Source organism: Lepisma saccharinum, chromosome 10 (genome assembly GCF_977018435.1).
Source record: "Lepisma saccharinum chromosome 10, izLepSacc3.1, whole genome shotgun sequence".
NCBI lineage: Eukaryota > Metazoa > Arthropoda > Insecta > Zygentoma > Lepismatidae > Lepisma > Lepisma saccharinum.
The window spans coordinates 18,312,584-18,600,941 of record NC_139238.1 but is presented as its reverse complement, the minus strand read 5'-3'; positions in this window follow the sequence as shown (position 1 = coordinate 18,600,941).

Sequence of the window (288,358 nt, the reverse complement as noted above, 5' to 3'; positions counted from 1 at the left end):
GTCAAGACTATACTTTAAGTCTGTACTTTGTTCCTTTCGCCACTGAATCCGTTGCATCCCAAACAGATATCGGATAATTTGGAATCTGGATATTCGTTATCTGGATTTTGCGACCATCCCTAATACAAACTAACTGCTTTTTATTTCTGTAGTACGACTCCATCAAAAAAACCTTGGACAACACACTACAGGAGCAGTTATTTTCGTCGTTTCATGCACGTGGAGATTTATACACGTGTGTCCAGCAAACCCTGACCTTGCACGTGGAGATTTCACACGCGCGTGCCTCGCTAAACCATGACCTTGGTGAAGAACAAATTGCATGTTACTTGTTTTTCTCCTATGCGAAAAGTCCCTGGAAATGCCTGATGCATGGAAGAGATTATTTGCCGTAGCTTCGCACACGTGGAGATAGATATACGTGTGCTTAATAAACCCTGACCTTGGAGAACGAGAAATTGCATGTTGTTGCAGAAACCGGTTCTTTTTGTGAGGAAGTCCATGAAATTTTTGCTTTTACGTAACACGCCATTTACGTCAATGTTCTATTGTTACGACGAAATTACTGCCAGACTGGCTGTAAAAAATGGCAACTTGGAGTTCACCTTAGCCATTAGATCTGCGAAACGTGCGAAAATTACAACATGAAGGCTCGTTAGTGGAATTTCAAAACCGTCTTTTTGCATGCCAGGTCATTGGTGGGACAACACGCGTCCTGACCTACGCACACTTTTTTCCCCCCTTGGAGTTTCTTTTCCCAGCTTTGTTGCTCCATTGTTTTGACGTTTTCTTGGAAAGAAAATATAATTTCGTGAGATGATTGTTCAGTTTTTCGAGCATGTACGTAATATGCATGCTATGGAAAAATATTGCCTACAAGTTTATCTAAAGTATACGCACAGACAAATGAATATAACAGCCTTGAGACCAATATAACTGACTTAAGGTGAGGAGGGACAATTACGCACTAGTTGTGCATATATTTCAATATCGTCGGATTGGCCACTGCTATTTAAAAAAGAGTTTAGTATGCGAGAGAGTATGAATTTCTCTCCATGTTGCAAGTGGAAACTGTTTTTCATGCTGATTAGTAAGCTAGACACGATGTTTGAAAAATATAATTAATAAGTGTTCACAGAATCCCATGTATTCCTTATGGGAAATCAATTTCAACTTCAAGTTACGGCTAATCAAATGGGAGTTTCGACTTTTTCTTCTACTATGATTGATTTGATTGATTGATTTAGTTTATTTTACTTCGCGTTTTGTGCCTCTTGGCTAATTTGCGAAGATGGGGATGAGTGATGAAATGATGAAATTGATGAATGGACATTCACAAACAACCAAGCCCGACCGGGATTCGAACCCGGGACCCTTGGCGTCGCAGCGCAATGTGCTAACCTCTCGGCCACAGGGTCGGGCATTCTTCTACTATGACATAGTTCAACGTGTACTTTTCCGTCCATGTACTTTTCTACTTCATTGGATGTTTGATATTCCCGAGAGAACGAATAAAATAATGGTCTCATAAACCTAATGCATTTCTGCTTGCCTCATACGGCCATCCTGGCAGTGTTGCCAAACCTGATGTGCATAAAAGAGCTACATTTCACCATTAATAGAGCTAAATATGACTTTCAAGGAGCTAGATTAACGAAGGCTGCATAAAGTGTCTCCTAGGGTAGTTTTAGGTCTCAGAAGGATGGGGCGCTGCTATTACCGTTAGCTTTAAAGTGATGGCAATTTATTCTTAGTTTTCACCGCCTAGATTTGGCAGCATCACCCATCTCAATAATCCAATGATGTTCATATGAAATCGAAAATAAAGGATTCCTGGATAATAATATTATCATCTTCAGCTTAGCCACAGCGCTATATATAAAAATAGCTGGGGAGGAAAGAGGGGGTGGGTGACGCAGCCTATATATGAATATCACGTCACGTGCAAAATGTACACTCATGGCAAAGGTTGGTATTTATGGACCGGAGCCAGTGGTGGCATCATGGTGGGGCAGAGGGCGGGTGCCACAGTTCACAGTCAAACGAGTGCAAGAAAGTCAGATCTGGCTCCAAAAGAGCGAAGTTGGCAACAGTGGTCGGCAGCTGCCCCAGCGAGAAAGACCTAGTGGAAATTGTCCCTCCTCGCCTTAAACTGTAGTTACGTAGTTAAACTTTCTTGGATTTCGCTCGAGGGCCAAATAGTTCGCAAGTACGACACTAGATAGCGTACGGAATTGAGAGCTTCTTCGCTCGAGCGAATAACGCTCAAACAGGCCAAACAAGAGATATACCCTCGAAGCCCACGTGTAACCGTAATTTGCCTGTGGAAGTGGGTTTTCAAATATGTGAAAAACCGCAGTGTCAAAACAATCCATGACGTCAGGAAAAAAACATATTGGTTGCTTAACTGGCGCTGGGCTCTCCTGAAGCTCGGGGTCTCGGGCAAGTGCCCCTTCGTAGGGCCGCTATGCAGTAAGAAACGTAATAACAGTTGTTGGCAAGATTGCGAGTGGACAGTGTAACTTTGCACATTATATTTCCATTTGTATTCTCACATTACTTCGCTTTTCTGGCTTTTTAAACTAATCGCGACGATGAGGATGAATGCAAATTAGATGTAATTGGTGAACAAATGAATCATTGTACCCAGGCCAGGATTCGAACCCGTAACAAGCTACGGCGGGAACAAGGGTGAACCACTCAATGTTCTCCGTCACCAGGTAAGCAAAAACCTTGGATCTTGAAATGTTGGAGCTAGTTAAGTGTATTATTTGTGACCTGATAGATTATTTTCGAAACATCAGCTGTCTAGCGAGCCTACTACCAGTGTATTGCTTCATCAAGGGGATTAGCGATAGGTGCTGGATGGAGATGACGTCAGCGACTCGCTTGCTGATTGGATGGTTCGAGAGTCGTGGCTCGCACCCAAGCTACGAATGCAGAATAGCCACGGATGTTACGAAAAATGATTCCACTCTGACAAACGAAACAAAAACAAATCCAGCAGCAATGGTAAGAACATTCTTGTCCCTTGATCATTTGAAGTCTATAAAACTCTCATTAGGCAGTGATGAAAGAAAAATCATTGCTTTGGGAAGGTACAAAAAAAGTGGGCGGTATGTTGAATTTCAAGAAGGATGATAACTATGCCCTGGTAGCAGCATTACTACTGATATGAAAAGAGCAAAAGAAAACAGGATGAACAGTTTATGATCTTGAGAGAGCTTCAGTCGTCCATCTTCGTTAGGTCTTATCGCATTGCATCTCCGTTTTGTTTTTCTTCCCGTTGTTAATCTTTAAAACAAAAAAGGCTCACATACGTTTGCCGGTATGAAGGTGTATGTACATTTAATTGCGTAGACAGGTAAGGGCTCATAGACAGAAATTTTGCCAAGTTATGTAGAAATATTGATTAATTTATGTTTGGAAGTTCTTTTGGGACATGCACATTGTTGATCCTCAAACTCATGTTTTTATTATTGAGGGTGAAATTTCAGTAGAAAAATTCCACCGGGAGCGACCAAATATAATGTGTTTCAAGTAATTGTGTAATGCAACTACTAATTGTTCATCAAATGCGTACAACAAATGCTAATGTGTAAGAAAACTGAGCCGCATGTCATCGTGATATAAGTTTGAATTACAATTGAAGCGAGGATTGTTTAAGTTCCAGGAACTCGTAGATTATAATAGGTTATATTGAGTTTTGCTGCAGGACCGGAAAGAAAAGTTCCAGGACCGTATTTAAATTCATGCAGAAAAAAGGTACCTGGACCGAATTTAAATACTTTACAGATAGAAAGGTTCTTTACGGTCCAGAACCCATTTACGCTTGCTGATTTTCTCTCCGGGACCGGAATTGAATTTATTTAAAAATCTAAGATCTTGAACAATCCTGACTGAAAGCATACAATTGTGTTAATGGTTAGTTCAGTGCTGTTCAACGTGTTCGTGGAAGAGCGCTCTCGTGTGGACTGCAGAGCGAACAGCGGTTCTGTAGCGTTGTAGGAGCAGCGTTAAGGAGGGAGTGAGCGAGGCAGGGGCTTCGTCGGTCGCGTTCGGAATCTATTATCGCCTGATTCGTGAGTAAAATTTTCAGCATGGCATTGTTTGATTTGACCTTTGTTATTTAGCGTCGCTTTTCTCCCATTTTCGCTAATTGCGACGATGAGATGAGTGATGAAGTTATTGAAGGGACACTCACAAAGCACACCCATCCTAAGGCCGGGACTCGAACCCGAGAGTCCTTATGCTGTGCACACAGAAAACTAAATGCATCATATCGATTGATGCACTAAAGTGTGTTTTATGTCTTCTTCGGAGAATCAGATTCACATTTGATGCATTTGGGTGCATTTTTGTATGTCGTGAAAGAAACACCTAAGTGCATCGTTTGATTCAAGTGAGGATTTATTTCAGTCGAGATGCACTTCAATGCATCAGTTGATACGTTTTGATGCACCTTCCTGCATCTTTTTGGATGATACACTTAAACGTTTGGTCTTGAGCTATAGAGTTTATGTAGCTCAGAGGAAACGTTTAAGTGCATCATCAAAAAAGATGCATTCTGGTGCATCAAAACGTATCAAAGCATCAACTGATGCATTGAAGTGCATCTCGATTGAAATAAACCCTCACTTGAATCAAATGATGCACTTTGGTGTTTCTTTCACGACATACAAAAATGCACTCAAATGCATCAAATGTGAATCTGATTCTTTGAAGAAACCATAAAACATACTTTAGTGCATCAATCGATGCATTCTGGTGCATCAATCCATAGAATTTATTTAGTTCTCTGAGTGTTTCGCGCTGTGCTAACCACTCCACCACAAAGGTGCTGTGCTGCATCAGTTTCATCATATCATCATCATTCATCCCCATGTTCGCAAATTAGTCAAAAGTGGCACAAAAGGCGAAGTAAAATAGAGCAAATCAATCAATCAAACCAGAAAGGTCGGCAGAGTAAACTTGTCGCATTAGATTAATACAGAATTAATCCACTCTAGGTAACCTGGCATCCCTCTGAGCCAGTAAATGGGTGGATTAGCAAGACTCTATTCTAATAGAGTGATAATAGACTGGTGCAACGTAGACATTGCTAACTAGTACAGGTTGAAGAAATTAATTATTTGGGGTATTTTTTGGTCATTTTTTTACCATTTTTTATTTTTAGGTCATTTTTTAAAAAAATTGCGTCATTTTCGGTCATTTCTTAAAATTTTGCGTCATTTTTAGGTCAATTTTTAAAATTTTGCGTCATCTTCAGGTCATTTTTTTAAAAAAATTTTGTCATTCAATGCTGAAACAAGAAATTCAACAATTTCTCTTTTGTCTGAATGTTTTATGTTGCGGTACTTACTCTGTCTTTAACTACCAACGCAACAAAGCCTGTCTGAAAATCACGAAATGCAACATTGTCGAGTTTCCTATTCACAGTCCGCACAACACACCACGGTGAACAAGCAACTGTTAAATTGTTTGTCTTGGAATATATATACTACAGGGTGTCCCACGAACGGCGCAACTGGGAATTAAGAGTGGCGTTACTTTGTAACCGAAACCTATACATACATAATTCATACACCAAATGTTAGCCCTGTCCAAGTATATATTTTTAAACATAGAAACAACAAACGGGGTGCAGTGTTGTTCATGCAGTGTTGCCAAATGTAAGTGAAAGTGTAAATTTATTTTTCCACAAAGCATGGAAAATTGCATGTCAAACATTCGTACGGAAATTTGGACGTCAATTTCCACATTGAGTAGGTGGACTATTTCGCCACCTATAGTTCAGAGAAGAAAACCGATCGTTTTTGCGTATAGCCAATCCTGAAATGCCTCCTAAAGGTGTACCGATCCAAATGGGTGTTTTTAAAAAAATATGAGGTACAGTGGCAACACTGTTGATGTTTGAAGGCAACAAAAGGTGTGTTTAGTGATGGTCTATGACATGGAAATACTGGAAACAGGAGAAAAAGAAAATGAAAATTATGGTGAAAAAAGTGTTACTTACCTACTCCTGGCACTTTTTTCATTTTCCATGCTTTGTGGAAAAATACATTTACACTTTCACTTACATTTGGCAACACTGCATGAACAACACTGCACCCCGTTTGTTGTTTCTATATTTAAAAATATCTACTTGGACAGGGCTAACATTTGGTGTATAACTTATGTATGTACAGGTTTCGGTTACAAAGTAACGCCACTCTTAATTCCCAGTTGCGCCGTTCGTGGGACACCCTGTATTTTCATTAAGCAGATTGAGTTTTGTACGAATTTTTGGGTCATTTTTCAAAAATTTTTAGGTCATCAAAAACCTGTGCCCTGCGAATTGTTGAGGATCGGCGCCTTGTCAAGAGGGGTCGCGGGTTCGATACCCGGTGGAGGCACATGACTCAGTTGTTCGGATCCTACTTCAAAACTGTAGGTCCAGTCCCGAATAGTCTTTCTGCTCAATCAATATTTGCATATTGCATTTCAAGCTTTAAGTCCAGTTCAGATTAGACTGCCTTCCACGACGTATCAAATTTCTAACGGCTGTTCACAAAAAAATAAAAATAATAATAAATAAAACGGAGCAACACAGCCAATGTTCTTCCACCTGCGTAGCGAAAGCACGTGTACGCATGACGTAAATCGTAAGGAAAGCAAGAGAAACGAAAAATTAATTGTTCGTAAGCTGTTCTTCAAAACATTTTTGGGGTGCAGTTTAATAGCCTTGCCCGAGCGCTTGGTGTTTGGTTGCGTAAAATAATTATGATGTCAGGAGCGAGGGAGACAGGGGGAGATTTATGTCACGTTACGCGTTCCTTGGCGTTTTCAATGCGGTCCGCGTCCTTTCTTGTTTCTAGAGGATTCTCCTTGGTCCAAAGCCCCGGGTAATTGTCCCGCCACAATTCATATCTTGAAGTGCAGCGTCATTGCATTATATTCTCCTGGTCACGAAATTTCAAGAGCTTTCCTGAGGATTCTTTGCTTTCGTTTTTCAGTTCCTGCTTCGTTTCAGGTCTCTGCCCTCTTAGCTGTTAATATGTTCTATTTTTTTTTTCAGTGTTGTAGTCCCAACATTTTCAGAGTATACGCGCTAAGTTTCATGAAATGTTTAATGGAGACCATGTTTGCATTAAGTTTGGATTATGTTGACATTAAATATATGGATGATATTGTTAACTGTGCATAATATCTGAATCGATATTCAATTGTCTGTAAAGTTATTGATTTAGAGATTGTGGGTTCAACCATCTTAGAAATGGTTATTGTAAGTTGAGTATTAAATCGTTGTTATTTTGTATCCTCGTGTGTGAATCATTTAACCTTTGCGTGTGCATACACGACAGAGATTTATGCATGGTGACGAGAATTTAGTTAGAAATCGAGGATAAGTATGTTTCACTTCTAAGCTTCGTGTTATAGCGTAAATGTATAATGGCTTTAGTAGCTGGCTTTGATAAATATGATCCCCAAGATGGGTCGATAGTAGCGTATTTGGAGCGCTTTGATAAATATTGTCAAACACAAGCTATTCCAGAGGACAAGAAAGTTCCTAGATTAATATCTGTCATTGGAAACAAGCCACATGAAGTTCTGCGTGAATTATTTGCACCTCATGATAAATCCTATCAGGATATTGCACAAAGATTAAAATCTTATTATAGTCCAAGTAACTATATTGTGCAAAGGTTAAAGCTTAGAAAATGTGTACAAGAAGAAGACGAACAAATATATTTTGTAAGGAGATTAAGAAAGATCGGAGAGCATTGTGGTTATGGTGAGTTTCTTTCCATTGCTTTATTTGATTCACTAATTAGCGGAATCAGATCTAACACAATTCGCAAGAAACTCATTGCGACAATGTAATGGAATTTCACAAAGTTTTGAGGTAACTAAGCAGATGGAAAAATTAACAGCAGCATCAGTGTAGGAGGGCCTCTCGACAGAGAAAACCGCCTGATAGACTGAAATATAACTAAGTCAAATAAGGAAGGGGGGGGATGTTAAGTGTGCATAATATCTGAATCGATATTCAATTGTTTAAAAAGTTGTTATGATAAAATTTAAGAGTTCAGCCATCTTAGAAATGGTTATTGTAAGTTGAGTATTAAATCGTTGTTATTTTGTATCCTCGTGTGTGAATCATTTAACCTCTGCGTGTGCATACACGACAGATATCATTTAGCTTCTGCAAAAAATGCCATGGATGGTAGATTAATGATGATGGTAATTGAGATAATATACTCAACTCATAAGTGGCATAAAAGAGGCATCGACCGTGCCAGTAAGCACAGAGACTTACACTGTATGACGGAATTGTAAGGGCGCGTGGTTAACTACTAACCTGCATGTAAAACTTGTAATGATGCGATCATTACTGGATCCTTTTTTATGTTATAAATTGTGTATGCCTATGTCTATGTCCTGTACGTTTGAGTTCTTGGCCGTTGGGGAGCGGTAAGTTTCCAGTAACGGTTTAGGTCATTAGCGGGGCCTATAAAAGGAAGGGAAGGCAGCAGTCGGCCTCAGATGTTTTGGTGCGATACGGCGAGGTAAAGAGGTGTCTCTTCTCTATGGGGCGAAACGAAGACTTCTCTTGATAATATGAATAGGCGGATATTTTAACTTTCTTTCTTTCTTTTAATACACACACTTGCTCTTTTCACATTATTTCAATAGTTTATTTCATGTGGGAAACCGGGTACACAACACACATACCTTCAGCCACCTTTTTTGGTACTGAGGGTTATATTTTTTTTTACTCGTGGAGCCAGTGGCTACGCGAGTCTACACACTCTCTTCGGGAAGGGGGGACAGGGTAAACCGGAATGTAATTTTGCGAATAACGGCCAAGAATTAACTTCTGTAAATATATTATGAATAAACCTATATATATCTAAAAGGAAATGGGCGTTAAGTTGTAATTTGAAGAGGTACGTGTCTATTGCCTAAACTAGCATCCACAGAACTTCAGGTACTGCAAGTTTTGAACCTCGGGACAAGGATTCAAAAATGTATGGTAGTGTATAATGTGTATGTTGCTGAGAATTAGCTTAAAAGCACAAAATATACCGTTACATACTGGGGGCTCATAGTCGGGATATTTTTTTTGAGAAGTACTGAAGGCATATGTTATTGCGAAGTGGAAAGAAAGTAACAGAAGACAAAATGGCAATTCAAATAGACAGGGAGCTCATTGGCAAGTTGCTAGGCAATGCGAACTTGGAGGGAAGGCCTGAGGAAGATATTGTTGGGGAACTTGAGAGACTTTCTCTAAACCTTACGCAAGGAACTTCGGCAAGGACGGGCGAGGAGAAAATGAACAAAATCTTGGAAAAAAGCAACATAAACATTCCGATCTTTAAGGGAAACGTCGGCGATGTAAGTCCACACGATTATTTGTATGAATTACGCAATTATCAGGAAATCATGGAAATTGGGGATACTTTTCTCTTAGATAGAATCTTGCCGCTTTCGTTGAAGGAAATCGCTGCAGATTGGTTCAGATTTTCGAGACCATTCGGCACTTTTAGGGAATTTGAGAAGGCGTTCTTGGAAGAATTCTTTAGTGTCGATTACGACTCGGAAATAGCAAGGATCATTCAGAACAATTACCAGTCACCAGACCAGTCTCTTCTTGCATTTATTCGACACACCAGGAAGCTTTTCGCAATGAGGGAGAAACGGGGGACAGAAGACGAGGTCATCCAGCACGTTTTGAAATTTTCCCATCCTAAATTCAGAACACACTTGTACAACAGAACATTCGCAACAATCAAAGATTTGGAAACCCATTCTATGGACATTCAAAAGAGATTGTATTCAGAAGCCCTGTACTATTGTCCAGAACTGAGGGACAACAGTTCGCCGCATCTGTCTGCCATGCCGACTTCAGCGAGTGGCACAAGGCAATTAGCAGCCGCGGGGACAATGAACACTTTCGGCCGCGTGGGAACAGAAGTATCAATGAGCGCCATAAATCCTGGACTGGTCAACCGGCTAAGCTTTTCCGGGAATGTTGGGACCCCGTCGAGAGCAGAAGAACCGACGAAGAGAAGGGGGATCCGTTGTTTTCGGTGTGACGGTCTTGACCACAAAGCCGCCATGTGTACTGCTCCAAAAAACTCGTTAGGCCCGAACAGAGCGACACCGCCATCGTAGCAGGCGCTGCGTGGAAGAAAAACAAAGGGGGGAGTAGGAAGATACGCAACTGCAGGAATTTCACTTCTGGCGACAAAGAGCCGTTAGTCCCCTGTAAAATCAATGGAAAGGACTTCTCCTTATTCGTAGACACAGGGGCCTCTGTGAGCACTGTAAATTTAGAGATAGCAAAACAACTGGAAAAACAAGGAAATAAGATTAACAATAAACGTATCAATATTTCTTTGGCAGTAGGCTCTGTACAATCATGTGGGGAAATGTATCTTACTGTACATTTGAATGGGGTGAAACTTAGGCATAAATTCGTCGTTTTGCGCGACTGTTTCAAGGGATTCATCGCAGGTCGTGGGTTCATAAGGCAAGCCGGATTATCTCTGCACTTGAAAGAGGGAGGCTACAGCTTTGCAGACAGTGACGTCATCTATTTGTTTTCTGCGGAGAAGAGGGAAGCGGGGATGAGTCTTCCGATTCTGCAGGGGATAACGTCGACTGTGGAGGCTGGAGCTGGGGCAACCGCGACGGTAACCGCGACGATGGGAAAAAGTGAAACATCTGATGCAACAACCGCGACGATGGGATATTGCCAAAGACGTCCCGAAATAGCAGAATTGATTGAGCGTGCAGAATGTTCACCAGAAGTAAAGAAGAAATTAGCAGATATTTTAAACATCTACAGTAACGTCTTTTCTGAAAAACCTGGCGTTACACACATCTTACAGCACAAAATAGAACTAACCGATAGGACACCATTCTATTCTAAGCTTCGTATTTTGACTCCAGAAAAGCAAGAAATAATGGATAACTGTATCGATGAGCTGTTAGCTGGGGGTTTCGTTGAGCCCTGCAAATCTAATTACATTAATTCACCGTTGTTAATCAGGAAAGGGGATAAATACAAGGTGATCCTGGATCCTCGAAAGACAAACGCAGTAACAAAGAAATCTAGGAATGAAGTCCCGGATATGTTTGAATCTTTGAGTAAATTAGGCAAGGCTAGATATTTCTGTAAATTAGATTTGGTAAACGCTTTTGGCCAGCTTTTATTGGAAGAAAACTCACGCCAATACACGGCATTCAACACTTCACGAGGAATCTTTCGCTATTTGAGATGTCCCTATGGATTGAGCATGATTCCTAACACACTGGCGAAACTGATGAATATTGTCCTTGGAGAGCTGCAGGGTGTCTCATGCATTGCATTTTACGATGACATTTTGGTTTATGGAGAAACAGAGGGAGAATTGTTGCTCGCGCTGAAAGAAGTTTTGGAGAGAATACACAAGGCGAACTTAACACTTTCACCATCGAAGTCCCAACTTTTTACTTCGGAAGTGGATTACCTGGGTTTCAGAATTTCTCACAAGCAAGTGATGTGCCACCCATCCAAGATTGAGTATTTGGACCAGATAAGGGCTCCGAAGAATGTGAAGCAACTCCAGAGCATTTTAGGATTCTTCGGATTTCTGAAAGGTCACATTAGCCACATGTCAGAGTTGACGAGTCCTCTCACTGACATGTTACGTAAGGGAATTCGCTTTCGGTGGACGGATGTTCACGAAGAGTGCCTGACCAAACTGAAGGAAGCTGTAAAGAATAACGTTTCTTTGTACATTCCCGTACTGAATGAGCCGTTCGTCATCTACAGCGACGCGAGCGATAACTGCGCCGGTTTCTTACTAGGACAGAGGGACCAAGGGGGGAAACTGCATGTTGTATCCTTTGGAAGTAAAAAGTTCTCACAAGCCCAGAAGAACTACAGCACAACGCACAAAGAATTCCTCGCTTTGCTCCTTGCAGTCGAGACTTTCGACAAGTACATCTGCCACGCTCCGGCAGTGGAAGTTTTCACTGACCACAGTGCTCTGACCACGATATTCAGTACTGAAAACAAGAGCGCAAAGATGTCAAGGTGGACAGCTCGTCTCTCGCGCTACCCTCTGCTCATCAAATACGTGAAAGGAGAGCTAAATCTGGTAGACTTTCTATCGAGAAATGAAGTATGCAACACCCATCCGTCTGAGTACGACGGGTTACCCGCAGCGCAGGAAACATTCCCCCTGGAAGATGAAAATGATGAAGGTTACGTAAAATTCGAGATGGAAGACGGAGTTGTGATCGATTCGTCAGATATTGCACAGAAACCAGTTGCTGACCTCAGTGCTTTGTGCACTATACAAAGCGCGAAGCAAATAAAGAAGAAACGACGAGAAAATTTGCTTCGAGGGATCAAACTACCCAAGGTTCGTCTCTCTAAAAGTGAAAAGATGCAGGGCTTTTCATTGTTGCCTTTCTCCGTGGCCGAGGGGAATGAAGAACACGAACCGCTGGATCCGAGCAGGCTTCTGGACACCACTTCAATCATTTCAGAGCAAATGAAAGATAATTTTCTTGCAGACTTAGCGAAGACTGTTAGGAACGAGGAGGTGGAAGGGACGAAGATGTACAAGGAAAAGTTGAAGACACTGGCCAAATCTTCGTATTTCGACGATGATGGAATCCTTAGGAGAAATTTGCCTGCAGAAAAGTACAAAGAGAAAGGAACTGGCAAAATATGGGCACCTCTTTCTCTACGTGCGCAAATTCTTATGTCCTTGCATGATAGTGCATTCGCTTCTCATCCTGGAAGATTAAAAACTTTAGCAAAGGTCAGAGAACAATACACGTGGTTAGGCCTAACAAAAGACGTTATTCAATACTGTAAGTCGTGCCAACCATGCTGTGTATTTAAAGGGGACACTACTAAGAAGCAAGGCTTCATGGCAAGTAATAAGGAAACAGAAGTTGGCAAGAACTTATACTGTGACATTCTGGGACCAGTCGTTCGTTCGAAAAAGGGAAATTTCCAATACGTTCTAGTATGCGTTGATAGTTTTAGCAGATTTACTATCTTACGCCCTCTTCGCGTTGTGACTGCGAAATCTGTGCTAGAACAATTACTGGATATATTCTCGATCCATGGATTCTACCCGAGAATCTCCACTGATAATCAAAGCATTTTCAATTCCAGAATGTGGAAACAGATGATGAAGATGTTTGATTCCAAGCAGATCAGAATTTCTCCATATCGCCCGCAGGGCAATCTCGCAGAATGCTACGTAAAGGCAACTAAACGTGCTCTTTCCACACTAATTTCGTCGCACAACGAGTGGGCGTCATCGTTACCGTACGTGCAGTTTGCATTGAATTCCCAAGTTTGCAACACGACCACATTCAGTCCAGCATATTTGCATTTTGGACGTTCTGTGAGGGGTCCTTTCGAGAAGGCCAGGGACGCTTTGCCTCAAGGACCTGAAATCAGACAGGAGGACATCTTGGAATTCGTGGAGGAAACGAAATTCAGGATAGAAGAGGCCAAGAAGATAGCTTGCAACAATCAAGAGCGCATGCATAATGCACAGAAGAAAGTATATGATAAGAAACGCCGCAAGTGCACGTTTAAGGTGGGGGAAAAAGCTTGGCTTAAGGAACATCCTCTCTCTGATAAGGCCCGTGGAGTAACTAGTAAACTCTCGGGGAAGTTCTCTGGACCGCACGCAATTGTTGAGCAAACTTCGGCAAATACTTTCAAACTAAAACACAGCGAGGACGGAAGAATATTGAGAGCCAACAGCGATCAGTTAAAACCTTATTCTTCGCCGCCTGAGTTCGCGAAGAAAGTAGCCGGGCAAAATTCAGCGAAGGGAGCGCACGTATCTTCTCCAGAAGACGAGAATGAAGATGTACCCCAGATGCGTTACAAGCTGAAAACAGATTCTGATCTAATTTCAAAAGGGGATTTTTGTAAATATTGTATATAGGGATTTATCTATCTTTTCTTTATTTTTTATCTTTCATTTATTTTCTCTCTCTGATACCTCACACACTACTCCTGCAAACGTTTCGTTCCGCAGTCAACAAAAGTAACGCAAAGTTAGTGCGTATTTTTTTACCGCGTATTTTCGTCGAGAAGCCGCAGTTCGGTGGTGAGAAAATCCAGTGAATAGCAGTGACATCTCTGGATGTAGAGCCATTTAGACCCATTCATGTGGAAGCCGGTCGAAGCGGTGTCTTCCGATCTCGGCAGGAGCGCAGAGCAGTGGCGTTGCCGGGAGTCGAACCAGCAGCCTTGGTGACTTGGATGGATTTCCAGGAGACTGTCCCTAATTGGTCCAGGAGGAAGGATGGAAGAGATGCTGAGTGGGTAAGAATCGACGTGGGTTAACCAGCTCCAGTGCTGAGGGAAGAACGCAGATCTCGAAGTACACTTGTGGACAAAATTAGAGTGAACATTGACTGTCAGTGTCGTGTGACCTAATGAAAGTGTGTTTGTAGTGAACAGAAACTGCGGACAAGTGTATTGTGTATATTATTATTATTTTTCTAGGTTACAGAACTTTGATTTTTTTCTCTTCAGGAAGGGGGGACTATGTAATGATGCGATCATTACTGGATCCTTTTTTATGTTATAAATTGTGTATGCCTATGTCTATGTCCTGTACGTTTGAGTTCTTGGCCGTTGGGGAGCGGTAAGTTTCCAGTAACGGTTTAGGTCATTAGCGGGGCCTATAAAAGGAAGGGAAGGCAGCAGTCGGCCTCAGATGTTTTGGTGCGATACGGCGAGGTAAAGAGGTGTCTCTTCTCTATGGGGCGAAACGAAGACTTCTCTTGATAATATGAATAGGCGGATATTTTAACTTTCTTTCTTTCTTTTAATACACACACTTGCTCTTTTCACATTATTTCAATAGTTTATTTCATGTGGGAAACCGGGTACACAACACACATACCTTCAGCCACCTTTTTTGGTACTGAGGGTTATATTTTTTTTTACTCGTGGAGCCAGTGGCTACGCGAGTCTACACACTCTCTTCGGGAAGGGGGGACAGGGTAAACCGGAATGTAATTTTGCGAATAACGGCCAAGAATTAACTTCTGTAAATATATTATGAATAAACCTATATATATCTAAAAGGAAATGGGCGTTAAGTTGTAATTTGAAGAGGTACGTGTCTATTGCCTAAACTAGCATCCACAGAACTTCAGGTACTGCAAGTTTTGAACCTCGGGACAAGGATTCAAAAATGTATGGTAGTGTATAATGTGTATGTTGCTGAGAATTAGCTTAAAAGCACAAAATATACCGTTACAAACTCTTTAAAAAAAAGCACGAATAATTTTGCTCTGTTTAAAGTTTATTGGAGTTGAATGTATTGTTTATTGTGTGTATAAGTGTGTCGGTATTTCTGAACAGCAGAAGGTTAAAATATGATCCGTGTTTGAATTGAGTTATTTGGAAACTGTATTGCTGCACTTTGGCACATGTATACAGGGTGATTCAGTGAAAAGAGTGCAAGAAATGAAACAGGTGATATACTACTGAACACTTTTAGATGAGGAGCCCAGGATAGGAGAAGCCAGCGTCTACCAAGACACGGAGCACCGCCTCACTTCAGTGTGGATGTCCGCAACCATCTGGATGTTACCACAGATAAACGTGTGACACATATATAGCTATGGTGATAAAAAATATGGCCATAAAAATGGGGACACCCAGACCCTGAAAAAAACTCCCCGCAGCAAGGCGTTATGTGTGTTGCCTAACTCTACGTCTGTGATGTTGTTACTGAAAATTTGCTAGACAGTCTCAGCCCGGCTTTTCCCTCCGAGTCAGTGTTGCCAACTTAGCTCTCTTGGAGCCAGATCTAGCTCTTTCGTGCACTTGTTTGGCTGTGAACTTGGGCGCCCGCACCCGAGCCTCCCTATGAAAGCATTACTGGTTCCGGCCCACATAGACCAACTTTTGCCATGATTATGCATTTTGCACGCGACGTGATATTGTTATATTGGCTGCGTCGCCCCCTCCCCTCTTATATCCCCAGCTACTATAGTGCCGTTTTGATGTGAAATTGGCATAATATTGTTATCGGGGAATCCTTTATTTTCGATTTCGTACGATCATGAGATGGGTGATGATGCCATCGGATCTAGATGGTGAAAACTAAAAATGTATTGTCATCAATTTAGAGTTAACGGTAATAGCAGCGCCCCACCCCTTTGACAAATAACATTACTCTAGGAAGCACTTTGTAAATCTAGCTCCTTGAAAATCAGTTTTAACTCCATTTAATTTGAAATTTAGCTCTTTTATGCGCACCAGGTTTGGCAACACTGCCAGGAGGCAAGGAGAAATGCATTGGGCATATTTTTTTTATTTATTACCTTGGGAATATCAAACTTCCGATAGAATAGAAAATGATATCAACGGGAAGAGGGCAGTTTGAAGAAGTGATTGGCCAGCAGAAAAGCCGAAACTTCCATTTGATTAACCGTAACTTGATGTTGAAGTTGATTCCTCATAAGGAATACATGGGATTCCGAAAATTCTTATTCGTCATATTTTTTACAGGTCGTATCTAGCTTAATAATCAACTTTGAAAAACGCTTCGACCTGCCACATGTGGAGAAATTCATAATCTCTTGTACCCCCACGTTTTTCTTCAGTAGCATTGCCCATTCCGACGAGGCCTCCCTGATGGCGCAGTGGTAGCGTCGTCGCCTTGTAATCAAGGGGTCCCGGGTTCGATACCCGGTGGAGGCACATAGTGGTTCGGATTCCACTTTAAACTGTAGGCCCAGTCCCGATTAGCCTTACTGTGCATAAAGTGGACTTAAAACACCAACTCAAACCCATTGCGACGATATTCAAATAAATGCACACGTGGTGCGTAACTGTATCTCCTCGCCTTAAGATCCATTTATCGCCGTAGTTTTAGACAACACACACACACAACGCCTTGCAGGATAGCGAACATTTCAGGATATAGGTGTCTCATTTTTATTGCCGTTGACTGTACATATATTGTTGTTCACCAGTAGCAAACACGATCAGGTCCGATCAGTGCGCTCACTGAGCAAGAATTCTGCTCAGTGAGCTCTCTTACAGAAATCATTTCTCGAAAACACCAAGAAAGTATAGAGCAACAGTGATACATTGAAATCCCCAGCACCCCCGTGGTATAACAGGTGTTTAACAGCAGGTGGTAATTCCCATATGTTTACTGTTTTCAAAAGAGACGGCCAGCTGAGGAACTACATATTTAAATACGACCCATCAGCGCCCCGCCAAGATTAGACACCCGAAACCTGCTTCAGCTCCATAACCTAGAAAGCCATTCTCGGAAAAAACCGCGGGACAAACAACCAATAATATATCCGTTGTCTTTGAGATGAACTCACAATATAATACGCATCGCCCTTGTTTCAACCCCCCACGCGCCTGACTTGCATGTCCGAGCAGAGGGTCGTTGTACCGGAGAGAGAGATGAGTTATGAGGGCTGCAGTGGTTTAGTGGCTATAATGACACGGTATGCCGCCCGGAGAAGAGCATAGAAGCTGCAGAGATGTGACAGGGGGATCACACATAACGCAGCGCGTCTTATATAACATCTCCCCCCCCCTCTTGACAAAGTGCACCGCCCTCCCGTGAAGCAATCTTCTTTTTTTGCCAGCGACAGGTGCTCCGATGACATTGAGTGATGGGAGAATGGAAGAAAAAGCGACATAGCGAAGGAGCGACCAAAAATTATAACACCATTAGACAAAAAAGTAAATACATAAAATTCAAAACCGCTTATTAGTGAGGCCCCTTCACAATCAATGATCGTATCTATGGTTTTTCTGTATGACGGTCGACAATTACACATGCTCTCCGTTCTGGAGGGTCGGATGCATTTAAGTGCATTTAAATGTATCATTTTTACTTCACGTGCTCTCGCTAGGTTCAACCAGAAGAGTAAATTCATCAGGGTGACCTTTTCTAGGCACACCCAAATGTCAAACTCTCTTCCACGTTGTACACCCTGGGCTGCATTTTGCAGACTAACGAGGCCCTGGCGTCTGGACCTGCAGCCAGGATAATCCCGTGTGTGGCTACTGTGTCGCCACTATATGTTTGTAATCGTCCCTTCATCACGATTCATCCTCATCTTCGCGATTAGCGAAAAGTGGCAGAAAAGTGACGTAAAATTACAATACGCTGGGGACCGGTGGCAACCCACAGTCGCGAGGAAATTGGAGAGCTACGAATGAGTAGCGTAACCCCCTCATGGAAACCTACCAGGAGCGTATATTCCGAGCTATCTGCGAAGTCTGAAGCCTAGAAAGTAAAATACAGAAGAGAAATCTCTTAGAAACTGTGAATTAACCTGATTTCAAAAAGGAGATAATGGCGATTCTGAAGTTGGCAACCTGAATTCTTAGGAGTTGGCAACCTGAGTTCTTAGGAGTTGGCAACCTGAATTCTCAGGAGTTGGCAACCTGAATTCTTAGGAGTTGGCAACCTGAATTCTTAGGAATTGGCAACCTGAGTTCTTAGGAGTTGGCAACCTGAGTCCTCAGGAGTTGGCAACCTGAATTCTCAGGAGTTGGCAACCTGAATTCTTAGGAGTTAGCAACCTAAATTCTTAGGAGTTGGCAACCTGAGTTCTTCGGAGTTGGCAACCTGAATTCTCAGGAGTTGGCAACCTGAATCCTTAGGATTTGGCAACCTGAGTTCTTAGGATTTGGCAACCTGAGTTCTTCGGAGTTGGCAACCTGAATTCTTAGGAGTTTGCAACCTGACTACCGTTAGGATGGCAACGTTACTTCCGTGAAGACGTCAAGAATGGTCCCAGTCTTCTCCCTTCCTCCATAGCTAGTTCAGATCTTAGACTCAGCATACGCCACTGAAACCTACAACAACGACTGGGAGTTCGTCGTGCTGACCACACGTCACCCGTAACCTCTGCCGAGGCATGTGAGAGTGAGGCAGGCAGTCGGTACTTAGGCCTTGGCCCTCAAGGGCTGTTGCGCCACGACTTATATTTATTTTTTAAGGGGCAAATGGCCTACTATGTGCTGCTGCACGCATAATACTATTTATTTAATTATTCAATCAATTTTTATAATAATTATCAAATCATAGTTCATTTTTCGCCATAGCTTCACTCCGATCATTGACATAAAAAAACTATAGCGATGATAAAGTATTGTTTGTCGCAAATAGACTTTGAAGAACCCTTATTTAGCAATGATTGAATCGGCATAATTCTAAAGCAAGATATTCTCAAGAAATCCAGAAAGGAAGAAAATATATATATATATATATATATACTTTTATTCGACACGTGCGAAGATACGCCGTTTTTTTCTGTAACAGTAAGCTTCTCATCTTTGTCAATATTTGTACTGATTGAAACACGTACCTTTTTTCCCCTTAAGGAAACAAAAGAAAAGAACACGGACCAGCCTACGTGAATTTTTTTGTTGAGATATGGAAGACTAAGGTGCTCAAAGATCGCTTTCCTGCTTCCTTTCATTTTGTGATTTCTCTCTTATCTCGAAGAAACGCCTTGTGATATGTGGCTCAATTGCTTTCGTGGTGTTATCTGTCGGTACGAATGTACACACCTATTCTTGCCTCTCACCCCTGGGATCAAAGTCCGCCATTGGAAGGCATTGACACCATTGGTCGGTTCTGGAGCCATTGCGAAACATTTGATCCGCTTCTTGTGACAGATCAGTCATCAATTTCACCTACCGAATCGTTTTTTGAACACTTTTCGATAACATGGGTAGGAGTTACTTGCGAAATGTAACCAGCGTTTTGAAGTCACTAGGTGTTTTTTTCTTCTTTCGATTTGATTTATTTTACTGTGCTTTTCTGTCACTCTTGGCTAATGGTGAAGATGTAATCATTAGGGTCCGGACTTTTTAGGATTTTATAGACATCATTTTAGACTTTATAAAGAGATGATTTAGCCCTTTTTAGGATTTTTTCCCCACCCGTACTTTTATTGAAATCAATCACAAATCTTTGCATTTACATGAGCATCTATACTGCAAACACATTTTCCTTCACATATTACATGTTTACTAAACTTAAAGCATACAAAAAACTAGGGATGTGACGAAGCTTAAATTTTTCCGATGCCGATGTACTCACCGATAATTTTTGGAAACGATTCCGATACATAAGATTATTAAACAGAAATGGGATGTTATTTTCTGCATGACAAAACTAAATTTGCTATGTACATTTCTATTGCATATCATATGTATATACATATATATTCTCGAGAGATGCGAATGTACATTTGCATCTACAAAAGGTTATGTGAACCTAGAGATTTAACATTAGTACACAAGCAGTTCTTTGAAATGCAAAATGAATTCCTGTTCAGCCAGATTCAACTTCAGAAACACGAGATTTGGAAGCACTTCAGGAAGTAACCTACTTCTTCTCTTATCGCAAATCTGTTCATCAACACTGAAGACTCAATCACTGAATACTGATGCAGCAGGTATGCTCAAGTATTTTCTCAGCACTTGCTTCAGGTTTGAATACTCATTTTTGAATTTCCAATACAACAGCAGATCCTGGTTCAGCAATGTACTGTTTTATTTCCGATTTATAGTTAGGTTGATCCTCTGAATGAGAGTTTGCAATAATTTTATTACAAAAACTCTACAATAATGACGAATCATAACCAAATTTTCAATATATCTTACAAAACTAGAATATAAAACTTGTTAGAAGGTAAAACTCTAGTATAATCTGTACCGGTTTAAATATCGGATTTTTGCCGATTCCGATACCGATGCCGATGTGTCAATTTCGGCCGATTTTCATACATCTGTAATCGGCTTCGGCACATCCCTACAAAAAACACAGTTTTTTTAAAAAATAAAGAAAATAATAAAAATTTAAAACGTGTCATTGTTAATCCATTTCTTTTGTAATGCCAACTTTGCTTCCCTTTTTTTTCTCATGTTCTTTCTCTTCTCTCATTTTCATTCCCCTTTCTATATGTGTGTGTGTGTGCGAGAGAGGGGGAGAGAATACGTTTGCATATTGCCGTACAGTTAACAATGTGTTCACTCTGATGAAACAAAACAAGGTTCATTTTTTTATATTTTTTTTACATTTATTTAGCTGGAAAGTTCAATTTAGCCTTTTTAGGATCTTAACTCCTTTTAGCCGTTTTTAGGACCTATATAGGATTCATGTATTTCATTAAGAAATGGCTAAAACGAAAATATATGTTGGAATAGTGGCGTTACCAAGTAAGGAATAAAATAGGTTAAAACCTGAGAATCTGGGCCCTAGTGATCACTGATCACTGATCAGTGATGATTATGTCTGAGCCGATACCACTTTGAACCGATAGCCATTCCCGCCGATACCGATACCTATACCTGAAAATTCAAATAATGAAAATTTGTTCAAAATATTGAATAATATCAGGGCGTAAATATACTTCTCCAATAATATCTATGCATCAATTTATCAACAAATTTGCTTTAGAATATTTAAGAATTACAACAGAATATTAAAATACATATTACATAAAAATACAGTGTTCGTGCAAAATTGATGTTAAAGAAAAATAAATTACAATTTTGCGTATTTTTTTTGGGATAATTACACTCCGTCAAAATGTCGCGCAGTATTTTTGAGGACACCGTGAAAGACCAATATGTCTGATAGTATCGATAGATGAATTCCAACCAATATTTTCCGACACTGATACCGATATATCGGCATCAGCTCAGCCATAGTGATGATGTGATGAAATTCATTAAGTGACACTCATAAGGAATACCCATGCCCGGGGTCGGGATTCGAACCCGGAACCACTTTACTTTCTTTCGAGTAACAATAACTGTTATTCAGTTACTTTTTCAGACAACAATTCATAGAATTAGCAGTTAATTATTTGCAGAGGCGTCGCCGAGGGTGGGATAGAGTGTGCCGTCACAGAAATATCGACAAGTAATATGGCTTTGCGATTAGTATGCGCGACCGACATGAAGCTTACAAAGTGATTTGCTAAATTTCATCAAATCAGAGGATAGAGTGTATTATTTGCATTATATTTTGTGTTTATATTTTTTAAAAAAACTATTTCATATTGTTCACTATTAAACATCGGGCAAAAGTTTTTATTTTATATAGTGTTTAATAATAATATACCTGTCAGTATTTTCTATTCATCTGAAGCCAGAAACTGTAAATGGGTGTATTTATTGCTTCTGAAGAAAGAAGCAAATGACATCAGTAAATTTCCATTTGTGAAGTCGATTTCGTTCGTCAGGTGCTTGACATTTTATCCTGTCTGCACGGTGGAACACTGGGGCAAAGATTTCGTATTACGTTTATGGATAGATTCACCTTTTACCGCCGCTTCGTCACAAGAAAATAATCCATCTACCCAACCTTTATACTTCTAAAAACATTGCCAACAACATGAAAAAAAAACGAAAAAATATGAAGATCTTTTGTAGGATTGGAATATACAGGTTAGTAGTTAACCAGTTGTTTTTCGAAATGCGTCAAATTAATGAACTCTGTATTAGTACAGTGGGATCCACTAGTATTGCTCAGCAAATTGTCCATGACTATTTTCATTAATTATTATCTGACATCTTATGCGTTTTTAAGCTATGGATTTTTATGTATGTTGCTGCAGAAGTTGTCAACAGCTTGTTTAGAGTTTTATTTTTAATACTTGAAGCTCTTATTGGGTCAAATAAATTACATGGTGATGGACAATTTGCACGGTAATACTGATGGATCCCACTGTGCAATCGTTACAGTACAAAAATGTGATGTAATCGAATTTAATATTTAACACACTTTCAATTATTATGACTCCAATTGAAACATTAACAACAATGTGGATATCAATACATAGATGTCGCCCATCCAAGTGTTTGACACCATTGGTACATACAACCGCACCAAAAACTCTGGCACCGCCCCAGATTTTCTGTACGTTACAACAGTAATGTACACAATTATGGTTTGCTAAAAAAATGAATTAAAAATATTAGTTTTCATGCATATACTTTTGTTACAAGCAAATGTTTTGCACGAGTAATTTTTCAAACATAGGTTGGCAAGATTTCATAATAGGATTTCTTTCACAAAGTAGGCCTATAGCATGCAGTAAGGTTGGAAACGGATGTGCGCTAGACAATAATAGGATCGTAGTCGGCAAGATACAACGCATAAACTTATTTTTTTTCTTTAAACAAAGGAGTTGCCATATTTCCGTGTCACGCATAAAAATTTTGCTTTGTGCTCAAAGGTTCGACAGGCCGTAGAGTGTCAAGTGGAATCAGACAGTCCCAATTCAACCGGGCATCGAATCCAGTACCCTTCCATTACAAGGCTCCAGCCTTCGGCACCGTGTAATCGAGGAGGAATGTACACGTAACAATAATGATGATGATACAGTAATTTTCTTACGAAAGCCAGTAAGGAAACCACACACGCATATTCCGCAAGGTCTTCTCTAGATTGGCAACTTCTTTTGGGGGGCAGTATCAGGAAATGGTTCGAGGTGAAGGACGACTTGCGTACCAGTGTTGCCAGCTGCATAGATATGGTGCCAAATTGGGTGGATTCGACGAAACGCTATGGCAACTTTGATGAGCGACTTGTCTGACGATTTTGGAACTTTTACAATATTTACTGTTACAATAGTTTATGTAACAATTTTTTCCTGAACACGGTAAAAAAAAATAATTACTGAGTAACAAAAGAATTACACACAGATCACAAAATATGCCAATTGACACTACTGTCCTTATTTTTTTTTACTGCAGTAACATATTAAAGTACATAAAGTGCTAACTATGCATTTTTGGTGCGTCAAAATACACAGAGAAATGCATCAAAGGTATTTTTACCAGATGCTGTTTCGTGTGATGCATTAAAAATTCATTGGCAAGATCAGACACGATAATTTCAAAGAAACCAAGATTACACGCTTAACTGTGGCAATTCATGCACCAAAAATGCATAAACCCGGATTTGATGCATTTTCCGCAGACCATTATAATAGGGGTGGTGAGATCAGCACCAGGCTCCGGCAACGTTCCTCTTCGCAACGGGGAAACGCTCTTCACTTTTAGCCGAGCCCTCCCGATGGGGTAGTAGTCCCTTGTAATCAAGGGGTCCCAGGTTCTAGGTTTAGCGATATTTTGCTCGCGAAATTGGCAACACTGCTCAGTGCTATTCCCGACTGTAAATGGTAATTACAAGTAATGAAGACAAACCAAGGTTGATAAATTGTTGTAGCGGCCATAACAAAAGCCTTGAGGAATTCTGTCGGCGCAATTGAAGTCGAGGACAAGAATCGCGACTTGAGGAATTTCCAATTCGTACCTCTGCCTTTCTGCAACACTGCTTTGCATAAGTTCGTCATCATCCTTTCTTTCAAGATGCAAAATGAGTGTTAAGTGCCGCGAAACCCCATTAAACAGACGCTTAACAATATCCCGCGGCTGAAAATACACTTAAGAAACTAATTTACATAGGATGGTAAATATTTTGACGTGTACTCGTATTGTTGTAACACGTATTGCAATTTTTTGCACTTACGTCATGGCATGACGAAAAACAAAGTCAGGTTTCCATGAGCTGAGTCTCATAATTAGTGTGTGAATGGTATACATGCTACTGACCAGTGGCGTACCCAGCAGGGGTTAATCGGAGGCGCATTATGTCAGATTTTCCACCTGAGTAAAATTTTCGGCGAAAGGGTAATTCCCGTTTCGACGAATTCCCTTTCGCAGAATATTTTGAAGGTAGAAAATTTTCTCTTCGCTGGGAAATTTCAGGTGTTCACGGACGTAGTTATTTTGGCATAGTTTATTGCATATTGAGTTCTTGAAATCAATTTTTCAGGAATTCTTACGTACCGCTTAACTGTAAAATTCGACACTGTATTGTATTGCATTAATGCTTACAATGCAGAGCTTTCCCGTAAAATTTTCCTTTGTCTTGTCAATTCAGAAAATTTCCTGCGTTTTGTGGACACTTTTACTAGTAAGCAACACTGATGGTGCTGTTCCTCGAACATTTACTTCGAGTGTTCCGCCCCACTCGATCTCCGACGCTGGACTTCACTTCAAACGAGTGTGCTGCTTTATGTGAACGAATTGTACAATACGTTTCTGACTACCCAAGTCACTGAAATTTCCCACCGGAGGGAAAATTCCCTTCATTGAAAATATTCGGCGAAACGGTAATTCCCATTTTGCCGAAAATTTCCCTTAGGTGTGATACTTGTCTCTAAGGCATTCGGCGAAACGGGATTCGGCGAAACGGGAGTAAACCAATTCGAGCAATGACGTCAGAGATTTGTGAGGGAGGGGTGTGCTCAAGGGCGGAAGAAATGTTTTGATGTGGGCTTTGCTTCGTAGTATTGTTTGTTCAGGGGCGTATTAGGTAGAATGACATGTGGGGGCAAAGTTGACTGCAGAAATGATTATATCGGTGAACAACTACAAACGCACCTTCATACGCAATTTCAGTGTCGACGTTTTAATTGTTGTTTTAAGACCACTTTATGCACAGATAGACTAATCGGAACTGGACGTACAGTTCGAAGTGGGATCCGAACTACAGTGCAATGTTTATTTATTTATTTATTTATTTATTGAACTCAACAGGTACATACCTAATTACAGAGCCCATATGATTATTACATAGTCAATACAATTACATATATTCCTGTAATATAGATATAGAAATTTTATATATATATATATCTATATATGAGTATATTAAAATTATATATATATATATATACAGTTTATCACACAATTTCAATAGGAAAATATATGTTTAAGCTTAGGCCATTGTGTTAATAGTGGCTTCACTGAATTCCCTTTGGTTCATAGATAAGATGTCAATGGTGCTATTCTTGATTAGCAATTTATTGTAACTGGTGCACATTCTCCACAATCGAGATTTCTTTTTAATTTCGGATCTAACCTTTTTTATAAGAAAAACTTCATTCTTAAGTCTAGTTTTCGACGACGGGATTCGAAAAATTAATCTGGCAGAGTAGATGTTCAGCATATATTTCGTGATTTAACAATATCCACAAGAATACTATTTCATGGAACGTTCTTATGTGACACAGCTTTGTAAACCGACATTCATATATTAGGTTGTCGTAGTGTTCACATGTGGGGTAAACTTTCTGAAATTTGTATTTTAAAAATCTAATAAACCTCGATTTGTATTCTTTCAATTGCTACACTGTACTTTGCTGTGTCTGTATCCCATATAACAGATGCATATTCGAGTTTTGGTCTTACATATGAATAAAACAAAACTCTTAGTGTGTCTATACTCTTGAAATCCCTCCCCATTCTAAGAATAAACCCAAGGTTCTTGAACGCTTCACTAATTATTGGTTCTACGTGTATATTAAAAGTAAGATTTGAATCAAAAATATCCCCTAAATCCTTGACTGTAAAATTTCTTGCTAGAGTATTGTTGTATATTTCCATTGGTATCAAACTCGAGCCCCCTTGATTACAAGGCGACGACGTTTCCACTACACCAACGGGACCCTTCAGTGGAGTAGCTTCTTATTCATTCCTATATCTGTTCAGGAGACCGATAAATATTTCTGCGTCCAGGGTAAGCGTAGCGATTTTGGATCTCGTCAAAGAATTCTCGGGTTTAAGTGTCCCTGCCAGAGCATGCGTTTTCTTTGTGAGTGTCCCTTCACCAATTTTATCTTATGGACATTTATCCTCATCGTCGCGGTTAGCCATAAAGTGGAAGAAAAACCGACGCAAGAATATATTTTGGTGCACCTGGAGTGAATTCGGCACAGCCTCTCAATGCATTAAAGTGAGCGGGGGGGGGGGGGATATCACAGGGTAAGGTCCGGAAGTGCAAACGTCTTCTACCAGTGTATGCCAGTAGGCAGGCACTTATCTTTTCTCTCTCTCTCTCTCTCTCTCTCTTCCACACGACGGGTGGGCGAATGGATGGTGCGTGGGAGTTGAGAGAGAGAGAGAGAGAGAGAGAGAGAGAGAGAACTTCTCTATTTTCTTTCTCTTCTTCTTCCTCTTTTTCTTTCTCTTCCTCTCTCTCTCTGTCTCTGTCCAAGAGAGAGAGAGAGAGAGAGGGGGGAGGGGTTAGGAAGAGAGAGAGAGAGATGGGGGAGGGAAAGAAGAGGGGAAGAGAGAGAAAAAGGGAGAAAGAGAAGAAGAAGAAGAAAATTTTCTTTAATTCTCACCTTCTTTCTCTCTCTCTCTCTATCTATCTCTCTATCCCTCTCTCTCTTTATCTCATCTCTCTCTCTCTCTCTCTCTTATTCCTCTCTTTCTCATTCTTTCCTCCATCTCTCTCTCTTTCTAGGAAAGAACAAAAGAAAAAGAAAGATGCCCAAAATCTTCTCTCCTCTTCTTTTTCTGTTCTGACATGTTACCAAGATTATATCTAGTTCTGTGCCTTTTGTCTCCCTCTCTCATTTTCTCTCTATCTCTTTCTGTTTGTTTGTCCTTTGCTCTCTCTCTCATTTCCTCTCACTGTCCTCCTCTCTCCTCTTTATCTGTCCCTTATCTATACCTCTCTTTCTCTTTCTTTCGTGTCTTTCACCGTTTTTCTATACTCCTCTCTCTTTCTGTATGCTTCCTTCTCTTCCTCTTTCTCTCGTTGTCCTTCTCTGTCTGTCTGCCTCTCTCCTCCCTTTCCGTCTTTTTCTTAATATACCATTCTCCCCCTCTATTTGTGCCTCTTTCTCTCGGTGTCCATCTCTCTTTTTCTTTCCTTCTTGTCATTCTCTCTCCCTCCTACTTTCCGCCTCTTCCTCTGTGTCCTTTTCTCTTCTCTCTCTCACTCTCTTCCCGCCTCTTCTTTCCGTACCCTTCGCTCTCTCCCAAACTCCTCCAGACTCTTATCCGTATCTCTTCCAATTCTACCTCAACCACTTTTCGTCTCGAACGAAATGGACCGAAAAATCTTCAAACATCTGCCGACTTCAACTGCACAAATCCCCCCCTTCTACCCCCCAAAAAATAAAGCAGAAAAGAGCAAAAATGAACCGGTTTCCCTTTCATTATCCCTCCAGAGGCTACGCTGCCACAAATCTCCACGCATTACCAAACATACCAATTCCATCCCTTCTGCATCTTGTTAAGCGTTTCCCTTCTGCGACGCAGAGGATAAAGCATTCCTCTCTGTGAGAATATATAAGTATATCGCTTCGTAAGGTAAACAATGCAGTAGCCGGGCGTAATTTATTTGTGGATAATTGGACAAGACGATTCGCTCCCAGGTTGCCGACCACAATGTGACATGACGTATGGATGCTCCCCCCTTCCCTCGCGGGACGCAAGACGTATATGGTATAGAGAAACGTTCCTAACATTACAATAGCATCGTTTCTTTTTTTCTCTTGCTTTCCAGTGGTTATTCTTTTGTTCGTTTCTTCTGGCTTCTCCAGCATCAAGAATACACTAGATGCGAGATTTGGGATCGACAGGGTGTTGTTTTGTAGAAGTTCGGTAAGCTGTATGTAATCTTTGAGAGAAGAGGCTTGTCGGATTTGTTTCGAGATTTGTCTGTTTCTAGAAAGCATGTTGGTTTCATCTCGTGCAAATCCTGAAACATTTTCAGTGTTTCTAGAGGCTGTGGCGTCTGAACTCATGGTCAGCGTAATTCCCCGTGGGACTCTTTGGTTGGCTTGGTCCACTTTGTGCACAGTAAGGTTAATCGGGACTGGACTTACAGTTTAAAGTGGGATCCGAACAACTTGTACCTCCACCGGGTATCGAACCCGGGACCCCGTGGTTCTCTTGTGTGGTGTGCTGTCCTTGTGTGTTTGTGATTGTCCCACTATCCATCTCATCTTCATCTTCATCCCCTTCGTTCCGATTAGCCAAAAGTATCAGAAAAGAGAAGTAAAATAAACTAAATCAATCAATCAAATCCTGAAAGATGTTCTGCCTCAAGGAACGTGTTTGTTTTACTTCATAAACACATTTTCTGCCTCTAGAGACATGTTTATGTCAGCCCATACATAAACTGAAACAATTTTTTTAACGTGTTTGTTTCTGTTCATAAAAATCCTGGAACATATATTTCCTGTTTCTAGAAACATGCTTATATCAGCTCAAACAATACTTGAAATATATCTTGTTTCCAGATCATACAAATCTTGAAAAACGTATATTCCATGTTTCAAGGAACATCTGTTTCAGCTTACACTCGTGCAAATTCTGAAACCTATTCTGTATTTACAGAAACATGTCTGTTACAGCTCGTACAAATTCTGATTCATTTGTACATAGAATTTATTTTATGAAGCATGGGATTTGCATGAGGTGCAAGACCATCTGCGAAATCTTTGTAATATAAAGCCCAAAGTGATACATCAAACTATTCATGGTACTGTGACACAGAGGGCTCTTAATGCGCAACAACATAGGGAGTATCTAACGAGAGACATATTGGAAGGGGTTCAGTTTTCAGTGGCCTCTTGCTTGCCGAAAGGTGATTTATTGAAGGGAAACAACATACAAGGTGTATCAAAAAGTAAGGTGAATTTTCGACTTATTGAAAAACGTGCGTAGAAAAAAAATATGAATCTGTAGTATGTTTGACACATGGTATCACACTAAAATTCGACATAGGAACCACTGCGGTCCAAACATTTATTCCCACGTGACACCAAAACATCCATGCCCATTTCAAAGAAATGTTTGCTCCAGGTTCCTTAACCAGGTAACCGTAGCCTCTTGTGCCTCTTCCAGTGTATCGAAACGCCGCCCACGGAGGTGTTTCTTTATGGGGCAAAACAAATGGTAGTCGGAAGGGTCTAAATCCGGGCTATACGGAGGATGTCCAGAATATCCCAGTTGAAACCCATGATGTGTGTACGGGTCCGTTGGGCTGAATGTGGTTGTCCGTTATCGTGCAGTAACAACACCCCCTCTCGTAGTGCCCCTCTTCGTTTCTGACGTATGGCTGCTTTCAGCCTGTCCATGGTTTGGCATGTCTTCACGAATCATCGCATCCACATCAGACACATTCCTGTCGGTCATGTTTGGTGATGGACGTTGCTGGTCTGTCACTTCTGTCATCATCTGTCACACTACTCCTATCACTTGCAAATGAGTTACACCACACATACACTTGTTTCTGCGACTTAACACTCTCTCCATAGACCTCCAACAATTCTCGAAGAATTTCAGATGGTTTCTTTCCCTTGGCCAATAAAAAAAACACCGCGCACCTCCTCCTTGGAGTAATGTTCAAGTCGTTGAGCCATCTTTGAATTGCTCTAGGTACCAGACGGGTTGACGTAGAAGGCTGTAATTGCCGTCAGACTTGCATCACTTTGGTATCACATACAAAAATTTAATTAGCTACACAAAAACTCTGGGTTTTACAGACAAATTCACCTTACTTTTTGATACACCTTGTACTTGACCGAACAAGTGCAAAATGAAAAAAAAATGAATAAGAAACTAACGTCGTTTTGATTTGTTCATTACTTGAAAAAAAGGTCATTATTTTAATGAACATTGCCACCATTAAAGATTACGCAAGCACATAACTACTATAAATAGTGGCATGTATTTAAAATGAGGGCTTTTTAAAATTTATAATAGACTTCAGACAATTACCCTTCTTGGAAATTTTATTAGTGACGCACCTTCCAAGAAGTTTATTCTGGAACAATTTGTAACCGTGCCTTTGAAAGATCAAGTAAATTATTTTCCCCAAAGCACAAAATATTGATAAAGATCCTGCAATAATGACGACGATGACAGTGATTTTGTAGTTAATTTGTCTGTGAAATACGGAAATAACCATGAGTTTTTTTACTTACCAAAATTATATAACCATATACGAGGGTTGACCTGAAAATATCCAGTTTATATTCTATACCTCGATATCGTATCATTCGATATTGAAGTCGCAGTCAGAGAGAGAGAGAGAGAGATCTTCCTGCGTATATGTGAAAAGTCACTCTCAAAAGAGTAGAGAGCAATGGTTTTCAACCGCCAAGACGCGGCCCAACACCGGGTCCTGTCAACAGTTATACTGGACCGCGGGATCTTACGAGTAAAAATGTTGGAATTGAGAAATCGACTTTAAAAAAGAAATTTACTGGGCAGCGGTCTCGAAAAAGTTAAGATTCACTTGTATAGAAGAAATAGAGGTGCGGAAAGATTGAAATGGAAATATTTTCTTGAAGAATTTATACTCACAGACCTTACACGCCCTACAAGAAACCCAACATTCAACTTAAAACTACGTGAGCAGATCACGTGGTTCCATCCGCTGCCAATAACCAGTTCCTTTACTGCGGAGTGTAAGTCACAATTTCACATTTGATTTGTTTATAGGGGAGGCCACTTTTACCTCATTGATAGTGAGACAGCCACACAGGCTGTGCTTGTTGGGTGACTCGAAAGTCACTAAGTCATGTTTTTTTAATCATTTTTCCAAAACAAGCAAAACATAACATTTGAAAATAGATGCACATAAGTTTGTATTGTTGATAAATGTTTTACCAATCAAGAATAAGTTTATTTTTCGATTGAGCGTTGTCAAATTCATAGAATGATACCTATCAAAATTGAAGCACTCACCAAATCTTATGATTAGTGTAGATTTAAGGTGAACCTCTATGAATGGACTTACCTATAAATAGAAAAGAAATAAATTGTTAGTGTAATAAGTATAGTAGTTAGTATAATAACAAGGAAACATGGACACACTTGAATCTTTCTGATTTGAGTCCTCAGCCTTTTTGCACAAATTTATAACAAATGTTAGATTTGTATTAATACAGATAATCATCTCAATCAGTATGATTAGTGTTGCTCACGGGACGGGACAAGCCTTTTGAAATTCGAGACGGGACGAGACGGAATGCCTTTCTCGTCTCGTTTTCGAGACGAGACACGAGACGGGACGGGACGGCTTTTGAAAAGTCTCGTCTCGTCTCGAATGTCTCGAAAAAATAAAAGCAAAATATTTGATCAGTTGCAAATACTTGTTTGCTTGGAATAAAGTATTTCAATTAGAAACGTTGATAAGCGTGTTTTAAGTCAAAAGAAAACTATTCTAGAGAGAGTAATGAATGAATTGAATACCTAAACTTAGTCTTTCGAATCACAACGTTACTCCCCATTTTTTTCAATTTATTCCAGGTTAATAACTTTATGTTACGATAGTACTCCAGATACTAATACAATTCTGAATAACATCAAGTAAAAGGGCAGGTAGAGAAGGTGGAAGGAGGGAACAAAACATCGTGGAGTGTCTGAGTCCGAGATTTATCTTGTAAAAATAGTCTCAGCTTTATGGGTTGGAAAGATAAACGGACCGACGAATAGGGTTTATTATTATTATTATTTAATTTTTACATCAAAGGGTGTACAGAAGTGAAGTTATTAGGATGTAGGAAAAACATTGTAGGAAAAATGGCAGTACAAATTGATAAGGAGTTGTTGGGAAAGTTTTTAAGGAATCCAAGATATTAGCAAGACTAAGAGAAGAAGATAATTAGGGACAAATAATCTTGCATTATCCCACTCCGAACAGTTGGGAGCTAAAGAGGAGGAGAAAATACGGGAAATATGGAAATAACTAATTTGGTGATTTTAGTGTTTACAGGGAACCATGAAAAGATTTTACCACATGATTATTTGCACGGGTTGCGAAATTATTAGAATGTTATGGAAATTTCGGAAATGTCTTTGTTCAGAAAATTCTTGTTGTTTCCCTCAGGCAATCTGCAGGTGGTTGGATTCGATTTCTTTACGTCCGTTTGAAGATTATTTCCAATGGCTTTTTTAATTTATTTATTTCTTATTTAAGGAGAATACTATTCCTTGGATTGTAATAACGAAATACCGAGTCTGATATAGAATAGATTTCAATTGAAGAAGGGCACAGAGTTCTGTATAATCGCCGTAGAAGGAAACGTTGTTCTACGAGGGGACTCCCCGATAGTGCAATGTTAGCGTCGTCGCCTTGTAATCAAGGGGTCCCGGGTGTGATACCCGGTGAAGGCACATAGTGATTTGAATCCCACTTTAAACTGTGGGTCCAGTCCCGATTAGCCTTTCTGTAAATCAGATGAAGGAATGTGTAGCTGTTATTTTAATTCTGTGAATTTAGCCTTCAAAACAAATTTCACAAAGTAGTTTTATCAAATTTCAGAGGGAAGCTGAGAGCAATGTCAGGGTGGAGGGAAGCTGAGAGCAATGTCAGGGTGGAGGGAACCTGTTTATGGCCAGGGTGTATTCCGAGACTATTTTTCGCCGTTCCCCACTGACAGAGGTTTCGCTTTGAACGATGGACACCGTTGCTTCAGGGGGCAATCACCAAACATAGGGGAGAGGTTGACCTGCAGGAGCGGGTAACTGCCATAAATCCAGGCCTGAAGTAGGAATGAAGGTTGATGCAAGGGAGGGGCAATAAAAATTCTGTAATTTGGTTTGCTTGCTGAAGACGTTTTGCAGGAAAAACTGAAAAGGAAAACGGCAGACTTTGAATGAAAGAGGCACAGTGAACACAAGTTCTTTGTATTATTCGCCGACACACAAGCTTCCATTTCGAAGGTGAGGCTATCAGCAGCGAAGTTATTAGAGGGTTGGAAGCAGTAACGACGCCAGAGGGGGGCAGGGGGACGCCTCATGTCAGACACTTCGCCCCCCGGCCCCCCAACTGAAGTTAATGAAATATAGAATAATAAGAGAGTTCATTTATAAGAGTATGACGATTTTCACCTTTTCAAAGTGGTGTATTCTGCATGATATCACTTTCCTGCTTATAATACCAACTTGATTAACAAATATTGATTTGTTTTAGTATATACGTATATAGCTATGTGTGTGTGACTTTCTTTCAAGATTCGAGCGCCGACCTGGGCATAGGTGATTTCTCATTCATTTATGTCCTGTAATAGCCGAGATTAACCTAAGTTTTAACCAGTCTTAAGAACTGGGAAAAGTGTTGAATGTGGATGGTTTTAAAACATCACGAATATTTTCAGGACCACAAGACATCATCTGTAGTACGGGCAAATTATTCTAATCGTGGTCGTTAGTGACAACGCTAATTATTAAAAGACATTCAAAGTTGATTCAAGATTTGGTTGGTTAGTTGATTTAATGTTTTAAGTCCACTTTATGCACAGTAAGGCTAATCGGGACTGGACTTATAGTTTAAAGCGCCTCCACTGGGTATCGAATCCAGGACGAAAGGTGATCGAAGAAAACCCGTCACTACATGTCAGTTGTGGATTCATCGCGGTTTCTTACTATTCAGGGACTTGAATTTCGAGATGATGAGTCTGAGGAAACCTTAACAAAGGGAATTTCTTCGATACTCTTGAAGTTAATGAGGGGATATTATTTGGAAATGTATTGAACGTGAACCTTAAAATGCAAATTACACTTAAAATTCGATTCAAAACATATCGCGGGCAGGTAAAAGAACGCATATTAGGATTTGCCACTCTTCAATCATTAGATGCAGGTTCGCTCTTTCTCGTACATATCAAAATCGAAGAACTTCTTCCCATGAACTCCATAAGTGCCTGTAATTGGATAGCACAGACATACGTTGGAATGGTAGAGTATGAGTAAGTAATGCCAGGGTCAGAATATTTCTTGAATTATGAGATAACTGAAACCTTTGTCTGATTTTTTATCCTGTGATAACATTTCCCTGAAAGGTGAAACACAAATTTTGCCCAAAACTCTTCAGCGTTACGAAGATGGTTGTCCTTAAAATCTTTGAAAAGGCTTGCTCGAAACAGGATGCTGGATGCAAACTGCCTCATTTGGCTGTTCTTGCCATTGAGAAGAAATGTCAAGTCCTGGACGTACCAAGGGTGGGCAATGTGTTCTCCAAAGCACATAGAGCAGAATTCTCCTACGGGAGAATTGCACTTCACCAAGTGCCTCACATTGTTTCTAATACTTAAGAAGATTAATTTCTTCCAACGTAACGTTTATTTTCCAAGAAAATTAAACTCTTCGAAGCATTTTTTCGTCATTTATATTATTATCTTATAACTTAAATATTTATATCAGTAGTTTCATCTCAAGAAAGACGATGAATTATAAAATTATGAATGTCTTCCAATACTGAAATAGGCCATAGAGACAACGCAACTTACCAATAAAAAAGAATTAATGTCTTTATTAAAACGAATCATGTGGAGATAAACTCGTAATCAAGAAGTAAATTTAGGCAGTAAACGTCCACTCTAAATAAAAGACAAACACAAAACACCATACATGAATATACTAATAATTATAATAATAATTATTATTATAAGTATTATTATATATGTATATATGTGTAGTATTTTCGGGCTTTTTAATGTGACTGCCCCGTTACAATATTTTGTTGCCAGCCTTCCGCCCCCCACCCCCGTCACATTTCCCTTGCGCCGTCACTGGTTGGAAGTAAATTGATTAGGACAAGGAAAGTAACATTAGCTGTTGACAGTGTTGCACAAAAGGACGTGATATGTGCTACTGTTTGTAAATGATAGGAAATTTAAGCATAAATTTATAATTGTTGAGACTTGAGAGTTGTTTCCGCCATTTGATTGTAGGAAGAGGTTTTCTGAGACAGAGTGGGATTATTTTACAAATACATGAGAAAGGGTGGTTGTTTAAAGATAGAGACGTATTTTGCACATTTTTTAAAAGTTCAGATAAAACGAGAATTTAGCCTTACTGTTATGAAAAGAAGTAACGCAGTACAGGGAAAGAATAACTCTGCACATTTCTCGCACCTGGTGGGATATAACACACATTCACAAGGTATTGCAGGAAGTCTATGAACGAGGATGAAGAGGGATACGTGAAATTTGACTTACCTGCGGGTGAATTAGTGGATTCGAATATTCTTAAGGTTGATAATTTTTTAAATTTTTTTTTAAGTCCACTTGATTCACAAATAGGCTAAATCGCGAACTGACCTACAGTTTAAAGTGCGATTCGATCCACTTTGTGACTCCATTGGGTATCGAACGCGAGGACCGTTCATTACAAGACCTCGACGTTATTACTACGCCATCGGGGAGGCACCCAATTTACACAAATATGTTGATTCCAATAACACGTTATATGCATAATCTGATAATGATGCACTTTTGGTGCATCTAAACATATTCTTTTCAACTATAGCATGTCTAAAAGAATAAATCAAGTTGGGATTTTTATAATTTCAGGAGGCACGGCTCTGTAAATATGCGATATAAACTAAACGCAGGTTTGCCTTCCATACGTGGTGGTTTTGTCACGTTTCTTCGTTTCTTCTTTTGCAGGAACGGCTTCTTGCATCCTCCTGGGCCATTGCTCTAGCTAAACAAAAAAATATATTTGTTTAGCATAATCGAGGGTTTCTTATTCCTGCCGAACTTACTAGAAAACAAGGATTCTATTGGGATCATACGGCTTTGCATGACAGTATCAATGAAGATTTATGTACAGAAATATTAATTAGGAACTTTTTTTTCGTAAACTGGATTTAACATCCTTGTTTGTTATTCAGCAAATCTTCATTTCATCACCTTTTTTGACATTAATTTCCTAGCCAGGACAGCTGTTTTTATGCAAATTTTGGCGATCTTAACTAACCGTAAGCTAGATATTAGCTAATATTCGTGCTGTTATATTACTATCCTTGTACCATCTTTGTAACATTGCATGTAATAACAATAATAGAATTAATTAATTTACATATTCAAGTGAATAGACCTATGAATTATATTAATGTAGTAATTTAAACATTTGCTTAATTGTGGTCGTTAATGTTATTATTATCATTTTTTCTGAAACACTTGGCTCGGACACCTTCCCCGACATATGTTTCTAGATGCGTGCCTGCCGAAGGATAAATTAGATCAAGCGGTGGTGGTACCGGACTTAGAGGCTAAAGGGAAAACAAAGTATGTGCGTCATAAGCTGAGCGTAAGAAACAGCACAATATCACAAAGAAACACTTTTTGAAACTTATATCATAGAAGATGTTTAACAATATTAAGAACAATAAATGCTTTCTATTTGTAATATACTAAGTATTGAAATTTTAAATAGTCTTTTGTGTTCGTACTACACATTTGAAAACTTTTTGTTGCTCCCAGCGCCAAGCTTAGAATTTAAAGAAAAAATGTACATTTTCATAGTGCACGGAAGCTCGACATTCAGAAAGAAAGAAGGTCTAGTGGAAAACACTTGAAGACTTCCAAAAGGTATAGCAGTAATGAAAAAGAGCACTCACTTATGTACGATGGATAGACAGTTGTATGGAAGCGAGAAAAAACACAAGGTAGATTTCATAAGATACCTAGCAATCAGTAACCAACAAACTGCATTTTTAATATTAATGTCCTCGTGATTAACGAACCTTATTTATTCTCACCACGCAATGGGTAAACTATTTGGAGCTTTATCCCACTTTCCGGAAAAATATTGTGTTTCTGCTACTTTTGACTTTTGTTGGCATGATATCCCGGATCACTTTTACGAGACGAGACGAGACAAAACGAGACGGGACGAGACGAGACGAGACAGAACCCTTCGAGACGGGACACGAGACGGAACAAACGAATATTTTCGAGACGAGACACGAGACGAGACAGCATTTTCACGAGACGGGACGGGACAGACCAAAGTCTCGTCTCGTCTCGTCTCGTGGGCAACACTAAGTATGATGATTTGGATATTCATTAACAATCGTGTATTTATAAAAACAAATCTTCTTAACAGTATGTTTGTTTTGTACATATTATTTCTTTGAAACTCTTTTTGAGCACCTGGATTACATAGCTGTTTAACAAACAATTTGTATTTTAAACCCTATGAAATACTGTATATTGTTTCTTATTTTAACACACACTGTTCCTCAGTGTGTTACTGTACAACTCAATTCAACTAATGTTGTTGTCGGTCTACCATTTAACTTACAAAAGTTATTGATAGTACCAGTAATAATAATAATGAAACTCACAAATAAGTTAAAGTACAAAATTCTGACTCTCTGACAACCATAACCAAAGGGTTTCTTGCCGAAGCAACATACGTCTTCCACTCTTCCCTGTTCTGACCACTCTTATTAATTTCCTCCAGGTCTATCTTAATATTGGCATTCCATCTTCGTCCTGGCCTTCCCTCAGGTCTCTTACCATCGTGCTTTCCAACAAGAGTCCTGTAGACTTTTCTACCCTTTACCAATGCGTGTTACACGGCCTGCCCACCGAAGTTGTCTTGGTTTTATTATTCAAATAACACAGAGGATGAATAAATACTATAAGACTCAATATTGTGTAACCTTCTACAATGCCCCCTCATTTTAAAGGGGTCGGGTGTAAAACATGGTAAGTGACATTTTGGTCATTTCTGAGTTCATTAATAAGAAAGGTTATTAGAAGCTATACTGTAGATAAATTATTTTCGTGTTGTGTTTACCAATTTCAGAAGGCTTCACTAAGTCCAATGCAAATTGTATAACATGGCAATTACACTCCAAAATTGAAGGATGGCACATTTTATTTTGTTACTCAAAAATTACCAAAATGTCACTTCGCCTACCATGTTTTACACCCGAGCACTTCATTCATCTCTGTTAAATGCAAATATCTTTCTTTCTTAGGGTTTTATTTTCAGAAATTCTTAATGTATCTTAGTCTTTTAATGAAATGGATCACGTTTTACATTGACACAAAATTACAGGCACAATTACTGTATTTTATACATGTTTCAACCTTAGATTCTGAATTGAGAGCAGTGATGTGCCGTAGACAATAAGTTTACGTCTACATGCGTTGTCTACACGTAATCTACGCGTAGATTACATTGGGTTGTAGTTTACATAGACTACGTAGACAATCTAAAGTGCATTAAAATTAATTTTCAAGGGTTTCATGAAAGGAAAGTGACATTTTCAACTATATTGGTTCCTAACGAAATGAAAAGAATCCTGTTTACACCAAAATTTCTCTTCTCTTCTATTATCAACTATGGAAGAAAATAATAGTATGCAAAAAACAACAACAGATGGGAAGAGTGGTCTTTTCCTCATAAAACACTAGAATATTTCCTATCTTAGGTTTCTTCCTAGGTGAGAAATTGTTCGAATTTGGAGGAAAGAGCATGAAAAGTTCACCTCACACATCAGCAACTGACACGCAGTATAATTTTCTTTTAATTCCACGGCGCCCTTTGCTAAGTTATCACCTTTCGCCATGTTGTTTACATAGATTACGTAATCTACGTGTATAAAATAGTCTACGTGTAGAATGTAGACTATCGTTGTTTACGCGTAGACGCACATCACTGATTGAGAGGCTAAAAGTTTATGAATATACAATATAATTGAATGCCAAGATAAGAAAGGGGCAACCATCTCGTAAGGAACTCAAAAGTCGACTCAAAACTGCTTCTTTCAGGCCAACGAGGCTCTGGCGACTGGACCTAGAGCCAGTATGATCCTTTATGTGGTTATATTGCCCTGTGTTTGTCCCTTGTGTGTGCTGAGTGCCTCTTTACAACTTCAGCTTTTAACTTAGGTAAGAAGATTTCTTGTCCTCAGAGACAGTGTGGTTTTAGTTCGTGTTAAGTAATGAATGAATGAATTATGATCGATTGTTTGATTTGGTGTTTTAAGTCCACTTTGTGCACAGAAAGGCTAATTGGGACTGGACCTACAGTTTAAAGTGGGATCCGAACCACTATGTGCCCGGGTATCGAACCCAGGACCCCTTGATTACAAGGCGACGACGCTACCACTGCGCCAGCGGGGAGGCCCGAATGAATGAATTGAGTAAGAAAGACAAATAGTTTATTTTCCTGTTAGGCGCCTGTTCTCAATTTTGTTTTAGTAAAGGGGCTTATCCCTGTATTGTGTGATGGACAAAAATAGCCCATGTGCTGAAGCGCACACACTACAAAATCAATCCATAAAAAAACTATAACAGTAAGTACAGTAGATTGGAAAATGAACGTAGCTCATTAAAAGGAAGATAAAAGCAATGTTAAAGAAATCACAGAAATTTTTGGTCAATCATACTGAAGAATTGTCATGCTTCTGATTGTTGATCACTGACTAACGGATCTTGTTGCGAAAACATTTAAAGTCCTGTTGTTTCGAAAGAACATTCCAAACTTTTGTGGTGGGTAACCGAACAATGAGGTAAGTAAAGACTGGCACCTCACTTTCCACAGTGTCCATTGTTGTCAATTATTTATTTATTTATTGATATTTTCAGCACAGCAGAAGCTATTTTAAACGGGAAAGAAACAGAAGACTAACGTTAAAAAAAAACAAGCCAAAACAGTACCAAGATAAACAGATATAGGTTGCTGATAAAAGATAATTAAGAGCTGCTGATATCTATTTGGTTTGGATTTCGTTTAACTGATTCAGCAGCCTATGGAATAAGGAACATTGTACGGGTGAGAGTCTGGGAGTTGCAGTTTGTGAAACAACAGCTGATGCAGTTAAGGTGGCTTTAAATTGAACAAAAAAAATTATAAACTGCCCCGTACGAAATACTATTATGATCTATACAATGCCCAAAGGCTAAAATATTGGGGGGGGGGAATTATATTAGGTCGTTTCGTGTTTAAGGAGGGTGGGCAGAGGGGAAGGGCGGCAAAGAGGGATCTCGATTCGTTCATACGTGCGTACCCTCGCGGTGGAGGGGTTGGAATTCCTGGAATAATCAATTGCCAGGGAGCAGGTCATGCTAAAATACAAGGGTTTCCGAAAGGGAAGAGGAAATACCTATCGATTGTCAGGAAGGTTGTATTTCCCGCTTCTCGGAATTGGCTCTTCTCCTTAGGTGAACTTGTAATTAATCCCGGTACTTCTTTTTTTGCACACGGACGGAAAAGTAAGCTATTCATTAATCCGAGTCAGTGTCTCCTCAACGTATATATGTCTCAAAGGTTAACGACACAGCGCAATAAGGTAGAAGTTCCAATACTCTATTCGGCAGACACAATTCAGTTAATGAACGTTACGGCCATCTGTAACCGCTTATCCTCTTGTGTAATACCAAATAATCTATAAATAAAATTAAGCACGTATACAAGACTGTAATTCTATTATATGACCTAGGGATGGCAACAAAACCTGGATAACGGATGTCAAATTATCCGTTAACCGTGCCGGATGCAACGGATAATCCGGATATCGGAATATCCTATTACCCGGGTAATACGGATATCCGGGTAAGTCAGACATCCGGATAATCCGAATATCTATCTATCTATCTATCTGGCCAACGCGGGCAACTTGCTTGCTAATGCTGGCCAGCGTGCTTGCTAATGCTGGCCAACTCAGGCAACTTGCTTGGTAATGCTGGCCAACGCAGGCAACTTGCTTGGTAATGCTGGCCAACGTAGGCAACTTGCTTGGTAATGCTGGCCAACGTAGGCAACTTGCTTGCTAATACTGGTCAATGCAGGCAACTTGCTTGCTAATACTGGCCAACGCAGGCAACGTGCTTGCTAATGCTGGCCAACGCAGGCAACTTGCTTGCTAATGCTGGCCAACGCAGCCAACGTGCTTGGTAATGCTGGCCAACGCAGGCAACTTGCTTGATAATGCTGGCCAACGCAGGCAACTTGCTTGGTAATGCTGGCCAACGCAGGCAACTTGCTTGCTAATGCTGGCCAACGTAGACAACGTGCTGCTAAAACTGGTCAACGCAGTCAACTTGCTTGCTAATACTGGTCAATGCAGGCAACTTGCTTGCTAATACTGGTCAACGCAGGCAACGTGCTTGCTAATACTGGTCAACGCAGGCAACGTGCTTGCTAATACTGATCAACGCAGGCAACGTGCTTGCTAATACTGGTCAACGCAGGCAACCTGCTTGCTAATACTGGGCAACGCAGGCAACCTGCTTGCTAATACTGGTTAACGCAGGCAACTTGCTTGCTAATACTGGTCAACGCAGGCAAGTTGTTCGCTAATACTAGTCAACGTAAGCAACTTGTTTGCTGATTTTAGTCAACGCAAACAACTTGATTGTTCATGCTAATCAACGCCTGTTTGGTCATGAAAGTTAACTGAAGCAACTTGTTTTCTCGCACCACTCAATGCAAACCGTACTTGTTTGTTCATATATTCAACGCAAGCAAATAGAGAAACTTGTTTGATCATGTACTTGTAAATAGCTAAACAAACCCTACAGCAGAAATAACCGTTCGGATGTGAAGTTTTCCTGCAGCTTCACATACGTCGAGCAATGCGTTATCCTTCACGGGATGCCCTCCAACAACGCCATTAAAGATTCACTCATGTAAAATTAAAATTCGTAAGCCACTTTCGAAATCCCATTCCAGGAGGTGCTTACGGAACGACCTTTCATGGTGTAGAAAAACAGCGTTGAGTGTTCTAATGGGCTTTTCTCACCGGAATAGGAATTTCAAATCCAACCTGCATAATTTTGTTGACGAAACGCATTCTACGAATCGGCGGAAGTTAGTATTTGTTTGTTTGCTTCCATGCAAATGTATTTCTGAATATCCTGAAGAGTTACGCAGTGGATATTTGACTCCAAGGACCTTTATACATACAACATGTAGGTGTAGGGGCTGAATTAGGTATTATCATCTTATTCTTGTTAGTGAATTTGTTTGATGCTTAACTCGGCAATTATGTATAAGTTGGTTACTCGAGTCTCGCAAATATACAAACAAATCAAAACAAATGACAGTCTATACGATATGTATACAGCGGCGGTAGTACATAATAACCAGGGAAAGTATTTATATTTATCAAAAAAGTGTTATATATGCAAATCTAGTTATTTGAATCATCAAAATGTAGAATTAAATATGGACTTACAATTGTGAGAAATGGCAATTTTCATTAAGCAAGGGTCTTACCTAGTTAAATATTAGTCTTACATGATGTTAATAATTGAAATGAAAATTCAAATACAAAATTTGCTTTATTTTTCTTACGAAAACAATGAATTACCAACGGGGCGGCTCAAGATAAATTTTTCACCAGGGCGAAGTGGATTTTTGGCGCCCCCTACTTTTCACTCCTAATAAAAAACTTTGACCATATTGCATATTTAGTTTAAAAAAAAAGAAATGATAGCTTCATTTTTAAATAATTTAATTAAGTATTACTGTTAAAGCATATGCTTATTGTAGGTATGAATTTATTTAATACCTAAATAATGATAGCAAACTGACAGTCATCTCTTAGCTTATACTATTGCTACATGATTTTAAATGTATATATGTAACAGTATACTCACAAATTTCATCTTTGGAGTGATGGCAACAATGAAGACAAAGACTATAATGAGAATGACCAAAACTAAGAATTGAAGCTTACGTAAATTTTTACTTTCTTAAATACTTGTTTATGCATGCCTAACAGTTAACTACAGGCTTGAAGTTGTTGATTGATGAAAATAACTTATATTTTTCTTTCATCTATTATCTACATTTTATACAATACTCTCCATCATTTCTACATCTTTGTACCTTATATTTACTTTAATAAAGTCTATATTTATCCTCCAATAATTTATTTATATCCTTTTACTTCGTGCTGCCATCTATTGTCAATATTCTCAGGTCTACATAATCAAAATTTTAGATTTTGGCGCTACTCAAGAAGGACATCCCGTTTGGGTCCCTGTTTACCAGACCCTGTTGTAAGTGCTGAAATGTTAATCTCCTCCTATTGTCCATATTGCATGACATTAATGGAAATGTATCAAAAATATGGAATGGATTTCACCGCGAGAGCTTGAACTTGCATTCTCTATTGTTGAAAAGAATGTTAGAAATACTGTCGATTATCAAGAATTAAAGTAAGCAGGGAGTACAAAATTAACAGAATACAGATGAACCTTGGGTATTTAACACAAGAAGGGAAATGTAGTAGAGGGAGATTATTTCCATAACATCTTTGGCTATTATGCATTTGAAGCTTTGGAACGAGTCACAACTCTCGAAGGAGCCAATCAACGAAGCGAGCCGCTGACGTCATCTCAACCCAGAACCTATCGCTAAGCCCCCTGCTCAGGCTCTACACGCCCACTAGGCTTGCTAGACAGACTCGCGTAGTCCGCTGGAGATGTTCCCAAAGTAATTCGACTCCAATAACATGAATATGGAATACATGTCGGGAAAATGTTTGAAAGTATGAAAATTATATGTAAAAATAACTAAAATATGTGCCAAAAATTAACATATGTAAGCATTTTTCGAGCTTACATACAACGATTTGCAAAGATAATATAAAATAACATTAAGTTTAGCATCACATATTTGCACGTAAATCCGTGTGCAGGCAAACAATTCCTAGCTAGAGATTTGCTACGTCTGAGTCGAGAATAGAATTTCCAACGTCCCTGCAATCCATGCTCAGGCTAGGCAGAGAGTGTAGTGACTACAGTCTTGAAAGATTTCTGTTGTGGGTGCCATACGGGAAGGGGGCGTGAATTCGGTGCAGGGGGCGCCACGATGTATTCTCGCCCCGGGCGCAGGAATCTCTATACTGGTCGCATTTCCAGCTGGCGGCTGGGAAACAACGAATCAGCGATCAGTTAATTCTCTTCGACTGACATCGTGTATTTTCGGATACACTTGATGTTGCCAAACGTACTGTAAAACGGGGGAGAGCGAGAGAGTTGAACAGCGCCGTTACTGGATAAAAGTTGCACAATAGCTCACAAAGCAAGGACAATTAGTGCACAAAAGCTAATAAAAACAACTCACAAAGAGAGTCGTACGCTTGGCAACGTTGTAACGGGATGTTACCTCTACAACTTCTACATTGCAACTGAGGTTATTGTCATTCATCGAGTCAAACACCCCAGAAGACGATAGGCGGGCAGATGGAGCTATGTAGGCCAGCCACCAGTTGGGCCACCCATCAGTATAGCTACAGCTCTTGCAAGGAAATAATGAGAGAGATGAAGGGAAGCGTACATGGTCTTCGTTAAATGCACCGTCTCAGCATTCGCCGAAGCAAACAGTGAAAACATCACAGGATAGCCATACAAGCTATTTCAATGTGCTGCTACCTCCCTTAAATGAGTATCATTATGTTCCTGATTGTTATCGATCTGACGCTTTCTCGGTAACCTTCGTGTGGGAATATCGTCCACTATTAACCTCTCTTAACTCTCCTAATTGCACTGTTTTCGCATTTGTTATTCGTAGCTACGTACTTCCCGAAACACGATACACCGAAATCAACTTGATGATTATTCGCAAGAATTCAAGTCATTAAAATATTCAGGAAGGGATTCCTGGAAGTCATGATTGCATCAGGTGACTTTTACGAAAGAGTTTGCATGTCTTGTTTTAACCTTTCCTTCCCCTATTTTTTTTCCTATTCGTTTCTGCACGGTCGAAAAGGCCAATAAAAATTTTCGCAGCGTCATGAATCGTTGTCCTCTAATGACCAAAGTTCTGCCGCTTCGTTGTTGAGGCCCACGCACTGTCTATCGATTGGAGGAAACCACTTTGATGGCACGCTGGGTACTACGACAATACCACGAATTAGACCTCTCTCTCTCGGTTTTGTTCCCTCCCTCTTTATCGCGAAATGCTTTGCGTGCGAAAAGTTGGAATCGGAAAACGGAAGCTTTTCTGACCTGCCCCGGGTCGTGTGTTTCCTATACTTTTTGGCGACCAAAACCTTTTTTTTTTTTTTTGTTACTTTGCATTCTCAAGGCTTCTGCAATTTATACGGACTTTTATTACCACATTTCGCATCATTCACCCTTTTTTGGTTGTCGTTGTTGTATCATGGTAATATGCAAGGACCAGATTTTACCAAACGTGTAAAATATATGGAATAAATCACTGAAATATGTAATAATATTTGTCATAGTATTCGACTGTTGTCATCAGTGGCGGCGATTGGGTTCCAGAACCGGGGTGGCAAAGACGGTATATTTTCCATTGTAGATAAGGTTTAGCATAGTGCGGGGGTTAAAGTGACTAAAAGTGCGGGGTGGGTAACTTCTCCCCCTCGCCCCCCCTAACCGCCGTCACTGCTTGTCGCTAATCCTGTACCTTTTTTTAACGTTCGAGTGTATTTCTTGGAAATTCCACCAGGAGCACTATACCTGAGCACTGGCAGTTACCGTTATCAGAATAAGCAGGGATTATCTGCGAAATATGTCAGCAGTGAACAGTGGCGTAGAAAGCAACGGCTTTGATTTGAGACCTACAAAGTTCAACCTTCATACATATAAAAATGGACCATTTCATTTTAGAACAGGCCACATTGCTCTCAATTAAAAAAAATGAACTTTTGAAATAAATTATAGCTATTTTGAAGATCTTTTTGCCATAATTTTAAACCGTTTTTACTTCCCTGTACAGTTTTCCAATGACGCACATCAAGTGAGATTTTTTTTTAAATTAACGGCTAAAAGGGAGATTCCCCTTCTATACAGGTATGACCAATGTTACTCCACAGATTCCTGAGACGTGGTATACGTAGTTACAGATGTACGGTCACGGACTGTTCTGGTTGTAAAAAACTCGCTCACTTCAGTTCAATGATTACAACACCCAGAAGTGTCCGTGACTGTACAAGCCATTAATAAATTTTGTTGTGGATATAAGCACAGCAGAGGATTGCAAGAACCCTAACTGTAAATTATTTACACAAACAAAACATTTATTTTTAGAAGCGATAGTTTTCCCGGGAATGAACACTACCTCACAAGTATAAATGTGGAAGAGAACTTGTGCAATCATCATGCATGTTTCGATAACATGTGCATGCAGGCAAACTTATACACGCACACACACTGTTTGACGTTGCCGTTCAATGGCACTAACTGCTCATGTGCAACTGTGTTGTGTACACTCGTAATCTTACTTCAGAATGAAACGATCAGCTTCAGGCATCCTTATTTATCTCAAGCCTACTCTGTTACTAACCAGCCTTGAGAAATTTTAACCATCGAGATGAGACTGAATATCAGACAGACATAGGTAACACCGAAACGAGAGGGAGAATTAGAAATCAAAATTAATAGAATACAGAAAGGTAAAAAATATTCCAAAAATAAATCCATTCTTCCTCCCTTCATTTTTAGTGGTTTCACAACGATTCATAGCTCTTGTGATAATCGTGACGCTGAGAATTAATGATGAACTGACGACAAGTGCGTGTAAGGGAAAGTAACCAAATTTCGCGTAGTAGCCTAATTTCGCCCACCAGAGTTTTCTCGGCTGGTATGGGTTGTCAATAACTGCCATAGGTCTTGACGTCAGAATTGGCGCGAAAGCAGTCCAACTGTGGCATATTGAAAAGTGTAGATTGCATATTGAGTGTCCATTGGGCTTTCGAAGTTCCCCCCCCACTGCAAGTTTTTTATTAGAGGTTACGACGTTTTATAAAAGCTGCAGGAAATGATCGGTTCTAACAGTGGCGTATAGTGAGTCCCAGATCTGGGCTATCTCATTATGTTTGGTGGTCCTAGTCTATGAATAAAAATACGTTTACCAACTCCTAAGAAATCAGGTTGCTAACTCATAAGAAATCAGGTTGCCAACTCATAGGAAATCAGGTTGCCAACTCATAGGAAATCAGGTTGCCAACTCATAGGAAATCAGGTTGCCAACTCATAAGAAATCAGGTTGCCAACTCATAAGAAATCAGGTTGCCAACTCATAGGAAATCATGTTGCCAACTCACAAGAAATCAGGTTGCACACTCTAGAATCACCATCATCATTTCACTGATATGAATAATTTTTTTTGCAATTTCTGATCGATTTTCCTGCTGTATTTTATTCTCTAGACTTCAGGCTTCGCAGATAGCCTAGCTAGCCCAGAATATACGTTCCTGGGTTCTAAACTGTTACCGATACGTAACCGTATGGTTAGTTAGTGAGAAATGTGCTGTAATAGACAGTTTTTTGTTGGCGGTTAAGAGTTGTGTTCTGACTTCGGAAGAGTCTCATTGCACACCTACCTGACGGATCCAAATTCCGCCCACCTGTTTCAAGTGGGTTGGATGTACAAAATTCTATCTTCGTTTCCATGAGCATTGCTTTTGTGACGCAGCAAAAGATCAACTTTTCACCTGCGAAAATTTCTTCAACAGCTAAGCAGGGGTCTTTAAAGAACACTTACGTATATGTAGACTATTTTCAGATTTCATGTTTTCAGCTCACAGTGATGCCTAGTTCTTGTCTTTCCAGTTTTATCTTGCAGTTAAAACCAAATGCTTATGATTGATTGATTGAGTTTATTTTACTTCGCGTTTTGTGCCTCTTGGCTAATTTGCGAAGATGGGTATGAGTGATGAAATGATGAAATTGATGAATGGACATTCACAAACAACCAAGCCCGACCGGGATTCGAACCCGGGACCCTTGGCGTCGCAGCGCGATGTGCTAACCACTCGGCCACAGGGTCGGGCCCAAATGCTTATGGTTTCATGGCATATATTTCAAATTATTTGGTTTCATTACTTGTAACTGCTACCTGTAGCTATGTAAACTACGCAGTGGGCGAAATTTGGGTATTTTCCCCTATATATATATATATATATATATATATATATATATATATATATATATATATATATATATATATATATATATATACAGGGTGTATCATAAGATATAGCTCAAACTGACACAGTTGAAAGTACACGATAATAGAAGCAACAAAGTCTCAGTAAACATGGGTGCGTAAACGAGCCGTTTTCGACATAATTGCGAATGTGTGGTTACAAGCCGCCACTGACTTCATTGTTTGTAAACGTCGTCCTAGTTGGTAAAATGTTAATAATGTGTGCGAATATGTGGTTAGAAGCCGTCACTGATTGCACTTTGTAAACACCGAGTGCTTTACTCCTTGCGCGTTCCGAGGTTTGCTCTTTGTTTACGAAACAGAACATTTCCGAGAGGTGGCGTTGTAATCAAACAGGATGGATACAATCAGTACAGATAATTAATTGTACATGCTTGTGACCAATTCCGAAATGAACCGGGGGTGTTCGAAAGAATTCGAAACTCAATGCGAAATCGCGTACAGTATTGCATCCAGATGCAAGGACGACACTTTGAACACCTCCTCCAACAGGTACGAATGTACAGTAATTGTAACATGTAACATACTAACATTTGTTAAAGTAAGTAGAATGTTCAATAAAAGCAATGAGATCTCCAATGACTTTTCTTCCTGCATTATTAGCATTTTACCAACTAGGACGACGTTTACAAACAATGAAGTCAGTGGCAGCTTGTAACCACACATTCGCAATTATTTTGAAAACTGCTCGTTTGCGGACCCATGTTTACAGAGACTTTTTGCTTCTATAACACCATTAAGCCTTATTTCCATGATATGAAAAACTCAATATGCTGACGAAGGCAGACATTTATTTTATTATAAAACAAACTAAACGTAACGTTTCAACCTTCTAGCAAGGTCTTCTTCAGACCCTGCACCAAGTACAAATGTAACAAGGTACAAAACAGGACGATATATATACACAAACATTACTCCCCTCCAGACTATATCGTCCTGTTTTGTACCTTGTTACATTTGTACTTGGTGCAGGGTCTGAAGAAGACCTTGCTAGAAGGTTGAAACGTTACGTTTAGTTTGTTTTATAATAAAATAAATTTCTGCCTTGGTCAGCATATTGAGTTTTCTTGCTTCTATTATCGTGTACTTTCAACTGTGTCAGTTTGCGCTATTATTTATGATACACCCTGTATATATACTATACCGGATATAGAGAGAGTGAGACCGGCAACGTAAGGTGAAAAAGAACTGAAAGATAACGCGAAGAAAAATACACGGGATAAAAATATGTCGTGCTTCTAATATTACCCCAGCATAGGACACATTTCCCTCCACCCAGTCCCCCTCCGCTGCCCCACCCCTGAAAATTGCCGTCACGTGAATTCTGCCGAGCAAAATTTATCCGGATACTTTATCGCATTTTCCTCCGTTGTTTTTTCGCTCCGTCCTGCTGTCCGGGCGCACGCATGTTTACGAATACATCCCCCTGAACGCTCCCGAAACACGCGATAACGCAGCATACAAGCAACAAAACAGCACCGATTCCTATCGCGGCCGCGTTCCGTGACCGGGGGGGGGGGGGGGGGTAGGACGTGGGTGGCGAATGAAGGAACGAAATAGAGAAGGACGCGAAAGGCGGAGGAAAGGGGGGGGGGGAAGGAAATAAGTTACGAGAGCAAGAGATAAAAAATGAAAATGCCCTCAGAGAAAAGCCGCTGCAAATCGCGTATGTTTCTGCCACTCCCCTCAGTGCCTATCATTTCCTTTATCGTAAATGCAGAGGCACGATTTACGTGTATTGTAACCCCCGTGCTACACTATATGTGATACCGCCCGCTTAATATCGTTTCAAGAAGGGCGTGTGTTGGTTCTTACACACACACAAATATATATATATATTACACACACTTATATATACGTACATACAGGGGTAGAAAAGTACAGGGTGCCCGGTCGCTATGGTCCCTGAAAATTTTCACCTGGCGCCTGAATTTTCAAATATTTCTTTATGTCTTACGAGTTTGCTTATCCAAATTTCCATTACTCAGGAGCGTATATTCCAGGCTAGCTAGGCTATCTGCAAAGCCTGAAGCCTACAAAGTAAAATACTGAAGATACATTTCTTAGAAACTGTGTGAATTAAGCTGATTTGAAAACTAAGATAATGGCGATTCTGAAGTTGGCAACCTGAATTCTTAGGAGTTGGCAACCCGAATTCTTAGGAGTTGGCAACCTGAATTCTTAGGAGTTGGCAACCTGAATTCGTAGGAGTTGGCAACCCGAATTCTTAGGAGTTGGCAACCCGAATTCTTAGGAGTTCGGATGGCAATGTGGTTTCCTTGATGAGTCTAGTCTTCTCCCTTCCTCCATAGCCTAGGACCAGATGTCATAGTGAGATAGACCAGGTCTTAGACTCAGCATAAGCCACTGCCATTGCTCTTTTTTAATAACGAATACAGTAAGTTTTTTTTTAATGTTTGTGTGTTTTCTGAATCACCTGTATCATTAAATCAGAATAATAAACATGCAATTATAAATGTTTGCACTGGTGCCAGCCGAATTTTAAAATCTTAGGATATATGGAAGAGTCGGCCATATAATAATAGAATGTGTTGCTTAGTTATTAATTTATGATGGTACCCGTAGAGTCAGTCTTCTTTAGGAAGCCACTCCGACGCAAGAATTAACTACTTTTAATCCAATCTTGTATTAATCTTGTAATTATGTTAGTTGGATTCATGGCTCTCTTAGACAGTGTTTGCAAAGAGGCTGGTTTCTGATTAATTTAAAGTTTTTCAACCCACTACATAGTTTTGATTTTTCTACACTATTTTGTTACATTTAGTTTTCTTATAAGCTGTCTCTTACTTTGTCCCCTATATACACATTCTTCCCCTCCCTCGACAGTTCTTCTTCCAGTCTTTCTTCCTTCTTCCTTGCCCCACTTCTCTTTTCCTGCACTCTCACCACAAAACGCATACATTTTACTTACACTATAAAGATGGCTCGTCTGGAGCATGATCACTCATTTCGCTGCCTTCTCTAATAGCTTTCCCCGCCGTTCTCTTACTTCTCCCAGGTATTTCCCCACTTGATGCCCCGCTTCCCTTATCTTTATTCTGTCGTCTACCACTTCTATCACCTCCCTCCCTGTTACGTTTTTCATCCATTTGTCCCTTAGGTAACGTGTAAAAGGGCAGTTCAGTAGGATATGCTCGTCCGTCTCCTCCCCATCGCACAAAGAACGTATCGTTTCCTCTGCTTCGTTTCTCTTTCTTAGTTGTTTCCATCCTCCTAATCTGAACCATGCCAGCGCGCCTCTTTCATTTCTTCCCACAACCTGGATATATTTCGCTTTCCCCCATTCTCTTACTCTTAGCTGTCCCCTGATTGAGGTATTTGTTTGGCAGTCTGCTATTATTTCTTGTCTGTCTATGTCGAGTAACCTGTCTCCGATTTGATTTTCTGTTGGGATGCCTCCCCCCTCTTCCCATACCCAACCCATTCCGCTATTATACAGCGTGTCCATAAATATACTGTCATATTTTAAAGTGATATTACGTCGCTTTGGATAATCGTATTTAAATGAAACTGGTGACATTTGAAAGAAAAACTCAAATATTTTATTTTAGACATTGAATGTGGCCCCCACGAGTGGCCCTGCAGACATCAAGGCGATATTCCCATTCATGCCACACACGCTCCAACATATCCACAGGGATGGACTGGATTGCAGAAGTGATGCGAATTTACAGTTCTTGCAGGTTTTGAGGCAATGGGGGTACGTAGACACAATCTTTTATGTAATCCCATAAAAAAAGGTCACAGACCTACAAGTCAGGTGACCTCGGCGGCCAATTGTAGAAGACCTTCACCAAACTCTGCGTGTAATGATATTCTAAAACACACCAACTACGTTCTTAAATCTTCTGTAATAACAACACAATTTTAAAGGAAAACATTCACATGTAACCTGCCTGCCTGCTAAATATCCAACAATGAACCCGCGTCGTCCATTGTTGTCAGGAGTGAATTTATTTCAGTTTCTATGTTTGATCTCGTTCATTGTTGTCGATTGCAGATATTGGTGTCCATTGTTGACATGCACAAAAATATTTGAGTTTTTCTTTCAAATGTCACCAGTTTCATTTAAATACGATTATCCAAAGTGAAGTAATACTACTTTAAAGTATGACAGTATATTTATGGACACTGTGTATAAGAGATTTTTCATTTTAAGAAAAGCTGTAAACGTTTTCCTCCCTTGTCTGGGTTTCCAAACATTGCCCGAATGTGTGGTTACAAGCCGCCACTGACTTCATTATTTGTAAACGTCGTCCTAGTTGGTAAGATGTACTCTTCGTTGCTGTAAGGTTCCATTTTCACTACACAGTACAGCACAACTGACGTGACTCCCATTAGACTGTGTATCCATCCTGTTGGATTACAACGCCACCTCTCGGAAATGTTCTGTTTTGTAAACAAAGAGCAAACCTCGGAACGCGCAAGGAGTAAAGCACTCGGTGTTTACAAAAAGCAATCAGTGACGGCTTCTAACTACACATTCGCACACATTATTAGCACTTTACCAACTAGAACGACGTTTACAAATAATGAAGTCAGTGGCGGCTTGTAACCACACATTCGCAATTATCTCGTAAACGGCTCGTTTGCGGACCCATGTTTACTGAGACTTTTTTGCTTCTATTATCGTGTACTTTCAACTGTGTCACTTTGCGCTATTACTTATTATACACATACACACAGGCACAGATACACATACATGTACACATGCTTTTTAAAAGTATCTCTGTTACAGTTACTGGTGCTTGAAAAGAAACTTACTTTTAGTTACTTTCTGCTGAGGCGGACCTTCGTGATTGATTGATTTGTGTACAGTAAGGCTAATCGGGACTGGACCTACAATTTAAAGTGGGATCCGAACCACTGTGCCAAATGCCTCCACCGGGTATCCAAGTGGTTGACATAACGCACTATAACCCCAAGGTTCCCGGATTCAAATCCTGTCCTGGGCATGGGTGTTCTTTGTTAGTGTCCCTTCATCAGTTTCATCATATCATCACTCATCTTCATCTTAGTGATTGTGATTAGGCAAAAGTGGCGGAAATGCGAAAAATAAATCAAATGTAGCCTATCAATGAAACAGTTCTGAACCTCACTATTTTCATTGATTTGAAATTTGATATACTGAAAGGGCGACCTGAGGTAGGAAAATATGCAAATTATCACGTGCTGCCAGTTCCGACGACACAATGAAAAATGCAAGGAAGAAATGATTCCCGAGAGCGACGACAGATGGCAGCACGCCGTATAAAGAAGAGCAGAATTCATTGTAGAAACTAGGAGAGGAGAAGAGTGATTATACAGGTATTGGACAAAATAATGGAAACACGAGTCAGAAGTGGGACATATTTTCAATGTGCCGTAATACTGAGCACGGCGGAAATCAAACTTCTCTTGTTTCTTGCATGTAGTATGGACTGTGCACTGACAGTAGAGTGAGGCAGTGTGGTAGTGCACGTTGTTCAGATGTAGTGACTGACCAGTATAGCCGACCTGACGGAGTTGGAAATAGGTCGAATTGTTGGTGCCCGTTTCACTGGAGCATCTGTGAGCAAAACAGCGAAGTTATGCGGTGTAACACGAGGCACGGTATCGAAAGTCATGACCGCATGCACAGTGCAAGGTGAAACAGGGTCTGCTAAGTACAATAGTGGTTGAAATACGAAGCTGCAGGAAAGGGACCACCGGGCCTTGAAGCGTATTGTGACGTTACAGAAGAAAATAATGGCCTCCAAAGTGATTACAGAACTTAATCAGCACCTAAACACCCCGTGTCATGCAAAACAGTGAGGCGGGAACTGCATCAAATGGGTATCCATGGGCGTGTTGCTATTGCCAAGTCCCTAATAACTGAGACGAGTGCTCGAAGGTGACGTGCATGATGCAATGACCACAAAACTTGGACGTTGGAGGACTGGAAACATGTCATTTGGTCAGACTGGTCAACCTTTACCCTCTTCCCCACTACTGGACGCGTGGGATGTGGACTGTCACCGCCCGACTGTCAAACATGGTGGCGGCTTTATTATGGTCTGGGGCATTATATCATGGTATTCGGCAGCCCCCTTGTCAAATTACACGGTCGGGTATCGTAAGCAGTGTATAGAGAACTCTTGGGTAACCAGATCCACCTAATGGTGCAAACATTATTTCCAAACCGGAATGCCATCTTCCAGGATGATAATGCCCCCATTCATACTGCTGGCACTGTTCAACAGTGGTTTCCAGAGCATGCTGATGAGGTTCAACATCCTCCCTGGCCCACCCAGTCGCCAGACCTGAATATCATCGAGCCTCTGCGGGCTGTTTTGGAATCCAGGGTTCGGCGTCGATTTCCACCTCCTTCGTCTCTACCTGAGCTGGAGGCTGTGCTGCATGAAGAAAGGCTTCAAATTCCACTCACCACCATTCAGGACTTGTATCGGTCTATTCCGTCCCGAATCCAAGTTGTATTGCATGCTAAAGGTGGCCCAACACCATATCAATACATGATGTTCCGACTTCCACAGGTGTTTCCATTATTTTGTCCAATACCTGTATATATTATAGTAAATGCAAAATACATAAAGGAAGAGTATAAAAATTATAGAATGAGTGAATAAAATGTTGTAAATAGGCAATTAAGATAAATAAGAATATGCTCGTATATGAAACAATTATGAAAGTTAATATGTGAGCAAATGAATTCAGAAATGTATCTCTCTCTCCCTTTGATCTTCTGACGAGGAGAACATCGTCAGTTTTTTTATTTGTCCGTCCCTCGGTGGCGTTGTGTTCAATTAGACGCCCCGAAGCACTTACGGTTGCGCTTCTTATTAGACGCACTGGGCCATAGGCAGCGCTTGCTGTTAGCGATCCTGGGCTATTCCCCTTTTTGGTCGTTACATAGGAGGTGGCGCTACTGTCAGTTTAGACAGTAATCTTTCTATAAGTATAGCTTGTGTCGTTTGTATAATGCCAAAGAAGCGGGGAAACCGAGCGCATATATGTAATACATAAGATTACGCTTTAAAAGGAAATACAATAAATTAGAAGAAAGAAAAGAAGAAGAAGCTTTTTCCCAAAAATTAGGAGAAGAAAAGAAGAAGAAGATTTCCTTTCAATTATACACATATTTATAAGAAGAATATAACCAACGTAAATTTGGAATCAGCATAGCCTATATATATATATATATCAATGTACATACAAGCTTCGCTATATATTTTCTCTGTATTGTGAACAGTTTTCAGAATATACGTATTTAACTATATCCTCTTGGCTATAAAACGCTTTCTTATTTGGAATTCTCGAATAAAGAACTTATCCCCTGAGATTGAGATATTTCTGTAGCCGTGGTATAAGTTTATTTTAAGAAGGGCACTAGAGGGACGTTGCAAAATTTGCAGTGCCATAGGACACTATTGCTCAATAACTACAAAATGTGAAAATGGCATGGCAATGGGATCCAAAGTTATGTTAATTTAGATTCAGCTATGTTAGTTTGGGTTATGTGATGTACGATAAGATATTTTGATGGGTTAGAAACATAAATGAAAGTGAAATGTAAATTTGAAATAAATCAAAATTAATGAGGTTGAAAAGTGCCTCTTCATTGGTTGATTTCACATGGAACAACCCTGCTTTTTTCTACAATCATATTAATGTTGTCAATTTTTAGGGGGCTCTGGCCACTTCAACCCCCTTGCCCTCACGAACCCAATGATTAGAGTCAAGTGCCGCCAAGCAATGCCAAATCCATTAATTTTCCTCTTTGCTCCTTCTTTTGTCAATTTCATTACTTTTCCATTCTTAATTATTGTCATGAGTAGCTTAAAAGGTAGAGGAGTTACTCAAATGGTCAAAAAGAAAAAAACACCCCGCATAGAAGACCTGTTATTACCGATGTGGATAAAAATCTCAGTTTGCAAATTATGGTCTCCCAGTGTTTAAATATACGTTTACACAAAAATGCACTTGCAATTTCGTCTTGTGCCTCCGGCTACAAGTCACAACACCGTTGCGTGACATTCATACACACGATCGGGAAGACATATGTAAGTACTATGGCCGCGTGTAAGGGAAGAATTTAATTGGTCCACACACCTCCCTCCCATGCAGGTTACAGGATGCTCACAGGTTTGAGTCTCTTGGGGAAGCGTAACATCTTTCTGCTGAGATTTCGTCCCAGGATTGCGACTGAACAAACGCACGATACTCCACACGTCAAACTCTAAAAAAAGATACTGGCGATTCTGAAGTTGGCAACCTGAATTCTTTGGAGTTGGCAACCTGAATTCTTTGAAGTTGGCAACCTCAATTCTTTGAAGTTGGTAACCTCAATTCTTTGAAGTTGGCAACCTCAATTCTTTGGAGTTGGTAACCTCAATTCTTTGCAGTTGGCAACCTTAATTCTTTGGAGTTGGCAACCTCAATTCTTTGAAGTTGGTAACCTCAATTCTTTGAAGTTGGCAACCTCAATTCTTTGAAGTTGGCAACCTCAATTCTTTGAAGTTGGTAACCTCAATTCTTTGAAGTTGTCAACCTCAATTCTTTGAAGTTGGCAACCTCAATTCTTTGAAGTTAGCAATCTCAATTATTTAAAGTTGGCAACCTGAGTACCGTTGTGATAGCAACGTCACTTCTTTGAAGATGTAAAGAATGAGTCTAGTTTTCTCCCTTCATCCATAGCCTAGGACCAGGTGTAGAGTGGGCGTCAAATCTCCTGCATATGGCGATAGCCAATAGCAGCTCACTGCAGCGGTGTCATGTCGAAATCTCGCACGGAAAAGTGACAGCGTGGTTGAGCGAAACGCCTTGTCAAGGAGAGCACGGCAACGCTGCACGGCTCTGATTCGCTGGTGCTGTTCAGCCATTCAAGGCTACGAATGAGTAGCGTAACCCGGTCAAGGAAACTTAACAACAACGACTGGAGGTTCGTTGTGCTGACCACACGTCACCACGCAACTTGATTGGATGATCTCTCTTCTCGGCAGGTGGGAGTGAGATCGACAGTCGATAGGTCTTGACTCTCAAGGGTTGTTGCACCACGAGTTATGTTATTTACATTTTACCATTATCGGACTATGCAGCCGGCAATATGGTGCAATCTGCTACGAATGCATAGCTTTCACTATTTCTTGGAAATCTTCATCCAAACATCTGCAAACTTTCTTCGATTGATCCGTGCTATCTTCCGCTCTCTCTGTATTATCTCCCAAATTTCTTCCGTATTTTTTGTAACATTTAATATCTTCTGTTCTGCTTGCATATAATTGACAAAAGTACATATGTTATGTTTTTGTTTGTCGAGAACAATGTGCAATGCCAATGCACCTGCATGCAGTGTTCCTCTCTCTCTTTAAAAATCGAATTAATGATTCAGCAATATGTAAATTTCGTACGTAATTGACATGTCCTATGGGAAGTGAGAAATGCTCTACACAAGACTCCAGACTATGATGTAATAATTATTTTCTGTCTCTCTCAGCATGATTTTATAGGTATTAAGTTTCTCTACTTGATGAGATATCGGGCACAAGCCAAAAAATTATTGTATCATCACTTATTAACTTATATCTTATTTTTAAAGCTAGAATTTGTATGTAATTACATATTCTAGATACATACCTTGAACATGAAAATGTCAACGAATTATGTAACTGACATCATTTTGCATAAGTTTTACGTTACATATTTTTACATATTTTCCAGGATATTACATATTTTACATATTTACTAATTTACTTTACATCAAACAACATATTTCGGCAATTTTTTCCTGTCTTGATCCTTTTTCCTATATTTTCGATCTTTGAAACATGATGAAGAAAATTTGTATCTCATGTGACGTCATATTTTCTGATTAATGATATGCACAGTGCTTATGGTCACCTAAAATTGACTGCCAAGTCGAAATATGCTGGAGTTTCTCCCGCCCCCCTTTCTGGTTACATATTTTCGTTTCACTTTTAGGTTTAGGCGAAGCACCTAGAAACTTGGCAACGGTGGACAAGAAAGCTACTTTCCTGTACGTAGCGAGTTACACAATATGTTCCCTTGTACAAAAAAAAGTGCGAAAGTAGCTATGTATTTTCATTCTATTGTTCATTCGGTAGGCGCTTTTTTTTTTTAACAATTTGTTTCGAAAGTTATGAAGAGCTCTCGTACATATTTACATATTCTACAATAATTTGCGATGTTAAAAGTGTAATTAATAGTTGACGAAATTGGTTTCTTAAATATATGCACGTTGCTGTGCTTTTTTCAGTTTATAAATTTCATACAAATTTTAATTTGAACAACTTATGTCTTTAAAATTATGTTGAATGTGCTCAAATAAAATAATTATTAATATTACATATTCTATGATACTACATATTTAGCTACTTATTAGTTTGATAATACATATTTAGGTACATATTTTATCAATTATTGTTACATATTTATGTACATATTTTGTACTTTGATATTACATAAAAATCCTGGCTCTATTGATTTTATAAAGCATTTCTGGGGTGTTCGGACACCACTCAAGTGTTAACCTCTTTTCCAACAGTAAACCCTGGACTGCATTTCCAGACTAACGAGGGTCTGGCGCCAGGACCCACAGCGAGTTCAACCCTGTGTGGAGCTTGCGTTTTGCCTTGTGCATGTGTGTTGTGGTGATTCTCATTTCATCAATTTTGTGTTATCACTTTTCATCTTCATCGTGATTAGCCAAAAGTGGCAGAAAATGAAACTAAAGTAAAAACACATCTTCAAATCATTTACAGGAAATAAACTGATTTGTTGGGTGTAACAGCACATGTTTGGTTAAGGCTTGACAGGCAGACGCCAGCGAAGCCGATTTCGAAAAAAAAAAAAACCTGTGATATTCGAAAATATGAAAAACGACATGTGCTTCAGTCTAGAGCAGCTGTTCTCAAACTTTTCTCTCATTGTACACTTTAGTTATAACTAGGGCTCGGATAGTTATGTACTAAAAAAACGCAAAATATGCACTAAAAAGTGTAAAATATGCACTTCAATATGCACTTTAACAACCTGTTTAATTTATAAATGCTGTACATTACAAACTATCAAAGATTACATGCCAGGCAATGAATATGCATGATTCTGAATGCTCATTCGCTACACAGATGTTTTTCAATTAATATGGTGGTGCGTTAAATGAACACAACACACTACAGATCAAGATCATAATTGCATTTGATAACAACATGTCTCAAATTTTCGAACTTGAAACTCCTTCTGTTTTCAGCTAGAATAGTCTTATATTCAGAAAACAGACGTCCCACTTCGCAAGATACAAGTGGACAGTAGTATTTTAGGGCAACAAAGTCAGACACATCAAGTTCCAGATCATCCACACGTTGTCCATTTGCGATAAGAAACTCACACGCGGCGTTGCCAGCTTAGTCTATTGTTGAGGTGAGAATGACGTACGTGCCACATTTCATACAATCCAGGAAAAAGGACAGAAGAAATACAGAAAGATAAAGAAAAGAGAAAAGAAGCGAGGAGATGAAAAATAAATACGTGGGTACAAAAATATGCACAACATCAACTTATTTTCATACAAATATGCACCTGCATATGAAATATGCATTTTAGTTAAAAATCCTTAAATATGCATTTGCATATAAAATATGCATTTTAGTTAAAAATCCTTAAATATGCATTTGCATATGAAATATGCATTTTAGTTAAAAATAACTAAATATGCATTTGCATATGAAATATGCATTTTTAGTTAAAAAATCCTTAAATATGCATTTGCATATGAAATATGCATTTTAGTTAAGAATCCTTAAATATGCATTTGCATATGAAATATGCATTTTTAGTTAAAAATCCTTAAATATGCATTTGCATATGAAATATGCATTTTAGTTAAAAATCCTTAAATATGCATTTGCATATGAAATATGCATTTTAGTTAAAAATCCTTAAATATGCATTTTTAGTTAAAAATTCTTAAACATGCATTTGCATATGCAATATGCAAAATTCATAATTATCCGAGCCCTAGTCATAACTAGACCTCGGATTTTAGGTTTTTAACCTATTTTTTTTCCTTTACAGGTAAGAGAGAACTAAAAAGTTATGTCAGCGTTTCGTTAAAAAAACGCAACGAGTGATGAAGTTCTATAGTGTCTAAAATAACCTATTTTGCTTGTTAGAACCTATTTGAGGTTTTGGCACAAAAATCAAGTCCTTTTTTATATATTATGAAAGGTTTTACAGGGTTTTTATGTCCCACAGAGGCATTTGCCTTGTTTGGACTCGAAAAAATTCAATGACGAACGTGTTTGAAACGTACTCTCTGTCGATTTCCCTTCCTCCAAGTCCAAGGTGATTTTTCAAAGCTCTAAACAAAGCAAAATATCTGGTGCCACTGTTAGCCCTACCTGTACAATCCAAAGTGGTCTGATCTGTGTGGCCTTGCTCAATTTCGCGTCATGCCGGAGTGGTTAGCACAAAAATGGCACAAAAAGCGAAGTAAAATAAAGCAAATCAAATCAATAAACAATAAACTTTCGCGTCATTTCGGTGCTTTGCGACATTCACGCCTTGCAAATTAACATTTCAGCATTGAAGTTTGCACTCACAGACAAAATTGAGGAGTTTGACTGTGGATAACACGAAAAATTATTGTTGCCTAACTATACAGCGAAGAGTGGATTTTAATAGGAAATTTCCAATGGTAAGTTCTGCCATCGCCGTAGGGTTAGGCAACACACATAACGTTATGCAAGATAGTGTGTATTTCAGGATATAGGTGTCCCATTTTCATTGCCGGTGGCTATACCTAATCAGCATTTTTCAGTAATTTGGAACTATTTTAAGTTTTTTGAAGCTACTTCAGGATTTTTCGAGCCTAACATAAGGTTTTTCGAACCTATTTTAGGATTTTTAGAGCCTATTTTAGGAACCTTAAACATCCAAAGTCTAGTCATAACTAAACGTCTAATGTACCCCCATCATAGGTTTTCTCCGATTAGTGGGTTTTGTGGAATATTTTGGCTGCCTGATTAGTGGGGCGTTTCTGATATGTTGGAGGGAGCCGTGTATCTGGCATAGAGAAAAATGGCATTCGGGCTGTATGTGGAAATATGGCAAACAAATAAACATTACAATTCTACGTTTATTATTTTATTGGGTGTTGCTACGTGTACAGTCTTTATGATTAGTTGCAAATATAAAAATGTGAAACACATGTATGCTAAGAAGTACATAAGAACTAATTTTTATGTTTTTTTCAGAGTTATTGAGGAAAAAGTAAAGAAGAAAAATAAGTTTGTAAACAAATTGTGAAGCACAATTGCTTAGTTTTTATTCTAAATCCTCAGTTAGAGTGAGAATGATGTGCCTGTATAGCAGCCTGACATAGTTTCTTGATGTCTGGTTGTGGACTTGAAATTTTTAAACTGAGATTCGGCTCCAAATTTAGTATATTTCTGTACTAAACTTCAGAAACAATATACCCAGTCGTGCTCGTGACGTTTTTACACGTTAACAAATGTTTGTGGGTTTTTAAGTTGAAGAATGAAATGGGTAGAGATTTCTAACGAGTATATTATTTCAGAACACATGTTAAGAGTTCCAGTCACAAAATCAGCCTTATTTTCCTGTTGAGTGTTAAAGCTATGAAGTTTGAAACAATGGCGTCTGCTCTACACACCTGCAGCAAAAATGTTGTTGTGTGGGTCTACATTTCTCTCTCAAGTCGTTCATGTACCCCTGGGGGTACGACAGTTTGAGAACCACTGTTCTACAGCATTCACATAAATTTCCATGTAGTTTGCTTTCGCCAATGGTTTAATTGGCATACGTAGCCACAAAAGTAGACTTAGCAAGCCCGGGACCTTAGAGAGCTGTCGCACCATGTTATGTTTAGTTTAGTTTAGGTTAGTTTAGGCGGTGTAATATCCAGAAGCAGTTCCGGAATTTCTGTTGATAGGTCACTGGATGGTTTCGAAGGTTTCCGGCACATCTTCAAAGAAAAATGTATTTTGATATTGGCAGTGTCATCATGCAATCTAAACAAAAAGTTATTATTCAATAACAGGAAGTTTACATGTATTTTAGAGTAAACATTGTACAAGTTCAAATGTTGTAATGAAAATGTGTTAAATTTTAGGTTCCGATCTAAAAAATCGAATGGGTGATTGATTTGTTTTACTTTGTCTTCCTGCCACTTTTTGCTTAATCACAATCACGAAGATGAGGATGTGTCTTGATATGATGAAATTGATGAAAGAACACTCACAAAGAACATCCTCTGGCGTATGCTAACCACTAAGCCACGGAGGTCAGCCAAAAAAAGTTTGAATTTTGTAAGACTTTTCATCATAGTCACCATTATCTTCATATTTTCGTTCTATTCTTATCGTGAGATTTGCCAATTATATTTTAACAGGGTGTGCGCTCCACCTCACCTCTGTCCAGTTGTGCTTAAATTCCAAGCAGGAGACTGCCTCACGACATTCTTCGGTAATGCTGTCAGGGTTATTTCGGCGTTTCCAATGCTCCTTTTATCATATCTTTCAGGGTACGAAGCGGCTACCGTCACGCAATACGTTCCCAGCCACACTTTGTAAGCAAAAGAGGAAATGCAGAGAATGCAGATTGACCCCAAGCAATTTTTTTTTCAGTTCTTTCCTTTTTTTTTTACGACGTCTCCTCTACCAGTTGCAGACAGCATGTGTTGAGTAGGAACTGAAGGAAACGCCTTGAGAAATCACGCGAGTTCTGGTCGGGACAGTGGCCACTTGCAACCTTTGGGGGCCATGTTGGCCGGTGGTGGTGTCTCGAACCGCAAGTGATATTCACTTTTGTCCGTAGAGGTAGAGGCCATGTTGGCACAGGAGGCGTGGCAATCGCTGAAACTGTAAATGACGTCAGTGCAAGAGAAAGCTCAATTTGGTATATCGTATCACCGATTGCTGTACATCTGATTACAAAAATCTATGACTTGGGTCTCAAACACATTGAACTTTCTCCTGCACTGACGCCATTTTCAGTTCCAGCAATTGCAGCGCCTCCTATACCAACAGAGTATCTAAAAAAGAGGGAAAACTTTAGGAGTTTATCTCTCTATTGCCACAAGCCATGCAACTGTAACTGTAATAGTTTATTTGTAATATACCTTTCTAATGTTGGAAATACTTTTTGGCCACCCTGTATTTTAATTAAAATAAATCTATGTGCTTGAGTTGAGGACTTAAGCAAATCCGACTTCGCCGGCAAGCCGCGTGTTTCCTGCAGCTACACGGGCCACGTTCTAGCGGCACATAACCAAATGAAGGCACTGTACTTATAATTATTCTCACACTATGCTTCACGAGAGATGTGCTATCTCGAAACAATGGAACTATCTAGAACTAAGCAATGGATAATGTCCAATAAATCTCTCATGCTAATAAGTGGCCAAAAAGAGCAAATTTTCAAGCTTCAATATTATTATTTTCATTCTATTGGTATTACAACTAATTTATGAGTCTTAGGTAGGGTTGTAGTCGCGGTATACCCTCGGGTTACCCACATTTGAAAGTCTAGCATGAAGGCAGTGGCGCTAGTGTCGCTAGGTTACGTTATGGTGAAGCCTGTAGTTCGCATATTTTCATAGGTTTCAGAAAACGTGGTGCTACTACGTCACTCATTAGAGTATAGCACTGCTACAGTGTGTATCATCTACTTTCGTTTCACATTTTTATTATTTATGTAATTTGGTCATTACTTCAGTGAGTTTATTGCGTTTAAACACTTCTGGTTTAATGCGATCGGGAACATAATGCCGATAAGACCTACCAGTTGATCAGTTTAAGCCTCAATTTATCTAAATATATGGTTGAAATACCACCTTGACTCTAATTCAAGATTTTGCACAAAACGTTCTTGTAACAAGTGCGGTGACGTATCAAACGAGGCATTTTAGAGTGTTTTCGAGAAGGCAGAACAGTATAGACGGTGTTAAAGGCGGAGCTATTGCTGAGCATGCGCACTCATCTGGTTCCCCTCGAACATCCGGTTATGCTATGAACGTTAATATGAAACGGCGAAGTGGAGATTCTTTTACAAGGAAAAAGGGTGCCACCTGTGCACAACATTTATTATATGTGTTTTAGTCTTATTAAATCACCATTTTATTGTGAAGCAATCAGAACAAGGAATTGTTATATTTCGTTTGTAGTCTACTTCCGTATGATCAAGCGAATGATAAGGTTGTAGAGAAGATACACTAGTGCTGCCATCTACCCTCGGGTTTGAAATTGTACAATGCAAGTCGAACTATCGTTGAACACTTGAAACGTATTACAGCACTTGTTATTTTTAAAGAAGAAACGTTTTTTTATTATTAATCTGCACTGCAGTTGCTCATCCAAAGGATTAAACAAGTTTTCACTCCTTCATGGTAAAACATGAACAGATACTTTACTTGACTATCATCAGTCTGTGGCGCTACCGTCGCACAACTGATGAAAACAATCCTCATTTGTTACTTCGTATACTTGTGAACTGTACTGCACACAACGGGGACTGATCTAAACCGGAAGTTCCGGGGGAACCAATGTTTATGTTTACATTTTTAATACTGTCTATAGAAACTGGCAATTCCAAAAAGCATTATCAACAAGAAAACAAAACACGATAACATGCTGTACTGTTGCCTACAAAATATTACCGTAGGCCTTTACGTTTAGGCAATTATTAAATATGCGTTTGATATTTTAAAAAGGCCTTCTCTACTGAAATATGCTTCGTTTATGCCAATTATGGGAATATGATCATCATTGTCAGTATTCTATCATCAATGCATTTTTTTACAGAAAATTTATATCATCATATATTTAATGGAAAGAATCCAAAGTAAGTGGAAACATGGATCACGAAATTTAGCGAACACCCTCTGAAAATTCTGGGGCTACAGCACTGGTCTTAGGTTTCTCAACAATTTCATTCTATGTATTCTAATTGTACACAAGTTCCTTTCAGTTTCTTATTTAGCTGCCTCAGGCTTTCATGCACGTTCAGCGGCGGCGCCAGGATAAGTCAACTAGGGGTGCTTACTGATGGGGTGTGGAATGAAATTTAGTGGGTGCGATATTGAAAATAAAGAAAACATGAAACATACATCCATGTTTTAACCAGTAGGATAATACCCTAGTAGGAATATATGATAATATGCTAATGAAACTTAAGAATACTAGCAACTTGCTTCATTTTTACTTGATTTTAGCACAACAGCGACATGTTTGGAAATTTGAAAGGAACAGCTTGTTCAAGGGACAACCGGAAGTTTTTTTTTCAGGGAGAGGCAACAAGGTATCCCCCTCCGCATATAGTGTTGATCTCTAAAAAAAAACACTCATTCAGTTTGAAGTTACCATGTTCCTGCAACGTTCTTATAATAAGAATGAACGTAAATTACTGTCAAATGAAATTATATGTGTGAAATAAATTATTTTAGATAGATATCCATAGAAAGAGTTGTGGTCCACCTTGTTCCCTCCTTTCTGAATTTCCATGATGACATCTGTATTGCGTCTTATACTCCAAGAAAGTTGTCATGGAATGTAAACAATCAGACGCACGTTACAGTCCTACTATCACTGTAAGTGTTATTGTTTTCGATTGAACATAGATTTTGGAAGGGGGTGAGGAAGAAAATTAAGGGGTCCACCTTCGCACCCCCTGTACACGTTGTCTTCACATTTTCCAGTTCCAAATCATTATTTCCTTTCATGGTAGGTAGATGGCACTCTTTTTCTACATGTCCTAGCTACCTAATTTTCGAACTTAATATGACTCAAAATGTCAGGTTCGGTTATTTGTTATTCCATTTCTATAAAATTTCTTATTGCTATGAGTCTGTCCCTACAAAATGTTGCATCTACTCCCATCTTTCTTGCAAAGAGTGAGTGACAAGGCCTTATAAGCTACACAGTTTTGTTTTTAAAAATTTGTTCACCAAATTTTGTCCGTACGTATAATATTGTCTTGTTTAATATCCATGGGTATGTATACTTAGTTTTATCTTGATTTTAACAAGCCCCCGTGGCAGAGTGGTTAGCACATCGCCCTACGACGCCAGGGATCCCGGTTTCGTATCCTGGCCTGGGCATGGATGTTTGTGAGTGTCCATTCTTCAGTTTCATCATATCATCACTCATCCCCATCTTCGCAAATTAGCCAAAAGTGGCACAAGAAGCGAAGTAAAATAAAGCAATTCAATCAATCAATTCAAGTATAGGTCATGATTATCTTGAGTTTATTTTCAAGTGAACCTTTGATCTCAGCACGCCTTTACGATTTGGGTAGGTTTACCATACGTTCGGGATTATCCCGAACAGTCCTGGTTTTTAGTGCTGTCCGGGGTGATGTTCGGGGTTTTGAGAATCTGAACATGAAAATAGCTACCGGAATAGAATATTCACGACCAAAATTTATGACCGGCAAAGATCGATCGATTATAAGGATCGATTATACCTTTTCTGATTTACAAGAGAGTGCACAAGTTATTAATGCAATTGTAAAAGATGCCGTAAATATTGATGACCTATTTGATGAACAAGGTAATTCAAAACCAAAAGGTAGGGTGTGGTTCAAGTTCTGAAAAAGAACCAGGTCCTATTGAAGAGAAGTGGCGAGCAATTTTTAAGGTGTTTCAAAAGACTGATATTTCATGTATCAACATTTCTAAAATGGTTGAGTTTGCTTTGTCTTTGCCTGGAACGTCTGATCCAGTTGAGAGAGTATTTTCAATTATGGGGAATATTTGGTCTGCAGAAAGAGGTAGACTTCTAGTATCTACTGTTAAACATGTGCTGAATGTTAAAATTAATTCAGAACTTTCATGTTGTGAATTTTATGATGTTATTAAAAGAAACAAGCCATTTTTTGAAAAAAGTCATGTCTAGTGAAAAGTTCAACTGAGTCAACTAAGAGATAATGCTACCTAGAACAGAGAGGCTTCCTAAACATCAGAAAATGTATTATTTAAGAAGATTTATTGATTGATTTTAGAAAATAATGTTAATATTTTTTCTTGTACAATTTATAGTTTAATGTTCCAATAAAATGTTAAGGCTTTTAAGTAATTTCAATTTATTTTGTAAAAACAAACCCTGAAATTCAGCAGTAACGAGTTGATCGCGAATATGTCCTTGGTTGGACCCAAAAAAATATGGTAAGCCTAGATTTGGGGTTCTGGCACACTGTCGACTTTCCGTCAGGGGGAGTGTGGCTTTAGCGTGGTAATAATTTTGTTGGTAATAACACGATGGTCTCAATGTTGTAAGAAATTCCCCGTGTATATTGTACCGTGTCATATTGGCATATATGGGATGTGGATATAAGGTTCTACACATCTCGATCTCTGTAATTTTTGGTGGTGATGTGACCAACACTAGGCTCCAGCCACATTTACCCCCAATTGAGACTGGATGAACCACATAGCCGTTCTATGAAGGAGGAGGTCAGATGAATGCTGACCTTAGCTCACTCACCCCCGCGTTCTAGTCAGGATCCATACCTAATGAACCCTCGCGGTTCGTCAATGTTGTAATAGTCCACAACTTTCGCCCACAGACAGTACGTTTCGAGGGATGTATGACGTCGGCCTAAGAGGTTTGCCTTAGAAAACTTTGACGAGCACTGAATTTGCAGCATTCTACTAATACCTTTCCATGTGAAACCATGGACCAGTAATGGTGTTACAGCTAGCTCCCAACGCATTTACGTGTGATGAAATTGACCAGTAATGGTTTTACCGCCGTCGTCTATTAGGGTTCCATGTGAAAGTATTGATTAGCATGGTTTGACAGCTCTCTCCTAATAATTTTCCATGTGAAATCTATGCCCAGCAATGGTTTTACAGCCATCCCGTAATAAGTTTGCATGTGAAGACAATGGCAAGCAATGGTTTTACAGATGTCGCCTATTACGTTTGAATGTGAAAGTATTGACCAGTATCAGGGGGTTTAAAAGCCCCCTAATAGGTTTTGCACGTGAAAGGACTGACCAGCAATGGTTTTACAGCCTCTCCAAATAGGTTTTGCATGTGAAAGCACTGACCAGCAATGGTTTTACAGCCTCTCCTAATACGTTTTGCATGTGAAAGCACTGACCAGCTATGGTTTTACAGCCTCTCCTAATAGGTTTTGCATGTGAAAGCACTGACCAGCTATGGATTTACAGCCTCTCCTAATAGGTTTTGCATGTGAACGCACTGACCAGCTATGGTTTTACAGCTTCTCCTAATAGGTTTTGCATGTGAAAGCACTGACCAGCAATGGTTTTACAGCCTCTCCTAATAGGTTTTGCATGTGAAAGCACTGACCAGCTATGGTTTTACAGCCTCTCCTAATAGGTTTTGCATGTGAAAGCACTGACCAGCAATGGTTTTACAGCCTCTCCTAATACGTTTTGCATGTGAAAGCACTGACCAGCTATGGTTTTACAGCCTCTCCTAATAGGTTTTGCATGTGAAAGCACTGACCAGCTATGGATTTACAGCCTCTCCTAATAGGTTTTGCATGTGAAAGCACTGACCAGCTATGGTTTTACAGCTTCTCCTAATAGGTTTTGCATGTGAAAGCACTGACCAGCTATGGTTTTACAGCCTCTCCTAATACGTTTTGCATGTGAAAGCACTGACCAGCTATGGTTTTACAGCCTCTCCTAATAGGTTTTGCATGTGAAAGCACCGACCAGCTATGGTTTTACAGCCCACTCCTAATATGTTTGCATGTGAAAGCACTGACCAGCAATGGTTTTACAGCCCCCTAATAGGTATTGCCTGTGAAAGCACTGACCAGCAATTGTTTTACACCTCACCCCCAAACAGCTGTGCTATGAAAGAACCGACCAAGCACAACTTTACAGCTCGGATAAAATTTGCTGACGGCAACCGTGGACACGAAATTTAACAGAGGAGGAAGTGTCAAAATCCTTGAACTACAATCATTGAAATCTGACTGTACTCAACTCCTTCTACCGAAAGAAAGGTCCGAGTTCGCCTTGGGACCAGTCTCTTTGTCGGGGCAGGGACAAAGTCCAGCGGGGCACTCGTTGCATGTGCAACAACCGCAGGGACCTTCGAGGGGTGAGCATTGCCCCCGCAGGTAAACAGCGGTTCCGCCATTTCATTGTTACATTCGGAAGCATTTTCGTATTAACGACATTAAGAAGACAATGCCTCGCCGAGAGAGAAAGAGAGATTTATATCTCTTGATAAATCGTCGGACGGGATCTCACATCCTCCTGTCCCTTCTTTCACAAAGCAGCTGGTTTGCAGACACGCACGCCGATTCTCTTGTTGAGGAGTTCGCTCCATTCAGACCGAAGTGACACCACAAAAACGTTCCTGTAGATGTTTTTCTTGTTTGGGAAATACATGTTCAGCAGTTGAACATTTAATCCAGCCATTTAATTTTGGCGCCCTAGGCAGGAGTGTCTTTTAGGCCTCCCAGATGGCGCAGTGGTAGCGTGATCGCCTTGTAATCAAGGGGTCCCGGGTTCGATACTCGGTGGAGACACATAGTGGTTCGGATCTCACTTTAAACTGTAGGTCCAGTCTCTGTGCAGAAAGTGGACTTAAAACTCAAACTCAATATCAATAATTTTTATAATTTTTTACTTGTAGATTTTGAGGTGCCACCTTTGAAATCTAGAAGATTAATAACTCAATATTTTACACTTTATAACATTATGTATTACTTAATTGATTCGCCTGAAGTGTTGCAATATTTTAAAGTCAGTGTTAAGCCAGTAAATTTTAGGCGTCTGCTTCCTTTTTTTATTGATAAATCGAAAAATAATACACATAAATCTTCAGTTGTTGTGCACAAATTATAACAAACTTGTTCAAAAGGGAATTAAAGTATACTTTGCGCTTCCTTTTATAACACACAGTTCAATAATAAAAAGAAATATATTGTCATTGCCTAACATTTAAATTTGATTGTATTAAAATTATTCAGTGTTTAGTGAAGCTGTGTTTGTATTATATTATTTTTATCGATACTATGTATTTAAAGTCATGCTTCATTTACTGTCATATGGATTTGATATTTGTATAATTTGTGTAATTAATCTTAGTGTTCATCGACTATTGTGCGATGTATTATATGTTTGTATTTGAAAGTATTTAGCGATACTCTGTTGTGATTGTACTATATTGTGTTTGTATTTTGTTCTGTAACTTTGTATAACATACCTACTGCCTTTTCTATTCTCTATTTTCTGTATCTTTTTCTTTGTATTTTGTAATTCTGTAGTTCTGTAATTTTTAAAGTGTATATTTATTCTTTATTGTAAATGTTTTTAATATGATCCTTTATTATTGGAACATTATATTCTGTTAAGGATCTTTGCGAAATAAATAAATAAATAGCAGGATTGTGGATTTACAGCCTTCTCCTAACACGATTGCATTTGATGGCACTACCAAGCATCGGCATTTTCTGTGCGTCCTTCGATATTTTCATCTTACGCCAAGGTTGGCGATGTTTACATCCTACAAATTTTGAAATGAGGAAACAAAGAAAAACTCTTTGAAAAATAGTAGTAGGTTATATTTAATGATTCCTAGTTTCCATTCCTGTTTTGAAGAAAGTTTAGCACACTTAAGAATTTTTTAGTTATGTATGAGTGTCTAAAGAACATCTTTAAACACGTACTATTGCTACTTCTTTGAGTAACAGAAGCTTCCAGCAGTGTGTTACCAGAATATCCATCTGCTAAGTGCAAATACATTTCTCTGTCGGATATTTTGACTTGGTTGTTTTCTTCATTTTTTTTTTTAAAAAAAAAAAGCTTTGAATGGCGCCTTGGGCTTCAGCCCCCTAGCCTCTTCACTATGGGCCTAATTAAATCACTGCCCTCTATCGGCATTTAGGTATTTACGTTGATTTTCTTCCTCCCTAGGTAAATCGCCATGATGAAGATTTGATTTAACTGTTGTTATTTAGCGTCTGTTTTCTTCCACTTTTGGCTAATCGCGACGATGAGAATGAGTAATGATATGGTGAAAATGATAAAGGGACACTCACAAACACACATGGACGTCCGCAGGATTTTTTTCCAGGGAAGGACAAGCAAAGTAATTTCTTTTCAGGGGGGGGGGAAAGATGCATATTTCCCCCCAAAATAGAGATGCCCCCTCAAAAACACTATTTCAGTCTGAAATTTTCATGTTTCTTCAACGAATTTATAATTATTACTATGACTGAAATGAAATTATGTGTGAAATATATAATTTTTAGCCCCCCTTGCCCCCTCTTCCGGACGCCCATGCAAACACACCCAGCCTAGGATGACCACGCCACAGCGGTCGGTGCGATGATCAGGGAAAAAATTCACCCCTACCTAGTGTATAAACAGTGGCGGTGATTAGGGGGCGTGGGAGGCAGTTGCCCCACCCATTTTTTTGCCAATTTTGCCCCCGCACTATGCTAAACCTTATGTACCAAGGGAAAGTAAACTTTCCTTACCCCCCTTAGTTTTGAAAACCTTGCCCCCCCCCCAGTTTTCGAACACAATCGCCGCCAATGTCTATAAACCTTTCCAAGGACCCTTGGCATTGTACGCAAGAGCTCGACTGACTGTTGATTTGCCATTATTAGAGTAAGGCATTCAATGGCCTGAAAATTGCAATAAAAATGCATTTATGATATGACCTATAAATATCTTTTTAAAAAATCGATAAATGTTTTAAACATTTTCCTGTTATTAATATCTTAACAGGTAATGAGTTAAGTTTAGAGTACAATTTAATGGATGCCGGTATAAAATGTTTAAATTTAGCTTAAAAGAGGCAATGCCTCCTGGAACACTCCCCCATCCCAAATGAAACACCCTGATTACTGCAAAACTGGCAAATATACATGCAATTTAAAATCAATTTACATAAAATAATTTTGACCTGTATTTTTCATGAAAACACAAATTTCAGTGACATTTCACGATAGACAAGAAATAAAATTAACAATAAACATTTGCGTGACAAAACTTGAAAAATAGAAGCAGTAGCTATTGCTATAGGACAACTTTTATCCTTGGAAATGTTTTTTTGCGTATGTATGAACAACATTAATAAGCAGAAGTATTAAGTAAAAAATAAAATCTAAAATGTAACAAAACTATCGTTGGCTTCCAGAAAATTACTAAAAATGCTAAAAAAAATTCAATAAAATTGCCTAAAAATGATATATTTCTCAAAAATGACGAAAAATGTAAAATAATTCCTTTATAAATTGCCTTTATTTAACCAACTATTGCACGATACACATTGTTATACATATTCGAGCAATCTTTCAACTTTTTAAGAAAACATGTATGCAAAATCATTAAATTCCTTTCCCTAAATGTTTCGGTGAATGTACTATTTGACTCTCAGGAGGTTGCCGAAAGTTGTGTATCCAAAATGTCTAGCAATGGATAAGGGGACATTTCATAATTCGAATAGTATCAATACGTCGTCGCCTTGTAATCAAGGGGTCCCGGGTTCAATATCAGGTGGAGGCACATGGTGGTTCGGATCCCATTTTAAACTGTAGGTCCAATCCCGATTAGCCTTACTATGCATAAAGTGGACTTAAAACACCAAATTAATCATTCACCAGTGTCAATAGATGGCACTGATAACAATAAATACATTTCAACCAGTGTGATGTTTCGCGTTGTAGTTATTTCATATGGATTATCTATAATTTTAGTCTATTCGAGACGATGCTATGAACAAACTGAATATTAAGTAGTCGACTTTTATTTGCCCCATGCATCTCATACAAACTTTAACCTCCTCTTCCTGATTTATTGAAAACTTGATTCAAAATGCATTCAAGATGGTTACAAATGTCATCAGGTTGAATAAGATATACATGATTATTTGTAGGATTTTGAAATCTTTAGATATTTGGACCTAACGAAGATGAAACAACAGAAGGGGGGGGGGGAGAAGGTTACACAATACTGAGTCTCATAATCTAAATTCATCCCTTGGTATTATTAGAATGATCAACTCAATAAGACTTCGGTGGTAGGCCATGTAGCACACATGTATATGAGGATAGATAAGTTTACAGGGTTCTCGTTAGGAAACCTAATGGTAAGAGACCTGTGGGAAGGTAAGGATGAAGATTGAATTACAACATTGAGATAGGAAATATATATTTACATGAAGTAAATTCGTAGGGATTAGGCATGGACGATATCGGAAATATGATATCGCGATATATCGTGAAGGAATGTCGTCACAAACGATACGATACGATATTTTTTCCAAATATATATATATATATATATATATATATATATATATATCGTGACGATATATCGCCAAAATATCTGGACACTATATCGCCAAAATATCGTGAAGATATATCACCGACAGGATATATATCGCCAAAATATCGTGACGATATATAGTCTAGTTGATATCGGCTGTACCATTTTTTTTTTCAATATCTCGATTTATCATCTATCATATATCACCCAACACTACTAAGGATGATCAAGAATGGATTGATTTTATCCAGGATATGACACGTGGAAAGCCTATGTTGCTTCAGAAAGAAACCTTCGGGTTTAGAGATGTCAGAGAGTTTAGTTTAGTTAGTATGCGACTTTCTCTATCCCTAACGCTTTGTAACATTGGATCCATGAAAGAAGTCAACGAAATGTACACAATCATATCAGTCTACTCTGCTGGACATATTCCATCAAGGTACGAAAACAAACGAGCAGAAATTACCAAGTTCCAAATTCTCTGCTCCTTTAGAACAACACCTTTACCAGAATTTATAAGACAATGAATGATGTGAGGAAGGAAAAACTATGATATTTTTGTTCTTAACTGTCGAAAAATGCCCCAAGAGGTTCATTTCCTGGTTTGAAGTGATATTTTTGCAGCGAGAACCCACTGACAGCTGTCTGGCGCAGGTGTGCAACCTTCACATTGTGTTTCTTTTTTAATTGGAGGCAGGTTTTCCCGGACACCTCTGGCCCTTGCACTTTTAAAAACTTTCAAGTTAGACGAGACTCAGCACTCCGTGATAAGCTGTAAAATCCAGAAGTCCTAGGTTGGAGTCTTGGAAAAAAAACAGCATTCCCTCAACCTTTTGCTTGCTTCATTTGACTGTTTTGGTATATTTTACTTTGCATTTCTTCCAGTTTTTGGCTAATCGGGAAGATGAGAATGATTTAAGGACACACTCACAAAGAACAGGCACGGATTCGAATCCGGGATCCCTACCGTCGTATCGCACTGTGCTAACAACTCCGCCGGTTCGGTTTTATGTCGTGTTTTGAACGTTCTGCTTAACATACGTAACTCGACTTTTAAAATGTTCAATTTAAAGCATGATACTTTTCTTACATTAAGATGTCAATTCTGTTATGACACAATTGTGAAATCTTACCAAATTGTTGTTGATAAACCTGAGTGTCTAATTCGAATTTTGCACAACTGCTATCTACAACAGCACGCTGCCATGGAAGACGTCCAATACCATCGGCAGCACCATCCTCTTCACCATGCCTGAAGTGTTTGTGATCTACGACGTGCCGTTAGGAAGAAGCGTCCAGATCTACTGCATAATGCAATCAAACGCCACGATAATGCAATGGACAATGCGGGAGATTATTTCGAAGGTTTGTCATAATCAGACAAGATTTTGTAACATGTGCACATGTGTATGTCACAGGGTCAGACAGGTTTTTGTAACTTATACATTAATACATGTGTATGTCACAGGGTTGTTTGGGTTTTCTTTCATGATTCCTACCAACAAAATATCCATAGTGGATACTCTTTCAGTTGTATATAACAAATTTTTAATACATCCTTCGATTGTCGAATTATTACTGGGTTGCCACGACTTACTCTCCAACCCTCGTGTGTATATATATATATATATATATATATATATATATATATATATATATATATATATATATATATATATATATATATATATATTGATGAGATATAATTATAACACCATTAAGCCTTGTTTCCATGATATGAAAAACTCAATATGCTGACCAAGGCAGAAATTTATTTTATTATAAAACATAAACTAAACGTTACATATTGAGTTTTTGAGATATAATGAATGAAGTTAGAGAAGAGGCTCGTTTATATCTCATCATTATATATATATATATATATATATATATATATATATATATATATATCAATGGCGGCGAATATGGCGGTTTGAAGGGACAGTTCCCCCTTCACTGTTTGCACTTTACCCCAGCACTATTCTAAAACTTATGTACACCCAACGGCGAAAGAAACAGCAGGCGAATTGTCCACCCCCATTTTAATTCAGTCTGTATTACACAATGTGATGAAAATGAATTGAAATAAAGACGTCAATAAGCAGAGAACAATGCCTCGAACCAACATAGTTTCATTCCTTAAAACAACACAGGATGCAGAATAAAAAAAGTAATGAAAATGGCGGTGGACAATTTACTTACCATTATCTTTGCCGTTGACTGCACCAAGGAAAAACACACTGTCTTTATGTGTGTGTGTGTGTGTGTATTATACATATATATAATATATATATATATATATATTATACATAGAGGTTGAACTTTGTACCCTACTAAATTAAAAAAAAAAGTTATTGGGTCACTGTAAGCGATCCCTACATTCTCAAATCCGATAGTAATCAGAGATGTGAATGCCAGGCATCAGGCTAATAACACCTAAATTCAACTAGCAACAGATACCATTCCCGAGACGATAGGGATTTCGGAAAGCGGCATTGTCAATCGAAGAAAGAATGGGGCAGGAAGGCGGTTAACTTCCCCAGCGGAGTCTAAATACGCCTCATTAGCTTTCCTCATAACCAATTTATATTTTTCGGACTTGCCCACGGAACCAGCTGGGCAAGTTTTATTTTCTCCAAAGCATGTCCGTTTTTCTTCTATCTGTCGTTGGATTCGTCCCCCCCCCCCTTTCCTCTCGAATGGCTCGTCTCCTTCACTTTACCCCTGGAGGAGTGCGTTGCAAGGAAGGCAATAGTGCGTAGTGCGTAAGGCTTCAATTACATTCTAACCTGCGGCGAACGCAGGAACATAACTTCCAAATTATGGTAATGAAGTAGTTGAATCTCCTCTGCCTAACAAGCTAGTGCGCTCCCTTTCTTTCACCTCGCCACCCCCTTCCCTTCTGCATTAAACATCTGTTTACGGTCTCTTGGGCGATATCTCGTCCAGATGATATATCGCAATATTGAAAAAATATCGCCCGGGCGATATCAACTAGACCTTATGTCGTCACGATATTTTGGCTATACATATCGTGTCGACGATATATCGTCACGATATTTGGGCGATATATATCGTGGAGACGATATATCATCACGATATTTGGCGATATATATCGTGGAGACGATTTATCGCCGATATCACGATACGGAAAAAATATCGTATCGCATCTTCTGTGACGATATTTTCTTGATATATCGCGATATCAAAATTGCGATATCGTCCATTCCTATGGGTTTCGCCAATGGATAATCTGTACAAGCAAAGTGCAGCGACATTTTGGAATGTTTGTCAATATCCGTATCTTTTCTGTGATTCATAGAAATTCAGTCGCTAGGCAAGCATTCAAACATGTTTCAGCAACGAGTACGACAACTCTGAATTTGTATATCTCACATTTAACCTTACTTTTCTGCCACTTTTGGCTAACCGTGACGAGGAGGATGAGATATGATAGGATGAAATTGATGTTATGTCTAGGCCGGGATTCCGAAACCGGGATCCCTGGTGTCGAAGCGCCCTGTACTAACCACTACACCTCGGAGGTCGGCAACTGCTGTGAAACGCTGTTCTCTTCCAAACTATTTGTTTACCAGGGAACGGAATTATGTCTTCATATCGCCGGCTGAATGCTGCTTTGTCGTATCTCCACATTTTTGCCGGAGATGAGTTGATGGCGTTATTGTGTTCCGTACATGTTAATGCATCACGTTCCGAAGAGTCGTATCAGGTTGTCAGTTGCCGTAAATTATCAACAATAATAAAATGTTTATGCAAATCTTGTAGTGTATACCAAATCCACATAAATCAAACTTTAATCATCTCTCCTGTGAGGTTAGTGTAGTTGGACATACGTCAAAATAGTATTCAGCCGGCCTTAGGATACTAAAAATCAATGTTATTTTGTACTGACTCTATCTTTGCTGGTCGTGGTATGTAAGCTCGAAGAATGCTATTTGTATTTTCCACGTGTCCACCACATGTACACACATCTCATGGCGTCGATATAACCAGGATAACATCATTGAACGCGATCATTTCAGAGGTGGTGGGATCCTTGTGTGGGGCAATTCCATGGCGACAGGTGTGACATTCAGACAAATTCACATTCATTGTTTAATTATTTTCTTAGCATCTTCAAATGTGTAACTCTATCAATCCATGTAATGTCATTACCCTTGACGAAAGTTATTTAATTTCAGAATCTTCCTCCACCTCTAAATTTTCAGTTCCAGAAAGTACATTTTTCGTAATTGCGACGAGTGTGACGCTTGAAATAACACGAGGAGACATGACTTTAGGAACTTCCTGTCTTTCAAAAAACTCTAGGAAATATATGGGTTTACTGAAACAATTTTATTTTATTTTCACAAAGAAAACTGTACTCGTAATTTAGATGCTTTTAGTTTCAAAAAGATATTACTACATACTTTAAGAAACCTTTTTTGTCTGTAACGGGTGTGACAAATTTTGTGACGGGTGTGACAACAATGCCAAGGATATCAAAATTATTATAACTAAAGCTTGTTTCAGAAATGAAATAGTATACTTCAGAGCTTGAGATATACAAACAATTAATGAGACAATTAGAATGAATTTAGTTTTCTTATGGTATAATACTAAATCGCAATAAAACTAAATTAAGTGGAAACACCTCTCACAAATTCTCACTTCTACTATAAATAATGTTAATGGATCGTATGCTGTACATTTTTAACACTAGCTATGTTATTTAATAATTCCAAATTCTACAAAGTATCCCCCCTTAATTTTACGTAATAAGTAGAGAAAGGATTTTAAGGTGCAAAATTATGGTCGGGAAAGGGGAAAAAAATGGTTCTGATGTTTTCAAAAAGGTGCTGATAAAACGCCTTAATTCAATGCTCTCTTCATCATCATCATCATCATCATTCGTATAGGTTAGGAGGGGTGTAAGTATCGTCCCGTAGGACTCGGCTTTTCTAGGGATGAGGTGCTAAGTAGGACAGGTAATTTATCTTTTGGTAGTTGGAGTGAGTTGTGTTCCTGCTGCAACTGCAACAGCGGGTGTGGTCTTGGGAGAGGAAGGGAAAAATTGCTCCTTAACTTGGCTGGAGCGTTGAGTTTTGAGGTTTTCTACCTCGAAAGGGAGAGGTGGGGGCCTCCTTGGAGGCTGAGCGTAGTGGCAGTTTGCTTGGGGTTGTTGTTGTTTGCTCCCTCAGCCGGCGTGGAAGGTTTTGTTGCACGAGCCGTGCAGTGGTGGAGGTAAAAGATAAAAGGTAAATTCTTGGTGGGTAGGGTGATATAGTAATATCTAGGTGGATGGTTGTTAGGTACATTTCGTTTCAAGGGCGAGTGGTTGTTTTATGGACTTACAAGGTATTGTAGGTGGATAAGGGAAAGTTATGTATGTATGGTGTTTAGGTAAAGGGTTTTTTGAAGTAAAATGGTGGAGGCAGGGTTCCGCTTTTGTAGGGTAGTGGGTTAGTCGAGCAGTGGTTCGTCTCTTTGTCGATTTCTAGGGTCGTCTGGTCTGGGTGTGCGGTGTTTCCACCTTAAGATGGGAGTCTGTCCAATGCTGCGTACAGCGGGGTTGTCATGAAAATGAATGTCAGTCCAAAAGGTTTGAGTCTGTCTTACCGCCTGGTGTCTTAGCAATTGTAGATTCAGGTCCTCGTGTATCTGGATGATCCTTGTGTCCCTGCTGTGGCCGCTGATGGTCCTGGCTGCTCTGTTTTGCACTATCTGTAGTTTGTTGAACGTCGTTGGTGCGACTTGGTGCCAAGCTGGGATGGCGTAAAGTAGTGTTGGCCGAATGCATGTCTGGTAAACATGCAGTCTGGTTTCCAGTGAGAGCGAGTACGCCCGGAGTACTGCGTATAGCCCTCCGAGTTTGTTTCCTGCTTTTTGGCTGATCTCTTCCACATGCCGCCTGAATGTTAATCCTTTGTCCAGGTTTAGACCCAGATATTTAGTGGTAGCCTTGTGGGGGATTTCATCCTCCAGCAGGGGTAGTCTGCGTTGTCTGTGTACTCTTCGGGCTCCAAAGATGACTGCCTCGCTCTTGGTGGGGTTGGGCCGTACTCTCCATCTTCTGGTCCAGTCCTGGTATGCTTGTAGTTGGGCCTGCATTCTGTCGTAGCACACGTCGAGGTTACGATGTGACACGAAGAATGCAGTGTCATCAGCGAACACTGCAGGGAAGGTTGTCTGTTGTACTGGGACGTCAGCCGTGTAAATGGCGTAGCGCCTTCTGTATATAATGCGCGCGGACCGCATAGAGAACTGTGGTTCTGCCGAATAGGTTTAATGCGCGCGGACCGCAGAGAGAACTGTGATTCTGCCGAATAGGTTTCGTTGAAGTTCGTGTTTTCTTTCGCGGGTTTTGCTACATTACCTTGGGAACTATTGCGGCTGCAATGATTATATTATGCCATATTATAGCTCTCGTTTTGGTCTACAAAATGAGACTACATTATTTTATATAGCTGCTCAAGAAGAGTGAAAATCATTTATTATTCTGTCCAATTTTTTTAACAAAACATGAAAGAAAAGGAAGAAAAAAGGTGCTGAAGCATTAATGAGGGCGTAAAAAGTGGATAAATGTGCTGATCTCACGAAAAGGTGCAACAAAGTGTGTTTATTTTACTTGATTTCATGTCCTAAAATCATATCCCAAGCGATCGGTGTGAAAACAGTTCTATTTTTGGAAAGGTGCTGCATCTTAAAATTCGTTTCCCTCGTAATAAGTGATACTTTGAATAAAAATAAAATTAACCTTGTTTGTCTACTTTCATATGGAATGTCTCTGTGGGCTGGCATTATGATGGGCTCTCGTACATCTCTCCGTGGGTTCCGTCACTGGCCAGATATACCGGGATGCGATGATCCAACAATACGTCTGTCTATTCAGGGGTGCCATGGGGACTTGTTTTCCAGTTTATGGACGCTAATGCAAGAACCCATAGAATGGACCTTGTCAATGAGTTCCAGGAATCACGAGAATAACCGGCGCATAGATTGGCTGGCGAGATACACAGATCTGAATCCAATAGAACATGCGTGGGATATGCTCAGGCAACGCATTGCTGGATATAATTCCCCTCCTCGTCCCCCTCCAGAGCTGCGTACAGCATGAATGGGACGCTTTTTCTTTGGAGCAGCTCAATACTCTTACCCGCAGTATGCCACATCATCTATAGCATGTATTGCAGTCAGGGAATACCATATTTGCTATTAATATTTCTGTGGAGCATTCAAATTTTGCTTTCGTGCGAAGACGTACCAATCACCGTGTGACTCTACATTTGCTTTTTTCCTATATGTATAAGGTGCCATCAAATGAAAAGGTCCATTACCATGTACAGAGTTTATTACTGACATTGACTACACATATTCGCCATATGAGGTAAAGCACTTATCCCAGTTGGATACCAACTGATGAATGCCTTGGTAGAAGAAGTCCTTGGGTTGTGAGGCAAACCATTCTGTCACTGCCACCTGTAGATCTGCGTCCGATGCATAGCGGCGTCATCTGAGGTGTTTCTTCATTGGGCTGAAAATGTGGAAATCACATGAACTCAAGTCAGGACTGTAAGCAGGGTGGTTGAGCACTTCCCAACCGAAGGAATTCAACAGGTCCTGTGTTTGAATGGCGACATGGGGACGAGAATTATCGTGGAGTAAAATGATGCCTATGCTGAGCTTGCCGGGCCGCTTATGCCTAATTGCTGTCCGCAGACGACGCAGTGTTTCGCAGTACGTGTTGGCATTAGGTGTGTCCCTTTGGAAGGAACTCTACTAGCAGGGGACCACGGTCAAACGAAGAATACGGTCACCATGATCTTCCTGGCTGATGTTGTTGCCCGACATTTCTCATCTCAGCACAGGCATCATTTTACTCCACGATAATGCTCGTCCCCATGTCGCCATTCAAAGACAGGACCTGTTGAATTCCTTCGGTTGGGAAGTGCTCAACCACCCTGCTTACAATCCTGACTTGAGTCCACGTGATTTCCACATTTTCAGCCCAATGAAGAAACACCTCAGATGACGCCGCTATGCATCGGACGCAGATCTACAGGTGGCAGTGACAGAATGGTTTGCCTCACAACCCAAGGACTTCTTCTACCAAGGCATTCATCAGTTGGTTCCCAAGTGGGATAAGTGCCTTACCTCATATGGCGAATATGTGTAGTCAATATCAGTAATACACTCTGTACATGGAAATGGACCTTTTCATTTGATGGCACCTTATAGAATTGCTTTCCGGGCCTCCCCGATGACGCAGTGGTAGCGTCGTCGCATTGTAATCAAGGGGTTCCGGGTTCGATACCCGGTGAAGGCTCGTAGCGGTGCGAATCCCACTTTAAAACTGTAGGTCCAGTCCCGATTAGCCTTACTGTGCATAAAGTGGACTTAAAACACCAACTCAATCAACAATTGCTTTCCGCCACGATTGTTGGCTCATTGCGTTTTCTTATTGTTTTCAGTTGTATCTCACATATGTAAACCAAATATGATGCACGTTAGATAACTGTATATGTCTCATAATGCCATGATCCTTAATTTCTGTACATGAGTGTATATAATCATTTCTGGCAAGTGTGGGAGGAGGTAGGTAAAAAAATAAACTTGTACCTAAAAGGGATGAGGAGACAGGTGAGTGGAGAAGGTTACATAATTTAGAACTACATAATCTGTATTCATGTTCAGATATTATTAGAATAATTAAATCAAGAAGACTTAGGTGGGCAGGCCATGTGGCACGAATGGGAGAGGAAAGAGGAGTTTACAGGATTCTTGTTGGGAAGCCTGATGGTAATAGGCCTATAGGAAGGCCAAGACGAAGATGGAGGGACAACGTTGAGATGGACCTAAAGGAAATCGGTAGGGATGGAAAAGAGTATACCGGGTGGTTCATTTATAATGATAGGGGGTGGGGTAAATGTGAAATTTCAAATGGAACACCCCCATTCGTTTTACATATTTGGATTCCGTGTTGAAAAAGAAGTATTGTTTGTTCGAAAAATTTTGTAAAAAAATTGCAACCTTCGAACATTTATAAACATTTGGTAGTTTCAGTTTCATTTTGTTCCCTTTATGTAATAACAGTTTTGGTTTCCGTTGGGAACATTGCAAAAACGAATTTTATTCAAAAAATGTGTGCAAAGAATTCGGCAAAAGAAAATTGTTTGCAATTTACGTTTTTGTGTAACAATAAATAATATTAATTTGTTCCAACTCTTTGATTTCAAGGAACAATTTCATATGAACAACAAAATTAAGTATGTTACTACAAATTAGTTATCATTTGAGGTACACAAATAAATGTTTAAAGGAGCAAATGTTCAAAATGATGACTGTTCTCTTCAATGCATACGTTGCAATTTTTCAATTGGATGCCTTCTGCATGCGATATTCCATACTATCATTATAAATGGACCACCCGGTATAGATATTGCTCAAGATAGGGAAAGATGGAAGGCCTGTGTTGCTGCAGCCACGAACCTTCGGGTTGAAGAAGGCTAGAGAGTTAGTTAGTTAGTTAGTTAGTGGGAGGAGGTAGTTACAATAAGGTGGAGTGGTACATCCAATACTCAGTACTAAAAAGTGAAAACGTGATGTGCTACTGCGGGTTGGCCAACTATAGTCTAGTCTAGAACAATTTAAACATTTATGTTACAGTAACTGAACAGCTCTTCATTTAACTTGGATTCATGCCTTTTCGCCAGTCCTTGCCCTTCACAGACGGTTGTAACCCCGCACCTGCTATCGCCCGTCTTGCATCTGGGCTTGCAGTTTTTCCACCACCCTCCCCCCTATTTCCTTCTTGCTGTCCCAACACCCATGGGCGTAGAGGCAGATAAGAAACTTCAAAAAAAGAAAGAAAAAGCGAAGGGTAAGAGAACGAGAGAGAAAAAAAAAAAGACTTGTGATGCAAAGCGGGTTGGTCCAAGGGGATGACGTGGCGAATAAGGGGTGACCAAAGAAGCACATTGCAGGTGGCACCACTTGCTAAGGTCGAATACCCTAATTTGGAAATCTTTCGGCTACGCAAGTTCTCTGTGCGCGATCTGACTTGTAAATTTCCACATTACAACCAGCTTCTCTCTCTCTCTCTCTCTCTTGGTCCACGGATGAAGAGGGGGAAAAAAAATCGACGGCGAAGAAAAAGAAGGAAAAAGTACCAAACAGGTCATGCAACCTTCGGTCGTGTTTTCTTTTCGAACTGGGTGAAGTTACTCAGGTTCCTGGGTACGGATAGGTGAATTGCACAACGAGCAAAAACCATTAAGACTGTCTGCTGTTTATAACCGAGGATAATAACAGTGCAAAGAAAGTACTTATGCACGAGTACTTACGTAGGTGTCATTGGAATATTCTCCATATTACCGCATTTACCAGTAAACCAACTTTCCTCATATATTTTTTGAACATTTCTCTTTAACATATGGGAAATCGCTCATTATAATTGTACAAACAATTAAAACAAGCTTCTAAACCAGAACTTAAGTAAAATATTTAAAGAATTTAAAGACTGGCTTATGTAAGCCACTGATCGTACCCGTCTGGGCGAGGGAGACGAAGCGAGTGGCAATTCAAAAACACGCGGACTGCTGGGAGTTCTACCTCTGCAAACAGCGTTGGCGGGAAATAATTACTTTCTGTTTCTGTGCCGCGCTTTGCAGGCGCAGTGTTTCTACATGAAGAGAAATTTCCCTTTGCGAAGGAGAATCTATGTACAATTTTCGGTGAAAAGAAAAATTTTATGAACAATATAGAAATTGTCGGAATATTTGAAGTTGCCCCACTTCTGTTTTTGTTTAACTTGCATCCCTGCATTGGTGTTATATTTTTATTACATCTAATTAATCTGGATGGGGTGTATAATAAATATGTAGGCCTGCAAAAATTAGGCTAAGAGCTGCTGTGGTAAAAAAAGGTGAAATATTCAGGATATGCCACTGTTAGATATCAGTAGGGAGCGGAAGTTGATGAAATGTCATCTTTTTTCTGACATCTCAGACACGATGTCATTAAATATAATATATACAATATTACACTTCGTCTAGAACCCAAAGAAGGTAATTTTAAAGTGCATTTTTTTTGCATTTTGTGCAGATTTTCAGGTTTTAGGTAATTTTCCCCGATTTTCGGCATTTTCCGTCATTTTTCGCTATATTCGGTCTATTGTTGAGTCATATTTTATCACTTCTTTCATTTTGGTAATATTCTTGAGTCTTTTCATCAAGGTGAACATAGGCCTATATAGATCTTGCAAGATTGCAATTTACAAGCACCAATTCATTCAGTGTATACGACATTGTTTAACAATTATTCGGTTGTTTCGTCGTTGCATATTTTGATTGAATGTGCATGTGGTATCATTTGTTGCCTTTTTTAAAAAACAAGATTGCATTTTGTTTAGTTTCCTTTTCATTTCAATTTTTAACCTGAAACTAACAAATTTAATGGTCATTTTTTTGCATTTTTTTTACGTCATTTTTCCCCATTTTTTAGGACATTCTATAGGTCATATACCTATATTTTTTAGGTCATCAACTTCCGCTCCCTAGATATCAAAATGTGGTGACCTTTTCTGTTCACACTGAAATGTCAACCTCTTTTCCATTCTGGAATGCATTCTTGCATACTAACGGGTTCTGGCGTGTGGACTCGCAGCCAGTGGGTCTCGTGCTGTGTCCTGTCCATGTAACGTTATGTGTCTACTGTGATTGTCCTTCCATCAATTTCATTTTATCACCATTCATCTTCACGATTAGCCAAAAGTGGCGGAAAACCGAAGTAAAATAAAACAAATCAATCAATTAGGGATTCTCCATCACGCTGGGCACCAAGCTAGTGTACATTTTTTTACCGCCGTGTGGCAGCAGCATCGGTGACGGAGGACTGAATTGCACAAAAGTACAGCACAGCGTCATCGTGCATCGTATTGCCTTTGGATATGCGAAAGTGGGTCACCGATGGACGTCAGAGCATAGTTTTGAAATGCACCGTCTGCGTTGCTCCCCAAGCACGGAGCATAGAATTGCATATGCAATTACACAGGTCAACAGGAACATGTTTGCCAAGACCACGGTTGAAATTTATTACATGTTGGATGTGTGCGTATTGTTACCGGAAGCAGGACGTCGTTAATATGGGGCAGGGGGGCGAAAATTCCATGTCCACCCTCAAAATTTTTCGTGGTTCAAAGTTGCCACAAATAAGTTGAATAATATTATAAAAAAACATACGAGAAGCATTCAGGAAAGGTGAGAGAAATAATAAAGAAGCAAGAAAGAAAGAAGAAGAGGTATAATGAAGACAGGACAGAGGGAGGGCAGAGAGAGAGAGAGAGAGAGAGAGAGAGAGGAGGTCGATTGATTGATTGATTTGGTGTTGTAAGTCCACTTTATGCACAGTAAGGCTAATCGGTACTGGACCTACAGTTTAAAGTGGAATCCGAACCACTTGTGCCTCCAGCGGGTATCGAACCCGGGACCCCTTGATTACAAGGCAGCGACGCTACCACTGTGCCATCGGGGAGGCCCAGGAGGTCGATAGATAGAAACATATAAGGAACTAAGAGAGATAAAAGAAGAGAGAGGAAAAGGAAGAGAAGTAAAAAGCCAAATGAGAGAGAGAAGGAGAGAGAAAGAAAATAAAAGGAAAGTAAATAAAGAAGCCACTGAGAGAGGGGAGAAAGAGAGAGGAAAAGGAAAAGAAATAAAGGAGCAAGTAAAAGAGAGAGGGGAGAGAGAGAAAGGGAAAGAAAGAACAAACTAAGAAAGAGGGAGAGAGGAAAAGGAAGAGAAATAATGGACCAACTAAGAGAGAGTGGTAGGGAGAGAGAGAGAGAGAGAAACGAAAGAGAAGATAAATATAGGAGCATCTAATAGAGGGAGAGAAAAGAAGAGAAGACAGTGAGGAACAGAGAAAGCTAGGAAACGGAAGAATGGAAGGTAATATAGAAAGAAAACAGAAAAAGAGAGAGAGGAAGAAAAATTAAAAATGCGATATCCACTTGCTACGGCTGCAACAGTCGTACAGCTGTTTAATTTTGGTTTAAGTAGGTTTTTACAAATAACACACGCCAAATAGTCCGGCCGATATGTGCAGATATTTTGCTGAATTGTTCATTTTTGTGATAAAACCACGAAACTTGGAATGTGGTTTAATAGCCGTCTTAATATCATTTTAAAGATTGGAGGCATTTAAAATGCCCCGTTGGTCAGCAATGGCGGACGTTTTCAAAATGGCGGCCGATTTATTACTATATCTTTTGATACAAGCGGTGTAAATGAACTTTTATTGGTCCTGTTTGGAGATTTGTCTCTGTTATTGGTCAAAGGAAAGGTAAAATTTTCAATACAGCCTACGAAAGCATTCTAAATGCGTGTTAGTGACGAAAAATGCCTTGTTTGTCTATGTTCAAGGGACGCGCTTTTCAAGATTGCTTATAAGAGAATGTTGCTGTTCAAACAGCTTCAGTTTTGTAGTCAGCAACATGCTCTCATAAGCAATTTTGAAAAGCGCGTCCCTTGAACATAGGCAATCAAGGCCTTTTTCGTCACTAACACGCATTTAGAATGCTTTCGTAGGCCGTATTGAAAAGTTTACCTTTCCTCTGACCAATAACAGAGAAATATCTCCAAACAGGACCAATAAAAGTTCATTTGCACCACTTGTATCAAAAGATATAGCAGCCATTTTGAAAACGTCCGCCATTGCTGACCAACGGGGTATTTCAAATGCCTCCAATCTTTAAAATGGTATTAAGACTGATATTATACCATATTCCAAGTTTCATGCTTTTATCATTAAAATGCAAGATTTTACACATATCCGCCGTACTAAAAAGACTCGAATAAGATCCAAAGGATCTGATCTCATTCTCCTTAAAGATAAGGGTCAGTAGCAATGGTCGATCTGTGTCGCGTGGTTGCGTACATGGACTGTGGGATAAAAAGCACCATCCTTCATTGGTTAGTTGTATTATTAGTAGACTAATACGTCTGACGCTTCTACACATGGGATAAACTCGTCAATCAGAGCATTCATTCTGCACGTTTGGGAGAAAAACCGATTTGGGGATCGTACCAATATATTGTTATCGGTAAAATAAAGAATTGAGGATACCATAAGAAGCCAAGTGAACAAAGGGAAGTAGTCGATTTCGCAAACAAATGTTTTGTTAATATTAATAAGAAAATATTCAATTCCATTGTAGACTCAGTCACCTTGGAGATATTTTAAATCCCATATACTTACTGTATTACAATGGAATTTACATTTTCTATGCTTTTAATTTTAATTTCTAAAATGTGAAAGATTACGTTAAAAAATTGTTTGTTTTTGCTTTAATAACAGTTGCTATTTTATAAGTTAAAATTTGTGCCACCTGGTGTTCATGTGAAAGAGCTTTGTATCTAGTTAAATTCGAGATCTGTGAGTATAAGCGCCCACAAAACTTTTGCCAGGAGGGTTAAAATCTAAAAATTGTGTAGGTTGTGTACAGTTAAGATACAAATATGTTGTGTGTTGGTGTCATATATACATTTCATCGTATGAAATAGATAAAATATTTGTCATAAGCAGGGAACGGATTTATATATAAATACATATTTTCCATATTTGTACATATATTAGATTTTTGCTCATATTTTACTTATTTTAGTTATTTTTACATATTATTTCCATATTTAAGAACATTTCTGAACATATGTTCCATATTCGCACAATAACTACATGTTCCCGTGTGACAGAAAGAGTTGGATGAATTTCTTGCGAAAAACTGACAAGTTTGAAATACACGGCCATCACGTTCGAACATTTACAACAAAATTGTGTTATTCATTGTTTTGGAAGCAGAAAATGAGAACACATTTTGTGTAATATCAGCGTAAGCGTACTGCTTTTTATGTAGCTCTGCAGTGTCTAATATTATATTATTAAAACGGTAAGTTTTTACAATTTTAAGTCCATAATAAACACCATATTTTGGTGAAAATAACTTCATATGTATTTACATATTTAGCACATTTTTACGACATATAAATCCGATTCCTGGTTATCAGTATTAGAGGACGAGAGAAAGAAGAGACAAGAAACTAGTGTAAAAGATGAAAGAGAAGAAATATAGTGAAAGAGAGAGAGAGAAATAAAGGAAGATATATAAACGAACCAGAGCACACAGAAGGAAAAATTAAACTGAAGAGAAATATAGAAACTACTGAGAGAGAGACAGAAAGAAAAGGAAGACAGACAGGAAGACAAATGTAAAAGATAGACACGAAAGTAGAGAAAAGAAAAAGCAAAGAAAATGTGACGGAAAAGGGAAGATAAAGTATAGAAAAAGAAATGAAGTAGGTGAAAATTTCATTTGGTTATTGTGCCGCAAGAGCGCAACCCGTGTAGAGGCTGTAAGCTCGTCGCTTGCCGGCGAAATCAGACTTACGTATTCCATCAATTCAAGGGCATAGATTAATTTAAATTTATTTTAATTAAAATATTTCCAATTACAAGTAAACTCACAGAAGATGTCGGACATGTCCTTGTACTGTTGCACATTTTTCACATTTATTTAGAAAGTTCACTTTATAATCGCCACCTCACACTTCTGCACGAGTCTCAGAATCGTGCACAATAATGTTTGTTGAAAATTCAATAAAGGGTACTAAGTTTTTGGTTTGCTGTTACCAAAACGCTTAACCAAATATGCTTTCTTAACACAAACATTTTTTACCTGTGTAGGCAGGTTTCTTCTGGCGCTGACGCTTAAATCTTTACCTCTTAGCAATGCGACAAGGCGTGAAAGCATATGGCTGGATTGGAGGCAAGATTCAAATTTATTACTGCTTACAACGTAACATTCATAAAATATCACTAGGAACTTCACTTTTCGTGAACTGTATCTAACATCTTTTTTTTTTTTTAATATTCAATAAATATTCAATTCTTTGGCATTAATTTAATTTCCTTGCAAGGGCAGTTTTTTGTACAAATTTTGCCAACCTTAACTACACCTAAGCTAGATAATGAATACATCCTGTTATGTCATTATTCTTATAACATCCTTTTACCAATTCATGTAATAATATATTAATTAATTTAAATTTAATATAATTATAATTATTTTAATTTAAACATTATTATTTTGAGACACTTGGTTCGGACTTCCCCCCAAACATATTTCTAGATACGTGCCTGAATAGCTATGCTTTGTTCTTCATCAATTTCATGATATCATCGCTCATCCTCATTTTCGCAATTAGCCAAAAGTGGCAGAAAAGCGAAGTAAAATAAAACAAATCAATCAATTTTTCAGTTAGAAAATATGCGAAAGGAAAGATATAAGGTTAAGCTTAATCTTCTGCAAATAATAGTAATAACCATCAGTGTTACCCTGTGACCTATACCCTGTCCAGGCTATGTCCGTAACAAGCGAACGACAACAATTCTCTGCGCAAGTAGTGACGCGAGACGGCTCCACCAATGAACACGTGAGAGGGAGCGGGATACTGGGATAGGGAATAATGTGCATTTACAAGCTGTTTTTACAAGAGTTGGCAACATTGTGCTAGGCTTACCATATATTGTTTTGGGTTCAACCAAGGACATATTCGCGATCAACTCGTTACTGCTGAGTTTCAGGGTTTGATTTTACAAAAAAAAAAATTGAAATTACTTAGAAGCCTTAACATTTTATTGGAACATTAAACTATAAATTGTACAAGAAAAAATATTAACATTATTTTCTAAAATCAATCAATAAATCTTCAATGTTTAATTAAGTAATACATTTTCTGATGTTAGGAAGCCTATCTGTTCTAGGTAGCATTATCTGTTAGTTGACTCAGTTGAACTTTTCACTAGACATGCCTTTTTTCAGAAATTGCTTGTTTGTTTGTTTTAATAACATCATAAAATTCACAACATGAAAGTTCTGAATTAATTTTAACATTCAGCACATGTTTAATAGTGGATACTAGAAGTCTACCTGTTTCTGCTGACCAAATATTCCCCATAATTGATAATACTCTCTCAACTGGAGCAGATGTTCCAGGCAAAGACATAGCAAACTCAACCATTTTAGAAACGTTGGTACATGAAATATCAGTCTTTTGAAACATCTTAAAAATTGCTCGCCACTTCTCTTCAATAGTATCTGGTACTTTTTCAGAACTTGAACCACAACCTACCTTTTGGTTTCGAATTACCTTGTTGAACAATGTACGTTCATCAAATAGGTCATCAATATTTATGGCATCTTTTACAATTTCATTAATAACTTGTGCACTCTCTTGTAAATCAGAAAAGGTATAATCGATCCTTATAATCGATCGATCCTTGCCGGTCATAAATTTTGGTCGTGAATATTCTTTACCTGTAGCTATTTTCATGTTCAGTGGTCAGAAATATTTGATAAAATTTCCCCTTTACAAGCAGGATTCAGGAAAGGGCATAGTACCCTAGATAATATATTCATATTGCACACATTAGTACTTGAGCGAATTAAAGAGAAACGAAAAAAGTTGTACGCGTGCTTCATTGATTACGAGAAGGCGTTTGACAAAGTTCACAGGGGTATTTTGTGGGGGAAACTGCAAGAAAAAGGAATGTCGGCGCGCATGATAAGGGCGCTACAAGCTATTTATGAAAACGTACAATTTTGTGTGAGATGCGATGGCCACAGAGTATCATCATTACAACCCTCGCATTCCGGGTTAAAACAAGGATGTATCCTGTCGCCAATTTTATTCTCTCTCTTCATTGATTGGGTGGCGAACGAAGTATCATGGGAGCAGGGCGCAACCCCATCTATAGGGGAGCAAGAGATACCTGTACTCTTGTATGCGGACGATATAGTCATCATGTCGGAGACAATAGAGGGGCTACAAAGGGGACTAAATAGCATATACGAGGGGTGCCAAAAATACAAAATGACAGTTAACATTAAAAAAACTAAAATCATGGCTTTCAAAAATGGGTATACTTTCAGCAAACAAGAAAAATGGAATTACGGGGGGGAAGTAATTGAGCCTGTCAAGCGTTTCACGTACTTAGGAGTAACATTATCTATGACTGGAAGTTGGACGCAACATATACAGACACGAAAAAGCAAAGCAAAGCTCGCAATAGACCAAGTAATACGTACCATAAGTAAAGTACCGCAAATGCCGTTCTCAGTGATTCAGGGTTTGTACAAGTCAATAATAACAGGAACTTTGAACTATGGGGTTGAACTGTGGGGGGCAAGAGGAGGGAGCACAGTCGCAAGCATTCAAACAGAATACTACAAAAAAGTGTTGTGTGTAAGTAGAAGTACTGCCAATTGTGGGGTACTTAAAGAATTAGGTCTAAGCAAAGAGACAGTACAAGCTAGGATGAGAACTTTAAAGTATTGGCTTCAGCTAGCAAGGGAGGGTAACACGACACTTAAGGGTCAATGTCTGATAATGCAAGTAAGAGAAGAAAATACACGGAACTGGGCGAGGGATATAAAAAACATGTTGAACTCTATTGGGATGGGGTGGGTTTGGGAAGCAGGAGGGAGGGTAGATACATCAGTTGAAAATCAAATTAGAGGGAGACTTATGGACATAGACAGACAAGAAATACTAGCCGACTGTCAGACGAAGACTTCACTAAGTGATCATTTGAAATCAAGGGATTGGGGGAAAGCAAGATACATAAACTTGGTAGGCAAAAAAGAAAGGGGAGGGATAGCATGGTTCAGACTGGGGGGTTGGAAACAAGTAAAAATTAAGAATGAAGCAGGGGAAACTATATGCTCTTTGTGCGGGGAGGGAGAGACGGGCGAGCATCTGCTCTCTGCCTGCCCCTCTACGCGTGATTTACGAGACAAGTGGGTTGAGAACGTAACAGAGAGGGAAATAATGGAAGTGGTAGAAGACAGAAGAGGAATCATAAGTGAGATAGTGCAACGAGTGGGGAGATATTTGTGGGAAGTGAGGGAGCGACGAGGAAAGGCGTTAGCGGACAGCGATAAGAACGAAGAAACCGCACAAAGTGAACCGAGCGTGTAATACGTGTACTGTGGGTCTAGCAGTGTGCAATGTATATGTGTTTTGTTTTGTTCTGTTCTGTTTTGTTTTTCACATTATTCAACAAAGAAATTCAAATTCAAGTAAGTCTCCAGACAGGAGGCCGAATGAACCGGTCACACAACTTTATTTGCATGTGCAATATTTCGATTGTTAAAATATACTAATTATGTTTAATTTTTTCTTTTGTATCTGATCAACTGCTAAGAGTTATTTGTATACTAACGTAAAGAAGGTACAATATTAATACATGACTTTGAGGGAAGAGAAAGTGTGTGTAATGTAAAATTAATGTAGTGCGTACAGCGTACAGCTCGCACAAGGAAAATGTAAATAAATACAAATACAAAAAATGTTCAGATTCTCAAAATCCCGGACAGCACTAAAAAAAAACAGGACTGTCCGGGATAATCCCGGACTTATGGTAAGCCTACATTGTGCCCGTAATGCTGACTTGTAGACGGAAAGAATATGACTTCGGGGACACGTACAAGCCGCAAAGGGACAAGAAAAGCCAGCCGACCGAAGAAACAGCATTTGCAAGGCGACGAAAATAGCCATAGCAATTGTCCAAAAGCGGACGTAAAAAAAGCGGGTCAAGAGAATCACAACCCTTCCCTGCCTCCCCACCGCCAACCGCAGAAGTCCTTGGCGAAGGAAACATGGAAACGTGCAATTTCGTAGACAATCATGTTGGGTATTCAAGCAGCTCGACTCTGATAACCCCCCTCCTAATGCGATTTTTTGCTTTCCCTCCCCCCCACCTTTTCGCACGGCGTAGGCTTTTCTGGGAACGCAGCCCACGGGGCCGGGCCAAAATTGTTTCTACGGAAAAGGGGAGTGTTTAATTTTCACATATGAGACGTTACATTTCCTCCCCTCCTAATAACAGGCTGTACTCTGCCAGGACCATGAGAACGGCGTACCCTTGCAGACTTATAATTAAGCATTGTCCCAAAGTTGAGGATAATAAGATTGAATCTGTTCTTTCTGCGAATCTTGAGGATGAAGCGCAGACAACGTCCATTGTTCCTCCCCGACGACGTTCAAGGGTGGGTTTTCTGAGAACAGGTTTCGACTAGTCTTTTTTTTTGCTTGTCGCTGGCACAGACCGCCATCTGGTGATTTCTGCGAACTAATTCTGCAAATGTAAATTCGTCTGCCCACCCTCCCACCAATTTCTCTTCGTGATTGCTTGATAAACATGCTCCACCAGGAGGGGTGCATCGGCCATGATAAAACTGTTGCCTTGTGACTCATCCTTGTCCGGGAATGAAGGAAATTGAAGGTTTGGCCGGCGGACGTGACTGAATTTATCTTCGGCATCGTCAGTCCGTCGTAATTCTGCATTTAGAAAGGGGAGGGGAGGAGGTTTGCGACCCTAATGGGAAACAAAACAAGTTGGAGTTACGCTAGCGGCACCAGGTTCACGGTTCAAATAAGTGATGTTAATTAAACCAGCTAATCAGCGCATCCGTAGCTAGATTGCTAGAATTCGGTGCCCTTCTGCTTAATGTATGCAGAGTCGTGCCCTAGGGGGAGGTATGTGGGGGTCATAACTAACCCCCCCCCCCTATGGTCCAACCACGACCGTAGATATAGAAAACTATCGGAAAGGGTTCGACTTTAAATAGTAAAACTTAAGATAAAGACTGTGTTAATAATAATAGCAAAAACAAATAACTATTGCTTGATGATAATGACTCTATTGTAAAAGTATTACTGATTATTATCGTCATCAATAAACAGTACAATAAGTCAATAAACTCCTTCCTTCTGTATAATCTAATATATATATATATATATATATATATATATATATATATATATATATATATATATCAATATGCACATAATATCAGGGTTGTTAAGGGTCCAGGAACCTAAAAATAAAATTCTAATGGGTTCCATTAGGTTCCGCTGCAGGACCGAAACCTTTTCTCTGGCACAATTTAAATTCGGTCCAAGTTGCGTATTGTTTCATTGAAAAAAGATTCCTGAACCGTATTTAAATTCATGCGGATAAAATGTTCCTAAAACGTTTTTAAATTCATGCTGATAAAATGTTCCTGGACCGAATTTAAATTCATGCGGATAAAAGGTTCCTGGACCGTATTTAAATTAAGTCTGAAAAAAGGTCCCTGGACCGAATTGAAAAAACTTACATATAAAAAGGTTCCTTACGGTCCAGAACCCATTTACGCTTGCTGATTTTCTCTCCTGGACCGGAATTGAATTTATTTAAAACTCCTGGACCTTTGACAACCCTGGTAAAAACGTGCTTCAAATCCACTTTATGCTCAGATATTTAAACTGTAGGCCCAGTCACAGTTACAAGTGGAATCCGTATGTGTGTTTCCCAACTCTGCGTCTATAGCAGAATTTACTAGTGGAAAGTTGCTGCTGAAGATCGCTCATTGCCTGGAGTTAGACAACACACGCAACGCATTGCAGAGGAGCCAGTATTTCAGGGTCTAAATGTCCAATGTTTATTGCCGGTGACTGTACAATGTGCCCCATTCAGTAAAAGAACTGCCAATGAGATGGTTGGCTGGTCATATTTCCAGATAGCTTATGTGTGTGTTGTGTAATATGTAAAACAAGGATCTTTTTATATTGTCAGACTCAAGATGGCACCGAGACGTCATTACAGAAAATATTTTTAACCACGAGTTGGCAGCACTGCTGGAAAATTAAATTATATACAGTAGTCATCATAGTAGTCAAAACTAGGGATGGGGAAATCCGGATAAAATTTTATCCGAATTATCCTGATATCCAAATTCTCTGGATATCCAAACTATCCTGATATCCAAAATATCCTGATATCCAAATTCTCTGGATATTCAAATTATCCTGACATACAAATTCTCTGGATATTCAAATTATCCTGATATCCAAATTATCTGGATATTCAAATTATCCTGATATCCAAATTATCTGGATATTCAAATTATCCTGATATCCAAATTCTCCGAATACTCAAATTATCCTGATGTCTAAATTCTCCGGATACTCAAATTATCCTGATGTCCAAACTCTCCGGATACTAAAATGATCTTGATGTCCAAATTATCCTGATATCCAAATTCTCCGGATATTCAAATTATCTGGATATCCGAAATATCCGGATATTCGAATTGTCCGTATTATCCGAATATCCGATATTAGGATTATCCGAATTATCAAGATATTATCCGGACAGTTTTATAATTGATCCGTTTTACGGGCTATTCACATATTCTTTATTCCCCATTTTAGTATTCTACTCTACGCATTTTCCACAAATCCCTCATCAAACCTGTTCTATCCTATCCGGATAATCGGATAATCAAAACGGGTATCGGATAATTTGAAATCCAGATATCCGTTATCCGGATTTTGTGGCGATCTCTAGTCGAGACAGCGATTTCAGTTGAGGGATTAATAAGTTATGGATGGAAACACTGCTTGTTCCGTGGGAGTGGCGCCTACATTCATTGAAGTAATCACCCGTTTTCGGCTGACCAAAGCACGAAGGCAATTGATAAAGCGCGCCCAAGTGCGAGAGCGCGACCCCAAGACCGTGGCGTATATCTTTTCGAATTTATAAGACGCTGCGTTAGCTGAAAACGGATAGCTTAATTATCTGGAAAGCGAGCACTTATAGGAAGGGGGACAGAGAGAGATGGAGCGAAAGGTGAATGTAAGGAATGAGTAGAATAAAGCTGTGAAAGAACCGGAGAAAAATTTCGAAAAAAATATGCGTTACGAGAAAGAGAAAAAGAGGGAGATAGGGAAATAGAGAAAAAAGGGAAATAGAGAGAAATAGAAAAAGAGGGAGATAGGGAAATAAAGAAAAAAGGGAAACAGAGAGAAAGAGAAAAAGAGGGAGATAGGAAAATAGAGAAAAAAGGGAAACAGAGAGAAAGAGAAAAAGAGGGAGATGGGGAAATAGAGAGAAAGAGAAAAGAGGGAAATAGAGAGAGAGAGGGGGTGAAAGGGAAATAGAGAGGAAAAGGGAAATAGAGAGAGAAGAAAAAAAAGAGGGAAATAGAGAAGGAGGGGAGAAAGGGAAATATAGAGAAAATGGGAAATAAAGAGATAGAAAGAGAGCTAGGAAGAGATAGAGAGGGAGGAAAAGAGAAAGAAAAATAGAGAAGGGGAAATAGGGGGAGAGGGAGAAAGAGAAAAAGGGGAGAAAGAGAAAAAGGGAAAGAAAAACAGAAGGGGAAAAGAGAAAGAGAAAAGAAAAAGAGAGAGAGGAAAAGACAGAGAAGGGAAAAAGAGAGAGAGAAGGGAAAAGAGAAAAAGAAAGGGAAATAGAAAAAGAGAAGGAGGAAGAGAAAGAGAGAAAAAGGGAGAGAGAGAAAGGAAGCAGTGTCAAAGAATAACATTACATAAGAAAACGGACAAATGAAAAGGATGAAATACGAAAAATGAATGAATGATATAAGGCAAAGATAGGGAGAGAGAAAAGGAATAAGAACAAACAAAAAAGGAAATTGTGAAGATAACGGTACCGAAAAGAACACAGAAAGGAAATGGGATGGAATGGAAGAGAATGCTCAATAAAAACGAGAACATAACATATTTATAGGCGCAGAACTAGAAAAAATACAAGTCGCAGAAAACACAATTTGAAAGTGGAGCAAAGGAAAATACAACGTTAGAAAAGATAAGGGAAAGAGACAATGTGGGTGTGAAGGAGAAAGAAAGGCAGACAATGAAAAAGGGGTGCTAGTGGAAAATTCTATCATTTGTCTCGTGTCTTAGATCAATTATGAATATCCCTATGAGGTAAAGATAAAGGAAAACTAGACATGCGACTGTGAACAATTTTATATCAACGAAATCAATTCACAATTTTGCAGTCTTCCCAGAGTTTGCGACATAATAGTTATCAGCAATAAATCATTGCCCAGAACCAATCACATCTCTCCTTCCAGATCGGGGAGAGAGGTCTAATGACTGTCATTTGTTCTAGACTTCATTGTGTATATATTAAAATATGCAAGTGTATCCATGGTCATGCATTTTCTGAAGTTATTCCTACGTCGTAAATCTCAACTAGACAGCTTGTGCGTCAGCTTATAGAAAGTTTTAGTTTGTGCAATATTTCAATTTTAAACTGTGGGTGGTATTGATTCTCCACACAGCTGTTTTCTTCTCGTCAACTTTCTCACATTATGCTCTATCGAAATTATATATAACTAGCCGATTGCCCGGTATTTATTTATTTATCCTAATCTTCTATTAGACAGGAATATAATGAATTCTAACTATAGTGTAAAATGAACTTGGAGTTGAACGGCATTGGGAGTGTCACTCACTATTCATCTCAGCGGCCCCGAAAACTATGGATTCCACACTAATATCGCTCGTTTTACATGTCACCCCCTTCCCACCCCCACCCCTATGGGTGCCAGGGGTGTCTTGGAGTTGAACGACATTAGGAGAGTCACTATTCATCTTAGCGACCCCGAAAACTATGGATTCCACACTAATATCGGTTGTTTTAGATGTCACCCCATTCCCACCCCACCTCTATATACTACTTTTCCGGATTCTCTGGAGTAGCGACGCGCAGAGGGGAAAGCTTGTGGGCGGGGCCAGACTGGGTGGGGAAGGGTGCGGGATGAAAGCAACGAAGTGCTGCGCGGTGTAACGGCCGTAAAGCAAAACGCTTTCTGCTGCCAATTTCTTCTTTTATTCTTAACAATGGCCAGTGTATTGTTTTACACAAATAGCAAATAATATTGCACGTTTATTTGTCATTTGATGCTACGAAGAACAGAAAAAAATTAAAACAAATTTAAACATACATTTTCAAAAAACATGCAAATAACCACAAATTATGAAACATCATGTATCAAAATGTGTTTTAAACAAGTCTGAAAAACATGTTTAAAACACTTTGTTTTAAACGTTTTAAACATTTGTAAAAAAACCATGTGTTTTAAACTTTTCAAACAAGTTGTTCTCGAACACATTCAACACTATGCGGCGCTCTCCTGAATGCAGAGTTCCCCTAGACTTGCGAGCTGACATGTTTACTACGGAACTACTGGACCGCGAATGAGCCCCTTCCCGTGGATGCCCCTCCCCTCCGCGCGGTCATTGGACGAGGCGCACACCTTTCAACATGCGCCCAGAACGCGTTCTCGTTCTCTTACTCCAGAGAATCCGGGAAAGGAATATAGGTGCCTGAAGTGTCTTGGAGTTGAACGGCATTAGGAGTGTCACAATTCATCTTAGCGACCCCGAAAACTATGGATTCCACACTAAAATAGGTCGTTTTCGATCATTTTTACATGCCACCCCTTTCTCACCCCCCTCCCTATGGGTGCCAGGGGTGTCTTACCCCAGCAGTATTTCTTTCCATATTGCAAGTGATACGTATACCAAGTTTGGTTGAAATCGCTCCAGGCGTTCGAGGGTTATGGCGGAACACACACACACACATACATCCATTTATACATATATATTTTAAAGGTCCTTGGTTCGACTCTCGATGGTGAGTAGAAGTTGAAAGATCAAGAAAATGAGCTAGGGAATTTAGGGATACCAGTCCCTTCCAGATTTGTCTAGACTTGAGCAAGAAATAAACCTGTGAAAATTGAAGCAAAACCCACACTTTCCTATGATACGTGTAGCAGGAAAAAAATACTTAAATCAATTTAATTTCCTGTGCGACTTCAAACATACCAAAGAAATATCTACCTTGTTGTTTACACAATAAATGCACAGTAATATGGAACCACGTTCGCTAGCTCATACTTGTTCGAGGCTCCCACGCATTGATGTGCCGTAGACTATAAGTTTGCGTCTACATGCGTTGTCTACACGTAATCTACGAGTAGATTACATTGGGTTGTAGTTTACATAGATTACGTAGACATTCTAAAGTGCATTAAAATTAATTTTCAAGGCTTTCACGAAAGGAAAGTGACATTTTCAACTATATTGGTTCCTAACGAAATGAAAAGAATCCTATTTACACCAAAATTTCTCTTCTCTTCTATTATCAACTATGGAAGAAAATAAATAGTATGCAAAAAACAACAACAGATGGCAGTCGTGAGGCAGGAGTGGTCTTTTCCCCATAAAACACTAGAATATTTCCTATCTTAGGTTTCTTCCTAGGTGAGAAATTGTTGGAATTTGGAAGATATAGTATGAAAGGTTCTCCGCACACATCAGCAACTGATACGCAGTATATTTTCTTTTAATTCCACGGCGCCCATTGCTAAGTTATCACCTTTCGCCATGTTGTTTACATAGATTACGTAATCTGTGTATAAAATAGTATACGCGTAGAATGTAGACTATCGTTGTTTACACGTAGACGCACATCACTGCTCCCACGCTTGAACGTTTGCAATATCATTTGAAAGTAAAAATAATCGTAGACACAATATAAAATATACGTCCTGGCAGTTTCAGCCCACAATCATTAATTTTCATATATTACTGTATTGGTAAGATAGACAAAATTACATTTTAACATCGAGATAATGACTATGTTTACGTAAGTTTCAATTTCGCTCCGTCTTTCACCTAACAGTCCATATTTATTTGAGGACCCACTACTAAAGACAAATTACGGTTATACGTGTACTACTGGGCTTGGAGTGTATACCGCTCGTTTTGTCTGTTCGAGTGTTATTCGCTCGAGCAAAGAAGCTCTCAATTCCGTACGCTATCTGGCGTCGTCCGTGCAAACTATTTGGCGCTTGAGCGATATCTTCTCATTGCAGCACCATGACCAATATCCATAATGGAGAAATGTGGAGATGCAAATCTACACATTTTACCCCCTCCACTGTGGCAGGTAAATATGTAAATGAAAACATGCACTAAATGATAATGTATCAAGGACGTATGTAGAGGGATCCAGTATGTCCGGACCCCCCCGAAAAACTTACCAAGTACTGAAATTAAATAATCAATGTATAATTATTTAGGATTTGTTACATAATCGATGGTTATTTTTCTCCACTAACTTATTGGAAAGCAAGGATCATACGGCTTTGAAGGACAGTTTCAAAGATTTACTACTTATAATAATATGCGTAAAATATTAGCAACTTTACTTTTACTTCATTATTATTCAATAATGTTCAATTCTTTATCTATTTGACATTAATTTCCTTGCCAGGGCAGTTGTCTTTATACAAATTTTGATAAGCTAGATAATGAATATGTGCTGCTTTATATATATTCTTTTATTTTACCATATTTTACATATTAATGTAATAATAACAATGCAATATAAATATTTTTACGCATTTATTTATATTTAATTAAATTTAAATAATATTTTTTAATTATTTTTATTGTTATTATTATTATTGAGATACTTAGTCGGACCCCCTCCCCAGAAATGTATTTCTAGATACGTGCCTGTCTGTAATCGGTTTTCCCTATTGATTCTAGTAAAATATTTATAATTAATAATAATGATGATTCAAACATGACAAGCTTGGCACACATCAGTCGCTTTTTCCTAAGTTTCAGACACACTAAATTCGTTTCAATTGTTGGTGTGCTAGGATTCTTTACGCAACTTTCGAGTTTCTCGTGCGTTGCGGCATCACGACTCTTAAGGAGAGTGCGTTTCCATCACGCAGTGCAAGGTAATTACGCAGCACAAAGTGCTCGTTTTGAACGTCGGGGAATCAATATTTATGCCACCTTCTCATAAAGCTCTTTTGACGTGCATGTACGCTCACCCGGGTCTGGTCTCCTAGGCATCTCCTTTGTCACACCGCGTTAGACCGGATCAAAACATGGACCTCGTCACGGCGAAGGAGTCAAAGATTTCTCTCTCTCTCTCTCTCTCCCTCCCTTTGCGTCTATCTTGCTTCGATTCTCTCTTTCTCTTTGTGTCTATTGTATCTCTCGTTTCCTCGTGTTCTAATTCTCCTTATTTATTTTTCTTGCTCTATTCTAATATCCTGTTTCTCTTTTTCTCTCTGTTCCTCGTGTTCTATTTCTATTTTCTCTATTCCTCTCTCTATCCTATATTCCTCATATCCTACGTCTCTTCTTTTTTCTATTTCTCTCTCTCTTCCTTGTATTCCTATGTTTCTCCTACTTTGTCTTTTTTATCTCTATTCCTCTATTTTTCGTATCATATGTCTCTTCTCTATTTCTCATGTCCTATTTCTCTCCTTTTCTCTCTTTCTCGCGTAGTATTTATCTCATTTCATCTATTTTCCACACTTTCTTCCTCATGTCCTATTTCTCTCCATTTCTCTATTTGTCTCTCCGTCTTGCACTCATATTTCTCTGAGGTTCTATATTCCTTTCTGTTTGCATCGTTTCTTTATTATCCTTCCATCCTTTACTCTCTGAATTAGGGCTCAGCCGATACCAGTTTGAACCGATACTGAAAACTGTAACAATTAAAAGTTGCTCAAAATATATTTTAATATTTGTGATTAAGTATTCCACTCCAATAATTATTATATACATCCATTTTCCCAATTTTCTGCTTAAAAATAATTTAGAATTACATCAGAATATTAAATCACATGTTATGTTATCCAAAAATTAAGTTTTTTCGCACAAAACTTGTGATTTGTTTTTTAAAAAAACTCGAATTTTGAATAATTTCCAGGATAATTACTCCGCGAAAGTGTCGCAGGGCATTTTAGTCTTTCACGGTGTCCTTAAAAATGCCGAAAATGTATCGGCAGGTATCGGCACATGAATTCCAGCTGATACTTTCCGATACCGAAACCACTGGTATCATCTCAGCCCTACTCTCAATCTCTCTCCCTGTTCGATACCCGGTGGAGGCACATAGTGGTTCGGACCCCACTTTGAACTGTAGGTACTGTCCCGATTAGCCTTACTGTGCATAAAGCGGACTTAAAACACCAAATCAAACAAAGAAACAATATCTCTCTCTCTCTCTCTCTCTCTCTCTCTCTCTCTCTCTCTAATACATTTTTCTTTCTCACTCTTCTTTAAAGTTTCTTTCTTGTGATGAACCTTTCTAAAAATTGACTTCAATATGTTTTCCACTTCAAGACCTCATTCGTTGTAGCGATGACATTGGAAGTCAATGAGATCATTACAACTTCCATGTAGAGACTGTACACCCGCAGGGAGTGAAGAGAATAATACTTAACCCCCCCCTCCTTTTTGGGAACGGAAAAAAAAGTTGTGCCCACTTCTTTCGTTTCTATTCAGGTTTTAATTTTCCCTCTTTTCGTTTTTATCCGTATTTCTCTGCCTTTTATTTTCTTCCTTTCTAGACTTCTCTTCTATTTTTATGTAATTTCACAAGGAAATTATAATTTTGTTTCTTCTATTTTCGTATTTGTAAAGGTTTTCGATTTGTCTGAAGTTGTTCAAGAAGATTCAAGGAGGATGTCGTATTTAAACGAAACAAAAATACAGCAATTCGAGCAAAAACTTTTTAAAATGGAATAAAATGTTGCTTATTTATACTTATTATGAGTAATTAAATAAATACATCTTTGATATAAAGTGAAGGCTAGTTATAACGAATCAAAAGCATGACATCTCTTGGACTATAACTGTACTATAACTATTTCTGAATCCAGACAAATTGTCCACATCAATATGTTTTTTTTCCCTTTTTTTCTATACGTTGAATTATACGGGTAATATGACTATTCTATTGTTACTACTCTTTACCTTTTGAATAGAGATATTAATTTCCATTTTTCTTAATATTAAGTATTTGTAATTTCGTTATTAGATGCATTTTTTGTGTATTTTCAAATTATTAATAAAACTGCATAGCGTGACACGTATTTTTAGCTCTCGCTCTTTCTATTTTATCTCTCTCTCTCTCTCTCTCTCTCTCTCTCTCTCTCTGTGTGTGTGGGGGGGGGCATGCTTTTTAATTATCTTCCTCTGTTTCATAATCTCTATCTCGTGTTCTTTATTCGTGCCTTTGCTATCTCTCTCTGTCTTACTGCTATTTCTCTCGAGTTCTCTCCTTCTCTTTCTGTTCGCCACGTTTTTTTGTTTTCCTTCCATTGTTCTCTGTCACTTTCTCGTGTCTTTTCTATATCATTTCTATGTCATAATTTGTGTAAAAACAACTGCCGTGGCAAAGAATTAATGTCAAGAAGATAAAATACTAAATATTTATTGAATACCCTCTATCAGGGTTTCCCTCAGACGTAGAACTAAAGCAAAAAAAACGTAGAAACGTTACATTTCAAGTGTTTTTAAATCTCAGTAAACTGCCTTGGTCAGCAAATTTAATATATTTTCTTACTTAGACTAATCTTGAATAGTCTCCTACAGAGAAGTTAGACTTAGCTAGTTAGGGAAAGAACTTTTAAAATATTCTATGTATAAGTTTTGTTGAATAAATTTTAAGAAATATGAATGGGTATCTTATATTTTCAAATGTCTAACGTTAGAGCTACGCACCCTATGTAACGTCTCTAGCCTCCCCCCCCCCAGAGCGTTACATATATACATCCTTGTCCAGCGCCAGAAAATTTTGCAAGGGGGTCGGGCAAATGATAAAGTTGAATAGTAGAAAAGTAATAAGTATTATTACCACAGTTATAAATGTTAATGTACATAATTTATTATTATTTCTTTCTTTTGCATTTTATTCAGTTAGTATCTGAAATGCATTTTGATATTAACTCTTGCACGGCTCGTTCAAGAAATAACTAGAAATGTCAGGGGGGATTTTTGTTTTCATAAAGTTTGTTGTGAGACCTCTCACCTACAACCGTAATTATTAGAATTTTGAAAACTGTGGAACCATTTGTTCTTTAGATGAAATGGTAGAAAATAACATTGTTCCTGTATTTTGCACTCCATGTTTTCGATGCATTTTTACTTTCATTATTCTGTTCGAATACTAACTAAATGAACTTTATTTCTGTTCTTAACAATAAGACCTTTCGGCTTGCTTGTATCTTTAAATGAACGATGTCAATTTTCAGGGGGGGGTCCACCGACCCGTTCGACCCCCCCCTTCCCGACGCTCATGCTTACGAGTTGCACCACTTCGTGCTAAAGCTTGGGACGTTCATGTTCTTGGCAAATACACGAAGATGAAAAGCTTCTTTCTATACTTACGCTCGTGCGTATGGACTTCCATTACTGCGTATCGCGGTAGCACAAGTGCGTGACACAATGACACAAACGATCCATGGCCTATTACACTCCCTCCCCCTCCAGCACCGGCCATTCCTCGAAACGTGCGTAAACGCAGCAGGTTCCCATTTACGCTTACACACGTGCCCAAAAAAATGACCACGTGTAAAGTTGCGTATCGAATCGAGGGAGGAAGTTGCGTCACTTCACTCATCTCTCTCATCTTCTCATAACCTTCGCTAAGGTAGATTATGCACGCAGTAAAACGTGGAGGGGAAGGGGGAATGAGGGAGGGCGTGAACAATGGAAGGAGGAGAGATGTTATGCGATGACCCATTTTTTAAAAAAAGTAGTTGGTAAATACGTTAGTAATTGAGCGACAAGTATTAGCAGTGTTGCAGGGTATAGAGCAGTGGTTTCCAACTTCAAAAGGTCCGAGGGCCAAAATTATTTCCAGCAGTTGATAGGCGGGCCGCATTTTGTTTTTTTTTTGGGGGGGGGATTAAACATTACAAAAATTGTAAGTACTGAACTGAAAATGTAGTACTTTCGCATGACCTAAATTTCTAAAATGAGGCAATAAAACAATGGAATTACAAATCAAAATTGTATAATTACAATTTATTTCACAAAAACCCAATACTTATTGATGAATTGAAAGAAATTAAAGACACCATACAAATAAGAATCCTTCATAGTAAGTGTTCAATGTGAAAATTGAGCCCGATCTGCTTCTTTTATTAAAGTTGTATTTGAATTTCTGTATTTGAAAGTCTCAGAAGGTGAAGCAGTGAAGAATCTGCCAGTCTGCTTCTGTAGCGGTTCTTGATGAACTTCATTGAAGAAAAAACACTTTCACACGTGTATGTGCTGCCGAACATTGATGTCATTATTTGCCCAAAACTACGAAGGTTTGGAAAGCGTTCTTTTGAAAGGCATTTGAAAAACTCTGGCCCCTTTTCTTGCCTAGTTGAAGGAACATATCGCCTTGTAAATCACGCAATTCAAGTTGGAAAGAAGCTATTTTGATTTTCAATCTTACGTTTTATGGAGATATTGCTCATTTCGATATTTGCACAAACTTTAACTATCAGTCACAGTACAATCCGTACAATCCGAGTTGGAACACTGGAAATCTCTTCGTACTTCGTGCGTAGTAAAACAGATCTCTATAGCGCCGCTCTGCAGTTTGTTTCTAAAGACACAGAGTGAAGCCTTCGCGGAAGAGGGCGAGTTCATGCCGCATAGCGAAGAGGTGGGATGCGGGCGAGTTTATTCCGCATAGCGAAGGGGTGGAAGGCATGGTGAAGAGAAAGTTAGGTCACTTTAGATTCTTCTGATCATCATTATTGACTGCAAAATCAATTCTTCTTGTGATATTGTCTTTCTTCACAGAGCATCCGTTCCTTCAGTAAAAAAAGAACGAATTTTAATAAAAATAAATAAAATTAATGTATTTTGCAAACTGGCTTCGCGGGCCGCAGAAAAAGGCAACGGGGGCCGCATGCGGCCCGCGGGCCGCCAGTTGGAAACCCCTGGTATAGAGTATTTTCTTCATCACAATTTTCTTTAAGGGAAGAGATAATATAGTGGAACCACAGGCAAAATAACCTCCGCAGAACCGCATGCCCTGTGCATCGTAGAGTGGAGAAGGCTTCCTTATGGCCTGAGTTGAACGGAAGGAGGGGAAAATGCGCGAAGGCTTTTGGCCAAAGAGTCTTTAGTTTGTGCTCCCTCTACACAGAAAACTAAATGCATCATATCGATTGATGCACTAAAGTGAGCTTTATGGCTTCTTCAAAGAATCAGATTCACTTTTGATGCATTTGGGTGCATTTTTGTATGTCGTGAAAGAAACACCAGAATGCATCATTTGATTCAAGTGAGGATTCCTTTCAGTCGAGATGCACTTCAATGCATCAGTTGATGTTCCTTAATGCACCTTCCTGTATCTTTTTGGATGATGGACTTAAACGTTTGGTCTGAGTTACAGAGTTTAAGTGCATCATAAAAAAAATGTAGGAAGGTGAATCAAAACGCATCAAAGTGAATTAAAACGCATCAACGGATGCATTGAAGTGCATTCATTTCGACTGAAAGTAATCCCCACTTGAATCAAATTATGCATTCTGGTGCTTCTTTCACGACATACAAAAATGCACCCAAATGCATCAAAAGTGAATTTGATTCTTTGAAGAAGCCATAAAACATACTTTGCATATCTCTCTCTCTCTCTCTCTCTCTCTCTCTCTCTCTCTCTCTCTCTCTCTCTCTCTCTCTCTCTCTTCTCTCTCTCTCTCTCTCTCTCTATTTCTCTTTTATCTTCAGCCGACATCCGTGAAGCCGAGTGATTTGCACAACGCGCTACAACACCAAGGGCATGGGCAAGGGTGCTCTTGGTGAGTGTCCCTTCGGCAATTCCACCATATCATTACTCATCTTCATCGTCAAAAGTTGCAGAGACGCGACGCTAAATACATATCTTCTCTCTTTCTTTCACTTTCATCTCTGCTTATATCTTCTTCAACGTCTCCCTGCTTCTCCATTCTATAAACTCTCAGTAGAGACAATAAGAGGGGTACAGAGTGGGCCAACCCCTTCTCAGAAGCTGCTGTACACCTACAGTATGTGTACGAGGTGCTCTTGAGAAAACACGAAAATGTCAACCTCTCTCCACGTAGTACATCCTGGATTGCTTCTGAATCCACAGTCAGTATAGCCGGCCCCCATGACAGAGTGTTTAGCACATCGCGCTACGACGCCAGAGGTCCCGGGTTCGAATCCCGGCCTGGGCATGGATGTTTGTTTGTATCCATCCATCAATTTCATCACATCATCACTCATCACAAGAAGCAAAGTAAAATAAAGCAAATCAATCAATCAATCAGTCAGTATAATTCTCTGTGGGTCTCGGGTGATGTGCTGTCCATTTGTGTTCATGATTGTTCTTTCATCCATTTTATTATCATCATTCATCCCCATCGTTACGATTAGCCAGATGTGGCAGAGAACCGACGTAAAATAAACTAAATCAGCCAATCTGCCTCTCTCTCTCTCTCTCTCTCTCTCTCTCTCAATACATTTATTCCCTCTGTATTCTCTCTTTCTCTCTCTGGATTGATTTGATTTCTTTTATCTCGCTTTTCTGCCATTTTGGCTAATCGCAAAGATGAGGATGAGAGATGAAATGATGAAAGAAATTGACGAAGACACACAAAGTACACCCATCCCAGGCCGGGATTCAAACTCGAAACCACTGACGTCGTAGCGCGCTGTACCAACATTCCCCACACAGGTCCTCTTTCTCTCTTTCTTCTCTATTTCCCTTTCTATCTCCTCCCTATTACCTATATCCATGGGCGTCCGGAAGGGGGGGGGGGTGGCAAGAGGGGCCGTGCCCCCCCCCCCTTTGGAAAATGAAAGTCAACCAAAAATTATGTATTTCACACATATAATTTCATTTTAGCCACAATAATATGTGTTAATTATTGCATGAACACCATAAATCAAATTTAAGTCATGTTTTTTTAGGAAACACACTTTTGGGGGAAAATGGTACTTGTTTGCCCCCTATGGAATAGATATCTTCCTTGCCCCTCCATGGAAAAAATCTATCTACTGTCGTTAACTCTCTTACGTACCACTATCTCTACTACTAATAAAATAACAATAATATGAATAAACCAATAAACATTTATTTGCTTCAGAAAGCGAACAGTTTTTCTGCCCCTCCAAACCAAGATTGATTGACTTTGGTTTATTTTGCTTCTCATTTCTCCCACTTTTGGCAAATCGCGAAGATGAGGATGAGTGATGATCTTACAAAAATGATGAATGGACACACAAATAACACCCAAGCCGGGATTCGAACCCCGTGAACTCTGCCCAAAGCAAGAACTTTAATTCACATACCGGGTGTCAAGTAACAATTTCAAGAGCGAGTTTATTTGAAACCTTGACGGTTGACATTCACCCACTTCACATTGCTCTGGAGTTTCGACCAATTGAATCGACTCCGATTAGGAACAATGCCTTCCTGGTTGGCCACTAAAGTTATTATTTGAGGGCAAAAATTTCGTCCAAATGAGCGCTCCCCAGGGCGTTCTCGTCATAACGTTAACCTACCTACCTCAAATTGCCTCTTCACGACTCACGAAAATTGGCCTAACGATGTTGACCGACACGACCCTGGATGGGCACGATATAGCACTTCTCACGTCGTTAGAAAGTGAATATTAAGGACATAAAAGCAAAAAGGCATTAAAAGGAATAAATACTTTGTTTTTCTTTCCTGGATGTAACTTGTTTGTTTTGATGTGTCAAAGGTTAGCAGCATCGTGTGGCTTTTCTTGTGATGGTTTCCCTGTTACAATGATATTTTAGTTAACTCAGTGCACACAGAACCCAAAACGTGTCAATTGACACATATATTTTGATTTCAATAACACGTTAACGTGCATAAACTGCAAATGATGCACCTTTTAGTGTGTCAAAATACACATAGGAATGTATTAAAGGGTCTTTTTATGAGATGAAGTTTCGTGTGATGCAATTTAGAAGATAATTTGGAAGATAACAAACTTTCACTTTTTAATGCATCAATTGACACAGCCAAATGTGTGATTTTGTTATCTTCGAAATGATCTTGTCTTGATATATCTTCCAAATTGATGCATTTTAGTGCATCACACGAAACTTCATCTCATAAAAATACCCTTTAATACATTCCTATGTGTATTTCGACGCACTAAAAGGTGCATCATTTGCAGTTTATGCACGTTAACGTGTTACTGAAATCAAAATATATATATATATGTGTCAATTGACACGTTTTGGGTTCTGTGTGCGGCAGTAGGTGCAGCATCGAATAATAATGAAATGTGCGTTCTAATGCGGTGCTTGCAATGTGCTCTCTCTGTGCTCTCTCTCTCACGATCTCTGTGTCCCGTTTTCTATCTTCTTTCTTCCTTTCATCTCCCACTCCTCTCTATTTCTCCCTTTTCCCATCCCTATCACTCTTTCTCCCTCTATTCTTCTCTCTACCACTCCCCCCTCCCTTCTCTTCCCCTGACTCTTTCCTCCTCTCCCTCCCTTACTCTATTTCCCTCCCTCTTTCTTCCCCCCTCTCCCTCCCTCACTCTATTTCCCACGATCTTTCTTCCTCATCTCTCTCCCTCACTCTATTTCCCACGATCTTTCTTCCTCCTCTATCTCCCTCACTCTATTTCCCTCCCTCTTTCTTCCCCCTCTCCCTCCCTCACTCTATTTCCCTCCCTCTTTCTTCCCCCTCTCCCTCTATTTCCCTCCCTCTTTCTTCCTCCTCTCCCTCCCTCACTCTATTTCCCTCCATCTTTCTTCCCCCTCTCCCTCCCTCACTCTATTTCCCTCCCTCACTCTATTTCCCTCCCTCACTCTATTTCCCTCCCTCTTTCTTCCCCTCTCCATCCCTCACTCTATTTCCCTCCCTCTTTCTTCCCCCTCTCCCTCCCTTACTCTATTTCCCTCCCTCTTTCTTCCTCCTCTCCCTCCCTCACTCTATTTCCCTCCCTCTTTCTTCCTCATCTCCCTCCCTCACTCTATTTCCCTCCCTCTTTCTTCCCCCTCTCCCTCCCTCACTCTATTTTCCTCCCTCTTTCTTCCCCCTCTCCCGCCCTCACTCTATTTCCCTCCCTCTTTCTTCCCCCTCTCCCTCCCTCACTCTATTTCCCTCCCTCTTTCTTCCTCCTCTCCCTCCCTCACTCTATTTCCCTCCCTCTTTCTTCCTCATCTCCCTCCCTCACTCTATTTCCCTCCCTCTTTCTTCCCCCTCTCCCTCCCTCACTCTATTTTCCTCCCTCTTTCTTCCCCCTCTCCCGCCCTCACTCTATTTCCCTCCCTCTTTCTTCCCCCTCTCCCTCCCTCACTCTATTTCCCTCCCTCTTTCTTCCTCCTCTCCCTCCCTCACTCTATTTCCCTCCCTCTTTCTTCCTCATCTCCCTCCCTCACTCTATTTCCCTCCCTCTTTCTTCCTCATCTCCCTCCCTCACTCTATTTCCCTCCCTATTTCTTCCCCCTCTCCCTCCCTCACTCTATTTCCCTCCCTCTTTCTTCCTCATCTCCCTCCCTCACTCTATTTCCCTCCCTATTTCTTCCCCCTCTCCCTCCCTCACTCTATTTCCCTCCCTCTATCTTCCCCCTCTCCCTCCCTCACTCTATTTCCCTCCCTATTTCTTCCCCCTCTCCCTCCCTCACTCTATTTTCCTCCATCTTTCTTCCTCCTCTCTCTCCCCCACTCTATTTCCCTCCCTCTTTTTCTCTTTCCCTCTTCCCTTACCCTTTTTCTCCCCTCTTCTCTTCCGTCTTAAGGTAAATAGTTACAGTTTCGCATTCATATCAACATCGTCCGAATGGGCGCTGCTACTAAAAGAAAACCCAGGCGTGTGAGACAGTGTTCTCCCCATGTTGCAAGTGGATGTGTTTATTAATGTTGATTATTAAGCTAGACACGATGTTTGAAAAATACGATGAATAAGAATTGTTAGAATCCCATGTATTCCTTATGGGGAATCAACTTCAACTTCAAGTTACGGCTAATCAAATGGAAGTTTCGATTTTTTCCGCTTGTCAAACACATCTTCAAACTAACCTCTTTCCTTTGATATATTTTTCTATGCCATCAAATTATACTCCCATAAGCGCAATGCATTGCTCCTTGGCTCCTACGGCCATCCTCTCAGTGTTGCCAAACCTGATGAACAATAGTTAAATTTCACCTTAAATGGAGATAAAATTGACTTTTAAGGAGCTAGATTTACGAAGGCTGGATAAAGTGCCTCCTAAACTAATTGTAGTTGTCAAAGGGGTGGTAACGCTGATATTACCGTTAAAGTGATGACAATTTAATCTTAGTTTTCACCGTCTAGATCTGGCGGCATCACCCATCTCAATAATCCACCAATGGTGGTATGAAATCGAAAATAAAGGATTCCCGGATAACAATATTATGTCATCTTCACGTTAGCCACGTCGCTTTAAAAAAGGGAGAGGTAAGGAGGTGAAAGAGAGTGGGGCGACCCAACCAATATAACAATATCACGTCACATGCAAAACGTATATATGTGGCAAAAGTTGGTCTATGTGGGCCGGAGCCAGTGATAGCATCATAGTGAGGCACGGGAGGGTGCGCCCCAGTTCACAGCCAAACGAGTGCACGATAGAGCGATGTGGCTCGAAAAGAGTTAAGTTGGCAACAGTACCACGGAGGGAAGAGCGGAGAAGAGCCTCGTGGAACCTGTCCCTCATGCTCCTAATTTCTCATCTTCCACTATTTTCTCTAACAAGGGAGGTTATCTAAGTGTCCTTCTCCGATTTCCATGAAACTTGGCAGGTGTATAGATGGGCCCAAAGGAAGAAATACGTGTATTTTTGTTTTGGCTATAAAAAACGTTTTAGAGGGCAACTCCCCCCCCCCCTCAAATGTCAATATGAGGACAAATTGAAGTGGGGATCTGACCCCGAAACCACGTACATATGGCATAGGAAGAACACGAACATATAATTGGAACATACACATATCACTGAGCTGTTTTGCCAGTGATATGCACTTCATATCTCAAGTGTCCCACTTGTGTATCTGCCAGTGCTATTAGCACAGAACTTCAACCGCCATCGTCCTTCACGATAGCACTTGCGTTTGGTACCCACAATCATACAGTTCTGTGCTGTGTGTGTTCCATTTATATGTGCGTGTTCTTCCCATGCCATATTTACGTGGTTTCGGGGTCAGATCCCCACTTCAATTTGTCCTCATCTTGACATTTGAGGGGGGGGGGTTACCCCCTAAAACAGTTTTTTTTAGCTGAATCATAATAACACGTATTTCTTCCTTTCATGGAAATCTGAGGGGGACACAAGGATCTTGACATTTGAGGGGGGTTTTGCCCCTAAAACCGTTTCTTAGCCGAAACAAAAAAACGGGAAAAAGGACGTATAAATGTGATGAAAATTAATTAATAACTTCAGTTTTAATTACATATTTAATTAATAAAAAAATTAAAAAATCTGGTGGTATGGAACACACAGTGCGAAAAAACTATATGAATGAAATGCATCTTCTTTCAGACAGCATATATTTTTTAGATTAACATAATTTGAAAAATCATATTTGGCCTAACCACACTAGGGTTACAGAAATAGGACTGCGGAAACCTTACCTCAGTTGGCATTGCAGTATATCACAATAGTCATCTCCAGCGCGACCTTCCAGACAAGTTACGGTAAAAGGACTTTGTACCGTACCTACTTCAGTCGTCCAAAAATGTTTCTCTCTCGTTTCAGGGATGGTTCAAATATATTTATTTATTCTTTTTTATTTCTTTACTACAGAAAGGATGTTTAAGAGGTGATGAACTGATGATGATTCGAATTGAGAATGGGCAGTAAAAACGTAGTCGAAAGAAGGTGAAGTTGCAAAAAAAGCCGTTAAGACCTAAAAAAAGGCAAAAAAAGGACCAATAAGCCAAAAAACGCCGAAAAAGGCAAAACAGGACAAATAAAACCCACCTTTTTCTGGCCTACAATGACCCAAAATGAACATATATTATGTTGGGCCTCGTCTTCGGACACTAGGGAAAAAAAGGATTTTTCCTCAACTTCCGAGCCCCATTTCACTCACCCTTCATACATTTATCTCCTATTTCTTTAAACAATAGACGTACTACTCATTGTTGTATGCCAAAGTTTGTTTTAAGTCTCCTTTCTGCTAAGATTGGCTGATAAGTAGACTTCGGATTTTTAGGTTCTAAAAAGAGTACTTTTAGGTTCCTAAAATAGGCTCTAAAAATCCTAAAATAGGCTCTAAAAATCCTAAAATAGATTCCAAAAATCCTAAAATAGATTCCAAAAATCCTAAAATAGGCTAAAAATCCTAAAATAGATTCCAAAAATCCTAAAATAGGCTCTAAAAATCCTAAAATAGGCTAAAAATCCTAAAATAGGTTCCAAAAATCCTAAAATAGGCTCTAAAAATCCTAAAATAGGCTCTAAAAATCCTAAAATAGATTCCAAAAATCCTAAAATAGATTCCAAAAATCCTAAAATAGGTTCTAAAAATCCTAAAATAGATTCCAAAAATCCTAAAATAGGCTCTAAAAATCCTAAAATAGGCTAAAAATCCTAAAATAGGTACCAAAAATCCTAAAATAGGCTCTAAAAATCCTAAAATAGATTCCAAAAATCCTAAAATAGATTCCAAAAATCCTAAAATAGGTTCTAAAAATCCTAAAATAGGTTCTAAAAATCCTAAAATAGATTCCAAAAATCCTAAAATAGATTCCAAAAATCCTAAAATAGGCTCTAAAAATCCTAAAATAGATTCCAAAAATCCTAAAATAGGCTCTAAAAATCCTACAATAGATTCCAAAAATCCTAAAATAGATTCCAAAAATCCTAAAATAGGCTCTAAAAATCCTAAAATAGATTCCAAAAATCCTAAAATAGGCTCTAAAAATCCTAAAATAGGCTAAAAATCCTAAAAATAGGTTCCAAAAATCCTAAAATAGATTCCAAAAATCCTAAAATAGGCTCTAAAAATCCTAAAATAGGCTAAAAATCCTAAAATAGGCTCTAAAAATCCTGAAATAGGCTAAAAATCCTAAAATAGATTCCAAAAATCCTAAAATAGGCTCTAAAAATCCTAAAATAGGCTCTAAAAATCCTAAAATAGATTCCAAAAATCCTAAAATAGGCTAAAAATCCTAAAATAGGTTCCAAAAATCCTAAAATAGGCTCTAAAAATCGTAAAATAGATTCCAAAAATCCTAAAATAGATTCCAAAAATCCTAAAATAGGTTCTAAAAATCCTAAAATAGGTTCTAAAAATCCTAAAATAGATTCCAAAAATCCTAAAATAGATTCCAAAAATCCTAAAATAGGCTCTAAAAATCCTAAAATAGATTCCAAAAATCCTAAAATAGGCTCTAAAAATCCTAAAATAGGCTAAAAATCCTAAAATAGGTTCCAAAAATCCTAAAATAGGCTCTAAAAATCCTAAAATAGGCTCTAAAAATCCTAAAATAGATTCCAAAAATCCTAAAATAGATTCCAAAAATCCTAAAATAGGTTCTAAAAATCCTAAAATAGGTTCTAAAAATCCTAAAATAGATTCCAAAAATCCTAAAATAGGCTCTAAAAATCCTAAAATAGATTCCAAAAATCCTAAAATAGGCTCTAAAAATCCTAAAATAGGCTAAAAATTTTAAAATAGGCTCTAAAAATCCTAAAATAGATTCCAAAAATCCTAAAATAGATTCCAAAAATCCTAAAATAGGCTCTAAAAATCCTAAAATAGATTCCAAAAATCCTAAAATAGATTCCAAAAATCCTAAAATAGGCTCTAAAAATCCTAAAATAGGCTCTAAAAATCCTAAAATAGATTCCAAAAATCCTAAAATAGATTCCAAAAATCCTAAAATAGGTTCTAAAAATCCTAAAATAGGTTCTAAAAATCCTAAAATAGATTCCAAAAATCCTAAAATAGATTCCAAAAATCCTAAAATAGGCTCTAAAAATCCTAAAATAGATTCCAAAAATCCTAAAATAGGCTCTAAAAATTCTAAAATATGCTAAAAATCCTAAAATAGGTTCCAAAAATCCTAAAATAGGCTCTAAAAATCCTAAAATAGGCTCTAAAAATCCTAAAATAGATTCCAAAAATCCTAAAATAGATTCCAAAAATCCTAAAATAGGTTCTAAAAATCCTAAAATAGGTTCTAAAAATCCTAAAATAGATTCCAAAAATCCTAAAATAGATTTCAAAAATCCTAAAATATCTAAAAATCCTAAAATAGATTCCAAAAATCCTAAAATAGGCTCTAAAAATCCTAAAATAGGCTAAAAATCCTAAAATAGGGTCTAAAAATCCTAAAATAGATTCCAAAAATCCTAAAATAGATTCCAAAAATCCTAAAATAGGCTCTAAAAATCCTAAAATAGATTCCAAAAATCCTAAAATAGGCTCTAAAAATCCTAAAATAGATTCCAAAAATCCTAAAATAGATTCCAAAAATCCTAAAATAGGCTCTAAAAATCCAAAAATAGATTCCAAAAATCCTAAAATAGGCTCTAAAAATCCTAAAATAGGCTCTAAAAATCCTAAAATAGATTCCAAAAATCCTAAAATACATTCCAAAAATCCTAAAATAGGTTCTAAAAATCCTAAAATAGGTTCTAAAAATCCTAAAATAGATTCCAAAAATCCTAAAATAGATTCCAAAAATCCTAAAATAGGCTAAAAATCCTAAAAATAGGCTAAAAATCCTAAAATAGATTCCAAAAATCCTAAAATAGATTCCAAAAATCCTAAAATAGGCTCTAAAAATCCTAAAATAGGCTCTAAAATTCCTAAAATAGGCTCTAAAAATCCTAAAATAGATTCCAAAAATCCTAAAATAGGTTCTAAAAATCCTAAAATAGATTCCGAAAATCCTAAAATAGATTCCAAAAATCCTAAAATAGGCTCTAAAAATCCTAAAATAGGCTCTAAAAATCCTAAAATAGGTTCCAAAAATCCTAAAATAGGCTCTAAAAATCCTAAAATAGGTTCCAAAAATAATAAAATAGGTTCTAAAATATGTTAAATTAGGTTCAAAAAAGCCTGAAGTAGGTTCCAAAAAATGTACAATGGTTCAAAATTCATGAAAATTACTGATTAGATATAAATATTAAAAAACAAAATTTCAATTTTTGGATACATTGGTATCGCACAAACCCTTTATATTGTTAATATTATATTTGTGGGTGTGTGTGGTGAGAGGCGGTAATACGTAAGGTTGAAATAGAGAAAATATCTGCCTGTACCATTGATTTTTTTTAAATTTCGCCTTGAAAACCAGAAATTATAGTTGAATTTTATCGTGGTTCTAGAGTGACCACCCTGAATACATAACCATGTTTTTCCTGTTATCCACAGTGAAACTGGGCTTTTTTTTCTGTGAGGATCTTCTTATGTATTTAACATGATCTTTCAACAAAAACAGTGGTGCAAATTTGAATGTTGAAACGTTACTTTGCAAGACATGAATGCCACAAAGCACAGAACTATCGTGCAGGTAACAGTTTGCTTTGTTTACACTTTAGAGTTTGGAAAAACATCATGGACTTGGATGAAGAGAAATCGACAGAAAGTTTGTTCCAAACACGTTAATGGTTGACTTTTTCGGTACCAAAAACAAGAAAATACCTCTGTGTGATTCAAAAATCCTTAAAAACCTTAAAAAATACAAAAATACCTTAATAAAAGGTTTGATTTAGGCGTATAAAACTAAAATAGGTTCTAACATGCAAAATAGGTTATTTTAGGCACTATAAAACATCGTCAGTTGTTGCGTTTTTAATGAAACGCTGACATAACTTGTTATTTCTTATTTACCTGCAAAGGAAAAATGGTTGAAAACCTAAATTCCGAGATCTACTGATAAGGAATGGACCAGCAATTCAGAGTCGGTTCCAACCACCATACAATACGCCTCCAGTGGGAATTGAACCAAGGAACACTTGATTTCAAAGCGACATCAACACACACGCAAAAAAAAAAAAACACACACCACAAATATATATATAAAGAGAGACAGACGCCACCGTGTTGTCAAATTATCATCACTAGGGAAGGGAAGTTTATGTGCTAAAAAACTCAGAAATATTTATTTTTTATGTGTCATAAATGTTGAAAATATGTGATAAAAACAGGAAAATATGTGACAAAAATATAAAACATTTGGTAACAAAAACAAAATATTACATGCATTTTAAACACCTGAAATCAGTTTTTAAGTGCTTACCCTTAGTGATCTATTTTTTTTTTTTTTGGAAAAGTAGCAGTGGATTACCATAGTTTTTTTCTAAATTCTCCATTGTAAATCTGTGACGAGTATCTCTAAAAAGCATCTTATATTGTGAGAAAGATCGCTCCACGTCACAAGAAACAATTCTTGCATATTTGAAGCACGAAATGTCACTAACGCTGAAGTTTTCCAAAGCTTCCTCTTCCTCTACTTCACCTTCCAAAACACGTGCAATTTGTCACAAAGTTTGAAAACCTTGGTTTTTTCTCAAAAAAATTCTGTACATTTACATATTAGCACTTGTGCATTAGATCCAGTGGGGGTAATATATTTTCCCAATACGATCGTAGGCGAGGGGGCAGAAGTCTGCCAGCGAGCGTGTTCAAAGACGAAACAAACCTGGACACTCTCGATATGAAAGAGGTGCGGAGAATAAACATTTTTCCTTCGAGGATTTCGAGGTAGCTGTAGTCAATGAGCGATTTTATGTATTTAAAATGAAAATTCGTAAAATATGTATTTACATACGGAAAACTGGAAAATATGTGTTTTTATGTAAAATAAAAATTTGCTGAGTTGACATATAAGGCTATGCTCAGAATGTTGGCAAAAACGAGGGTCTCTATCTTAACGCAGAAAAAAACATTTATTTACATAAAGTTCCGTTCCCTAAAGTTCCGTTCCCTAGTCATCACTGTCGCTTCTGGTGCGATGTCCCGGGTTCCATTCCGGCAAGAGTCTCCAAAATTTTAGCGTTGGCACGGCATCGTTAGGCCAACCAGGAACATCTTGAAGAGAAGTAGTAGTGGGTTCAGGTCTTGAAAGTCAGGGAACCGCGGCGATGGGATTCTGACCACGCGTCACCCACTGAAAAACTCGCTCTGGTAGGTCCAGGCCCTTAGAGGGCTATTGCGTCATGAAGTGTTCTTTCCGAGTGTCCCTTCATCAATTTCAGCTATCATCACTCATCCTCGTCGTCGCGATTAGTCCAAAAGTGGCAGCAGAGCGACGCTACACAATAAAAATGTAACAAATACAACCACACTAGATCAGGGTGGTCTGTCACTCCGGTCCATGATAAAATTCAAGTATAATTCCCTCAGGCGAACTTTACAAAAATTATAGGGCAGAAGCAGGTGTTTTCTAATTTAAAAAAAAAATAAACCACTCAACGTATCAAAGTAAATTGTGCTTTATTTTGAAGCTTAGACATTGCAGTTATGTTCTGAACAAAATACCGTTCAAATGTCCACCACGGCTTTGAACACACCGACGCACACGATGGCTCCACTGATCCTGATTTCAGTGGAAAAAATCATCTTCTCAGACGAGACGCATTGTTGTCTTAGTGGATTCGTCAATACGCAAAATTGTCCTTATTGGGGCGAGAAGAACCCACAAGTGGTCCATGAGGTGCCATTGCATTCAGAAAAACTCACTGTGTGGTGCGGTTCATGGCGTGGCGGCGTCATTGGACCTGATTTCTTTCCAGATGATGAGAGAAGAACCGTTACCGTCAATGGCAACCGCTACAGATCCATGTTTCGCGAATTTCTGTGGCCAGAACTTGAGACCATAGATATTGAAAACATGTGGTTCCAGCAGGATGGCGCTACGTGCCACACAGCTCATGCTACGCTCGATTTGCTGAGGGAGAAGTTTGGCGACCGGATCATCTCAAGACGTGGATGTGTGAATTGGCCACCACGATCGTGTGATTTAACACCCATGGATTTTTTTCTTTGGGGCTACATCAAAGCCCAGGTCTATGCTGACAAGCCACGAACTTTGGAACATTTGGAGGCGAACATTCGTCAGGCTATCGCAGACATAACGCCACTAATGTTGGACAGAGTGGTTAACAATTGGAGCCATCGTGTGCGTCAGTGTGTTCAAAGCCGTTTTGGACATTTGAACGATATTTTGTTCAGAACATAACTGCAATGTCTAAGCTTCAAAATAAAGCACAATTTACTTTGATACGTTGAGTGGTTTATTTTTTTTTTTCAAATTTTAAAAAGTATCACTCTTAATGAAAGACCCTATATAATTTCAAACTAAGGTTTCACCGTCTCTCACATACACACACACAAATACTTATACTAACAATATAAATGGTCTGTGCGATTCTAATGAATCCAAAAATTGCAATTCAATTCAATTAAACGGTACATATATATAATTTAAGGTGGGAAGTTTACATTTGTCATTTCACATAACTACTCAGACAATAAATACATCTCCAAACATAAGTCACAAATGTTAGGGGAAATGCGTAGTAATCTACGAAAAATTGTTAATTCTATAAGAATTTCAAATTTACCTAATCAACTTCAATATATTTTATCTTGCAAAATATTAAAAATTAAATCTAAACTGTGAAAAACTTGTCTCAGGTCATCAATAAATATATAATATAAATTCAATGGAATTGGGATTTTAAAAAGTTGCAATTTTTCACGTCTATGGAGAAAATTTCAAGCAGAATTCACGCACAATTTAAGGAGCCAATAATTCACGCATAATTCCAGGAATTCAAGGAATTCCCGGTGAGTAGCCACACTGTAGATGCAACCATCCCTCTTCGGAATTCATGGAAACGCCACTGACACACTCAGATTCGTAACCTCTTCTGAGGATTGGGGACGGAACCATTACAGTTTGAAATGTTTGTCGTCCATTTTATGCACATATAGGCTAGTCGGGACTCGACCTACAGTTTAAAGTGGGATCCGAACCGCTATGTGCCTCCACCTACTTTACAAGGCGCCAAGCGGGGTTGTTAGAACAGCGCGCTACCACACAAGGGGTCTCGGGTTCGAATCCCGGCCTGGGTATGGGTGTTCTTTATGAGTGTCCCTTCATCGTATCATCACTCATCATCATATTCGCAAAAATATAAGTGGAAGAAAAGCGACGCTAAATCAAATAGTTTTAAGGGGGACTACGTTACCACTGCGCCATCAGGACGGAACACGAAACTAAAAAAAAACCTACGTACTTACCTTGTTCCGCAACTACCTGGGCAATTAAAGTGCACGTTGCATTAATTATTATCCACCTTGTCCTTGCACTTCAATCTTAAACACGCGCCCTTCACACACACAGAAAAGTCCCAAAAAGCACGTACGATGAACTCTAGATTGCGGACGCACTGCTTGCTCAACACAATCGTAACGGAAGACCGCAGCGAAGCCAAAGAAAAAAAATGAAGGGACTCTACAACAGAACAGAGCCCTGATAAAACGGGTTGTAGAAAAGGGAAGGAAAAAAAAATTATCGTTAGCTCAGATAACGTGTGCACAGAAGGGAGAGAAATTTAGGAAACGGCATTAGGTGGGAGAAGAAATGAATCATGCTCGCAATCTTTTGTTAGCTCTGTGTCGTTTTTTTTTTTTGGATTGTTTGTCGAAAGGAGAACGTGGTGAGGATGGAGTCCGCATATTTGTTACACGGAAGGAGGTTCGATATTCAACAGGACTTCTTTCCCCTACAGTTATCTTCTGAGGATTTTGGGTGTTGTGAAACGTGAGTTGCGGAACGATAGCGAAAAGGCAAGAACTTGCTTGTTGAGAAGAAAGAATATCCGCTGGATATGTGTGGCCAGTTTATTGTTCTGCCCTCTGGCTGTTGTTTCACAATAGCGAATTGGACGGATGTCACTATATGGAAATGAACTTGCCCGATTGATACTGCACGTATTGGAAGTGATTAAACTTGTTGAATTTCCCCACCTTCATAGGCGCCGACTCCATGGGGCTTGGGGGGGGGCTCGAGCCCCCAAATATTTTTGCTTTAGAGGATCTAATGTATTATTTTGCTTCTCTTGTAAAGTTTACTCTGAATTGTGCCACATGAACTTAACTTTAAATACACATTTGAAATGTTCTAGACCATCAACTTTGGGGGGGGGGGGCTATGACCAGAGACAGCAAAACACATACTTATTACTATATACTAAGTATATAATTATGAGTATTGTTAAAATGTTTACTAAAAAGAGGAATGTAATAGACGATGTGCATGAACTAGGGTAGTGGATGGGACGTTCGGGCTACAAATGGCTCTCACATGACATTCAGAACGAGATCATTGATATTAGGGAGATCTGTTTTGCGCTCCGTGGTAGCACATATTTAGAGTCGGGAATATTTTGCTATTATGGTTGACGAAACTTGTGACATAGCTATCCATCCGTGGACAATTAATATTCTACATTATAACTGTGAATAAAAAATTTGATATTTTTGAGGAATTCATGGGCTTTTATTAGATTTCGAACACTGAAGCCCCCACCCCCAATAATTTTGACAAGTCGACGCCCCTGCCCACCTTTATCCCCTCCGTGAGGAGTGTAAAGATTTAGTTTTCCAATTCAACTAAGGTTGAGCCGATGCCGATGTATCGGTATCGGAAAGTATCGGTTGGATCTTATTTACCGATACCCACCGATACCTTTCCGGCGTTCTTCCGCTGGGTCCTTAAATATGCCACTCGACATTTTCGCGGAGCGTAATTATCGTGGAAGTCATGCAAAATTAGAAGTTTCCAATGATTTTGTACGGTTTTTTAAAATTGATTTGATTGATTTAATTTATTTCGCTTTCTGCCACTGTTTGTTAATCGCGAAGACGAGGATGAAAGGTGATAAGATGAATATAATGAATACACAAATGTAAACGGACAGCATACAACCAACGACGTATTTTGCGGGGTCCAAGGTGTCCGGACCCCCCAAGACATACTAAGTACTAAAATTAAATAATGAAATAATAAAATAACAAATCAAATAACGAAAATATACTTCTTTTTTTTTAATCGAGGGTTACTTACTTATTTCCGCCGATCTTATTGGAAGGCAAGGATAATTCGACTTTGAATGACAGTACCATAGATGATTTATGCAAGAGTTATTACTACATATTAATTTTAATATGCATATAATTATCAGGAACTTAACTTTTCGTCAACTGAATCTAACATCATTTCTTTGATATTCAATAAATATTCAATTCTTTATCTATTTGACATTAATTTCCTTGCCACATCGTTTTATTTATTTTTTCTTTATAAATTTTGCCGACCTTTACTGCGTAATGAATATCGTCTTTTTGCCTATTCACGTAATAAAAAGATGCTATTAATTTGAATATTTTAATTAAATAGAATTATAATTATTTTATTATTTTTATTATTATTATTATTATTATTATTATTGATACACTTGGTCGCCCCCTCCCACCGAAATGTACCTCTAGATACGTGCCTGCACACAGCACAAGCCCCAAGGAATATACTGGCTGAGCACCCAGAAGCAAGAGCCTCACGACATTGATGTTTTACCAATATTATGTGAAAAACTGCATTTTCTTGTATTTTTATGTTCCGTTGTAATTTTTGAATAATTTAAAACCAAACTCTGTTAAATTGATGCTTTTAATTGGAGTAATACTTATCTACTAATATTAACCAATATTTTCAACAACTTTTAATTGTTACTATTCTCAAGCATCGGTATCGGTAACAGTAACGGTGGGTATCGGTTCCAAGTGGTATCGCCTCAACCTTGTAAAAATCTATTCAGAATTAATTCCCATGCATTGGTCTTTCAATGACGACATTTAACTTGTCACTTTAAATGATTGATTGATTGAATTGGTGTTTTAAGTCCACTTTATGCACAGTAAGGCTAATCGGGACTAGACCTACAGTTTAAAGTGGGTTCCGAACCACTATGTGCCTCCAACGGGTATCGAAGCCGGGACCCCTTTATTACAAGGCGACTACGCTACCACTGCGCCATCGGGGAGGACACATTGTCAATTTAAATGTAACAGAGTACATTCTCCCGGAACAGAAATGGGACACGCAGATTCTGGAGTATTTCAGGATCCAAATGACCCTTCTTTTATTGCTGGTAATTGCACAGTACAAAGAATTTCTTTGGAAACTTTGTTGCCAAGAAAATGCTTTGCAGTACAACAAAACAAGCTGCTCAAATAAAAATAACAATTCTGTCTTCAATATACTCAATGCATTTTAAGATGCATGATTCATTCTTAAAGGCAAACAATGTACTAGAATAAAAATGATCAGATCTAGCTACTTAGCTTAATTCTAGTATAATGTAACTTCTCCAATATAATACAATGTCAAATGCCCTACTACTAGCACGACAGAAGTAAATAAAGCAATGTAAACCAAGACAGGAAAAAAAGAATGAAACTAGATGACAGGGCAACTAATGTTGTCCAAACTTACAAATCGCTTTGATTATTCCTGCCTTGTTCTGTGTATAATTAAACAATTATTGCATATAAACTACAGTAACTTTGATTCCAATATTTAAATAGGACTTCCATATAGAGTCTAAATATTGGAATCAAATATACTGTAGTTTATATGCAATAATTGTTTAATTATGGACAGAACAGAGCAGGAGTAATCAAAGCGATTTTGTATGCTTGTTAAAACTTTTGATAATATTAGTTATCCTGCCATCTAGTTTCATTATTTGTGGTCTTCTTTTCCTGTCTTGGTTTCCTTTGCTTTATTTTTACATATGTAGTAGTTTGCTTAGAATAATATTATTTCAGTAATTTTGTATATTTTTAATATGTGAAAATGAGTCAGGAAAATCTGATTGGTTGCTTAATAGGAAGCACCACCGTCCTATAAACTCGTAATAAACCGCTCACAAACAATTTATTTTTTATCTCAGGCGAGTGTCCGAGTTGTCCCTCCCTAACTGCCGTTGTTGGATACAAAAAAATTGAATGTCCATTCTGAAGAATTAAAAAAAAAATAATAATTCTGAATTCAAATTTCGGTACTTACCAAAAAGCAGCAGACCGTCTGCGATGATCCGAGTTGAACACTGCAGAACAACACCGACTACGACTCACAACTTCAACGATGAGTCCAAAAGGAACATCAGAACAGTGCGGATTAGATTCGAAGAGACACTGCAAAAAAAATACGCAATTTACTTCAACAAACCCTCATGCTGTTCCATGCTGCTTGCAAATAAAAGGACCTATCGCAACTTGAACAATGTCGTACAATACTGCCAATACAGATATCACTTGCACGGACTATCAGCAGAAGACCAAGCTACCGACTTGGAAGCAATAGCTGAGGAAGTAAGAGTCGAATACTGGAGGGTGTCCGGCCAATGATAGCAATGGGAAGGGGGAATGGGTTTGATTCCTGGAATAAAGTCTTCACGTTGAGAAAAAAAAATCACGAAAGGGATGGATGATAAGCTCGCCAGATTATAGTCCGGAAAACAACGTGTACCCAGAACAGGGTTTGATATCATCCGTTTTATCACAAGTGCAAATGTAGTGCGAATAGTATATAGAAACCTATAAGAAACATTGCACGAGCGAACTACAAGCTAGAAAAGCACTGCGGAAGGGTACAAAACGACGATCATCTTCCGAGAGGTGAACGATCTTTTTATCATATGTTGATTTGCACACCTCTTACACCCCAGGTCTTCTAGTAAGGTTCCTATTGGTTGTGGAAACTCTGTGTTCGCTGAAGAATTAGTTCCAGGCATGGCCGGATAGAATTTCTTGGAAATAATATCCTCTCTGTGTTTGTTTACCTACCCCAAAGGCTGGGTGTTTCATGTCTTGACAGGTAAGATAGTCGAATGGATGGTTGCGCGTTGATCAGTTCAAGAAGATAAATTGTTCTTTTCTCTCTTTTATTTTTAAGGTGGATCTCGAAACAAGCCTATCCCAGCTTGGCACAACATTATATGTTTACATACAGGGTGTTCCCAAAAAATATAAATATTTAAACAATGCTTATAAAGATATATCAAAGTTTTACGATTCAAATTAAAGAGGTCGCGTGTACAGAGTGTACGAGAAGTTGTGCTACATAGTCGATATTACCCCTATATATTTATCATAATTATATATATTTATCTATTTACAGTATAACGTACTTGCGAGAAAACAAAATCAACAAGAAGTTACTATGACAACAACAATATAAAAAATAAAATAATTAAGGTGATTCGGCTCATGGCTGCATTATTAAATACGCAAAGTCATGAACATCCTATAGTGCTTGTAATCAACATGCTGAGTTAGTTCAGTACCAAGTGTCCTGTGAATACAAACTGAATGAAAAATTGAAAATTAAAGACCACCGGTCAATTTTCAACACAGTCGCAACATGATGCATGGAAGTAGGGGCACGCGGACTTATCTGACATTATGTGGAATCAGTGGCGTGCATACAAGGTAAGCTACCGAAGCACTGCTTCGGAATGCACTTCGAATTTTGCATAATTCCCAGGATAATTAGGCTCTCCGAAAGTGTCGAGAGGCATTTTTGCGGAGCCCGTGAAAGACTAAAATGCAGCAAAGCAGTGGCGTGCAGTGTTTTTATCAAGGGAAGCCTGCCCCTTGATGTATTATTGTTTATCTGCTTGGGCTACCTAAATGGTCACCGCACGCTACTGTGTAGAATCTTTGTAAGTCATCGCAGGTGCTCGAACTAATGTCTATTACAATCCAGGCACTGGTGATAATACGGAACAATGAAATTATAGACCTTGTAACGAACCTGAGCGTTTAAGGTTTTATATTTGTAAGAAGTTAAGATTTTTAAAATGCTTGTTACTTCAAATAATGTGCAAGTTGCCACAGACAACTATAGTTAGATTGATACAGTTGTGGTTGGAACTTGTGTATATGTTTATAAATACGTCATAATATGCTCGTGTTGACGTCACTTTCTCATCTCAGCAGAGGAAGTGAACCCACCTGAATGTTTTTCACCTGATGACAGACTCAGTTAGAAAACAGGAGAAGGTGAGAAATCAACAGAAACGTGGTAACGGTTAATGGAATGCCCGAATAGTGTAATTTGTAATTATTTTCGTTTCATTCTGGCTATACTCGGAAATAATAATTAAGTACAGAAACTTTCGTGTATTTACGTTTGTCTTGTCCAACGTTAATTCTATATGCAAGTGTGTTTAGTGATTGTGATGTGATTTAATATGCTATAGAATTGTTTCTCTTCAGGTAGAAACGTAAGCAAATCTGTACCTGGCTTGTAAGTCCACATACGATAGGAAATATAAGTGATTATATAACTGCGTTTAACTTTGAATACTGTGTTGTGTTTCTTTTCTACCCAGCAAGCCCTGATGATTTGCAAAGATTCTCATGTTCCCGACTAAAGGAGTAGCGGACTAACATTTTGACGACTGGTGTACAACCGGGGGACGTTACAACCTAAATATCACAAATAATTATGTTCTAATTTTGGTGCATTCTCTTTCAATGTCTTTTCCACTCCGTAATTTTCGCACATCTTCTGCGGTAAACGTCATCGTCGACGTGTCCGTATAAAAAAAGAAATATATTTCGGGGGTTCCGAAAAAAAAAAAAAATAATAATAATAATAATAATGTTTAAATTAAAATAATTAGGTTATAATTATATTAAATATCAATTGAAATATGTAAATACTGCATTTTTATTATTACATGAATAATAAAAAGATGGTATAAGAATATAGGTATATATCATTGTATATTTATTATCTAATTTGCGCTAAATTTTGTATAACAAACAAGGTAAATTAATGTCAAATAGATAAAACCTGAATATTTATCGAATATGTTATCATAAGTAGTAATGTGCATAAATCTTCTTTGGTACTGTCCTTCAAAGCAGTGTGATCTATATAATAATAATAATAATAATAACAACTAGGCTTCAGATAGTTATGCATTTTGCATATAGCTTATGCAAATGCAAATTTTCAGAGTCTTCAGGATATATTGCATATTTTACCGATTTTTCTTACAAATGCATATTCTGCTGTTTCTGTCTGAAATTTTGTAGCTTCATTTCCTTTGGAATTAATTCAGAAACATGATTCAGTATGTGTTCGCGAAGAATTCTGGCTACAAGCTCCTAAAGGACATTTGAGGCGTTGCGGATACGAAGGGCGAACTCAACAAACGTGCATTGTGAGGGAAATGCGTTTCAAGTTGTCAGGCACAGTTGGTAACAGTAGATCGGAATGTTTCATGCGTGATTTTCAAAGTTTTTTGTGGAGTTCGCACTGTGCTTGACAACTTGAAACGCATTTCCCTCACAATGTACGTTTGTTGAGTTCACCCTTCGTATCCGCAACGACTCATTTGCTCTATTCATGAAGGGAAACAAAATGTGGACGGTATTCCAAGTGAACTGCACGTTTCCGATTTGTTCAAATTACAACATGCGCCCATTGTTTCTTGTGATGTGGAGTGAGTGTTTTCAAAGTATAAAAGTATTATCGTGGATAACAGGCATAAGTTTACTTTTGAGCATCTGAAACAATACATAGTTCGTAGTTATTAAGTGCAATAGTAACCTTTCATGCTGAGTAGAATGAGAGCTGGTGAAATTCCACCTTCTGCTAATCGTGACGTTCAGTGAAGTCAGAAACAGTTAGTGGACTTATGATAAAGATACATATAAAAAACCATATGTAAAATATGGTCAATTGTCAATAAGGTAAGCCAAACCATATTTTTTTACTTATGTAAATAGTGGAATTAATAAATAGTTACAAGAGCTGTGGCTAAATTTTCTAAGTTTAATGTAAATTTTTAAAATTTTAAATGCATATTTTGATTATTTAAAGAACATATTTCGAGCATTTTAAGAGCATATTTGCATGCATTTTTAAAGGTTTTTTAGTGCATAACTATCCTAAGCCTAATAATAACCCTTGCCTTCCAAGTTCATACGAAATAAATAACCATCGATTATGGTACAATCGAGTACAATATTAAGCTAAAAAGTACATTTTAATTATTTTATTTTAGTACTTGGTAAGTCTTTCGGGGGTGTCCGGACCCCCTGGACCCCACTAAATACGTTCTTGGGGAGGGATTATCTCTCTTTCTGGAAATAAAATTCCTCCCCATTCGCAAACTTAAAATTCTCTGAATGTTAGCGTCAATGATTCTACATTAGCAGGCAATGCTAATAGGACATTACGCATTGTCTAATATTGGCCTTGAAAGTGCCTTCATAACATTGACATAAGCATAACGTAATGATCTCATTGACATCTAGAGGACCACCGGATTGGACAAAGTTTCTTAAGTGTAACTGAAACAAAAAGTTGCCATTGACTAAAAAAAACTGATATAATTTTTCTAAAACTGTCTCGCTTCAGGGATTTCACATGCAACATCAGGTCAAAACTTGATTTAAATTATAGGTTGCATATTTCGCGTTTTTCTGTTTTCCGCCAATTCTTGTTTTAACCTCATTATAAATCCCGGACACATAACACATAATAGCTTTGGCCTCGGCATTTACTAACGAAAGCCCCTTTTCTTACCTTGTATTTTATTACTCTCCATAGATTTGGAATTGAAGACAAAATGAAACGTCCATGGAAGTTTTCTTGAAAATTTGCGAAAATTTTGTACACTAGCCATAAAAATGGGGACACCCAGATCCTGAAAAAAACTCTCTGCAGCAAGGCGTTATGTGTGTTGCCTAACTCTACGGCTATGATGTTCTTACTGAAAATTTGCTAGACAGTCTCCGCCCGGCTTTTCCCTCCGAGTCAGTGTTGCCAACTTAGCTCTCTTGGAGCCACATCTGGCTCTTTTGTGCACTCGTTTGGCTGTGAACTGGGGCGCCCGCCCCCGTGCCTCACTATGATACCATCACTGGTTCCGGCCCACACAGACCAACTTTTGCCATGATTATACATTTTGCACGTGACGTAATATATATTGGCTGCGTTGCCCCATCCCCTCTTATATCCCCAGCTACTATAGCGCCGTGTTGACGTGGAATTGGAATAATATTGTTATCAGGGAATCCTTTATTATCGATTTCGTACGACCATGAGATGGGTGATGCCGCAGGATCTAGATGGTAAAAACTAAGAATAAATTGTCATCAATTTAGAGTTAACGGTAATAGCAACGCCCCACCCCTTTGACAACTAACATTACTCTAGGAAGCGCTTCATAAATCTAGCTCCTTGAAAGCTCTATTTAAGGTGAAATTTAGCTCTTTTATGCGCACCAGGTTTGGCAACACTGCCAGGAGGCAAGGAGAAATGCATTGGGTATATTTTGTGATTTGTTACCTTGGGAATATCAAACTTCCGATAGAATAGAAAATGATATCAACGGAAAGAGGGCAGTTTGAAGAGGTGATTGGCCAGCAGAAAAGTCGAAACTCCCATTTGATTAGCCGTAACTTGATGTTGAAGTTGATTCCCCATAAGGAATACATGGGATTCCGAAAATTCTTATTCGTCATATTTTTTACAGGTCGTATCTAGCTTAATAATCAACTTTGAAAAATGCTTCGACCTGCCATATGTGGAGAAATTCATACTCTCTTGTACCCCCAAGTTTTTCTTCAGTAGCATTGCCCATTCCGACGATATTAAAATAAATGCACACATGGTGCGTAAGTAACTGTATCTCCTCGCCTTAAGATCCACTTATTGCCGTAGAGTTAGACAACACACAACGCCTTGAAGGGAAAGGAGTGTTTCAGGATGTAGGTGCCTCATTTTTATTGCCTGTGACTGTACATAGAAATTCGAAAATAATTTGACCTCTATTTCGGGTGAGCCTGCATTGCGGATCCTGGGGCCTGTGCGATACGCCTCTGTATAAAACATATCATGCGAGTGCAGGCAAGCTTACGAAGAAAAATTCTGACGCCTTTTATGGAAGAGGTTTCGTTTGGAGGTGAATCCAACTGTTTCTGGTACAGTGGTATCGATGAGTATTACCCTTCAAATTGGCCATGACTATTTTTAATTTCTCTCTTTCATTTTTATGTATACTGGTGCAGAAGTTGTCAATAGCTTGTTTTCAGTTTTCTTTTAGTTCTTGAAGCTCTTATTGGGTCAAATAAAGTGCACGAACATGGTGATGGGCAATTTGCACGGGAATACTCATGGATCCCACTCAGGGGCGCCGACTTGTCAAAATTATTGGGGGGACTCTGATCACTGAAATAAATTAATGAATGACTCAATCTCTCCCTTTTTAAGTTTTGGCCTCAGTGTTCGGAATCTCATAAAAGCCCATCAATTCCTCAAAAATATCATTTTTTTATTCACAGTTCGAATGCAGAATGTTAATTGTCCACGGATGGATATGTCACAAGTTTCGTCAACCATAATAGCAAAATATTCCCGACTTTTAATATCTGCTACCACGGAGCGCAAAAACAGATCTCTCTAATATATCAATGATCTTGTTCTGAATGTCATGTGAGAGCCATTTGTAGCCAGAACGTCCCATCCACTACCTAGTTCATGCACATCGTCTTTTGAAACTCTTTTTAGTAAAAATGTTAAGAATACTCATAATTATTTACTTAGTATATAGTAATAAGTCATGTGTTTTGCTGACTCTGGTCATAGCCCCCCCCCCCCCGAAAGTTGATGGTTTAGCGGTCTCAGCCCCCCAAAGTTGATGGTCTAGAAGATTTCAAATATGTATTTAAAGTTAAGTTCATGTGGCACAATTCAGAGTAAACTTTACAAGAGAAGCAAAATAATACATTAGATCCTTTTAAGCAAAATTATTTGGGGGGCTCGAGCCCCCTCCCAAGCCACATGCTCCCACTGTACGTATGAGTCGAGCCTTGCCCGTGTTCTCAACCTTCCTGAGACCGCGGTCCAGTAAATTCGTATTCGATACTCTGATCGCAACAACTTTATTTGTAAATTGCTTTCTATTTTTTTATCTTTATAAGTTAGTCAATTAGCACCTTTAAATTTAATATTAATAAATAAATTATGGTACTATCATAGTATTAGTTCATCTAGTTGACAAATATAAAATTTGGTTTAAATTAGTTGACAACGACTGGATGTAATGGAATTTTTTTCCTCCGACCAATATTATTAAAATAAATTGGTAAGTGGCGATTTTCATTAGCATGTTCCATTTCGAACACTGAAAAAAAATTCCATTCAATCAGAATATTTTCACTTCAATATATTTGTTAATGAATATTGCTGCGCAAAGTAAATTCCCCGTCGTGCCACTCAGTGAAGCTCCAAACGAACGCGCCTCCTGGTTAGATTATTCATCCAGGTGGTTGCCAGTTCGGGCTGCAAGTCGCTTCATCCTCCCGGCACCGACTCGAGAACTGCTCGACGCATGTAATTCAAATTTGGAGGCTGTGCGTGTGGCAGGACCCTCTCAGCAGCTTTGATCTCTCACCAAGATTGGCGCTGGTGAAGCCCCGAAAGAATAGCCATATTTCCAGGTGGTTACCAGCTCAGGCTGCAAGTCCAATCTTGAGCACCTCTCGCGACTCGGTGTAATTGACGCCAGGACCGCGGTTGAGAAACAATCTGTTAGAGGAGTTCAATAGTGCGTATATTGAGATCTCCGCAAATCACTTGATGTGGACTTCTGTTTAAAAATATTTTCAAGTGTAGGTAAAGTTTTAAGATTAAAAAGTTTAACACCCCTTTATCCCCCTTTATGGGTTAAATTTTGTAAAATTCCTTAATAGTGTGTACATATTACAGAACAGACAGTTTGACACAAATACCAGCAAATAATTATTGCAGTTGAAACGAGATAAATGGAGAGTACGTAATTTTACATGCACATAATGTAAAATACATCTTATAGATCATGGGTAAATAGGCATGAAATATACTACAAGGATATAAACTGTTTGCCTTGTGTATCCGTGCTAAAACATAATGGAACCACATTGAAAATGGGTACGAAACTAATCACTACTGGTTACAGATCAGAAGATGCTTCTCTGGCACCATCTTTACTGCATACAGGGAAGCTAAAAAATACATTAGTTGTCTCAGTCCTTGAAATGAAGGGGAATGCTGGGGCATGGTCTCCCAACCCAAGCTAGCGAAACAACCCCTCAGTTGTCTTATTGTCACCATGTTAAACCATAATAGGACCATCTCCAGAGCTAAGCCCAATGCTCGACCAAACATCCTCCAGCCACCAATTTTTACCTCAGGCCTAGACGATTGTATGTTTCAACATGGTGTGTCGTAATTTTGATACAATTTTCATTGATTGATTGATTTGCTTTACTAATCGCGAAGACGAGATGATATGATGAAAGTGATGAAGGGACACTGACAAGGAACAACCACGACTAGGCCAGGATTCGAATCCGGGACACATGGAGTTGATACAATTATGAAATCCACAATTTCGGGATAACATAAAATTCATCAAACAAATCTCAACTTCCAGTGATACTCATCTCCTGCTGTCTGGCATGGAACCTTACATTAAATCCTGAAATAGCACTACCCTAAAAAGTCAGCTTACTCCACCTCTGATAAATAACATCCAGGCACGTAGCCGGGGAAAGGGCTCGAGGGGCTGAAGCCCCTCCCAAAATCCTACAAATATCTATTTTAAATAGTATAGCGGTAATTAATTTTACTCCATTGGCAGGAGTATAATATATAATATATAATAAGTTGTAATATATTGAGAAATTCATCTTCAGGGCTTGTACACTCCACTTTTTCGCCTTTAGATAGCGGTTGCTGATAAGGGATGAGCCCCTCGAAATAAAATTCTGGCTACGGGTCTGATAACATCAAAATAGTATCCTCTTGCAAAGACTTAAGCTTTGTTTTCGACCAAAAGCGCACATTTGGATGCCTTACCAGAAGGTCAACTCTTATCCTGCATGCCAAGCTCACATTTGAGGAACATATTACACGCGCCACACAAAAGGCCACGTGTCTCTTAGGTTTATTGTAACGTTTTACTAAAATAAGCAATATCTTAGCCCTCACATTATACTTCATGCTATTAATTTCCCGTCTAGTCCATGGCGTGTCCCACTTTTACCTACAGCTAAAGTTCGTTGCAGGGTTCTCTCATTACACAATTTCTCATCAAGGCATCTCTTGTCCTTTTTAAACTAACATACTCCATATCAGCGCCGATAAAAGGACAGTCACAAACACACATGGAAAGGACACAACACATATGATATTATTGGCTGCGCACCCAGACGCCACACCCTCGTTAGTGTGCAAAAATTCAGTTCAGAGTGTACTACGTGAAAGAGAGGTTGGAATTTTTAAATGTTTCAGAGGTGTAAGGGATGACCTTTTGTGAAGACACCGAAATGTCAACCTCTCTTCCACGTAGCGCAGCCTGGGCTGTATTTTTGCAGGCCAACGAGGCTCTGGCGTCTGGACTCACAGCAGTGGCGTAAATAACACCTCGCCAGTGGCGTATGCTGAGCCTAAGATCTGGACTAGCTAGCTCACTATGACACCTGGTCCTAGGCTATGGAGGAAGGGAGAAGACTAAGCTCATTCTTGACGTCTTCAAGGAAGCCACGTTGCCATCCCAACGGTAGTCAGGTTGCAAACTTTTAAGAATTCAGGTTGCCAACTCCTAAGAATTCAGGTTGCCAACTCCTAAAAATTCGGTTGCCAACTCCTAAGAATTCAGGTTGCCAACTTCAGAATCGTCATTACCTTAGTTTTCAAATCAGCTTAATTCACACAGTTTCTAAGAGATGTCTCTTCAGTATTCTACATTCTAGGCTTCAGGCTTCGCAGATAGACTAGGTAGCCTGGAATATACGCTCCTGACCCCCACAAACCCCGCGGCGCGGGGGGGGGGGGGGGGGGCAGTAAGAATGGAAATTTAAGAAAGACCGATAGTTCACAAAAGTTTTCCTTTCGGCACTAAAATATATTTTCAAACTAATACATTATATTTTTATGCCCCTAGAACTGCAAACAGAAAATGTTAATCACTAGAAAATTAGAAAGTGAATTTCCAGGTTAGAAGAAAACCTTCATTACCTGAATAGTTCAAGTCGCCGAAGGAAAGACAACAGACAAGAAAATGTGCTGGCAACGTTTTCACCCATCCCCACCCCCTACTTACCGACAGCAGTTGTTGTAGGGGAACCTGCTACAAATTTCTGAAAGAAATATGAACAAGATCTTGCACTATAGCTACAGAAATTGTTTCATTTCGGAATGTGGTGCCAACTGAAACCATAAGAAGAACGGCGTTAACAATCGAAAGGAGCTCGTGCTCGAAAACTGAACTTGACGAAACTAGCACAAGAATTTGCTTCCATCAAAAAACGCAGAGGACTGGTAATGGGCATTTAACAATATCGTAATTTTTGTAGTAACAGTGCATTTTCATTTGTAATTGTAACACAATTTTTTACCGTTTGTCTTTTAAAACCTTTCGTATCAGTTTTTAAATAGATTCGAATTACATGTATGTATTTTCATATTTGTAAATATCTAATAAAAATGCAGAATATTTTAGAAAATAATTAAAAAAAAAAATATATATATATAGGGGCGCACAACTGGAAGTTGCGGGGAGGTGCAGAGCGTGTTAGTTACGTTACTAACTCACAGTCAGTATAAACCTCTGTGGAGTTGGTGCTGTGTCGTCCTTCTGTGTTTGTGATTGTTACTTCATCCATTTTACCTTACCACCATTCATCCTCATCTTCGCGAGCAGCCAAAAGTCACAGAAATTCGACATTAAATAAACTAAATCAGTCAATCAACTTTATATGTTTATGACGACATGTAATTATGACGTCAATACATCCCACTTAAGGCTCGGCTGGACCTTTGGCATGCAAATGGGCGAATTTTTTCAAATTTTCCTCTCCATTCGAATAACTTCTTGGATATTTCAAAATATGAAACATTACATCAGCTTAGAATTCCTTCTAGAGCATTGACGTGAATTTTCATGTAGTTTTCTTCCATTGTTGTCTAGATATTATCAATAGTTTAATAGACTTATGTAATCACAAAACCCTGTTTATCTATTTCATTTATTTGTAATATATAGGTAATTGTATGTTATAAATAAAGAAAATGAAGAAAAGAAAATAAAAAAGGCGGGGGAACCGATACAATTCGGAACAACGAAACGTCCTGGTATAATCAAAGGCACCAGGACATAAGCACATACCGGAGTGTAAAGGATGACCCTTCCTTGTAGTACACCCAATTTTCAAATTCACTTCCACGTGGTAGTGGATTGATTTGTTTGACTATTGATTCGCTTCATTTTACTTCGCTTTCGTGCCACTTTTGGCAAATTTGAGAAGATGGGGATGATTATGATGAAATTGATGAATGGACGCTCACAAACATCCATGCCCAGGCCGGGATCCGAACCCGGGACTCCTGGCGTCGTAGCGCAAAGTGCTAACCACTCCGCCACGAGAGCCGGCTCTTCCACGTAGTACACCCTCGACTGCATTTTGCAGAGTAACGAGGCTCTGGCGTTTGGACCTACGGCCAGTATAATCCTCGTAGGACTGTGTGTGTTGTCCTGTGGTTTGTCCTTCTGTGTGCTGAATGTCCCTTTACAGCCTCAGCTTTTAACCCCAGTGAGAATATTTTAGACTATCGACATTACTGTTAGATTTGTTATGTTTTAGCTATGGTAAGGGGCTGGACGCCGCATAATGTGACGGGTTCAAAATAGCCTTAGTGCTGACGCACCCAAAATTTCAAATTCATCACATACCCTCGAATGTATGCGGGCGGAGCGGGTCTACTTCGCCCCGCCCCCAACCTTTTATGACTAAAAATTAGAACGGGATAGAATTCTCGTTCAGCAAGTCTCGTTCTCGTTTTCTCGCAACGTGATGTCCTTGTCTGTACCACCCAAACCGTACAGAAAATTTCGTTTGCAACCGCATCACTTTATTCTATACTTATGCAACGAAGCACCATTTCTCCACTGCCCCGGCATATACTCTTCCATGCACGCACACACTGCATCTTCTGCATTCCAAAAGTTTGTCGCCTGAAAAATCTCCCTCGCCACCATCTGCTCCCCCTCCTCCCCTTTCGAAGCATTACGTCAACGCGCTCAACCTTTGCCCATTCCCAAAATCTCACGCACGCACACACATGCTGTTCCTTCTCAATCCATGCCACCGCCCTCCCCCCCTCGTCCCGCATCCTCCCCATGCACACGCGTGCAGTTTTTTACCCCTCCCTCCCAGGTCATCCCGATGCATTAATGGGAAAGATTTTCGTCCACTTGTCTTACCCGGGATCCTCCCCCCTTCCCCTCCGAGGGACGTTAATATCTTAGTTAACTGACGTCTCCTTGTGGAGGTCACCTTCATTGTGGCCGAGTTAGGTTGTTGTGTTGTACAAGGATTAGCATAAGTTACTCCGGCTACACGCCCCGGCCCTCTGGCAGCATTGCCAACTGGGTCCTCTAGCGGCCAAATCTCACTATCCTTCTAATCCGCCATTTCTCGCATTCGTACCTTGAAGCCTCAACAGTCATTACGCACACAATATCTGCATAGGCCTAACAGGCTCCAACGCTTCTACAATCCATCGCATATTTGGAATATATCGCACCATCCTCCTTAGATCTGGAGGAGACATAGAACCCATCTTACATCTGAAAGGTGTGAGTGTTATCATGCACTCTCTTAGATCTGAAAGGTGTAATGTCTATATGTCACCATTTTCAATATACACTTCAGTAGAACCTCCCTTACAACTGCAAGGTTTGAGAGTCATCATACACTATTTGTCTTAGTTGCCAAACACCATTCCCCTTCCATCTACAATGTACATAGAAGAGTCATCATATGCTATCTCTCTAACATCTGCAAGGTGTAAGGATAAACATACACCATTTCCCTTAGCTACGAACTCTTTATCAGTCATCACACGTCACCATTCTTCCATTGACAATACAGGAGGAGTCATTTGTAAGGTTTAAGTCATCATGTAGTATTTCTCTGAGGTCTGAAAGGTGTAAGAATCATCATTACAGCTACAATGTACAAGAGTCATCATTTGTCCGTTACATTTTTCCATTTTCAACACAGAGGAGTCATCATGTAGAACCCCTATCACATCTGCAAGGTGTAAGATTCATCAAATGTCACTCTCCTTAGAGCTACAATAAAGAAGATTTTTCATGTAGAACGTATGTAAAAGTCATCAAGCACCATTTATTTTAGGCCCGAAAGGTGAAGAGACAGCATCCTCTTGCATCTGCAAGGTACAAGAGTCATGATGTACTAGCCGGCCCCCGTGGCGGAGTGGTTAGCACATCGCGGCCTGGGCGTGAATGTTTGTGAGTGTCCCTTCATCAATTTCATCATGTCATCACTCATCTCCATCTTCGCAAATTTGCCAAAAGTGGCACAAAAAGCAAAGTAAAATAAAGCAAATCAAAACATGATGTAATATTCCTCTTGGGCCAGCATTTTGCATTAGGCAATCATCCATCATTCTTCTTAGGCTGAAGCATGTGAGATGGTTTCTTTACCTATAAAGTTAGAATAGGTGTGTCAGCACACAAGACTATTCAAACCATCTCATGATGCGGGAAATATTGAGAGATGTAGCAGTCATCTTACACTATTCCTCTGAAGTGTGCCAGATGGAAGAATCACCATGTACCACCAATCTTATATCTGCAAGGTGTAAGAATCATCGTATAATATTCTCATACGAGGTCTGCAAGTTGAAAGAAATGTCATGTACCATCCGTCTTCAGCCTGAAGACAATGACAGAAAGTGATATTGAGAGTACACGAGCGCTAAATTTTGCTGGAAGTTAAAAAACAAACACGCTGAAGAAGTTTAACCGTGCAACACATTGTGAAAGGACTTGGGGCTAGAATGTACAATATAGAGAAAGTCTCCAATTTCGTTAATTTTCGGTATACTAACTAATTTTGGCCTCCTAATCACTAATCTGTTGTAAAAAACCGGGGGTCACGTCTGGAAATTGTACATTTTGATGAAAAATTGTTCGTCAGCACCAAAAACCATCCACGGGTAGCCCCACAAACCATTGACGTTAGCCCCAAAAACCATCCACGGGTAGCCCCATGAACCATTCACACGAGGTTAGGTTAGGCCTGTTAGGTTAGGTTCCATTAGCACTCATTTCACCCCTACATTCATCGAATAAATAGGGATCGTACTAGAATTGAACATCATAAATCATTTTCTTGTAAAACAACGGCGTGGTTGGACACAATGACAGGATATTACATTTTTGTTCGTAAAACTACGCATATACACCTATATATATAAAAAATTCAATCGGCTTTTTTTCAAATTTTCAGACGTGACCCCCGGTTTCTTTCAACAGATTCGTGATTAGGAGGTCCAAATTAGTTAGTATACCGAAAATTAACAAAATTGGAGACTTTCTCTATATTGTAAATTCGCTCCGGACTTGGAGAAGTCAAAGTACTCTTCTGAAGTAAACTGCTTTCGCGACGAGATTAGTTACACGGAGAAACGAACAGTTGGAAACACTGACTTCTCCGCATGTCTTCTCCGAAGATGCTTGCTAACTGAGGTCAAGGAACAGAGAGAGACGCAGGCATCCTTCAATGCAAACGAAGGACCACGAAGGGCGTTTGTCTTCAGCATCTATGGGTCGGAGGAGAAAGCTCCCTCATGCACAACAAACATATTTCAGAACAGCCACCGGCTAATCAGATGCAGTCCTTTCTTCTCGTATTCCCCTTTGCCAGATCCCTCTGACCGATAAATGCCAAGTGCCGAAATGAATGGGCGATACGGTTTCAATTGGTAAATTAGGTGCAGGGTAGTCCCTAGAGCCTTCAACTATTGTCAGTCAGTCCTATTAAATGTGCTAAATGAAACTAGATCTGTATTGGGACAAAGGTATCTTATTACGTGTGTATTTGGATCATTACTGTCCAGGCATGTATCTTTGAGAGGGTTTCGAACCAAGAGTCTCACGTGTAATATTAATATTATTATTACTAATCATTATTATTATTGTCTTGAGTTGACTTGGTGTTTTAAGTCCACTTTATGCACAGAAAGGCTAATCGGGACTGGACCTACAGTTTAAAGTTGGATCCGAACCACTATGTGCCTTCACCAGGTATCGAACCCGGGACCCCTCGATTAGAAGGCTACGACGCTACCGCAACACCTTCGTGGAGACCCTATGATGATGATGATGATGATAACAATAAAGTTTATAATGTAAAAGTTAATAAGATTAATGTGTCTATCAATGTTTAAAATAATTTAAAATAGTTAAATTAATAATAACAACAACAATAATAACTGTTATTGTTACACGAACAGGTAAAAGATTATATAAGAAGAGATATAACAGCACGTATTCATATACTATTATGAGTATGATACCTGCTGAATCACCTAGAAATAGACAGACTTGATGTCAGAGCTGAAAAGTGAATTATATCTTATATGGAAGGAATCTTGGAGGGAAATTATATGGTGCCAAAACTCCTTCGTATGATATGGCTTAAGGTGAAATCATACAATTTGAGAGGAAATAGCGAATTATTATGTCTTGATAAGAACTACAAAAATAACAAGTATGTTCTGTACCTCATAAACAGTTATAATTCGAATACCGTGAGATAGATAATGATAATGTTGTTAAAACAATTTCAACTTCATATATAACGATAATTATTTAAGAAATCTTTTATACGTAGTTCTGGAATGTAACAATTGTATATTCTTTAATGCATCTTTAAAATTCTTGTAGTTCTAGGTTATGTTTGCTAAATATTTTGAAATGTTATCTTGTCCAATACTGTGGTTTTGGATCTTGTAATATGTAACCTTGTATCATGTAATACTGCTGTAATAAGGCTGAAAAGCTGTTCTCGGCAGTTTAAAAACACTTTTAAATAAATAAATAATAAAAATAAAAATATCTAGCTTATACCTAGTTATGATCATTAATATTTGTATAAAAGCAAAGAAATTAATGCAAAAGAATGTACTGGATTATTTATTGAATACCAAAAAGGTTTTTAGATCCAGCTGAAGAAAAGTAAAGTCGCTCATCATTATTATTATGCATACTGGGTTGTGCACAGGCTCTGTCAACGCAAAGCTGTGAAATCACAATCTAACTTTATATAAGTTCCGTGGAAATAAATTAACTTCGTGTTACATAATAGTAAACAAGTATTTTGCTTATGGACTTGGCAAGTCATTCGATGATTCCGGATTCCCTGAACCCCTTCTACACGTGTCCTTGTTAGCTGTTACTGTCACATCTTGCGTTGTATGTTGGCTATTTAACGCCAAATTTTCTACGTCTTCAGATTAATTGCGACGAAGATAACGAATTGAGTTGAACGGTGTTTTTAAGTCCACTTTATGCACAGCAAAGCGGGACTGGGCCTACAGTTTAAAGTGGGATCCGAATGATGAACCAGAGACCCCTTGATTACAAGGCGACAACTAACTGGAACACGGCGATACTCGAACCCAACAACTTCGGAAACGAGAACATAAGTCGAGTATTCAACTGCTAGTTACTGAGTAAGTATATAAATCTTTCGCATCTGCCACTAGTAATAAGTACATTCTCTGCCAGGAAGAGTCAAGTGTAATTTGCTATTGTATGATGGAAACTGATAAATCACAGGTTTAGGATTCTCTGAAGACTAAACACAAAGTGACATTGTTATTTAGAATTATTCCTTGTTTTGAAAAACTTTAACATACCTGATCATGGAAGACAATTAGTGACAGTCTATCAAACCAATCTCCAGTTCCAGTTCCATCTATCTCCAGTTTCAACCATCATCTTATCCTCCCCCATCTACAAGTGGCTATCTCCACTCTGTCTACATCTCAAGCATCAATCATTATCGTTACTTATCTGCTAAAATCTCTAAGTATCATCCCTATTACCTCTTACATGTACACATCTCAAGGCATCATCCCCTTTCTACACTCTTCGTTCCCTATCTCGAAGCATCATACTCTATTTCCATTCATCTGTTCACATCTACAAGGATCAGTCCCTTGTTCACTCTTATATTCCTATTTCCAAGCATTATCCTCTATTTCCATTTACCTGTTCACATTTAAAAGCATCAGCACCTTTCTGTACTCCTCTATCCCTATTTGCAAGCATCATTATCTATTTCCATTCATCTGTTCACATCTAGAAGCATCATCTCCCTTTTTCACTCTTCCATTCCTATTTCCAAGCATCACCCTGACATCCTCTATCTCCATTCGTTTATGCACATCTAATAGCATCAGATCCTACCTCTAAATATAATTATCTTCTTTCTACATTAATCTGTTTACATCTAATACTAGCACCAGCCCCTTTCTGCTCTCCTCTATTCCTATCTCAAAGCATAATCCTATATTCGTTTGGTCACATCAACTTCTTTCTGGACTCTTCTATTCGCCGGCCCCCGTGGCGGAGTGGTTAGCACATCGCGCTACGACGCCAGGGATCCCGGGTTCGAATTCCGGCCTGGGCATGGATGTTTGTGAGTGTCCATTCATCAATTTCATCATGTCATCACTCATCCACATCTTCACAAATTAGCCAAAAGTATAGTGGAACCACGAGCAAAGAAACCCGCGACTCCTGTGCACCGTACTCCCGTGTGGAGGGAAGGGGGAGAATGGACCATGCTTCCTTATGGCCCGAGGTGGAGGGAAGAAGGTAAAGCTGCACGGGGACTTTTCGTCCCAAAGGTTTTTTTTTCCTTGTGGTCGATCTATAGCACAAAAAGCGAAGTAAAATAAAGCAAATTAATCAATCAATCAATCTATTTAAGTTCATCTGTTCACATTTAAAAGCATCAGCCTTTTTCCGTACTCTCGTATCCCTATTTGCAAGCATCATCTATTTCCATTCATCTGTTCACATCTAGAAGCATCATCTCTCTTTTTCACTCTTCAATCCCTATTTCCAAGCATCATACTCTATCTCCATTCGTCTAGATACATCTAATGCCTATCTCCAAACATCATTATCTTCTCACCCCATTCATCTGATCGCATCTTAAAGCGTCAGTCCCTATCTCCAAGCATCAATCGGCTACCTGTACATGGGCGTCCGGAAGGGGGGCAAGGGGGGGCCGTGCCCCTCTGGAAAATGAAAGTCAACCAAAAATTATATATTTATCACATATAATTTCATTTCAGCCACAATTATATGTCTTAATTATTGCATGAATATGATAAATGCAAATTTAAGCAATGTTTTTTGAGGGAACAACACTATTATTGTGGAAAATTTACCTTGATTGCCCCCCCTGGAAAAAATACCTTCCTTGCCCCTCCCTGGAAAAAATCCTGCGGACATCCATGTACCGCTACGCAAATATTTCTACCGCCATTACCCAACTTACACAAAATGTCAAACTCTTCTTCCTGACTGTAAGTTGCGACTTCAGCACAATCCATTACAGCTCTAGAACATTGTTTCAAGCGCCTGTTACGTAACACCTGCCTGTTGGGAAGAACGCTCCATCCTCTCCTTGGTTCGGGAAGGACATGGCATTGTACGCACACGCGCTGCAGCTGCGTACGACGCACGCATGTAGAAGGATAAAAAATCACGCAACGGGCATAAACATGAAGGAGAATCATACCTTCCTCATGACGTTCCATGTTGCTCGAGAGGAACGCAACAAAAAAGATTATTTGTTTGGGAGATCCGGCGCTTGTAAGCTTCGGAGCGAGATGGCGATGAAGAACGTTCCGGTCACCGGGAAGAAATTTACGACCTGAAGTGGCGCGGTTGACAAGACGAACATTATCCGGGAAAATGAAATTGCCGTTTGTGTCCTTTTGTTGTGGCGGTCAAAGGTCCGGGATAGGCGCACGAACAACCCCCACGGAAAAGGTTCATTGTCACGCTGGATGGGTCATGGGGAAATGAACTTTTTTTGTTATGCGCAAGATGAACAAAGCAGCTTTGTTATCTGGGAATGTAAAGAAATGACGTGCTGGGTTGCATACCTTGTCGAATCTTAGAGGGGCTCGCCTGTGTCCATGCACTAACATGTGGACCAGGAGGCACTGCAGCCAGGGTTCTTAAAGGTCCCCGAATTTTAAATAAATTCAATTCCGGTCCAGGAGATAAAATCAGCACGGGTAAATGGGTTCTGGACCGTAAAGAACCTTTTTATCTGTAAAGCATTTCAATCGGTCCAAGAACCTTTCTTCCGGATGAATTTAAATACGGTCCAAAAATCTTTTTTCCGGATGAATTGAAATACGGTCCAGGAACCTCTTTTCCGGACGAATTTAAATACTGTCCAGGAACCTTTCTTCCGGATGAATTTAAATACGGTCCAGGAACCTTTCTTCCGGACGAATTTAAATACGGTCCAGGAACCTTTCTTCCGGATGAATTTAAATACGGTCCAGGAACCTCTTTTCCGGACGAATTTAAATACGGTCCAGGAACCTTTTTTTCCACTTCAATTTAAATACAGTCCAGGAACCTTTTTCCGGTTCAATTTAAATATGGTCCAGGAATCTTATTTCAATGAAGCAAGGCCTCCCCGATGGCGCAGTGGGAGCGGCGTCGCCTTGTAATCAAGGGGTCCCGGGTTCGATTCCCGGTGGAAGCACATAATGGTTCGAATCCTACTTTAAACTGTAGGTCCAGTCCCGATTAGCCTTACTGTGCATAAAGTGGACTTAAAAACAACACATCAATCAATCAATAAATGAAGCAATACGCAACTTGTACCGAATTTAAATTGTGCGAGAAGAAAAAGTTCCGGTCATGCAGCGTAACCGAATAGAACCCATAAGAATTTAAGGTGTTCCTTGACCCTTAAGAACCCATACTGCAACTAAGTGAAACAAAGATTAGAGGATATACTAGGGCGACAAACTAAAAACTTGTCACCTCGTGGAAACGTCACCTCCACAAGCGGCAACACTATTTTTCCGAAAGAGGTCGTCATGGGACGGTGGCCGCCATATTGGATTCAAAATGGCGGCATGTCAAATACGCTTACCCTGCTATTTCTTGCGATAGAAACATTATTATCCAACACAGATTTGCAAAACTGGTGCCATTCGAAAGAGAAAGCTCCGAGGAAGTATAAAATGATCTTCAAACCCAGATTTCTTCTTACGCCTTGAATATTGAAAGCAAAACTTTCAAATATAGATAGAAAATAATGACAAAATGCGAAACTAAGCTGCTCCAAACAAGAGGACCGCGAGAATGGGGACAAGTAGCGTACACCAGGAAAGTGAGTATGGGGGCAAGAAAGGGGTTGGTATAGATAAGGTTACGTTTAACAATACGTTAAAAAAAAATTAAGTTGGGAAATACAAATGCGCACTGTGCAATGGGAGGACCGGAATACCCATTCCAATGCCAAGATGAGACACTAGGCAACATATGCTGGGAAAGAGCTTAAAATAATCGGACTGCAAAATAACATGGAACTATTGGAAAAAGTGGGGGGTTTTCACAAAAAGACACGGGGAAAAGGGTACTGTACAGAGACGGAAAAAGAAGACGAAGTGTTAACTTAAGTAAGAACAGACAAGACAACCAGAACTGCTATGGTAACACCTATACGGAACTTGTGTGAAAGCGTAGAATATACTGAAAATGGAAAATTCATAATGATGTGTTTATGAAGTGCGCCCTGCCGATGGCTCGCACATGAGAAGAGATAAATAGTAACTAAACCCGTTGGGGGTGTAAGGGGTGTTTCCAAAGATACTTTAATGCCAACCCCCCTTCCACATAGTACATCCTGGACTGCATTTTGCAGACTAAGGAGGGTCTGGCGCCTAGACTCTCAGCCAGTATAAGCCCTGCTGGGTCGTGTTGTGTCGTCCGCATATGTTTGTAATTGTCCCTTCATCCATCTCATCTCGCCACCATTCATCATTTCGCGATTAGCCAAAGTGTTGTTTATTTCAAGTACTCTCTGATGACTGACTCCAAACGAAATATTTAAGTTAAGAACAACTGGGCACCGGGATCAAACCTGGGACACTTTGATTACGAAGGTGGTAGCGTTAGAAAGGATATATATTCAATCTTCATATTCTGACAGTACAAAGTGTCCTGTGTGGTACGAATCTGAACCTGGGCATGGGTGTTCTTTGCAAGTGTCGCTTAAGGCGAGGAGGGACAATTTCCCCTAGGTCTTTCTCGCTGGGGCAGCTGCCGATCACTGTTGCCAACTTCGCTCTATTGGAGCTAGATCTGGCTTTCTTTCACTCGCTTGACTGTGAACTGTGGCACCTGTCCTCTGCCCCACCATGATGTCACCACTGGCTCCGGTCCATAAAGACCAACCTTTGCCATGAGTGTACATTTTGCACGTGTCGTGATATTCATATATAGGCTGCGTCACCAACCCACTCTTTCCTCCCCAGATATTTTTATATATAGCGCTGTGGCTAAGGTGAAGATGACAATATTATTATCCGAGAATCTTTTATTTTCGATTTCATATGAACATCATTGGATTATTAAGATGGGTAATGCCGCCAAATCTAGGCGGTGAAAACTAAGAATAAATTGCCATCACTTTAAAGCTAACGGTAATAACAGCGCCCCCAACCCTCTGACACCTAAAACTACCCTCTAGCTCTATTAATGGTGAAATGTAGCTCTTTTATGAACATCAAGTATGGTAACACTGCCAGGATGGCCGTATGAGGATAGGAGAAATGCATTAGGTTTACGGGACCAGTGTTTTATTCGTTCTTTCGGGAATATCAAACATCCAATGACGTAGAAAAGTACATGGACGGAAAAGGACACGTTGAACTATGTCATAGTAGAAGATAAAGTCGAAACTCCCATTTGATTAGCCGTAGCTTGAAGTTGAAAACGATTTCCCATAAGGAATACATGGGATTCCAAAAATACTTATTAATCGTATGTTTCAAACATCGTGTCCAGCTTACAAATCAACTTGAAAAACAGTTTCTACTTGCAACATGGACAGAAATTCATACTCTCTTGCATACTAAACCCTTCTTTAAATAGGAGTGCCCAATCCGACGATATTGAAAGAAATTCACAACTAGTGCGTAATTGTCCCTCCTCGCCTTGAAGCTACCATATTTTCAGAACGTGAAATCGGGACGTTTTTCTACTCTATTCCTATGTCACAATGCATGACGGCATGCGCGTGCGCGTACACATAAATGGTACATATGTTATTAATTAAATGACGAAGAACACGCGTTGCAACGGACGTCAGAGTCAGAAATAGTATTTTTCATGAATGGATATTCCTTTTGCAGGTCACTGTTAAAAACACACTTACGTTCTGGTGCCATAACTAACACTTTAAACGTACACTTCACTAAGTCAACACGGATATACAATGAAGGAGAGAATGGCAACTGTGATGTTCACACCGCACAGCACACATTTGAGGACTAACTTACGGCTTTGGTTGTTGTGTTCAACTTGCGCCGTTGTTTTCATAGGCGCAAACTCCATGGGGCTTGGGGGGCTCGAGCCCCCCCCCCCCCCCCAATGTTAACGATGTGGGGGCAGGGCCCCCAAAATAATTTTGCTTAAGAGGATATAATATATTATTTTGCTTCTCTTGTAAAGTTCACTCTGAATTGTGCCACATGAATTTAACTTTAAATACACATTTGACATGTTCTAGACCATCAACTTTGGGGGACTGAGACAGCTAAACCATCAACTTTGGGGGGCTATGACCAGAGACAGCAAAACACATGACTTATTACTATATAATACTAAGTATGTAATTATGAGTATTGTTAAAATGTTTACTATAAAGAGTTTCAAAAGACGATGTGCATGAACTAAGGTAGTTCGGGCTACAAATGGCTCTCACATAATATTTAGAACAAGAACATTGATATATTAGCGAGATCTGTTTTGCGCTCCGTGGTAGCAGATATTAAAAGTAGGGAATATTTTGCTTTTATGGTTGACGAAACTTGTGACATATCCATCCGTGGACAATTAATATTCTGCAGTCGGACTGTGAATAAAAATTTTGATATTTTTGAGGAATTCATGGGCTTTTATGAGATTCCGAACACTAAAGCCAAAACTTAAAAAAGGGAGGGAGTGAGTCATTCATTAATTTATTTCAGTGATCAGAGGCCCCCCCCCCCCAATAATTTTGGCAAGTCGACGCCCCTTGTTGTTTTCCACCCGACAACAATTACCCACACAGTCGGGCACCGCTACAAACAAACACTACTGCATGAGCTAAACCTCTCTCCCTACCCCGTCCGCCTGACTAACATGCAAGAAATCGTTTCTTGCATGTTATCTTTTTCTTTATCTTTCGCAATCAACAATATTTTGTTGAAAATGTGCGTTTGTATGTTTATTATGACTGAGTAAACGCTAGAAAATTAAAGAAAAAATGGCTTGACTCATCTTCACGATTATCCAAATGGAAGAAAAGCGGCGCTAAATAACATAAACCATAGTATAATGGAAAGCATTACCTCTTAATGCTAATATTAAATACCCATTACGTTTTTCATAGGCTTAGAGAAATTGAACGGTAACTTTGAACCTCATAATCAACTCACCTCTACAATCGAATAGCGTACGAGGAAAACAATGTTTTTGAAACTGTTATGACAACAATAAACACACAACAGCCAACGTCGAGGAAGGTTAGCATAACACCAAAGGCTATGAGAAGTCTAAGCGGACACCAATACATGTATTAATTCTTTAATATTAAAATTGATTGCATATTGAAAATTAAATTGCTTTGATTTGTTTTATTTTACTTCGCTTTTTGTGCCACTGTTGGCTAATTTACGAAGATGAGGATGAATGATGATATGATGAAATTGATGAATGGACACTCACAAACATCCATGCCCAGGCCGGGATTCGAACCCGTGCAAATTATTTTTTCATAATCTTGAAATAGGGTGCCATTATGAAACATTAAAATTTATATTCTCCAAACATACTGTTTTCTCATATACGAGGGGAAGTCAAATGAAAACCTTATTATTATTATTATTTTTTATCCAGTAGATTTCTGCATGTAAAGTTGCACAAGTTTTCTGCATTTTAGCATAGACTCATTGCTGATCCACATATATTCTCAAGTCTGAGTTAGTACCTGTATTCCTCAAGAAATGCACAGTCACTTATGAACCACCGCGAAGATCTTTCAACCCATCTGAGGCCATCGTCGAAATTCCTTCTCTATTTGTAGGGGCATTGAATTTTCGCGATGCGCGAAATCGCGAAATGTGAAAAAAAGATGCAATTTTGAACATTCTGCATGTAACTACACCCCCAATGATGAAATATGCATGAGTTTTATTCGCGAAGTAATGTGAAATGTGTGCTTTTCCACGAAATGAACGCTTTTTCGCGAAATAACCGTGAAATATCATCAAATTAAGTAGAAAACACGCAAAAACCGACAATCGAGGTTGTGTGCGCAAACTGTCGATTTGTAACGAAAGGTTTGACTAAAGTTTCCTACCACTTGCAGCTGAAAAACGTTTTATCTTCGATCACATCAGAGAGACACTGCAAATTGGGATTTCAGTTCAAAATCTTCGCTCCCTGTCAAGCTGCATTCCTTTCTTCCCCCGAATTTCTACTCAACTTCCAGTTTCATTGAACTTGCTAGCTGCAGCAGCGATAAGATTAGTCTGTTCCCGCACATCAAGGGAAACAATGGTGTCATTTGTGTTCAGTCTTGAATAAATTTTGTTTATAATCATGTGATTTTCAACATGTGTTTTAGTATGTGCAGTAGTGATTATTTTATTTGTTGGACAGCAAAATATCCTTTAAATACATACACTTGAGATATGCAATTTAGAAATGAAGTGATTTTGTGTTGATGTTTTCTTTTTGGTTGGACAGCTAAGTACTTGTGTATACAGTATATAAAAATGAAGGAGTTTATCAATTTATAGCTCTTTTGTATGTTGTTTCCTCTCATGATGAAAAAGTGTGTGCCAATTTTTTTTTTTCACTGCTGGTATATACCGCTGATCTAACATTTTATTTACCGCTCTCCTCAGTTTTTATTTACCATAAATTTGTCTCCCTATCTATTTGTAAACTTGCTGGCGTGGTAGACATGCATACAGGCAAGCATTGAATTTTCATTTGCCGTAGAATGTCTATAAGTTTTAGCTTCCAGAGGGCAAGAAACCACTGCTCTTCGCTGGTGCATGTGTATGCAGGAGGCGCCATCATTAAGATGAGAAAAATGGTGCTGTGAAGCTCACTTGATCAGTGTTGCAGCCTTGAGATGGTTTTGTAAATAACAGTCGATACCTCATGTAAATTTCAGCTGTTTACAGTCTGTCCTGTAATTTTTGTCGGACTTTTAAGGTCTTTCATTTGACTCTATCTCTTATCTTAATAAAAATAAGATCTTGGACACCGTTTAGTGTTAAGAAAGGTTAAATGCAAATTCCCCAGGAATGGAGGTTGCACTACCAATCTGAACGCCACTGGTCAAGAACACAATTAGTTGAACAGAAGGCATGCATTCCACAAGATTTCGACCAACCAAGAGTCGATTGGTAAAAGAGAAATACGATGCAGGAAAACAAAGTTGTGGAGGCGGGTATGCTGCAATGAAAAGAGAAGTTCAAACGAAACGAATGTGGTAATTAAGGAACCATGCAGAAGGGAAATTAATACGTGGATAAGAAATTCGTTCCTGTTCGAAGGTGTTAAGAGAGGTCGGTAAATGCTTTTTAGAGCTGCTCCACAAAATAGCATAGAGAAGAGCTCAAAACAAAGCAAAGAAATTCATGACTCAGGAGAGTGAATATTCAAAATTAGGCAAAGATCGATTACTATATCGATAGCTGCTGTATAACCGACATTTTTGTACCAGTTCCATATTGACAGTGCTGTAGTGTCAAAATTTTCACATGCCATACTCAAAGTTTCGTGAAATGTTAAATGAAGACTGCTAATTACACTGAAATTGAAAATCTGAAAAAAAAACACTTTACAAAAAGCGAAAAAATGAACAAGAAAAGCAATTATTGTATTTTCGTTCCTTCCGTTTTTAAAACTGAAATATTTACAGCAAGCACACCTCAAATGTCGCGTTTAACAATAAGAGCCTTTATAATCAGTCACAAATTGTTGCGGGAAAGAGAAACAAGAGCATTGTTGAAGCTGTCCCATGGTATACTTATAGTCCACGTGTTTACTTCCTTAACGTCAAAGAACAAAGGAAACGGCCGCCACAAACGTGGGCGGGGATAACAGCGTCCAATCACTGCTCGTCTACTCCACGTGGAGTCTGTCACATGACTGCGGATACGCTGTTGCCGTACTTTGCAACTTCAATATGGAAACCGTGGAAAGGTGGTTGTGCGCGGAGAGACAAGGTGGCGTAGAGTAGATGTGTGGCAACACTGTGCGTTGAATGTGATTGTTGCAGCTGGTGGGCGCGCTCCGTCGACTTCAAAGCCACCCGGTCGTTAGCGTAGCTAGCGCGTCGACTATACAAGATACTTCCTAACCTCAAGTCATGTTAATTCAACCATCAGCCCCCCCACCCAAACACACACACGCGTTGTCTATCCTTTGGAACAGTGTATTTCCCTTCATCTTTCTCCGAGTTTCAATTCACGATTTTCCTTGGTAGTCGGTAGATGGTACTCTTTCTCCATGTCCTAACCGCTTATTTATTGAACATTAATCTATCTCACAATATCAGTTCTGTTTAAATTTTCTTCCAGATATTATTATTTCTGATTTTTCTGATAAACTTGTCTGTCGAAAATTCTGAGTCAATTCTCATCTTTTTTGCTAAGAGTTATATTCCAAATGAATATATAATCGATCATAAGCCTTATAAGTAGCTTCATTTTAACGTTTTTGTTCTTTACATGCATTTCTTTTGGATAGTATACGCCTATGAGATATACAGAGTATCCTTTTTCTGATCTTTTCTAAGTTGTTTAAGTTTTCAACTTGTTTCAAAGTGTAATTTCCAATTTGTAGTGTTATACATCAATTTTTTATCTTTTGTTCACATTCATAGATTTCGTTTTAGTTGGTTTTATACAATGCCTATCTCGTATTTTTATACTTTTTCAAACCCAATAACTAAACCCACAGCGCTACAGCCCTTGAAGGGCCTTGGCTTACCTACCGACTGCTGGTCTCCCTCCCACACTGTTCCTCCGTCATCTGTTATAGCGTGGAGGTCTTAGACCAGTATTGGGGTGACGGGTGATCAGCCCGACGAACCCCCAGCCGTTGTTGTAGGTCTTCTTGACCGGGTTCGCTCACTCACTCGGAGCTTCCCAATTTTTTCAAACCCAATATTTATGTGTAATATAAATGATAATAATTGGTAATTGTTAATATGTAGAGGAAAGTAGTCAAATATTGAATAGGGTACATATGTAGTCGCAAATAATTTAGTTTAAGTTGCTGGTTTAAGTCCACTTTATGCACAGTAAGGCTAATCGGGACTGGACCTACAGTTTAAAGTTGGATCCGCACCACTTGTGCCTCCACCGGGTATCGAACTCGGGACCCCTTGATTACAAGGCAAAGACGCTACCACTGCGCCATGGGGAAGCAAATAATTGAGTGTATGTGTGTGCCGTGAATGTGTTCCTTTCGTGTTGAAATGTGTACATTTGGAACTATCAGTAGGCGGAGGTGTTGAAATATGTTTCGAAGAATGATGGCTGCTGCGGCGAAGACAAAGCCAACATGGCGGAGGGACAAATATGGTACCAAAGGGGCGATAAACATGGAATGGTATCATCAAGGTGAGAAGTGAGTCCAGTATGGCCCGAGTCAATGAATGTGCTGGATATTCAGGCGCAGTGATTTTTGCAAATAGTTTCATGTCTCATCAGTAGAGCTCGAATTTTTATGTTATTCCTTTCGAGATACATACCTTGAACACGAATATGTCAACGAATTATGTAACCGACATCATTTTGCATAAGTTTTATGTTACATATTTTTACATATTTGCCAGGCTATTACATATTTTACATATTTGCTAATTTACTTTACATAAAATATTATATTTCGGTATTTTTTTTTTCCTATTTTGATCCTGGCCTCCCCGTTGCCTTGTAATCAAGGGGTCCCGAGTTCGATACCCGGTGGAGGCACATAGTGGTTCGGATCCCACTTTAAACTGTAGGTCCAGTCCCGATTAGCCTTAATGTGCCTAAAGTGGACATAAAACACCAAATCAATCAATCAATCAAAAATCCTATTTTGATCCTTTTTTCCTTTATTTTCAATCTCTGTAACATGAGGAAGAAGATTTACAGGCTGAAGACAACAGAAAAGAAATATTGGAACTGTTATTTATTGAAATATGCTGGAGTTCCCCCCCCCCCCTCTTTCTGGTTAAATATTTCCGATTGGCTTTTAGGTTTAGGCAAAGCACCAAGAAACTTTGCATCGGTGGAGAAGAAAGCTGCTTTCCTGTACATAGCGAGTTACACAATATGTTCCCTTGTACAGAAAAGTACAAAAGTAACTATGTATTTTCATTCTATTGTTCTTTCTGTAGCTCCTTTTCTTTTACAATTTGTCAAGGGGTCCCGGGTTCGATACCCGGTGGAGTTTCAATTTATAAAACTTATATCCTTAAAATTATGTTGAATATGTTCAAATAAAACGGATTCTTGAAATGGCTTGGATACTCGATTATTATTAATATTACGTATTTTTGATTCTACATATTTAGCTACATATCCTTGTGATAATACATATTTAGGTACATATTTCATCAATTATTGTCACATATTTATGTACATATTTTGCACTTTGATATTACATAAAAATCCGGGGACTACTCATTAGACATATCTTGGCTGTTGGAGCAGTTTGTGCTGTTATGTCACTCATTGCTATCTAACACGGTATTTAAACATATTGTCATGTTCCACAATTGTATTAGTTTGTCAATATATCTCTCCTTATTTTGGTGTACATAGATAACATTTACGTCTTATATGTAGGGCCCGGGACTTTATGTCCTATAAAACTGTAAAATATGTATGTAATTATGTCATATAAATTGGAAAATATGTCATGAAAAATTACAAATATGTCAGAAAAATGCAGAAATATTCCCAGTAAAGTCAAAAATATGCACAACAGTACTCTCGAATTTCTCCCATACCCGATAGAGTAGAGTAGGGGCCGTAATGTACATAATGTTATTTTTACTTTTGACTGATTTTTTGTGAAAAGCGAAAAAGGCAAAGAAATGAGAACGAAACTTCTTTACTTCCCGTGCAACAATGAGAGAGAACATTTTTCCTGAATAATGTTTGCATGGCTATCAATTGTCGGCGGGATAAAAAAGGTGGGGTATTATTGTTCTGTACTAAGAAAAGACTGCACCTTTCTTCCTCCGTAATTTCCATATCCTGCCATCGACAATATGAATTATCCGTTGTGCTAAAGCTACGAAGATAAAATTATGAAATAACCGATTACGTGCGAGAGAATTACGAAATTATACAGAAATATGTCTTATTACAATAAAATTGAAGAAGTGTGTTGTTAAAACGCAAAATTGGTGAAATATGTCAAAATATGCTTTGTCAAGTTTGTCTATTTCGGCTGATTTTCATCAGATATGTAAAGATCTCACCCCAATATTAGATCCGTAGCCAAATGAAAAATATGTTATAACATAAAGTGCCGGGCCCTGCTATTTATATAGTATAGCACCAGGCATTCCATATTTGTCGACCCCTCCCAAATGTACACATTTGTACTTTTTCTTACTTTTGTTTACTCTTCTGCTAATTGTCTTTTACTAAACAAAATACTTACTATATACCACATTGCACCTAACATGTCTCCGTACATATCAGAGCAAAATCATCTTTCTTTTATGAGTTATGACCCAAAACAAAAATGGTATTTCTCCATCTTTAATCCTAACACGATCATAAACACTGATGCTATCCGCCCCAAAGCTTCTTACTTCCTTCATGACCACTTAAGTTACTTTCTCAGTTCAGTACTTACTTCTGTAAGTCTCGGCGCGTATTTGTCTTCTTTACTCTACTATATTTTAGATATTTTCCCCGATGGTATTTCCAAATATGAGAAATTGTTACTTCTTCAGAATCATAAGATGTTAATTTACTTGTGAATAATTATAATTCATATTTGATGCTTTAGTATTACATACATGATACTAAAGGACTAAAGCAAAGGAAATTGGTCACTTGAGACTTATCATTTCCTTCCACATTGGCTTCTTGGATATTCTTATTTACATAAAATATCTCCGGATATTTTGAATATCGGGATAATTCGAATATCTGATGCTACACATTCGTCTGGACATTCATTATTTAGATGTTCAAATAACCTAACAATTCGAATGGTGGAAATCCAGACGGAGAACATATGCAATTTGGATATTTGGACAACCGGATATTGTATTATCCAGACAGTTGTCATTCCAGTTACTTGGATAGAGAGCAAATCAACAAAACTGTCCTACTAGTTGATAACTGCATATGAAGGGTACAGGGGAAAAAAGATGAATGTCACAAGAAACTGGAATGGAGTTAAATTAATTTTAATGTTTGAAACGCTGTTACATCTACAATATGGCTTAGCACTGTATGAATTTTTTACATAATCTGAAGCATTATATTGTTTTACTAATGATATAACAGTGTGTCTAATAATGTAAGACGAAGAACACTTTTTTGGCACAATTCGTTCTTAATGCACATTTTGCAGGTGAAAAATGATGAATGTCCATTACTCGCACAGAAAAAAAATAGCAAAAAAATATGAATGTCCATTTGAATTGCAAAATACCTTAATAAAGAATATGAATGCTTTGTGAAATACACGAACAAAATGCAAATGCATAAAGTCACTCATTTGTCACTATGAGGAAGTTCTTCATAGAACCTTCTTGCATATTATCCACAGAATTTCTTCAAGTCTTGCAAGTCTTTATATTTTTCAAGAGAAATTGGAATTGCCATATCATAAACACTTGTCCATTGAATATTCGGATATTATCATCTGGATATTCAATAACCCTTCAGATTATATAATTCAGCTAATTATCTGGATACCAATCAATCAAGTTATCCGGATACCCTATAACCAAATTATCAGGAACAGGAATGCATATTTACAATGAAAAATCGAAATTAGCTGTCACTCACTTTACAAGAGAGCTAGTGTAATTATATTTCCAGCTGTTCTAATTATTTCAGTAGGTTCAAAGTTTAAGAACATTACAGCCTAGTGCAGTTAGATGTTTGAATAAAAATTATACTCCATCTGTGGGCAATAAATTGAGTGTTTTGCTATATACAGTGGAACCCCGATTTTACGTTCCCGAATCACCTTCGTCCCCTGAAAAACGTAAAATCGAGGTTTTACTGTATAAATATTTCGAATATAAAAGAAACTAATTATACAGCTATTTCGCGGACATTTTGGCGATTCGAACCCCCAAACACCCTTTCGCGACATGTCCTTGAGGGTGGTAGACCTTCATGGAAAATCACTGCCAGGATCCGTGTCTAGAATACGCCACAGGAAGTTGATTGGCTAAGCGGCAAACAGAAACCCTCACACCATTAGCCGGAAATCCAATGAGAATATATTATAGTGGTAAATTACGTCATGTGTCTGAATGCATTTCCTCGCATATCATCTTTTTTCGCTGCGCAATCTGCTTTTTTTGTTCCGTTTGTGGAATACTATATATCGTGCAGAGATAACAATCGAACCCGAATAGCGAATTCCCAGTATCACGATTGGTGCAGTGTCGCCATCTTCACTTCCGGTCACTACCGGAAGTCAATATACAGCCCAATGCGCCAATGCATGGTGCCGGGACGAAACCAATTTTTTCGTTACCGTGTCGATGTATATGTATTTGTATTTTTATTTCACGCCTCTTTCCTGTATTCTTAGGTTAATCACACCGATGAGGATGAATGCTAATTGGACGAAATTGATGAAATAGCATTAAGAAAGAAATAGGAGTCTGCCAAGTCGGATAGGGAAGGGGGGTACGGGTTAGCTTCACCATAGCAATGAACTCTTCTATTATGTTTATTTAATATACGAGGGTTGTTCCGGAAATAATTTCAGCGATTTTACTGTACAGATAGATTCAGTGTGCGCTGTCAATTCAAAGCCGTGTGGTCTCAATTTAATCCTAGCGTTTAGTGTAAGTTCGGCGGATATAACAAATAACCCTCAATCAGTGGCGGCGATTGTTCCAAAACCAGGGGGAGCAAGGTGCCAGAACTGGTGGGGCAAAGACAGTATATTTCCCTTTGTAGATAAGATTTAGCATAATTCGGGGGCAAAAGTGGGAAAAGTGGGGGGCAACTGCCTCCCTCGCCCCCTCCCGTAATCGCCGCCACTGCCCTCGATTATACAAAAAACGCAAAAGCGCTAAACAAGTATATTTTGATTATTTAATTTTAGTAGAGGAAAATAACCAAACCTGGACTCCACTCCCTAAGCGCCTTCCTGTTTCCGTAAGTAGGTGCTGCCGCGTGGTCGCAATTGGAAGGTATCAGCAGTAACGTGCAAGTATCAGGTGCTGTAGTCCGCCATGACTTGTTTTTTGTGAATGAAAGTTTGTACATTGGTGCACAACAGTGGGAATTTTGCTAATTAAGAGAGAGATAAGTAGCAATCTTGTTACATTTTAGACACTAGTAAGTATTGTGCTTTGAAATTATGGCAATGGTTTGTTTCAAGATCCTTGTGGTTTTATTGTATAACCAATAAGACTCCACGAGTAAAATGCCCTAAGCAGGACCCCTCAATGAATGCCTAACATTACAACTGTAATTGGAGCAAAGGGTCGTTACTCGTTAGTAAAGTCCTTTTGCATATTGTTTCAGATGTTCAAGGGAATAGGCAATGCAGGTGGGAGAAGGTGGGATGTCCAACAAATGGAAAGAGCGATTGACGCAGTTAGGATATTGGTAGTCTATATTATATTACTTTTGTACATCTATTTTCTTTATGCAAGCTCAATAAATGTAATTCATTTACTACATATCATATATTTACATTTCTTTGCGTCTTTTCCAATTTTTGGAACTTGTCAAAGGAGGGGTCCGACTTTGGCCACTTTTTCTCCGTTGTTACTTTTCGTCCCTTTTTACAGAAATGCTTGCTGGCAAAGCATCACGCGCTTTAAGGTGGATTAAGTTACTCAAAACGTTAGCAAACATATCAAATAACCCATTTTATTAAATTTCTAATAGAAATAATATGCCATAATGACACCAGGGATGAAAAACAAAACGGGGCCCCTGCTTTGGTCACTATCCTCTACTTTTAAGTCTTTAGGGGGGGGGGGTCCGAACACTCTGGACGTCCCCCTAAATACGTAAAAAGAGATAATAAAAGTAAAAAAAGAATATCAAAAACTGGAAATAGAAAAGAAATACAAAAGAGAATTACAAATTAAAAGAAGACCCCCCACTTTAAAAAGCAGCTTCAGTCTCGATTAACCTATCGGTGCATAAAGACAAATTTTGCCAATCAAACATTTGACGAAGTTGTGAAAGAAAAGGACAGAAATAAGCGGATAGTTGCAAACACTACTTTCGAAAGAGAAGTAACAGAAGCTACAAAATATCCACTCACTGCATCATATTTCAATGTTCAATACGTGCGGTTTGCTTTCGCTGTTTAAGTAAGCCTATTAAACTATTGCGAGTATACAGGGTGACCACGAATTAAGGGGACACCTTTTGTCACTAAGTAACTTTGTATTGTTTTTGTTTTATATTGATGTTGTTTAGAATTGCAGCAAGTTGCTTAAGTATTGAGCACCGTGTCAAATGTGTACGTGTATTTTCCATTACATCAAGTGCCTCCTAGGGTAATTTTAGGGGGTGGAGCGCTGCTATTACCATTAGCTTTAAAGTGATGGCAATTTATTCTTAGTTTTCACCGCCTAGATTTGGCGACATCACCCATCTGGATAATCCACTGATGCTCATATGAAATCGAAAATAAAGGATTGCCGGATAATAATATTATCATCTTCACCTTAGCCGCAGCGGTATATATAAAAATAGCTGGGGAGAAAAGAGTGGGTGGGTGACGCAGCCTATATATGAATATCACGTCACGTGCAAAATGTACACTCATGGCAAAGGTTGGTCTTTATGGGCCGGAGCCAGTGGTGGCATCATGGTGGGGCAGAGGGCGGGTGCCACAGTTCACAGTGAAACGAGTGCACGAAAGAGCCAGATCTGGCTCCGAAAGAGCGAAGTTGGAAACTGTGATCGGCAGCTGCCCCAGCGAGAAAGACGTAGGGGAAATTGTCCCTCCTCGCCTTAAGATGTAATTTTGGTTTCTTTGAAAAGATTGTGTCTGATCTTCTCACTTTAGTACATCACATCTTATAAAAGTACCCTTTTATGCATTTTTATGTGTGCTTTGATGCACCAAAAAGTGCATCATAGGCAGTCCATGCACTTTAATATGTTATTGGAGTCAACATATGTGTAAATGGTCACATTTTAGGTTCCACGGGATAAAATTGATGAAGGGACAGACACTCACAAAGAACACCTATGCCAGGGACGGGATTCGAACCTGCCGTCGTAGCATGCTGTGATATCCACTACGCCACGGAGGTTGACAAAAGTGACATAAAATAACAACAAAATAGCGAATATGCAGTGGCGTACCCAAGAGAGGTTGGTGGGGGTCATAACTCCTCCTATTGGCTCAGAATTCCCAAGAAATAACATCAAATGCAGAAAAAGATGGCAAAATGAGTGCTGACTACTAAAAAAAGTATACTAAACATCTTCCCTTTCGAAAATCCTACGCACGCCACTGCAAATATGATAGAAAACGAACGTGAGCGTGAACGAACCTCTGTCACTCCTGCTGAACTTCAAATCCTGTACACATCAACACTGGATGCCAGCGACTCCACCACACCACTTCTCGCTGTGATTGTCGTGTCGCAATGTGTTTTCTGGTGAGCGCACAAAAACCACCGCAAAAGTATGAGTTGGGGAAGGTCGCTTAGGCGGCGGAACACTTCCCGTGTTTACCAATGGCCCACGCAAAGTCACTGGTCGATATGCGTGGAAAAATCGTACACCACACTTATGAAATGTTCTGCATCGCCCACGTATTGGAATAGATTGCTGTTTTTGTGGTAAACAATTCCCATATCGACTTCCTCCGATCGACAACAAATGTGCTTTTATATTTTTTGCCTTGCATCCCGTGCTTGTTTGTTCGCTTTTGCAATTCGGTCATATTATGCGTGATATTATATATTGATGATCCATGAGATATGTTGCAGTAGAAGGTCGTCGCAAATCTATATATATAAAAATGGATGTGCGTGTGTATATATGTACGTATGTTTGTTCCGGCATAACTCTCGAACGCCTGGAGAAATTTCAACCAAACTTAGTACACATATGACTTACAATGTGGAAAGAAATACTGTGGGGGTAAGACACCCCTGGCACCCCTAGGGGTGAGGTGCGAAGGGGGTGGCATGTAAAAATAATCGAAAACGACCGATATTAATGTGGAATCTATAGCTTTAGGGGTCATTAAGATGAATAGTGACACTCCCAATGCCGTTCAATTTATTTATTATTCATTATTTTCCTGTCTAATAGAAGATTGGGATAAATAAATACCCGGGCAACGCCGGCTAATCAGCTAGTATTATATAAGACATAAACTTTACATTGCACAGTGGTTCGGATCCCAATTTAAACTCTAGGTCTAATCCCGATTAGCCTATATGCCGATGATCTGCACTTAAAATGAACGTTTAATAAACATTACTACAATGTTTGCTTTGAATATAATATAATGGAAGGATGCAAATCATAGTGCATAATGAACTTTCCGTGATAATAAACACAACTGTGTTGCAAAAACAAAACGGGTACCATGTTGTAATTGTTTTTTATGGATTGGTGTATATAGAGACGGGCTTCTGCGTAGCCAAATGGTTAGCATTATCGCCTTTGGTGCGAGTAGTTCCGGGTTCGATTCCCGATGGCAGCCCACAATTTTTTACCGTTGATCCAGCTTCGTGATGGCAATTGGGGAGCAACTTGAAAATATGAAGTAGCTGCTCCCGTCACGAAAGCCAGAAAACGTCGGCGATGGGTTCCGATGGGCTGACCACACGTTACCCAATGAAAAGCCGCTCTAGCAATCCCGCCCTTACAGAGGTGTCGCGCTATGTAGTTTAATTTAGTTTAATAGTATATGGATGTAAACAATATACAGGGTGGCTCAAAAAGTCACTTAACTCCCCCAATACAAGGCCACTGCAGCGCGCAACGTGGAAATGGTGATGACCAATCGTTGCCAGGCCAAGGGGGAACCACATTGACGCCACCCGCGCGGTCGGCGGCCATCTTGATGTCCGCCATCTTGAATTCAACTTCAGAATTTTAAATGGGAAGGAGGTGATATGATATATCAAATCAGGCTAGAATTTCACGAGAAATGCAATGGTGAAGGTTTTTTCGACGTATCTGTAACCAGTAAAAAGTTATGACTGATTTCTTGTACCAATGTGCTCCTTTTCGAGGTGATGGAAAAATGCCCTTAAAATTTGTTTAGCGCATCGGTAACGCATCGAGATCTAAGTGACGTCCAGGGAGAGAAGTTTGCATGCCATTGCACACGATTTTAATTGGATACATAAAGGAAGAGTTGCGCATTATGAATGGTTGTTGCGAACAATTACCATTGTGACGCTTCCATTAAATGAAAAGTTCTTTACAGTGACAAGGCTAATGTTTATGTTCATAAGGAAGTTCATAAACAGAATAGAATATTCGATGCTTTTTATCTGATAACCCATTTTCGACAGATCAAAGCTGAATGGTTAGTGCTGGTAAGTTAATGGTGTGGCGTGTTGTGTGGAACACGATTGGTTAGTCAATTTTACATCAACGGAACCTTAAATTCTTAGGGCTAATTGGATTTGTTAAATAAACGGGTTTTTCATCCTTGCTTATGGAAGAAGGTACTTATTACAGAGTTTTTTCAATAGGGAGGAACACCAGAACACTATGGGAACGTTGTGAAGCAGTTTCTGTCCAAAGTTAGTTAGCTATCAGATGACAAAGTTCTGTTTATGAACTTCCTTATGAACATAAACATTAGCCTTGTCACTGTGAAGGACTTTTAATTCAATGGAAGCGTCACACTGTAAATTGTTCTCGACAACCATTCATAATGCGCAGCTCTTTGTGTATGTATCCCATTAAAATCGTGTGCAATGGCATGCGAACTTCTCTCCCTAGACATCACTTTGATCTCGATGCATTACCGATGCGCTAAACAAATTTTAAGGCATTTTTCTAACACCTCGAAAAGAAGCAAATTGGCACAAGAATTCAGTCATAACTTTTTACTGGTTAAAGATACGTCGAAAAAACCTTCACCATCGCATTTCTCGTGAAATTCTAGCCTGATTTGATATATCATATCACCCCCTTCCTATTTAAAATTCTGAAGTTGAATTCAAGATGGCGGACATCAAGATGGCCGCCGACCGCGCGGGTGGCGTCAATGTGGTTCCCCCTTGGCCTGGCAACGATTGGTCATCACCATTTCCACGTTGCGCGCTGCAGTGACCTTGTACCGAGGGTGTTAAGTGACTTTTTGAGCCACCCTGTAGAAGGATTTTGAAAAGGATGATTGTGTTCTTACGAAGAATAAATGCAAAATAAAATTAATAATATTAATGAGAAAAGAAGATGTAAAAAAAATACAAAATCATTCTAGGAAACCCTTCAAACTACACTGTAAAAAGGTTACTATACTAAAGTGCAAGCTATCTTGACAGTGACGTCAGCTGGGACCGCACTACAGGTTGATGCGAAACCATTGTATCACTCCGCGCAGAGCATGAAAGATTCTCTCTGTCACAGTTGTGTCTCAGAGTCCGCAGAGAAAGCACACAGGAGGAACGGAACGTTTTTGTGTACAGCTGATCGAGGGTTGGGTCGGGTGGGAGGTGGGGGGTAGCAAGGACTGCTCGACTTCTGACACCCTGTCAATGTTGCCAAACTTAGTACATGGACGAAAGGTCAATTGAGTTCGAGTGCGTCTGTTGTTTGTACCGAAATGAAGGGCAAAACCGTACATAGTGAGAGCCGAGAGGTGATTTCGAATGTTGTTAAATTTCTTGACAACGAAGCGAGAGAAGGATGTTACTCGTTTCCGGTCAATCAAACTACAAAGCGTGCGGCGGCTGCAGTTCAAATGTCGGACACTTTCATTAAGAAAATTAGAAAGGAAGGAAATTCCGGGGGGAAATTTACGACAACAGGTGTGCGAAAAGCATAGAATTGTTGTAGACGACTTTGACAAGTGTTTGATTAGAAGAACTATTGGTAATTTTTATACGGTTGAACATGAAGTGCCAACAGTAAAAAAAAAGTGCTTTTCGAAATTAAAGAAAGAAATTAATTTTCGGGGTAGTCGTGAAACTCTTCGCAACGAATCCACGACTTTTGCGACACCGTCGTTTGCGACACTAGCATTTCTGCCGTCATATGCGACACTGTATGGAAAATACCGTATATTCCATGACAGTTGCGACACCGTCATCTCCGACACAAAGTGTAAATAGCTTCCCGTCACACTTTATCCAGGCTTAGGACTGGCAGCATCATGGAAGCTGGTGTGTTTTTTAAAACCTTTATTAGTTTTCCTTCACACTGGCATCATGGAAGCTGGGTGTTTAAAAGCTGGATGTATTTATCCTTTGTCAATGACGGATTTTTTTAGATCCCTTGTCAGTATAGGAGCAGACTGCAATCCCTTGTCAATGTAGAAATCGTCGCTTCTCTTGTAGTTGAACCAACATATTACTATTTTCAATCTAATTTTTGAACGTACGCCATTCTCCTCAAAAAGCGCTTAAGATCTCTATGCATTTCATAGTCGGTAAACGCTCTTTGTATTCTCTAATCTAATATAATGTACTGACGTCGTCTACGTTTCGCTTTAAGATTCAAGGCCTTTCTCTCACATAAGTAGTCGTTGTACACAGCTCCTAATCTTAAAGTCTTCACTAATTGGTATACGTTAGGACTTGACTTTTCCGTCAATACATTAACTGTATGGTTCCCATCCCTCGACTGCATTGTTAGTCCTGTGCCGCTGTTGGGAGCAGTTCCACGTGGAAATGTCGAAAACAGTGTTGTTCATCCACTGTTCAACGAAATAATCCAAAAATGTTCTCAATATGTCGTGGTTTGGCGCATCTTCCATCACACATTAACATTGGTTAAAGTGATAATTACAACCATTGATCTGAGCCTCGGAAAATACTTTCTTCAGAGACGCAATTGCTGCTGCACGTACGCAAATGTCGCTTATTCTGGTAAACAAATTAGAAATCGTAGGGGAAAATCCAAGCAGTGTCGCTTATGACGGGAAGAAACCAGTTTTTGCCTTAGTGTTGCAAATGACGGTGTCGGAAATGTCGGAACTCCCTTCGCAACATTATTTGCAATGACTTAGGATTATATAGTATTATATATTATATAGTATATAATATATATAGTATTATATATTAGTTATATCAGCTAATCAAAACCAACAAAAATCCCCCGCAATATCGGGTCGACACTCTTGCAGCAGAAAACGGCCACACCGTACTTCGTCTTCCACCTTATCATTGCGATCTAAACCCTATTGAGTATGTTTGGGGTATCATAAAGGGTCGTATTGCATCACAAAATGTGGATCGTAATTTGGGCAGAGTACTGGAAGTTGCAAGAGAAGAATTTCAGAACTTTCCCAAAGAAGAATGGAAAAGGTCTTGCGAAAAGTAAAGGCGAAACAAGTTAGCGCCTCTGACCTGGTACCTCCAATCGCCGCCACTGTCTCTGAGGATATAATTATAATTAATAATTAAATTGAAGATAAAATCTGTTTCTTAGATGGTAATATTTACTATCGCATAGTAAGAATCACAACCATGACAATAGATTTTATTGTCATTAATTATTTAAATCGGGAATCGTCACGAACGCTATGCATACTTCTTCAACCACTGACCGCGCCATCCTGAATGTCGTGTTTTGCGGCAGGTCCGCCAGAATTTCATGTCAGAGAACAGCTGTGAGGCATCGTGGCAACAGCGTGCCATTTGAGAGCAAAGAAAGAAAATAATTTCCCCCATATTCTCGTCTGCTGCCGTTCACCGCTACAGAAACAAGTGGGGGTAGATTTTAGTTCGCATATTTTCCGAGGTTTTTTTCTTCTTTGCTGAGCAGTATATATAATTTTAACTTCGACTTGTAACAAAATAATCGTGCCGAACACTCTACATTTCAACAAGTTTTTAAGTACCTAATATTTTTAACACATTTATATGCTCTGTATACGCTGTAACGTGTTTTCATTAAGGAACTATATTGTTGTGCTCAAGCCTTGCGAACTTTCCGTTCAAAGGCGCGTTGCCATCTCGTATTCATTATCCGATTCCGTTCATTTTCTTGTATTTATACATCGTGCTCGTTTTAATTGCTCTTTATTTTACATGATTCCATTCTAAAAGAAACCTCGCATCGCGACATGTTGGACTTCCTTCCCTTGCATTTCAAACTATTGAAATTCTTTCCCTTGTTTGTCTTTTTTCTTAGTGCAGACAGTGAAAGTATCAACGATGGAAGTTTGCAATGCTGTTACTACGTCACTGTCAAGATAGGTTGCACCAGAGTTTAGTAAAATGACGGGCTAAGACAGTCACATTTTCTGCCATCCAATTACGGCAAAAGGATGGTCATTGCAGTCCTTAAAGTATTAATGGGTGTTGAAAAGTTAACCGTAATTTATGTAATTTTTACGATTTCGTTTATCAAAAAATATATTTATGGTGCACACATCTGTAATTTATAATCATTATTCATCTTTATGCAAGATGAAATATTAGAATATAAAGTTGAAAGTTTTTCTCATAGGGTGTTCCGTATAAGGACGCCGAATTAGAAAATTAAATAAAAATAGGGAACATATCATGAAAATAGTTATATTTCACATATATGTAAGCAGTAACATCTCCCATTTACGTATGAAAGACAATGTCAAGCATATGTCCACCCCTGAGTCTGCATGCATTTATACCCTCCACAAAATTATTGATAACCCTCTCGCAGATGTCTGTCCCGATGTCTCCAATCCCCCGTATGTTTTCAGCCTTCAGTTCCAAAAGGGTTCGTGGTTTTTTGGCGTACATCTGTGATTTCACAAACCCCCATAAGAAGAAATCACAGGGTGTAAGATCAGACTCCACCTGCCAAAACCCACACCACACAGTCGTTCTCAGCGGATGAATGGATTTCACGCTCCTGTATTATTCGAGGATTTTCGGAAGGAAACCACAACAAACGAGTCAAAACAATTGAGGCTACATTAATCGGCATGACAACAGATACCAACATTGGTAAGAACAGGTCTGTCGACCTCGAAACAAAACAATAGCCCTCGATTCAAATTCAGCGTCCTGTACGGAACACCCTATATTTCAATAATTTGCTATGGGCCCATTATATAACATGTATGAGTGTATGTACATGTTTAATATTTGAAGCGGTTACCAACGCAATCTTTACTTCTCACTCTAGTCATACCTCAGAGACGTTACGACATAAGCGCACACGTAAAAAATGGTTGCGTTCCGTTTTAACCTAGGTATGCCGTCGAATCCGGGTCTCCGGAATGGCAACCACAATCTTATGCTTTCATTTCTTTATATCATTAACTTTTTTCTTTAATTTTCAGCAGGAAAGACGAACACAAACACCCATGTGTTGCCCAGGATTCGAACCCGGCACCCCTGACTTCGTAGCATGCTTAACCACTCCACCACTCAGATGGACAACTAGACTGGACCTCTGAGTCTCTGTAACCTAAGGACATGGTGTTGTCTGGAGAAATGCGGATGCCGAGAGAAAGTCGCGTTGGACAGAGTTCTTTTATTCGCAGCGTTTACTGCCTTGCTTGTTGTGACCATCGCATCCTACCCCCGGAGGACATTTTTTTGCTCCCGCCGACGCTTGCAAGAGGATGTTTATACGTAAAAGGGGGAAGGTTCCTCCCTTGAATAACCCTTTACGACCCTTCCACTTTGATCCCTCCCGAAGGATAAATCCCGGAGTACCCTAATTTGGCGTCAAAAGAATCTTGTCTGGAAGGAAGTTTTGTTCCTCCAAGAAGGCAGTACAAAACACTGGGGCAGTTTGATCACAGACAAGCCCTGCAACCCTTTTTCGCCATCCAACTGTTCTTAACAACCATGCATCACTACAGCCTTTCTGCCAATCACCTCTACAGATTGACTTAACCCTTTCGTCCCCTGCATCCACCGTCTGTTACCGTCTATAAACCACCCCCCTTAAACCATTCTTCAGCCCCCATGATAGACAACGGGAAAAAGAATTCGGATGCGTAAAATTGGAATTTGCCCTTCCGCCAACCCTTCGAGATAAGGTAGCTTCAGGTCATCGACATTAGACAATTTTTTTGCTCCTTCCGAAGATTTTTTCATCTCCTTCCTACCCTCAGACACTACCCTCAACCATTTTTTTGCTCTTCTCAAAGGCCTACTCTGTTTTCCACAATCCTTTTCCTGTCATTGGTGTACTAGAGAAATCTTTACATTGGCCATAAATCGGTTGTCGTTTACGAATTGCGGGCGAATTGTCTCCTCAAAGACCGCTCCAAGAGGTATTTCTATGACACAATAAAACCCTAAAAATTCGCCCCTGATTTCGCACGGTAAGTCTCAGGCTCCATTTAGAGCACTTCCGTCGCCTATACAGCCACCCACTCTTGTTAAGGTTTTTATTGGGGTGGCACCAAGTGTCCAAATTGGTTCGGGACACTCAGTGTGGGAGCAATGCAGTGATCCTTTCACTGAGGGTACAATGGGTTCTGCCCAAGACCGTAGGCGGAACTATTAGCGAGAAACACTCCTATGGAAGTTTGAGTCCAACATGCACGTACAAGTTTCACTACAAGAGAGAACATGCGGCAACGAAACATGGCCGTATTTAGAGGGGGATTAGGGTTCAAACCCCTCCCGAAACTTCTGGTATGTTGTTATGTTTCAAGTTCAGAAATCAAAATCGGCAACTCATTTTTAAATAGTTATCCAAAGCTTTACAAAAATACAGGGTGTCCCAAAATCATTACACTGATCTCATAATGTTCTTACTCCTTAGTGATTGCACTGATTTTGATTTTTCTCTTGCAGATGCGTTGGACCAATTGTTGAGTTTTTCTGGCTGTGTGAAATTAATATGCAGGTTCGTCACTAGGTGCGCTGCTGTTGTTAAATCTGAAAACATGGCTTCTACACAAGAAAAGGCTCAGTGTGTCGTGTGGCTGGCTGAGACAAAATCACCAAAAACGGTGCAACGGAAGTTTCAAATTCGCTATGGAAAACAACCAACAGATGTGAAGTTGATAAAATCTTGGATGCAAAAGTTTTTAGAAACAGGTACAGTCGAAAGGGGTAAAAGATTAAAAAGCAACAGCGCCCCTACTGACGAACCTGCATATTAATTTCACACAGCCAGAAAAACTCGACGATTGGTTCAACGCATCTGCGAGAGAAAAATCAAAATCAGTGCAATCACAAAAGAGTAAGAACTAACTAACTAACTCTCTAGCCTTCTTGAACTCAAAGGTTCATGGCTGCAGCAACACAGGCCTTCCATCTGTCCCTATCCTGAACAAGATGTATATACTCTTTTCCATCCCTACCAATTTCCCTTAGGTCCATCTGAACATTATCTCTCCATCTTCGTCTTGGTCTTCCTACTGGTCTCTTACCATCAGGTTTCCCAACAAGAATCCTGTAAACTCTTCTTTCCTCACCCATTCGTGCCACATGGCCTGCCCACCTAAGTGTTCTTGATTTAATCATTCTAATAATATCTTGACATGAATACAAATTATGTCCTTCTAAAATATGTAATCTTCTCCACTCACATGTCTCCTTTTAGGCCCAAATATTTTCCTAAGGATCTTATTTTCAAATACTCTCGACTTATGTTCCTACTAATGTTCTTACTAAAGAGTAAGATCATATGAAATCAGGGTGATCATTTTGGGACACCCTGTACAACAGAGAGACAATGCTGGCAGAATCCTCAGTCGAGACAATCAAGCTAGAATTATCAAATATGTGGAATTCCTGAAACTTGGGAGAAATATGCCTCATTCTTGGAATCACAATCCACCAGCAACACCTCTTCAATCTCTCTTCTGGCATATCTGTTGTCGCTCTTCAGGTTGAAAATTCCCTTTCGGACCTTCAAATTATCGTGTTGTTGGATAAGGTGTTTTAATGCCCCTTGCCAAAGTTCGATCCTAGGATCTCTAGCTTCATAGTCCCCCCCCCCTCACACACACACACGCAGCGGTCAGTGTAGTACTGCATATATTGTATTCGTTTCTGTACCCCTGAGTAACTACATTTATTAATTACATACGCATACACGAACCCTCTACTATGCCAATGGCTGGGGGCCCCCTAAAGGCTTACTTGTGTCCGATTTATCTTCACTGTTGGATGACTACATTTAAGTTTTTAAGAGAACTGCTTCAAAAACATTTTGAATGCCATCGTGTGTAGGAAACTGGAGCAAAATAATTTAAATTGCTTATTTTTCTCAAGAAATTTAAGATCAAAAAGATGTTCTGACTAGGGATGGCCACAAATTATCCGATATCCGTTTCGGATGCAACGGATAATACGGATATCCGAATATCCGAATAGTTCGGATAAAACAGATTTGATGAAGGATTTGTGGAAAATCCGTTCAGTGAAATACAAAAATGGCGAATAAAAGAATATGTGCATAGCCCATAAAACAGATTTACGGTGAACTATTTGGATAATGCATACATTCGGATATCCGAACATTTCGGATATTCCGAATATCCTCATAATTCGGATAATCCGAATATCTTCATAATTCGGTTAATCCGAATATTGGATATCCGGATAATTCGGATATCCGGATAATTCAGATATCAGAATAATTGATGTCCGGATATTTGAAATCCGGATAATTCGGATATCCAGATAATTCAGATATCAGAATATCCGATGTCCGGAAATTTGAAATTCGGATAGAAAATTATCCGATACCACATTAAAATTTTATCCGGATTTGGCCATCCTTAGTTCTGACCACCATAACTCGGTGCGGCCGTGGATGACTATGCCAGGGCAAGCAATAAGAAACGCAGGTGCCACTATCAGATGCAGGATGAAGTCCGCTCGACCGGAATCAGATACGAGGCTCCATTAACTCGCTCGCAGCAGGGTCATCGTCGATGCAGAGTCAAGATTCCACGATTACGTTCGACATTGAGTTGTCGATGCTTAAGTTACAAGACGTACTAACAAGTTTTCTCGTCACCATTTCGTAGTATATAGTTGCTTGTGACTTCTTTGTGAAATTTGATCTCGAAAGCTGAAATTGAAATAATATTTTTCGGCGTTTTTATAGTTTTTCCGGTTATTGATCTCTATTTTGTTCTCTCACTTTTCGGGTTTGGCCTGACATTTCTGTCGGCCCCCCGTGGCGGAGTGGTTAGCACATCGCGCTGCAAGGCCAGCGGTTCCGGGTTCGAATCCTGGCCTGGGCATGGATGTTTGTGAGTGTCCATTCATCAATTTCATCTCATCCCCAAAAGCCAATTTCGCCAAAAAGTGGCACAAAAGGCGAAGCAAAATAAAGCAAATCAATCAATCAATCAATCAAATTACATTTCCAGTAATTATTCTTCAAGCAGGATAAGAACTCGACGAGTAATCAAGAGATCCCAGGTTCGATCCTCTGTGGAGATATGTTTCACAGTGGTTCTGATTCTACATTAAACTCAAAATGCATCAGGGCCTCCCCGATGGCGCAGTGGTTGCGTACTTGCCTTGTAATCAAGGGATCTCGGTTCGATACCCGTTCAAGGCACATACCGGACGTATCCCAATTTAAACTGTAGGTCCAGTCACAGTTAGCCTTACTGTGCATAAAGAGGACTTAAAACAACAACTCAAAATGCATCAAATGACGCAAGTATGAATAATTGTTTCGAATTCAATAAGGTGCATAAACTGCTTACGTTGCACTTTTGATGCATCAAAATAAACAGTAAAATGCAGCAAATGGTACTTTTACCAGCTGCTGTTAAATGTGATGCACTAAAATTCATCGGGCCAATTTGGAAGAAACCAAAACCAGACGTTTAAATGAGTCAATTGATGTATTTCATGTTCTGTGTTGATTGATTTAGGTTAGGTTATTTTACGAAGCTTTCCTGCCATTTTTGTCTAATCGCGACGATGTGAATGGGTAATATTTTGAAATAGATGAATTGGCGTCGTTGCACGCTCTGCTAACCACTCCGCCACGCAGATCGGCTCGAGTTCTGCGTGTAGTTCCACTCCCGATGAAAATTATTTTAGCATAAAATGTGCTTCAAAGTCAACAAACAACTTTCGACAACGAACACAGCGTGGCGCTCTACTGACTTTATCCAATCACATCATAATTGGCTAACGTGGATGTTAAGAAATCTTTAGCGAGAGATTACAGTTAAAGAGCATAAATAACATTGGCAAACCGATATTATCCGTTATTTTTAATTGTGCATGTTTTTGCTAATGTACACGAATTTTATGCGCGGTATTTGATTATTTTTTATTATTCTTCATATAAATTTATCATGTCTAGTTACCACTATTATACGTAGGCCATTTAAGTTGTTTGTCAACTTTTGTAAAAATTCATATACGTAAGTCTGTACATATATTTTGCATTTTATACTTAGTTACTGTAATGCGTGCCTCAATGTAAAGTGATAAATTGGGAAATAAATAATATAAATTTAGTTAAATATTACTACTTAAATTAGAAGACACGTGGAAGTACATGATTTACTTTCCAATACTTGTGTGCATGCACATACACAGTCATCTTTAAATTATACCGTAATATTACCTTCCAGCGCACTGGCGTACGCAAGAACTTTCTTTCTGAGAAGAATGAAATTGTAAGGTAGATATTATATACCGGGTGACCAGAATTAATGTTACCCAACTCTCTGTACCCTGTTTGAGGCATCGTAGAACTATGAAATTTGGTGAATCCACTATGCAGACCATGGGGAAGAGCATGGCGATAAAAAAAGTTCAATTTTCCGCCACCAGGTTGAAATGTGGCGCTGTACTTCCATGATGATGGGTTGTAATAATGACGTAAACTGCTACAATTGGTTATGGATTTGCCTTTACCTTGCAATCTTGCAATAAACGAGAGATCATTTTCTCGCAACTTCCAGCCACTAGCAAATGTCTTTCTAATTAATAACTCAGCTAAATCACTTAACGTGATTATTTGTACAACCCATCATGGAAGTACAGCGCCACATTTCAACCTGGTGGCGGAAAATTGAACTATTTTTTATCGCCATCCTCTTCCCCATGGTCTGCACAGTGGATTCATCAAATTTCAGAGTTCCACGATGCCTCAAACAGGCTACAGAGGGCTCTGAGTTGGGTAACTTTAATTCTGGCCACCCGGTATCTGCGTTCTAGGGGGAGGAGGGGGCGGGATACTATAAAATATTTCAATTACCATTTTTGACCGTCTTAAAAGGTTGTTCACAGAAAAAGAAATTGTAAACGGGGGCCATTTTAAGGAAGGTGTTCACTTACCGCTTTCGTTTTCCCGAGTTCATTAGTGCTTTCATTTGAGAATTTTGATCATCTCAAAATTTCGGGAGAGGCTGTAGCCCCACCAGCCCCCTCTGCTTCGACGCATGACAACATAAAGGCATAAAACAGAAGATTGTAGAACTATGGTCCACTCATTCGGCCACTTGTTGATTTTGATTAAGTGATTGATTCAGTTGGTGTTCTAAGTCCACTTTAAGGCTCTGAGCAGGCACGTATCCAGAGGGGGGCTCAGGGGGCTCGGGCCCCCTCCGAAATTTTTCTATTTACATTAGATAAAATGAGGTTTTTGGCTTGTGTGTGTAAAATGAAATATTGTGATTATATTTAAAGAGGGATATAATTATCGAGGAAAAGCGGAGAATGTTCTAGAACCCTGAGGGAAAACCCTGTTATTGATAATATTGTATGTAAACTTTTCTTGCTCTTTCGGTTTTGTCGCAACGAACTTGAGCATTATTTAAAGATTTGTCAGCATTTGCAAGTTGCATAACAAAGCACTGTTGAAGACAGCGCCATGAGTCGGGCGATTCGTGGGATTACTAATTCTCTACAAAGCTCGAGAGGGAACGTTCTTGAATAGGAGGTGGAGTCGAACTACAAAACATTTTAAGTGCGGAACATTCCAGAATATAATATGGATATAAATACGCGGATTCAATTTCACGGTTGGTCTATACAACAGAATCATTCTATAAGACTTCTGGAGTAAGTGTGACAGTCGATTAGTGATCAGTCAGTGTCCATTGACAGTTTTATAAGATGTAGAGATTAGGGGGGGGACACATTTTGCTGGAAAGTGCTGAAGTCTACCACTATTATAAGTTCGGGTCCAAAGCTGAAGACATTGCCGACAGTGTAGTGCTAGTTTCGGCTCATGAGCCGAAGAGATCGAAGGTCTCTAAGTTAATATTTCAGCAGTAATAGTCATTGGAGCATCATTAAAAAAAAAAAAAAAAAAAAAGGAAATAAGCTGCACAGATCGACTGAACATCTAAGTTTTGAGTGACGATTTATTAGTGACCGGACCAAGTTCCTGTATGCAGTCCGAGAGTTTCGTGGGTTAAAAAGGAGTCTTATGTCAACAGTTTTGGAAAAACACTCAAACACTACCACAAAGCCATGAAGGCCGAACATTTTATGAATGTCGAGAAGAGAAAGCAAGAAGATGTTGCATATGTGGAAATTTTAGCGAAAAAAGCAAGCTGGACCATGACTCCAAAACCAGGGTCTGTGGTATATACCGTGCCATTCTTTGTTCTACCGAGTCACCCTTGACTTCGCTTGATCTTTTGCTGTCGCTGTAGAGCAGTGGCACGGTATGCCTGGTGGAGCCTGCATTTTCCGCTAAAATGTTTGCATAGCGCATCTCTTGTGAATGCTCAACCGTAAGATGTTGCCTGTTTAATTAACAAGCACAGAAAAAGGAGATAGAATAAAACTAAGGGACATTCCCACCGGTTGACAAGATATTTTTCTTCTGTGGTCAACACGAGCTGCCGTTTCAAGGTGACAATGAGATTGACCCACCAGGTTTCACGCCGAAGCTACAAGCTATACGTGTCGCTTGAGGATTCCACAAATCGAACATAGGCTTGTGCAGCCTGTCGTGCCGCTACGGTGTGAAAAGTTTCTGTTGATTGGGTCACTCATTGCAAACGACGTGTGTGTGCCTTCGGTCTGAATTCTTCCTAAATCTTGAAGATCCAAGTCACAAGGATGGTAAATTAGGATTTTTGTTAAGGTTACGTTTCGAAGGAAGGCGACAACATCTCCAAACCTGGGAGAACACATTCGAATGGGCCGGACCCTGTGGCTGAGTGGTTAGCACATCGCGCTGCGACGCCAAGGTTCTCGGGTTCGAATCCCGCTCAGGCATGGTTGTTTGTGAATGTCCATTCATCAATTTCATCATTTCATCACTCATCCCCATCTTCGCAAATTAGCCAAGAGGCACAAAACGCGAAGTAAAATAAAATAAATCAAATCAAAACATTCGAATGGATTGTCCTTTGCATAACAGCTTCGTGAAACGGACACATACACATACTGAGATCGTTTCGGCAGAAACACAACGTTCGTACATTGCAACAGAGGAGTCGAGTGATAAAAAATGTCACGATATCACGTTCTGAAAGAAAGAAAAAAAACAACAGCTTAAACAGTGGCAAATTTAGGAGACAGTTGCTCTTCATTTTTGGCCCCGCACTATGGCTTTTTAATGCTAACCTTTGTCTACCAAGAGAAAGATAACGAGGTTCTATCTATCACCTACACAAATGGACTGTTTCTTTCTTTATGTTTTTGTTTAAGGCCACTCTATGCACAGACAGGCTAATTCGGACTGGACCTACGGTTTAAAGTGAGATCCGCCGGACATCGAACCCGGGATCCCTTGATTACAAGGCGACGACGCTACCACTGCGTCATCGAGGAGGCCCCCATTTGGCCACTTGGAAATCCTCCCCAATTGTATAGTGGTAACGTGGTTGCCGGGTTTGACACATAGTGGTTTTGGATTCTACTTTAAACTGTAGATTCGGTCGTGGGTAGAATGTCTTGTGCATAGAGTGGTCTTAAACAAAAACTTAATGTAAAAAAAACCCAGTCAATTTAGGTGATGTGATCAGCACCGTGCTCCAGCAGTCTTTACTCCCCATGCTTGCTCCGATGTACTAATTTACTAGAAACTAGGTAAACCTCAGAGCCGATTAAGGAACATTGCCGGGACTCGAACCCGGGACTCGCGCGACGCACTCAGACGCCCACATACTGGACCAGCGCGGCCCTACATTAATACTGTAAAACATATTTAAATCAGGGGAAATCGGAACAAGGCCCTCGGTCCCAGAAAGTCATGAGATGAACTCGGAACAGGTAAACTACGAATTGAAGCAGATGTACCAAAATCCCGTGGAAGGGGATAGAGGGGAGGGGGGAGATGATCAAGAGGACAGGAAGGTTTACGGCGCATGCTGCAAGTGATCTGGCAGGATTCTCTTCCTCCTTTCCCAACATATCCAGTATCTCGGTCACGATATCCTACAGAATTCTCAGAAACCTAAAACAAGTCTTGCCCTGGCGAATAAATAGACCGGTATTGAGTATGGGAAGGATGGGTAGCGTGAAGTAACGTTACCAAAGCCACGGGCACCAACCAGCATGGACAAAATAAGAATTCCTTCACTTCTGCTTAAATATTACATAATGTTCTTCTTTTCTCGCAGCGTGCTACGGCGCCAGGGGTCCCGGATTGGAATCCAGGCCTTGGCATGGATGTTTGAGAGTGTCCCTTCATCAATTTCATCATATCATCACTCATCCTCATCTTCGCGATTAATTAATTCCATATAGGTACTTTCTTATTTTCTTGCAACCGACCTCTGTGATCTAGTGGTTAGCACAGCGCGCTACGATGAGAGGCGTCCCATGAGTATTCTTTGGGAGTATTCCTTCATCATCACTCATCGTTGTTATTAGCCAAAGGTGGCTGAAAAGCGGCGTTAAATAAATAAAATAAAATTTTATTTTTCTTTATACAGTGCGTTCATTTTGGCTCGGGGCCGAGATAACGCGTGGCTGCAGACGGCGAGGGGTGGCACAGATGCCGGCATTTTCGATCTGTAAGGTCCCGCTTATTTTTATGCATATATATTTACCATGCAGACAATTTTATTTATATATATATATATATATTGCATAACGAGTGCTAATCTGTGTTATGTTACGTACCGGTTCTTTCTTCTTTCGGAGGCCTCCGTTGCGTACAGTGTGCAACAACGCCAGGGGTCCGGGTTCGAAACCAGGAGTGTTCTTTGTGAGTGTCCCTTCATCAATTACGTCATATCACAGGGTGGCCACTCTAGGACCATGGTAAAATTCAAGTATAATTCCCGGTTTTCAAGGCTAACTTTCAAAAAATTCAAGGATACAAGCAGATGTTTTCTCTATTTCAAATAAATCTATAAACACAAGTCACAAATGTTACGGGATATACTAATCTACAAAAAAATTGTTAATTCAATTGTATAAGAATTTCAAACTCAAACTTAACTAATTAACTTCAAGATATCTTACCTTGCAATATTCTTCCGTATCTTGTCAGATTGTTAGTGTATTTTGCAGATCAATCTAAGTAAACAGTGTGAGAGAGAGTTCCGTTTTATTTTCCACGCAGCTTTCTTTACGCTCCTCGATAAAAATTAAACCTAAACTGTGAAAAACTTGCCTCAGGGCATTTTGTATAAATTCAATGGAATTTGGATTAATAAAAGTTGCAATTTTTCACGTCTACGGAGAAAAATTCACGCACAATTCCCGGAGACAATAATTCACACAGAATTCCCGGAATTCAAGGAATTCCCAGTGAGTAGCCACCCTGTATCATCACTCATTCTCATCTTCGCAGTTAGTCAAAAGCGGCAGAAAAGCGAAGTAAAATAAGCCAAATCATTCAATCAAGTTTAACGTGGAATCCGTGCCTCCACCGGGTACCGAACCCTGGACCCCTTGATTATAAGACGACGACTAAATGATTATTATTATTATAATGATCCGTGTAAGGAAAGCTCATGACGTGCTTTTTTGGCCAAAGTTATAAAGTCTCTCACCCAATACTATTCAACTAGGAGCGTATATTCTAGGCCTATGCGAAGCCTGAAGTCTAGAGAATAAAATACAGGAGAAAAAATCAATCAGAAATTGTAAATAATATTATTCATATCAGTGAGATGATGATGCTGATTCTGGAGTTGGCAATCTGATTTCTTATGAGTTGGCAATCTGATTTCTTATGAGTTGGCAACCTGATTTCCTGAGTTGGCAACCTGACTTCCTATGAGTTGGCAACCTGATTTCCTATGAGTTGGCAACCTGATTTCCTATGAGTTGGCAACCTGATTTCCCATGAGTTGGCAACCTGATTTCCTATGAGTTGGCAACCTGATTTTCTATGAGTTGGCAACCTGATTTCTTAGAAGTTGGTAAACTTATTTCTGTTCATAGCCTAGGACCTTGTGACATAGTGAGATAGCCCACACCTTTGACTCAGAATACGCCACTGTATTCAACGTTCAAGAGCAAAAGTCAAGACAGTTTCTTGTTGAAATCTCAGACCGAATACACACGCACCCGCCCACCTCCTCCGATAAAACATATCAAGTCACTTCTCTCTCCCACCCTGGTTGCCGTTATGGCTGTAACAACGGGCGAAGGAAAAACAATTTTTCTTTCCCTGATCAGTACGAATAACTTCTCCTCGTCCCTAATTGCATTCCTTATTACGGAGAGCCGAACCAGCCCTTCCCGCTCGATGTGACCTGGAAGGGGGGGGGGGGGGTGCATGGAGCACTGTTTTAGGCGACAAGCTGTGGTTCTGATTAGAGAACGACTAGCGCAAACCTGTCTAACTGGCTTCTGTGGTCGCTTCTTCCCCCCTTCCCTCCAGAGAGACTGCCAGAATGCTCCATTACCTTCGCTTGCCTTCTTTCTCTCGTCCGAATCTGTATGTGGTGCTACAAGGCTCAGAATTTTCTTCTCGCAAGGACATCAGTTTTTTTAAAGAATTCCTGTGAGCCAAGACATTCCCAAAATTTCCTCGACACCCCTCTAAAAATTTTCATAAATGCCAGATATATGGTCATTTTTGGCTCGAAATTTACCTTTACCCCCCCCCCCCCCAACATTTGGACTTACGCCCGCCAAATGGAATTTTCTGGATAGACCTTTATTCGTGGGACGTATCATACAGGTCATAAGCCTAAGAAGTCCGGAAAATGGTAAAAATTATTGTCGTATTTCCCATGTGAAACATTTACGCAAAATTCACGATAATTTGCTTGTACTTTTTTACCCATTTATTATTTTCTTGAATGAAAAGCACCTTGTCTTGCCTTTTCTTCTATCCGTTGACCTTGCACTCCATTCTCTCGTATGTTAACAATAAAGCACCCCCAACTGCCAGGAAGCAAACGTGAGGCATTTAAATGCTTACGTCGTTATCAACTCAAGTGAGGTTGTGTTTTCCTACAGCTTCAGATTTCATCTCCCGGAAAACAGAGAAAGGCATTTTAGGGTGAGTGAAATTATTAACCATTTTCGTCAGTAATTTTGTTATTATTATTTAACTATGATAATTTGCCGACGTATCCCTGAAAATTCACATTGACATTTCAATTGTAAAGTAGGGTCTCGCATTCTAATATCGCCCAGGGCCTCGCGATAAGTTGCTACGCCACAGAATTGTCTGTGAAATTCTTATGGGCGGATGAAGGGGATTTCGCACCAACCAACAATAGTCCGTACACATCACGCTACGACGCCAGTGGTCCAGGGTTCGAATCCCGACATAGGTGTTTGTGAGTGTCCATTCATCAATAGCATCATATCATCACTCACACCCATCTTCACGATTAGCCAAAAGTGACAGAAGGGCGAAGTCAAATAAACCAAATCAATCAATCAATTAAACCATTCTCCTAAAAAATATCTCGCCAAATATATCCGTGGTGGAGAGTTTTCGTCGTAACAAACATGAGCAATTAGTTTGACTTTAAATATATTTTACTAAGTATAATACAGATATTTTTAGAATAATTAAATCAAGAAGACTTAGGTGGGCAGGCCATGTGGCACGAATTGGAGAGGAAAGAAGAGTTTACAGGATTCTTTTTGGGAAACCTGATGGTAAGAGACCTGTAGGAAGGCCAAGACGAGGATGGAGGGATAACGTTGAGATGGACCTGAAGGAAATGTCTAAGGATGGAAAAGATTGGATTGATCTTGTCCAGAATAGGGACAGATGGAAGGCTTGTGTTGCTGCAGCCATAAAACTTCGGGTTTAAGAATGCTAGAGAGGTATTTAGTTAAGTATAATATAGGACGTAGGATAGTGTCTGTCTTTGTGTGTGTTTGTGAGTATTGCATGTTCTCTCGCTCTTTCAAACAACCGTTAAGAAATCTTCACCAATAACAACATGTGCATATTAAAAGTAAAATTAGAATGAAATACAAATATAAGCGTGAAATCTGATTTATATCAATAGATAGCAAAAACTAAACATAAACTTACACATAATAAAACCATTTCAATTATTTTGTAACTTATCGACATTTTTAACCAGTTTTCAAATACATTATTTTGCTACTTTATAAATATCCGATAGCCAATGCATTATTTTATATGTAAACTTAATAATATATATTAAAAAACATATTTAGTGTTTTACGTCTGTACGTAATAATATAATAAATATGTATGTCATAATAATAATTCATATATATTTCACCTTTGTCAGAAAACTGATATTGAAACTCGAATTGGGTGTTATTTAGTCACCTGAATATACATGTTGGTAGAAGTGGTAACGTGCGATCGCCACCAGGTGGCAGGGCTGAGCCTAGAAACATAATGTTCATTGTGTTGGCTCATTTAATTAGAGTTTTACAAGCTACTTGATGCAGGAGAGAGTTAACATTATGTTCTCTATTAAGCTAGGAAAATCACATACGGAAACATGGAACATGATACAACAAGCCTTTGGCGACCAGGCAATATCCAGAGGTCGAAAAAAACTTTACGTATAAGATGACCAGACGTTCAGTATTAGCCGTGGCAGATTTTTCGATTTCTTATTTAAGTTTGTTTTAGAACATAAAACGGGATGCCAAAATGTCCAATTTGCATGACATGACTTACGGTATGTACGATGAGTATGTGTATATTAAGCAGAACGTAACGTCAGAGATATTGGTAAAATGGAAGCTGAAAGGAACATTCCTAGCGGTTGTTCGGTACACATTTCAATGTCAATAATATGCCATATTTCAATATTCTTTAAAGATTAAAGTTTCTTCTCCGTTTACCTTGAACTAATGCCACCACTGAACGAGTGTTTTCGTACATGAATGATTTGCGGACAAACTTTGAAAGCTATGTTGATTAATGACGTGAACGTTAATCATACGTATGTGTAAACATTTACAAAACGTTATTTGAATAGAAGGAAGTACTTAAGAAGATCCATTCGTTGGCAAAATATCAATGAATTCAAATCCTAAAGGACTGCTTGGTCGAGTTGGTGTTTTAAGTACACGTTATGCACAGTAAGGCTAATCGGGACTGGACCTACAGTTTAAAGTGGGATCCGAACCATTATGTGCCTCCACCGGGAATCGAACCCGGGACCCCTTGATTACAATGCGACGACGCTACCAGTGCACCATCGGGGAGGCTGACTGCTAGTGCAGTTCATATCACCATATTATGTAAGTTGGTTACGCAGTATTTCTGTATTTTGTTTTCAAACATAAGCTCTTATGACGAAACGGTTATACATGTGTACAGTCACCTGCAATAAAAATGGGACACCTAGATCCGGAAATACTTGGGTTCCTTGCAATGCGTTATGTGGGTTGCCTAACTCTACCACCGTCGAAGAGTTATGCAACCCACGTAACGTTTTGAAGGTATGCGAATATTTCAGGATCTGGGTCTCGCAATTTGTATTGCCAGTGACACTGGCGTACGCAGAGAGGGAGCTGCTGGGGCTACAGCCCCCTCTGAAATTTTGAGACAATCAACATTTCCAAATACAGGCAGTGGAGAATAATTTGGGAAAAACCAGAGTGGCAAATGTAAAGCTACCTTGAAATGATTCCCGATTTCCATTTTTCAGAGTTTAAAATTCTAAATACAGTAAAACCTCGTTAATCCTGACCCCGATAAGCCGAACTTCGCTTAATCCGGACAGGCAAGAGGCAAGAAGAAAAAAAAGCAAAATGCAACTGCAAGGTTTTAAATGTGACTAGAAGTCAACAATCGCATTCGTCACATTGCTCCGTAACGGACTCCATTGTATTACTGTACATTTTACTACTGTATAGTGTACTTAGGCCTATGCCTTTTAAATACATCTTAAAAAACCTGTTTTCTTGCTATAAACGGAGTTTTAATGCACTTTCTACTGTTCTTTTAGGTTATTTCAGTTAATCCGGACTTTCGTTAAACCGGTCAACTTATCCCCCCCATTAGTCCGGATTAACGAGGTTTTACTGTATACGAAATATCTTGTTGTATATACCGCCCCTCACCATAGAAATCAGCTATGTAAGTACTACCAACCTTCATAATTCCAGCTCCTCCCGAAAAGAAAAATCTGCGTAATGTGGCCAATCAATGTATATTTTGCTGTCCCGTTTTTCCTTCAGGAAAATATGAAAATGCTCCGTTTTTGTTGTTTTAGTAATCTGGTCGTGAACCTTATTTACCAACTTAATTTAAAATAAAAATTGTGTTCGACCAAATTGTTCGCATATTACTACAACTAACAAATCGGTTTCTTCACCACCCTATGAAGTCACCCACCAAGTTTAATAAAGGTGCTATCCAGGGTGCGAAATCCTGGGGGGACAGGGAGGATTTCCCCCCAAAACCAATGATCTTGACCTCAAAATTCCCCCGCATCTGAGAGAGAGAGGTTTTGTTATAATAATAAAAGCTATTAATTTTGACTTCAGATATTCTTCGAAAAGGATGGAAACCAAAACACACACAAATTAGTGTGGTTGTTAGTGTTGAATGCTTCCTCTCTCTCTCTCTCTCTCTCTCTCTCTCTCTCTCTCTCTCTCTCTCTCTCTCTCTCTCTTTCAGATCTACATCCATCAGTAAAAGTTAAACAAGAATGAAGGATAAATATAACTGCGAAATCTAGTTGATTTACATGTATAGAAAACAAAAACTAAATATAGACTTGTACATAAGAGTGATATGATCCATATTTTTATGTGACGTCACCAGTAGAAGATATGTCACTAATGTATTTATTTTTGTAAAAGAAAGCGTAATTTCTTTGTTATTATATGTAATATTGCACCCTGTTTGTAATATATATCTTTTGTTTAATGTTTATTGTATTTTATGCTCTGTTATGAGTAGTTTAATGTATCTTCATGTTTGCAAGAGTGCACTATACGAATTTGTATTTCTAAAGATGTATAGATGTTAGTTTTGTTGATAGTGTCCTTTTGTAGATAGTGAGTGATTCATCTGTACTTTAATCTGTGTTCTCGAAAAGAGTTTAAAAGCGAGGATATCGCGTAAGAAATCATCACACTTTTTCGCCACGGATCGACGAAGCTTTTAAAATTAAAAAGAACTCCTCGGTGTTGTGCATACATCTTGGTATGGTAGATCGGGGCACAAGCTAGGTCTATGTGATCATAGGCTTGCCGATAGCCACGCATTGAGTTTATGCGTTTTAATTGAGTCAATTCATCGACAAAGCGAAATCCTCGCCTTCGGCTCAAGTCTATTTGCATTATAATTGCAATAAATAAAGAATGAAACCTTTCTGTTTATACATACTGCAGTAATGTGGTTTTATTTCTCCGTGCTGTGAATATTGTCTTTGCCTAACACTATCCCTGTACCTGAGAGGAGTCTGTGTACTTCACCGAGTCTCATCGTTCACCGCTGAGTATTAAGTTAATATTAATAGTATAATAATACGACACGTCTAATTACAAGAACGTATCACGAGTAATAAAACAATTCCAACAATTTTGAAATTTATTGATATTTTTAACCAGTTAGTAAAGGAATTAGTTTGCTACTAATTAGTAACAAATTATTCCTTTATATATATTTTATAATAATATATATTTAAAATATTTAGTAATTTATCTTATGTTTAATAATATAAATATGTATGTCAGTCTTCAATGATTTCCCATCCTGGTGCTATCAGGTTCCGTTGCCCACATGTGGTCTCAAATTTCGCACCGTGAGGAAAATTTCCCTCATTTTCCCACCTCGAGGAAAATTTCCCTCAGAATTTCCCACATCGATGATAATTTCCCTCTATCCACCATCCCTGTGTCCAAGACGCCCGTAGAATGCATATGGCAGGTTGTGGCAGTGACATGGGCACATTTGTTGATGCAGCCTCATAGAATCCTTAAGTCCTTCGTTTCTTTTTTTTCCCTACCTTGGCCGTTTGCTGCATTCTTGATGCCAAAGACTCCGTGGAACAGGTTGCCGTGTCCTTGTCTGTTCCTTTGCTTGTAATAAATTACCAGGGGCTCCGAGAGAACGGCAGAAAAATGTCGTGCCACGAGGGAGTTTCAATGGCGGAGGATGTAAGGATGACGCAAGCGAGGACAGGTTAGAGGGGGTTGCTGAGGAAGGGTGCGAGGGGGAGGAACGCTGAATCTATACAAATGTGCAACAGGTGAGGAAAGAATGCCAGATAAATAAGGTAGAAATGGAGGAACGTTGAATGCCGACCGAAATATTCTCTCGGAGGGTCTGAGGGACCAGTTATGCAGTGTGGAAAGATCTTTGGAATGGCTATTAGTTCGGGGGATTATGCAAGAAAATACGACTTTTTCTGTGTTCGCAGTCGCTATTTGTGGGAACGTGCTACTGTAAGGGTGTATCAGTTGATGGTTCGTTGGTTCACTTCTATGACTCGAAATACTAATTCACTAGCAAATCTTAGCATGCAATGTTAATTGTACATTAAGTCCAGTAAACGAAGGCAAGAAATGGGGGGTTGTCGGAAATAATTAAGGGAAAGCTGAATTTTGGTGTATTGTTAGACCATCATAAGAAATTTATTTTCCCAAAAGTCCCCGCCGCTCCCTCCATAGCTTTCCCCTACGCCCCCCTGAACATTCAATATGCAGTGTTTTAGGAAAACGTCCATCTCTCTGAAACTTGAAGACATATCGGAACAATCTTTTTAATTTCAGTGCCAACAATGTTCTCTCTAAATTTGGTCCTCTTTATGTTTTAAACATTCTCAATGGATTTTGAGTAATTTTAAGACAAAATGAAAAAATGTAAATTCTTATACTTATCTTTTTTTTCTCCCTGGCACTACATTTTCGTTAGGAATGATAATATTGGAAAATTATCCAAACAAAAGTTGTAGAGCATATATTTTTTTTAATTTTGATACCAATAATGACAAACTTGCTACTAAAATGTGTCCTGTAGCGAGTAAAGTTTGAACGCATGTGCGTGCTATCACTCGCTATGTGCACTCCCCTACTCTCGCTGCGTTCGGCAAAAATACGCACATTTTGATGTTTATTTGTTCATATGTACTACATTTGCACAATATTTTTAATATTTTGTAATATTTTAAAGTAGCCCATGTGCTGTAGATGGATAGAATTTGCAATTTTCATTGTCTTATTTTTAAATATTAAAACGACTTGCATGCAAATATTTACAATAGTTACCTCAGAAAAATATCATTATTGTCTATCACTCATATATTGTTGAACTCTACACATGATTGTTTCAAGTACTTTTCCGTAGCCTAGTTACACTATGCACCTGGAATCTGCGGAGCAGCACCGCGCGCAACGGTAGAGAAAGGGGAAAAAGCGAGTGGACGGATCAAAGCAGTGCACGCTGCTGCAAACAGCTGATAGCTGCAGCTTCGTTTCCCCTCCAACTGCACCCCACTTTTTGGCACTTTTCGCTCCCGCACTATGGCCTCTTTTGAATTTGATATGATTGATTGATTGATTTGGTGTTTATGTCCACTTTATGCACAGTAAAGCTAATTGGGACTGGACCTACAGTTTAAAGTGGGATCCGAACCACTATGTGCCTCCACCGGGTATCGAACCTGGGACCCCTTGATTACAAGGCGACGACGCTACCACTGCGCCATCGGGGAGGCTTTTGAGTTTGAATATACATTTTTTGGAGCGTCAGCACTTAGGTAATTTTGCACCCGTCACATGATACGGAGTCCAGCCCCTTACCATAACTAAAATAGCATAAATGACGTGTCATGTTACTAAAATATTAAAATATTCTGAAATCGTTAAAAGCTGAGGCTGTAAACGGGCACTCAGCACACACGAGGACAAAAAACAGGACAACACACACAAAATTATACTGGCCATAGTGTCAGTCGCCAGAGCCTCGTTCGTCTGCAAAATGCAGTCCAGGGTGTACTACGTGGAAGTGAGGTTGACAATTGGGTGTACTACGTAGAAGTGAGGTTGACAATTGGGTGTACTACGTGGAAGTGAGGTTGACAATTGGGTGTACTGCGTGGAAGTGAGGTTGACAATTGGTTGTACTGCGTGGAAGTGAGGTTGACAATTGGGTGTACTACGTGGAAGTGAGGTTGACAATTGGGTGTACTTCGTGGAAGTGAGGTTGACAATTGGGTGTACTGCGTGGAAGTGAAGTTGACAATTGGGTGTACTACGTGGAAGACCCACTATGGCCTCTTGACACTAAGCCTTGTCTACAAAGAAAAGGTAAACTGTCCTTGCCCCCCTCCCCACTTCTGTCACCCAATCGCCTCTACTAATTTCCATTGTATGAGCAATTTATTCTGCAAACACAACCAATGAATAAAGTGTGTGGCAGTGTTAATAACAAGAAATAACAAGATGTCACGGTATCTAGTGACATGTGAAACGCAGTTCGAGATAAATTATTTTTTGTTTATTGATTCATTTTATGCACAAACATGAAAGTGTGAGGTTCTTTATTTTGTGGATAAACTTGTATCCGACCCAGACGTCGGGAGTTGGGAGATGGGGTTTTTCTTGAGTGACAGCCGCCGCTTAGAACATGACATATTTGCACCAACGCGGAGATAAGGAAAGATTATTTTCGCCGCTACCGGGCTTGAGTCGCAGCAGGCGTTCGAACCCATGTTCACGGATGACCAGAGGCATCAGCTGGAGCCCAAGCCTGAAAGGATCCAGGACGCGTCGCCGACCGCGCCTTTCAAGACAATGGACAGAGGTCATTTCCATCCCCTGAGAAAGCGAAGCCAAGCCACCTTAGCGTGGGTTTCAACGGAAGAATTCGAATATTTTATATATAGGCAGTACTATGATTCCAGACACAGTTTTTACCCGGATTTCACAGAGAGAGCATCTCCGCGCTACACTCTCGCGTGATCATTGTTTTGTGTCCGTGGACTTTGTTTCCTTACGTATCGTGAGCGAATTGCAGATAGAGTTACCAGTGTGCGCCTTATTTTGGTGAAGATTACGCGGTGATTTGTTTTTGCCAAGCGTGGACTACATAATGATGGAGGGCTAAAGAAGATAGAGAAGGGGGCCGTCGCTCCCCCTGACGCCTGCAACGACGCAGAAGCCAGGCAGACGACGCCAAAACCAAACACTGCCCAAAGCCCGTTACCAGAGAGAGAGAGAGAAGGACGTTTTCCAGCTCGACGTTCCAACTGAAGCCCGCTACCAGAGAGAGATGATTGCAGATCGACGTCCAATTGATGCCCGACACTAGAGATATCCCGACCGGCGCGTGACCACGTACACCCGACGCTAGTGACAAGAGGAAAGCCCGAAGTACTAAGGAGGTGCAAGTACAAAAGATCGTCGCAATTATTCTTCGTCGCGATCGACCTTGGAGGACAATTTCGCCACAAAGGAACCGTGTGCAAGTCCCGCGTCCAGGAGAGATGAATGACCACGCCATGTAGCAGAGTCTGGTACAGTATACTTCAGAGGGTCTCATGTCCATGTAAACGTGCGTCGTCAGTATCAACACCGTACAGTTAACGCCGAAGTCTCACTTATTAGCAAAGTCACTCAGGAAACCCCGAAACTAATTTCCGTGTCTGACAAATTTTGGTATTGTTGTAAAAAAGGGTTATTTCATGTTCAGATGTTCTAATTTAATTGTCTGCATTCAGCGTTAGAAGCTCCATTTCATTTCTTTAGTATTTAGTATAAATTGTCAAAGTGTGCTCCATTTTTTGTGTAACCGACCGCCCCGTCGCGCCATTTAACTTGTCAATAGTTGACTGATGAGTCCTTTTTAATTGTGGAAAGCGTAGTTGTTTTTATTGCAAGGTCGTGTGCGTGAAATAGTATTATTTGTTGCATAGTGGTTTTTAAGGTAATTTTTGCTCGCGCCGACGATTGATTAGTGTATTCCGGCAGCTGGAGCCAATTAAGTTTTTGCATCACCATGTAATTGAGTAGTTGTTCTCATTGGACGAGAGAGGCTTGTGTGTAATACCCCCGTCCGAGAAACTTGTATAATGTTGTGCTTACGACTCGATGCATACGTTCATTCGAACGAAAGATTTAACCACGCCGACCCAAATTGTCTTAGTTAACCGCTTTCCGAGGGCTGGCACTTAAGTTAATTTAAAAGAGCACAGGAGCTGGCAGACAAATGCCCTAAATTCACATAAAGGTTTAAAAATTAAAAGGAATGATATGTTAATGAGATCCATGATTTGTATCCATACTTCACATGTAAAAATACCTCATGTGTGTGAAAGAGAGATAGAGTGAATGTTGTGAGAGTGAGGAGGCTTTGTAAACAGTTGTTGATTGCAATATTTTTTTGTTGTTACAATATATATTCACTTTTTTACCGTTCGTCAGTGTTGTTATTTGACGTTTTTCAGGTACCAGATATTATGCTATTAGTGTTTATATGATTGTTCGAATCTACATATCAAAGGTAAACAAAAGTGTAACATTTCAAGGTATTAATCTCCGCCTCGCAATAGTATGACAATAAACGACCGTCTCAGTACCGAACTTGATAACTGGACCGTGAGTCACGAACGGTTTCCCGTACACATAACGACGTTTGGCCCCGTGCCGGGGTATGATTGACACGTCATTTCGGGGACCGTGAATGCACACGTTACAAAGAATAGAGACCGAAGTTGGATGTTCAATTTCATAGGAGCCGGACGCTGTGGCCGAGTGGTTAGCACATCGCGCTGCGACGCCAAGGGTCCCGGGTTCGAATCCCGCTCGGGCTTGGTTGTTTTTGAATGTCCATTCATCATTTCATCAGTCATCCCCATCTTCGCAAATTTGCAAAGAGGCACAAAACGCGAAGTAAAATAAACTAAATCAATCAATTGCATAGGAAATAATGCACCCTCCTCCCCCGTAGTTACTTGGAACTTTCGTCGGCTACTTAATACTTGAAAGAGCATAATATTGTTTGATAACGGTCATAAGATTCCTCTACACCCCTTTTGCTGCCGTGCGCACGCCTATGCCTGCATGGAGAGGCTCTGAGTTCACCGAGCCTGGGTACCCGAGGACAAGATCGTGAATGTGTGGAGCCCTAACTCCACATCTCCTAGCATGTTATGTTATTTGGTAACCCTAAACAAATGTGTAATAATAATTATTCTAAAACGTTACAAAAGTGAGCTTTTGTTTCGAATAATGCTTCCACGAATAAGAAAATTCAACGTCGCATCGTACAGTACCACATATTGCGCAAGATACCTCCAACGTCTTCCCAATTCAATTAGGAGTACACGCACATCCCACTAGCATTGCGGTCCCAGCCTAATGCGATACAAGGGAGCCTAATTTATGCACGGGTCTCCACGAGTATGTAACTCGGTGTACACGCTGTAGAAACAAACAAAACGTAAAAAAAGGGACACTCATGTCTTGCGTAAATTGCCCCATATGTCAACGGTCTTGTCATGTTGTCAAGCGGCTTGCGAGCGAGGAAGGTGCGTGGGCCCTCACGTCGTAAGACCATGAAGCGAGTCTGCCCGGCTGTCGGAAGAGCCTTGAAGGTCTTACGCAATGCCTCTTAGGAGAAGACAATATTTAAGATATACACGATTTTGCGTCCTGAATTTGTTGTTCATATCTGCTGTAATACTATACATAATACATGGAAAATTTTCGTTGTAAAATGCATCATACCAAAAGAGGAAGTATGTATCCTGTCCCAGTATCTCTGGAGCAAGGTCGCGCATGACGTCAGAGAAGGGGAGGAAATCGAGTGGACAGAGAAGCAGTACACGCTGCTGCGAAGGCTGTTAACCCTCAACGCAATCCCGTTCCCTCTCACGTGATCATTGGTGGAGCCGTCTCGCGTCACTACTTGCGTAGAAAATTGTTTTCGTTCGTCTACTCCAGAGATAGCTGAGACAGGGTATAGCTAGAATTCTTTTTCGAATAGGGTCCAACATTGGATAAAATGAATCAACATGTTGAACAATTGTCAAAAATGAAAATACAATAGTTCCGAGACAAAAACTTACGTACTTCATCAATTGCGCATGTTTGCAGTGGCGCCAACTTATATGGGCCTATGGGGCTTAAACCCACCCAATAATTCGTATGCTATTATCCACGATTAATAAAACAAGATGTTTCATCATTATACATTTAATTGCTACACCTGGTGTCAAAAGGTGCAGTGAATTAGACAGGGTTACAAATAACATTGAGGACAGTAGCGAAGCGTAGTCTTACGAAGGAGGCAAGCGATGTTTCAGTGCAACAAAACAAGTAGTACAATGGCATGCCGAAAGGGGGGGGGGGGGTCGAGGTTTATAGCCTCATTGGCCCGTTCGCTGGATTTGACAAAATATTATAATGAAATGGCGGTACTAAAAATAAACCATATGATCCGCAAACGTCACATTTGCTTTCAAAATTCCTGGTAACGTTATTCATATGGTAGTAAACGTCTTGCATATGCGAACTTTCAGCATACGACTAAAAGGGTACGGGATTTCTTATTTATTTATTTATTCGTACCCACTTTAAACTGTAGGTCCAGTCCCGATTACCCTTGTTGTGCATAAAGTGGACTTAAAAAACAAACTCAACAACAACAATAAAACTTAAAAACATGTTCTTGTGTTCACAATGTGTACAATGTATACGATTTACTTCTGTGCTGTGTACAAATATCAGTAGATAGTTCTTTTTCAGATAGCTTTATTTTCACCCCAAGTTTTATTTAAAAGCCGTCAATTTATTGAATGTAGTTGTAAAATTTGAGAAACAGCTCACTTGAATTACTGTGTAAATAATTTGGCAGTTGCAAACACTGGTAGCGGTCAACACTTCTGACGTAATTTGAGCTGGACCGAGCTGGACGCAGGGTGTAGACCAAGGTCCGTCGAATCTTCCTCTTCCCTGGGGAAACTCTTCACAGGGGGTGCACATTCCACTTCCTGGAAACACAAACACTCGCCCCAACTCCCAGTGTCAATTTTTTACGCGTTTTACATTTCGCGAAATCTAAAATAATTTCTAATATAATATGATATATATGGAATTTAGAATAGTGATAATAACTTCTTTTAGTTATTATATGACTAACAATTATTATTATACTCGCGATCATGTTTACGTGTTCATGAATACAAATATTCGTTACTAGTTTTTGCTGGCAATGTATCCACAGATGTATCCTTCTGCTTTCGGTTGAGCTCGGCTATTTTCGGGAATCTCGCAAGCTGAGGAAGCAGAGCATTTTGTAGAAGCGTTCTGGACGGTTTCCACCCGAATTTCACGCTTCGCCATGAAACTCCTTCGGGTGCGTTATTCTCCCGAAGAGCGACCGCAAGCATTGAGTCTGGTGCTTGCTACAGAGCTGCTGAAATCGCGAAATCGAGTGCGATGGAAACTAAATATGGCTAAAACTTTAAGTACATTAAATTATATTCGAATAAGCAGTGCTTGCATTGCTTGTACTATATCTTCGCCTCTGATTCAGGACTGTCTTGCTATGGGCTGCGTGGAGAACTCTTATAACCCCTGGCACCAACAACAACAAGACAGAGAGGAGGACATGAAAACGATTGCGAAAGAAGCACAACAAGTTTCGTTTCCCCCGTGGATTCAACCCGAAACCCAAAGCATGGCACGCACCGTTATACCTTTCGGGGCACTACAGCTATGCAGATTTGGTACGGAAATAGATCCCAGTCCGATCTGAGCTTGCAACAGAATCCATCCACGCATGCAGTTTTTTGTGCGTGTTGGCATCGACCGCAGAATAGTTCCTTCTTCCAGATTAGCTCGATGCTTTTTTGTTTCCCTTTCCTGGAGAGCCCGACATAGCTTTTACGTGCTATTTCAGTGAACCAACGGGTTCCAGCGTAGCAGTTCGACTAGAGGTTGCCAATGCCCTTTTTTTCCATCTCTCATCCTAAAAAAAAGGGGGGAAGGGGACTCGGCCTACTTAAAAAAAAGTCAACGCAACAATACGTGTCTTCCCATGTGCGTAACGCAACGTGTTTGTCTCTCTCGCTCTCGCTAAGGCCACGCCAATGTTTAAGAATAGAAGAGGCGGTCAATGCCTTCCGATCAGTCGGCGGGTGCGTTTTTCTCAGGTGTCAATAGGAACGCACAGCTTTGCTGACAGAAGTATAAACACACACGCACGAAACATGAATACTGGGGATGCTTCCGAGACGAGCTTATTACGCAGACTTCCTCTTGCCTCGTGCTTTCCTAAATGTGTGGGTAGCCATCCCTATATATTACGAAAAAGTAGAAACTTTACGTAAGCAGTAGGGTAGATAAAAAACATGATTTTTATTTAAAAAATCATTTATGCTGATTTCTTTTATTCAAATCGATTTTTTAAAAATGGCTAAACATTCCTTATATGGTTCATTGCACCATACATATAGATAGTTTTTTGTAGAAATGCTTTTTCTGATAAATGACCCTGTAAAATATTTGAACAGTTTGATTAAAGCAAATAAAAGTTATATGTAAATATACATTTTTCTGTTTCTGATACTGTAACGTTTTTTTTTTTACAATTTAATGATAATGGCACTATTAACGGTTTAACATGATTTGCATTTTGTATATTATTCTGCACAAAATGTTTGCTATTTTTGCCTATAAAAATTATTGAATTTTAAATCAATATATATATATATATATATATATATATATGTGTGTGTGTGTGTGTGTGTGTGTGTGTGTGTGTGTGTGTGTGTGTGTTTACAGTTTATATATTACATTTCCATTCGTACATATATTTTGTTTCCTTTCTTAGAGCCTAATAAACACTATTAAAGGATTACGAGATTAATGTACTTCCACCAAAAGTGATTCTGATATCTACAAAATCCTTATGTACTTTATTCTATAAATTATTTATTTAAAGTAATTTAAATCAGTGATTTTAAAAAAGCGGATTTAAGTCAATCCACCTTGGTATGCAGCTATGGGCTGAATTGGCCTTAATTCATTGCTATATTTGATGATGTCAATTTGTCTTCTTTGTCGATTCGACGCATGTAAAGTCACGTTTAAATATTAAAATATACGAATCCACGTATTTGATCTGAATTTATACACTTCTATCTTTCTTGCTATTGTGTACTAAGCTCAACATCAACAAAGAAAAGTTATGATCAGATTAAATATGACCAATTTAGTCCATGGCTGCATACTGAACTTTCTAATATGTAACGAACATAAGGAGAAAAATTACATGGTTTTGTCTATCCTGTCACAACGTTTTCGAAAAGAAATTCAAATAAATATAGGACCACTGGGTTTCGGAATTCTGAACATATTGAAATAACGAAAATAGCAAACATACTGAATATACCAAAATACATTTGATATTGAAACATAAAAAAATACAGTAAGTCTTGAAGCTTTCCTGGCGACGAATGATGAATAAATTCTCTCGACCAGGTCAATTCAAAAGTGACACCCTGAAGATGAGAGTGACGTTAGCTCTCAAAAGCTCGGAAACTTTTCCTGAATTGGCCTGGTCGGTAGTCCAAGAGAATTTATTCATTAAAAATACAGGTTTTAATATGTCAATATTTCGATGTTGCCGATATTTTCAATTGTGGAAATTAGCTTCGTTATACAGGTAGAGTAGAGGAGGCAAATATGGAGTGTTCGGCCAAAGTGGAATACCATGATTTCTACAACTACATACGTCTACCATCTATCGGGGTAGTTTAGAACTATCAGATGGCAGCATTGATGCAACCCACGCCGTCCACTGTGAATTTTTGCAGACACATGAAGCTGTCTTGGAGGGAAAGGACTTTTTTTCGTTACCGTCGTTTTGCACACACAAAGCAAACAAAAGGTAAGATTTCTGTAAGTGTTCTATGTATCATTCTTCGCCAATGTCGTAGCTAAATAAGCATTAGGTGTCCTGGAAGTTTCCGTTCGTATCTCATATAAGATAAAAAAAAGAAAAATAGTTGGCGGGTAATGTGGAATAGGCGAGTGTGGTTAATGTGGAATGATACAATTTGTTAAAATCACATTTTTATAGTTTTATGACTTCCTGCATGCAGTTATAAGATACAGTTAAATGGCAGAGAATGTTTACCACCATGTTGTCAGGTGAGTGTGTGTGTGTATATGCGTGAGTAAATGTTTTTTCCTTGCATAGACCTAAAGTATTCCTTCCGATCTCATTTAAAAATTATAATCTTGTAACAATTTGAGCTAGGATGTTCTATTAGTCTATGGAAAATAATAGGTTATATTTGTCCTGCGTGTGACATAAATACTGATGTTTAATATTCACCTGCCTATTGAAAAAAATATAAAATTATGCTTCAAAGAACTAAAGAACAGCTTCATTTAAATGCAGAAGATACATTGCTCAGCCTGTAATTCTAGATAAATTACGATTGTGCTGTTAATATAAACATTATTAATAATCTATTCATGGTCATTGGGGGGGGGGGTGTAGGGGCCCAAGACACCCTCAAAATTTCCGCAACTTGTAATTTGATAATGAGAACATTTTTTTCCTTCTTCAGCCCTTGTTGCTGGTCTTAGTACGAAATTAGATTTTCCTAAACCCCCTCCAGAAAAAAAATGAAATTATGCCCATGTTAAGAATAGCATAGTTACTGTAAATGTATTATCAAAAAATCTTCAAAAAATAAAACCAGTGTGAAGGGAAAGGAAAAGATGAAGTGGCAAAATCCAAAACACAGCGTGGTAAGAAGCAGGAAGACATTGAAAGTACCAACAAGTGAATCGGCCATTGAAAGTGATGGAATCACCTCTGATAACACTGGGGAACAAAAAAAAGATATTATTTTGTGGCATAAAGTTTAATAACAGTTTCAGCACACAAAACAACTGTGATTGCCAATTGTATGATTGGTTCAGTTGAATTGACTCCAGTTATAAAAATAAACACACCATGGAAAATGTAGGAGGTAAAATTACTCCACACTTTTCTCGGTAATATCAAAATTTGATAATGTGCTGAAATTCACCATTAAGAAACTTATTTATTTATTTGTAAATTGTTGCTAGGCAACTTATATCTCTTATATACTAGACCATATATCTCCTAATGTTGAATATTGTAGTATAACTAAGCGAACTGTGTTTAATGTGAATACATTGGAAATGTGAGTTCCTCACGTAGTAAGTGTTTCAACAACCTAAATGTTTTTTGCTATATATGTGGAATATATTGTCTACCATCACAGAGAAGAAATATCACAGATGTAGTGAGAGATTTGTATCAGGCTAATTTTGCCAAAAATCTGGGACAACAGAATAAAAAATGGGTCCCAGGTATAGTTTGCAAAACTTGTTTGGAATCACTTCGTTATTGGGGCCAAGGCGGACGAAAGGGACTCAAATTTGGAGTGCCTATGACATGGAGTGAACCAATAAATCATGTTAATGATTGCTATTTTTGTGCTGTGAATGTTAAAGGCATGAATAGATTCAAAAAGCGTAATTGGGTGTACCCTAATGTAGAGTCAGCAAACCCGCCAATACTGCACAGTGAAAATTTACCTTTACTAGTATGTACCTTTTCGCAAAATATCGACGATGACGTTGAGATATCAGATGAAAGTGCTAGTGACAATAAAAACGAAAGTGATTTTGAAGGATGTAGTTCTACACTGCAAGCATTCTCCCAAAGCCAACTGAATGATTTGATTCATGACCTAAATTTGTCAAAAAAAAAATCATCTGAGATTCTAGCATTGCGACAAAGAGAAAAACATTGTCTTCAGCCTGGTGTTACTGTAACATCATATAGAACAAGAGAACACAATATTCTTCCTTACTTTAGTGATGCCTATGATCTTGTGTATTGTAACAACAATATTCCTGAGCTTTTGCTGCTGTTAGGTCTATCAACATATCGCCCAGAGGATTGGCGTTTATTTCTGGACGGTTCTAAAGACGTTTGAAATGTGTTTTACTACACAATGGTAATAAACATCCTTCAGTTCCTATCGGACACTCAACAAAGCTTAAGGAAGAATACCAAAACATAAAAATGGTTTTAGAAAAAATTGAATATGCTGAACATAAGTGGCTCATGTGTGTGGATTTGAAAATGGTGAAATTTTTACTAGGACAGCAAAATGGGTACACAAAACATCCCTGTTTCCTATGTTTGTGGGATAGTAGTGCTAGAGAGAAGCATTGGACGATAAAAGTTTGGCCCCCAAGGGAAAATATTATAGTGGGAAAAGCTAATATTTTTCATGAAACACTGATAGATAGGGACAAAATCATGTTTCCGCCACTGCATATTAAACTTGGGTTGATAAAACAGTTTGACAAGGCCTTAGATACAAGTGGTGATTGTTTAAAATATATATGCCACACTTTTCCAGGACTAAGTATTGAAAAATTGAAGGCAGGAATCTTTGACGGACCACAAATTCGTACACTTATAAATTATGCCAATTTTACAACTTACATGTCTTACATCGGATCTGAGGCCTAGCTGAGTTTTGTGTCCGTCGTCAAAAACTTTTTGGGGAATCATAGAGCAGAAAACTACCGCGATATAGTTGGAAATATGTTGAAAAATTTTGAGAAATTGGGAGTTAATATGAGTGCGAAGATACATTTTCTACATAGCCACATTGACAGATTCCCTGAGAACCTTGGTGATTTTAGTGAAGAACAGGGAGAAAGGTTCCATCAGGATATAAGGATAATGGAAGAAAGGTTCCAGGCAACGTGGGATCCCCACATGATGGCCGACTACTGTTGGAGCTTACAGAGGGATTGTCCTAAAAAGCAATACAGCAGGAAATTGTATAGAAAATGTTTCACATAGTTCGTTACTTCATTGTGTACATACTTCCTTAATTATTATGATCATAGGCCTATAAATTTATTTTTATAATAATGATTGTAATCACAAAAAGAAATATTAAATTGTTGTTGGAAGTTCATTTATATGTATGTCTTATGTTTCCGCCATTTTGGTTTAGTTGCATTTATTTCATAAATTAGAGCCAATTCAGGAAATATATTATTATATCATCATTCAGCAGCATGAAATCGCCCTAAATTAGCTCTCAAACACTGTGCCGCAATTTCACTGTTCCCCAGTGTAATCGTTGTGCGATTTGTGAAAATGTAGGTCCTAGTACCCAGACACTGAGTGCTTGTTCTGTGGAGAGAATTGGTCGACTGATGTTCCAGGCAGTAAGTGGATCCAGTGTTTATTGTATGAATTGTGGGCCCATGAGCTCTGTAGTGCGTCATAGGAAGATGTGTTTATGCGATTTTTGCAAGTAATTTGTAGTTTTTCATGTAACTGCATAATGAATGAATAAATGAGCAGAACAATAAGGCTAAGTGTCAAAGTTCTGTAATCTTCAATTAGGAGGGTAGTGTGGAATATAGTATTCCACATTACCCGCTACTTTCATTTATTTTACATTTAGCACTTTATTCAATAATGTTCTTTCTTCAAAGGCACATTAATTATTTCAAGAATTCTGAGAGTGTTTTTAAAAAAGGAATGTGTATTGTACTTTTTGTTGAAATTCATATCAAAATGTGCAAAATTAAAGTAATTACAGTTAAAAACAAAAAGGGTATTCCACATATACTCCTCTACTCTATTAATGTTTTAAACAGCAGCATTATATTTGTAATAATAATAATAATAATAATCTCTTTGAGCCACTGAATGCTCTTCTATAATGGGTTTGGGTTTGTATTTTTCTTATTCTAAGTAGTTTTTATTATTCCTTAGGCTAATAGCGACTAAGGCCGAATACAAAATGTCTCTCCTCGGCTCTCCCTTTCAGTGCAAGGCCGAATACAAAATGTCTCTCCTCGGCTCTCCCTTTCAGTGCAAGAAATCGCGGATTTGATTTTCGGTGGGAACTTCAAAAAATGTGGATGGTGATCCAGTATCGTGAGGACAATTGAGGAGCTACTTGAAAATGATAGTTGCCGGCTCTGGTGTCAAAAGTCAGAAAACAGCGAACGATGGGACTCGATGTGTTGACCACGTGCCACTCCCTCACCAACCCTTATGCTACCGGCATTGATTTTTTTGTGTGTGTAGAAGGGAGGTAGGGAGAGAGGGAAAGAACAAGAGAGAAAAAGAAAAAGGTATGAGATAGAGAAAGAGAAATAAAGGTGAGGAGAGAGAGAGAGAGAGAGAGAGAGAGAGAGCAAGAGGAAGAGAGAAAAATAAAGAAAATATAAGAGAGAGAAATAAAGAGGAGAAGAGAGAGAGAAACAGATACAGAGAAGTGAAGAAGGGATAAGAGAAAGATAGAAAGAAGAAACGAAAGAGAGAGAGAGAGAGAGAGAAAACGAGAGGGAAAGAAAGGTATAGATAAAGAAAGGAGGGAAAAGAATCAGAGAGAAAGGAAAAAGGAAAGGTAGTGGGAGATAGAGAAAAAGAACAGAAAGAGAGAGAGAGAGAGAGAGAGATAGAGAGAATGAAAGAGAAAAAGAGATCGAAACAAAGCGAGAGAGGAAAAATATAGAGTTCTTTACATCATATACCCAACAATAAATAAAATGTAACAATTGTTATGGGGCAAAAATGGCAGAAAAGCGGCTTGGAGTAAAAAAAATACAAAAATAAATACTGCAATGAAAAGGTCACGTCAATGCTTTAACCACGATTCGAACTCAGCACCCTTTGCATATTACAACACTGCGTGAACTACACTATTCCATCCATGGAGACTGTGTACCATAGTGATTATTTGTATACGGTGTTCGTTAATTAAAAAACACTTGGTCCATTCCCGCTTGAGAATAGATGGAGTTGGACACAGACGTTATTGATAAAATTAAAACACCAAATCCTTCTAGAACAGCGATTGAGACATATCAACCTTATCCTTCGGAATTCTAGCCCCTCCCCACCCTTTACCATTAGATTATCTTTTTGCGCTGCTGTGGAAATAAGGTCACACCCATACGACCAACCTTTTCTCGTTTTTTTTCTCATACGCACCTCGCACCCCGCCCTCCCCTCACCTGCCACCTTCCCCACAAACTACTTTTCGTCTGTTTTCACCTTGCTAGTGCAGTGAACTCCCCCCTCCCCGCGACCGGCGCAGCACTGCGCATGCTCCAAACGTCGGCTCGTTTCATATGTACAGTACAGGGGTCTTTTTTCCGTCCCCCCCCCCTTCATTTTCTCCACACGCACCTGCGTAACGTGACCTCATTGCAATCGGTGTAACTGGACATTCCTGCATTACGCAATTTTTCTCGCACTTCCCGGATACTCGGGCATCATCCTTTTTCCAAATGCCTGTCTCCCGTGGCTTGCCGTTATGTCTTTGCCTGTCTCTTTGCTTACGTCAGAGCTGCATTTTTATCCCCAACGCTAAAGAAGTAGAGGCACCGTGGCGAGAAAGACAGAGATGAAAAAAGAGAAGAAAAAAAAGCAGAGAGAGGCCAAAAAAAAAAGTCCGCCAACGTCCTGAGCTTAACTCGATGTTGCCATATCGCACACACGCACGAAACGCACACTTCGCACGCACTTTCATAACGTGATCCTTTTTCTACCCTTCAGGAATCAATACTGAAGGTCTTGCGATATGGCTTCGTCCCAGGGGGTTGATGATCATGATACAAGAGTTGAAAACTCTCTAACCATTCAATTTATTTACTAAAGTTTTTTTATGTTTATAATAATGAATGCAGATACACCCACAGCGGTAGGCAAGAACGAAGAAAGGGTTGTGTTTTGTTTTTTTCGAGAGGAACCCAACTAAAAATTAACTGTTGGAAAATTGTTACATAATACCCATATATTTGGGCAGTATTCGGTCATTCTTCGACTGGTAATAACCAAGTTTTGAGTTTTCGGCAGCTTTCACACCGAACCGACACGTGACAGGCGACCAGCGACACGAGTAATTTGGAAATCAATCTTCAGAATTAATTGCAAAGGAAAGAAAAGGAAAGGATGTACGAGTGATATGAAAGGAAAGGGAAGTAGATGCAAACAAACGAAAAGAAAAGAAGGGAAGGGATAGAAGACGTAAGAAAACATAAGATAGGAAAGGATTGGATTGGTATAGAAAGGCTGGTAGAGGAAAAAAGCAAAGATAATGAAAAGAAAGGATGTGAGAGGTATGAAAGGAAAGGAAATGAAAAGAATGGAACGGAAAGGAGAGATAATGAAGGAAAAGGTAGGAAAAGAAAAGAAAGGATACAAGAAGTATGAAAGGAAAGGAGAGATGATGGAACGAAAGGAAAAGGGAGGAGAGGAAGAGAAAAGATAAGAGTGGTATGAAAGGAGATAAGAGGAGAGACAAACAAAGGAAGAGATAAGCGAGAAAAGGAAAGGAAAAGAGAGTGAAGAGAAGAAAAATAAATTATAGGAAAGGATAGATAGAGAAGGTGGGAAAGGACAATTTTTGATGGGAGAGAAGAGAAAGACAAATTGCCGAAGGATAGGAATTGAAAGAAAAGGAAAGGCAGGAAAAGATGATCATCAACCCGCGATTTTGAGTCTGTGTCTCTTGCGTGTCAGTCAAATACCCTACCGGCTGGGCCAACGTGCATATAATCATAAATTATGGTAGCCGGACAATTGCGATGACGGACAATTGCGATGAACACAGAAGTAAAAGGGTGGGTGGACAATTGCGATGAAATTTTAAATCTTCTATCAAATTGAAGGGTGACTTAACACCCGGTACAATACCTCTTACAAGACAATTATGTGAAATATTGATATTTTCGGCTGGGAATTTGGTTGAATCAAGTTTTTGAACATGGGCTAGAGCCAACAGACACCTTTTGAAGTCACCTATTTCCTCATATGTGCGAATACACTTTCCAGCTCTCTCGTCGATTGTAATGTCACGCTTCTTCCTTTTCTGACCTTCTAGATTAAGTTCCATCCGCGTGTACTTGAAGATTGTGTCTTCTGCTTGGCTCTTGAAGCTGGCCAGAACATCATGATTTTTTGCATGCGGTTTTCCAAGCCATTTTGTTGTTCCAACCTTCTACAGCATTATTAGTTCTGTGGCGCCTTTGGTTAGGTTAGGTCCTGATGGTCGCAATTGTCCCACCATTAATTTGTAAATGACCTTCACCGTCAAAATCATCGCAATTGTCAGTGATTTTGGCTTCATCGCAATTGTCCTAGATTCATAAATTATTACTTCAAATGTTAATTTTTAGTTTCGCGTTGCAAGGTGAAACCTTTTGGTTAGTGCAATGCTTTGAAAACCTGCCGATGTGTCATACTTCACGGCTCGACAGTAAAGGGACACATATTGATTGATTGGGAAAAGAGAGGTTCCGAATTCGAATCCCGGGGAAACTATTCCCAGTGGTTATTCTCTCAATAGGTTTACCATTCGTTTACGCCAAGAGGAAGCTTTGAAATGTAGAACTGATGGACCAAGCAGATGTCATATCCTCTCCGTGGTTCTTGGTTCGAGTCCTCGCCTGGTCATGGGTGCTACTTTGTGAGCGTCCATTCATGAATTTCATCTCATCATCCTTCATTTTCATCGTCACGTTTATCCAAGAGTGGCAGAAAAGTGAGTTGGAGACTGGAATTATAAAAATATATGTACGTGGCGTTAAATGTCAAATCGTAAATATTTTTTTAAAAATCCATTCGTCTCTCTCGAGTCTTGATTTTCGTTTATTTATTGTAGGAATGAATGCAAAATGTTTATAAGAAATGTGATGGGTAAGTAAGACTTTACTTGGAAATGAAAGTATTTTACATTACAGTCCCGCCACCTTTATAAACGGCGCGGGAGCCGTCTTTATGACAGCGACCCTCTGTTGCCGCGTTTACCTACGAAAGATCTTGCAGTGAAACAGCCAATTAGGCCTACCGCTGCCCCCTCTTTGGACAACAAGCGGCAACTTTTCAAACATTCCTCCCCGAAGCAGGGAAACAGAAATTGGTCAAAATAGCCGTTCTGTGCTGTGATTGGGGACCGGGTCGTACGGCGGCACTGCAATAATTGTTGATAACAAAAACTTTTCTAGCCAATTAATGATACCAAAAATTAACCAATTCTTAGGAAGGAAAGGAAATGGAAAGCGTATGACAGGACAAGAAAGGAAAGAACAGGGTAAGATAGGATGATATAAAATGAACGAAATGGAAATTGGTATAGATTGGAAAGAAGAAACACAAATTAAGGTAGGGCAGGAATGGGAAGAAAGGAAAGGATTGGATATGGATAGGCAGGATAGAAAATGAAGGAAAATGCAAATTTAGAATAGCAAGAAAAGAAGAAACGCGAGTCACTGTAGAGCAGAGATAGAATGAAAGGAAGAAATATAAGAAAAATATAATATATAAACGAGCGTCAGACATGACTTGTATGTAGAGTGCATTTCAGTACCTCACACAATAATAATTTCTTTAAAAACAACGTAAATATCATGTGACTACTACATGTAATGACCAATTTATTACAACATCTATGGCACAAGAGCTTCGAATCGCGCAACGCAAAACTTGTAGTCCGCCATCAAGGCTTGGCAACGCGGTTAACATGGCAACAGGGCTTCGTGCTTAGAACCCTTCGACAATATTTGCATCCCCATTAACCCTTTCCTCCCCCTCTTCTCCCCACCCCCCTTCGGCTCACCCGCCGAGTTCCTGCAGTTTTGTTGGCAACCGTACCTTTTTTTTTGTCCCTTTACCCCCTCCTTCGCGAGTTTTTTTTGTATCCTTTTTCTTTTTTACCCCGCCAGTCCAACCCGCGGTCTTGACCATATATATCCGCCAATCGGCACTTCAACCATCAACCTGCCTCGCCTTATCTCATTTTACAATCCGGACCGGCTACACTATTTTTTCGCCCTTGAAAAGGGGTTGAATTGCGCCACGCTATTTTTTCAACCCACCCCCTCCCGCCCTTATTCTTTGTTTCTTGCTTTCTCTCTCCGGGGGTAAGTTGACTCGCCAACCATCAAAGTCTAGACTCTCGGCCTTGTCCAAAATCATCCCAAAAATGCAGAGTCCAAGGGGGTTGGCAAAGGAGGAAGGGGGTGGATTTTTTTTCGCCTGGGCTGATTTATCCTGCTAACTTTTTTTCTGTCGTACCCTCGCCGCACCGCACCCCTTTCGCCACGGAAGATGAACTTCTACCCCGAGGGTACGAAACCCAGACTAAAGTCACCTTGGACCGACCCCTCCCCGCTCCCCCTTCCGCAACCCGCATGTCCGACATCCTACCCCTTTAGCTACCAAAAGATGCAGGGTCATACGCATGTGTGTGTGTGTGTGTGCGTGAAGTGTTTCGCAGCAGCTTGAAAGCCGGAGTCGTAAAAGTAGAAAACTGAAGAAGAAGAAGAAGAGTTGCCACTCCCAGCCAATAGAACCACCCGGATCTTGGCGCTGTTGCATTTCTCCCGCCAAACCTTCTGCGACTAGTTTGTGAACAGGAGAGCTAATCCCCAATATCCCTAATCCCAAATGTTTCACAAAGTATACGCTTAGTTCCATTAAACATTAAGTTGAAGCCATGTTTCTATTTAATATAAGGATGAAATATTTGAACTTCTACAATATGATGATGATATGCTCATAATTGACATAAAGAGGCATATTACAATGCATAGGCGTGGACTTTAAGGGGACAAGACACTTTCTGCCCCCTTGCAACATTTCGCAAGAAGTAGGTACATTAAAAATTTTGCTCCCCCCCCCCCCCTCAATATTTATATGAACTTGGCGCCTCTGTTACAATGGAGAAGACATTTGAAAAAAATATCAAACATTTTATAAGGTACAGTACAGTATGTTAGTGTATATTATTTTCCTGTTGATATTGCTGTTGTGAACTGTCAGTTTACATACTGTTAATAACTTTAATAATGTTGCTAATAACACTAAAACAAAAATTTGGTAGGAAATACTTTGAACACTGTACTGCTTACATTGGGTAATACGAACAGCAACAATTTACAGACCTCAATTGTCGCGTTTAAAAAGCCTAGTCAGCCTTCAATTGTTGAGGGAAAGAGAAACGAGAACATTGTTGAAATTTTCGAACAGGGCTTACTCGATACTTGGAAATCTCAAGTCACGTAAAGTCAAACTTCTATGTTGGTTTTGATACAGTAATTAAAGGCAGATCTCCTTTCTCTTAAGGCCTGCACGAAGAGACTAACCAAAAGATTTTCTCATAAAATTAACTGTACACATTGTACGCATTTATACAAAGTTATTACAGTAGTCAAATCCATAGCCTGAGACGAAAGAAAATCAAACATTATCTTCTAGCAAGTCAACAAAGTACCTGATAAGGGGCAATTGTTATAGTTTTGTATTCGTCGAAACAACTAGAAATTGTAATTAACCTCTCGCATCTCGCAACTTTATCACCGGCACTGTCTTTACTTATCAAAAGTTCATTTCATTGCCAAGTTGTTATTGTTGGCAGTGGTGTACCTAAGGGGAACCCCCCTTTGGCTCAGTATTCCTAAACAAAGTACGTCAAAGGCAGGAAAATATTCCAAAATGAGGGCCTATTTCCAGAAAAAGTGTACGTAACCCCTCCCTTTCGAAAATCCTGGGCACGCCACTGAATGTTGCGTACACTCAGGTGCGGATCCATGGGGATGGGGATAGGGGCGACCGCCCCTCCCCCCAGCTGATACGTTTTTGGTTACATTATTATTCATAATAATATTGAGCACTCAAATGTTCTGTCTTTTATTACCAAGTTTAACAGGCTCGAGAATATTTTTAAAAAAAGTTTCATTACAGTCCAATTCAAACTCATGAAAGATTAATCGGAATTGGACCTACAGTTTAAATTGGATCCGAACCACTGCTGAAAAGAAGATTAGGTTTTGTGTCTGTTTATTAATTTTACTCCTCATCTTGTCGATCAGTTTACCGTGACAATGGGTGGAATTATTATAACAACATGCAATAATAACCACCTATTCCAGTCCTATTCCAAAACAATACGCTAATCTCTAGAACATGGAAGTCAACTTGGTTCCCGTTTAGAGTACTATATATATTATTCATTGTAAAGAACCTGAGAGTTGAAGGTTTTATATTTGTAAGAAGTTAAGATTTTTAAAATGTTTGTTACTTCAAATAATGTGCAAGTTATCACAGACAACTATAGTTAGATTGATACAGTTGTGGTTGGAACTTGTGTATATGTTTATAAATACGTCATAATCTGTTCGTGTTGACGTCACTTTCTCATCTCAGCAGAGGAATTGAACCCACCTGAACGTTTTTCACCTGACGACAGACTCAGTTAGAAAACAGGCGAAGGTGAGAAATCAACAGAAATGTGGTAACGGTTAATGGAATGCCCGAATAGTGTAATTGGTAAGTATTTTCGTTTCATTCTGGCTATACTCGGAAATAATAATTAAGTACAGAAACTTTCGTGTATTTACGTTTGTCTTGTCCAGCGTTAATTCTATATGCAAGTGTGTTTATTGATTGTTATGTGATTTAATATTCTATAGAATTGTTCCTCTTCAGGCAGAAACGTAAGCAAATCTGTACCTTGCTTGCAAGTCCACATACGATAAGGAAATATAAGTGATTATAAAACTGCGTTTAACTTTGAATACTGTGTTGTGTTTCTTTTCTACCCAGCAAGCCCTGATGATTTGCAGATTCTCATGTTCCCGACTAAAGGAGTAGCGGACTAACTTTCTGACGACTGGTGTACAACCGGGGGACGTTGCATAATGTAAAACAGTTCAAGTGTAAGTGACGTCACATACCTGATCGCCCCTCCCAACTGTAACTTCGCGATGCGCCACTGGGTACAGTGTAGAGCGGCTTTCTTCCAGTACACAACCCAGTTCCATAAAAATCTGAATTGCTATTTTGTCGTCTGGGAAATGCATAGGCAAATTGAGTACCAGAACAGCAGCAGACGGATTTCCAGCTACCATTATTGCTGGCATGCATAACTACACCAATTAAAAGCACATTTTTAACGACTTTACGCCAGGTCATGGGTGTTGTTTGTGAGTGCCCCTTCATCAATTTAATCATATCATCACTCATCATCGCACCACGACGCCAGGGATGCCGAGTTCGAATCCCGGCCTGGGCATGGGTGTTTGAGAGTGTTCATTCATCAATTCAATCACATCGTCACTCATCTCCATCTTTGCGATTAGCCAAAATTGACAGAGACGCGAGAAGCGAGAAGCGACACTAATTAACAAAAAAAAAATAATTAAAATCCTAACTCCTTGATTGCAAAGTGAAACCCTTCGTCCCTTAAAATGCAATAAAACACTGCCCTGAATTTTTTTATTTACCTTCTGAACTATGGTACTAATAAGATTCCAATATTAAAGCAAGAATCCAATGAACAAAATTCATGGCTGAATAAAATCTGCGTTAAACTATTTATGAACCATTCTTTATGAACATTTGATAAGTATTAGTTAATTTAAATATTCACGTATTGAAAATATTGACTGCTTCTTGTCTCCAGAAGCGTGGATTTGCAGCTATACCCTGCCCCATCTAACTATGGAGCAAGGCTGCGCATAACGTCAGAGAAGCGAGGGAAATCGAGTGGCAGTCGCTTTCCACCACTCTACGCAATTCCGTTCCTCTCACGTGTTCATTGGTGGAACCGTCTCCCGTCACTACTTGCGCAGAGACTTGATTTCGCTTGCCTGCTCTACAGTTAGCTGGGACAGAGTATAGGTTGATTCATAGCATCACATCATTCCAGTCTGCTCCCTAGAGCCTGGCAACCAAAATTACGTAGCATAGCTGCATGGCTGCATACCTTTCAGGATATAGATTCTGCAAATCGAAAACTTTTAATAATTCAAGAGATACATTCTTGTGTTGGACAATAAACGATTCTTAAACAGCAAGGGCGCCCTCAGGAGGAGCCAGGGGGCACTTGCCACACTTGAGATATCTGGAAAAAGTTCATGTAACTCGAATGGTAAAATTGTAGCGATGTTATCTTACAAATAATATTGTTTCTGCGATTTACAGGCTGTCAGAGTAACTAACTGCCATGTCCAACAATGTTTGTTGGTTTGAGTTGGTGTTTTAAGTCCACTTTATGCACATTAAGGCTAATCGGGACTGGACCTACAGTTAAAAGTGGGATCCGACCGAACCACTATGTGCCTCCACTGGGTATCGAACCCGGGACCCCTTGATTACAAGGCGACAACGCTATCAATGCGCCATCGTGGAGGTCTCCAACAATGTAATGAGAGTACGTTTTCACAAGAGACATTAGAATCATGTTGACTGTCGTAACTGCAGGTGTACGGGACGGAAAATATTTGGTCGGGACAGGATTGGGAAGGAAATATTAATAGTCCTGACGTTCGGGACTCAAGAAATTCTCCATTTCCAGACCGGGTCGGGAAATTTTCGAAATGTTCATCAACAAAGTGATAGATGTTTATGGAAAGGAAGCAAGGTGAATCCAGTTTCTATCATACACGACTCTAGACTGAACATGTATACAGCGCCAAAGAATTTTGAATTTGAATAATAAAGTTTTCTGTGGCTGACGGGCATGATATGAAATCTTACTCTGCCCACACCTGAGAAAAAATCCTGCGGGCGCCCTTTTTGAACGGTAGCCGGACAATTGCGATGGCTGACAATTGCGATGAACACAGAAGTGAAAGGGCGGCTGGACAATTGCGATGAAATTTTAAATCTTCTATCAAATTGAAGGGTGACTTAACACCCCGTATAATACCACTTACAAGAGAATTATGTGAAATATTGATATTTTCGGCTGGGAATTTGGTTGAATTAAGTTTTTGAACATGGGCTAGAGCCAACAGACACCTTTTGAAGTCACCTGTTTCCTCATATGTGCGAATACACTTTCTAACTCTCTCGTCGATATTAATGTCACGCTTCTTCCTTTTCTGACCTTCTAGATTATGTTCCATCCGCATGTATAGTCCGATTACTTTCAAAACATCTCCAGCTTCCTGTGCGAGTCCAGCAAGCGAGCCTACCAATAGTGTAGATCGTGAGCGGGAGAGTTAGCGATAGGTGCTGGGTTGAGAATACGTCAGCGGCTCGCTTCTTGATTGGAGCTTTCGAACCTTTTGACTCGCTTCCAAGCTGCAAATGCAGAACACCCAGAGATGTTACGAAAGTAATCTCACTCTACTTGATGTTTGTGTCTTCTGCTTGGCTCTTGAGGCAGGCCAGAACGTCGTGAATTTTTGGATGCGATCTTCCAAGCCACCTATTTTGTTGTTCCTATCTTCTACAGCATTATTAGTTCTGTGGCGCCTTTGGTTAGGTTAGGTTAGGTCCTGATCGTCGCAAATGTCCCACCATTAATTTGTAAAATGACCTTCACAGTCAAAATCATCGCAATTGTCCGTGATTTTGACTTCATCGCAATTGTCCTACTGCGTTTATTCACTGTATGACGTGCATCGCCTCACCCCCCCCCCCCCTAACACACACTCCGGAAGATATGTGAGAATGAGGGAGAGTCCGATTGACGGCTGGATTGCGACGTGATAAGGGTGTGAAAACCCGAGGGTGATGTTCTCCCTCAACTCTAAACAAATGAGCAAGGTAATTAGAACAAATTGTTTTGACCAAATTATTTTGTAACAGTAACAATTGTGCACGATTCATAAAATAAATTGTTTTGGCCACATTATTTGGTAACTCTAACAAAATGAGCACGATTAATAGAAGAAATTGGTTTGACCAAATTATTTGTTAACTCAAATGTGTGCGATTACTAAGAGAATTTGCCATTATTTGTATATCAGAAACTTTTTTTTTATCTGTGTAGTCTCAGTTCTCGGTGTTATCTAGGTACAATCCCTAATTGTTCATCCGGTATAAACGCGTAAGGATTAACAGCCAACAGGATTAAGAGCGAAAGGGATTAATCGCGAATGTATTACTTGTACATTTTAGCCTAATCTCTCTTGCTGCTGTTCAAACGACTTGAAAAGCACAAACTTGGAGGGAAAATCTAAGCGAAAATAGAGGAACTGACAAAGAACGAGGAGAGAATAAGAGGACAACAACAAAAAAAATGAAGTGTGCAACAGACAAGCTAAAAAGTCAAGGCCAAGAAAGTAAAGGGGTAGAGGATTCCATTCTTTTTACCCAACCCCTGAAAATGTCCACCCTTTTCTTCCCACACATGCCTCAAGGGCGAGCGAGATAACAGGAAAAGATTGCCTCGCCATCTGCTTTGGCTTTAGCGAAGTTTCACATCCACAAATTAAACCCTTAAGCCTGCTTTAGCGTGCCAGCTCAGGGGTGTCCAAAGAGTTACTTTTTTGCTGCGTGTCAGTGTTGCTAATCGTAGCAAAATTCCACTACGCATAGTTTCTTTAAAAAAAATTGCTTTATTCCCTTCTCTAGGCAAATGAGTTAGAAGTAAAGAAATAGAGTGAACGCTACAAATACTGGGAATCACAGGGTGGGGCAAGGGGGGGGGGGGCAATTACCCCCTTCCGGTTGGGTTTTGGGATATTTTTATAGGCTGTTGCGCTGACAGTCGTTTAAGTAAGTCTATAATTTGTAGTCTGTGCATAAATTTACTACAAAATGTTTTAGCACTTCGTAGTGCAGAACCGTTTTTTGTTAAATGTGCACATTTGACATTTTATTTGTAATGAAATGGTTATTTCATGTAAATGCTGCCTGCCTGGATATGTAATATTTTAATTCATTCATCTACAGATGCAATCTGCGCAAAAATAGTAGCATGTTATAACAACCCTACGCAACAACCGGCGAGGCCAAGGCCTACCAACCGACTACCGACCTGACCCCCACCTGCCAAGGTGGGACATCTTCCAACCAGTTACAGAGTGATGTGTGGTCAGCACGACCAACCCTCGTAAGTTGTCGTGACCGGGTTATGCTACACATTCGCAGCTCCCCAATTTCCTAACGATGTCGCATACACAGCCCGACATCTCAGGTGAAAAGTTGTTACACACTTTCCCAAGAAGACTGGAACCTGCATGCGTCCCATACCCGGAGTACAAAGCTTGCACATTAGACCGCATGGTTACGGTGAAGGACAATAGTAGCAGATTGTACAACTATTAATAACCGTACAATATATTTTGTAAATGTTCTTCTCTTCTGGCATATTTTCAATCCATATTAAGTGGTACAACATGGTTGCTTGAGCATTTTTAAGAAAGTATATATTTTGTGTGGCGTGAGCCTCATATGTTGACAGTTCAGAACCACTGTTATTTTCTTTTTACTATCACTGATTTCAAGATGGCGCACATTTTTATCGTGGCGTGCGTCATTTTCTCTGTTCGCAAGCATCAGCGGTAACTTCTTTATCTCAGCTCTGGTAAGTCCTACGACAATGAGACAAAATCTGTGATGTTAAGCACATTATAGGCTACAATTATATTCGTGTGTAATTTTCTAAATATTATTCCTTCATAATAAATTTTAAGGTCAAAATTGTGTATCCTAATCGCTCAAAATGACATTTTCGGATATTTTTTTTCAGGGGGAAGGTAGTTTGTTTGATACTTGATTTTTCTTTTTTTTTGCAATTACCTGTGTCGGAATTATTTGAATCTTGAGACTTTAATATTTTTTTTTCTACAGGGTCATAAACATGTATTTTTTGTTAAAAAGCTCCGGCTTCAGGGTTAAATATCTCTCGTGGGCAGTTGTTTAAAAATCTGAAATTTGTACACAATACAGTTCTCAATGATAAGTGACTTCAGTTAAAATTTTGAGTATTTTTGTGTTTCAAGAATTATTAAATATAACGAAATAATTGAAACTGGAGAATAATACCTTCTGAACCAATTTGAAAGCTAGGAAGTGGAAAAGTTGAAGAATGCCCAGGATAGGGACAGATGGAAGGCTTGTGTTGCTGCAGCCGTAAACCTTCGGGTTTAAAAATGCTAGAGAGTTAGTTGATTAGTTAGTACTTTGATTTGTTCCTGGATTAAATGAGCGGTAGTTCGAAAAATAGCAATCTTGATTTAGTTTATTTTACTTCGCTTTTTGTCACTTTTGGATGATCGTGAAGATGATGATGACTGGTGATAAGATAGATGAACGGACAATCACAAACAATCACAACACAGGAACATAAGCCCCACACTATGGCTGTTAATCCCGGCGTCATAACCTCGCTAGCCTGCAAAATGCAGTCCAGGGTGTACTACATGGAAGGGAAGTTTACACCCCTTACATCCTGAAAAATAGCAATTTTGAACTGTGCAGTGTTGCAGGTGAATCAATGTTTTTTTCTGCGATAAGATAGAGACCCTTGTTTTTGCCAAAATTCTGATCATAGTCTTATATGTCAACACAGCAAATTTTATTTTACATAAAAAAAACATATTTTCCAGTTTTCCATATGTAAATACATATTTTGCGAATTTTCATTTTCAATACATAAAATCGCTCATTTACTTAAGCTACCTCGAAATCCTCGAAGAAAAAATGTTTATTCTCCGCACCTCTTTCATATCGAGAGTGTCCAGGTTTGTTTTCTCTTTGAACACGCTCGCTGGCAGACTTCTGCCGCCTCGCCTACGATCCTATTGGAGGAAAATATTACTCCCCCTGGATCTAAAGCACAAGGACCAATCTCTAAATGTACAGACATTTTTGGGAAAAAACAAGGTTTTCAAACTTTGTGCCAAGTTGCACGTGTTTTGGAAGGTGAAGTAGAGGAAGCTTTGGAAAACTTCAGCGTTAGTGACATTTCGTGCTTCAAATATGCAAGAATTGTTTCTTGTGACGTGGAGCGATGTTTCTCACAATATAAGATGCTTTTTAGAGATAATTGTCATAGATTTACAATGGAGAATTTGGAAAAAAATATGGTCTCTTCTAAAAAATAGCTCACTAAGAGATAAGTATTTAGAAACTGATTTCAGGTGTTTAAAATGCATGTAATATTTTGTTTTTGTTACCAAAATGTTTTTTTTTGTCACATATTTTCCTGTTTTTATCACATATTTTCAACATTTATGGCACATAAAAAAATATTTCTGAGTATTTTAGCACATAAAGTTCCGTTCCCTAGTGATAATGCACTTTTAACAGTTGGCAACACTTGGTGAATTTTCACAGACGCGCTCAAAACGATAGGCGCTGACTTTTTTTTTTTTTATCGTCTTCCTTCCCCGAAAAAGGAGTGGAAAAATGGGACATCGGGGGTTGGGGGAAAAGGGTTGATAAAGAAGGAAGAGAAATCTGGAAAAAAGTGCATGGAGAATTAACCCTCGTGAAAGACGGACAGTTAGAAACTCAAGGCCACGGAGCAGACTTCACCGCGACCGACATTCCAAGCGAAAACACCTGCCATTTCACCCCCTTGCGTCCAAGTCAACGTGTCAATGGCTAAATACAAAAGTAGGTTATCGCAGGTGGTGAGTTCTTTAGTTCCCTGCTAGGGGGAAGGGTTTAATCTTATGTTTTTAATGTCTGAGGAAATATAGTCTCAGTTGTCCAATTAAAAGGGTGCAGTATTTATCTCTTGAAATTTCACACTCACAAAATTCGTTCCTGAGTAGAAAGACATCCATCCACCCCTCTTCAAGTACGAAATGTTCTATAATAATTGTGTTCTTGTTATTGTATTGTGTTATTTTCCGTCCTTTATTCTGTAACTAAACATAACAGTGAGGATAAAGCGATACTCACAAAGAAAGCTGATGGCCAGTAGAGACCGGGATTCGAATCCGGGAACTTCGAAAGTTGACAACTTAACGCTTTCCATCGTCGATTTTATATTTCTTTTTATTTCAGTAATATTTTGCGATAACAATGTCCCAACACTTTTTTTTTTGAAATCGTAAGTTGGGGATTATCCGAAAATAAATCCTGAATACGCTTATGCACACAGACGGGGGAGGAAAAGAAATGGAGAGAAGTAAATGAACGAGACAGAGAGGGAGAGAGAGAGGAGTAAAGAAACGAGGCAACAGAGAAAGAAAAAGAGAAATGAAAAAGAGAGGAGTAAGAAAACGAGACAAAGAGGAGAAAGAGACAGAGAAAAGAGAGAAGTAAAGAAACGAGAGACAGAGAAAGAGAGAAGTAAAGAAACGAGAGACAGAGAAAAGGAGAGAAGTAAAGAAACGAGAGACAGAGAAAAATAGAGAAGTAAAGAAACGAGAGACAGAGAAAAAGAGAGAAGTAAAGAAACGAGAGACAGAGAAAAAGAGAGAAGTAAAGAAACGAGAGAGAGAGAAAAGAGAGAAGTAAAGAAACGAGAGACAGAGAAAAGAGAGAAGTAAAGAAACGAGAGAAAGAGAAAGAGAGAAGTAAAGAAACGAGAGACAGAGAAAAAGAGAGAAGTAAAGAAAGAGAGAAATAAAGAAACGAGAGACAGAGAAAAAGAGAGAAGTAAAGAAACTAGAGACAGAGAAAAAGAGAGAAGTAAAGAAACTAGAGACAGAGAAAAAGAGAGAAGTAAAGAAACGAGAGACAGAGAAAAGAGAGAAGTAAAGAAACGAGAGACAGAGAAAAAGAGAGAAGTAAAGAAACTAGAGACAGAGAAAAAGAGAGAAGTAAAGAAACGAGAGACAGAGAAAAAGAGAGAAGTAAAGAAACGAGAGACAGAGAAAAGAGAGAAGTAAAGAAACGAGAGACAGAGAAAAAGAGATAAGTAAAGAAACGAGAGACAGAGAAAAAGAGAGAAGTAAAGGAACGAGAGACAGAGAAAAAGAGAGAAGTAAAGAAACAAGACAGAGAGAGAGATAAAAAGAGGAAAAGGGAGAGAGAAAAGTAAAGAAACGAGGCAGAAAAATGAAGGAATGAAGAAAGAGAAGTAAAATAGAGGAAGAAAAGAAGGAAGAGAAATAAGGGAAGTTAGAAAGAGAGAGAGAGGGAAAGAAACGAGAGTCAGAGAAAAAGGGAGAAGTAAAGGGACGAGAGACAGAGAAAAAGAGATAAGTAAAGAAACGAGAGACAGAGAAAAAGAGAGAAGTAAAGGAAGAAGAGAGAGAAAAAGAGAGAGGTAAAGAAACGAGAGACAGAGAAAAAGAGAGAAGTAAAGGAACGAGAGACAGAGAAAAAGAGTGAAGTAAAGAAACAAGACAGAGAGAGAGATAAAAAGAGAAAAAGGGAGAGAGAAAAGTAAAGAAACGAGGGAGGAAAATGAAGGATTGAAGAAAGAGAAGTAAAAGAGAGGAAGAAACGAAGGAAGAGAAATAAGGGAAGTTAGAAAGAGAGAGAGGGAATGAAGAAAATGAGACAAAACTGGAAGGAAACCATAGAAGAAAACGAAAAGTAGAGATGAAATAAGTATGAACATACAGATGGCAAATCTGGGAAAAGAAAATCGTAAGCTAGAAGAGAAATAGAAAAGTTACAAACATGGAGAAGGGGTGAATGAGATATTTTTTCTTTATTCTGGATTAGTGATATATCCATTCACCCCCTAACACCTCAGCCCCAAAATTTCATCAACGCGTCTTGCAATCTTTCAATGGCCGAATTTTATGGTTAATTTTGGCTCTAAATTTACCCTCACACCCCCCGCCCACCCCTAGATAGAAAATTCTGTATAAATCCGTGTTATGGGGTCAGGTGAACCTCCTCAACGTAGTCTTCTGGGTGCCTATGCAAAAGCTTATGTTTAGCATTTTGTATCTAGTATTTCCGGTTTCGAAGTGAGAAGGGGAACATATTGCAAAATTTTCCGTTACCTGAGCTTATTTTCAACAAAAAATATACTCCAACAACATATTTCCTTTTAGAATAAGCTTGAGGCGATTCACATTGTACCCAAATGACGCAAGTCAGTCAAGGAAGTCAACAGCACATTAAGAGGCGGATTTCTGTGCCAAAAAGTCCCACCACAACTCGCGAAGAACCTGGCGTTTCTGATTGGTTAATGAGGCCTGGGACGGTTTTCTGAATTTCGTCGCTACATAATTATCTCTCCTCTCCTTTTTTTACTGAGGAAGATTGGCCGGGGCCATTACACAATGAACTCGTGATTTCGACACCGAGCAAGACGAGCCTGTTTGCTTGTGAACTTGACCCACAGAGAGCGGAAGGTGAGCTAACGTTTCCTGTGCCAATTGGCTTTGTTCTTCATAGCGGCAAATTCTTCAAGGTGGCGGTTGTACGGTGACAATGTATTCGACAAGGCGGGGAAGAAAACAGCGTGCTATGTCAAAATGGCAGCTTGCTGAAGACACGCGGGATTATAACAATTTTATAGAAGGTGGCGGAGGGGACGGGGTGTTTCTTTTGCACAAAATATGTTTATTTCCACGGTGGTGATCGCGTCTCCCTTACTTGTGTAGATAAATTAATTTTACTATCAACACGTAATGATGCCAAGTTTTTAAAATACGAGGTGTGGCTAGAAAAAACCGGACTGTTGCTACAAAATCTTTTATTGGTTATTTTATACAATATGAACATTATCCCCTTCAATATATTCCCCGGCACTATCGATACACCGCTCCATACGAATCTTCCATTGCTGGAGACAGTGCTGGAAATCATTTTCCGAAACCATGTTCATGACCTCCGTCGCTTTAGTTTTCACACATTCTAAGGTGTTAAATCTGGTTCCTATCAGTGCTGATTTGACCTTTGGGAATAAAAAAGAGTCGCAGGGAGCGAGATCTGGCAAATAGGGTGGATGTTCTAACACTGGGATCCCACACTTGGCCAATAAAGCCTTGACTGACAATGCCGTGTGGGTAGAAACATTGTCCTGATGAAGAATCCATGACTTGCTTTTCCACAAATCAGGTCGTCATCTTCTTACTCGCTCACAAAGGATCATCAGCACCTTAATGTAATAATGTTGGTTGACAGTTTGACCTTCGGGTACACGATTCGAATGAATTCACCGATATTTGCAATGTTTGATTCCGTTTTTGACGTGCAAGACCGTCCAGTACGCTTGTCGTTCGCAATCACTTCTCGTCCCTCTCTAAACCTTTGAAACCACTCAAATACTTGAGTGCGTGACAAACACACATCTCCGTACACTTCCTTCAACAAACCATAAGTTTCTGTGGCGGATTTTCCGAGTTTGATAAGACACTTCAGATTGATATGCTGTTCCACTTTCACACTTAATTTCTTTCCCGACGGAGCACAGATGTACGGCTCACTTCGTCCACAAACTACAGAAGAACGGAGCGCCGCGCACCCTGGGCAATCACACAGCCGGTAGGCAAGATATCACGTTATACACCCATGCACCGCTTATCCTTGACGCACTTGCCGTTTGTCGACAGCAACATCAATCCGATTTTTTTCTAGCCACACCTCGTACAAAAATATTAAATAACCCGTGGCGTAACCGCCCTTTAAGGTCAGAACCTGCCTCACTCCTAAATCTCGATCATCCAACCAGTTACCGGGTGACGTGTGGTCAGCACGACGAACCCCCAGTCGTTGTTGTAGGCTTTCATGACCGGGTTGCGTATTTACAAACCCTATAGTGCTGCAGAGCCTACAGCCACATTTGGCTCCTGATTGGCTTGGCTGTCTTCCGGAAGTCAATGCAGTGTTTCTTCAAAGTAACGATAGATGGCAGGGTTCAAGTTGACATTGCAGATTTCAGATATCCATCCACAAGATAAGAAACTCCTTTAAACTGAGGTTGATTTTCTGGCACATTTTTAAAGTTATTACACGAAAATGATATTATTTAGCACATGTCAAGTTGTGTAATTTCTCCTATAATGTAGTAATTACTTCACGTACATTACAAGCGTTTTCCGAAATATCCCACATTATTGTTATTCGATTGCTTAACATTGATTTTTATCGCCAAGAAAGGGTTAATTGTAATTTTAACATTTTCTATATTTTCCATACATTTATATATTTCTTAACATAATTTCGACAATTTGATTACACGAGTCTAATTTTCCTGTAAACAACCAAGCAAGAAACGACGGACACAGAACATTAACACTTCCGGTGCTCACAGCCAATAAGAAAGCATTATATACCTCTGGTTCTTCAGCACTCCGGGGTTTGTAACTACGCGACCGGGATACGCTACTCATTCGTAGCTCTCCAATTTCCTCACGATGGTGAGTGGCCACTGGTCCCATACACTGGCCGAAATCCCAGGAGAAAAGTTGTTACGTTTTCCCCAAGAGCAGCGTGCGAATTAACGTGGGTGGGTGCAGGAGATTCCCTCCCGCCACAAAAAAAAATATCCCTGGCAAAATACAACTATTTTCATTAGGGCTGTGCCGATACCACTTTGAACCGATACCGATACTTGAAAATTGTAATAATTCCAAGTTATTCAAATTTTCATTAACAATAGTGTGTAAGTGTTAGGGGATAGTCGTACAGTACCGGCCACCTTAAGCTTATTGATTATAACTGATAAAGGATTAGGAGATAGTTAATTGAACATATTAATTTGATACCTCAATGTCTACTTTAAGGAACACGGGTTTCTCTGAAATGTTTTCAGAACTACAAGATATATATATACAGAAAACGAAAAGCATTTTCAATGAGTGGAAAAATTGTCGTCCAGTATCGACCAGTCAATATTTTAATTTTAGGTGGTGGTAACTATTGATAAATGCTTAAGTTTTATGAAGAAACTGTAAACTATGTGTACAAAGATGTGGTAGTTAAAGTCCGATAAAGCAGAGTTGAAATCACATTTTTACAAAATATTTTCTTGGTCTACGCATTCAACATGTGCTAAACTCCACATTAGGTACACTGCACCCAATCTTCCTCAAAGGACTCTAGACAAATTATGCATTGTGCAGTTTCTACAGTTGTCTTTTTGTCTTCTTATTTACTGAGGGGCATAAACTTGTCCAAGTCTTTCATATACGAAAGAAATTGTTTTTCCATTTCGCCATCAAACGTCTTCTTAAATCAGCCCATCTGAGGTGTTAGGTCCACATCCATACCACGTTGAATTGCTCTCAATCTACCTCCTAACGAGCTTCTTGGTAAACAAAATATACTAGCTGCTTGTCTTGCTGTTATTTTGTTTGTCATTACCTCATTTACCGCCTCTTTCATGGCCTCTTGAGTTCACTTACCTCTTTCGTTGCCCTCCTCGTCTACCACCTTACTCGGAAAACAAAAGCAAGCAGCACTGCAGTAGGTGCGTACGAAATTCTGTGTGGCCGATACTGGACGACATTTCGCTGGCCAATACTGTACGATCACTAGGTTGTAACAAAGTTCCGATTACACTTTGTTTATAATAAATTTGCTAAACTAATTACATGTTTTCGTATCCTTATAGAATACCGATAAACTGAATCTGATAATAAAATCAAACACTTACCTTGAACATGAATACCAGGGCCCTTCTCTTCTCTCGCGCAGTCACTTGACTCTTCACAGTAACACAGACGCAGCTCTCATAATACTGCGTGAAAGCGGGTGATCCCGAACTATAACGCACACGAATACATACCCTTCCCTCCTACTCCCGTGAACTACTGCTATGTAGCGTCAAATGTCCGAACTAGGAATTGGCCGATATTGTAGGACGGCCGGTACTGTACGACTCTCCCCTATACTCGAATTATATGCATCAATTGACCAAAACTTTTTGCTTTAACATATACAAAAATTATATTAGAATATTAAATTACATGTTATATCATCAAAAAATTAAGTTTTTCCACACAAAACTGGTGCAAAATAAAGAGAAACTTCTAAATTTGCATAATTTCCAGGACATTTAAGACTCCGCGAAATTGTCGAGAGACATTTTGCGGAGCGGGTGAAAGACCAAAATCCCGGAAAAGCATCGGTCGATATCGGAAATTAAATACCAACCGATACTTTCCGATACCGATACATCGGCATCGGCTCAGCTCTAATTTTTATCCCTATGATGGATGTTTTACCCCCTCACAGAAAATCGAATTAAAAGCATATATATGCAACAAACACAATTGAACAATCATTAGTGTCCATTAATTGTCCAATTTTAAAATATTTTCTTGTTGAAGAGTATGCTGCCTTGTGAATTAAAAAAGAACACCATTTTGGAACTAAATAACTCACCAAGCCAACAGCAGGCTGTTTTCCACTAAAGTTTTCATGACATGGTTCTGATATTTTACATGTATTTAAAGTTAAGAAGAAACTTATAGGAGGTTGACAATAGGCATTTGGTCATGTTACTAGTTCGATAGCTGATTTTGAGTAAGAGTTTTGGTTGTTAAAGGTCCAGGAATTTTAAATAAATTCAATTCCGGTCCTGGAGAAAAAATCAGTAAGCGTAAATGGGTTCTGGACCGTAAAGAACCTTTTTATCTGTAAAGTATTTCAATTCGGTCCAGGAACATTTTTACCACATCAATTTAAATACGGTCCAGGAACCTTTTTTCCGGCTGAATTTAAAAACGGTTCAGGAACCTTTTTTAAGACTGAATTTGAATTCGGTCCAGGAACCTTTTTAAGACTGAATTTGAATTCGGTCCAGGAACCTTTTTAAGACTGAATTTAAATTCGGTCCAGGAATCTTTATTAAGACTGAATTTAAATTCGGTCCAGGAATCTTTTTTAAGACTGAATTTAAATTCGGTCCAGGAATCTTTATTAAGACTGAATTTAAATTCGGTTCAGGAATCTTTTTTAAGACTGAATTTAAATTCGGTCCAGGAATCTTTTTAAGACTGAATTTAAATTCGGTCCAGGAATCTTTATTAAGACTGAATTTAAATTCGGTCCAGGAATCTTTTTTAAGACTGAATTTAAATTCGGTCCAGGAATCTTTTTTAAGACTGAATTTAAATTCGGTCCAGGAATCTTTATTAAGACTGAATTTAAATTCGGTTCAGGAATCTTTTTTAAGACTGAATTTAAATTCGGTCCAGGAATCTTTTTTAAGACTGAATTTAAATTCGGTCCAGGAATCTTTTTTAAGACTGAATTTAAATTCGGTCCAGGAATCTTTATTAAGACTGAATTTAAATTCGGTCCAGGAATCTTTTTTAAGACTGAATTTAAATTCGGTCCAGGAATCTTTTTTAAGACTGAATTTAAATTCGGTCCAGGAATCTTTATTAAGACTGAATTTAAATTCGGTTCAGGAATCTTTTTTAAGACTGAATTTAAATTCGGTCCAGGAATCTTTATTAAGACTGAATTTAAATTCGGTTCAGGAATCTTTTTTAAGACTGAATTTAAATTCGGTCCAGGAATCTTTATTAAGACTGAATTTAAATTCGGTTCAGGAATCTTTTTTAAGACTGAATTTAAATTCGGTCCAGGAATCTTTATTAAGACTGAATTTAAATTCGGTTCAGGAATCTTTTTTAAGACTGAATTTAAATTCGGTCCAGGAATCTTTATTAAGACTGAATTTAAATTCGGTCCAGGAATCTTTTTTAAGACTGAATTTAAATTCGGTCCAGGAATCTTTTTTAAGACTGAATTTAAATTCGGTCCAGGAATCTTTATTAAGACTGAATTTAAATTCGGTTCAGGAATCTTTTTTAAGACTGAATTTAAATTCGGTCCAGGAATCTTTATTAAGACTGAATTTAAATTCGGTTCAGGAATCTTTTTTAAGACTGAATTTAAATTCGGTCCAGGAATCTTTATTAAGACTGAATTTAAATTCGGTTCAGGAATCTTTTTTAGGACTGAATTTAAATTCGGTCCAGGAATCTTTATTAAGACTGAATTTAAATTCGGTTCAGGAATCTTTTTTAAGACTGAATTTAAATTCGGTCCAGGAATCTTTATTAAGACTGAATTTAAATTCGGTTCAGGAATCTTTTTTAAGACTGAATTTAAATTCGGTCCAGGAATCTTTATTAAGACTGAATTTAAATTCGGTCCAGGAATCTTTATTAAGACTGAATTTAAATTCGGTTCAGGAATCTTTTTAAGACTGAATTTAAATTCGATCCAGGAACCTTTTTCAATGAAACAATACGCAACATGGACCGAATTTAAATTGTGCGAGAAAAGAGGTTCCGGTCCTGCAGCGGAACCCAGTAGAACCTATTAGAATTTATACGTTCCTGAACCTTTAACAACCCTGGTTTTCGTTTTCCTCCAATGTAAATGTATGTACTAAGTGTTCCTAAATTACGTTTAAATGTTATCATAAGATTTAATAGCCTAGATTAGAAGCAATGTTCTGAGGTACTTATAGAACGTCCAGGCAATGACTGGCTGGTAACGTATATAAATTTAAATACCCCTCTCTCTCTCCGCCCCCCAAAAGAAATCCTACCTCCCGAAATGAAAGTACAAGTACGCCACTGGGCATACCCCTCAAAGCAAGAAACTTAATTTGCACAGTGCCCAGGAGATTCGAATCAGAGCGGGCCCCATAGCCGGTGTTCAAAGCATGACGCCTTGGACGGCACTGCCACGGCGCGGGACTTTTCTAAATGAATTTCTGAACTGGGAAAATTCTGCACGCACACACACACACACACACACATTATATATGAATCATTGATTGATTGATTTCGTAATTTTACTTCGCTTTTCTGCGAATGTTGGCTAATAGATATTAGGATGAGTGATGGTATGATGAAATTGATTAAGCACAAAGAACGCTCATGCCCAGGCAGAGATTCCAACCCGTGACCTCTTGCATTGTAACGCGATGTCCTGCTGCTACCTATATTTGTGCAAAGGTACATAAATCTTAATATTAAATCACGGCTAATATATCTTCAGGGTTAGTGTTGCCCACGAGACGAGACTTTGGCCTGTCTCGTCTCGTGGAAATGCTGTGAAATGCTGTCTCGTCTCGAAAATATTCGTTTGTTCTCGGGACACATGATCAATCTCGTCTCGTCTCGAATTTTTAAAAGCCTGTCCCGTCTCGTCCCGTGGGCAACACTATTCAGGGTAGGGTTCTTGTTTGAAAACGAAACCAGACAGGATGCCTTCCAATGGAGACGTTTAACAGATTATATTATCTCAACAAGGATACATGGATTTATATATTTACATAATGAGATACGTAATTCTCTGCTTCATATTTACATTCAATTTGTATGCTTCATGAATGTATTTCTTCTTTCTATTGCTTATAATCTTCTTTCGTATATGCTTTCTTCTGGACTTCCTTCTTTGTGTGAATCTGGATCTGGACTTCCTTCTGGACTCTTATGTATTCCCTGGAACTGGGTCCTTTATTCCGATCCCTCTGGTATTTTCATATTTAGCTTTCCTCTCTTCACTAAGTTCTAATTTCACAAGCTGGTAACATCTCACTTTTTCTTCATTCACACCAAGTCCTAGAGGGTTACGATATCTACGCCGCCTATTTGTGCTCATTTCCCTCCTCTCTTGTGGTAACGACTGGAACCCGCCAATAAATAAGTACAAAAAAGTGTTTACTTGTTGCTATGCCCAGCTACTGGTATAAATCAAAATTTCCATGGTAAATCAAAATTAGAGATCTGTTAAAAGACACTTCCTTAGTTTTCCGGTATATTTACATATGAGCACCAATTTAATTTATTAAGTATTTACATTAATTTATTGTTTTTATATCTTTTCTTCATCCCCTTATAATGGATTCTATTGTTGTTCCACTTTTCAAAATACTCTGCGCTTATTTACACTGCCATTCGTGTATCTCATGTTAATCTTTAATCTTGCACAGCTTGTGCTGCCATCTCTATTCCATCTCGGCAAACCGTTTACATGAGTTGGTCCCATTGGGTACGTAACAGTGCTAACCACTCTGCTACGGAGGTAGGCTAACAACTGAACTTGTAGCTGATCAAGAGATGGCAGGATCGATAGTCAAATGTGGTTCTGTGTCCTCCGGTGATATTCTTTGTTACTTTTTGCTATTATATCTCAATCGCAAGATTCGACCTCGGCCTCCCTCACCTTCACAAGTTTTCCGGGGGGAGGCTCAAGAGTGTCGCCCTGCGGATGGTAAACAACTCTGCTCTGGACCCCCCTGGGCCGCCCCTGGCGGAAAGGAACTGAAATAAAGATAAAGAAGGAGGTGGCTTACACACACAAAAGGGGAGAGAAATAGGAGATAAAACGAAAAAGATACAGGTTGAGAGAATTTTAGCAGTCACAAATACCGAAATAGAGCCAACCTGAAAATATTTACTCCCCTCCCCTATGGTAAGCCCACTTAAAAAAAAAGTTTTGTGTCGACCCTACAGTGTACAGTGTCCCTCCGTAGCAGGGTGGTGAATGTCTGTCTATGAAGTTCGAGTGCAAGACCCAGGTTCGAACCGTGGTCAAATCATTGTTTTTGCCCTTGCATTAATTTCGTTCAACACATACGAAACCCAAATCTCGCCGTAAAGAAAGTCTCGGAACGCAAAAATGTTTCAAAACAACCCACTCGGGAACTGACAGTCAAAAGCTACTTTCTTGGAAGTTCTGCCAGTGATTGGCAACTCTTTCCTGATAACAAATAAGGCAGATTACCACATAATGTCGAAATATTGCACACACACTAACCTGTATGTTCTGTACAACACTGATTAAATGTAGACAACACCACTGTATACTAGGCAACCCTATATGCACAATGCTTTAGAGTGTTGCATAGAGAGTTAGGCGTAACTTCAACCTTACCACGTCCGGTCAAGAACATTTTTGGCGACTTAACGACTTCATTGAAATACTACAGAGCATTCCATGACATTCGCTACGAAACTCAGGGGCAAGCGGTCCGGCGTCAGCGCTTGTCTTTCCCGGTGAACGGGGTCCGTGACAGTCGCTAGAGTCGGCTATTAAAATTACCGTTTTCATATTGCGTACTAACCTTGACTACAGAAGGTGTTGAAAATGATGTCCCTCTGCTGCAACACATTCCTGGCATCTCAGAAGGAAATTGACATTTACACGTGAAAGTTCGTCTATTGTAATTCTCCCGATTTCTCGTGCAATACTCTCTTTAAAGCCAGTTACAAAAATTCACACGACTCGCTGTCTAGGCTGCAATTCATGCACTATTGTCACTCTGTAGGGCTTAAATTTAAGAATTTTAGCGGCTTTATATGCTGTGGTTTTTGAAACACCCGTTTCTTGTGAGAGGCGGTGGATAGATTTCCGAGGAGACTGTTCTAACCTTTATCCTATCTCATAGAGTTTTTCGTCAGTAAGTACACGTGGGTTTTTCTTTCCACTTTTATTCAGAACTGACCCTGTTACTGTAAACTTTTTTACGAGGTTTAATATAGTGGTCCTATGTGGAACGGAAACCCCAGGAAATTTCGTTGCAAAACGTCGTCGCACTTCTCCACAATTCCTCTTTCTGAAGTAACACTCGACAAGATAAATCCTTTGTTGTAATGTAAACTTTTGTGGTGCCATAGTAAGCCATAATCTTCAATACACTGACACGACACAACACAACTTCCGAGGGAGGATTATACTGGCGTCATTCTGCAACGTCAACAGAAAGGGAAAGAGAGCGAAGGCAGGGAGAGCGAAAAAAACAGACTGTAGCGTGCGACTGTCGCGGACCCCGTCTGTGGTTCTCAACTGTATGATAAATAATTTGCATTCATTTTATCGAAGAAATACGCACGTTCTAAGAAAGGAAAACTTTCTTTTACGCATTATTAGGTATATCAGTTACATAAAATATCGTGCTTAATTTATAGTTAATTACTTAAACACTTATACTTAGTTATTTTCTGCACTGCTGTAGGTTGTTGGTTTCTGTATTTATTGTTGGTTACTCAAGTACAGGGTGTCTGGGCTAAGGTATACAAAAATAACTGCTTATAATGCGAAAACTGCTCTTTGTATTGTCTCTTAGTGAAGTTCAGTCGATTGAGCATCGATCCAAGATTTCAAAAGTCCACTTGGACGATCAATCGTGCTGTTGAGTCGTGCATGCGCAGAAACTGCCTGGCCACCGAGATTCCCTGATTTGACACCATTAGAATTTTTTGCATGGGACTTCATTAAAGATGTTGTGCACAATGGAAAGTTCACGATTTTGGTGATTTGAGGCACTGAATCGTTGCGCTAATAACGCCTCGATTGCTGGTCAACACTTGGCACGAGCATGGATATGTGTCGAGCTATAAATTGTGCTATCATTGAGGTGTACCAACGTATACATAAAGTTAATAAATTTTACAGATTCTAAAATATATATGTGTATTTTTGTATACCTCTAGCCCGGACACCCTGTATTGTAGTTACTCCACTACTCTATTTAGCTTTTAGCATTTAGAATGACAACTTCAATAGACTTTCATCAGGTTAGAAGTGTTTCTCTAATCGCCTAATCCTCTAAATTATATATTAAACATATGGGGGTATTGCACGCAAGGTGATAATTGAAGGGGGATGAGAATGAGGGGGAATTCCCCCTTTGGTTGCTGCATCCTCTCCTTGGAAGCAAATTTTTTCTACTTTATATCCCGATTTTTTCATGAGAAGTTAATGGAAACTTGTCATGTGGCACGTAATGGCTTTCCCATTCGCTTCTCCCCGTGAATTACCACATGGGGAACTTGACCCAAGCCAACCTACGTAGCGGAGTGGTTAGCACAGCACAGCACGGGTTGGAATCCTGACCTGGGCTATAGTGTTCTTTGTGAGTCATCATATCATCAATTATCGTCGCGATTAGCCAAAATCGGAAGAAAAGCGAAGTAAAATAAATCAAATCAAGTCGATCCAACATTGCTCCATTTCAGTAAAATTTTTCGTTCAAAAGATAAGAGCTGTTCTTCGTATTTTTCTTCTTCAACATCCATGTTTCACAACGATAGCTAGCACATAGTCCATACAATAATAATAATGATGATGATATAGAGTAGATGAGGAATTCCATCCAGTTGTTGCATACTAGTGAACGAGTTCATCCAGTAACTGGTAACTGGCAAAATCACACGGGAACATTTGGGCAACTCATCTAGTCTATGAGCTAGCTTCAGTTTCGTGTACACTGAAATGTACCCATGTGGTCCTAGCATGTAGAAAAGAATTGATCGTTTGACTAGTTTTTTGATCACTTAGCCGCCATATTGGATTCAAATTGGCGGAATTTATATTGTTAAATCGCTTCTTTCTAGGCTATTTCTCGACAGATTTCAATAAACCGCAAATGTCGACATGGTTGCTGCTCGGTTCCATACTTTTCGTGCTTTATCAAGCCGCTCAATAATTGCTAATAATTCCTTAGGCTCTGCCCGAAAGTCTTGTCGGAAGTGACGTCACCTAGTGCAGTTCGAAAGCGCCAAGTACACGAGCAATCGAGTCCGTAGCGCGCAGCTATGTAGTCTTCCTATACTAGACTTCTGCACTCGTTATTCTTTTGTTTGTAATCGTGGAAGTCGAAAGTCAACCAATATTGGTTGTAGTTGTTCTAATGAATGGGAATGTATGCACAAGAACGTTTTTCCTATATGATTTTGTGTGGTAAAAAACAAGTGTTAAAACGCGAGGAAAACAATGTGTTTTTAGTTCTATCCACCGATCGTATTTGGCGCTGCAGTCGAAGTGCAATTAGAAATATTTCCGCATCCAGTCCAAGACTTCTAGATTAATCTGCAAGGGTGTTCGCTTCAAGTCCTGCACCTTTCGGGCACGGCCATAGACCTATTGTCCTCTGGTGATAATGTATTGAAGGTTGATTCTGTGAACAGTACATTGTCCAATCTGCACCTTACTATTTTAAGTTGGTGTATGAGAGTTTGGTTTTTCAAGTGCAAGAATCTTCCATTGAAAATTTCTTGAATTGAGAAAAAGTACTTGGGCGTGAACACTAGTCATATTGCCACACCTGGCATTGCAAAGCTCGCCTACGAAATTCCTCGCTGTGAAAATTACACAACGGTTCTCTGGATGACCTACATTAGGACCAGTGTTTGCCCTAAGGGCTCCACAACCACCGCATCTCACCTCCAACCCTTCTTCCACCCTCATCCGCGCCGTGATTGTTTAAGAACACCTTGCAGCAAAACAGAGAGGGAGCAAAAATTAAGAAATGAATAGGACGGGGGGAGTGAAATAGGCCGAGGCACCATCTTGTACGCCGATCTACCCCTTTCTTCAAGAAGTCATTTTAGGTAACGGTAGATCCTGAGAAGGGTCAGGGTCTGCCAGGGGTGACCATTGGGGAAAATCTGGCCGCAGCATTGGTCTTTTGTCATGTTTTGACTTTTTTTTTCTTTCTTCCTAAAAGCTACCACGGTCTTGGAAACTATTGTTACATTACCCCCCCCCCACCCTTCTTATTGCTTCTTCTTCTGTTGTGAGTCTCGTTCTCAAATTGCGTGTCACTGCGATGTGCGTGAACGCACCGTGTCTGCAAGGTATCATTTCTTTTGCTTCGTGGCCGAGGAAACGAAATCCCGGTAGCCATGTTCTCGCGTGATTTTTGGGGGGTTCCTTTGAGACGGGCGAGGAAATATGGGAACGTGTTTGTCCCAGACGCCAGACTATTTGGAAGTTAGTTTTGGTCAGTGTTGAGTCAACGCAAAGAAATCGTTGGCAACTGTTGGAAAAGAGACAAAGGACTTCGTTCAAGCATTTTGTTGGGAGTCGAAAATATTTTTTTTTCTAAGCTGGAAAAGAAAAATCTGCTTTTCAATGGAGGAGTGGGGTGTTGTCGGAACGAAACCAGGCTATCTGAGTCTTTGGTAAGCGAAAATTATTTGGAGTAGTGGTGGAATAACCACGAAAGAGATTAAGCGCAAAATGTGAATAGCCGCGAAAGGAATTACAGCGAAACGGATTAATCGCGAAACCAAAATTGAAAAACGGAATAAGCGCGAAAGGAACAATCGCGAAACGGATTAAGCTCGAAAGGAACAACCGCGAAAGGAACAACCGCGAAACGGATTAAGCTCGAAAGGAACAACCGCGAAACGGATTAAGCTCGAAAGGAACAACCGCGAAACGGATTAAGCGCGAAAAGAACAACCGCGAAACGGATTAAGCGCGAAAGGAACAACCGCGAAACGGATTAAGCTAGAAAGGAACAACCGCGAAACGGATTAAGCTCGAAAGGAACAACCGCGGAACGGATTGAACGCGAACGAATTAACAGCGAAAATTTTTTTTTCGCGATTAATCCCTTTCGCGGATGTTCTGGCGACCCAATTACTGTGCTATTTGACCGATTCGTACATATTGAATTTCTCAACATATGTGATGCCTTAGTAGGAGGATACCAGGGAGATACTGTGCCTCCCCGATGGCGCAGTAGTTGCGTCGTCGCCTTGTAATCAAAGGGTCCCGGGTTCGATACCCGGTGGAGGCACATAGTGGTTCGGACCACACTTTAAACTGTAAGTCCAGTCCTGATTAGCCTTACTGTGCATAAAGTGGACTTAAAAACAACAACCAAGGAGAAACTTCTAAAATTCCATTAGTTAAAGCAAGTGTTCATTTCAAATCAACCTCCCTCGCCCCTCTTGGATCAACGTTGCCCTCAATCCCACACGCTCTCACCCTCACGACTCGACCAAGCTTTCGCCCTCCCTCATCCTCACAAGTCTTCCGAGAGGGGTGAAGGTGAGGTCTGCCCTAATGAGTGTTATGATCGAAGCACACCTAGTTTGACAGGTCTCTTAAATTCAAACAACTTTTGTAGGAAGCATCTTTTGGTTTGGTCCATATTTTCAAAAAGCTGAAGAACAAGTCATGAAAATCTTACACGTCACTCACATGAAGACGACCAATAGAACGAGCCGAATGGCGAGTTGAAAAGTCGGGATGATGCCTTAGCAAGGAGGCTGGCGGTACCCGGATAATTTGAGTGGGAAATGGAGTGCTACTTGCCCTACCGGGTTACCGGGATGAATCCCTGAGAGCTCTCTCGACTATGATGCCTCTAAATAGATGGCAGGGCAGTATGGTTATTTTTCACTTGTTTGAAAAATCACGCAAGGACAAAGAAAAATCTTCATTGTTTTACACTTTTTCCAGTATAATTAAACATTAAAAGATTTAGAAAATATAATTTCTAACAAATTTGACAATCATGACGATAATTTGCAATTCAATTCAACTCTTCTAAATAAAAATAATCTTATTCGTGAATTTCTAAGAAAAGACAAAATTGCTAATCTAGAATTAGCAGGTATCTCATTGAGGGATCGGTACTAACTTTACTGCTGTGTTTATTTGAAAGGGGTGCTAGGTAAGTAACTAGGCTTGTTCAGAGTGAATGTCTGGTAATAAGTGAAAGAAGTATAGAATTTCAAATCAATTTCTGTCTTGCATGTCTGTATTTCTACCTGGACTTGATTGACTCCATATTGCCAAACTATGGCTTGTCTACCGGGTCATTTCTTTTGTATGGAGGCGGGATATTTTACTAAACGTACCCTATCCAATGAAATCCTTCCGCCCTATTGGAGTTTCTACACCGGCCCTATGAGGAGTTTATCCAAAATTCTACATCTGCAGGGTGCAAGTTCATACTTAGATGGATGTAAGGGTAAATTTAGAGCCAAAATTACCAAAAATACGGCCATTGTGAAAATTTACGGGGGGGGGGGGGGGGGTGTTGAAAGTTTGGGTGTGTTCAGGCCCGTAGCCAGAATTTTATTTCGGGGTGGGCTAATCCAATATCAACACGGGCGTTGCCAGAAATATTTGTAAAGGGGATCACGCCATACACAAAACTTGATTATTAAAAATATTAATGACAAATATAATTATTGTTATTTTACAATAATAACTATTATAAGTTATTAAACATATGCCAATTTCAATTCAAATTTATTGTTATTATTACATAAATGGAGAAACTTTGCTACTTAATCCACGGAATCAGTGAATACGTATATAACACAATTGTTGAACATATTTTTCTTATATTTTGTACAGTTAGAGAACTGAAAATCATAGTTATCGTATTTTGTTATTAACTTTTACAGAATCGTTCATAAAAAGGCTTTAGCCGGTCCCCGTGGAGGAGTGGTTAGTACATGGCCTGGGCATGGATGTTCATGAGTGTCTATTCATCAATTTCATCATATCATTACTCATCCCCATCTTCGAAAATTAACCAAAAGTGGCACAAAAAGCGAAGTAAAATAAAGAAAATCAAAAGGCTTTAACAGTTAGTGGTAAATTTTACTCATAAAGTGTATATTCTGTGACTCTCACAAAGAAAACTAAATGTTTTGGAAGCTGTGGATTAAATGGTAGGATATAAAAAATGTAACCTAGTTTCTCTATTATACACTAAACTTTTTCGCAGTTCTAAATGTGGTTATACTTTATTTCTGTTATTAACAATAAAAACAACATTTACATTCGATATTCTTCAGCCCTCTTAGCCCTTCCCCTGGCTACGTGCCTAGCCTGGGTGTGTTAGGGGCTGTATGGCCCCTGGACACGTACCTGAATCATCCAAATAAGGAGCCATGCACCCAGTTTCTGTTGCATTGTTCCTCTCTTGCCACAAAATCAGAACCAAAAAATCTGACAACAAGGCAATAGTGGAAGACACATACAGAGAGGACAAGACTGAATTGTTCACCGACACGGCCCCTTACGTCATAATTCCGATTCTTTCCGGCAGAACGCCCATGGACAAGGTGGGCGTGTCCTGAACTTGTGCTGTCGCCCTCTATATGGGGGGAAAATGCCAAACAAAATAACACTCCCCTTTGTGATGTTGCTGTCAGATATGACAAAAGAGCATCTTGTCTTCCGTGATCCATCAAAACGTCATAATTTGACGCCGGGAGGTGTGCAACTCCTTCGACTGGAACGTCACAGACTTTTTTTTTTCTTGTTTCGAAACTCATGCACAGTGACTACTCTTGACAGCCATGACATTAGCCCCCTCTAGTTGACTCTCTCTGCACTTGCGCCATCTAGTTGGTTACACGGTGCAACACTGACTCGTCTCTCAATCAGGGAACAGCTAAAAGTAAGATAATGGGGGAAAGCGAAATATATCAATGTTGTGGGGGGGAAAGGAAAGAGGCGTACTGGCATGGTTCAGACTAGGTGGATGGAAACGATTAAGGAAGAGAAACGAAGAAGGGGAAACGATATGTTCCTTGTGCGATGAGAGGAGACGGAGGACCATGTCCTCCTGAACTTCCCTTCTACACGTGACCTAAGGGACAAGTTTCTGAAAAACTTAACAGGGAGGGAGGTGATAGAAGTGGTAAACGATAGAGACAAAAGAAGTGGGACAACAAATGGGGAAATAAAAGAGCGGCGGGGGAGAGCTATTAGAGAAGGCAGCAAAATGAGTGATCATGCTCCAACCGAGCCATCTTTATAGTGTAACGTAAAGTGTAAACATCCCTTATCACATAACGAAAAGGGGAGAACGGAAGTGCGCGAGACAGCCCGTGAAATAGAACAAGGGGGAAGTTTGTGTGGGAAGTGAAAGATTGAAATAGAGAAAGAGTACAGGTATATAGAAGCTGGAGGCCAAAGGAACCGAACACGTAACTTTATTTGCACGTGCAATATTTGGATTGTTAAACTATACTTATTATGTCTAATTTTCTTATATCTGATCAACTATTAAGAGTTATTTGTAACTTAACGTAAAGAGGGTACAATATTAATACATGACTTTTGGGGAAGAGAAAGTGTGTGTAAATTAAAATTTATGTAGTGCGTACAGCTCACACATATACTTCGTTGATTTGATGTCAAGTAGTGTATTTGGTGTCTGCATCGTTTGCTCTACGTTCTGGAGCGGTGTCGCGTGTTTGGTGTTGGTATGTGATGGTATGTTACTTGGTTGTCAGTCTATCTTGCACGATTATTGGACAGTGGTGCATGAGGAGAGTGAACTCTGATTGGAAGGTCAGATGTGTGTAAATTACCATTATTGAGAGGACAATCTATGGAATAACATTCATCTATTTGTGAGGCAAGTATTATCCTCTTCTTATCAATATCCATATCGGTTCAGTCATGGACATTACAGAAGCTCAATTACTGTACTGTGTGCATTCTTGTGCCATAACTTTGGATGTAACCTTTCGCATACGTCATACTTTAGGCTAAGCGAGTGACAACCATCTGAAAGATGAATGATGAATAACTACACCACCCAATACAATCTAAAGGTTCTCGGTTCGATCCCAAACGCAGAATAACATTGCGTTACGTGATGTAAGCTGCGTTACGCAAGTTACAAAAGGTAATATAATTTTCCACTTCTTGTAATTGTATTGAAATGAAAGTGTTGTTTATTCCACACCGTAGTTTTAGCAAGTTGTGCAAGTTAGTGAAATAGAAAATTTCCACAATTTTGTCCACAACAATCATTTCCATAATTAACAGCTTTTCAAAATCTCTGAAATCTTTGTCCACTCGACGCAGCCACATTGATCACACATTGATTACTCAAAGGCAATGGCGTGCCCAAGGAGGGTAAGAACCTCCCCTTTGGCCCAGTATTCTTTAAAATAAGAACGTCAAAGGCAGGAAGAAAAGATGTCAAAATGAGGTCTAGCTACTAAAAAAGTATGCATAACCCCCTCCATTCGAAAATTCCGGGCACGGCACTGCTCAAACTCGCTGATATTTTGATCAATGAGCACACAGCGTCAAGTAAATGATCCGCCTGCGAAAATCTTGCTCAGCAAGAATCGCTCAGATACTCGACGCAACCCTGTTGCTGTTTTGAAAATAAAGTATAAGAGTTCACTCATGGTGCGGAAGTTACATGTCAGCAATGAACTACAAGAGGGAATGGAAAAGAGGCAACTCCCCCCTATCATTTCTTATATTTTTGTCTTGTGTCAAAGAACGATTAAATTCTAGTGTCACTAAAGGAAATACGGTTTTCTCTCTTTTATATAATGAGAAGGTAGATTTTTATTGCAAATTGGATAATTATTACTTCATTCATCAAAATGTTATTAATTATTACTTTATATTTTCAGGAGTGGACACGAGATATTCTGAAGTATATCACTGAACAAGCACCGACAATAAAATGGACACCTATATCCTGAAATACAGGCTTCCTTGCAATGCGTTATGAGTGTTGCATAACTCAAAGACGATGGCCGAATTTACTATTGAAAAGTTGCTACTGAATTCATCTCATCGGCGTAGAATTAGATAACACACACAACGCATTGCGATGAAGCCAGTATTTCATAGTTTATGTGAACAAATTATTGTACTCATTTTACTAAAATTGGTAATACATACTAATGTAAATTTTCAATGCCAATGAATCATTGCGATTATACTATAAATGTCTTTCTTTCTATACTTTTCTATTAGATTCCTCTAGAAAAAAAAAAACAGAACACGAGAGCTCGGATTAAATTGTAACGCTACTTGCAAACATTTTATTTTGTACACTCAATTAAACAGAGAATATCAAAGTTCAAATTTTTGTTTTCTTTTACCGCCATGTATTTCTGACGAGATAATACTACGAATCTTTTATTTAATGCTTTAATTGTATGTCTGTTGATTTCGAAAAGCCAGCTCAACAACAATAACAAAACTGCAGTGAAGGGGTTATATTATTAGATTCGGATCAAACAAGTTCTTCCACTGTATTATGAATGAAATTATCAATTGGTTCACTTTTGCTAATAGAATCCTACATTCATTACACATACATTGTTGACACTTTGCTTTAATTCTTGAACTTCATATTGTGTAAATCAAAATGAAAGGCCATATTTACAGACGACTGGACAGCCTACAACTATTCTGTATATTGACAAATTTTGTTCAGATATTTTACGCATTTCTCTGATGAACTTTGCTGCAGTTGTGGCATACGTCTCTCCTATATCCATGTGTAATTTTACGGAAGTAATATTCTGTGGTAATATTGTGTCAATTCCAAAGATCTCTCTAGTTGAATGTTAAATTGCAGTAACTGCAAGAAATACAACGTAAACATTAAACCATAACCTTTAGCTGTAATGCACCACAAAAAACACATAATCTTGTCACTACAATACAAGAACAGACTTGCTACTTTGTCAAAAGAGAAATTAGGTCATCTAGGCTAGGCCGCATGTATTATTTATGACCATTCGCTTCTATTCTATCTTGGAAGATGGCGCTAGTGAACGTCAAACAGAATATTTAGCATTGCGTATTTGGCATTTATTTTACAGAAAACAACTAAAATGTAAGGTCATAGCCACTTAAGGAATATCAATTATTTTGTTCTCGTTAAGCAAGGAAAAAGCTAAATTGAATGTAAGCAGATGAGACTTTCATCCGTATGTCACGAATGAATTAGATGCAACTTTGAACATTCCGGCAGATGGTAGGCCGTATGTCTATGGGTAGGCCAAACGATGACACTGAATCCCTCGCTGATGAGGTGACATCGTAAGTGAAATATCGTATTATTGTTACTTTGCAACTAATCGAATGATCTGTACAGATTTTCAGAAACTGTATGTTTCAGATTCTTTACTTACTTAGGTTAAAATAAGTAAGTAAAGAATTTCAAACGTCTCTTGTATTTCAAGGTTCACTTTACAATTGGATATTAAAAAGCATATTGAACCTTTGGGGGACCTAGGCTGGGAGGAGTGAGTGAGACGGGCCTTGGGGGCAGTGTCGGCCATAGACCGAGAGCTGTCCGACAGGGGACTTGTGATCAATAAGGATTGTTATTGTTATGAAATACTGCAAAAGTAAGAAATTTGAAAACAACGGAAGAAAGTGTGACTGCCACGCGAGAGACGAAGTTTCGATTCCTGGCGGTCTCAGGTGGGAATTTGTTCGAACATGTTCCATTCTTTTCGTCTCGTGTCTCTCTCTCTCTCTCTCTCTCTTGCTTGGTTGCTTTTCTAATGTAGTTCCATGTATTTCCATAAGGGAGATCGAACCCGGGACCCTTTTATTGCAAGGCAACAACGTTCGCCACTACAATGTAGAGGAGGCAATCAATGTTAATAATATCATTACTGGGGCGTCCAAGGACTTTACTGCATGCTCAATACAACCACAGTTACCTCCAACCTTACTGATAAGAAGAAGAAGAAGAGGACATTCAAAGAAAACTAGTTGGTAAGCGATTGTGCCATTATCTAATGCACCTTCCCTTCAAGAACGATCAAGTAATCAATAACACAAATACACGCACACACATGCGTTTAAAGGGAAGTGCGTGGCTGTATTTCGGTGACCTACAAAAAGGCAGTGAACTCGAAAAAGTCCGAAAGCAAACCGGACAGGATAATTTTCACGTGCGTAAGTACCAGTTCGCCTCCCCTTCACTCCCACCTTAAACGCCGAACCGTAAAAGAAAAGTTGACGGACAAGATTAATAGTGATATGAGCTTATGCGTACGTGTTTGCGTTCGTAGGAGGATGTGCGTAAATATATTTCCGAGGCCAGTGTAGCCAACCGGGGAATGCGGATGTCGCTAGAGTTGGTTCCAAGTACTCGCAGGAAGAGACTGCGCAGTGGCACGCGCAAGAAGCTTCCTGCGCTTGCGCAAACGATCGAGTACACACACGTGGGCGGAACTTTCTCTGTAACGTCACGAGGAAACGCAGTGACCTGCCCAGAAATCAAAATATAACGATAATAAGATATTACAAGCTATGTTTTCATGAAATTGAATAACACAAAGGTTTTATATATCCTAACAAGCAGGGGTATTAAACAATATTGTTTAATTAAGAGTAGGCTGTCAAAAAATAATCTAGTTAGTTAATAATATGTAGCACAAGTTGAAATATACAACATAGCTGTAATCTCCAATTTGTGATTTTTATGTAAAATATCCACTGAAATATGCGTTAAATAGTAAATCAAACATTAACGTCTATTCGGTAATAAATTAGTTTTTAAAATTTATGCAAATATCTATTTTACAACACTTAATGTGTGATTGTGTAATTTTTGTGTATGAATTCATGTATGTATCTGTAGTTCAAAACTTATAAGATTTTATTCTATCACGTTTGTTCATAAATGGCAACAATGTTTCCATCTTGGCGTGAAGTAAGTTTTGTGTTTGCAGAACGTTATACAATCATCAGTAGCTCTGAAACTGTAAAACCTAGACACGTGAAACAAGGGCCATTCTAATCAGCACATTTTTTTTTAGTACAAATCATGTCATTACATGAATTTCTGTAAATTAAAGTCATAATTATACCAAATAAATGAAACTTGAGAATTGCTCTCTTCAACTTCTGGAGATCCGTCAATCTTCACACTTTCAGATTGATGATCATGTTTGGGTCCATGGACGAACTGCTGGAAATCTGATATTTTTGCCAAAATGACACACTGTATGGTATAGTATGCTCAGTGGCGTGCCAAGGGTTTTCAAAAGGGCGGGTTATGAATGTATATTTTTTAGTATTCAGCCTTCATTTAGCCACCTTAGACTCTTCCTTTAGGAATACTGGACTAAAGTCTGTGTGTGTGGGCGGCGGGGGGGTTATGACCACCACCAATCCTCCTTGGGCATGCTAGTGGTTAAGCTCCAGTATTTAGCTGAGAGATGAGAATATCAGAGACAAAATTAAGGAAAATGTAGTTAAAATATTGGTTATTTTGATGTAAATAATATTTTATCTGACGACAAGTTACAGAATATTACGTTACTGCTGAATGAGCTGTTCTTGCAGTTAATCATCTGTTTCCCTATGTTCCTTAATGATACAGTAGAATTATCTTTAAAAATACGATGAAAATATATTTAATTTTATATTAATCTACGGCGATAAGATGATTTTAATAGCAAATTTTCAAAGGCAACTTCTACCACCACCGTAGATTTAGGCAACACTGTATAATGCCTTGCAGGGAAGCGAGTATATCAGGATTTAGGTGTCCCATTTTTATTGTCTGTGACTGTACAATGACCGCCATTAATGGGCACATTACCTGTTACGATCAATCACTTAAAATAAAAACGGAGAATACATTTATTTAAGTGATTCAATTTCATTATGCCAAGAAGCATTTTGCCCTATGTACATAAAAGTGGAATGTTAATACAGGGTATCTATAAAAGAACTCCTGGGTTTTGAAGCTAAATATTTTATTAAAAACTGAAACTCAGGAAAAAGTAAATACATATTTTTGAAGGTAATGTTATCAAGTTTTGTTTACAATTTAGTAAATTCCAATGTGTGCCCCGTTTGTAGCACGGCACACATCCAAACGCAACTTCTTGCCACGTCCTGGCCAGCATGTCTGGGGTGATGATTGCCACAGATGCGATAATTCTTTGCCTTAGATGGTTGACATCTTGAATTTTCTCCGCATAAACCATGTTCTTCACATGTCCCCATAGGAAAGAGTCTAAGGGAGTAAGGTCCGGACTCCTTGGAGACCATGGAATAGGCCCTTTCCTTCCAATCCACACTTCCAGTTTCTTTAAACACCTTAAGCCATTGACGAATGGTTTTGTCCGAAGGCTAAACACCACCACACTCGCGTAGAAAGTTCTGCTGCAGTAATAACAGATTCAGTTTCTAGAAGCCATATCACACACTGCCCCTTCTGTTGTGGCGTCGTCGTTGCACTGAACTGCACTGACTTGTGTTCGGCTCCGCTCGGCTCGGCTCGGCTCGGCTCGGCTCGGCTCGGCCACTTCAAGGTCAACGCTACGCAGCGTTGCCGACCTTTGTTGGAATAAACTCCAAACGGCGGCGTAAATAAAACTTTATGAGCTACTGATTTCAAAGTAATTAACTAACCTGAGTTACCTAATACCGTTTGCGTGCTATCATTCCCGGAGTTATTTTATAGACACCCTGTACAATATAAATTATATTTTACATGCTAATCAAAACATAGATACTAAACAGAAATAGAATGATAAAAAGTATAATGTCAACAATTTTGTAAACAATTGATATGATAAGACTATAGCTCTGGACAACTAAAATAAACTAGGTCCTGATCTTCCTCAAAATGGCCACGCCTTCAATGTTGCCAGTTCCTGTAAGCACACCCGCGAGGACATGCGGTGGACATACTCTACACTCTTCTGTACCCCACGTCAAGTTTATTTAAGATTGCCCGTATTGTAATTGACATAGAAAAGGGAGGTAATTGATTGCGACTGTCTATCAGTTTTATTAATGGAGTCAGTAGATGACTATTACACAATTAACCGCAATTAATGTAAATTTAATGATGCCGTTTTAAGAATATATGCATGGTACATAATACTGCGTTTCCCCAGCACGAGTGAAGCACGTGTGGCGTCCTGAGGGATATGGGGAAACATAGGGAGGATGTCGAAACGAGGATGAGATGCTTCAAGTACTGGGTGAAGCTGGAACAAGGGACTGGAGACTCACTGAAAGAACAGTGTCTGCGAGTTCAGATTGAGGAAGGGTTCGCACGCCACTGGGCAAGAGGGATTAGAGACGACCTCTACAGAAGGGGTCTGGGGGAACTGTGGGAACAAGTGAAGGGTGGGAGGTGAGAGGGGAGAAGGTAACGCTCGTCGCCGCACAACCGCCAGGGGTGTGGGTGGATTGGGGGAGGAAACGATACATTGATACGTGTACGTACGAGCAAAAAAGTGGACTCGTCTGGTTCCTGCTACGGGGGTGGAGGCAACACAAACTCAAGGGACTGGACGGTCGTTCCATCTGCACGTTATGTGGCGACGAGGAGACGAGGGCTCCCATCCTACATGAGTGTGTGTGGTCGGCGCAAATGCGGACAGTACAAGGGACAGTATTGAGCAGACAATCCACGCTGTATCTAGGGAGATGAGGAGTGATATAACGGATGCGAACATCAAAGCCCTGAGCTCCTATTTACATGCAGTTTGGAGGAAGCGCTGAAAAATGCTGCAAGGGGTCAGTGAAAGTGAACGGTACGGAACAGTGGCTCAGGCATAGGCTGAGAGTGAAGTGCATAGTTGCGAAGGTAGTGATAGTGAAAAATCTCAAATATCAGAAGAGGAACATATTGCCATTTATACATGTACATATGTATTTTTTTTCTAAATGTTTCTGTTTATAAATGTTTCTCAATGTATGATCCATGGTATGGGGCATAAATAATTAATCTTTATGCATGATATAATTAAATTTAAATTTTATTTGTTTTTCTTATGTGTCTTAGTGCTGTGCTATAGACGTGTGTGTTTAAGTAACTAGCCAAGTGGTTACTGCCGACATCTATACTTCTTATTTTAACTACAGTACAGAGGGAAGCATAAATAACAAGAGGCAAATTGTCCATTACCAGGTTCATTCAAGAACTGAAACAAAACACCAACAAAGCAGCTAACAGCCTCTGCACCAGAATCAGCTCAATTTCATTCCATAATGCAAGAGACATACCAATGAAATTAGTGGTGGACAATTTGCCTGGTAATACTTGTGCATCCCACTGTACATAAGTATGCCTGCAATCATGAAATAAACCGTTGATTGAGTTTGGTTTATTCTACGTCGCTTTTCTGCCACTTTTAGCTAATGGCAAAGACATGGATGAGTGATAATATGTAATGTAATTGATTGAGGGACGCTCACAAAAAATATCCATGCCCAAGCCGGGTTCGAACCTGGGACCTCTAGCGTCGTAGCACGGCCTGCTAGCTACTCAGACAGGGAGGTTCCGTTTTCATAAATTGAAGGCAGAGCACTTGCGTACGAAGAGGGGGGCTGATGGGGCTTCAGCCCCCTCCGAAATTTTGAGAAAATCAACATTTTAAAATAACCGTCCTCCCAGAAAGCAGTTGTGCCTATCCACATTTACAATTCCGGCCCCTCCCGGACTTCGTGACTACGCCAGTGAGGCAGAGTGTTACATTTTTAACGGTAGAATATAGAAAAATTTACGGTAACTCATAACACACCATTAGAACTTACCGTAAACTACAATAGACTACCGTTAAAAATTAACACTGCCTGTTAATTTTCACGACCGTTTTTTTTATTTCATTAGAACCAGTGATGTGCGTCTACGCGTACACAACGATAGTCTACATTCTACACGTAGACTATTTTATACACTTAGACTACGTAATCTATGTAAACAACATGGCGAAAGGTGATAACTTAACAAAGGGCGCCGTGGAATTATAATAAAATTATACCGCGTATCAGTTGCTGATGTGTGAAGAAAACTTTTCATACTCTTTCTTCCAAATTGGAACAATTTCTCACTTAGGAAGAAACCTAATTTAGGAAATATTCTAGTGTTTTTTGGGGAGAAGACCACTCTTGCCTCACGACTGCCATCTGTTGTTGTTTTTTGCATACTATTTATCTTCCATAGTAGATAATAGAAGAGAAGAGAAATTTTGTTGTAAATAGTATTCTATTCATTTCGTTAGGAACCAATATAGTTCAAAATGTCACTTTCCCTTCATGAAACCCTTGAAAATTAATTTTAATGCACTTTAGATTGTCTACGTAGTCTATGTAAACTACAACCCAATGTAATCTACGCGTAGATTACGTGTAGACAAAGCATGTAGACGTAAACTTATAGTCTACTGCACATCACTGATTAGAACATTTTACCGTGCATAACGATAGACAATAATTATAAATTGCAGTTGCATGAACCATAAAATTATTAAAATTACATCAATCCAGGAAAGTAAGTAATTAATGGTCGTTAATAATTTAAAAACGGTCATGATAATTTTTCCGGTAGTTTATTAGCAGTGAAAATTGACGGCCGTAGACCGTAATTTCTCCAGTCACGTTCTTACGATGTAAGGGAGGTGACAATTTAAATCCAGCCCGATTCCCATTACAGGAAAATGTAGGTGCGGTTGTCAACACTGCACCTAGCCAAGTTGAACAGGATTCATTTCTCAACCCCCCCCCCTTCCCCCTCCGCCCCCGTTCTCCCCAGCACACACACTAGTGGTCTTCATTTCTGCCCGTGTGCGTGTGCGACGTTGCACTTCGCTCATGATATTGCGTGGTGCGTGCGTGCCATAAAAGTCGGTTTCTTCCCCGGGTAGATAAGACGAAATATTTCTCACAGTAAACGATATGCCCATTGGAGGTATTTTAGACGTGCCGTTTAATGTGCGTTCACTAATTAACAAATTTTTCGAGCCTACGCAACCGACCGTTACTATTGGAGGGAACGTCCTTTGTGTTCGTCCAGTGGTGTTTGTTCGTTCATTTTTTCTCATGCATTTTTATACACGGGTGTCACTTTTCGTTGAGTATATAGGGGGGTGGGGGGAACTAAATCTCGTTCAGGTTTGATTTATGTTCGTCTTGCTAAAACAAAACAAGGGTCAGTGAACCAGCTGCTATAATTAAAGCTAGAAGTTTATTTTGAGCAAAATTTCCCACTTCTGTGGACACGTGAAACTGTCCAAAATAAAACTGTGCTCATTCAGTATTTGTTCGCAAACTTATTTGCGCCTGGCAACACTGCCGGGATGCGAATTTCCCGTCAGGAGTATAGATGTCACTAGTGTTGCAAGAGCAGTTTCCCGCATGAAGTAAATTGAATCGTTCATCAGGATTCGCATCGCCGCCATGTTCGCGGCAGGCACGTATCCAGAGGGGGGGGCTTAGGGGGCTCGAGCCCCCCCCGAAAGTTTTAGGTTTACACTAGATAAAATGAGGTTTTTGGTTTCTTGTGGTGTGAAATAAAATAATGTGACAATAATTTAAGGAAATAAATAATTATCGAGGCAACACGGAGAATGTTCCGTAACCCTGTTATTGATAATAGCACGTACCCAAGATGGGGCACAGGGGACTCGACCCTCTCCACAGGAAATTTTTCAGTTTACATTAGATAAAATTAGGTTTTTGGCATCTTGAATAATGTGAAAATAATGTAGCCTAAAGAGAGAAATAATTATCGAGGCAAGACGGAGCATGTTTATACCCCTGTTATTGTTAATAGCATGTATCCAAGGTGGGGATGAGGTGGCTCGAGCCCCCTCTCAGGAAATTTTTCAATTTACACTAGATAAGATTAGATTTTTGGCGTCTTCAAAAATGTAAAGATAATAAATTTATAAATCTGAGAGAAATAATTATCGAGACCTATAACCTTATTATTGTCAATAGCACGTATCCAAGGTGGGAATCGGGAGGCTCGAGCCCCCTTCAGGAATTTTTTCTGTTTACACTAGATAAAATTAGGATTTTGGCTTCTTGAATAATGTGATGATAATTTGGGAGAAATAATTATCGAGACAAGATGGAGAGCGTTCTATAACCTTATTATTGTTAATAGCACGTATCCAAGGTGGGGTTGAGGTTGCTCGAGCCCCCCCCCCCCCAGGAAATTTTCTATTTTACACTAGATAAAATTAGGTTTTTGGCTTTTTGAATAATGTGACGATGATTTAAGGAGATAGAAAATTATCGAGGCAAGACGGAGAATGTTCTATAACCCTGTTATTGATAATATTGCACGTAAACTTTTCTTACGCTTTCGGTGTTGTCGCAGAGCACTTGAGCACTATGTAGAGACTTGTCAGCATTTGGAAGCTGCACAACAAAGGTAGCACCACACGTAGGGCGATTCGTTGTAATTTCTAATCTCTGAAAGGCGGGAGAGGGTACGTTCTTGAATGAGAGAAGGAGTCAACTACTGGCAATATTAACGAATCGGGGCCTCAGAGTAGTGCTAGCTCGGTTCGAGGGCCGAAGAGATCAAGGCCTCTCTCTCTCTAAAGTGAATATTTCAGCAGTACCGGATACTGGAGTGGTTTATTAAAACAGAAATAAGCTGCATAGATCAACTGAAAATCAAAGTTTTGAGTGATGATTTAGTTTTGCCAGAACTAAATTTCGTATATGCAGTCCGAGAATTTCATGGTAAAAAAAAAAAAAAACAACAACTTTTGTTTAAGCCTACTGGGTTCGAAACACATTCAAACACTTAACTACCATAAAGAGACAGCCGAAATTTTTATGAATGTCGAGAAGAGAAAGCAAGAAGATGTTGCATATGTAGACATTTTAGGTGGAAATTGCAGGCTCTACCAGAACCCGAATCAGGGCTCTACCAACTGAGCCACCTAGACTTCAACCGATTTTTCGTTAAAATGTCTACATAGTACATATCCTGTGTATATCAAATCGTAAGGTGTTGCCTGTAGTGAACAAGCACAGAAAATATAGGAGAGAGAAGAAAACTGAGGAGCATTCCCACCGGTTGAGGTGAATTTTTTTCTACTTCGAGGTGACAATGACAGTAGCCTAATAAGGGAGATTTCACACCGTGTCGCCTGAGGATTTCACAAGTCGAAATTAGGTTTGTGCGGCCTTTTGTGTCGCTACAGTGTGAAACGTTGCTGTTGATTGGCCCATTCCAATTGACATGTATTGCATGTCCCTTCAGTCTGAAACCTTCCTAAGTCTTGAAAATCCAAGTCACAAGATAGAAAATTAGGGCCTTGTTAAGGTTAGGCGTGAAGGCAGGCAGACGACAGCACCCTAAAGGATCATATCCAAAACTGCAGGAAGAACGCATGTTACTTCAATCTCCAATATGGAATGATAAAAACTATACTATTTTTGGTGGTCAGTCCTGATTTTGCCATTTTTTTCCTGTCTTTGACGTTCCTCTTTTTTTTCTTTTTCTTTTTTAAAAAAAGGAATACTGGGTCAAATGGGGTTATGACCTCACCAACCCTCCCTTGGACACGTCACTGGAGATAAATGAGTAAGCATTTGATCATACTGGGAAACGAAACATTAGATGTGTTGGGAACGGAAGGGTTTTCACTGTGCATTAATTGTTTCGTGATCCACCTGTATTCGAGTAGACTTCCTTTGTTTCGTGCCGATATATATGCTGTGACAGGCATTTTTGAACACTTGTGAGTGATAAGGCCTGAATCTGAACAATTTGGTGGGTTTCGGCTTTTGTAAGAGCTGCAAACATGGGAGGACAAGACAAGTTAGTGGTGTTCAGGCTAGAATCAGAGAGAAATACTCGAGAATTGTCTGCATCCAGTTCGCAGCCCACAATTTGAATCTCGCGTTGTTGAGTGGATTGTCCATCCCTTGCATGTGTAACAGCTTCTTAAAACACTCAAAGACACCATAGATGTTTTTATGCCAGATGAGAAGAAATGGACAAACACACATACCGAGATGGTTCCGGCACACAATGTTAATGCATGTAAACAGAGGAGTCGAGTGGTAAAAAATGTTCGGATTTCACGTTCTGATTAAAATGACAGCCTTACAGTGGCGACGATTTAAGGGATAGTTGCTCCCCATTTTTTATTTTCTTACCTCAACATTATGGCCTCTTAATGTTAAGCCTTGTCTGCTAAGAGAAAGTAAACTTTCCTTGCACCGCACTCCGCTACCCCCACCCCCCCCCCCTTTTGGAACCCAATTGCCACCACTGGTCTTGAACATACAATTGTGAGGTTCTTACTATACCACTTAAAAAAATGGTGTTGAGCCCCCCCCCGAAAGGAATTCCTGGATACGTGCCTGGTTCGCGGCCATGTTGTTTGTCGTCTGCAAGGAAATACCTATCACGTTGCGTTCGTTACACATGCACCAACTGTACGTTTGTTAGTACTGTGTAAAATGTCGGTAACATTGCATAAAATTAATGACAATGTTGTGCCACCTGGAAATATCGGTAATTTTTCATATATTCAAACTCTTTGCACAGTCGACAGAAAAAAGATATAGAGAAAAAGCGAAGTTTTGCTGTGTAGATCCATATGACCGAGGCCTAAACATTCGGCCAACTGTAGTTCACGTGTGTTATTTACTTGACCCAGTTACCTTGAATCAATTTGCTTTCGTATTCATTAGTGGTTTGGATTCTGCTTGAAATGTTCACATCCAGTACAGATTAACTGTAAATTCCAACGTTCTGCCATTGTCGTCTGTTTTCTTTTAAGGTTTGTTCAAGCGCTGTAATTTAAAATGTTGAGGTGCTCGAAAACAGTAATTTCACTCCTTGCTTTAACAGTTTGGGATATGCCGGCCTTCATGGCAGAGTGGTTAACACAGCGCGCTACGATGCCAGGGGTCCCGGGTTCGAATCCCAGCCTGAGCATGGGTGTTCTTTGTGAGTTTCGCTTTACCAGTTTCGACATATCATCACTAAACCTCGTCTTCACGATTAGTCAAAGCTGGCATAAAAGCGAAGAAAAATAAACCAAACCAATCGATCAATTTGGGATACTTTGATAGCAGTGGTTTTTTTCTGACAGTACGAAAAGCCTGCTACTGGCACCTTTTTTCATGGATCGAATAACAATTAATAACAGTTTGTGTTAACAAACAAAATATAAGAAATAATCAAGTACAAACGTTCAATTATCAAGATGAATTAAACTTTGAATATTATCATTTTTATCGTCACACTTATCGAAAGTATCAGCACCTTTCTACCAAACAAACAAGGGAACACTATTGCAAGTACGATTAAACACACCAGTTCGATCCATTTGTACTAAAAGTCACAAAGAAAGTGACATATGAACTTACCTGAGAGGAAATGTTCACTGCACACTCTGTAATGTTTGCTTTATTCATTAATGTTGGCACAATTTACTTTCGCCAAGCAGATGACGCGGTATATTCGGATCAACAATTATAGAGGCCAGTGCCGTGAAGCGCACCGTCTGTTATTTCTTGGAAAATTCGAGGATAAACGTTGAGTTTCTGTTAAGGAACCAAAAACTGCACAGTACCATCGGAATCATGGCTGCTCGATCCCACAATGCAACAGTTTGTGACGTAGGTGAAACGCACCTAGTGCGTGCAAATTTCCGGTAAAAACAGAATATCAGTGGTGCGTCAAGTATCTGAGCGCTCAGCCAGCAATGTGATGGCTCAGCTACTTGACGGCAAAATATGCGTTGCTCGACGGGCGTTACTCACTTGCTCCCTGAGCGAGCTTGAACCTTGGTTTAAGGCACAGCATATATCGTCTTGTGTTTCGATTTGTGATTAAGCCATATGGCGTCATTACAGAGGAAGTTCAAGTAACAGAAGGTAACAATTGTCCACATATCGTAATTGTATTAAAACGAAAGTGTTATTCCAAACGTACACCGTAGTTTTTATTGTTCAAGTGTGTGAAAACGAAAATTTCGAATAACGTTTGGTGAAAATTGTTTGTTTTGTTCTCATTCATTAGCACCTATCATTGTTTTGAGAAGCAATAATTATAATATTAGTTTTGCAACGCGCAATCAGAGATGATGTCACTGATGTTCAATGAGCACTCACCGTCAAGTCTGTCTGCTCAACGAGCGAAAATCTTGCTCATCGAACATCGCGCCCCTGGTGGACAGCCCTTCAACTCAACCAAATAAGACCTGAGGCAGACAACAATCACGTTAAAATTATGAGTAAATCTTCAGAAATATTGCTTGATAATTCACGAAAAGGGTAAGGTAGAAATAAAAATACGTATTACGTTTGAACCAAATGTAGTTTCATTTACCCTCTGTGTGAAGACGTTGAAAGCAATGCATTACTTGAAACTTATCTTATAGGCGATTTCGTTAACTGAGCAGGTTGACAAGGTGAAGATAATTCTGTTTTGGGTGGTTTCCTGTTCTTCCTTTTTTTTCTTTCAAATGAGGGGAGTGTTTAGTCTGGGATCTGCTAGGAGAGCATTCCTGTTGGAGTTCTTTCCCCGCTCGCTTCCCTAATCCCTAAAATAGTTAGATCAATCAAATTTTGATTTCTTTGTTTAACTTTCAAGGTATATTGTTTGTCCTTACCTTGCAACTCTTGAATGTCAAATAAGAAACATAAGTTATATTATTACTGTCACAGATTTATTTGCCAACTTTCTAGGGTCTTGTCGATGGCATAGTGTTAACGTTGTTGTCTTGTATCAGGAGTGTCCCAGGTTCGAGTTTGGGAACCAAGATAGATTAAAGAGAACTAGGCATATATTTGAAACTTGGGACGAGATCAAGAACGAGCCTGAGTGACATTTAGATATTCGGTCCCATCGCAAATGGTCAAAGGAACTACAGGAAGAATGTATTAGACACGGCTATAGGGGAATCTTAATACAGTAGAACCTCGTTAATCCATACTAATGGGGGGATAAGTTGACCGGTTTAACGAAAGTCCGGATTAACTGAAATAACCTAAAACAACAGTAGAAAGTGCATTAAAATTCCGTTTATAGCAACAAAACACGTTTATTATGGTGTATTTTAAAGTTCTCTTGTTGACTTCTAGGCACATTTAAAACCTTGCATTCTGCTTTTTTTGCCGTCCGGATTAAGCGAAGTCCAGCTTATCGGAGTCCGGATTAACGAGGTTTTACTGTATATTATTACCGTTTGGGAGTTAATTTCCAAGAGTAATTGAGTTAACTAAGACGGCTGGAGGCTGGTTGTGAAAGATGCCAAGGCCCTACATGGGCTGTAGCGCAAAGGAGTAAGTAATTAAGTAATTGAGTGAAAGTTACTGGATTAAAAGGTAACTGTGAGTTACAGTTAGAGTTATTCATTTTAAAAAGTAACTCGTTTGCAGTTACTGTTACTGGTACATTTACTTGATTAGTAACTCTAACTTACTTTTACAGTTACTTTCTGCTGGAAATTTTATTGTAAAGAAATTACACACAATTAGTGATCACTAATTGTAATTGAGCGCATTAGATGTGTGAATTAAAAAACATTGAAACAAATTGCTGCAAATGATAGAGCATCAGTATCGACATGTGGCGCCATGGTGGCAAGGTAAGGAACCTCAGTAGCAAGATAGACATTACCAGTACAGTGCAATAGAAAGTTGGTTCTTTGGTTTCATGAAACCAAATCTGCAAGAACTGTTCAAATAAGTTTTCGCTTAGAGTATAAGTATAGTCCTCTGGACTCCATAAAACGTTTGTATCACCAAATTAATTATACAGGAAGTGTCGAACATAGGGAAAGTGCTGGCATGTTTTAAATAAAACTGTTCAACATGGTCTATTAAAGACGACAAACTAAATATGGGTACTTTACGTACTACTTCCTTTATTCATCCTTGAAATGTGCTCAATAATTTATTAACACCCTGTATAATCTAGGGGTACGTAAACTTCTCGGGCACCCTGTATTTCTTCATTGTGTGACCGTTTTCAGAGCCAATTTGTCTTCACCGGTTGTTGGAGCCACGAGGCTACCTCCCTCTGAATCCGGGCCATTAATACAAATAAGAACCAAGTTGAAATAAAATAAACATGTAAATTACGTGGTAGAAACATGACTCAGAAGTATAATGAAAAGAAACGTTTTAGTGGGTTCACTTATGGCACCGTTCGTGAGCCAGAGGAACTGTTATATACACACGCACTCGCACACACATTCGAGCACACACGCACGCATATTCTATTAGCAGCTGGACTGTGTCAACATGGAAAGGAACATCAATGCAATTTCGTATACGGCTATATCCATGACACCACTATCAGTCATGTGGACATAGAGAACCGTTAGCTTCTGGGAAAGAAATATTTTAAAAAAAGGACTCGATACTTGAAATTGAGAGGCTGAGACGAGACTGAGCCTTGGTATTCGAGACTCTCGATCTTGTTCGAGCCTTTGATATATGCATTAACACACTGTACATGTATATACAATATTTTACACTCTGCTGTATACCCGTGTGGGAATTCACTCACTATTAACATGAGCCAATAAACGGAAGTAAGATTTTTGTTCTATTATTCTTTATAAACATGGACGGCGGAAGAAAGAAAGAAACAAGAGGGTTAAGTGTAATTTCAATTACCAATAGCAACTCTTCTGAATCCTTCTTTATCACAATGCCCGCAAACGTGTGATGTGGCCTATATGAGTTTGGGTTTGGTGTGAGTCCACTTTGTGCACATTAAGGCTAATCGGGACTGGACCTACAGTTTAAAGTGGAATCTGAACCACTATGTGCCTCCATGTGGCCTATATGAGGAATTTTCGAAACGATTTGTTATCTTATAGAGATACAAAGAATGAGAAACAATAATAAAGAGAGAAAGAGAGAAATGACACAATCAGAAGAAAAAGAAAAAGTGAAACAGGAATGAGAAAAGGTAAATAGCAGAAGAGTATATTCTAGGCTTGCTAGGCTACCTACGTAGCCTGAAGTCTAGATAATAAAATACAGGAAAAAAACTCTATCAGAGATTGTAAATAAAAGTTATTCATATCAGTGAGATGATGGTGATCGTGATTCTGGAGTTGGCAACCTGATTTCCTATGAGTTGGCAATCTGATTTCCTATGAGTTGGCAACCTGATTTCCTATGAGTTGGCAACCTCATATCCTGAGTTGGCAACCTCATTTCTTTTGAGTTGGCAACCTGATTTCTATTCATAGCCTAGGACCACGTGACGTAGTGAGATAGCCCAGATCTTGGACTCAGTTAACGCCACTGGTAAAATATTTAGAAAGAAAGAGATGAGATGAACAGTGATAAAAAGAGGTAGAAAGAAAAGAAGAGGAATAAAGAAAGAGACGTAAAGGAAGAGAGAGAGAGAGAGAGAGAGCGAGGGAAACAGGAAAAAAGAGGACGAGAGAGATAAATGGCGGAAGAAAGAAAGAAACAGAGGGTAAAGAGCTAAGAAAAGCGAAGACCAGAAGAAGTGAGAGAGAAACGGAAAAATAAAGATATTGAAAAATTACCTAAACCAAATTTACTGAGACTTCATGAGACGCATCCAGCCAAAATGTACTATTATTTTTATAGTTAAATCATATAAGTAATTGCAAAGTCAATCAATTAGTTGTACGGGCCTCCCCGATGGCGCAGTGGTAGCGTCGTCGCCTTGTAATCAAGGGGTAGTTCGATACCCGGTGGAGGCACATAGTGGTTCGGATCCCACTTTAACCTTTGGTCTGCCGAGCGGGTTTTTGTATGTAGCCTCTCTCTTTGCGCGAGATTTTTAAATTTTACACTTATTTCAGAAAGACGTTATATCTCGGAGACTATTTGAGCAATCTACTTCGGGTAACTTTTGTTTTGCAGCTAGAACATCAGGGCATACAACCGTGCAGGAATTAAAACGCCAAAGCCAATAAGAGGGGTTGGGTGGGGCGCGGTCCCCAACTTTCAATGAAAAAAATGGGGAGTTTTTCACATATTTGATAATGTAATGCACCTAGGAACATGAAATGACTTTCATTCGGTTGAGAAGGACCATTCTTTGAAAATAAGGCTAAAGTTTGCCTCCCCTTCCCAAAATAGGGGGGAAAGAGGGGCAAACTCCCCATTTTTTAATTTTTTTCATTGAAAGTTGGAGGCCGCGGCCCACCCAACTTCTCTTATCGGCTTTGGCGTTTTGATTCGTACACGGTTGCATGCCCTGATGTTCTAGCTGCAAAACAAAAGTTACCCGAAGTAAATTGGTCAAGTATTCTACGAGTTATAACATTTTTTGTCAAATAAGTGTACAAATTTAATTCGCGCCATCTTTCATACGTAACTTTGGAGTCGGGGGGGGGGAGGGGAGGGGGGTCCTGGGTGGGTGGGTTTTCTTCCACATGACATTTCAAAGTTTTATCTCAACATCTGTCAGCGTTTACAACCTCACATACAAGTATTAAGGTCCTAAAAGCACATGAACATTTGAATCAGCACGATGGTCCACTGGTGGACCATCGGCTGACTCCGCCTATATTTTCGATGGTCCACCAGTGCACCATTGGCCGACTAAAGGTTAAACTGTAGGTCCAGTCCCGATTAGCCTTACTGTGCATAAAGTGGACTTAAAATACCAAAATCAATCAATCATTGGTTGTACCTGTGAGCTTGTTCTGCTTGGTTACATATATTCAGCACAAAAATGCATTCTTTTTTCGAGTGTTCGAAACCATGAAACAGAAAAACGTCATCAAGGAAAGTTTGTAATACCCTCCATACACTGTGAAGTATTGTGCGAATCAGGCGCGGAGCGTCCATGTAAGCCGTGTAAGCCGGGCTTACACTTCATTAGTTCTAGTAAAATGTATGTAAATATCTGGCAAAAATTCGTAAACAACTTCCAAGTTCAAATCGGGTCGACACCAGTGTTCGAGATCATGTTTGTTAGATTGCAACACTTCAGCGCCAGGCGGCACATTTGATCTCCCGCCTTCTGCTTGTGGAAAGCTGTAAGCCTTCTGAATTTTGCCTTACAAATTTCTGACCGCGAACGAGCAGTGCCTACCCTATCTGGGTGCAAGGCCCGTTCTCTGGGTGGAGAAGAACGGGCCAAAACCCACGTGTGTAAACCTTCCGACCAGAGGCTTACAACAGCGTTGCAAACCTTATGTTTACAAAAAGTGTTGTTCATGGATGTCCGCAGTATTTCTTTCCACCAGGGAGGATTAAGCATAGTAATTTTTTCAGGGGTGGGGGTAAATTAGGTATATTTCCCCCATAATAAAGTTGCCTCCTCAAAAGATACAAATTCAATTTGAAGTTAACATTTTTCTGCAACGCCCTTACAATATTAACATAATTTGATGTGACTGAAATGAAATGATATGTGTGAAATATATTCTTTTATGGTTGACATTCATTTTCCAGGAAGAGCTTCCTCCCCTTGCCCCTTCTGGACATCCATGGTCTCGTTTAAACTCCATAATTATGCTACATACTACTAAATTGTTCTGCGATCTACATATTATTAATATTTATTTGTAACAAGAAATAAATATAAATTCGAATGGTTCAACCAACGGAATGAGTTCGACGTCATACGTGAAAAGTTTGAGAAAATTCAACCTCCACGAACAGCGGCCCTCTTGTTTAATTTATATCCCCAACTTCCAAACGACTTTTGAAACTTGTGCGAGATTTAGCACCATTATGCTTGGTTGGCTTCACTGGCTAACCGTGAACACGCGCGAGCGAGACCCAGGCCCTGCAAGAGGAGGGTTCTCCAGCGTTGTCGGGTATGAATGAATGGTTGGCTGCAAAGGAAATTTGAGCCAGTGGTGTTTCAAGGAGGTTTTTTCCAGGAACAGGGAATTCTGAAGCAAAAAACTAACAGGAAGGAAAAAAAGGAGAAACATCTAAAAATGAGCGAGAAACGGGAAAATTAGATATACAAACGCTTGTTTCTGTTTTTCGCTTGTAGGAGAGCACAAACATTGGAAATATTAAGATTTCTGTTTTTCGTTTATATTTGAACTCAGCTGGTAGTAATTGAGCTAACAAGTGCAATAACTTTTTCAAAAATTAAAATGTTTAATTAAAACTGAATATTGAACCAGTTTTACAAATCTCATGTCAAATGTGAACAAAATATGATTAATTACATAGTCCGTGGTTTAAACACTCTTCGAACAACGTACGAAATGGCTGTTTATGGTCTTTCAGGTGCAGGATTTTCTTTTACACTACCCTTAGATAGCACTTACATCTCCTTTCACAGAAATTTCTGGATAAATCCTCAGAATTAGCGAGCATTTCTTTCATATTTTATTTTGTCTTTCTTTTTTTTACGAAATATAAGGGAATTTTAAGGCAAGATAGGGCATTTATTTATGTCCGAAAGGGATATCCCCCTCTTGAGTCCGAAACATCAGTGCATTGAGCAGTGACCGCTTTTGGATGTGATTTGTTTTTGTTTCCCCTTTCATGTGTTGTGTACATGGTTAAAGTCTCGCGGTATTTCTTTGCGACTTCCATCCATTGAAAAGGGGGCTGTCATTCCTCTGCTGTAGTGTTATAGTGAACAACAACAACTGCATTATGAAAGAAAACGAGTATGATTGTGCGGTGGGGTGGAGAACTTGTTGAAGACGCCGTTGTCCAGCAAGGATTTTGCTGCCAAGAAGAAACTTGTGGATGTAGGTAGGCCTACCCACCACTTCTCTAGCAGGCACGGTAACAGAAACGAAAAATAAAGTGCCCCGATTTTGTGATTCATGGTACGAGCTGATACTTGGTTATGCAGCGGTTGTAAAAAGTAATCAGCACTTTTCTGTTTCTTTCTGTTTTCGTTTCTTTATTATCATTATTCTTCATTTTATCTAACATTGCATTTTTTATGGTTACGTTACTCATTGTGATAGGAATAAAACTGACGTAATTACCAGTTGAAATGTAGGAGATATACAGCCTAGCAAAGAAAACACCAGGCTCAGGGATTTATCCAGAATATTTAATCTGATTTAGTGTAACTTCGTTTTTAAAGGGTGTAAGGTTAAATTTAGTGCCAAAATTAGGGTTTTGTGAAAAATTTCAGGGAAGTGTTGTGAAAAAATGGGGGAGGGATTGATGATTGTGGATAAATCACTGACCCAGCCCAAAAATAAACACAAGCCTTCATCATGCTAGGCTTACACTGTTGGAAAGGTCACGCTCCGCCACTGGTGCGAATACACGTTGTATACGATGTCTTATATAATTCGAGACTCCAGACGAGACCGAGGATAGACCGAGACGAAGGTTTATAAATGGAGACGAGACAGAATCTGTGAAATCTCGTCTCGTTTCGATACTGTCCCAATTTTAACATTTCCAGACGAGCAATATGCACATTTCTACCTGAAATTAAAAAAAAAAACCTCCCCTTTTATTTCACTTGAAGGAATGTTTTGAAACAAAAGAAGGCAAGTCAGTGTCGAACGATTGCAGATAACAACCGACATATTTTCTGGTACAGAAATCTTTGCCTGGTGAATTTTTTTCCCCCTCCAGGACTCCAGTCTCACACACTCTGACATACACACACTCACGCACAAGGCTCGCCAGAGACTCTTCGCCTTCTTCCCCCCCCCCCTTCCCTTCTCCACCTCTCCGTCCGACTACCGAAAACAGTCGGGAAAAATCTCGCGGAGGTCAACGCACCGACTTCACGCAGGTACGCATTCGACGCATCATTCTACCCCCGAGGCGGCAACGCACTCTTTGCCTTTGCGCAGCCCCCGTCCCTCCCCCAACCCTTTCTGGCTTGCTCTCTTGTCAGTCAAGCAAGTAGGTGGACAAGCCGGTTGAGCTTCGGGTTGGAATGCAGCCCGGCTCAGTGTTGCCACTCGAGGGATTTTTTATCCCTTTGAGAGGGAAATTAATGAAAAATATTTCCCTCGACGGGAAAATCTTGCTGTGACGGGGAAATTTTCCGGGCCATTGGCTGATTATGACCATGGGGATGAATGATGATTAGATGAAAAGGATGAAGAGAGACGCAAAGCGTCACGGAGGATGATACTGGTTGCAGGTCAAGGCTCCAGAGCCAAGTTTACCTGCAAGAATACAATATCTGGGGTGTGCTACATGGAAGAGATGCTTTTAAAGCCCACTTAATGCACAGATAGGGACTGTATCTACAGTTAAAAGGTAGATCAGAAACAGTGGCGTATGCTGAGTGTAAGATATGGACTATCTCACAACAATACGCGGTTCTAGGCTATGAAGGAAGAATGAGACTATAATTAACTCGAGAACGGCAGCTAGGTTGCAAGACTTTTAAGAAATCAGGTTGCCAACTCCTAAGAAGTCAGGTTGCCAACCCCTAAGAAGTCAGGTTGCCAACTCCTAAGAAGTCAGGTTGCCAATCCCTAAGAAGTCAGGTTGCCAACCCCTAAGAAGTCAGGTTGCCAATCCCTAAGAAGTCAGGTTGCCAATCCCTAAGAAGTCAGGTTGCCAACTCCTAAGAAGTAAGGTTGCCAACTAGTAAGAAGTCAGGTTGCCAACTCCTAAGAAATTAGATTGCTAACTTCAGAATCGCAATCATAACCTTATTGAAATTAGTATTTTTATTAACAATTTCTTAGCTATTTTTCTTTCTCTATTTCACTCTCTAGGCTTCAGACTTCGCAGACGGCCTAGCTCCTGATCCGAAATACTATGTGCCTCCACTGGGTATTGAACCAAGGGATCACTTGATTACAAGACGACGAAGTTAAGACTGCGCCATCAGAGAGGTTACTACATGTGAGAGAGGGCTGCGGTGGTTCAACGCCGACCTTCGTGTCGTAGTGGTTAGCATAGAGCGTGTTTCCTGATCCCATGTTCGAATCCTGGGGGACACCTTGGTATTTGTTATTGTCCTGTTGAAAACTGAACAGTGAAAATTAATAATACGAAAGAAAGTAAGAAAAATTTAAAATAAGATATGAAAAGAGTTTATTTTTAAAGAAGTTGGCAGTCACGAGAGATCCGGGTTCGATTCAAGGAATGCGTGCCTGCGGATGGGAATTTCTCGGTAATATTCCTGCATGCAGCGGCTCTGGGGTTCAAGCAGCCTCTTATCAATGGGTACCTGAAGGTAACACTCGGGAGTAAAGATGGCCGGAGCGTGATGCTGCTCATCACATCACCTCCACAAGTGGCCGAGATTGAGAATGTGTGGGGCCGTACCTCCACGCCCCAACCCCCAAATTGTCATCACAGCATTTTGCAATTCACAGGGTGTGGCTTTACCATTCAATACATTGAAGATATGTTGACAATTAGATCTCACTATGCTCTTTTGGAAAATTTAGCGTACGCCAGTGTTAGAAAGTAACGAATTACTTGTATTGCAGTTATAAGTAACAGTTACATTATTCGAACCCCGGGCTGCATTTTCGAAGGCTATCCAGGGGTTCCAATGTCTAAACGCTCAGTGACTTGCATTGTATCGTCCACATGTGTTGGTGATTGTCCCTTCATCCATCCAATCAACATTCACCCCCTTCGTAGCGATTAACCAAAATTGGAAGAAATGATGCGTTAAACATTTCGTTTTATGCGAAAACTAAAAGTAAAGTAACTATAAAGTTTATTTAACTTAATTTTGAAAAATAATTCTTACTTCCAAACACATTCATAATTGAATGATTGGCTGAAATTAAAATTGCGGGTGCTTCACCAAAAAACGCTATTTGCAACCATCACATTACACAGTTTGCCGTAGCAGAAATAAGAATTAAAATCCCCTTACGTAGTTAAAAGTTGAAGCTGGGGACACTCGTCACATATATGAACAAAAAACGGCTCTACAAAGGATTATACTGGCCTAAGTCTGGACGCCAGAGCCTCGTTGCCCTTCAAAACTGAAAGTGAGGTTAACGTTTACGTGCCTTTAGCAAAGGTCACTCTTTACACCACATACATTTCATAAGTCAAAAAAACTTACCTACAATCGTGCTAATCCTATGTCGAAGCAACATCCATATTATAGTGAGAAAAAGGGAGAAATCCCACGGAAAGGGAAAAAATCATGCCAATAGGGGGAAATATTGCACGAGGCAGAGGGAAATTTTGAGCCAGTGCTATGGCAACACTGGTCCCAACAAATCCCAACATCCATCGAAAGGACGAGGACACGCAGTTTAAACGCAGCCTCTTTGCACGCATAATTCTCACACAAAGCAAACGCAATCCATGCGTGTAGAGCCGGTTGTGTTTTCCTTAGCCCAATTTTTATGCGTCCTTTCCCCTCCAAAGCATAAAAGGGTACCGAAATTATAATTGTTCTTACGGTACATGAGCACCCTCTGGTTATTTTCCATCGTTTCTGTTTTTTTCTTTTAATCTTTATTGGCATCAGCCAGCGATACAGGATATCACGAGAAACCACTGTGAAATATATCTAAAGTAGATCATTGCCCACTGCTTATTATATTATTTATTGGTCCTGTATTTCACCCAGTGATGTGCGTCTACGCGTAAACAACGATAGTCTACATTCTACACGTAGACTATTTTATACACGTATATTAAGTAATCTATGTAAACAACATGGCGAAAGGTGATAACTTAGCAAAGGGCGCCGTGGAATTAAAAGAAAATTATACTGCGTATCAGTTGCTGATGTGTGAGGAGAACTTTTCATACTCTTTCTTCCAAATTCGAACAATTTCTCATCTAGGACGAAACCTAATACAGAAATATTCTAGTGTTTTGTGGGGAAAAGACCACTCTTGCCTCACGACTGCCATCTGTTGTTGTTTTTTGCATACTATTTATCTTCTTCCATATAGTTGATGATAGAAGAGAAGATAAATTTTGTTGTAAATAGGGTTGTTCTTTTCATTTCGTTAGGAACCAATATAGTTGAAAATGTAATTTTCCTTTTTATAATGCACTTTAGATTGTCTACGTAGTCTATGTAAACTACAACCCAATGTAATCTACGCGGATTATCTACAGAGACTACTCATATGGCACAACATGATCACAGACATTTTGAGCGATATATACCAGGGAAACGATTTACACAGTTTGGGTTTCAAAACTGGGGGGAGGGGGCTAAGTTCCATAACTGGGGGGCAAAGACAGTATACTTTCCCTCGTAGATAAGGTTTAGCATAGTGCGGGGGCAAAAGTGGTTGATACTGGGGGGGGGGGGCAACTGCCGCCACTGGCATTTACATGAAAAATATCTTTATCTGATGCTCAAATCAATGTTATTTGTACAGGGTGCATAAGAAGTCCCTTACCACCCCTTGTAAAAACCGCAGTGATGTATTTTCATGGAATTTGATATAGGCGATACAAAATAGGCCTAGGGGGACACCTTTTGGACTATGTCACGGGTACGGCCGCCATCTTGGTTCCGCCATCTTGAATTCAAATTTTTATTTAAAATGATAGGTGGGTCATGTGATACATGACCATAGGCTAGAATTTCGTCAGGACGTCAAATCTGAAATCAAATTTCATGTAACATGTGACACAGGGTGACGTTCTGGATGACGCAGGTTGAAATCGGCAACCCATATCAAATTCCATGAAAATACATCACTGCGGATTTTACAAGGGGTTGTAATGGACTTCTGATACACCCTGTTTTATCTTTACGAATTGATGTGTGCAAGTTCGAAAAATACCATTTCTATTTTTCCACATTTTTACATAAGGTAGGTGAGCCAAAGATATCCCGCGTTCCAGAGGCGTCTCCTGAACTCATGCGGTGCAAGCTGCGCATGCGTCAATTGTGGGAAAAAGGACAGCTTTCTCTGCGACGACATTAATGAGCATTTCTACATTCAAATTTCTTCATATAGGAGAAGTATTTATTTTACACGAGAGCGCTCAACTAAGATTATATTACATTTCTTTCTTTCACTCCAGATCCAAGAAATGTAATATAAGCTTAGTTGAGCGCTCTCGTGTAAAATAAATACTTCTCCCATATGAAGAAATTAGAATGTAGAAATGCTAATTAATGTCGTCGCAGAGCAAGCTGTCCTCTTTCCCACAATTGACGCATGCGCAGAATGCACTGCATGCGTTCAGGAGACGCCTCTGCCGCGTTCGCAACGTGGCCCACATTACGAAAATCATATTAGTATTTAACACAGCTACATCAATATACCCAATCCCCTTCAGGTGGACCATGCAGAAAACGAACTGTCTCGAATGCCAGCAGACATTTTATTTAAGTTATTGTAGATCCCCTGGCGTTGTAGGGACTGTGCACACCAGTTTCCCGCGGAGGTCGGCTAGCATGTCAACGTGAATAAACATGAATAAATATGTTTTCTTGAGCACAAGCATCATTTTCTAAGCCAACTATAAGACATGGGCCCACCTTTGGGACCCATGGGCCAATTTGGGAACAGATGTAACAGTCTTGATTTTTTTTTAAAGTTACAAGCAATGTTACAAAATATCCGTTTGGTATACTTTGTTAATTAGTTATAACAGTTATTTATATTAATTTCAGAAAATTATCTCTCATTAGAGATTCGTAAATTACCCTAGAAGCTTAACTAGGGCCACCTTTGGTTCACCTACCTTATATTAGCTGTTACCACATACAAAAATTTACGCATAATTTCTGACATATATTCCATATTCACGCTACTAGTGCAGTCAAAATAGGAAAAATAAAGGAACTAATTCATAACAAGCTGAAATTTTGTGTATAGTTTCTTTGTAACATTAATAACAACATACCAAAAGTCCCCGGCGATCACCCGCACTCTAAGTCCGCTATATTGGAAAATGGCGGACAATGAAAGTTTTCAGGAAATAAGGGAACTATAATTCATAACAACCTGAAATTTGGTGCATAGCTTCCTTATAAGATTAAAAATAACGTATCAAAAATCTCAGGCGATCGCCCATACGCTACGTCCGCCATATTGAAAAATGGCGGACAATGAAAGTTTTCAGGACATACTATTGTATTGTCCCTTCTTCTGTTAAATACCAAAGGTTCATTTGTATTCTGTTCGATCTGTACTCTCCGTTTTAAATGTTGACAATAGATCTAGCATTGTTGTCAACAATAGAGAGGGCGTGATGCAGGGCGTGGAGCATACAATATACGCGGTGGCCTAAAACAAAAATTTTTCAGACATCTGATAAATTCAGATGTGTGTTACTTAGCCTGAAGTACAGGTATCCTATATAATCACAATATACACAGAATTACAATTAATTTAATATTTATGCTCAATATCAAACTATTATTATCATAACATTTTCTATCATAATTATACATTGTTTACTTTTCATTGGCCGCGGTGGCTCAGTCGGTAACGCGTCTGACTACTATGCTCAAGGTCCCGGGTTCGATCCCCAGCCGGTTCAAATCCGGGAACTTTTCTAACGATGGAAGCGGCCCCGGCGCCCACCCAGCGTCGAATAACATGGGTACCTGGGGGAAACCCTGGGGGGTAAAGGCGGTCAGGGGCGTGATGCTGATCACATCACCCCCACTCACGACCGGGATCAAGAAAGTGTGGGGCGTTACCCGCACACCCCCTATACGCCTTCATGGCGTGGTGCCATGCACAGGGGAGCCCTTTACTTCTTTACTTTTTTTTACTTTTCATTGAATTATGGACGCTGTAGTGAAATTTTGTTTCATGACTTCATTCCACAATGAATATGCAATATTTTTGATTGGAATAGTAAGACACGATTGTTATGTAGTACAGTAAAACCTCGTTAATCCGTACTTCGCTTAATCCGGACAGGCAAAAGGCCCCCAAGAAAAAAATAGCAGAATGCAAGGTTTTAAATGCAGATCCAGATCCATCGGGCACATCATCATAATATGGGTATCGCATATGTACGTACTGCATTGTATGTACAGTATTGCTTTACATTTTACTGTAGCTACTGTACAGTGTATTTAGGCCTATGCACTTTCAATGCACTATAATAATCCGCAGCCCCCCCCCCCCCCTTGTAGAGCAGGCACTCGGGCTCTGGCGAATATATGGCAGACCTGTGATTTGAGTTTACTACACATCCCGTGCTCTAACCAACTACGCCACTTGAAGCCCAATGGACTAGACTGGGCATGATCTGATACTGGCATAACATGTCTCTAACGCTGGGTAAAATATGGGCTGAAACCGCCACTATATGAACCACTATGCATTTTCTTTCCTTGGCGAAAAGTAGAACCTGAACTCAGCAACTTTGGCTAGAAACTGCAAACGCGGTGTGAGCCATAAAATAAAGAAGAAGAAGAAGTACAGCTGAAATCTGAAAGGTAAGCCACAACTTCTAAACTGCCCGAGAAGAAGAAATCTGGTTGTAAAATAAATGGAAAAGAATAATGAGACTTGTCTGAAATGTTTTGCTTCGTTGGTAGCCTGTTGCTCGGCCAATGAGAGAGCGTTTTTCGCCGTGTGCATAAGGGCTACCCCTCAAGAACAAACAAGCACTTGAGCTTATCTTGCGCGAGGGAGGGATTTTGTGTGTAAGCAGGGGGGGAGAGGGGAGCTGAGGAAGAGATTAAAAAACTAGAAAGAGGAAAAAGGGAGGTTGGGAAATTGTCATACTAGAATGTGACAAGAAATTAACACGATTTTTTTCATTCTTTAGTGCAGTGGCGTGCCCAAGACTTTCGAAGGGGGTAAGTTTCTTTTAGTACACAGTCCACATTTTACCATATTTTCCTGCCTTTGACGTTCTTTTCCATTAGAAATACTGGGCCAAAGGGAGGGTTATGATCCCAACCGATCCCCCCTTGGGCACGCCACTGCTTCGGTGTGACCAATTCTCAACTGAATATAATTCGGATGGAAGGGAAAAGGTGTAGTCGAATTTTCAGCCGTGAGGGAGCAATGATTGATTTGATTTGACTTTGTATATATTACTTCGCATTTCTGCCCCGTTTGGCTAGTCGCGAAGATGAAGATGAGTAATGATATCATGAAGTTGATGAAGGGAAACTCACAAACAACGCCCATGCCCAGGTCGGGATTCGAACCCGGCACCCTTAGATAAGGGAACAAATAGTCAGGTAATGTAATCAGCTGCTTGCCCCGGGGAAGGGAGTAGAGTGCGAATAAAAAAAGGTAAAGTGCTCCCCTGTGCTTAGCACCACGCCATGAAGGCGTATAGGGGTGTAGGGGTAACGCCCCACACTTTCTTGATCCGGTCGTGAGTGGAGGTGATGTGATCAGCATCACGCCCCTGACCGCCTTTACCCCAGGTACCCATGTCATTTGATGCTGGGTGGGCGCCGGGGCCGCTTCCAACGGTAGAAAAATTCCCGGATTTGAACCAGCCGGGGAACGAACCCGGGACATTTAGCATGGTAGTCAGACGAGTTACCGACTGAGCCACCGCGGCCACACACACACAAATTCTCAGGGGTTCGACAGTAATACAAAATAACGTACATGGCAACGATGGTGTAATCAAGCTCGTATCCAAGAGAGAGGCCATTGGGGGCCAATTTTGTAAAAAAATCGATTTTGTTCTTGCATAAATGAATGAGTTTGTTATGGAGACAGGCTCAAGATTGGATAGTTTTAGTTTTTATAACCATTGATGCAAGGCTACCCGGTTTAGTCGATATAATCCATTCCTTTTAATCCGATTCCGGCTTTTTCCGAAGCAGTCGTGATGCGAAAATGTATCGTATTTTTTGGTTAACTCATATTTAGACATGTTCTTTATTATAATAATGATTGCTAATAGGTATCATTTAATTTATAAATATATTATTTCCTAACCATAGAACTGTCACGGCTATTTGATGGTGCTGCCATAAGAAAATGAAAGGAAATTTGAAAATATTGTTAATTTGCGAAACACATCACTATTCGAATACTTCTAAGAATTTAATGTAAACAATAAGTAGTATGTTGCATACAGTATGGCATTCTTTGTCTGTAAGCGAGTGGGTTGCTGATTGTGGGTCGGAAGGGGGGGGGGGGGGTAAATTGACATTTTCTCGTTACTTTGGACCAAAATATTGCAACTCTACAATCGTAAGTTTAGCTCTAGCTGTAATATTAACCACATCATTCGTGGTCACATCTAATACTTCAACAGCATTTCGCAGGCCACCGTGGTGGAATGGTTAGCACAGTGCGCTATGACGTCAGGGGTCCGAGGCTTCGAATCTCGGCCTGGGCGTGGGTGATATTTGTGTGTTCCTTCATTAATTTCATCATCGCGATTAGACAAACTTTTCAGAAAAGCGACATAAAATGATGTAATTCAATCAACCCCACAGCATTTAGGATATTCTCTTTGTTCCACATTTTCGGATCTGGCCACCTCAAACAAATCCTGGTTACGGGCCTGGCTGTAATTATATATTAATAGTGAAAACGTGTTTTTCTAAAATCTCGGTGGACACGGAAAAATTATTCTTAATTACATTGGCCCACGCTCACTGTAAAAATTGTTTGTAAATGGCCAGTACCAATCTACCGATCATCTTATTGTTACTGGGTAAACGTGTATTAGTTGGCCTGGAAGTTCACTGAACTGCCGCCAGATGGTATTTCTTATCAATGACAGGAAAGTGCGGTCCTTGTTAAGTACAACATGCAGCTACTGTACGCGCATGTAAGAATCACAATTGTACTTGGCTTTTGTTCAGCATGTACCTACCCTACGCTTCCCTGTCGTTTAACTGCTTTGTTGCAAGCGTAAAGTGCCATCAACTGTGAAGAAAGGAAGGTTTTTCTTTGTTAACGAGTCCCAAAAGATAAGTACCACAGTTGCCGGTAGATGTTGCACCTGTTTGTTTAGCAGTTACAAAAAGAAATTGAAAGTAAAATGAAACAATTTTTTAAAATTCTTAATTTGCTTTAAAAGAGAGTTACACGAGCAAAACTGTGTGTCACGTATTTGTGACTTAAATAATGTATAGGCAAATTTCGAGTAACATAGATCAAGCCTCGCATGGTTAATTATATTGAGACTTGATTTATTTTTACGATTGAAAAACTGTTTCTGAGTTATGAATATATTACTTTGCCAGAGGTTATTTAAATGTAAATATAGTAGAATGTCGTATATCCGCACGTCAATTATCCGCAACGTCAGTTATCCGCACATCAATTATCGGCAACGTCAGTTATCCGCACACCCAAAGAAGCAAGATTCAGTTTTGAACAAATTTAAGCAATTTCTTCAATTGTACATTGGATATAAATGTGTTTTAGTTTTTTAACACAGTACAGGTACAGTACTGTAATTTAGGCACGTACTGTACGTATATTACGAGTGTTTTCTCATGTCTTTTGTTTTCTTGTACTGTATGTATAAAATAAATCTGTACTGTACGTGCTTTTCTTTGTTAAATAACGCATGTTTAATTATCCGCAAAAATCGTTATCCGTATAACCTTCGGTCCCAATTAATGCCGATAAACGACGTTCTACTGTATACTAATACTGAACTTACAGTTTAAAGTAGGAAACGAACCACTATTTAATGTAACTCGTCTGGACTTTGTAGTTGAACCCAGTAGCCTTAAATTACAGAGTCACAATGTAACTATAATATGCCATTGGGAATGGAGTAGGGTTACTTCCAGGCCTCCCACATTACGATATAGTCTATGAGCCAGGACCTCAAGTTTAGGCGATCGGTACCAGTCGGGGGGGTGCAAGGTGTGTATGCCTGGAACTGGAAATGTGTGATAGCATCTCATAACTCGTTCTTTTTATATAATACTACCTGATTATCCGGCGTTGCCCGGGTATTTATTTATCCCAATCTTGTATTAGACAGGAAAATAATGAATTCTAACTATAGTGTAAAATTTAACTAATTTTAAATGTGTTCGTGAATGTCACCAATTAGCTTAGCGACTCCGAAAACTATGGATTCGACACTAATCTAGGTCATTTGTGGCATTTTATTTTTCACCCCCTCTCACCCCCCATGCCGATAGCTGATGAACTTGAAGTTCAACCGCATTGGGAGTGTCACGAAAACTATGGATTCCATTCGCAACACCGCCTGAATGTTAGACAACTCGAGAAACACTATCGTTGTGCGGATTGCATAGAGTCACGGATGTCTGTCCGTGCGGAATTTAATATCGGTGGTTCTCCATTATTTTTACATGTCACCCCTTCCCACCCTACCCCTAAGAATGCCAGGGGTGTCTTACCCTCACAATATTTCTTTCCAGATTGCACGTAATACGTGTACCAAGCTTGGTTGAAATTGCTCCAGGCGTTCGAGAGTTATGACAGAACGAACAAATATACACACCCACACACACACATGCATCCATTTTATATATATAAAATTATTGAATTAGTAACCATAGATGAAAAATAATGGTTTTTCATATTTTTTTATAAATAGCATATAAATTCATCACAATATTTCAATAAATAAATTTAATTTCAACAGACTTATTAAATTCAATATTATTTTATAATATTTATAATTATTAAGTGTAATAATATTAATATAATCCTTATAATAATAATAAAACTTTATTATATTGCTTATATACTGACACAGATTAAAGTTCAAAAGTTTTACTTACAATTTTCAATAATAATGGTGGCCAAATCTTAAATACGCATGTATGTTATAATTTAACAAACAAAATTTTATTATTTACATTCATCATTATCATCATCATCTTCTGAATAGGCATCATCACTCATTGATTTTCACATGTGGGTAGTCTGCACTTGTCAGAGCATCTGATGTACTTTAGACAGAAGACACACATTGGCAGTTTGTAGTTTCTAATGGATTGGATGGTTGATTGGGTTGGTGTTTCAAGTCTACTTTATGCACAATAAGGCTAATCGGGACTGGAACTACAGTTTAAAGTGGGATCCGAACGACTATGTGCCTCTACCGGGTATCGAACCAGGGACCCACTGATTACAAGGCGATGAAACTACAACTGCGCCATCGGGGAGGCAGATTCTAATGGCGTTGCAAGCTAGTAGCTCTAACACAGTTTGAGGTGCTGGCTGCCACTCCATCCAGTCCATTACCAGCTCCTTTGCTCCATCGTGATTTTTCAATGTCCAGCTTCTCCCACTTATACTAGGCGTACATGGATCATTCAGAAGACATCTCTTCCTTATAGCAGCTTGATAATCGCACGTTAAGCATGTTTCTTGAGACAGTTCCTCGAAGGTGCAAGTTGATAAATGTCTATCTCACCCTTCTTTGCACAGAATAGACGAAATGCCATCTTATTCTCATAATGTACGGGAGATTTTGGAGCATACAGTGAGCACGAGAACTATAATTTGCCCATTACTTTTACATTGAGATCCCATTGATCTCCGAGCCTGAGGAAATATTTCCTGTGTATGTCTGTTGGCAGGAAGGATTTTCAATGCACTTACTTTTCCTTTCCTGCAAATGCGTATGGAGACTTATCATATCTCGACAAACATTTTTAATAAGAAATGAAGCTATTTTCCTAACGTCAAGAATCATCATGGATATTTTGGTAAAATATTTCAGAAACAATTTAACCATGATCCTTTAACGGAATCTCAAACACATAGTACACACATCTGTGTCATCCGAGCTTCTCATTACCGCTTCATAACCCTCATTAGCAGCGGCAGTATTCACAAACAAAGTACCATCTCTTCTTCATGTTTACTGTTGAGATTGAGCACTTTGGGGCTTCCTTCAGATGTGATTTTGCATAATTTATATCCACAGTTTGCAAAAGTGTTGTATTCAAACGTTTTACAAAATGCTCTGGTTTCCTACATTCGTTAACAAGAAATGCAATTAGAGTTATTTTATTCATTACGTGACTTAGGAATTTCTTTCACTTTCTGACAATCTGGGAAGATGAGATGCTCTGTGACTGGTGCCCCAGTTCTTCCCATGTGATTGTACTTTCGATGTTCTTTATGGACGTCTCATTGTACGTATCAAACAGACATCGATTCTTGGACTTCTATTTCCTTCCGCGAAGTCATGGACAAGACAGATTGACCTAACCAAAGTTTGACTCCTCTTCGTTTACTTTCTGAATAAGAGCCATACCATCAATCGCTGTGGCTGAATTTCCAGATATTTCCTCAGGGGGAGGGGGTAACATTTTTCTTCAAGTAGGTCTCTAAAGACCATGATAATGGTTCTAGGCGAAGATTGATTTGAAGATTCTGATTCTGTGCTGTCACAATAATTCGACCAAATAGTGCCTATAATTGACCTGGCATTACTATCCACTGCATTCTTCTTGTATCAAGAGAGGAACAGAAAGAACTAAACGAAAACAATGTTTATGCAACTGAAAAAAAACATTCCGAGAACAGATACAGTAAAGTATGGATTAGTACAGATAACAGAAATACCCTACAATCGCTTGAACCAATGCTCACATGATGTGCGTCATTATAGAGCAATGTGTCTACCAATAGAACAGCTCAGAAACGGATAAGGTACAGCAGTAACTCACCCCTAGTATGGTGTGTGATCTCGAACAGCCAACACCGCTGCATATCTGTGCGGCATGGACTTCATGAGGTGATCGAAGAGAGCTTGGAGGATTCCTTGCCACTCTTCACTTTGGGCAATTTCAGCTCTGGCAGATTTGAGGGAGGTGCCATCCTACCTACAATGTGTCTGCCAAATGCATCCCAGACATTCTCTATATGGGATTTAAGTCCAGTAATCACGCTGGCCACTCCATACTATCGATTCCCTCCTCCTCTGACACGTTGTGCACTAATAGAACTCTGTGAGGACGAGCTTTATCGCTGATGATATCTAAGGACCGTCAAACTGCCATTTTTGATTACGTGGACGTCAGTACGTCCCACAATTTTGATTCCAGTCCACCATCTCCATTTATAAAATGTCCCTTGCACAAAAGCAGGGCTGATGTAAATACTGTATATTGCACGTGACATGACAACTAATTATATCTTTAATGTACATACTTAAATATACTGGTAAGAATTGACAATATAGAGAAAGTCTGTAATTCACTTCCTAGTTCTCATACTCACTTCTTATGCACTTCTGGTGATGCATCTGGAGTTACGATGTGGGGTCGCATGTTAAAATTGTACATTTACGTGTAGAAGTTTTAAAATAACGTTGTTATTTACCGCGATAACTCTCCACATGGCGTGTTCCGTAGTGATGAAACATTGTTCGGCGGTTACGTGCTACAACACTAGGAATTGCTTATTGAAAATGATCATTGGCCCACAAATCATTCACGGATAACCATTTCAGGTAAGGTTAGGTTAGGTTAGGTTTAGTTAGGTTAGGCAAGCATAGTTATAATATTTCGTTCGTAAAACTACGCATATACTCCACCGCTGATTTCAGGGAAAATGGCGTGTTCCGTGAAACATTGTTTGTCGGTTACGTGCTACAAAACTAGGAATTCCTTATTGAAAGTGATCATTAGCCCACAAACCATTCATGGAAGGTTAGGTTAGGTTCTGTTAGGTTAGGCAAGCAATATAACATTTCGTTCGTAAAACTACGGATACACACACACACACACACACACACACACATATACATAATCTGTCTTTTCAAAAGACAAGCCTTTCTTCTGCTAATGTCGTAAATTCCTCAATATAGTCAACAGAAAAGAATTATCAACATCCAAGCTGTTACTATTATGAATTGAACCTGACACAGGAATAATGTTATCGCACTATCACTATAGTTCGTAATTTTATGCAAATATATTCTTTACAAGCCTTGTACAGTGGGATCCATGAGTATTACCGTGCAAATTGTCCATTACCATGTTCCTGCACTTTATTTTACCCAATAAGAGCTTCAAGAATTAAAAGAAATCTCAAAACAAGCTGTTGACAACTTCTACACCAGCATACATAAAAATCCATTGCTTAAAAACACATAGAATGTAAGAGAAAAATTAATGAAAATAGTCATGGACTATTTGCACGGTAATACTCATGGATCCCACTGTACGCACATAGAGCTTTATTTCATTAAATTTCATCTCAGCAGCTCATGAAAAGTGAAAACATCTGATTTAATTTAAATCAACAATCAATGCATGATTTTGTAATCTATCATAAGATGCACAATTACACGAACACCCTAACACAAAAGGAATGAGACACTTGCTTATTCTCACAAAATTCGGAAAAGAAAATATCCCACAAGCCAGTAGCCAGATAAGCAACAATAAAACGATCTTCAACGCATTGCTGAGTTTCTTCGCAAGTTATAAATATTTCTTGAACTGTAAACGATGAAAAACAGCCATATAAGGGTAAATTGCTTTATTTAGACTAAAGCAGCTGCTAATATTTCACATGAGATTCAAATTCCAGCATACACGAAACATTATTAATACTCACTTTGCAGTCGTTCATGGAATCGTGCGTGGACCCCCGGTGGAATTGGAGCAAAATAGTAGCCGATCGGAAGAAAAGTACTGGGCTCTAGCTGGAAATAATTCCACGCTCCCCCACAGATGGCACCAGTGTACATATGACACGCATTGATATGCAGGGAAAACGAAATTGTCTAAGAACCGAGACAAAACGTCAAAGCAGTTAACATCTACACCAAAAACCAAAGGAGAGTATTTGTATTTGTATTTGTATACAAATACAAATACTCTCCTTTGGTTTTTGGTGTAGATGTTAACTGCTTTGACGTTTTGTCTCGGTTCTTGGACTTCACATTGCACAAGGCAAAGTGAATGGCCATGGTGGTGGAAAATTTGTTTGGAAACATTTATGCACTAAACCTTGACCTGGCAACAGTTCCATGATGACGTATGTTCTCATTTTCTTTTTTATTACTTCCGATAACCGACTTGTTAGATATCAATGTAAAATGAACTTACTTTTTCTCCATATTATGACACCTTTTTTTTAAAAAAATGAAAGGTAGCTCTAATTAAAATTTAGGTAAAGACCCTATAGTAAAGACAAACAGCAACGAGAAATGCTTTACAAATACATCGACCCAATTTATTTACACGAATCTAAACTGGTTAATATCTCGTAAAATTAGTACCTATCCAAGTGGTGATGATGTTGGCAAAATACGAAAAGAAGTTTGATATAGTTATTGGTGTCTGCTAAAGGCACCATCCAAACTGTCCATGAAGAAAGATTGAACTTAAAAAATGAGTAAAAACTATTGTTACACCGAAGCGTTTATTGCAGGATACGTTCGGATACGACATGTATATACTTCAAATTTTACGTTAATTAAACTTGCAGAAAATACCCAAAATTTCCGTTTTTAATTTCACAGATGCTGGACAAGGTAATTTATCCCCTATAGCAATAAGGTTTCGCAAAGGTTATCCGTTGTCTCTTGTAGTTCATTATATAATTATGTTGACTTGTAGCATTACGTGCATTGTCCTACAAAGAAAAATGCCGAGTACGAAGTGAACCGAACCTCGAGTGCGGAGGTAAAGTGTGGAGTACCAGGCAATTAACAACATATATCCAGCGATAATGAGTGTATTTCTTATGGTGTATTTTGTTTAATGTTCAAATGAATAGTAACTAAGTATGTGATACTATTCCTCTCGATAATGGCTTAGGAAAAGAAGAAAATACAATTATTGCATTTAATTTGACATAAAAGATTCGTGCCTGTGGAACAAAATGCAACGTAACATTTCAGTGATTTATCTTTGGATCTAACTGTAAAGTAGGTCACTGGTAAAATTATACCGTAGTGAAGTATTACGTAATTACCTTTTAGCCGATATTAGTTAGCACCCGAGAATTTGACTCGGAAATCTGTAGCCCCCCACTTATTTTAGGCTGGCGCTGTCACTGACTATATGTAATCATCGGATTCCCTGTAATGTTTGTCACACATGCAACCAGTTTCAAATGCTTGAAAAAACATGCTGCCGTAGAGCCTCAGGTAAACTGTCCACCATCATGGTCATTTGCTTTGATTTTGGCACTGTGGTGAGGTTAGACAATGAATATAACAAATAACGTCTAATTCAACCTCAGTGCAATTTCTTCTTTAACAAGCACACAAAAACACGACGGGAAAATAGACAACGACAATAGCAATGGACAATTTGACACATGTTAGAAATGTCTGTACTGAGCAGTGTTGGCAGATGCAAAATTTGTGTTCGTAAATCGACGACATCAAGAGAGCTCCGTTATGCATGGTGCACACGCGGTGTAAATTCACGAACTGTGGACGAAATCCACGACGCATGACGTATAGTTAAAAGGCAACTGCAAAGGTTTGAGGGAGAGGAATGAGGGGGGGGGGGAGGATTACAGCAGGTATGAGCAAAGCTTCCACGAGCACAGATACAGGAAGGACTATGGAAGCGAAACGTGGGTGAAAGATGTTTGTCGAAATCTCCCCCTTTCCCCTCCCCTTTCTACTTTGCACGCACCTGACGCAAAGAACACGTTCTTCTCACGCACTGCTACGCAATGTGACCTGGAAGAAATTACGGAGAGATGATTGCACGTTTGAAGGAAGTATTCTCGCAATGGAAAATTACCAGCGTATAAGCAGTGTGCCAACGCATCATGCTTGGCCCTTTTTTTTGTTGTTGTCATGCCGCTAATTTCCTTCTTCCTGGTCTTTTGCGTTTTAACAGCTTTTTAAATATCCGAAGCAAAAGACGCTTGGGGGTATCATTGTGAAACTTCAGGATAATTGGATGGAAAACATTGTGATATGCCGTCAAAGAGTTTGCAATTATGTTGTGCGATTGTAGGCTATTTCCCTCTCTATTGTTAATACACGAGGTGTTAATTTTGTGTTAAATGCCTTCAGAAATCTACTAAATAAATACTAGTCGGAGCTGACATTAAGGAAACTATAGACGTAAATTATGCGCATATGGTGTTACAGTGGCGGCGATTAGGTTCCAAAACAGGAGGGGGCAATAACAGTTTATTTTCCCTTGGTAGTTAAGGTTTAGCATAGTGCAAGGACAAAAGTGGCAAAGTGTGGACGGGGGAGCAACTGCTCATACCTCCCCTGAATCGTCGCCACTGTGGTGTTATAAGGAGTCTTGTAAATGTTCCGGACCTATTTGTTGATGGAACAAGGGCTATTCACAGGCTGTTTGTAAATTTGACGACTTTACATGGATAAAATACAACAAAGGATAACCCGAATTTATTACTGTCAACGGTAACTCGGTAAGCTACAATTGTAATGTTTGAAATTTCATATTTTTAAATGAAAGGATGTTACCCCTACCCTAACAAATTAACTTCCACTAGGAGACAAATACATTGTCATAAACGCAATGAATATAGTTGCAACTCTTGCACTGTTCATTTGTATTAGTGAAAATAACTGCTGAAGATTTTAATTTTTTTTAAGAATATATTGTGCATAAATACTGCACAGAATAGAATCAATAATTTTAGATTTGCTTCAAAGATTGATTCTTCCGAACAGAATCAAGTTTGTCCACTATGGTGGTACTGCAGAAATTATTTCCTAACCTCACAAATTATAATTAATTAACATGTTGGACTAGGACTGCGAGCAAGAAAATTGCCCAAGCCTGCTGATATTCACACCGTATTTCAATGATTACTTGATTTAATTTGTATTAAGGTCTATTTTATGCACAGAGGTTAACCGGGACGAGAGCTACAGCTTCTAGTGGAATTGAATTGTTTTTTGAAGCCCACTTTATGCACAAATAGGTATCGAACTCGGGACCCCTTATTACAAGTAGACGACGTTGCCAATACGCCATAGAGGTAGTAGTGTAATCTGAATGACTTAAAGAAATGTAATCTCCACCGGGATAGATTCTGGGACCCCTTGATATGAAGGCAGAAATTCTATTGCTAGACCATGGAGACTGGGAGGCCAATTTAATATTTCCAATGTTTTAGCGTTTAGGAATTAGGTAGTTCTTTCATTCTTTAAATTCGTATTTCTTCCTCTCAAATATTTGCAGTGATAAGGATAGGAAGGCTTGTGTTGCTGCTGCCATAAACCTTCGGGTTTAAAAATGCTGGAGAATTAGTTACTTAAGAATAGATATAACGATGAAACCAATGAGAGAACATATCTAACTCTCATACAGTTGTCGGCACTCCAATAAGGAACTAACAAACAGAAAGGAAACATAACGCTTCTTTAGATTTTGAACGTCATCCTACTTATAAAAATTCATTTGTCACACCTGTTAGACCTATTCCGAAATACAGTGATAAACATTTACAGAGGCTGCCAACAACAATCAAAGAACAATCTCACATCCACTGAATACGTCCATCTTCCAGGCAGGCAGATGATTTCGTAGCGAGTTTGGCGACTCCTGATTGGCAAATTACTTAGTATCGAATTACCAGTGGCCCATTGATTTCAGAACATATAGTAATAAAGTAAATACGACCTAACCAAACTAGAAAATGTACTTGAACATTGTACTTGCCCCAATGCAAGTTTCATAATGGAAAAATGTAAATTTTACTTTTTAAGTTTTCGGTTGAAATGAGTCTACCGTACTACAAAAATCTAGGGGTCTACTGGGAGGGCTGAGGCCAGGTTTGACCCCCATAGCCCCCCTGTAGCGCCGTCCCTGCATATAGTTAGTTGCTTATTGGATAATTGTGTTGGTATAGTGTTACCGAAATTGTGTAACTGAAACAGAAACATATTTTGGTGCCAGAGCAAGCAGAATTCTGCGTCCTTCCTCCTTCTTGGAACAAAAGTACATTATCCAAAAAATTTGCGAAACCTGGTAAGAGAAACTCTCTGTCACGTTAGTGACTGGTGCAAACCCAGCATTTCTGTCCGGATATCTGCCTCATATTTAAGGGATAGCTTGTATATTTGGTTCATCTCAATTGTCACGTACACAAACTGCGTTGCTTTTCTTTGAAATAAAGGACCATAGATGGCAGCATGCAAGAGGAACTACGGTTATAAAAGATGCTGCATAAATAAGTTTGGAAAGTGGGTAAGAGATGGCACCACCCAGGAGAACTTATACGATTGTAAATAGAGACAACGGAAAGAGCAGATGTGATGAAATAACGATTGTATATATTAATACTAATTATAAGGAAATAAATAAATAAGTTTAAAATAATAACAGGATATAAATAAGGAGAAAAGGGAAATTATCATTCAGTAATGACATAAGCGATTAATATACAAAAGTAAAGAAGTCGAATTGCAATTTCGATTTTGTGTCTATCACAGTTCCCACGAACTGAGAGTTTCGTGCGGCTTTTGGGTTGTTTTCCCCAGGTGTAGCGCCATTTCTCGGCAGCACCCAAGCACATTTGGAGGCGCATACATTGTAGCTCCAAGTTAAGGTTAGCGCCGGCCAGGCGGCGATCTTTAACTAACCCCTTTCTCTTTGTTTATTTGGAAGATCGATATTTACGTCAATTAGTATAAAGGGATGCCAAAGAGAGGAGGTAGAAAAACAAGAGAATCTATTCTGGCAAGACGAGTAAGGGAAGGAGGAGAAATAATACAACCTCCAATTATCAATTATGATCCACTGGGTCTTTTGCACGACGTTTCTAAACAAGAAAGTGGATATAAGTTGCCGCATATAGATATACATAGCGTTCCAGGGAGTGTATACAAAGATATAAAGGGAAGCTCATTTAATGATCCACGGACAAAGAATAATCCAGATAGCAAAGATATAAAATGTTCCTTAGAAAAATCAAGGAACGAAACAAAAGATGTAAATAAAGAGTAACGAAAGGATGAGGAATAAAGATGTAAATATATAGAAGAAGGAATATTAGCGATTATAAGAAGAAGAAGCCTTATTAATTGCAAGAAGAAGGCAATTTAATTATTAAATACAAGGAGAAGAAGATTCATTAATCATAAGAAGAAGATGCCATATTAATTATAAGAAAAAGATGTCATATTGATCATAGGAAGAAGAGGCTATAAGAAGAAGATGACATATTGATTATAAGAAGAAGAGGCTATAAGAAGAAGACGCCATATTAATTATAAGAAGATGATGCCATACTGATTATAAGAAGAAGAGGCCATAAGAAGAAGATGCCATATTGATTATAAGAAGAAGAAGCCCGAAGAAGATTGGTTAGAATTAATAAAAAATAAAAATAGAAGAAAATTACTGTATGAAAAGACTTCAAAAGTTATTTAATATTTGTACATAATTAATCAAGAATATAGTACGAATTGTACCCTCAGTAGTGGGTTAAATCTGTTGTTTCTTTCCATATATTTGTAGCGTTAGTAACCCTGATCTGTGCCCAGAGGTATCTCATTGTCTCTCCCCTGTGCTAAGCTGGTAGGTGTTTACGCGAGGGACGTGGCACAATTTCGAATTCAATTCATTGGCGCAGCTGTGAGTGGTTGCATACATTCAGGATAAAAAATAAAGTTTCTGGAGGACTCGTAACTTCGGAACGAGAGATCAAGCAGAAGAAAGAAATGGTATTAAGAAAAGGTTTTGCCTCATTGGCCTCTCTCTATACGCTGTGAAAGTTCATGCGTTAAAATGCTGTATATGTTGTTTATATATTACGAGAATCGAGACGAGACAGAGTTGAGTTGATATGATTTCTCATATTTGACAGTCACTTTTCTTACACTTTTGGCTAATCGCGACGATGATGATAAGTGATGATATGATGAAATTGATGTAGGGATACTCACAAAGAACACCCATACCTATGCCGAGATTCAAACCTGATACCTCTGGCGTCTGAACGACGACTTGCATTTCGAGAGCGAGACGAGAACGAGGCAGATATCTACAACTTGAGACGAGACAGAAATTCTCACAAGTCTTTCTCACTCACTCAATCCCTCCCCCATCTCATTTTATTACCAATTTGAATTTCTTTTTTCCGTTATTGTCTAATCTCGAGTTGAGTATGAATGATGATTATATTGGATGCATTTTCTTCGAAGGACTTTGGGGAATTTTCGAGTCGCAAGGCGCCGAACGCTGCTTGCGGGACAAAACAAATGAGCGTCGGGTAAACCACATGTTGCCAAACGTACTGTAAAGCGACCATGGCCGTAGCCAGGAAATATTTTCGGGCGGGGTTCATTCACAATTGTTCCCATGGGCGTCGCCAGAAATTTGAATAATTAAAATAATAACCCTAATTATACAATAATTATAATTTGATAATAATATAACATTTTTTCCAAAATAATAATAATTATTATTATGATTACTGTTGCTATCGTTGAGGGGGCTTACTCAATCCAGCAGATGAGTGAATATCCAGCACAAGTTTCTTTTTATTTACGTTTCATACAGAAATGCATAATTATTATACTTTGTTATTAAATTTTAGGTACCTTCAAGAAAAAGCTTTAAAAGTTAGATGGACATTTTAGTCAAAGTTTTTGTTGTTTGACCTTAAAACTAAATTTTTGGAACCAGTCATTATTTTTAAAAACTTAGCCTGGTGCATGTATTGTAACCTCAATCGTGAACGAAACGTGCTACGAAACTGGAGATCCTAGGTTTCAACTTCTATCAAGGAGGACTTTAAACCTTATCGGACTGGGAATTTAAAAGATGAAAAGGGAATATTAGGACAATAGTAAGAAAATTTTCAGTTTTACCGAGGAACAACACTGGGAAGAGGACAAGAGAAGTGAAAACGGAGGAGTTGCGGGTGGGCTGCGATTCCGGGAATAAATCCTGTTTCACTCAAGTTTCAGAATTCCAAATGTATGAAAATTCTAGCTCGAACCTTTCAACATTGTCTGCTTGTATTTTTGTGAAGCTTCGAAAAAAATGTTTGAAAATTAGTTACTGATTTTGGTTTCTGAACTTCCATTAATCCAACATGTCAGAAGTTTCGGGTGGGGGGTTGAACCCTAGAACCCCCCCCTCTAAATACGGCCAAGAAAGCGACAGAGTTCTTTGATAACGACATCGTCAGCACCAGGAATCAACTGGGGATAATGGTACAACTGCACACGTGTTCAAGCACAATGAAGTTTCCGAAACGACCACCCACACATCGGTATGAAACTGGCAAAAGAGAAGTATGCTTGGCAACGTTGCTTCGGGAGAGCGATGTTACCCCTACACACCCCCGAAGACGATTGGCGGACAGAAAGAGCAAACATTAGCAATGATGGTCAGCCGCCAGATGGAAATGCGACCAGTATATATGAAAGTAATGAAGGGACATTCACAAACATCCATGGCCAGGGGACAACTCGAACCATAGGCGTAGCTAGAACTTTATATTTGGGTGTGCACAAAGAAAAAAAAATGAGGTCTTGTACCTTTTTAATAGCATATTTTGCAACACAATCACTTGGCTCTTTAACTGCACTGATGTTTGTAAAGGAATATAAATTCACTAAATGACAGTGTTGAAAATTTCTGAATATATGTAGTAGAAAAAAATCAAATTGCATAGAAATTACACACACACAAAATGTTCATAAATGTTACAAACAAATACATCAAAATACACGTCATCTATAACAAGAGACGTCTGTCAAAAGGTACAATGTTCTTAAACTCATCAATAGCTTCATTTACATCAATAGACGAAGCTTTTTCCTGTTCCACAAATAGCAAGAGCAGGGCTTCCAATCTATCCTGCTTCTGAGTTGCTCTTAATTTAGTTTTAACTTGGGTAAGCTTGGAGAAAGCTCTCTCACACGTGCAGCTTGTGACAGGTATAGAAGAAAGGCGCTGTAGTACAGAGTAGAATGCAGTAAATATCTTCTTTCTTCAATGACATAAAAAAAATCGAAAATCTATAGACACCCGTTTCATCAGCGATAATGCACACGTTTGTACCAAGTAATGACATTTTCAACTTCTTACAAACTGCCGCTTATTTTCTCTCTTATTGAAATATCTGTATTTCATTCTCTTTGATAAAGCAGCCCATTAGGGTGTGCCTAGGCACACCCGGCACACCCAGTAGCTACGCCTATGACTCGAACCCGGCAACTTTCGATGACAAGACCATAAATCGACAACTTAACAAGCTCGGTCAGCAATGTAGCTAAATATAATAATAATTGTATTTCTCTTATTTGACGTCTCTCTTCTGTGTTTTAGGCTAATCTCAATTATATCGATGAATGATGATTATATTGAATTGATGAAGTGATACTCAGGAAGGAACACACATGCCCATGCAAGGATTCGAACCTAGCACGGTCTGTGACAAGATGGTCAGTCCAGCGCTCGACACATTGGACAACTAAGGTGACTAATAACAAGTGTGCGAATTTAAAGACACTATAAGCTTCTAAAATGAGAATAGAAACTTAGAAAGGCGTCAAAGTAGACAGTGAACATGAACTTGTTAATATTTTTAGCCAGTTGCACACTTACTGCCCTGAATAGTTTTCTGATATGTTTGCCTAATCGCGACGACGATGATGAAGGGATCCTTACACAACAATAGAATGCTTCTCTATAGTACTATTCAGTGTTAAGACAAGAAAGGCAACTTATACTTTCACTATTGTACTTTGGGTAAGAGAAGAATACTTAAAAAGGCATTTTGAAGCAAGATTTTTCCAAAAGAACCACTTACATCAAAGTAAGCGTTCACAGACACGCAAAAAGAATCATTATCGGGATTGAAACAAATTTAAAGTATTAAAGCATAAATGTTTCAGGTTAACTAGACTGAAAATTTTATTATCTTCATTGTGCTCGATTTGAATTAAGAGTAAAGAAACTGCAGAGGCACCTGGCGGAGACTTGAGACAATAGAAATGGCATTGCACCAAACCCTGGCCTAACTAACTAACCTATTCAAGTAATAGGAGGAATAAAGATATGAATAGGTTAGTTATGTTAGGTTAGGTTTGATGCTCTTAGCATAACGTGCACAACACACGATAAATATGTGACGTCAGAACAGTCACTGCTAACATTGTATCTCCAAGTATCTAAAGTTCTCTCTACACGCTAGTCACCGGTAGTTTGAATTTTGAATTTAAATTGATGTTTAAAAGTTCACTTTATAAACAGAAAGGCTAATCGGGACTGGACCTACAGTTTAAAGTGGGTTCCTAACCATGTCATCTCAGGAGAGAGCACTCCATTTACAGTATCGGCCATTCTACGACATTCTATAACAAAGGAATGTCTTACTTGTATGTAAATCAGTGTACAGTAATCACCAATCGTAAAAAAGGGCCTGTACAAGTACTAACCCCAAAGATCTAGCCATACGGCGAACGACCAACATGGCATAGAGCAGTGGTTCTCAGCATTCGTATGACCGCGGCCGTTAAATTCATTTTCAAATTAAGAAATAAAGATGGGTGAGGACACGCTTCAAGTTTGTATGAAGGTGCCAACTGTTGAGAAAGATAAGGAACCCATAGAAAGTGTCTTTGATTACGTCATCCACAGATATGCTGTAGAAAGCCTAGACGCCTTAGCTTGCTGTAAATGTAAATTATTGCATGTAATATTGTTATTTTATTGATTCACATAATCCCATTCTTAAAATTATACCTAATTATACTTAATTTATTTACATGTCAGAGGTAAGGGGCAGTTTAAAAATATTAGTAGTAGAAGTTGATGCCTATGACAGAGGTTCCCAAACTTTTTCGTTTCACGGTGCCCTTAGCGTTTCAAGATTTTTCCGCGGCGCCACAGTCAGAATGTTGGCCTATCTACAGTCCCGATGGCTAGAAACCGCAAAGGATAGGCGGTGTGAGCCACGAAAAAGCAAGCAAGCTTATCTAACAGTTGCAACGCTCAGTTAGTGGGGTTAGGTTGCTTGCCTTAAGTTAAAATATAAACACATATTTCAAATTCAGAAACATTTTATAGGTAAAAAGTTCTAAATAAGCACATATTTGGAACAATCATATGATTTCAGTGAAACTATTGGAGCATTTCCCCTGTAAGCCAGCCACGGCATCCCACGGTGCCGCGGTGCACACTTTGGGAACCACTAGACTATGACACCCCCTCCCCCCGAGGAAAGTGGCTGGATTCAACATTGTTTCCAACTATTGTTAACAATGTATGTGTAACTTTTTTTTCTGTGCCATCTTGTACTCTCATTGTTTGGTTGTTATTGTTGTTTTCCTGCTGTTAGCGTTTCAGTGTAAAATGGTCATTCAGTACTGTATCTGAAACTTTAGGTAAAATAATATAATAAATAGTGTACCTGAACCCAATATGGCCTAGTACCCAATATGGTCTAAACGTTACATTTCAACAAAATCTTCACAGCACTCGTATTATTATTTGGAACAGACTCCAATTTTCACTAAACGTGAAGAAACGTTCCCTCTTTTTCAATCTTGTGATTAGTTTTACCTTTCTGAATGTGTACACCATTATAAATAAACGCAAACCTTAGGTAGGCTATATTGAGTTCAGGTACCTTAAATAAAAATTATGGAGGTATATTCCCCAGGGTAAAAAAAATCTTCACAAATGCTCCCCTTACAAGGGATAAAGCAAGCCTGGCCTATACCTTACATCTGATCCTGATTACCTCATTGAAACGGCCGGGAAGAAAAGAAATAAACAAAGCACTCCTTAATTTTCTGAAATTCTTATGCGAGCTGAGAAGAGAACCTTTAATGAACGATGTCGTTAGGTGCATAATCTGTTCGCTGGAAGGCTGCTGGTAGTGCTTTCGTGCTCACAGGGGGAGGATGTAATCGTAATGAGACGTAAGTGGGCTTGTTGGCAAGAATTATGATCCCACCAAGAGATGATGTTATCTATATGAGAGGAAGCGCGAGAAATACAGGACAGGGAAGCAAATATGTATTTTAATAACATTTGTAAACGTCCTACCTGCCACGCCTCTACGACTTCATATCAAATAGTAGACTCGGATTTAGAAAGGGGTTTGTGAGGGTGCTACAGACGTGGGATAGATCTGTGCGATATTTCAGCAGATCGATATCAATTCGATTTATCGATTGATTGAGTGATTTAATTAAAACTTTTGAGTACATCGGCACATACGGCCATTTTGCACCCTTTAATGTGTCTACCAAAATAACAAATCCAAAATTCTTGGCCTTTTCTTCACCTTTTTGTCGTTTTACTTAACCTTTATTTGTACGACCTCTACTTAGGTAAAGTTGGAAATTGGCAATTAAGAAAATAAATATTTATTTAATGGAAAGCCCTACCAAAAGCCAGTAAAGATGAAAACTAAAGCTGTATTTAACAAGAGAATTAAACTTGCTTTATCTATTAATGCATCATGGACTGCATTTGGCAGACAAGCGAGGTTCTGACACCTGGACTCGCAGACAGTGGCTTGTGGAGCATGTGACTGTCCCTTCATCAATCTTATCTTACCAGCATTCATCCCCATCTTCACGAGTAGCCAGAAGGGGTAGAGAAGTGAAGTAAAATAAACTAAATCAATCAATCAGTAATTGTGATATCAAAACTTTCTGACCACAAGTAAAATTTATTGACTTTTATTCACTTCTTGACCTAATTGTAGATCTCTTTACTTTTTCTTGATTTTTATGACTGGTAGACACCCTGATGTGGGTGAAAATCCCTTTATCTACATTAGTATTTCGAAGAAAGTTAATGATATTCAACAACAGTTTGGAACATAGATATTAACAATAGAACCTGAACTCAGTAACTTTGGCTAGAAACTTTAAACTCGGTGTGAGCCATAAAATAAATAAGAAGGAAGAAGAAGAATCCCTTTATCTAGATTACTGTTTCCAAGAAAGTGAATGATATTCAACAACAGTTTGTAACATAGATATTAACAATAGAACCTGAACTCAGCAACTTTGGCTAGATACTGCAAACGCGGTGTGAGCCATAAAATAAAGAAGAAGAATCCCTTTATCTTCATTAGTGTTTCCAAGAAAGTAAATGATATTGAACAACAATTTGGAACATAGATATTAACAATAGAACGTAGAAACTGCAAACGCGGTGTGAGCCATAAAATAAAGAAGAATCCCTTTATCTACATTAGTGTTTCGAAGAAAGTGAATGATATTCAACAACAGTTTGGAACATAGATATTAACAATAGAACCTGAACGCAGCAACTTTGGCTAGAAACTGCAAACGCGGTGTGAGCCATAAAATAAAGAAGAAGAGAGAAGAAGAATCCCTTTATCTACAAGCCTTACCTGGGATTTAAGAAAGGTGTGTAAAGAGACCCTCGAGAAATAAACGTTAAAAGCGTAAGGTTATAGAGGGACCTACACAACACATCAAAAAGGTAAGGACACACTGATGAAATCTTCGTCAAAGAGATTGGAAAAGGTTGGCTGTTCTCACAAAGCTAAAAACATTAGTTAAAACAATTTCATCTCCCAACATGGATGATAAATCGCTGGGAAGGTTAAATCGACACACTCAAGAAGGGTGTGTCAAACATTCAAGGAGATACAGCACAGCAGAGGGTCAAGTCCTTGCAGTACATGATATGCGAGACGACTGTGTCCAATTCGAAGTCGAGTTAAAATGACCTCTTCTAGACGAGGGGGGGGGGGGCGGTACGAGGAACATCATGCACCAATGCGAAGCTTATACCCCGTTACCTCATCTCACTCTTCTTGCCACGTTTCAAGAAGGAAACAGCTGGCAGAAGGTGGACAAGAACGTCATATATCATAAATATCGACGATATCAATTTTCGATACTCAATATATCGATATTCAATCAATTTTGCACAGCTCGGACACACCTACGTCAGCAAAAGGACCCACTATGGAAAAAATTGCTTTGGGTAAAATTTAGAAAATATAAATAACCATCTAACATAACTTGGTGGCGCCGAGGGAGGATCAGAGTGGGCCGTGGCTACCTTGTCAAAATGCAATATAAACTTTTCTTAATAAAACTAAAATTAAAGTATATAGCTAGTTATGGTGATATAAACCTTTCGAAGACTCGAACCCAGGATCTCTTGTTTCGGAGAACGCTCTGCTAACCTCTGAATCTTTGAGATGTGAACGTAAAGTTTAACTGTTTTACAATGCAACATTGCCATATAAACCATTAGGCCGAGTAGGCTGCAGTCTATAAGGCGTAGGTTTTCTGTGGGTGAAAATTCATACGTGGCGTCAGAAAAGTAGTCAATAATGAATAATATATAAATAAACACGTCTTCTTTCACACGTTTCCGGCTAAAGTATAAAAAGTAACACAAAGTGGTAAACATAATTATTTTCTTTTGAAGAATACTCAATAACTTTACCAACGAAGTTTTTTACTCGTAAACAAGGAGAAAGAAAACCATGAACTGGCAATATTGAGCCGCGATATTTTAAATAAGTAAATGTACACAAATAAAACAGCAGTCGCAGTAGAGAAGATAACTTGATTTCCTTAATTCCTTTGTTTTCATTATTCTGAAGTGCACTGATTTGTTGGGTTCAATGAAATCCACTAAAAAGGACTTGCCAACGCTGTCAATTCCTCACTTCCTGTAATTTGCATGCTGTCGAACACGTGTTTCACGTGCAGCGCCATCTTCTGTTAATTCCATTCAAGGTTGTGCGTTAGTTGCCGTATAATTAGCGCGGTTCCCAATTAAAATTAATTTGTGAACGTGTGCCTTTCAGGGAATAATGAGGTTCTTATCGTTTGTTGTCCGAAATCTACAATCAGGCGATATTTTGCAACGAACAGAGCTTGAAACTGTCCCGCCTATTCCTGAAAAAGACTGTAGTGCTCCCTGTGTTTCCGTGGAGGACTGTTTTTCATAATGCATAGCCTACGTGTCGTCTGCCCTGATGCTGTGGTGTCAGGACAAGGAACTTCTTACTTAAATTCCCTTGGGCCGAACTCTCCCCAATAACGAACTATAACGTTTCTTCGCCAATTTTTGGCCTCTACGTAACAGTCTTTGAAAAAGTCTGAAATGGTACGTTTACTAGAACAAATAGAGCGAATTAACAAGGAAACTACCGTCACGATAAAACACGCTTTACATAATTTCCCGAGAACGACCTGATGATACTTGAAAGAAAACTGTAATTTTTGTTCCACTGCGACTTGAAGAAAAGAGGAAGTACAAGTAGGTGGACAACAAAAGCGTGTATCAACAGTGCAAAGGAAAACATACAACTGACACTGAGGCGGACTGATCTATATAGCCTATATTTATCGAAAAACACAAACAGACACAAACAACAAATCTGAATAAATAAAGACAAGGGCTGCTGATCTTACAGTACAGGAAAATAAATGCGGAATGTCATTGAGAGTAGGATCAATCCTTGACTGTTGTAAATAATAACAACAGTCTCACTTCAGTACCTAACATTCGGCCCTCAATATGACAACGACATGACATAATATGACACTGTAAGAGGTAATATTTTCGGTAGAATATAGGTTTTGGATAGGTGTTGAAGGGTGTGCGGAAAAAAATTAAGGGGTGCGCAAGCACTCCCTCGCGCCGCCCTGGGTGACACCAAGAACATGCAGACCGGGACTCGAACACGGCAAATTCGATCGACCACTTAACTCTACCTAGTGACATACCGGGTGGCCAGAATTAAAGTTACCCAATCCAGAGCCCTCTGTAGCCTGTTTGACTCATCGTAGAACTCTGAAATTTGGTGAATCCACTATGCAGACCATGGGAAAGAGGGTGGCGATAAAATATTAAAAAGTTCAATTTTCTGTCACCAAGTTGAAATGTGGCGCTGTACTTCCATGATGGGTTGTAATAATGACGTAAACTGCTCCAATTGGTTATGGATTTGCCTTTACCTTGCAATCTTGCAATAAACGAGAGATTATTTTCTCGCAACTTCCGGCCACTAAAAATGTTTTTCTAATTAATAACTCAGCTAAATCACTTAACGCGGGGTTTCTCAACCTGGGAGTCGCAAGATGATTTCATGGGGGGTCGCGAAGGGAGGCGAAAAAGATAAATGTAAAAAAATATTTTTTAAATTTATTTTGAATTTATTTTGATGACATTTTTATTTCTATACTTATGATTAAATATAGCAAAAAATATTAAACATTTTTTAACAGATGAAGAATCGTTTAAAAAACAATTCATATAAAAGAGGTATGAAACTAGTGAAAACTGCATATTGAAATACAAGAAAAATACAAATACAACAAAAAGTGCATATTGAAATACAATGCAAAGTGAAGGCTAGTGTGAAACCTGAGCTTGGTGTGATTTCACTAGTGCGGCAATGTCCGGTTCAATTTTCGTGACGCACATTATCAAGTCATTCTCAACTGACAAGCGGTTTCTGGGCTTTGTTTTAATGCTTACAGTAGAATGACAGCACTTCGTTCCTACGCGTCAGCAAAAATGTGATGCGACTGGTGTTATGTTACATCCGGTCGTAGCGGGCCACGAGCGGTTTTATTGTTGAGTCAGCAGAACGTGTCTGAACGTTGAAGACATCGGAAGCGGTGGGGGGAAGGGGTCAATGGATTTGTCACGTTGTTTCTTGATGTATGCTAACCTAACACGTGCGTATGTTTGTGTGTGTGTGGAGGAAATGCGCGCGCAACCATTGCGTATGATTCAAAGACATGAAGAAATGATTTAAAGATGGCGCCGAAGGTGCTTTACCCCGAAAGCTTAGCGGCTAAGGTTATTGCTCTGTAAAACAAGAGGCGTCGAGGGTTCGATTCTTGGTAGAGTCAATATTGATTGATTGATAGATTGAGTTAGTTTTTTTAAGTCCGTTTTATGCACGGCAAAACTAATCAGGATTGGAGCTACAGTTGAAAAGTGGTGATTCGGACCACTATGTGCCTCCACCGAGTATCGAACCTGGGACCCCTTGATTACAAGGCGACGATGTCAATATTGAATGGTCTCGATTAGCCTGTGTGTAAATAAAGGCAACAAAATGGTTGAGTTCGAAAATCGAGTTGGGTTAGTGGTTAATGTTGTCACCTGGCAATGAAGAGGTCGCGGGTTCGATTCTCTAGGTAGTTAAATTAGGCCAATTGTTTAGTCCCGCCATTATAGGTCCCCGATTAGTCCATCTGTGCATAAATAGTGTTTGAATAAAATCAATATGGCGGCTTTGGGTTAGTGGTTATTGTTGTCGCCTGGTAATGAAGAGGTCGCGGGTTCGATTTTCTAGGTAGTTAAATGAGGCCAATTGTTTTGTCCCGCCATTATAGGTCCCGATTAGTCCATCTGTGCATAAATAGTATTTGAATAAAATCAATATGGCGGCCGCGTTTTGTGTTTAGCGGCGGCGGCGGCGGCGGTGACCGGGGCGCGGCGCGGGGCGGCGCGGCGCGGGGGGTGTTTTTTATTCCGCGAGATGTTTTAACCAAGTGGTTGAGGGTTCGATTCCCAATGTTGGTGAAAATTGTATATTCAATTGTATTTATTTAAAAGTTCCGATTAGCTTTTTGTGCACAAAGAGAAAATGAACTAATTGGAAATAGGATGTTTATGCTGTAATGAAAAGGTCCCCGGGTTCGATTCACAATGTCAAATTGGCTGATAATGATGTTGTTTTTAAAATAAAATAAAAAAGAAGTGTGTTGAGTCCCCATTAGTATTTATGCAGGAACAGATATTAAAAATCAAAACAAAATGGCTGTGACTGGTGTTTAGTATTCGAAAGGTCCAGGTTCGAGTTCCTAGTTATATTTTTTTTTTTTTAGTTTACAGAATTAGTCCCCATTTATTGCGTTTTGGCGAACACGTCCTCCCTCTTTGTGGCATTTGGACATGTTGGAGATATACATAGAAATTGTTGTCAAAGTGCCTAATAATGATTTTCTGTTTAAATAAAAAAGAAGTGTGTTATCAGTCCCGATTAGCACGAACAGATATTCAAAAAGCAAAACAAAATAGCTGATATTGTTGTTTAGTATTCAAAAGGTTTTGGGTTCCAATGCTGGCTAATTTGCAGAATAACATTGATTTGTTTAAAAAGTGAGTTACTATTCCCGATTATTTTTGATACACAAATAGAAAATGGGGTGATTTTGTAGTTTTGCAACCAAGGGGCTAATGTTGGCGTTTTTTTAACGCAGTCCCGATTAACCGTAATGCATAAAGCTGTTTCAACGAATATCGAACCTGGAACCTTTTGATTACAATGCAAAGACTTTACCACTAATGTATGCTATGTTTTAAAACCAAAAATAAATAATAGTATCGAATTTTTTAAAAAAATGCGTTACCAGTCTCGATTAGCCATTATGCACAAACAGATGTGTTTTGAAACCAAAGGGGGGTCGAGGGTTCGATTACAACTGGGTATGTGTGTGTTGAGGAAACTAAAGGTCAACAGGCATGGAAAGTTTTTATTCGCCATCTCAAAATAAGTTTTTGGGCTTGGTACAGGTAGCTTTTTGTAGAAAGCCCCACAACGACATCAACGTGGCTACCATCTGTGGGGGCCTCTTTTTTTTTAAGTTGGAGAGGGGCACAAAGCCGTTTGTACCATACAACGTTGCACCGAAGAACCAACTTGTCAACTAGTCACTCACTCCATCATTAAAGTGCACAACATAATATCAGATTTGCACTGATAATAAGCAAAAAATTATAGCGGCTGCATAATTATATTTCAATGACAGCAAATGGTTTCAAATGAATGGTTTTCACTTTTATTTTTTACTAAGTAACAGATTTGGTAATGAAAAGCTTTAACATTTGCATATAATATGAGATTTGTTTTGGTATCCAGTTTGTATGTTGACCAAATCACAGATATACTATTACTAAGGATAGCATTAACTTAATCTAATAAAAATATATTCCACTGCATTACAAAATTAACTTATTCTGTTTTCTGTTGTTTGAATCCATATGGTAAAGTCTCGAAATTTGATGCACATCTTTTTCTTTTGGTATATACCACCTGAAAAACCCTTATTTCCGGCTTACTAACAACGGAATGTGTTTTTGTGCGTACGATTTTGTTCGAGTTGAGTAAAGTTAAAGAGGAGGTGTTGTTGAGAATAGCATTGGTGAGTGATTCGAAATTGATTGTGCTGCTGTTTTTATGGTTTAGACATATGCCTTTCACCTTGCAAACAGTAGTAACATTAGTATTGTCTGGATTTACTACCTCAAATGCATAACTTTTCGGCCCACTGGATGAAAATGCTCTGATATAAGCATTTTTCCCATAGAGTTCTAGTTCATTTGTTAACTCCCCTAGGTAGTCTCCAACAGGCAGATCAACATCACCTGGCCTTTGAATATAAATAACACTATCGGTATCATAGTACAATACATTTTCGCCTAATGTATCCAAATATTCATAAAGCTCTAATCGTGCATGTGTTGTAGTGTATGCTGCAATAACTACATTTACAGTCGATAATGGAAGTGCAGATTCTTCGAGATATTGCCAGTGAACTATCAACATATCTTCATTTATAGGTATAACTTGATGTACTTCAACATTGGGATTTTCTAGTTTATCGAAAAAATCCTTACGATTATTGATAATACTAACTTGACCAGGGTTTTCTCTCTGTCCAAATTTACCCCAAAATGAATTCAGCATAAGTTTTGCTAAGCTTCGTAATCCAGGATTAGCACATATTCTGTTTTCATCCAACAACACACCCTCCTTTTCAAAATAGTCAGCTATGTATTTTTTTTTTGGATTCTTCATCAATACACCACAATGGCCAGCCGCTTGCTTCAACTTTTTCTTTGAGAAATGTATTGATGTACTCTGCAAAAACACCACCTGATTTTTTTGCAGGATCATATTGTTCAACATTATATTCCCATACCTCATGTAATTCTAAAATTTTGTATTTCTTTTGAACTGCCTTCTGAACTTCATCCACAACCCAGGTTCCAGTTATAGCTCTTTCCCTAGCAGTATGGTTACATTCCGCCTGGTTTATTTCATCGGCACAAGTTCTACATAGAGGGAAAGTTAATTTTGAATTGGTTCGATATGGTAACACAGGATGGTACAGATCTCTCGGTGGAAGTATTGTTGCTTTGACAAGCCCTTCAAAAGAATAAATATCGGGGCATTCTTCCCCCACATAAATTTTCACCGGATGGCCAACTGGAAACTTTTTAACTTTGCAACAATAAGGGTACAGGCTACATACATCCTTATATTGAATTGTTTCATTTTCTTTCACAGTGTAATGTAGTTTGGTAGCATTAGTTCTACCACCATAAAACGCCTCCCGGGGAATTATGGGGGCTTTAATTGATAACGGATGTTTTTCAACATAATGTTTCATGGTTTTGTTATTTCTCAACTGCTGGTGAAATTCGCACCCCCACATCTCATGGACAATGTAGTTAAGTGCTTTTAATCTGGTAATTTTATTTTCTGTTCTTTCATACCGAAAAGACAAAGTATCATATGGGTCATCATGAAGAGGTTCTGTACGTGAAGTAGGGAAACATTTGACACAACCATGTGTTCTGCATCCTTGATATTCAAATACATGCTCTTCCCCTTTTTGATCTTTAAAATATCCATCTACTTTCAAATTTCCTCCAACTTTTACTTCTGGTCCTCTGGCTGCATGTTGGATTTCGATTTTATGTTTTCTTTCCTCCCATACCAACCATTGAATAGCCTCTATAGACTGAATATCACACCATCTGTATCCGTTTTTAGGAATAATTCCTATATGTTCTGCTTTCAAAAATCTTTTACGGAATACTTTATTACAAGCTGAAGCGATGGTGATGGCTTCCAATAATGGGTTCACTGTTGTTTCTTTTTCAAAAGTGGTCATGAATTTCAAACAGGCAGCACGTAGTACATTAACATCTTCTACACAGTATTTTCTCAACTGCTTCTGCATATCGAAAACTACCCCTGTTTTCTGTTGTTCACTATGCCATTCCAAAAAACTGGTTCTCTGATTCTCCATCATAGAATCAACAGCGTAAAATTCAGTACCAGGGATACATCCGACATATTCTTTATTTTTCAAAGTATTAAAAAAATGAGGAAAATACCCTTTGGACATTGGGAGATCAAATGCTTTCGGTAATTTGTTGAGCGCCATTGGAATAAAGTTGAGAGAATCTATGAAATGGATATTGTGCATCTTCAAAGATAATATTTTGGCTCCATTCATGATCACAGACGGTG